General features: G+C 35.9%; 2 protein-coding genes across 2 annotated transcripts; both read left to right on the top strand.

Moving 5' to 3' along the window:
• The first annotated feature begins 191774 nt into the window (after positions 1-191774).
• On the top strand, positions 191775-192404 carry LOC149238144 (uncharacterized). Its single transcript, XM_089369482.1, has one exon. It carries the CDS (start codon positions 191775-191777, stop codon positions 192402-192404), a length of 630 nt encoding a protein of 209 aa, XP_089225608.1.
• A 17741-nt stretch (positions 192405-210145) lies between these two features.
• LOC149238143 (uncharacterized) lies at positions 210146-211075 on the top strand. Its single transcript, XM_089369480.1, has one exon. The coding sequence runs from the start codon at positions 210146-210148 to the stop codon at positions 211073-211075; it is 930 nt and encodes a 309-aa protein (XP_089225606.1).
• Positions 211076-288358: the final 77283 nt, after the last annotated feature.

Below are 288358 nucleotides of genomic sequence, written 5' to 3'. Positions count from 1 at the left end.
TGCAGATCCTTCCATGTCTTGATATATACACGGTGGAAGTCTTCCTTGAACTCCGTGTACTCCGAAAAATGCTCATACACAGTTGGTGACAATGGAGGCCGCTGGTTGATGGCCATGTGAATGCTCACCTCGATCGAAACCCAAAAAAAAAATTGTCCTTGTCATCTGCAAGGAGTCCTCTGTGGCACAAAGGGAGGAAAACTGTGCAGCTTTCGGTAATCCCTTCTCCAAGGGAGGAAACTGACTATCCTCCGGCAGCTCCCAAGCAACTAGCACAATGGAGAGCAACAACCACGTGTAGTGGAAGGTCTTTCTCTTGTCTTGAGCCTTGCAAAAATTTGCAAGGAACTTGCTGCAGAGGTAGCACAGCCAGTTAAACTATATGCCCTTCGCGCATTATGCAGCTAACGAGATCACAGGCACCAGAACCTTGTCTGCGCGTCATTTCCTCATAAATTTATCGGATAATATCTATGTGGCTATTTGTACCACGGGGTTAGTGGTGGACGTTATGGAATACCTGCGCGACTTCTTGACTAGGTCAGATTTCTTCTTCATCTTTTCTGCCAAGTCGCGGTCAATGGTATTTCTACCAAACTCCTTGGTCGAATTCAATCCTGAATGGGGCAGGAGCATGATCCGATGGATAAGCATGTCCGTGATGGGGATAGGTGCGCTCAAACATAAAAATCCATCATGCACCAAAGTCAATAGTTGCTTTATACAAGCGATATTGATGTTGGAGTGATGATAGTGGGGCACCCACAACAGGTTCAACAACTCCGATTGATTTACTCTGTGAATCCACTCAACTGGCTTCAACGCAGTGACACCCGATTCTTTGTAATACACCCGCTTCATGTAATTCTTCGTTGTGAGGTGGGAGAACCTCTCATGGTCAGCCAAATCTCAGTCTTCCATTTTTAAATAGGAAATCCATGCCAAGCATGGGCCTTCAAAGGTGATGCTTTCTTGTACCAGGGTTGTATTAGTGAGGAATTTTGCCACGTCTGGGTCCTTCGTGACTGTTGAGCCTCAAAATTACTCTTTCCCTAGCAATTGTTCTCATTCCTTTTCTTTGTTTTTCCCATAAGAAAGATGCATTCTCATCACTAATAACTGGTATATACTGTCTTGAGGAGGACATTTAGTGATTTACATATTATGCTTTTATGTTTTGATGTTTGAATAAATTTTTGTATATTAGCTATGGAACGCATCCTATTTTGCAGCTAACCGGTTGTTCCGCAGCTACTTCCATGCTCTAATAGGTTCCATGTGTCAGAAGGAGAAACTAGCCACATGGGCAGCTTTGAAATCATCATGACATGGACCCTGTCCTATTCATTCAGCCCAGGTCGACAAAGAAGATGGCATAAGACTACAGTCAATGGATAAGTCAAACGCAAAGAGACCGAGGGTAACAAGACTCTGTTTAGTGGTTAATTAATACGTTTCACAGTGATGGGAAGCATTATCCAGAGCAACTACCTGTACCTACGGACTCCAACAGCCACCTGTACAAACGAATCCAATAGCCACCATGTCTTGGATTTATTTCTCCAACAGCTGAGGAAGAAATTTCGCCTATCTGTCTTCTACGTGTTTGGCTGTAGCATGCTTTTTTCCACAAACAATTATATGATTTTTCTTATAAATACCTGTGTAAAGGACCGAAGAAGTTAGCAGTAATAGATAGTTTTTGTGTGAAATCAAAGTTCCAGACTCTGTAATTTTGGGACGTTTTGTGTCCCTGTTTTAATACGAGAAGACCGCATTTTTTTATGAACATATGAAGGAGTTTTCTTGGAGTTTATTGCGCAAGTGTAGCCTAATCAGTTGCAGAGGGCCCCTGCACTGAAGAGGTTTTATTTTGTTTATTCGTCTTCTTCTTGTTAATTGTAAATTCGTCATTTTCTTTCTGAAACAGTGTTTATAATCATTTTTCTTACTAACAGTGTTTATAATTTAGAGCAGTTTCCATTAGCTCGATTTATCTTTAGTTCTTATTAGTAGTTTAGAAGATAGAACTCAATAGTGTAATCTTGTTTCTTCAATCAAAAACTAACCTTGTTCCAGGATGAGATTAGGATTGAAGAATGATAAGGATACATTGTTGGATAGTTTACTTCATTCACTGTTTTGCTAGTTTAAATTCTTAGTTAAACTGATCAGAGTCATTTACTGTCTTTTCCATTTAATTTTTAGTTCAAAATACTAACTCATGGTGTTAATGAATGTTTATGGAAAACCCTTTAAGTTGATAATTCATCCTTAACTAAGTGGTTGAACATTTCATCTATGAAATGAGTTATTTCTGCATCTTTGTATTTGCTTTCTCTTAGATTAATGAAGTACAAAATTACTCAAATTTCATCCCAATGAGACTTTCTCCCAAAATTGAGAGGCAAAGTAACCAAGTATTTCATTTAGTTTTATTTCTGTAATTAGTTAGACATCAATTGCAAATTTCACTTTCAGTTCTTAATTCATGATTTGGAAATAATGGTAAATAAGAATAGAAACTTTGTTTTCATTTCTTTCTTAGCTTTTTTTCCATATCTTTCTTAGCTCTATTTTCATTTTTAAACTTTGAGCAGTCTTTAAGAGAGCTAGATTTAGGATTGGTAATTTACATTGTAAATCATTAGGAATTAAAAGGCTAAAAACCCCTAAAACAACATAAAACATAAAAACAACAAAGTAAGAAGGGTTAGCTAGCACAAACAGTGCACTACACTTCATCAGTTTACGATGCCCGGATTGATAATTTATGTATAGAAATTTAGGACACTAAATTGACCAAACATTTTGGTGTCATTGCCAGGGAAGTGTAACTAGGTAGCCTTATCTCTTACATTAAAAAAAAAATGACATGCATAGAGAAAGAGACTCTAGGGGTAGATTTATAGCTAGGGGTAGAAGTTCAATTCCTACAACACCACCTACTCCACCAAGAACAAGAAAAGGCATACCTCCATCCAAAACTCATACTCCCAACCATAGAACTCCTGGAATTCCAGGGGCAAAAATCCAATCAAAAGAATCTCCTACTTCATCTACCAAGTCAGTCCTAGGGGAGAAAATTTTCAAATCTCCAACAGCAGGAATAGCCTTTTTCACCTCCACAGGAGAGCACATTCTAGTTGAAGAATTAGGAATACCTGGTGAGGAAGAAGAAGTAGAACCTCTCTCCCATATTCCATTAATAGAAGAACTAGAGGAGGAGGAAGTAACCTTGTAGGTTGAACCCTATACTGACTCTGAAGAAACTATAATGGCAGAAGAAGAACAAGATGGAGAATTCTCACTATTGGAGGAGAGGGTATAGCAAGAGGTAGAGGAAATAATGGACGAGGTAGAGGAAATAATGGAGAAGGTAGAGGAAATTGGGAAATAGATAATTCTTTTGGATTCCCTATAGTGGATGAGGAAACAAATGCCACAATGAATAATATTTCACCTTCTGTCCTCCTAAATTTCCATGGGTTAAAAAGTGACGATCCTGAAACATTTCTATTTGAGTTTGAAGTCTTGTGTAGAACCTATGACTATCTAGAAGACTCTCAAAAACTTAAGTTGTTTCCTTCAACACTGAAAGGAGCTTATTTGAAGTGGTTCATGGGGTTAGTCACTCAGTCCATTAGAACATGGAATGACATGAAAAAAATGTTTTTGGATAGGTATTTGGATTATTGCATGCCTACCAATCACAAAGATGAAGTGTTCAAAATGATGCAAAGAGAGGATTAAAACTTGGAGGATTTGATTGAGAGATTCAATATAATTTGAAAAAAAACAAAGATGGACAATTTAGATGAAGATACCTTGAAATCTCTTTTATTAAAATCCATTAGAGATGAATGGATAGATATCCTTAACATGATGAGGAAGGGAGATATCTCTCAACTCCCATTAAATGATATAGGAGAATAATGTGTTCATCTCTCAAGAGGGAAATCCAAAACTGGGAAATGTCCAAGAGATTCTTCTCTTGTTAGAGTAAACAAATCTGCAACTGGATCTGTAAGTAGGGCAGAAATTGGTAATATGCTTGATGAATTTAAAACTGATATCCTAGGGATTCTTAGTGAGCAAATAGACACCCTTAAATTACAAAACAAGCAGAAAAACAAGGCTAATGCTTTAGCCATTTTTCGTCCAAAATGCAGAAAAAAAAAACATGCTCTAAGAGAATGTCCTTTGGATGCAAAATTTGTAGAAACTTGTAGGATTTTCTCAGAAATCCATGAGACCAAGGGTTTTCCTTCAATTCTAGGTCTTAAGGCTGTCTTTCAAGAAGAAACAGTCTCAAATTCTGCAAAACCTCTTTTTTTTATTGCTAGAAGATCTTAGAAGGGGCCACAAAATCAGGGATTTAACAATCAAATGTATCTTCAGCCCCCACTAGATTGGAATTCTTGGCAGCAACCTTGGCCTCAACCTTAATCTCAATCTCAACCTTGGCCTCAACCTCAATCTCAATCTCAAACGTGGGCACAAGGAGTACAAAATCTTTATGGGAGATTTTCTCAATATTATCAATATCCTCCATCATATCAGAATTATCCTCCCCCACACATTCCACAACAAAATCAGTAGCCACAACTTCAAAATTAGAACCCTCAACTCTCATTACCATTTCCACAACAAAACCAAATTCCTCAACTCTTACTGCCATTTCAACAGAAACCAAATCAGCTACCTGCCCAACCATTACCAAACCCCAACAATAAAAATCCTCGAAATTCTTACATGGTAGAAGGACAAAAATTTCCAACTTATATGATCACTCCTCTAGATCTTAATGATTTTCAACTAAGATCTGGTAGGATATTAGAAAAGGAAAGACCTTCTGTAGTTATTCAGGACAAGACAGTTCCGAGGAAGATTCTCTAAAGGTCAATAAAAGTTTTGAGGGAACATCTCTCCAAAACGAAAAAACCATTGAAAAACAAAAACAAAAAGAATCAGTGAACACAACTCCTATCATTGAGCAACCAACATCTACTTCTACAACTCCTTTTCCCAAAAGATTACAAGTTGATAAAGGAGTAGAAAAGCAGATTATGTTGTCCAATTATGATTTTCTAGATGAATTGAAGAATGTCTGTATCAAAATCCCTTTTCTACAAGCCATTAGATAAATTCCAATTCTAGCCAAAACAATAAAGGAGTTGAGCATAAGGAAACTAGGAAGAAAAACAAAGGAAACAAAAAGATTTCACCTGGTAGGAAAAATAGAAAACATAATGATGGGAAAAATTTCCATACAAAAATATGTGGATCCAGGAAGTCCAATTGTGAAAACACATATCAATGGAGTTGAAATTCCAAATACATTTATTGACTTAGGGGCAGCAATAAATGTCACGAGCAAACAAACTATGGAGCAGCTCAAGCTTCCTAATCTTCTTCACACACCTACCTTACTGCAACTAGTAGATAGATCAGAAATCAAACCAGATGGTGTGTTAGAAGATATTTCAGCATATTTAGATTCTTGGGAATATCATGTTGATTTCATGATCTTAACTCCCAAGAAAAATCTAGGAGGACCTCCACTCATATTAGGAAAACCTTGGCTAGCCATAGCTGATGCTTTTATTAGCTGTTGATCTGGTGACATGTATATTTCTGATGGAAATTCAACAAAAAAATTTACTCTATATCCTCTAGCAAAAGCAATCAGAGAAATATATGACAAAGAATGGATTGATGATGAAGATCATATTCAACCTCTCTTTACTATTTAAAGATATTAGTGAAGATAGTCAAATTTTAAATACATTGGAAAATTTTGAATCATCTTCAGAATATGACCATGAGCAATTTCAAGAAAAATCTAATGTTGAATATTTGTCATCTAGGCAGATGTCTCACTATTCTATGGAAGAGTTTGGTAACTCTACAATTGAAATTTTTCCAGGTAGGACATTGAACATAAACAAAAACTTGGAGAAACTACAAGAAGAAGAGCTAACCAAAATATTACAAAAACATTCTATTGCATTTGCATGGGAATACACCGACATGAAAGGCATTGATCCTAAGACTTGTATCCATCACATCTATATTGAGTAAAATTGTATACCTATCAGACAACCTCAGAGAAGGATGAATCCAAATCTTAGATATATTGTGAAAGAAGAGCTCCAAAAATTACTGAATGTAAACTTCATTTACCCAATTTCAGATAGCCAATGGGTTTCTCCTTTGGTAATTGTGCCTAAAAAGAATGGAAAATGGAGGGTGTGCATTGATTACCGAGAATTGAATAAAGCAACCCTTAAAGATCATTTTCCTTTGCCTTGTATAGATCAAGTGTTAGATACATTAGTAGGTAAGAGTTATTTCTCATTCTTGGATGGTTTTAGTGGTTTTAATCAAATTTAGGTAGCACCTGAAGATCGGGATAAAACCACATTTACTTGTCCATGGGGAACTTATGCCCACCAAGTACTTCCTTTTGGGTTATGTAATGCACCTGCAACATTCCAAAGAGAAATACTAGGAATTTTTTCTGATCTAATACATGATTGTGTAGAGGTATATATGGATGATTTTACGGTCTATGGAAATACATTTGAAGAAGCTTTGGAAAATTTGGAAAAAGTTATTAAAAGATGTAAAGAAACAAACCTTTCACTAAGCCATGAAATTTTTTATGATGTTCACAGAATGTATTGTTTTAGGACATCACTTTTCAGGAGATGGGATTAAAGTTGACAAATCTAAAGTTGAAGTCATCTCTAAATTATCAATTCCAAATTTCCAAAAGGATGTTAGAAGTTTTCTAGGATTTATAGGATACTATAGAAGGTTTATAGAAAATTTCACTAAAATAGTATCCCCACTCTTCAAATTGCTTACCAAAGATTGTGAATTCAATTGGAATTCTAATTGCCAGTTAGCATTTGAAACCTTAAAAACAAAAATTTCTGAAGCACCCATTTTAAGAGGTCCAAATTGGAAACTCGCTTTCCATATTTCAACAGATGCTTTAGATACAACTCCAAGAGCTGTATTGGGACAAAAAGATTTGATTTCTTATGCCATTTACTATACAAGTAAGAACTTGACTTCCACTGAGTTAAATTATACTGTGACTGAAAAAGAATTTTTAGTTGTTTTTCATGCAATTAACAAGTTCAGACACTATATAACAGGCTATGAAACCTTTTTTCATACAGATCACTCTGCAATTAGATATTTACTAAATAAACCTATTACTAATGGCATAGTTACAAGATGGATTTTAATTTTGCAAGACTTCAATATTACTGTGCTAGATAGACCTGGAAAACAAAACACAGTTGCTGATTTCTTGTCCAAGATTTAGAATATCAAAGAAGATTCTCCGGTTGAAGATAAGTTTCCTGATGAATATCCTTTTGCAGTAACTATTCAAACTCCTTGGTTTGCAGATATTGCTAACTATTTAGTCACAGGGAAGTTATCTTCACATTTGTTTCCTAGAGAGAAAAGAAAAATTATTCAGGAAAGTGCAAGATATTCATGGATCACTAACGAATTGTATAAAACAGGCCCAGATCTTATGATCAGAAGGTGTGTCAGGGAAGATGAAATGCCCGAGATTCTTAAGGCGTCTAATGATGAGCCGTGTGGTGGACACTTTGCTAACAAGAGGACAGCCTATAAAATCCTATCTTTATGATATTATTGGCCATCCATCTTCAAAGATGCTAAAGAATATGTCAGGAGATGTGACAGCTACCAAAGGGTAGGGAAACTTGCTCCTTCAAATGAAATGCCATTACAAATTCTGGTACTCATTGAACCTTTTGAAAAATGGGCCTTAAATTTTGTTGAGGCAATTAATCCTCCATCTAAACAAAAGAAGTATATATTGGTATGCACTCATTATGTCACTAAATGGGTAGAAGAAAAAGCATTACCTTTTGCTAATGAAAAATCTGTAGTGAATTTTCTTTTTGAGGACATATTTACTCTTTTTGGTATTCCAAGAGAAATTGTGATAGATCATGGATCTCAATTTACATCTAACATGGTGGAAGGGCTTGTGGAAGAATACAAGATCAAACATAGGAAATCTACTCCTTATCATCCTCAAGCAAATGGTCAAGTTGAATCTACAAATAAAGTGATTGAAGGAATCCTCACCAAGACTGTGCATCTACATAGAAGAGTTTGGGCTGAAAGGCTTCCTGAAGCCTTATGGGCCTATAGAACTACATGGAAGAACACAACGGGACATACACCCTATGAACTTGTTTATGGGAAACAAGTCATGTTCCCTATAGAGTTCCAAATCAGAACTTTCAAGATGGCAGTCCAACTGGGACTAGATTTATCAGAGGCACAAAAGCATAGGCTGGAGAAATTAAATGAACTTGATGAAATCAGGCAAGAGGCAGTCCAAAGGACTAGTATAGTCCAACAACAGAGGGATAAATGACATGACAAATATATCAAAGGCAAGAGGTTTCAAGTGGGAGATTGGGCGCTATTATTTGATTCAAAGTTCAAGGATTTTCAAGGGAAGTTTCAAACTCATTGGCTTGGGCCATATGAGATTGAAAAAGTCTTTAGTAATGGAGCAGTGAGGATAATAACAATAGATGAAAGTAAAACTCCTCTTCTTGTGAATGGTCATAGATTAAAGATATATCAGAAACCAATTTCAAAAGAGGAGTTCATTAAGATTTTCCAAGACAATTCTAAAATGAAGCTAGTGAAGAAGAATTATTCTTCTCCACTAACTTAGTCTTTATTTTTCCTAAAAAAATATAAATATAAATATATAAATTGTATAAGGTTGAAAACCAATCATTGATTGACATACTTATACAAAAAATATAGGGTGAAAATCAAAGGTTTCTGACACCCTATATTTTCCATTTTCTTGCTGTAATAAGTAGTGACAAAATGCTACAGTCACTCTACAGTTTAGATTCTGCAAATTCATCATCTCATCTCACCTCACTCCATTTTATTTCTGCAGTTTTACTTCATCTCATTGTCATATTCCATCAATAAATTTTTCAGTTTTTCCTTTTACAACTTTCATTCCATTTTCATTTCATTTATCACCTTGTCTTACATCTCATTTCATTTCACTTACATAGCCACTTCCATTTCATTCATGATCCATAAGCCATATTTCACTTTCTTTTTCACATTCTGCAGTTAATCTGATTCTGCAGCTACAATTTGTTTATCAATTCAGGCACAAGTGTACAACTCATAATAAAATCATGTATGCAGAGAATTGAAAGAAAAATCAATTTTTGAAGACCAACCATGCTCAAGGTACCTGTGGATCAACATAAAAAAATTAGCAAGCAAAAAGTAAAGGTTCCAAAGGTAAATGCAAAAATTCATTTTAAAAAGCAATTTGAAAACATAAGTTTGTATAGTATGTATAATCACATGTCTTCTTAATCAATCATCATTTGATTTGACCACCACTACATCTCCACCATATCTTCCATATTTAATGACAAATCTCCGCTTCAAACTCCATAACGTGTACTTAAACGGTCCTCCACAACTCCACCTGTTAACGGTCAAGATGACGATGTAACCTACCTATCTACGACTCTCTAAACCCTTACTGTCTATTATTACACGCAAACCCTTAAGTTTATCTCTCCTATAACATGCAATCATTTCATATATGCAATCTTTCCATTTTCTATATACGTGGTTATCCCATTTTTCATATACACACAGTCTTTCCAATTTCATATATACACAGTCATTCCATTTCCATACACACACTCATTCCATCTCTTAATAGCACCCGTTTTATAAACAACAAGAGTAATTTTGAAGGTTAACCGAAAACAGGTGATATGGGGCTTATTGTCAGGACAGAGCCCGTAGGGGTAAAGTATATGCAGGGGTATCCACAACTTAAAGGGATGCTACAGAAGGCTGGAGTGTTAAATTTTATTCAGAAATTTGACAGCTACCACAAGGAAATTACCAAGTCTTTTGAAAGGTCATTTGATGGCACAGAAGTGGAGATAGGAGATATTAAATTTGAAGTCACAGAATCCTTCATAGCAGAAGCAACAAAGCTGCCGAGACAAGGAGAAAGATGGTTTAAAAACAATGAATTTCATGGTGAATCTTGGAAGGTGATCCTCAAAAACCCAAGTATGGATGTTACAGTATTTAGAAAGGGAATTCCTATTTCAGCACTCAAGAACAAATGAGGTAATATGTTGTTGATATTGCAAAAATTCATTACATGTGAAGGAAGATTTGGGTCTATGTATGTTTACCATATACGCTTATTAATGAATTTCTTAGAAAATGGAACCATCAGCCTTCCCTTCTTCCTTCTAAATAGTCTAGGAAGAATGGCTACAAATGTACAAAAGAAAATTGAATCCATAGAAACAACTATGTATCATCATGGATTAGTGAAGATACTAGTTGAATTCCATTTGAAAAGTATAGGGGATACCTGGGAAAATTTCTTGGTAAGAAATTTTTTCCAAGATGCTCCAGAGTCACCTGAGCAGAGTCATGTTAAGAAAAGTAGGAGGATAAAGATCAACATTAACATTCAAAACAAATCTGGAACCTCCTCAAAAGAGAATGATGCAGAGACAGTTTCTAAACCATAGGTTAGAAAGCAAACTAAATAGAAAGGAAAAATGAAAGAGATAGTTGAAGAAAACAATGAAGACATTCCTAAACCTTCATCACCATAAGAAGATGAACAGTTGACCAATATTAGGGAGCAAATCAAGAAAAAGAAGGAGATAGGGAAGAGGAAGAAGGACACAAGGGAAGAAACCATAAGCTTCCAAAACCTGAGAAGGAGCTCTAGACTCTGAGGTAAGGTGAGGAAGGTAATATCAAAAGGAGCCCAGTTCATAAAATTAGAGGAAGAAAACTCAGTTCAATCTCCTGACAACATTCCACCTGAATACAATCCACAAAATTCTCCTCCACATAATTTTGAAGGCAGCCCAAGCAGAGCTTCTCCTAGCATAGATCGAGTACAACAGCAAGTCTATGACTACATAGAGTCATTAGAGAGGAAGGATACCTCAATGGATCCAAGATCCTCAACCAATCTAGAGTAGCTTGTCAATCCAAAATAACCTCTAATTAGCTCTCTCAAACAAGAAATCTATGAGTTGGAGATATTGAACAGGCATATTAAGCAAGAAAATGAAACCCTGAAGGAACAAAGCAAACTGGATAAAGCTATTCATGACAATACAATACTGCACCTAGGGCTATGGTACAAGAAGAATAGGAAGTTGAAGAGGAAAAATAGGAATTTGAGCAAAACACTTATCAACCTCAAATACAGACTTCTTATGCAGAAGCCCAGGATGGCAGTCAGTGCAACGAGAAATAAGAAAAGGAAGTTGGATGTGCTGGAAAAAGTGTCAGAACAGATGCAATAGGAGAAAGAAGTTCACATTTTTGAAAATTGCATGGGGACATGCAATGATTTTGCAGTGGGGGTATGTTGAGCCTCAAAATTTCTCTTTCCCTAGCAACTATTCTCATTCCTTTTCTTTCTTTTTCCCATAAGAAAGATGCATTCTCATCATTAATAACTGGTATATACTGTCTTGAGGAGGACATTTAGTGATTTACATATTATGCTTTTATGTTTTGCTGTTTGAATAAGTTTTTGTATATTAGCTACGGAACGCAGCCTATTTTGCAGCTAACTGGTTGTTCCGTAGCTACTTCCATGCTCTAATAGGGTCCAGGTGTCAGAAGGAGAAACTAGCCACATGGGCAGCTTTGAAATCATCGTGACATGGACCCTGTTCTATTCATTCAGCCCAGGTCAACAAAGAATATGGCATAAGACTACAGTCAATGGATAGGTCAAATGCAAAGAGATCGAGGGTAACAAGACTTTGTTTCGTGGTTAATTAATACGTTTCACAGTGATGGGAAGCGTTATCCGGAGCAACTACCTGTACCTACGGACTCCAATAGTCACCTATACAAACGAATCCAACAGCCACCATGTCTTGGATTTATTTCTCCAGCAGCCGAGGAAGAAATTCTGCATATCTGTCTTCTACATGTTTGGATGTAGCATGCTTTTCTCCACAAATAGTTATATGATTTTTCTTATAAATACCTGTGTAAAGGACCGAAGAAGTTAGCAGTAATAGTAATAGTTTTTTTGTGAAATCAAAGTTCCAGACTCTGTAATTTTTGGACGTTTTGTGTCCCTGTTTTAATATGAGAAGACCACATGTTTTTATGAACATCTGAAGGATTTTTCTTGGAGTTGATTGAGCAAGCGTAGCCTAATCAGTTTTAGAGAGCCCCTACACTGAAGAGGTTTTATTTTACTTATTTGTCTTCTTCTTGTTAACTGTAAATTCATCATTTTCTTTCTGAAATAGTGTTTATAATCATTTTTCTTACTAACAATGTTTATAATTTAGAGCAGCTTCCATTAGCTTGATTTCTTTTTAGTTATTATCAGTAGTTTAGAGGATAGAACTCAATAGTGTAATCTTGTTTCTTCAATCAAAAACTAACCTTGTTCTAGGATGAGAGTAGGATTGAAGAATGATAAGGATACATTGTTGGATAGTTTACTTCATTTGTTGTTTTGCTAGTTTAAATTTTCAATGAAACTTATCAGTGTCATTTACTGTCTTTGCCATTGCATTTTTAGTTCAAAATACTAACTCATGGTGTTAATAAATGTTTATGGAAAACCCTTCAAGTTCATAATTCATCCTTAACTAAGTGGTTGAACATTTCATTTATGCAATGCGTTATTTCTGCATCTCTATATTTGCTTTCTCTTAAATTAATGAAATACAAAATTACTCAAATTTCATTCCAAGGAGACTTTCTCCCAAAATTGAGAGGCAGAGTAACCAAGTATTTCATTTAGTTTTATTTCTGTAATTATTTAGACATCACTTGCAAATTTCACTTTCAATTTTTAATTCATGATTTGGAAATAATGGTAAAATAAGAATAGAAACTTTGTTTTCATTTCTTTCTTAGCTTTGTTTCCATATATTTCTTAGCTCTGTTTTCATTTTTAAACTTTGAGCAGTCTTTAAGAGAGTTAGATTTATTTTTGGTAATTTACATTGTAAATCATTAGGAATTAAAAGACTAAAAACCCCCAAAACAACATAAAACATAAAAACAACGAAGTAAGAAGGGTTAGCTATCACAAACAGTGCACTACACTTCATCAGTTTATGATACCCGGATTGATAATTTATGTAGAGCAATTTAAGACACTAAATTGACCAAATAGTGACCTTCACCTTTCCTTTACGCGAAGGGATATAATCTGGCAACTTGGAAACGGGATCAACGCCCTCGGAATCTATATCCTACACGCCCTCTTCGACCTCTAAATCTACCAGCTTCACTTTATCCTTTTATAGCGACTTATCTTTCTTCTCAGCCTCAGTAGCATAGTGTTTTCTCGATGACTCGCACACTAGCATCGGTCTCTTCTGCTTGTCTTTCTCCGGCTTAGGTTTTCATGCACTAGTGTAGGCTTCAGCCTAGGCGACCTCGACGCCGTAGGCGCAAGTGCCGGAGCCTCCATGCTTACATCTTCTGGGGCCGCTCATTTTGAGGAAATAGTTCCTCTGGTGTTTGCAGTCTCACCTAGTCCTAACACAGTGCTAAGAATAAAATGTTGGGTATCCTTAGGTAAAGTATCAAACACAGAGCTTGTGACCAAATCTGTGAAAAAATGAGTATTCATAAATGATGGACAACACACCTCAAAACTTCTAAGGATGCAAAGTGTTCTCTATTGTATGGCCACGCGTAATTTATAGGCGAATTTGAATTCAAATCTGACCGTTCCCCCCAAAATTTGCTCATAAATGCTGATTTGGTGGCAGATCTTCAAAGATTTCAGCCTTCAATGCCACCCCCCCTCCGCCGCTCCTCTTAACTATCTCCTAGCTATCAAATCATGAATAGTGACTGTAATAGTCATTTTTTGGCTATGTTGTGTGGTATCTCTCTTCATAGTGTAGCTCCCTTCCCACACCTTCTGATACTGTGACATCACCTATTTTAGCGCAACTCCTCTGTCACATAGCTCCACAAACCAGGAAGTGTAGTTTATAGTCCCACACTCCCTTGCAGCTGCTTGGAGCGCTAAGACTATTCCGTCATCATGTAGTCATTAAGATGGGTCTCCTGAATAGGGCTTCAACCGGCTCCCATTCGCTTTACTTGGGAAAAGTTCTCTGTTCAGTTTTGCGAGATGAACTGCGCCCCCATCTGTGATTTATTTGATGACATACGGTCCCAACCAGTGCATCTGAAACTTTCCTGGAAATTTAGCAAATTTACTATCATATAACAAAACCAAGTCATTTACCTTAAAGGTGCGTAGCTTGATATGTCGATCATGCCATGTCTTTTCACGTTCCTTATGTACTTGCTGATGAAATCTAGCCAACAATCTGTCCTCCTCGAGCTCCATAAATTGCGCAAGCCATTCTTCCAAGGCTCCATGGTTCACCATCCCTGTGAAGGCCGCTACGCGTAGACTAGGCACAATATATTCCATAGGCATCACAACTTCTACGCCATAGCCCAATCGGAAAGGTGTCTGGCCTATTAGTTTTTTTCAAGTAGTCCTATATGCCCATAATACTGTCGATATGCGCACATCCCAATAATTCCACTGCGCGTTGCAAATCTTTGTCAACGCATTCTCCAATATCTTATTGAAGGCCTCCACTGTTCCATTAGCCTGAGGATGATATGGTGTACTTTTCTGATGGTGAATCTGGAACTCTTCTATCAGCGCATTAATCGTTTCGTTGAGGAAGTGTGTACTGCAATCACTCATCAACGCTTTTGGGCACCCAAACCTGGTTAGCATGTACTCAAACAAAAATTTAGCTATTGTAGCCCTTGTACAATCCTTATAGGTTGTGCCTCTACCCATCTGATCAGATACTCTGTCGCGGTGATGATGTATCATGCACCTGCTTTCTTACCGGGAGGGTGAGTCGGTCCTATAAAGTCAATAGCCCATTTCTCAAATGGTTGTAATGACACCTGAGGATTCAGAGGCAGTTCATCCCTTCATGATGGCCTGCTCATTATTTGACATGCATCAAATTCCCTAAAATATTCTTTGGAATATTTATGTAGCATAGGCCACCACAACCTAGTGCGCAAAGTTTTCTATGTTGTTGCCTTTCCTACATAATGCCATCCTGCAGCTCCTCCATGAGCCTCCGCAAGGATACTGTTTCTTTCTAAATCGGGCACATATCATCGGAGTATCTTGTCCAATCCCATTTTATACAAATGTCCGACAATTACTGAGAAATCAGTCGCGTGTACTACCAATTATTTCTTCTACTGATTGGTGTAGCCTTCTGGAGCTGTCCTTGTGGTAAAAAAATGGATAATATTTGAGAAGCCCTTCCTCAAAATTAGTAGAATCCTCTCCTGTATCAATGCACGACAAATGGTCAGGTCCTACATTCAACCTTCCTAGTTTCACAATTACCTCAAAATCATATTCTTGAAATAATAACAGCCACCTGCATATTCCCCTCCCCCCCGCAACACAGGCTTATTGACTAGATACTTCAATGCATAATGGTCTGTGTACATCTTAAAATGTTTGCCCAACAGATAGTGTCTGAATTTTTGGAGTGCGTACACCATAGCCAATCCTTCATGCTCTGTTGTTGAATAATTCTTTTCAACCTTTGACAACTTTCTACTCTCAAATGCTATAGCATGATCCATCTCTCCTTCACTAGCATGTATCAGCGCTACTCCCAATGCAATACACGAGGAATCAATGTGCACATGCAATTCCTTCTTCCAATCCAGGAAAGACCAATAATGTTGTGGTGACAATCGTTTCCTTCAAGACATCCAAACTGCGCTGACATTCTTCATCCAAACTGAATGTAGCATCCTTCTTTAACAACTTCTCCATGGGCACAGTAATCTGAGCATAAGCCTTGATGAACTTTCAGTAGTACCCAGTATGGCCCAGTGTTGCACGTAACTGTTTAACTCTCCTTGGAGCTTCTAAATTGATTATTACTATGATCTTAGCATGGTCCACCATGAGTCCTTGCTTTCATACCACATGACCCAGCAAAATCCCAAAGGGGACACAAAACAAGCACTTCTTCAGATTCAGTGCGATCTGATACCTTCAGCACGTATCCAACATTAAGTGCAAACTGGCTACATGGCGCTTTACTAGCCCAAACACTGTCATCATCAAAATATACCTCTAAGGATTTGTGAATAAATTCTTTGAATGTTGTGATGACTACGCGAGAGAATATCGCTGGCACATTCTTGAGTCCAAAGGGCATCACTGTGTACTAAAAGCACCCCCATTCTGTCGTGAAGGTTGTTTTACTCCTGTTTTATGGCACGTTCTTAATCTAATGGTATCTAGAGAACCCATCAGTAAATGACTAGGATTCCTATCCTTCCACATTTCCACTACCTCATCAGTAAATGGTGTTGAGAAAGGATCATGAATGTAGGCATCGTTAAGATTTCTTAAATCTACGCAAATCCTTATCTCTCCCTTCTGATTCTTTTCCTAAAATACCATTGGGCTCACCCAATTAGATTCCTCCACTCGTTCAATAATACCTACCTTAAGCATCTTGTCCAATTCCAAGCAGACTTTTTCCTTATATTTGGGATTAAGGTGATATGGCCTCTTCTTAATGGGCTTTGCGCTCAGTTTCAAAGTTATTTTCATCACACTAAAATCACCTATGATTCCTTTCAAGTCCGAAAATTTTGTAGGAAAAAGATCCCTGTACTCATGGAGTAACTCAGAAACTTTATCCATTATGGCATCATCCCAATAATCTTCGATCTTCACGAATTTAGGCTCTGCTTTAGTACCAATGTTTTCCTGTCTAGTCTTCAGCGGCATGGTGATATTTGATTTCTCTATCTGCGAACCTTCAACCTCGCGGTTGCCTTTCACTTCTGGGATATTGATATTCCTTGGATACTCATCCTCTGCTTCAGCAGTCATATTATAGCATTCCAGTGCATGGTGTAGCTGCGTGCTCCAATCTAGTTGAACCAACTCCAAAGAATCCTATAGAATTCGGAAGATTGCTGCCTTAACCTCCTGCAATGCTTCATTAATGCTTTTGAACCTGCCTTCAAAGCCGAATGTCCTCAAGAACCCTTATCGTAAGATATCCCACTCTGCGGTGTCGTGGTGGAGCTCTGTTTCCAAATACCGATTCATAGGGATTATATCCAAAGTGTGACAGAATAAATGCACCCATTCTGGCCGCGGCTCCGTAAACTTTAGTCTATTTTTCCAAGTGATCGCATGGATCATTCATCCCATCATATTTCTTGGTTAACCGTACTTTATGGCGACCAAATTGCATCCTCATCATCCTTCTGTAATCACGCCACTCATCAAAGTTGTCTTTGTGCGTACCCCACCACCGAGCAAGCATAGCACAATGCCAAATCCAGTGCCTGAAAGCAGTAATCCTATGGAACTTCTCTTTCAAAAGCATCTAGAAATTTATCTACGTCAATTAACCCATCATAATAAGGTAAATTTATTACCTCTGACGACACACAACATAACGATTTGGTCATCATGTTGCAGCGCAGTGTGGATACTTTGTGTAGCATGTTTTTCCAATGTTCCAACTCTTCGTTTGAATCCAAGTTACAAGAACTTTCACGGTCCCATGCAATCCATCCATTAGCCGTTGGATTGACCGAATCTTGGTCTCATGTCGTAATTTTATAGATTTGATCCAAATCATCGTCACTTTCTTCATAGTCATGGACCGGTTCATTATAGCATGATCCTTCTGCAGGGTCCAATGGTACTACAACGCGAAGTGATTTCCTTTCAAACGACATTGTACGCTTCTTCAAGTTGATGACACCATTCAAGTCGATAGCCCAATCAATTCCAAGGAGCGCGGGGTATAGATATCTATCATTAACAATCTTTATTACCTCAAAATCAGCCAGCGCGCTCGCACCTTCTATATCTACGGTAACTCCCTAAAATCGTCCCATAGGGATAATCTTCTGTTGGTTTGCCTTCCTCAGTTGAATTGGAGACCACTGCAGCACAAGTCTCCCCATTCTCTCCCAGGTCTGTTTAGGCAATACGTTTGCGTTAGAACCAAATCCAAAATAACTTGGTCCATCTCATAGTCTCCTATTTGTGCGGTAAGCCTCATCTCGCGCCCTATTCTTGCCTTATGCTTACCAATATTTCTAATTACGTAGGGTCCATTAGGAGAATTATCCTTACCGGAACATTTTTTTATCAACTCTTGTAATCCTTTCATAGCCTTGCTATCGTGCAATAGTTTCATACAAGTCACCAAGAAGGTGGTAAGCACAGACGGGTCAACCTCTGTAAGAACTTTGTCCTGACTTCTTAAGGTAGAGGCCTCAGCAAATCTTTTCTTCACTTCCATGAATGTTTCCTTCACACACTCCAGATCGAATCCAACCTCCTTTTTTGGAGCCTTGCAGACCCATCCACCTTCTTCAAGCTGTTTTTCATTATCGTCACTAGTCGCGACCTCGCTCCGCAGCACGATATTCACATTCACATCCTCTTCGCGGGGCTCAGCCCTCATGATCTGTAAGTTCTGGGTAGGATGCTAAGGTTGTGCCTTCTTCTCTTGCATCTTAGCCATCAACATAGGACATTCTTCGTTTGTGTGTTCAAACTGAGTGCAGTATTGGCATGATGGGCGTGTCTGATTTGTACACTCCCGCACGTAGTGTCCTGGCATTCTACAATTGTAACAAATGACCTGCCCCCGACCCCTATCAGGTCCTCCTCCTCCATGGCCTCATTTGCACCCCTAATATCCTCTGCACGTTCCCCCAGTTCCCTGATCCAGAGGCCGAGTTTCTGCTTGTATTCGATACGTAGGCGTCCTCTCCATTATTAAGTCATATATTCGACAATGGCACTCGTCGTGGCCCACCGATTTACAGAAATCAATGAACAATTGTTGTGGTGTCTGTACAAACTTTTGCAGCAAATGACAATTGTATGTTACATGTTTTCCGACCACTTGACAAATATCACACCATAGCATGGACCCAGCACTAAGTCCTGTTGGAGTTTCTGCCTTAGGGGCATTAACCCCCCTCCTGCAATGTAATTCGCAAAGACATGGTAGTGATCTTTATCATGCCCTTGGTTTTGACACTTGAGACACCAAACTTCTTCACGCACCTCCGACTGAGTTGCTTTATCCTTTCTCAATCTTTGAACTATAAGCAGAGGTTATGCAACTTTGCATGAATCTATTGAACTCCCAAAGAAGCATCTTGGATAGGTGTCTCATGCAATCTCATAATGATTTCTAGGGCTTCCGCTTGAGTTCCTATCCTTTGCTGCGACAAAGCAATCCTTAGCTGGGGCAGGAGCATGACTATAAACCAATCACGGTGCTGACTATCTATGATATTCATATTAGCTTCGTGCATCCCGCACTTCAATACTTGATCTAGCTCCCATGGCATTTCACCGGGCCTCATCACGATTTCCTTAAATCAAATTACCGATTGCGAGGCAAATTTAGGCTTACCGAATTCCTTATTCAAATTAGTCTGAGTATCTGCCAATGATGCCAACACATTATCAGTGCAGTACTTAACATACCATGTCAGTGCATGGTCCTGCAGAGCGGTGACTAACTGCACCTTCTTTATATTATCATCTGTAATTTGTTGTGTTGTCCACTCATCCTTCGCAATAAACCAAAATTGATCCAAATCCTCACTTCCTAAGCCCTTGAAAACTCGGAACTTCATCGTATTCGACATGTTGACCACCGACGATGGTGGTGGCAATATGGGTGAAGGTGTATGCTGTGGAGGCGAAGGTGGAGGTGGTGTGGACGGATGAGGTATCCATGGAAATCCCTACCTTATCAACTGGATAGCGCTCTGCGGTGAAGCTTGTGCTTCTCCCTCGTCGTCACTTGAAGGAGGTCCAATCAATGGACTATATTCAGGACCTGCTTTTCCTTGATTTCTAAAGCTTCATCCACTTCATGTAGATCCAAACATCAAGGTAATGGCATAACCCACTTTTCACACAAGAGCATCTTAATCTAAGTATTCAAAGATCTCAAATACTTACCTCGCGGTCCCTTGAAGAAGCATCGCTTTGCTTCAATGTAATTTACTGAGGTATCAACCGCGAACTCTGTAACAAATACTCTGATGACTCGATCAAGCCAGTGATCAAATGTGCACACGATCTTATCTTCGGAAGCTTCCAACCTCCGCGTAAGCTTCAGGGTCCACACTATCAGACCGTTAAACCTCCACCTTCCTTGGTCATCTGCCAATTTAGTGATTCATTGTATAGTTCGATAGGGATGGTGCATAAGAATATTTTTTGTATTTATGTGTATAAATATTTTTCCAACCACTGTTCTTTTGTCAGACGCAGATTTTTGTTTTCTTGCGCTGCAAATTCATGGATATTTATATCCAATCACTTCTCAATTTCATTCTTGGTCAGATTCCAATGATGTGACATCACACATCTCTTTATGCAAATCCTGGTCCGAGAAACAGGACCGTTTGTTGGCTTTGGGGGTCCTAACCTAGGTTCAGAGTTAGTTGCACCAAACAAATCTCTACACTACTAGCCCTTTCGGCATCAATCCACAGTGCGCGGACTGAAGTCTCACCCAAGGTAGTATGGGGGGATGCTAGAACCAAGTTTTCGCACCTAGATATCAACGTGATGTCCTTTTGTAACCTAGATCTGCCTTCACGCAGATCTCTAGGCCCTTACTGCCTATTGATGTAACTTTCTTTAATCAACCTCTAGACATTCGTGAAGGTCTACGACTACCTTTTGCAGACCCTGAACATGTTAATTAGCTAGTTACGCATGCTTTAGATTACCCTTAGATCAATAATTACTTGGAATTACCTGAGTGTTCGATAACTTTATCAAAGAGCGTTAGCATCTTCGCGTAACCACTTAACATTAATTGCGTTCAAATAACAATATAGATTGAGTAAAGTCGTGCATCAATACATCATTATTTCATAAAACCATCATTCATCATAGCATATATCGCAATCATACATGGCAGAAGTGAAGAGACTAGACACAGGAGTTTCTATAACAATCTTCTTTATTTATATTCAGCAAAGGTTTATAGACTCAAAACTTCACTGCGCACTCAGCTACAGAGCCTTTTCCTCTTCTAAGACTTCTATCTCGATCTTCCTTCTATTGACCCATTACATTCATCATATCTCATCGTGCCTTAGACTCTCTAAGACACACCTATTTATACAATCCCATGGTTCGCGGACCATGAGTAGATCTTCAAAAACCGACTAAAGTTACATAAAAGAATGGTAAAACCCTTTTTGACTCTTAATTAGCTACGCACTTTGCGACCACAATTTGTGGAGACTTTACATCTTCTTACATCAAAATTTGGGTTTTTGTCCCAAAACTCACCTAGGGGACCCCATCCCAACAATAAGATAGAATGAAAGCAGGGAGGATGAATGAGATAGGATCGATAGGCCTTAAGAGCACAATTCAGTTAGTTGGAAAAGGGAGTTCTGGATGCAGAGTCGTGTGATGGGGAGTGAGTGAAAGTGGGTGGTGACGGTTTACTTTCCCTTTTGAGGATATTTTAAGGAAAGGGAGGCTCTTGGGGGGGGGGGGGGGGATACGCAAGCTAGGGAGTCAAAGAGGATTAAAAATGCCAATCATAATGATTACAGTGAAGATTATCTTACCTATATGGTTCATAAGGCATTGTCAGTTGGTGGAGAGGGCTCTGCGTGCTCAGCTATGACGTAATAATGAAATGGTGGAAGGAGTAGTGAGTTAATAAAAGGACTCTCACACGTGCAATGGGTAGTCACAAAAGAGGTATGCACAAAGATCTAGTCACATGTGATTAGTCATAGATGAAGGTCGTGTGACGAGGTTGTGCAAAGAAAACAGTCGCATGTGACTAGCTTGAAGGAGGTCGCAAGTTAGGATTGTGTAGAGTTAGGAGTCACATGCCACTAGCAAAGGGGAGGTCATGAGGAAGCTTTTTGTGTAGGAAATAGTTGCATGCGACTAAAAAAATAGAAGTCACAAGGTCGCGAGGTCACAAAGCGGAATAGGCTAACAAAATGCAACTCTACAACTTGGCAATTGTGTAGTCTACGAGACCAAGGTCGCATGTGACTGACACAAGAATAGGTCACAAGTCACAACAAAAAAACTATTAGAGGAAGTTGCGGTTTAACTAAGAGTACGACTTTGAGACTTTAATAATAGAGCTAAAGTGGAGGTCGCAAGCGGTGGCTTTGAGGCTTAGCTTGGTTTTTGTTGATGTGACTACCGACCAAAAGGAAAACATTGAGTTTATGTTCTATAGGTTAGGGTTTGATCAAGCCCCAAGGAAACTCAAGATAGATAAGAAGATCAGGAAACTCCAAGAGGAGCACAAGCAAAGGGTGACAAACAATCTAGTAAATGGCGTCTCCAAAATTTTGAAAAGGCTAAATTTTGAGGTTCTTGTAGCTACTACAATAGGGTGCAAGGGTGGATGATCCTGCCATTGTGGCCTCTTCGGATTCGTGATCCAATTGTGCTTCAATGGTCTTTGTTACTTATCATGTTTACTATTTTTTGTCTCGATGTTATTAGTTGTTCCTATTAGACCTATGGATATTTTTCATACTAATTTATACATATAATTTCCTTTATAACAAAGTGAAACTAAAAATATTTTGAAAACAATATACTATATAATAGAAATATTTCAAAAAATAAAATTAAACATAAAAAAAATTATACAACACAATCTTAAAAGCTATCCTACATCAAAAGTAAAATAATATAAATGATAATTTTTTTACTTTTATTTAACTTTATATCCTGTGAATAAAAGTACGCATAAATTTATAACACTTCAACATTCAAAACACAAAAATTCTTATTATTAAAAAACTGTGTAACAAGAAAATTGCTCATATATATATAATTATAATTTTCTTGTTACAAAGTTTCTCGTTATAATTTTGTAACAAGAAAATATATATATATATATATATATATATTATTAAAAGAATTTAAAAATATATTAAGAATTAAGAATATATTATTAAAAATTATATCTTTAAAATTGAAGTTATTTTATATTAAAGGTTATTAAACTATTTATTTATTTATTTAATTTTTATATTTCTTATTTTTTGTTTTTTCATAGGTAGAGGAATTTATAGTAGTTTTTCCAAGTGTGCTTTTTTAATCTAAGTGATGGCACTAAGACATCGAATGCATTGTAGGTGAAGGGGAGGGGTAGTGGTCCTGAAGGGAAAATAAAAGCACAAATAAAAGCGATACTCTTCACTCATGACTTGGTTTCCACTTACTTCAACGCAGTTTTGTTGGAAACTAGGAAGGGGATATGTAAATTGGAGACTCGAGCTGGTGTGGAGAGACAATCCCACTCTGATCCATAAATCTTGGAGGATATGTCGACTTGGGTTCTTGACCTTTGTCACACCAAAGGAAGGAGTAAAAAATATCTGAATTCCATGGTCTTGCATTAGCAAATGAAGGCTTTAGTGGGACTGGTCCTAAAATATAGGCAAGTGGAGTGGTATAATGTCTTGCCAGCTTGGAAGACATAAAAAAGATGCTCAAAACTCAATGATTTAGCTTGGACACGATTGATTCTTGCCTTGGACATGTGAAGGGCCATATTGCATGTGAATAGGATAGTGGGGATCTACCAGATCAACCAGGTTTGAGCACAAGGGTGCCAACAATGATCTCGTCCTCAAATAATGATTAGAGATCCGGTTGATTTAATTTGTAGTTCTATATTCTCTGTGTTTTGGTTCCACTAAGTCAGAAGGGATTTTGACTTTATGATGTATTTAGTCTATAATAGTCTATGTGATGGTTATGTGGTAATGACTTGTTTTGCGAATTTTTTAACCAATGTTGTATAAAGAAATGTGGACCTGCTAGTGTGAGGATTGATGATTTAAGGAGGATTAAAATCCTCAGAGTGAAATTTGGAAAAGCTATGTAAACTTGATTTTTTTCCAATACAAAATATCAAATAATAATAACATAAACACACTTATATTTTATATTTGTAGCCATAAGAGTATACATATAAACTTATAAAAGTTACAATTTACAATGCATTAAGTATACAAAACATGGCAAAAAGATGACTACACATAGTCTTTAATTCTTTAACAACCTTGGTCAGCAAAAGTAGATTTGATTGCAACCGCACCACACTTATATTTGGAAAAGAAAACCTCCATTCATTCGTTTCACAATCTATACAATAAAAAGTGAAATTAAATGTTGTCTCATGTGCTCAAAGGGGATAAATTTAATGATGGAAAGCCATGAAAGATTTTGAGATTGTAAAGTAAGGATAACTCATGAAAGTGTAAAGTAGATGTTAGTACAAAGATCTCACATTCAAATTCCTAGTTGCCCCCCTGCATAACCACTAAATTCTTTAGAGAGCTCATTTGACAAATCCATCAAAATATAAAATAAATGTGAGTACATATAATACATTCATTATTATAGTGATCACGGTTGAAATGTGTCACACGTTTAGATTTTAATTTAAACACATATCATTATTCCAAGACTAAAAGCTCTCCACAAATTAGCTTGTTGCATTATTAATATCATTGTTATTTATTTCACATTATACATGATATATATATTATATATATTAGTGAAAAAAATTATTAATGATTATAATTTTCTATTAAAAAAAAAAAAAGACGTTAAAAATGTAATTTTTCATAAAATTTAATAATTAAATAATATAATATAAAATTTTGTTAAGAAATATAATTAAGACCAATAAAATTATTGTTTTGGAATATATAAATATATTCAATAGAGTGTATTTGAACTGTAATATTTGGTTTGGTGAATCGAAATGATCTTTAGCTAACTTCAACCTTAAAATACTAGGTTGCTCTCCTTAGGTGGAGAATTCTAGCTCTCTTTTTATATGAAAGTGAAATATGTTTCTTTGCTTTTAATCTTGGATGTGTGACTATCCATGTAATAACCATATATTCCTACTTTTAAATAATATCAAAAATTGTAATTCAAAAAAAGTACTAGATTATTATCCCTTTATTTCAAGCAAATCAAAAAATACATTTGATAACACCACTAAACTATTAGCTTAAATTTTATCTCAATAAAATATATAATACATGCAAAACACATTTAATTTGTTATCAATTTCATTCTATAACTAGAATAAAAAGGTGTAGTCTTTAGTGAGACTTTTTGGAAGCTTTTCCGGTGGGTTTTTCCGGTCAAATTTCTCTAAAATCTGGCAGTAATTTATTGAAATTGCAAGGTTGATAGGTAATTTCTGCACAATCAAAGCGTCCCATGGGTTTTTCAGGGTGTTGAATCCAAATATGCAGTTAAAAAACCATTTTAAATAATACAAATCAAGATTTAGCCTCAATTTTTTCCGCTGGATTCCGTTACCAGAATCTCCAAAAAATCACCCTAAAGACAACTCTGAATAAAAACCTTATTCATTTTATATATATATTAAAATATTTTACTTTAATTTAATATTAACATTTTATTTCTTTTCGCTCATTTAAAATATTGTAATAATTAAAAATAACATAGAGAAAGAGAATTTAATCGCATGAATCGTTTTTCTTATATAAATCTTCACATATAGATTTAGAAAATCCATATGTTGTATTTTACCTCCTAAAGAAAAATCGTTTTTCTTTAGAAAATCCATATGTTGTATTTTACCTCCTAAAAAATAATTATTAAACTTAAATTAAAAATTAAAAAGGGATAGCTGATTGATGGACAAAAATTTTATTACGAAAAAGAAATCATAACTTTTATATCCTTTCAATCATTCAATGCTATTATCAAATCCTTTCCACCATTTAATGATATTATCAAACTTACTTTTATTGAGTTTGGAAAAAGGAAAATGGGGGCTTTTATTTTTTTCCACAAATGATATTAGGGAAATGATTTAGGGAGTTTGCTTTATATTTTATAAGTTAGTTGTTTTTAATAAGAATTTTTCGAAATTTTTTGGTGGATTTTTTTTTTTTATTTTTTTAAAATTTTGTAAGAATTTATTGAGATCACAAGTTTGATAGATAATCCTTGCACAGTAAAAATGTTTTAAAAAATTTCCAGAATGTTAAATCCATATAGTAAAAAATATAAAGGTTAAAAAACCAATATAAATAACACAAATCAAAATTTCACCCCAATTTTATCTGCCAAATTCCAACTTAAAATTCAAAATATGATAACAACTCCTTTTATAAATATAATACCGTACACGGAATCAATCCATGAGATTGATGGCATACCAGTAATTGCCATCCGGCCAGTAGCAGTTAAATAACAGTAGCCTCGTATCCGCGAAATAACAGAAATTAATATGTGTCCGTAATTTACATGTTGAAAAGAATTTAAAATTTATACACAATGGTCTCGTAGACCATACACAGAATTGAAAGAATATGGATCTGTCCCAAATGCTAATCTAATCTCAGAATAAAAACCAGTTCAAAATTTAGAACTTCGATATTCATTATATCTGCCAGCCGCGATGCCGAACATGGGCGGAGTTGGGGTCCCATAAAAGCTGGGTCCTCCAAAAAATTGACTCTGATCTGTATCGCACCCGATCTTCCGATTCAGCCCTTGAAGGCTCTGCTCCACCTTCTGCTTCTGGCTCCCTGACGGCTTCAACTTATTAATTGATGGATTTCCGTCGCCCGGGCTTGGCCCTCCTGGAAGCTTTTCCAATATTGGAGTATCATCACTGTCCTTTCTATTCTCCGATGTTCTCTGCAATTTCTGCGGCTGATGAGCGTTGGTGAAAGAGTGGCCTACTCCCGGGCTTGAACCCGACGGGAGTTCGTTAAATGTTTGAATTCCCATTCCTTCTTCATCTTTTTGTTTACTCTTGATCTCCATTGTATTGCGCCCATTGGTAGCCGAATGGCCTACTCCTGGACTTGGCCCAGAGGGAAGTATATTCATCATCATTGAGCTTTTCCTTTTGGAATCTGTCTCTAGGGTGAATGCAGTTTTCTTCTTTGATTCTGATTCTATACTCATCTTTTCCATCAGATTTCGCCCGTCGGTAGCCGAATGGCCTACTCCTGAACTTGGGCCTGAGGGCAGTTTGTTCATGATCGTTGCGCTTTTCTTTGACTCCAACTCTTGGGCCATCTCGGTGTTGCCATTGATGACTTTGTGCCCCACTCCGGGGCTTGGCCCAGAAGGCAGTTTATTGAAGGTTCCCAACTCTGATTGAGTGCCTGCAATACCACTTGTATGGGCATTTCCAACTCCCGGACTTGGCCCCGAAGGAAGTTTGTTGAAGGTTCCCAACTCTGATTGAGTGCCAGCAATACGACTTGTATGGGCATTTCCAACTCCCGGGCTTGGCCCCGAAGGCAGTTTGTTGAAGGTTCCCAACTCTGATTGAGTGCCGGCAATACCACTTGTATGGGCATTTCCAACTCCCGGGCTTGACCCCGAAGGCAGTTTGTTGAAGGTTACTAACCCTGATTGAGGGCCGGCAATACCACTTGTATGGCCATTTCCAACTCCCGGGCTTGACCCCGAAGGCAGTTTGTTGAAGGTTCCCAACTCTGATTGAGTGCCAGCAATACCACTTGTATGGGCATTTCCAACTCCCGGGCTTGACCCCGAAGGCAGTTTGTTGAAGGTTCCCAACTCTGATTGAGTGCCGGCAATACCATTTGTATGGGCATTTCCAACTCCCGGGCTCGGACCGGAGGACAACACATTGTTGGGTGTTGTTGTTCCGGCCTGGGAAGAGGAATATTTGGTTTTAGATATCTGCCAGTGCCCCACGCCAGGGCTGTTTCCCGAGGAGGACAGAATATTGCCTTCCACTCCACGGACATTCATGCGCCCAACTCCAGGGCTTCTCTCTGAATTCAGCATCTCGTGAAGGATGGCTGCGTTGCCTTCGATTGGTGCGACTTCTTTGATACCTTCGGGCGCCTTGGAGCCACTGGCGACTCCTGGTGTTGCTTCTTTCTGTAAAAGCTCAACTGCAATCGTTTTAACATATTGGGTAGAATTCTCAGAGTTGCTACCGGGATTGGACTCCGACTCCCTGTGGTTTGTCACATGGCCTCCAGGCGTGGAGGAAGCCACGGCCACAGCGTCGAGGTCAGCGGAATTATGCTGCGAGAGGGCCGGCTTGTGGAAATGACACTCCAGAACCCTGGCTTCCGCAAATTGTAAAACAAAGAGTGTAGTGAATAATAAGAGCAGGGAACCCATTATGCGGAGGTGATCCACGAATTGAATTCCAATGGATATGGCGAAATAACACAGATTAACAAATGGTAATTGCTATTTGATCCTCCTAACGCTCACAGAAAGCCGATCTGCCGGATGTTTGCAGATTATGACTATTTTGAGAGAGTTGCAGAGAAAAGGCAGACGAGATATGTGAGGTTGGTTTGTTTGATCGAAAGAGGAGTATGGCGGGATCGATATATAGCTGCTGCAGCCCAAACTAGCTCCGCAATGCGAAACAGAGGGGAAGCCTCGCAGTGCTTGACTTTTTCTCGCTCGGCGAATGGAGATCGTCTTAGATTATGTATGGGACGGCGTCAGCGTTTGCGGGTTGATTATGTCGACCGGGAACTGCTGAAAATGTGGAACTGGTCAATTGACTCTACTTTGATTTTTATAGCGATCATGTGTACCGCCACAACCTGTGGACCGAAATTTTCAGTTGGTGTGGTAGTTTTCGTTATTCAAAATAACGTGACAGACTTTACGTAAAATTGAATATGAGGTAAACTTGAATTTATGAAGTCCTGTTTGGTGGCTGCTGACACCAACATCACCCAATTGCCCATCCAAATTGAATAAATCAAATAATTCCGTGGTTGAATATTTTATTAAATACATTTAATTTGTCATAATGGTGCATTTTTATTAAAAATATTTAAGGCTGTGATCGTGCTTTCGATTATCTTTATAAATTCTCGCGGTCAATGAAGGACACATTTTGAGGCTTCCTGGAACAATACCGAGTTTGTTTTCGTATGGCACATATAGAATTTTAAAATTTCATTGAATTATTGAAGAAATTATATTTAAAAAAATATTAAATTTAATTATATTGATAGATGTATTTATATTGGAAATATAGTTTTGAATTTTATAGTTATTTATTATATATATTATTTTGGTTATCATAATTTTTATGTTATGGATGTTTTTTCTATTTTTTTTTTAAATAATTTTGGTTCTTATCATTTTTATGTTTTAAGGTTTTTTTTGGTATTTAATTGTTAAAATCTATAAAAGTATATATATTCTACTTTTTAAATTTGAATCTATAATATTTTATGAGTGAACACATATTTTTAACCATTAGACGGACTTCTGAATATTTTTTTACTTTGCAATGTGTTTGCGACCTCTCTTCTCATTTTAGTGTTACACATTCTTAAAATTATATAAATTAAATAACCAATACACACATATTTTAATAACTATAGACATTTATAAATCATTTAATTTACATAACTATGCAAATAATATAATCATTTATATATAATAATTATAGACATTTATAAATCATTTAATTTACATAACTATGCAAATAATATAATCATTTATATATAATAGGTGAAAATAACAATATCATTACATATAAATATTACATATTTATATTATGTTAAAATAACAATATATTTTCCTTTCAAATAAATATCTTTAATTTTAATATTTATTTATGTTAAAATAACAATATATTTTCCTTTCAAATAAATATCTTTAGTTTTAATATTTTTTCTTTAGATAAATTTATACAAAAAGACATGCAAAGGAACAAATTTAATTCAACTCCACTAGAAATTTAATTCAACTCCACTAGTTTTTAATTTCTATATATCACATCTTGATTTAATCACAACATTATCTGATGAAGTAATCACAACATTATCTGATGAAGTACTTTTGATCAAGTTGCAATCCTTCGTTACAAAGTCTACCTGTAGTAGTGTTTCTTTCCATATACGCGACGGAGACAGAAATATTGATAATAACTGAAGATAAAATTACAATGTAATCTATTAATTGGATTAAAATATAATCCTTTACATTATACCTAAATCACAGATAAAATATTTTATAAATTTACAAATTTGAGATTTTAATAGCTAGGAGAACCAATGGTTTTAAGGCCATTAGCTATGCATCGTTACTCGTGCTCACACCTACACCAATTTTAAACTTCAGATAATGATGGTGTTTAAGGAATAATAACCTAGCTACTCCACACAACCTACGATTCGGTTGAACTCTTTCATGAAAATATATATGCCTTCCATTTTGATATATTTCCACCAATTTTAAACTTCAGATAATGATGGTGTTTAAGGAATAATAACCTAGCTACTCCACACAACCTACGATTCGGTTGAACTCTTTCATGAAAATATATATGCCTTCCATTTTGATATATTTCTTATTTTACGTCACGAAGTTTTATTGGGGAGCAATACCATACCACGTGTGTTTATAGTGGTTAATATATATTGAGAAAAAAATGATATAATATATTGGGGGCTTCGCTCGGAAGCAATAATATTTTGGGGGCTTCACTGGGGAGCAATACCATACCACGTGGGTTCATATTGGGGAATATATATTGAGGAAAATTTGACATAATATATTGGGGATATATAAGGGGTAAAGGGATTTTATATTGATAGGTATAAAAAATGGACCTCAAAGTTAATGAAAAAATATAAAAAGGTATAAAAAATGTCAATGAAAAAATAGATACCTACAATGTCTAGTGAAAATAAGGGATTTTTAAATTGGGAAGGTACATTCGGTTCATATTGGTTGGGGGTTAAATAATGTGTTTTTTTAGGTATTTTCCAATATGTATCAAATTAAGGGTATTGTTTAATATGCCATGAACGCACGTGATATGTCAAAAGTTCATTGAGTGAAGCCCTCGTGTTTTACATATGCCCTACCAATCTAAATGAGATTCCTAGAAATATTGAAACTTTGAGTTGCACATTCGATAGAGGGTATTATTTCATCTTGAAACAATCTAGTATTCCTAGCTAGTGAAACAAACCCAAGTGATAATCAAAAGTAAAGTTGAATGGATCCTTAGATATACATTTTTGCATCATAGACTCAAAATTTCTTCAACTAAAGTTTCTCTCCATATATTCCTAATTCCCCTTCTTGACACATAAATATGTTTTATTTAGAAGGACATTTGATCTTCCAGAGACACCTATAACACAACTCCTACACCCCATTCTCCTCCCTTTTACTAATAATGTTGTATCGAGCTTTTAGAGTGTATTCCCTTGAAGAATTATTTGAATAAAGTAAACAATCCACTTAATCATTAAACTTGACCTAGCATAGTTTAAGCTTCTCAGTGTAATAACTCCAAATCATAACATCCAACCCTCTAGATCCAAGCTTGACCCTAAATGGTAATGAAAACGTGATTTACCACTTGGTTAACATTAAGAAAAAATAATTATTCTCACCTATTATACCATATGGTTAAGCAATTGATAGTAATTTCCATACTCCAACTAGGTGTCCTTATCCACTCTCATACTAAAACCACTATGTTACAAGAAAGGAGACAATCACAACTTTCCACATGATAAACACATTATGGATATCTTTGAAAGAACTTCTAATCTACTCCTCCACAAAATCAAGCCAAAGATGTTTTTATATGACCTCTTGATAGCATAAACCTTTCCCCGAGATCAACACACATATACACCTTGTTACAAGAGATTTGGAAAATCCAAAGAGAATTTTCAAGCTCTATCCTCAAATCTTTCTAACCTTTCCCATTTTACTAAAGAAATTACCTTTTCTATCCTTACTACTTAGGCACATAAACCTATAACTTATCCTTCTTATCACTTCTTAGACTCTTTTTGGAACCAAGGACAAAGACCTCCATTATGTAGAAATGGCCTCAGTGATAGATTTAACCAAAATTAGCCTACCTCTCATTGAAAGTCATATATTATACCACAAAAACTCTTTTTTCCACTTTTGGAATTAACTAATCCCAATCCTTTTTCAAATAGCCATTTAGCTTAAAAATAAAGCTTAACCCATTATTGGTCCAAAATGGGTGATTTCGTTGGTGCTCAACTTTGAGTTGCTAGGTGTTCCTATTTAACTAAAATTAGCCTACCTCTCATTGAAAGACATATATTATACCACACAAACTCTTTTTTCCACTTTTGGAATTAACCAATCCCAATCCCAATCCCAATCCTTTTTCAAACAGCCATTTAGCTTAAAAATAAAGCTTAACCCATTATTGGGCCTAGATGGGTGATTTCGTTGGTGCTCAACTTTGAGTTGATAGGTGTTCCTTTAAAATAAAAATAAAATAATGTAAAATACAATGTGGGCCAAAATAACAAAAAAAATGAATATAGTTAGTCTTAATTAAAAAAACATTCTAAAACAGATATGTTGGCTTGGTTCATTGTTGAAAACTCAAATCAATAAAAAGAACATGTGGTAAAATATTTCACACTAGTAAAATATTCAGGGTTAGCCATAAATGAAATATTTTGATGTCCATGTTAAACAACATAATTTTATATCAAACTTTTAAAAAAGATAAAATAATTAAAACTATAAGAAGAATTATATTTTATTTTTTCTATCTAGAAATATATTTTCATTTTGAGCAAAAAAAAATAAAAAATGTGTAAGTCTTATACCTAAAAATATTCAATATATGACTTAAATAAGTTATTATTTGAATGTCCATCCTAATCAGAGAGAAGTTGCTATAAAATATATATATATATATATATATATATATATATATATATATATATTATAGTGTTTTCCATAATAAAATATTTTAATATTTGAAAAGAAAGAGTCATTAAAGATGCATAATTCATTCAATTTTAATAGTAAAAAAATAAATATGGTTGATAAATAATATATTTCAATATACTTGGTTAAATAATGCTAACATATATTTCTAAAAATATTAATAACAAAAAAAACATTTGAATACAATAATGTGGTTCATAAACAAAATATTTGAATATCTATGTTAACTAAAATATTTTAATATCGACTATTTACATATTATCTATTGTTAAAAAAAAACAAAATCCATGTATATATTATATAAAGAAATTAAAAATAAAAAATTCTTATGGTTAAAAAATTTTAGTTTTTTTCCCTACATTTTAGCCTTCTTTTAGATATGTTTGTTAGGATATTCCGACACATAGGATATAGTTAAGTTCAACTTGGTCTAGTATAGAGTTAGGTAAAGTGTCTTTCTTTACCGTTGTACATTTTGTAACTTACAATCCGACGGTCACAATATGTAGTGATCCGACGGTTCACTCTCACCTCGGTATTACCGACACTTGATCCGTGGCTTGACACCCGATTGGTCCATGAGTTCTATTTAAAGCGCATGGAGGGTCATTGTTCGGGTAATCCGTGCATGAGAGAAGCTTATGTAAATTTTCATTCTTTGATTAATAAATTGCCTGTAGTACCCACGTTGGGACAGGCCGTGGACTGTTTCCCTCCTTGCACTTTGAGGGTTTTAACCATGTCAAAAATACTGGTGTATTGATTTGAGATCTAGTTGTGAGCGGTGTCCTTTTGGTGTTCTTTCTGAGGAACTTACCCTGTAAATTCCTACATGGTATCAGAGCTATTTGAGGGCCGCGTCCGTTGGTGATCCAAATCTAAAGCCGGTAGAACTGCCTGCGGCTGTCGTTTCCTAGATCTGTTGTTTCTGACTGCTTTCGGGCCAAGAGGACTGCTCTGTTGCGTTCGGAGCATCTGTTCCAGTGAGGAACCCCTTTCGTTTCACGCGAAAAGGTTTCCGGTAGCCCTAGCTGCGTCATTTTTCAGATCGGGAGGTATACAGTGTTTTTGCAGTTTACTGTTATTTTCTCTCTGCTTATTTCGGTTTCGGTTTATTTAGCCTTTTTTTTAACCGGATCTATACCTTTCATTTCTGCGTATGCTCTTTGCCCTGCGACTCTGTGCGATCTGGGCAAATCAGAAACAGAAAGGAAGGATTTTTCTGATGCGTATGCTCTTTTCCCTGCACCTTAGTGTGATCTCGGAAAATCAGAAACATTGAGAAAAATATTTAGTTTTTCGGCTAAAGCTAACTTTGAGATTTTTTTTTAAAAAATATCTAGTTTTTTGGCTAAAGCTAACTTCGAGCCGCAAGGTTCGTTTTTCTTTGCATATTCGTGTTGGGTTTTGTGTTTTGTGTTTTGTAGGGAAAAAGAGCTTTCTCAAGGCAAGCACGCAAACCAAGGCCCCCCCCCCCCTCTCTCTCTCTCTCTCTCTCTCTCTCTCTTTCTCTCAAATTTTTTGTATAGATCAATTGGTTCAAAGCTATTTTAAGAGAGTAGAGGTCTTGGGTTCAAGTCTCCATTTTGTGGGGGCGGATTTTTTCATTCCCGCACATTCGCGCACTTTGCCGGCAACTTCAACAATTTTTTTTCAAAAAGCCATAACTTCTTCATCCGGAAGCCTTTTTCAGAGCCGTTTTTTTTAAAACCGCCTATTTTTTCGAGATCTATCCATTGGAACACTTACTTTCAGTATCTTCAGCTTCAGTTTTTTCTGAAAAATGGAAAGTCCATGTCAAGTCATTCTTGACAGCACTAACTACTTCCAATGGGTAGCCTACATGGAAGATTTACTTAGAAGTAAAGGTCTCTTCAGAATAGCCACAGACCAAGAGAAGAAACCAAAAGATGAAGACAAGGCTGCAAAATGGGAAAATAGACAAGATCAAGCACGTGGTTTGATAGGGATGTCTATTTCTCCTGATCTTAGATTCCATATTGCAGAACTTGAGACTCCTCATGAAGCATTGGAAAAACTCGCTAAAGTTTTTGGGATTAAAAATGAAATTAGAGCCCATCAACTTGAAAATGAGTTACTTACTTTGGATCCTAATAATTTTTCTTGCATTGAAGATTTCTTGTCCAAATTCAAGACCCTTAGATATCTCTTGGAAGGTGTTAAAGTTAAGAAAGAAGATGGTAACCTTATTTATTCCATCCTCACTAAGTTGGGACCAGCCTACTCTGTATTTGTTTCCACCTTCCATTCTACAAGGGAAGCTTTCATTTGTCAAGGACAAGACTACAAGGCCCCTTCCTTTGACTCTTTTTGTGATTCTTTAATAAGAGAACAAGAAAAACTCTTACATCTTGGTCTTCTTAATCTTGGAAACTCTTCCACGAAAGCGTTAGCCGCCCAGCAGCAACCAAATTCAAAGAATCCTAAGAAGTCATATCCTCAAAAGAATGGTCCTAAACCAACTCAGCCTCAAAATGAAAGATCATTTCAGCAAAATGATAAGACCAATAAAAACAAATGGAAGAAGACTGATAGACATTGTAACTTTTGTAATCGAGATGGCCACTTAGAATCTAAATGCTTTAAGAAGATGGAAGCCTTGGAAGCCGCAATGAAGAAACATAACATCCATGTGGAGCATTCTTCTACTTCAACTTCAACTTCATCTTCAGGAATGGCACTTTCTGCATGTCGTTGTCAATCATCTCAGTCTGGTTATGCATTAAATGTATCTTCTTCTTCTCATTCTCATGAGTGGCTCATTGATTCTGGAGCCTCTTATCACATGGCCAAAAACAAAGCCATGTTTTCTTCTTTAAATGATTGTAACACCAAAAATATATATGTTGGTGATGATAGATCTCTTAATGTTGTAGGGACTGGAACTGTTCATCTAGACAATGGTCAGTTTAATGATGTATTATGTGTTCCAACCTTATCCTGCAACCTTCTATCTGTATATCAGATAACTCATTCAAGTGAAGGTAAAATTGTTGAATTTTCACCTCATGATGTTGTAATCAAGGATCTGAGAGATCCTAAACAGATTCTAGCTACTGGTATTGCTGATGATTCCACAAGGTTGTATAAGTTTCACAACTTTGGGTCATCAAATCTTCCCTCAGTGTTTGTTGCTCATAATGATGAAGTGAGCAAACTTTGGCATGAGTGATTTGGTCACTTAAACTATCGCTCCCTTCAGCATCTATGTAAAGAAAATATGGTGACAGGTCTTCCTATGGTATCTTGCAGAGATGGTGTTTGTTCCGGATGTGTACTCGGAAAACATCATCGGGACAGTTTTGAAAAACATGCCTCTTGGCACGCCTCAGCCCCTTTACAGCTTGTGCACAGTGATTTATGTGGTCCACTTCCTGTTGCTTCATTCTCTGGCTGCAAGTATTTCTTAACTTTCATTGATGATTTCTCCAGACGCACTTGGGTATACTTCTTAAAACTCAAGAGCGAAGTATTTAACACTTTTTTGGCCTTCAAAGCCTTTGTTGAAAAACAATCTGGACATCAAATTCTTAAGCTAAGAACTGATAATGGTGGAGAATATGTTAAAAACACATTCATCAACTTTTGCACCGAAAATGGAATTCAAATGCAACATACTGTTCCATACACTCCACAACAAAATGGTGTAGCTGAAAGGAAAAATCGCACCTTAAAGGAAATGGCTAATTGTATGCTGCAATCTAAAGGACTCAGTCTTAGTTTTTGGGCCGAAGCAATTAATTTGCAAATTATATAATCAATCGCACTCCTACTAAGGTTCTACAGAATATCACTCCAGAAGAAGCTTGGAGTTCCATTAAACCAGATGTAAGTCACTTTCGTGTTTTTGGAAGTGAAGCATGGGCCCATATTCCAGATGAAAAGCATAAAGCTTTAGAACCTAAGAGTGAGAAATGTACTTTTGTTGGATATTCTGAAGATGTAAAAGGTTATAGACTTATTCCATTTAAGTCCAAAAATGTTATCATTAGAAGAGATGTAAAATTTGATGAAAATAAATCGGCCTGCGAGCCTTGTCCGGCGGATGTGCCACCTCTTCCTATCTCTTCTACTTTTGAAAACATTTCTTCTTCAGATGATGAAAGTGAGGATGATAATCCTCCCCCACCTTCTCAGGATCCTCAACTTCCAAGATGGGTCCGTGCTACTCGGGATGCAGCAGGTGATCTTGCCGGTGATCCTACAGATCAGCGACGTACACGTTCTCAGTTTGAAAGAGCCTCTTCTTTACTGGCTCAAGCTCCAGTAAATCATGATCCTAACACTTTTGCAGAAGCTTCAGGCCATCCACATTGGGAAGCAGCTATGAATGAATAATATCATTCATTGATGACAAATGATACATGGGATCTTGTTCCTCTACCAAAGGGACGCAAACTTGTTAGATGTAAATGGGTTTACAGAACCAAGTATGGACCAGATGGGAAAGTTGATAAACATAAAGCTCGTCTTGTTGCTAAGGGTTTTTCACAGGTTGAAGGCATTGACTACACTGAAACCTTCTCCCCTGTTTCCAAAATGAACTCTATCCGCCTTGTTCTTTCCCTTGCTGCCTCTTTAAAATTGGAAGTCCATCAGATGGATGTTAAATCTGCCTTCTTGCATGGGGACTTGTAGGAAGAAATCTATATGGAACAACCCATTGGCTTCATACAAACAGACTCCAGCCTTGTTTGTCGACTTAAGAAATCCCTTTATGGTCTCAAGCAAGCTCCTCGGGCTTGGTATGCCAAAATGGATAGCTTTCTTTTAGAATCTGGCTTTTCTAGGTGTCATTCTAACAATACTGTCTACACCAAGAAAGTGGGCAACTCTCTTATCATCCTTGTTCTTTATGTTGATGATCTTATTCTTACTGGTAGTGATCCCAACCTTATAAACCATGTGAAGTCCAGCCTTAAAAAGAAATTTGAAATGACAGACTTAGGACACTTACACTATTTTCTCGGTCTTCAAGTCTTGCAATCCAAGGAGGGTATTTTCCTTTCCCAGTCCAAGTATGCTTGTGATATTCTTCGTCATTTTCACATGGAAGACTGTAAGCCAGCCCCTTCTCCCTTTCATTCTGGAGTCAAACTTTCAGTCTCTTGTACTTCTCCTGAAGTTGATGCTACCTTATACCGTCAACTTGTAGGAAAACTCTTGTATTTAACCCATACTCGTCCTGACCTCTCCTTTGTTGTTGGCCTTGTTGCTCGTTTTATGCAAAACCCCCGTGAAAGTCATTGGAAAGCAGCTAAAAGAATACTTCGTTATGTTCGAGGTATAGTACAGTTTGGGATTCATTACAGTGCCAAAGCAGCTCCTCTATTAGTTGGTTTCACTGATTCTGATTGGGCTGGTGACCCTGATGATCGGAAGTCTACTGCCGGTTATGTCTTCACTCTTGGTTCAGGACCTATTACATGGGCTTGTAAGAAACAGGCTGCCATTTCTCTTTCGTCAGCAGAAGCAGAGTATCGTGGTGCCGTGGAAGCTAGTAAGGAAGCCTTGTGGCTTCGTCAGATCCTATCAGAGTTTGGCTTTGAGCAGCAGCATCCAACCACACTTTGGTGTGATAATCAAAGTGCCATTCAGCTATGCAAAGATCCAGTCCAGCATCAGCGCAGCAAACACATTGAGCTACACATGCACTTCATCAGAAAGCACATTCATGACCATGTTCTTGAAGTGCAATATTGTTCAACAGATGATCAGGTTGCAGACATCTTCACAAAGGCTCTCACAGAGGCGAAGTTCACTAAACTTCGATATATGCTTGGAGTTCAGGAAGTTGTCACTAAGGGGGGATAGGCTCTAGTGCCTCCTTCCTTCTCCTATTGTGTCATATTTGTAAATCCTTCAATCCTATCCCAAGTTGTTCTTAAGGGGGGATGTTAGGATATTCCGACACATAGGATATAGTTAAGTTCAACTTGGTCTAGTATAGAGTTAGGTATAGAGTTAGGTAAAGTGTCTTTCTTTACCGTTGTACATTTTGTAACTTACAATCCGACGGTCACAATATGTAGTGATCCGATGGTTCACTCTCACCTCGGTATTACCGACACTTGATCCATGGCTTGACACCCGATTGGTCCATGAGTTCTATTTAAAGCGCATGGAGGGTCATTGTTCGGGTAATCCGTGCATGAGAGAAGCTTATGCAAATTTTCATTCTTTGATTAATAAATTGCCTGTAGTACCCACGTTGGGATAGGCCGTGGACTGTTTCCCTCCTTGCACTTTGAGGGTTTTAACCACGTCAAAAATACTGGTGTATTGATTTGAGATCTAGTTGTGAGCGGTGTCCTTTTGGTGTTCTTTTTTAGGAACTTACCCTGTAAATTCCTACAATGTTTTTCATTCTATTTTATCTAGAATCTATCAAAATTTCAATGTAATCGCAAGGTGTAAACTAAAAAATCCAAGTGCCAATGAGGATACTCAAAGCATTGAATCCATTTATATACTTAAAAATTCAAATTGAGATTTTAATCCATATGTGTGTGTGTGTGTGTAAACCATTTTTCTATTTTTACACTCTAAAATAAGTTTGCACCTCAAAAGATTTGATCCCTCTCTGCACTTGATCCCTCTCTGCGCTTAATAGATCCGTGATTATGATAGATCTATACTACTCTAACTCTACTTGATTATATGAAAAGATCTCGGAGAAAGGAAATTTGTCCTCGACTAAAATTCCATTACCTCTTTCAATTTTACTATGTCCCTTCTAAACCTATTATAAAAGATCAATATAGAATCAACATAAAACAAAAAAACAAATGTGAAAGATAGAAGGATTTCTTAATTATTATTCTTTTAAATGCTCCAAAATGCTTAGCATCCAATAATTTCCTACTGAGCCATTTTTCCACAATAAGAAAGATGAGAGGGGATACAAGGCATCCCTACCTCATTCGTCTTTAATTCTAAAGAAATAAGAGGTTTTCCCATTAATCAAGACATAAAAGATCAATGATATTACATGGCTTATTACCAATTGACAAATAGAACATTAAAACCAAGATGAATAAACATCAAGCTTAGATATAACTAACAAACTATGACATGTTCCTCACACAAATGTACCTTAACCACCATAGCAACTTTTTCATTTTGATAGAATGGATATCCTCTTGAGCCACTTCAATGGCCTAATGTCTCTACCTTTTTAACATAAACCAAATTGTTCATTAAATTGTAGAGGATAGAAATCCTCATACCCTTACTATAATCATTGACTTTTGTAATTATCTTATATATATAATTGCATAGAGATATTAAGCATAAATTATTCAAAGGAAATGGGGTTATTAACATTAGGGATAAGCCCATTAAAAGTAGCATTGAAGGAAAATAATACCATTCCATTTAACCTTCTCATATTCCTCCATCACAACACTCAACAAATGCTCCTAAATTATTTCAGATAACCTTAGAAAAACTCTATTAGTTAGCCAGGCTAGGGATTTTGTCAATATGTAAATTAAGTAGTATATAATGCAATTCTTCTTTGGAGACAACTTCCATTAATAAGTTTTTATCTTCTTTTCAACAAATCTAGGAAAAAAGGAGGAAATTTTGATCAATTTCCCAATAGTAGCTCTTCCATCATCCTTGTAACTGCATTCAAAATGTTCCACCCCACATGCCTATATCTATAAATTTTGAGACCATAAAACTAACACTATTTCTTACCTTCTAGAAATACTAGTATTCTTTCTAAAATTTGCATATTGATGGAAGAAATTAAAGTTTTCATCCCCACTTGAGAGCCATATAGATATTCAAACCTCTTCCCCTTCAATAAAAATATTTATCCTCCTTTCTTCTAACCTATATACCTTTATTTTGGAGTCATCTATCAAGTAGCCAACTTCTTCATTGATACACATAAGTTCTAATAAATCTACAACCTCAAGTAAGGATTTATCATATTTTTTATTTTTCTTATGAGCCCATCATTTGGTATCTTGTTTGAGTCATTTTAGATTGGACTCGAACTATAAGTTAGCATATTTTCTTGTAGTCACATCAGAAGGGATCCATAAGGATTTCACTAGGCCAATATAGTCCTTTTATACTAGCCAATGATAATTGATTTTGGATGTGCTTGGAGGCCTTCTACCTATTGCAATATTCTCTAGAATTATAGGAAAATGATAAAAATCTCCTTAATGACAAACACATTAAAGAAAATTTATAGAATCATCAATCCAGGATTCTAAAATTAAGGCTCACTAACCTTTTAGTAGTTTAATCCATTTATGTTCTCTCATTTTTCCATGCTTGTAGTTGGATGAGCTCAACATCAATTTCAACATCCTCAAATCTACTCAAAACAAAATTAGAGGATCCTCTTGTCCATTGGATCCTCATATTATTAAGCTACATAAAGAGAGGTTTCAAATATCCCTCCGTCCCCCAAACAATCCCTATCTCCCCCACCCTATAGTAGTATTCCTTTTCGCAAACCAAACCTACAAAAATATCTTCTCCCAAAACTAAATATTGTTCAAATATAACCCATATATATTCATGAAAGTGAATTATTTCCCCAAACCGTCAGAGTATAGTAACATTTCAAGCTTGAGCCAAAATCCAAACAAATAGACAAAGGAAAAGAATTTGTCTTCAAAATAGAATCAATAAACATAAAATCAAAATCCCCTTAACAACTACACATTGGCTAACTTCCCTCCCTCTACTATAGTCTCCTAGGATGAAATAATATCAAGCCTATGCAATTCCACTAATCTCCTTAATGATACGTATTTAGATGGAGTCCCTAATATTCTACAATTAAAAGAGATAGATCATTTAGAAATATCCATAGGGGCTTCTCCTTCTCTAAGAACCTCGTCAAGGGAAACTTTCCTCCCATACTTTACCTAATTTTTTTCTCTTTATTGAGCCATGAAGATAAAGGGTTTCCTTCCCCTCCCCATACCATTATAACCCTTACCCACATGCCACCCAAGCTCCCCTTTTGTTCCCCCATCAAAACTACAGGAACCCTCCTTCTTATGCTTGATATCATAGCTAAGATGACCCTCCATCTTTCCTCTAAATTGATATCCCCATTCAAATTAATCTAAAACCATTTTGTGAAACATCCTTCCATATGTCCAACAAATTATTCAAACCCAAAATTAAACATGAAGAAGTTCATTGACTTCTTTGAAATTATCTAGAAAATCCATATGCCTAATCATTATTAGACCCAATATTAATAGTAGATAGTAAGCCCAACACCAGTGACTCTTTTACAAGATAAAAATAAGGAAGATTAGGATTGTACTTTAAATATTTAATATATTTCAACTAAGGGATATTACATGAATTTGATCCCTCCTTTATTTTAGAGGTGATCTTAGAAATGATTCATACTTTAGATTTCATCCAGCTTAAGGTTTACAACTTCATTAGTGGATTCTTAATCTCTTCATTCACTATCAGGTCATATCCCATGCATTTTTATCCATTCCCTTCTCTAAAAGGGAAAGCCACATTCATACACCAAGTGGCCATACATATGGAAGTAGACAAACTCTTGAAGGGAAGGTTTGTCTAACCTAAAAATTGTTCAATAATTACATTCTTCCAAGATAAAGTCATATCGTCAACCAAACCATTGGTTATATCCTACCCCACCAAAATATATGGCATATCATTCTTTCTAATTCACAAAATGACATATGTACTTCTAAAAATCACCCTAGTGATTCTGCAATACAATTTAACACATCAAGAGACACAAAATCAATAGGTAGGCCTACAAGTTTGACCCATACAGGAGTAAAATCATTATTTTCTAATGAGGAATTAAAGAATGGAACCCAACACTTCATATAAAAAAGTTTTGAATCCCATCTCCAAAACACTCCCATAATTCTTTCCACATCCTCAAATGGATTTAGTTGAAATTCCATCCATCATCTACAAAAAAATGGAGAATGACAAGGAATACCAATCTTGGGATCCTATGGATATTTTATTCAATGTTTTAATAATGATTCACTTATATATCTACCATGATACCTCCCTTTGATCATCCTCTCTGATATCCCTGCTACTTCATTCATCACCACTTCCACTTGAAGGAGAAGATTCACTATACCCACCCTTTTTTTAAGACATTTCCTCATTTTCTTATGAGGAGAACCTGAACCAATGCATTACGTAGCCCCTTGAGATCTTGAAGCTTCCAATATAGAAGAATATTTTGAATTGACACTTTCCAAGCCACCACATAGGGATTTCAAGTGAAGAGACTATCAATAAAACTTGAGCCCACCTTATGTCCCTATCACATCTTCTGCAAAACCAAGAAGTAGGAACTGCATTCATAAGATCCAAATATAATATAGAAGTAAAAGACACCACGTGAGGTGATCCATCACATTGAAACCCCACAACTTGCAACCCACTATCACATCTCCTTGATGATCCATAAATTCCATTAAACCCTCTGATACCTATACCGCTAGTCAAATCCACTAAGCATTTGTCCTCGACCCCTTTTTTACTACATCAAGTTCGTTAATGTCACTAAAATTGCAAGAAAACCCATTTTTATCCATTTTGGTGACCTCAAAAAGAGTAGCTAAGGTATCTTCTTCTAAAGGGTTCTCTCCAACCAAAAGGGACCCCTCTGTCATCCTAGGAGGATCTTAAGCCCTAGGTGAGGTCCATATTTACACTCCTTCTAACATGTCTAAACTATAATCTACTAGATGAAGATCCATCGACTAGATCTGTCACCACTCGATACAGCCTTAACCCCACAACTCATCCGTTGATTAGATCTATCATCACACTATGAAATTTAATATTGTAACAAAATTTCCTCCAAATCATTAAAAAAAATCAAAAGAAGACTCCAATTTACATATAAATTAATTTTTTAATTAGTTATATATTATTTTTTAAAATAAAATTTATATTTATTTTTGATGGAATACACATCCCAAGATCTAAGTGCTTTCCATCATTTAGAGGATGGTAAAATCCCACACATAGTATATATATATATATATATATATATATATATATATATATATATATAAATATCGACATATAAGAAAACTGAAGATAGGTGTCAAATATGTCCCTTGATAAAATAAACATGCACTTATACAGATATGAAATCTGGAATGCATAAAGACGAGCCTTTTACTTGAGCTAATTTGAGTAAAAGTTATGTAATGATGATCTTTGTGTTTTGTGTCATAGCTACTTTTTTTGTTTAAAATTTAACAACTGCAATTAGCATGTTAAAATTAAGATATTAGAAGTAAAAATATTTATTCAAATAAATTTCTTATTATTACATATGAAGTAAAAAAATAAATATGAATACATATGGGATATAGGTATAACCATTAAAACGAAGAATAATTTTGTGTGATGTTATTTATCCTCACAAGGAGTTCACAAAATTATGGATTAATGATTGGATGATTATTATTTGGGCACTTCACCATTGGAAGCTTCAATCTAACCTAAAACCATCACTTTATGATTGCATTGATGAAGGAAGGAAAGTTTAACAACACACGTCATATCATGTGCATTCAAGGGAGTAGAATAACAACCCCACCACCGTATGTCATGAAAGTGCATTAACAGTCTCATTATTGGTAATCCAAATAAAATCCATGATGGTAATGCAAGGGGAGTAAAAGGTACATGTATAAAGACTCACTGGATTAAAGAATGGTTGATGAACCGTGTATGAGAAAGAGTTTCCTAGAGAACCAACAAATATAGTGTCTAGTTACTCATGTATTATGGTGGATGGTTACCTTTTTATATGGACTTAAAAAATGTTTATGCTTTGTAGGTAAAAGATGAGAAAAAGGATTAGATTGAGAGTGTAGAATGAAGAAGACCAGATGCCATAGAATACATAAAGAATGAAGACAAAGAACATTACATGTAAAGAACATAGAAGATGAAGAAGGCCAAATTCAATGAAATACACATTAAGGGGGAGCATAGAAAAAATAACTCCTGCTTGTGATCATAAATAATGTATAAATAAGATGATGGATTTGTGATGATAAGTATTAATTCGAAAAGTCTACATATGAAGTAGATGAGGCGAAATGAGAGAAGGTATGGATGGAAATTAGTTAAGAGATTCATGGAGATATTTGAAGAGATATTATAGAGATATCATAGAAGATATTTATGCATATACTTCGAACTAAATAAATAAGAATAACATAATTGTTATGATCACTTACTATTATATAAAGGGACCATTTGTATAGTAAAATGACACATATTGATAATTGAATAATATAATTTCCTGTCTAAGGTTTTTGGAGTATAATTCTTAATGTCCCTTGATTTGAACAATTTAATGAATATATATGTTGTGTTTATGTATTTTTTATTTCATCTGTTTATTAGAGCGATATTGGGCTTGAATCCCTCACAGTAGAGCACAAGGAAATGGAAGCCTAAGAGTAACGAGGCACGATTAGCTTGATTATGAGTAATTGCTAATGTGTCATCATTTTTAGGTTTATGGTGAAAGGGGTGTTGGTTAATGTGAGGAACGACATGCTCTTTAAAAGAAATGTTGTATCAAATTGATGTCATGGAACCACCAATTTTCTACACATGATTCAAGAGGGTGGAGATCTTGTATGTAAATGCATTGTATTTTAGTGTCGAACATCAATAAAAAAGGAGTTCAAGACATTCAACCACAAAAAAAGAAGGTAAATTGACCAAATATCTACAATATTATTTTTTCCCTATTGTTTGACCTACCTAAAAATGCAATGATCAAACTACCTTGAAATTTATTCATAACTTCTAAAATAGAATCATATTATGGTGATATGTTCCCGGCACAAGTGACACCTTGAAACATGGGGTTTGCTAAAAAAAAATTAAAGGAATTTTTCCACATGCCATTTCAGAGACAAAATGAAGGAAAGGAGATATAATCATGAATGTAAAGCTACTTCTATTCATCACATATTTTTACTCACCGAAATCCATAAAATTTAAACTATTAGGTCTTAAAGATATTTCCTTTCAAAGTGGTGTAGGATTAATTTTCCTAGACGAATAGGAGGGAATGATGTAGAAAATCGAGAAGCACTATGTACGCATAAAAGAGTTTGTGGTATGAAAATGTTTGGAACTTGTTCTCATAACGGCCCTAGTCCTCCATGTGAAACAAATTAAAAGAAGAATATGTGGTGTAATCGCCAGTTGTGGCCTAACCCAATCATCTATCCCATATGATGTAGAGAAGAAATTGAAAAAAATTATATATTAGAAGGGATATTGGAATTAAACCTGTGATTTTTTTATAATAGAATCAAATAAGGTTTTTATATGGAAGCATATAAAGGATTTATATTTTGTTGCGGAGGTTTTTGTCACCATTTCATATCGAGATTATAATTTGTGCCACATAGAATTTTCTCAGTGAAAAGGACTACATGTGTGTTGGTAGCACGAGGATGATGGAATCACTTTAAGTGCTACAAGATTGAGTTTATTTGTAGAAAGGAGTAGAAGTGTATGTGTGTATATATAGTTTATTAGTATAGATCTATCTTAATTCTGGATCTACTAAGTGTTTAGAGGGATCAAATATATCTTTTCTCAAGGTTTGCATGTCTTGATCCTCCTCGGGGCTTGGTAGATTTAGAGTTAAGATGAATTTAGGTTGGTAGTGTATGTAAATGACCGTAAAGATTTAAGTTTTACCTCAATTAACAATAATTTAAAAAAATTAAAAATATTAAAAATAATAAATTCAATTTGTTACATTGTAATTTTGTTTTTATTATTTTTATTCTTGTTTTTATGAATGAGAATCATAATATACATATCAAATTAAAATATATAATGTATAAATAGTAGCTATAAATTAAGCTGTGTTTTATTATTTAAGTTAAAATAATGGTTATGTAACCATATTTAAACTTAATTAATAAGCACGTGAAAACTTAATGCTTAAAATCAACTTACAACATAACAAAATTCTTAACCATGGATATATACCCCCCACTTTATCATGGATATTATTAACTTGTAAATAGGTTTTGTTAAAATACAATGAGCTAATACCATGGCTTATCAATACCACATGCAAAATACTATTATGTTTTTTTTAATTAAATGTAAATGCAAGAATGTTATAATTTCTTTTGAAGTACATCTAAACCCTCTATCTTCACTACTACTAAAAACATTCCTTGGATATTTTGTAGAGAAAAAGTCAAGGTTTTAATAAAATTAAAAAATAGAATACTTTTATACATAAACATGTGAAATTTATATAATATAAATCATATTATTAAGAACCAACATAGATCCATTTTAACTAAGGATCTATCCAGCTATGAGAGGAATCAAGTTCATCTAGGTGCAAACATTTTCTCAATTTTTGCACTTAAAAAGAAGTTTGCAACTTGAGAGATTTGATCCTTCTCGACTATTTCTAAATTTATAGTTAAAATGCATCTATGCTAGGTATTAATACTTCAAAAAGTTTGTTCAAATGAATTGTTAGATTACTGGTTCTTTTAATAACACAAATAACATATATGGAAAGGATTTATTAGACCAAAAATATTCTTCATTTATGTTTTCTTATGGAAGGTGGCAACTACACTAAAATAACTTGTGGGTATTTCCTAAATTTGTGGTTAGAAATTTTTAATATGTTTGTCATGTTGTGCAGTGTCCCTTGCCACATTAGTTGCACTCTTCTATACTCTTTCTATGTGGTGGGTAGTGGCAATTTGATTTGGGTTTATTATAAATTTTGGAGGGTTTTTTTGACTTAATTTCTGGTTTACTTTGCCTAGAATCTAGTAGTGATTTGTTGGAACAGTAAGTTTGATTTGTGAACTATCCACAATCTGAGTTCTTCAAGAGTTTTTCAAAGTATCAAATCCATATATACAATTCAAAAACCGATTTTAAACATCAAAAATAAAGATTTGGCCGAAAAAAAATTCACTCCAAAATATTTAATGTTTAAACAACATCCTAATATAATCTCTTGATCCATGCCACATAACTCAAAATAATCATTAGTGTCATGGTTGTTTCCATATGGTTTAGTTAGCTAAATTATTTATGTACTCTGACCAGGTTGTTTTTAACCTAATATACATGTTTTATTTTGTTTTTTAAATATATTTTAATGATTTTTTTGTTAAAATTTATTTAAAATAATATAAATCTTGATATAGATTTAATGTCAAAAAAATAAAATTAAGATTTGAATTTGTTTATCCATATTTTAAATAATAAAAAATAATAATTTCATTAAAATTTTATGTAAATTCCTACTTTAAAATAGAAAAAACACATAACTATTAGATTATGCTTCAATTTTAAAATCACAATGTACCGAACAATATATTCATTCCACATTTACAAGTTTCTGCTATGGTTGATTAGGTTCCTTTTACTAATGAGCGCCCAACACAGATAGAGATCCGTCTGTAACTAACAAAACATTTCCCTCAAGATCCGAATGATTGAGTGTTAGGGTTGAGCATTATATTATTATTATTTTAATTCAATTGCATTTAATAATTTTTAATTTAGATACATATGTTTTTTAAAGAAATTTAAAACCCGGGAATTGTTTTTCCCCTAAAGTCTATGAGAGTATTAATTTCATTTTAATTTTTTTGGATATTGTAAATATGTTTAAGATTTATGTTAAATTGTAAATCATATTGAAATAAATTGATTGAAAATAATGGATCAGTGGTGTTTGGAAAATAATGACTTTTTCCTTTATTATTTTAGACATTTGATTTTAATATTCCGAACACTTTGTAAGAGTGTATATTGTAAGGAGATCTTTAAATTAGTTGGACAAAAATCTGGTATGTTTTATGCTCTTATTTTTTTGATAAAAAGTCCTTTGGACAGGTGTTTCCATAATTTTGAAATTGTTGGAATATTTCTTAAAGATGATATGATTTCTATACAGACCACATACTTGAATATGATCAAAAAGATGTAAATACTGAAAAATTTTCTGATTAGGAAACTATTCCTGGGATATAATCTCGCTATTATATGTATATACAGATCTTTTTAGATTATAATATAATACTATACAGCTTTTTCTTCTGAAAAAAAAAAATAAAAAAATAAATAAATCTCTAAATTAAACTAAGTTGAAAAATTTTACAAAAATTTAATAATTTGCCAAAAAACTTAACGCTAAATTCATTTGAGTGTTAACTAATTAGTGCCACATAATATATTAAAACTTGTTAATGTTAACAGAAGGTATAAAAATAATGAATATAATAAAGTGTAAGAGTTAAAAAATAATAAATAAATTATATTGAGTTTAAATTAATTAATCATTTTTATTTTTAAAAATTATATATATATATATATATATATATAATTAAATTAAAAAAAATATTAATCAACAATAATTAGAAAGGGTGCACTAGAATTTTTCATGATTCAAAATATCTCTACAATCATATTTTGTGTTTTCAATGCTTTTCTACTATTTTTTTTTTCCTCTCCATTTCTTTCTATATCGCGGCTGAATGCATGATATATGTATTTTTATGTTTTGCCTTATTAACAAACGAAGTTTTTATTTTTTAATATATAATTGGATTTATTTAATTTTTTATTTTTTTTTGAAATATTAAAATTTTTAAAGTTATTATAAATTTATTTTAACCAAGAATTTATTCAGTGCGGAAAAAGATTGATTTTTTAAGTTGTAAATTTATTTTAGAATGTAAAATTTGAAAAATAACTAATCTCCCAAAATATTGATCTATTTTGGTTATATATATAGAAAAAAAAAATCGCATCTTTGAATATGTAGATAGATTAAAATCTTAAATTGAATTTTTAAATAGATTGCTTTGAAAATGTTTATTGACACGTGGACTTTTTAGATGTTGAAATTATACCAAATTTTTTGTAGATTTATAATATAGACTGAATAATATATTTAAAAAAAAGGTAAAAATGTAAAATTACAATGCTACTTGAAATGTTTTAATTATAAGATTTTTTTTTTAATTACTTTAAATAACAGATACATATATATATATATTATATATATATATATATATATATATATATATATATATAGTTGATAGTAAATTATTTGATTTAATATGGATATTGAAATATTTTATTTATGAATTATATTATTCTATTAAAATATTTTGTATTAATATATTTCTAAATATAAATTTTCATTATTTAAAGAGATATAATGAATTATTTTATTTGTCATTCATATTGAATTTTTTATATCTAACACTGAATAAATTCCACATCTCTAATTATTTCTTTATTTTAGATTTTAAAATATTTTATTATAAATAACATATATATCGTTTTTTATAGGGGGCATGGTATAACATCTTTGACTGGTATTAGTTTGTCTTTGACCAAAAATTTATGGCATTTATACATAGTTTAACATTAAGAATTAAATTTTTGTTATTTATTAATTATTTTTTAAATTTATTTATTTGTAATGTGATTGGTTGAGGTCTTATTATGGGTTGTTTAGTAACTTTCATTTTTATTACTTACTAATTTTCTGTTATTTTTATTTCCTTTTTATTTAACTTTTTTAATTTTATTTTTTCTATTATTTATATTTTCACGAATTATAATTTTTTCACAATATTTTCAATTTAAAATGACTTATTATTATATTAAAATACATATTTTAATAAATTTAATTATAAACAATTATATATATTAATAAAAACAAAACACACACATAAATATAAGTATGTTAACATAAATAATATTAGTTAATCATATTTCTTAATTTTTGGTAATGACATTTAACAATACAATATTTTATTAGTTTTTTAATAAATTTTGTGTTTCTATTATTTTCTTTAATTAAATTATATTTAAAGTAAGTGGTAGGTACTAGCTACCATGTAACTTTTGTTAAATAAGTAGCAATAATTTTTTTTAATTACGTTAAATAACAGATACATATATTATATTATATTTTTTAATACATAGTTGATAGTAAATTATTTGATTTAATATGGATATTGAAATATTTTATTTATGAACTATATTATTCTATTAAAATATTTTTTTATTAATATATTTCCAAATATAAATTTTTATGGGAGAGATGAATTCTTTGGGGGGAAAGCGTTGAAGCTGAAGACGAAGATAAACGCCTAGGGTTAGGGTTTTGGCACAAACTGCCTCTGGCGGACCTGCACCAGGTCAAGGTGCAGGGGAACCCGAATCCACCTGCATAAGTTCAGAATAAGTAACGCCAAGTCGATTGAAGGAAGAAACCCCGAAAATAGAGAGGACAGACAAAATAAATGACAAAACCGGATGGAGGGGGAGAGATCCCCTCTTATAAAAATGTAGCAGCAGGAGAAACAAGCCGGAATAGATCGAGCGGTGGCACAGGGAGACGTAGTAAGGATACGCCGGTCATGGGGGCAATATGGCAAGCAAGGACGGGGAACAAATGTCTGTCGAGAACAACAAAAAAACCTAGGTTTGTTATTCCAAACAATAAACTTGAGGAGTACAAAGGATATATGAAAGATCATGCTCTAATTTGTAAGTTTGTAGGCACATGGCCGTCTGAGAAAGACCTGACTAAATGAATACAACAGAGATGGAAGCCCAAGGGACATATTGACCTAAAACTAGGGGCAAAAGGATTCTTCACGGTAATATTTGCAAAACTGAAGGATAAAGGGAGGATCTTTGAGGAGGGACCCTACTTCTTCAATAATGCAGACCTTTTTATGAGGCAATGGGAAGAATGTTATAATCCAAATAAAGAGAAAATACTAGCAACACCAATATGGGTTAGATTGTTTGGGCTTCCAATAGAGTTCTGGGATCCAGAGATTCTAGAGGGGATTGGGAATTCAATCGGGACCTTCGTCAAGGTGGCAGAAACTACCAAACGAGGCAGATATACGTCATACGCCAAGATCTATGTTTACATGAATATCACAGAACCGCTTCCGGATTATATTGAAGTGGAATACCATGATGAGGTATGGCAACAACTAGTGAATTATGAACATATTCCATTTCGATGTAGACGATGCCATGAATACGGCCATCTGTATAAATCCTGTCCGATGATTGCCAATGAAACACCAACAGATTTGGGGGGAAGAAAGGAGAATATTGAATAGGAGGAAAGGAAAAGTGGAGGAGACAATGAAGGGTTTACAGAAGTACTGAGACGAAGAAAACCCCAAAGAGAAAAAACTAAACAGAACCCACCCTCTCCAGAAGGCACTCAGAAAAGTCAGAACCAGTTTGAAGTATTACAAGAAGAAGAAATGGAAGCGGAAGGTGAGGATGGCGAAGATGAAACAGTGGAGCATATAAAAGAAAACAAAGGAAAAAATAAGGTGCCAAACAATATGGAGATAGAAAAGGAGGGGGAGAAGACAGACCGACCTCAAGAACAGAACCAAATGGAGATAGACCCACAACAGGACAAAGAAGGAGAAGAAGAACAGGTTATGAAGAGACTTCTGCAAGAATGGCGGCATTTGGATGAAAGATTCATACCCGAAGACCAGAAACAACTATATAAAGACTTGTTCCAAAGATATAAGGAGAAACGACAGACAATAATAATAAATAAGCCAGAACAGCTAGGGACGCAAGGAGGACAAAGCACAAAAGTGGGTAATTTAGGGAAAGGAGGATGGAAAAGAGGAAGAAGACCTATGAGCGAGACCATCCAAATGGTTGGAGAGATGCTGGTAAACTCAAGAAGAGTGGTGCCATTGTCGGAGGTATTCCAACAACCCCTTAAATTGTTAAAATGATCATCACAACCTGGAATATTAGAGGACTGAATAGTAAGGGGAAACAAAGATATCTGAAAGAGAGACTCAAAAAAGATAAACCCAATATAATGCTAGTTCAAGAAACAAAAATTAGAGAACAAAAATCAAAAGATGTTATGAGCAATTTCAAGCCACATTATGAGATAATTAGTCAGGATGCTATAGGTAGCGCGGGAGGGGTGGCAATCCTTTGGAACCCAGAGGAGGTTCAATTTGAAGACTGGATTAGTATACCTCGAATTCTTTCAGGAAGATTCAGGAATATAGGATCCCAGGAATGGGTTCTTTTATCCAATGTATATGGTCCTCATATACCGGGAGAACGCAGGAGCTTCCTTCAGAACCTGGAAATTATATGTTCCATGTTTCCAGCCTCTCCATGGATTGTTGGAGGAGATTTCAATATGATCACATCCCTAAAGGAGAAAAGGGGAGGCCTCAGAAGAACAGACGCAGATATGGAAGCCTTTGGAGATATGATAGCAGAACAAAGGCTGGTAGACATTCAGACAACAAATGGGATCTACACATGGAACAACAGAAGGGGAGGTAGACACCAAATTGCCTCCAGACTAGATAGATTTCTACTATCAGAGCAGATTATAAATCGGGACATTTTCATTGAAGCAATGATTCTACCGGGAATGGGATCAGACCACTGGCCGATTAAAATAGAACTTGACATCAAAGCCAGCCCCAAGAAAAAGCCCTTCAGGTTCGAAGCCTTCTGGCTCAGGGATCAGAAATTTATGATGAAAGTAGAAGAATGGTGGAAACAAAGTCAACAAAGGGGAAGAAACAGGATGCAGACCTTCCGGCTAAAATTAAAGGAACTAAAAGAAAACATTAAAAAATGGAATAAAGAGGAATTTGGAAACATCTTTAAGGACCAACAACTTCTAGATCAGAAGATGAAGAAAGTCCAACAAGAAATTATAATTGCAGGCAGAAGTGAGGATCTAGCCAGAGAAGAAGGGATCCTGATAGGACAAATGGAAGAAAGAAGGAAACAAGAAGAGATTCTATGGAGACAAAAATCTAGAGTGAACTGGCTACGAGAAGGGGAAAGGAATACAAAGTTCTTCCATCAGGTAATGATCCAGCGAAGACAGAGAAATAGAATTTTTTCCATAAAGAATGAAGAAGGACTACGAGTAACTCAGCATGAGGAAATGGAACAAATTCTGGTAAATCACTTCAAAGATCTCCTCACGGAATCTAATGTAGATCGAAGAGAAGCCACTGAGAGAATATGCAATGAGATTCCAAGCATGATTACCAGGGATCAAAATCTAGCTCTCATGAGGGCAGCTACTCTGGAAGAGGTAGAAGAGATTGTGAAAGGGATGAAGAAGAATAAAGCCCCGGGACCAGACGGTTTTACAGTGGAATTATACCAAGCAAGATGGAAATTTTTGGTCCAAGATATTCTGGACATGGTGGAAGAATCAAGAAGAAATCAGAAGATAAGTACAGGCTTAAACTCAACTCTCTTATCTGTTATTCCTAAAAATGCTAAGTCTGAGGAGTCCCAGGGCTTTAGACCCATTGCTCTGTGCAATGTTATTTATAAAATTGTAGCTACGCTAATGCTAAAAGACTTAAGCCTATTCTCTCTAGTATTATCTCCCCAAAACAAACAGGTTTTGTGGAAGGTCGCCAAATTCTGGATGGTCTTGTTGTACCTCAAGAAGTAGTGCATTCTCTAAAATCAAAAAAAGAAGCAGGTATGATGATTAAACTAAACCTCTCCAAGGCTTATGACCGCTTGAATTAGGAATATTTGAAATCAGTTTTAAGGGCCTTTGATTTTTATAATAGACGGATCGAATGGGTCTCTGCCATGATCTCTTCGCCCAATTTCTCCATTCTTTTGAATGGAGTTCCTTCTCAAACTTTTAAGGCCTCCAAAGGACTCCGTCAGGGAGATCCCCTGTCTCCCTTCCTGTTCATCATTACAGTGGAGGGTTTAGGAAGATACATCAAAAAAGAATTGAGGGAAAGGAAGATTAGAGGAATTCAGATATGGGGAAGTAACATACCAATCACTCACCAGCAATTTGTTGATGATATCATGCTTTTTTGTCCAGTGTCTCTCAGAGAAGCTAGAAGAATAAAAGAGATCTTAGACCTCTTTATGGAAGCTTATGGTACGCAAATTAATAAGGAAAATTCTTGTACTTATTTCTTTAATACAACAGGAAACATCAAAAATTATTTAACAAGATTATTGGGTTTTCGCTCAGGAGAGCTACCCACAAAATATCTAGGCACTCCATTAGCCATGAACCCGCTAAGAATGATGAATTGGCAGCAAAAAATTGAGAAAATTGCAAGCAAACTAGCCAACCGGTCCTTCAGAACACTGAATATAGCAGGCCGAGTAATATTGGTCAAGGCAGTCCTACAATCGATTCCGATCTATCAACTCTCGGCAATGGCCGCCCCTAAAGGTGTGTGTGCCAAAATGGTGGAGACTTTTAAAAAGTTCATTTGGGGCAGACCGAAGCAACAAAGAAAATGGGCACTGATATCCTAGAAGGGCTGGGTGAAAAGTAAAATCGATGGAGGATTAGGCCTCAGAGATCTTTATTCCTTGAACCAAGTAATGGGGGCTAAGCTTTGGTGGAGATGGATGAAGGGAGGAGATGACCTATGGAAAAGCATATGGACAAAAAAATATAATATGCCAACAAGTCCAGAGGAAATATTAAGAATAAGGGAAACCCCGAAAGGTTCGACAATATGGAATCTGGCCAGTCAAAACAGGGAGATAATATCTAAACATGCTTTCTGGGAAATCAGGAATGGAAGTTCAGCCAAGTTCTAGGAAGAGGCCCGGTAGCAAAGAGAAATACTGAATGGGTTTCAAGCTTTAAGTGACATATACCAAAAGGAAAAAGAGGAAGGGATGAATTATGTAAGGGATTTCTGGAATGAAGGGAGCCAAGAAGAATCGTGGAGAACCTGGAAAAACCCGGAAGAATGGAATGGACATATTGATAGGGAGTAAAGAGAGATATATATAAAAGAAATGCAGACAAGGAAAATACCTATAAGAACAGGATCATACATATTGAGATGGGGTTATACAATGAAGGGAAACTTCACAATTAAAGAAGCATACCATATCTCCACTCAGAAGGAACAAGACGATATGGTAGCTATATGGAAACAAATTTGGAGGAGCAACTGGTGGCCGAAAGTGACCCACTTCTTGTGGCTGGTATGTAAAGACCGCATCCTGACCTGGGACCAACTTCAAAAACATGGGATTTAGGGTCCTCTCAGATGTTGTCTCTGCAAACAAGATCAGGAAACATAGGAACATCTCTTGAATTCCTGTAGTGGAGCACAGCAGCAATGGGAAGAAGTAAGGAGACTCTTTGGAAGGACAAACAGAGATCAACAGAACATCAGGGAAACAATTAAACAATGGGGACGAGGCCAATTCATGAGCCCTGTGGTTAGACGAGCCTGGAGTCTAGCAGTAGGCATGAATATGTGGATGATATGGAAAGAACGAAATAGGAGAATCTTTCAAAATAAAGAGATGTCTCAAGAGAAAGTTTGGGGAAAGACGCTAAGTCATATTCGAGAGACCATCTTAGCGGAAACATGGAGCACAGAGGACTAGAAAACGACTCCGGAAGAAGATCGAATTCTAAGCAAGCTGAATCTGCAACAAGGAATGGTTGCTCCACAAATGTGGAAACAACCTAGTCTAGGATGCAACAGCCCTATTCACTTCTCTCGCCCCTCGGCAGGATTTATAAAGCTAAATTTTAATGGAGCCTCCAAAGGTAACCCAGGCCCAGCGGGGATTGGCAGCCTCTTCCGGGATGACCAAGGAAGAACAAGATGGATTTACTCAGATAATGGTGGCATCATGAGTAACAATGAAGTCAAATTGATGGCAGTACATCAAGGACTGAAGATAGCAATCAGAAATGGCTACAACAATCTGGAAGTGGAAGGAGATTCCCAAATGGTCACGCACATAATTAAAAAACTTATTAATGGGACTTCATGGGACAAAGTTACCCAAAGTTGGAGGATGGCTAGCCTAATCCAAGATCTGGAAATTATCTTAAAGAGATTCGAGTACATGATCATTAAGCATGTAAGAAGAGAAGGCAACAGAGTAGCGGGTTTTCTCGCTAATTGGGGAAGTAAGGAACAAGGAGGCAAGTTGGACAGTATATGGACAATGCACTCAGAGAAGCCAGAATTAGAACCGCTTAAAATGATATTAATTCAAGATTATAATGAAGACATGATCTAAAGACAACAGATACAGGTGGCCCCCGATCGGGGTGAGGAGGAGAATAGGTGAGGGCAGCAGGAAAGATCATGAGAGCGGCAGGGCAGAGAGTCCACATCCTACCCGTAGCACCGCCAAACATGCCACGGAAGAGTACTGCATGTCAGTGCAAATTTTGAGAAAACGGAGTGGAAAGAGTGGGATGAGAGAGAAATGCAGAAATGGCAATCGTAGTGGGATGGGAAGTGGGATAGGTGGGAAGTATTATTTGAAGGTGGTGAAGTGGAGAAGGATAGTTAAGCCGCGTTGAGAGGAAGAGGAGCAGGGAGCAGCGCAACTGGTGGGAGTCTCGATGGGAAATTGCGGTTTCGGGTATGTCATCTCTAGACCTTCTTCTGATTTTCTCTCTATTTTTCATGGTATGATGGAAGAAAGAGGGCTAATGGCTACCTCCGGGGAGGAAGGGAGTATGCGTGGGGTAACCTTTTACTCTGCCATGCACTGTATAGAAGAAATGGGGTTAAAGCAGGATGCGGCACAAGAAGGGTGGAGGATGTGTGGTCCAGAAGACAGTCTGGGGAGAAATACTGAGGACCAGACCGCTCATCCTATGGCGAATGGTAAGAGGGAGGTAGAGAGGCAAGACATGAAAATTTTGCACCTGGTTCAAGCATTGGTTAGTATGACAGAAGGTTTACTTACCTTCCTGCATCTGAGAGGAGAAAATCAATGGAAATCGTAGACAAATGAAGATGACTAGAGCAGGGGAGGTGTGATTAGAGATAAGGAAGTTAAGGAGCAGGGCAAGGTTGTAAATCCTCGAAAGCTAACTTATGTTGATGAAAATTGCAAACAAGCAACAATAAAAGGGAAGATGGCATGCCTGGGCAGAGGAAGGGGGCGTGGAGGCAGAGGACGTCCAAGCCAGCAGAATAGAGTTGACCCGTCAACCACAACGCCTGCTAGCCAAAGGAGGGGTAGGAGATCCATGATGACTGCTGTCCAAGAAGTCGCGAGAGCCTACAAAGAGGATACAAATGAAGACATCCACCAGCTAATACAAGAAATGGAGGCGAATGTGATGGAAGAGCAGTCAGACCCTGAATTAGAGGAATGGGCAGACATAATCCAAGACCCTGGCAACACTCGAGGACGGATGATGCTCTACAGGCAAGCTCTTCATGTCTACTGGGTTTTAAAATGACTTCTTGCGAAGGTGTTGGAGCAGGTGGCAGGAGAAGTGGCTGAAATTTCCCAAGGAATGCAAAACCTCAAAAAGGAAATGAAGAATTTGTAGGTGATTATGATTATGCAGGATAACAAGTTGGATGAGATCCAACAGAGGCTAGCTCAGATGACCCAAGCTCCCACGGAACCCATGGCAGCCCCTGCCAATGCTGATCGGATTACTAATGATCAGAAAGAATAATCCTTCACTGTTTCTTTTGCTTTTAGTGGACAACTCTTTTCTCAAATGTTTATATGGTAGTTCTTAGTTTGTTAAGTACTTTTAATTGCTTAGTGCATATAGCCTGGATGGAAAGGCTGGTGAAATTTTGTTTTTGGACTGCTTATAGCAAACTTAGGTGGCCAACAGACTTGGTTTCCCTTTGGGGCAGGTTGAGGCCACCAAAAGCTGTATTTGGTTTCATTGGAAATTATAAATAGAAAAGGAAGGTACTACCTACGCTTACAAAAAAATATATAAATTTTTATTATTTAAAGAGATATATTGAATTATTTTATTTGTCAATCATATTGAATTTTTTATATCTAAAATTGAATAAATTTCACATCTCCAATTATTTCTTCTTTTTTAGATTTTAAAATATTTTATTATAAAAAACATATATATCTTTTTTTATACCTGCAGGTATGGTATAACATCTTTGACTCGGTATTAGTTCGTCTTTGACTGAAAATTTATGATGCTTATACATAGTTTAACATTAAGAATTAAATTTTTTATTTATTAATTATTATTTAAATTTATTTATTTGTAATGTGATTGGTTGAGGTCTTATTATGGGTTGTTTAGAAACTTTCATTTTTATTAGTTAGTAATTCTTTTGTTAGTTTTATTTCCTTTTTATTTAACTTTTTTATTTTTATTTTTTCTATTATTTATATTTTCACGAATTATAATTTTTTCACAATAATTCAATTTAAAATGACTTATTATTATATTAAATACATATTTTAATAAATTTAATGATAAACAATTATGTAAATTAATAAAAATAAAACACACACATAGATATAAGTATGTTCATATAAACAATATTACTTAATCACATTTCTTAAATTTGGTAATGACATTTAACAATACAATATTTTATTAGTTGTTTAATAAATTTTGTGTTTCTATTATTTTTTTTAATTAAATTATATTTAAAAGAAGTAACAAGTACTAGCGACCATGTAACCTTTATTAAATAAGTAGTAATAAATTTCGTTATCAAAAATAATTTGCATTAAAAATGTAAATTTTAAATATTTTATCATAAAATATATTTATAGCTAGCAGTAAATCTCGTTATCGAAAATGATTGACATCAACAACGACCTCGCTACAGAGTCTGACCCGACTTTATTGCTAGTCACTCAGACCGTAAAGGGAGAATCTTGAAGGAAAGAAATTAGTAATTTGAATTGAATATTTTTTATGGCAGTTTTCGACAATATACAACGCTGGTCATACTCCTAAGCTGCATGTGATTCAAAAGGACCGACTCACAATTTTATATATCTATGACCAAAGCCGCATGGGATTCAAAATGACCAATTATATATATATATAACTAACATTCCCCCTATTTTTAAAATAAAACTTAAGAGTAACACTTTCAACAACTGCATTTGAATTTGAGGGTTTCAATCTTTTTAAAAACAAAAGTAGAGAATAATTTATAATTTTCATTCCCACAGTTGACAGTCACATTGCCACGAAAGGTCAAATCATAATCAAGCATTCATCTTTCTTCGTCATTAAAAGGATCGTTAATTTTTCTTATTAAAAAGTATTAGGTGAAAATGAATTTACATGTTAATCTTTCTTATTAAAAAGTATTACGTGAAAATGACTTTATATATTTATTTGACTTCATCTTTAAAAATAAATGGTTAATTAAAAAATGTCAGGTGAAACTGAATTTATTAATTTTTATACTGTTTATTGTTTTTTATTTTAATTGAAAAAGATTGACTTTTAATTAGTTTTGAAATTTCTAATTAAATTTTATAAAGTAGATTAAAATTTTGAAAAAATTAAATATTAAACTAAATATTTTGAAAATCAAAAATAAGTTTTTAAATTTTTATTTTCAAATTGGTTCATTTACATGAAATGACTAATTTCATGGTGTTTAAAATTGAATTGTTAAAACAAAAATATTTAAAAAACAAAAAATCAAAAATATATTGTATGCAACCAAGTGTCATAACATTTAATAAATAGTACACCTATCAAATCTAAATATTTATGAAAATGAATGATTGTATAAGTTATCAAACCAAGTGTCATAACATTTAATAAGGAGTACATCTATCAAATCTAGATATTTATACTTAGTAATTTATTTTCACATCTCACTTTTTTAATATTTATTGTTACTATATATTTTACTAATAAAAATGTGCAAGAAAATAAATATAGAGATTCATATTATATTATATTATTTTTAATTTGACAGTTTTTAATTTTTAATTAATAATTGGATAATGAATTGAATATAAAATAAATAACCCCATATTTTTTAATTACAATATACATTTAAATTAATTTATTTGCATAAACTATTTAGATTTGGACTGATTATGTTTTTACCCTAACAACTGCATTTGAATTTGAGGGCTTCAATCTTTTTAAAAACAAAAGTAGAGAATAATTTATAATTTTCATTCCCAGAGTCCTCATCCCCCACATCCACAAGCTTTTCAATCAAGCAGTCAAGCAAGGGTTCCCTAAACCTTGGACTGAGAGCCTCATTATCCCTATTTTTAAAAGTGGGGATACAAATAACCCCTCTAATTATCGAACAATTATGATCAACCCTCTCTTAGCCAAGTTATATGGTAGTATTTTGGAAAAAAAGTTAAGCATATGGCTTGAAAGTGAAGGTAAGCGGGCTAAAGGCCAAGCAGGTTTCAGAAGGCATCACTCAACAACAGACCACCTTGTTACGCTTAGGATCATTGCGGAGGAATGTCGTAATGATAAATCCAATTTATTTTGTTGCTTTGTGGACTTTAGAAAGGCTTTCGATACGGTTCCTAGATCCAACCTTTGGAATAGATTAGAAGAGCTAAAGGTTCCTCTCGAGTTGAGAGCTGCCACTATAAGGTTATACGAGAATGTAATTGCCAAACTAAAGAGCAATGAAGGGTGGTCGAAAGATATTAAGTGTAACATCGGAGTTAAACAAGGCTGCCTCCTCTCCCCTACCCTATTTGGCATTTACATCGATAAGCTCGAAGGCTATTTAGAGGAAGCAGGATGTGATGGCACGATCTTAGCTGGGATAGTCGTCATCCTTCTTCTTTATGCTGACGATATTGTTCTTTTAGCAAGGGGCCCATCTGATCTTAATAAGCAACTCAGGCTTCTTAAGGATTTCTGCTCTACCATGGGTATGACTGTTAACACTGACAAAACAAAAGTTATGATTATCAAATCCAAGAAGGACACTTACGCTAATTTTATGTATGACAATAATAACTTGGAGGAAGTGTATTCTTACAAGTACCTAGGAATTGATATTCATCACAAGCTCAACTGGAACCATAGCATTGAGAAAAGGATTAATGGGGGGTGGAAAGCTTACTATGGTCTTGAAAATAATTGTAAAATTGCAAACCTTGTAATGTGGGATAAAAAGAAGTTCCTCTTTGAAACTTTAGTCACTCCTGTTATCTTATATGGCTGTGAGGTTTGGGGTTGCAACATCTCCAAAGAATCATGGAGAAAGATTGAGCAAATCCAGAAGCGTTTTATAACTTATAACCTGAAAATTAAAAGTAATACACCCTATCCTATTCTCCTTATAGAAGCAGGTCTTTCCCCTATTGAGAGCCTAGCTATGCTTAGGTTTCTGTTGTACAAGCACAAAATTAGTAACATAAACGATCATAGACTTCCTAAGCTAGCTTTAAATTCTAGCCAAAACCACCTAAGGCTCAATCGAGGGTGGCATAAAGACACAAGGGCCTGGTTAAACTATTGGGAGATCAACGAAAATGATGCATTGCAAAACATAAATAACATTAAAGATATTGTTATTTCTAAGTTCAAAGAAAAAATGTGGTGTGAGAAAGACTTAACGGCTAAAAGAAAATTAAGTTATTATAAGAAGGTCATCAACCCCACCCTAGAAGATCAAAAGTATCTCTCTATTTTAACTAGCTCAAAGAAGAAAATTAATATAGCAAAGATTAGAACGAATTCTCATGAGCTCCATAGTGAAACAGGTCGTTGGGCAGTTCCTAAAACGCCATGGACGGAAAGGATCTGCCATATATGTAAGAATAGGAACATCGAGGATGAAAACCACTTCCTCTTAGAGTGCCCCGCGTATAACCACATTAGATCTCAGTTTCACAATCTTTGTTACAATACTGACCTTCCTAGCCTTTTACAATGTCAAAATTATAGTGAGCTCGGGAGGCTTCTCTCCAAGCTTTTTGAGCATAGGAATAAAATCTTAAATCAAAATAGATAATTTGTTTCTTTAGGTCCGATAGACCATTATTTGGTCTCAGCGGACGTTAACCATCATCATCATCATCATCATCAATATAATTAAATTATTTAGAAAATGTTTAATTTATTTAATTTTTATATTTTTTATATGAAAAATTGTAACACCTTAATACAACACATATATTAAAAAAAAAATACCATACTAAACTTTACAATTTGGGCAAATATTAAAGGTAATAACTCTAGTTATACGAATGATTTACCGTTAATTTATGTCAATGTCCTCCACATCCATAAAATCAAATAAACCTTGGGTTAATATCCCTTCGCCATGCTTCCTCGTTAATGTATCACTTAATGGTGGAGGCACGGTTCAAGGTTTTGCGAACACTTACTATGCTAAAATTAATTGACTGACCCAACTCGGCATAAGGGTCTCGAGTGATGAGACGCTGGGCAAATTTTGTACCATAGGATTAGGGTATGATGATCCAACGGCACAAGCGCTCAAGGTTTATCACTGTGTTTGTTTTTTGGGTTTTCGCTGTAAGCGATTTTCATTTGGCACTACGCATAACCTTGTGGCTCGGCTCTGCAAACTAACTAAGGGTTTAATGGAGAGAAGTGATATCGGCTCGATCTCCTCGTCCCAATGGGGTTTGGAAAACATCAAGGTACCACAACATAGATTTCAACCTACTAAATTCCTCCCTTCTGTCATTTTTGTTTGCAGCGTTTAATTATTCATCATTACTCATCCGGTTTTGGCATGCAGGTTGCTTGAATACCTGCTGGTCTGCACGCCCCAGGGAGGATGAGGTTGGGAAATCTGCGGGTTTATGGAGGTAATAATTAGGCCATTTACATGATTACTTTCAATTCTATTCTTTTTGTTATGAGCCACTAATGAATGTCGTAGGGTTTCCAGATGCTCACGATCTTCTTCCATCAGAAGTTCCAATTCAAGTAATATTGGAACCCCTATATGATTTACTTATATCAATTGTTAACCATGTTTCGCTACATGATTTAACTCCGACATTCATGCACTTGCAGGTAAGGTATCGGAAAACGTATCTCCGAAAGGTTTCAGGGTTTGAATGGTCTCCCTTACACCGGTTTCCATCCTCTTGTTACAGGTTGGTCTTATCATCAAGCCTTCTGGTGAATTTACAAACTAGAAATTGCTCTCAGACTTCAAATAGCTGTGAAGATGTTTCACCTTGTCGCATTTATAGTTTTGGTTCTCTGGTTAGAGGAAAACCCTCATGACAAGGCTCAGGGCGACGTTAGATCTGTAGATGTTTTTAAAAATAGACAAGGGTTTTTGTATATTCAGTAGGGGAAAGGTTCTAAGAACTGATGTGACACGAACTTGATGGGTTTAATCCTATTTTTATTTTTTCATTTCTGCATTCGAATTTGTATATGAATATAAATTTATATAATCTAAATTCTCTTTTCATTGGTCAGCTTCCAACACCATATCTGGTTATTCTGAGTCAAAATTCTCACTTCTTTATTGTTTTGGAACCTAGGGGCGAATGCATGGGCAGTTGGCTCACGGTTTTTCCTCTGGAAATCGACCGAGAGCCATGGACAACTCTTGCAATTCGCATCTATTATTTTGTAAAGTTAGTATTTAAGTTGTGGCATGTTCCATATATGAAATGATTTGTATTGACTATTCCATGTATGAAGTGTCGCTTCCTTGTTTGCGTTGAACAATCAACGGTAATATTTTTTGTGTCAGTAGAGAATTTTATGATTCTAGTATGAGTGTTGTTCAAGCTTATTTTAATGCGTGCATTATGTATCTCAAATGTGTGTCATGATTTAATATATAAGTATGTCACAGAAGAGATTTCCCGCTCTAAAGGCCATAGACTATTCCTAATTCCTCTAAACAACTGATATATTGTTGTCTTGAATTGGGTTTGTGTTATTTTCATAGAAATGTTAAAGTTGTAGACATTATATCATTGATGTTTAACGATATATATAAAATGATAGTATTCATCTAGCAACAGTTCTGAAGTTAGCTATCCATTATTGTATAATAACCCTTTCGATCAGTATTTACTAAAGCACAGAATTTGTTACTTATCTGTTCTTTGCTTTGTTTATAATTATGTAAGTTCTTCCCCTTCTTGGAAGGTCTCTCCACCTAGCCACGAATCTGGCGATTACGTCCAGATTATCCCTCTGAGCTTGTCTTTATTTTGACAGTCAATAAGTCTGTTGTAGTCAAGTATCTTGGGCATCGGGACCACGGTCCAACCTCAAGTCACATACCATTCCGACTGTATTCAACAGTTTTCCCACTGGTTACTTTCATCTAGCTCAAGGAAAATCCGGGCAGCATGATTCGTGCTCCCTTTTACTCTATTTTTTCCCTGTTTTTCCAACCCCTTATGCTTCTCCCTCTTTTTCCTTTTGAGGGAACAGATGAGCAACTGTTTGTGACTGTCTCAAGAGTTATTTAACTATTTATTTTTCAGTTCTTAACAAACTATTTAAACTCTTAATTATTCATTAATCAAGTAACAAGATATGTTCTGGCTTCTAAGCCTTAATTCTTTTAACAGTCTATGTTAAACAAAGTAAAATATTAAAGTAATAAGTAAAACTTGGTAAGAAAGTAAATTTTCGTGCAGTATACAATGTTACATCTTCCCCCCTGCAAGGAACACCGTCCCTGGTGTTATTTTAAGAAAATAATGTTAGATAAGCTTTCTGCATAGTTTCCTCTTCTTCTTAGGTAGCCTCTTCTGGGCCAAAGTGTTTTCACTGCACTTTAACCTGGGTGATGGCTCGTTTCTGCAATATGGTTTCTCCCTGATCGAATATGAAGAGGCTCTGCCAGAAACTCTCCTTCCGGTTCAACCTGCACAAATTACAATCTACTGTCAAAAATTTTCAAAACAACAATTCATATGTTACCTACTCTATTCGTTTATTACCTGTATATTTTCCCAGTTACTTATATGCTAAGGATTGTACACATATTTGTTTAACAAGGAGACATGGAAAACATTGTGGACCCAGATATGGCCTAGTAGTGCTAGCTTGTATGCTACTGGTCCAATCCATTCCAAGACTTGAAACGCTCCATAGTATCGAGGTGCTAACTTAGCGCAACCCTTCCACTCTAAAGTACTTTTCCGAGATTTGACTCTCAAGTACACATGATCCCCTAACTAGAATTCCTTATGTGATCTTTTCTTATTTTCATAAACCTTTTTCCTATCCTGGGCAGCTTTTAAATTTTGACGAACCTTTTCAACTGTCTCCTCTATTTCAGCTAACATGTCAAGACCCAATGTTAATATGTTAACAGGACTATTCCAATCTGTGGGTACCCTGCACGTTCTTCCATACAATAACTCAAAAGGGCTCGTGCCCAGTGATTTGTGATATCCGTTATTATAGGCGAACTCCACTAGGTGGATGTAGCCTTGCCATTTATGTGGTTGTTGCATCCCAAACATTCTCAACATATCCTCTAGGATTTGATTTACTCGCTCGGTTTGGCCATCCGTCTGTGGATGGTAAGTGGTACTAAATTGAATCTCGATGCCTAACCCAGAGATGAGGGTTTTCCAAAATGTGGATGTAAATTTTACATCTTTGCCAGAAATTACCACCCTGGGTATCCCGTGCAATCAGAAGATTTCCATCATAAATATGTCTGTGATTTCCATAGTTTTGTAAGTGGATTTTATAGGTATGAAATGAGCGGTTTTTCTTAGATTGTTCACCACCACCATAATTGAGTCATGTTGCTTTTTAGTGTGAGGTAAACCGGTGATGAAATCTAGAGTGATCGTCTCCCATTTCCACTCAAGAATGGGCAATGGTTGCAATAGACCAGTGAGATGCTAATGTTTCGCCTTCACCAGCTAGCACTCCAAACATTTGGATAGGTACTCGTGACATCCTTCCTTAAACCTGGCCAAAAATAACTTTTTTTATCGCAGAAAACAGTTTATAGTATCTTGCGTGAGTGGCATAAGGCTTCCTATGAAATTCATTCCAAAACAATCATTTGACAGAATTCTGATTAGGAACATATATTTGGTTTCTGAATGTTATCATTTTGTCTAGATTTATACCATAATCAGATTGTTCCCCCTTCTCCTGAGCTTCCAATGCTTGTTGTGAAAGGAAGGCATATTCTAGGTCCTTGAGAGATGCTTCTCTAATGATATCAGGAAGGCTAGATCATACATGAATAGATTGTACTTCATAGATGCAATGTAATTTCCTTATTAATGCATCGGCCACTCGATTTCCCTTCCCATTAAGGTGCTTCATTTCAATGTTGAATTCGCTCAAAAACGTGGTCCATCTAGCTTGTTGAGCATTTAAACTCGATTGGTTAAAGAAATTTGTAAGGCTACTATGATCTGTTAATAACATAAATTTCTTTCCTAGTAGGTAGTGTTGCCACATTTTAAGTGCATGTACCACCGCTATATATTCAAGATCATATGCAGAATATTTTTGCTCATACTCTTTCAGTTTGCATGATTCATAGGCTATAACCTTCCCTTCCTGCGTTAGTACCCCACCGACACCTTCCTTACTTGCATCTGTGCAAACCACAAAAGATTTTTCTGGGTCTGCTACTTTTAGCATGGGTGCAGTAGTAAGTAATTGTTTTAACTGCTCAAAACTTTGCTGACATTCAGCTTTCCAATGGAAGGTGCATCCCTTTTTCTATAATGAGGTCATAGGAAAAGATATTTACGAAAATCCTTTAATGACCTGACGATAGTAACCATCTAGGCCCAAAAAGGATCTAATATCATCAACATTATTTGGGGTGGGCCATTCCATAATAGTTTTAATCTTTTCTGGATCCACCATTATTCCCTCTGTTGATATAACATGACCCAGATACAGTATTTGGCTTTTGAAAAAGTCACATTTGTTATACTTAGCATATAGTTGATTATCCCGCAGAATCTACAACATTATTCTCAAGTGCTTTTCATGCTCCTCTTGATTCTTAGAATAAATTAGTATGTCATCAATAAAAATCAGTACAAACTTATCTAAAAATGGTTGAAAAATACCGTGCATCATACCCATAAAAGTAGCTGGAGCATTTGTAAGGCCGAATGGCAATACCATGAGCTCGTAATGGATGTAACAAGTTCGAAATGCAGTTTTGCAAATATCTTCTTCCTTTATCCTTATGTGGTTGTATCCGGACATTAGATCATTTTTTGAGAACACACTAGCTCCCTGCACTTGATCAAATAAATAATCAATACGTGGTAAAGGGTATTTGTTTTTGATAGTCAGTTTATTTAGCTGACAATAATCAATGCATAGCCTCAAGGGTTCGTCCTTCTTTCGCACAAATAGTACGAGGGATACCCAAGGGGATACATTGGGGTGAATGTACCCTTTATCCAGAAGTTCTTGAAGCTGCATTTTGAGTTCTGTTAACTCAGGGATGCTCATGCGGTAAGGAGATCTAGAAACAGGAGTTGCACCAGGGATCAACTAAATTGTGAAATCAATATCACACTTAGGTGGAAATCCAGGAATGGATTCAGGAAACACATCAACGAAATATTGAATCACGAGAATATTTTCCAAAGCCATTTTACTCTTCGAATTTGTATATCCTACTTGGACAACATAAGTCTGACAACCCTTCCTAATGCATCTTCCCAATTGGTTAACAGTAATAGGACGTAACTTAATATTTTTCTTGATTCCTTGTATTTCCTTTCTCTGTCCTGACTCCGTGAGATAACTTACAAATTTCTCCTTATAATCGACTAGGGACCAACGTCCTTCCAACCAATCCATCCCTATTAGTACATCTATGACCCTAAAGGGACCAACGTCCTTCCAACCAATCCATCCCTATTAGTACATCTATGACCCTAAAGGGAGTACATTAAGGCCAACATGGATTGTTTGTCTTGAAAAGGTTATAGGACAATGCTTTGTTTTTGCAGTTACCCTTGTTTTTATCCCTGTGGCTAATTGAACTAACCAAGGCTTTTTAAACTTACTGCTTTGCAACTGACATTTCTCTACCACTTTAGGACTAATATAAATTAGGTTAGAACCCAGATCAAACAAAACATAAATAGGTTGATCAACAATCATACCTTCACACTCAATCATGGTGGGTTGGTACTCTGCTTGGTGATCGTCCAAAGCAGCATTGATTCTGGGCATACTCCTTGCTACATCTCCAACTGTGGGGGCTTCTTGCACATTTGAAAGTTGTTTTGTTCTGGCCTTGTGCAAGAAATTTTGTTAGTAATGGGATTCTCCACATCCACAACATTGCAGAGGTTGTTTTGGCTGCTAGTCATTAGTAGGTTTATTAATCCCCTCCGAATGTCTATTATCGATGTATGCTGGAACCTTTGACTGGTTCCTTGCTGGAAATTTACTAAAGGGTCTTTGTTGTACATTCCTTCCATTAGTGATCCTTGTCTGTCCGCTTAGGGGTAAATTTCTCCCCCTCCTGCCCAATGCTCCTTTGGACACCTCACTCTTCTATTTCATTTGTTGATAACAGATATAGGCTTTTCGCACCGCATCATCCATTGTTCTTAGGTAATCAATTCTAGCTTTTCCTTCATAAAGTTGGTAGACTAGTAATAAATCATTGAATCTTCGCCTTTTCTTCTTACATATATGGGACATATCATAATAGGGAAGTAAATCGTTTCATATATTCATCCATGGTTAAGGTTCCAAACCTTAAATCATGGAACTCCTTTGCTTTTTCATCATAATAATGCTCAGTTAAATATTTATCCTTTAAATGCTTCTGAAACTCTTGCCACGTAACTTGTTCTTTGTCAATTTTTCTCACAGTTTTGATTTCTTCCCACCAGAGGGTGGCCTTACCCCTTAGTTGATAAACTTCCAGCCGTGCTTTAAGTTTATCAATGTAGTCATAAATTTGAAAGTACTTGCTCATATCAGTTAGCCATGCTTCATCTGCTTCTTCAGATTCTCTTTCAAAAAGTGACGGTTTTATCTTTTTGAACTCACCTTGTAATTCCACCTTCTGTATTTTTGTCTTTCTCTGGTTAGAAACATTATCCGAATGTACCTCTTCATCTTCCCCATGTCCTTCTGCTGACTCTGCATTATGTTCTCCATGGTGGACTGTTGGGGTTTTCTCCCTATCCTCTGCACTGGGATCTGGTCCCTGTTGATTCTGTCGGTCGAACAAACTTTTAAGTATTCTTTCTTGTTCCTGTCGCAGTCGTTCGTTGTCTGATCTCAGGTTTGTCATCTCTGCACGTAATTGTTGAATTGTTTCGAGTAGGGCAGCATTGGCTTGTCGAGATTTTTCTCCCAATTGTATCCATATGTCTCAGTTGGCCTCTACATAAGTTGCTTCTGGCTGGTTCGATGGTATGGGAATCCTCTGCATTTCTGCTCTTTGGGTGCTGATCTCTCTCTGTGTTCATGAGCTCTGATACCATTTGTAACACCTTCACACAACACATATATTAAAAAAAAAAATTAATACCATACTAACCTTTACCATTTGGGAAAATATTAAAGGTAATAAATCTAGTTATACGAATGATTTACGGCTCATTTATGTCACCGTCCCCCATATCTGTAAAATCAAATAAACCTTGAGTTAATATCCCTTCGGCATGCTTCCTCGTTAATGTATCACTTAATGGTGGAGGCGCGGTTCGAGGTTTTGCTTACACTTACTATGCTGACATTAATTGACTGACCCAATGTGGCAGAGGGGTCTAGAGTGATGAGATGCCTCGCAAATCTTGCACCGTAGGATCAGGGTATGATGAAACGGCTCAAGTGCTCAAGGTTTATCACCGTGTTTGATTTCTGGGTTTTCGCTGTAAGCAATTTTCATTTGGCACTACGCATAACCATGTGGCTGGACTCTGTAACCTAACTAAGGGTTTAATGCAGAGAAGTGATATCGGCTTGATCTCCTCATCCCAATGGGGTCTCTCAAACATCTACGTAACGCAGCATAGATTTGAACCTACTAAATTCCTCCCTTCTGTCATTTTCGTTTACAACTTTTAACTATTCATCGTTACTCATCTAGTTTTGGCATTCAGGTTGCTCGAATGCCTACTCGTTCTTCAGGCTTATTTTAATGCGTGCATTATGTATCTCAAATGCGTGTCATGATTTAATATATAAGTATGTCACAGAAGAGATTGTCTGCTCTAAAAGCCATAGACTATTCCTAATTCCTCTAAACAACTGATATACTGTTGTCCTGAAATGGGTTTGTGTTATTTTCATAGAAATGTTAAAGTTGTATACATGATATCATTAATATTTAATGATATATATAAAATGATAGTATTCATATAGCAAAAGTTCTGAAGTTAGCTATCCATTATTATATAATAACCCTTTCGGTTAGTATTTACTAAAGCACAAAATTTGTTACTTATACGTTATTTTCTTTGTTTATAATTATGTAATTTCTTCCGCTTCTTGGAAGGTCTCTCCACCCAGCCACGGATCTGGAAATTACGTCCAGATTCTCCCCCCGAGCTCTTCTTTCTCATGGCATTCAATAAGTCTGTTGCAGTCAAGTATCTTTGGCATCGAGACCACGGTCTAGCCTCAAGTAACATACCATTCCAACTGTATTAAACAATTTTTCCCACGGGTTACTTTCATCCAACTCAAGGAAAATTCGGGCAGCATGATTCGTGCTCCCTTTTACTATGCTCTTTTCCCTATTTTTCCAACCCCTTAGGCTTCTCCCTCCTTTTCCTTCTGAGGGAGCAGATGAGAAACTGTTTGTAACTATCTCAGGAGTTATTTAACTATTTCTTTTTCAGTTCTTGACAAACTATTTTAACTCTTAATTATTCATTAATCGAGTAACAAGATATGTTCTGGCTTCTCAACCTTAATTATTTAACAGTCTATGTTAAACAAAGTAAAATATTAAAGTAATAAGTAAAACTTGGTAACAAAGTAAATGTTTGTGCAGTATAGGGTGTTACATCTTCCCCCCCTTGCGAGGAACATCGTCCCTGTTGTTCTTTTCAGAAAATAATGTCGAATAAGCTTTCTGTATAGTTTCCTCTTCTTCCTAGGTAGCCTCTTCTGGGCCAAAGTGCTTCCACTGCACTTTAACTTGGGTGATGACTCGTTTCTGCAAGATGGTTTCTCTCCGATCGAGAATACAAAGAGGCTCTACCAGAAACTCTCCTTCTCGTTCAACTTGCACAAATTACAATCTACTGTCAGAAAATTTCAAAACAACAATTCGTATGTTACCTACTCTATTCATTTATTACCTATATATTTTCCCAGTTAATTATATGTTGAGGATTGTACACATATTTTTTTAACAAGGAGACATGGAAAACATTGTGGACCCAGATATGGCCTGGTAGTGCTAGCTTGTATGCTACTAGTCCAATCCGTTCCAAGATTTGAAACGGTCCACAGTACCAAGGTGCTAACTTAGCACAACCCTTCCACTGTAAAGTAATTTTCCGAGGTTTGACTCTCAAGTACACATGATCCCCCAACTGGAATTCCTTATGTGATCTTTTCTTATATGCATAAACCGTTTTCCTATCCTGCGCAGCTTTTAAATTCTGACGGACCTTTTCAATTATCTCCTCCATTTCAGCTAACATGTCAAGACCAAATGTTAATATGTTAACAGGACTATTCCAATTTGTGGGTACCTTGCACTTTCTTCCATACAATAACTCAAAAGGGCTCATGCCCATTGATTTGTGATATCCGTTATTATAGGCGAACTCCACTAGGTGGAGGTAGTCTTCCCATTTATGTGGTTGCTGCATCACAAACATTCTCAACATATCCTCTAGGATTTGATTTACTCACTCTGTTTGGACATTTTTCTATGGATGGTAAGTGGTACTAAATTGAATCTGGGTGCCTAACCCAGAGAAGAGGGTTTTCCAAAATGTGGATGTAAATTTTACATCTCTATCAGAAATTACCACCCTGGGTATCCCGTGCAATCGGAAGATTTCCCTCATAAATATGTCTGCGATTTCCACAGTTTTGTAAGTGGATTTTACGGGTATGAATGAGCATTTTTTCTTATCTTGTTCACCACCACCATAATTGAGTCATGCTTCTTTTTAGTGCGAGGTAAACTAGTGATGAAATCTAGAGTGATCATCTCCCATTTCCACTCAGGAATGGGCAATGGTTGCAATAGACCAGCGGGATTCTGATGCTTCTCCTTCACCGGATGGCACTCCAAACATTTGGATAGGTACTCAGCGACATCCTTCCTTAAACCTTGCCAAAAATATCTTTTTTTGAAGGCAGAAAATAGTTTCTAGTATCATGCGTGAGCGGCGTAAGGCTTCTTATGAAATTCATCCAATAACAATCGTTTAACAAAATTTTGATTGGGAACATATATTTGGTTCCTGAATGTTAACATTTTGTATGGATTTATACCATAATTATATTGTTCCCCCTTCTCCTAAGCCTCCAATGCTTGTTGCCAAAGGAAGGCATATTCTGGGTCCTTGAGAGATGCTTCTCTAATGATATCAGGAAGGTTAGATTGTACCTACCTAAATTGTACTTCATATATGCAATGTAATTTCCTTCTTAATGCGTCAGCCACTCGATTTTCCTTCCCTTTAAGGTGCTTCATTTTAATGTCGAGTTCACTCAAAAACGTGGTCCATCCGGCCTGCCGAGTATTTAAACTGGATTGGTTAAAGAAATTTGTAAGGATGCTATAATCTGTTAATAATAAAAATTTCTTTCCTAGTAGGCAATGTTACCACATTTTAAGCACATGTACCACCGCTATCAATTCAAGATCATATGCAGAATATCATTGCTCATACTCTTTCAATTTGCGTGATTCATAGGCTATAACATTCCCTTCTTGTGTTAGTACCCACCGACACCTTCCTTACTTGCATCGGTGCAAACCACAACAAATTTTTCTGGGTCTGCTACTTTTAACATGGATGCAGTAGTAAGTAATTGTTTTAACTACTCAAAACTTCGCTGACATTCAGTTGTCCAATGGAAGGCACGTCCCTTTTTCTATAATGAGGTCATAGGAAAAGCTATTTTCAAAAATCCTTAAATGAATGGGCGGTAGTAACCGGCTAGGCCCAAAAAGGATCTAATATCAGCAACATTCTTCGAGGTGGTCCATTCCATAATAGTTTTAATATTTTCTGGATCCACCGCTATTCTCTTTGCTGATATAACATGACCCAGATACTATATTTGGATTTTTAAAAAGTCACATTTGTTATACTTAGTGTATAGTTGATTATCTCGTAGAATCTGCAACACTATTCTCAAGTGCTTTTCATGCTCCTCTTGATTCTTAGAATAAATTAATACGTCATCAATAAAATCAGTACAAACTTATCTAAGAATGGCTAAAAAATACCGTTCATCAGACTCATAAAAGTAGTTGGAGCATTTGTAAGGTCGAATGGCAATACCATGAACTCGTAATGGCCACAACGAGTTCGAAATGTAGTTTTGCAAATACCTTCTTCCCTTATCCTTATCTAGTGGTAGCCGGACCTTAGATCAATTTTTGAGAACACACTAGCTCCCTGCACTTGATCAAATAAATAATCAATATGTGGTAAAGGGTTTTTGTCTTTTATAGTCAGTTTATTTAGCTGACAATAATCAATGCATAGCCTCAAGGTTCTGTCCTTCTTTCACACAAATAGTACGGGGGCTCCCCAAGGGGATACACTAGGGCGAATGTACCGTTTATCCAGAAGTTCCTGAAGCTGCATTTTTAGTTCTGTTAACTCAGGGATGCTCATGCGGTAAAAAGATCTAGAAATAGGAGTTGCACCAGGGATCAACTCAATTGTGAAATCAATATCACACTTAGGTGGAAATCTAGGAATGGATTCAGGAAACACATCAACGAAATCCTGAATCATAGGAATATTAAAGAAGCCATTTTACTCTTGGAATTTGTATATCCTACTTGGACAGCATAAATCTGACAACCCTTCCTAATGCATCTTCCCAACTGGTTAGCAGTAATAGGATGTAACTTAATATTTTTCTTGATTCCTTATATTTCCTTTCTCTGTCCTGACTCCGTGAGATAACTTACAGATTTCTCCTTACAATCAACTAGGGACCAACGTCCTTCCAACCAATCCATCCCTATTAGTACATCCTATGAAACTAAAGGGAGTACATTAAGGTCAACATGGATTGTTTGTCCTGAAATGGTTATAGGAAAATGTTTTGTTTTTGCAGTTAGCCTTCTTTCTGTCCTTGTGGCTAATTGCACTAACCAAGGCTTTTTAAACTTACTACTTTGTAGCTGGCATTTCTCTACCACTTTAGGACTAATATAACTTAGGCTAGCACTCAGATCAAACAAAACAGAAACAGGTTGATCAAAAATCATACCTTCACACTCAATCATGATGGGCTCATACTCTGCTTGGTGATAGTCTAAAGTAGCATTGATTCTGGGCATACTCCTTGCTACATCTCCATCTGTAGAGGCTTCTTGCACATTTGAAAGTTGTTATGTTCTAGCCCTATGTGGACAATTTTTGTAGTAATGGGATTCTCCACATCCACAACATTGCAGAAGTTGTTTTGGTTGCTGGTCATTAGCAAGTTTATTAACCCCCTCCGACTGTCTATTAACAGTGTAGTTTGGAACCTTTGATTGGTTCCTTGCTGGAAATTTACTGAAGAGTCTTTGTTGTACATTCCTTCCATTAGTGATCCTTGTCTGTTCGCTTACAGGTAAATTTCTCCCCCTCCTGCCCAATGCTCCTTTGGACCCCTCACTCTTTTGTTTCATTTGTTGATAATAGATATGGACTTTTCGCACTGCATCATACATTGTTCTTCTGTAATCAAATTCTAGCTTTTCCTTCATAAAATTGGGTAGACTACTAATAAATCGTTGAATCTTCGCCTCTTCTTCCTACATATATGGGACATATCGTAATAGGGAAGTAAATTGTTTCACATATTCATCCATGGTCAAGGTTCCCAACCTTAAATGATGGAAATCCTTTGCTTTTTTATCATAATAACACTCAGTTAAATATTTATCCTTGAAATGTTTCTAAAACTCTTCCCACGTAACTTGTTCTTCGTCAATTTTTCTCACACTTTTGATATCTTCCCACCAGAGGGTGGCCTTACCCCTTAGTTGATAAACTACCAACCGTGCTTTAAGTTTATCAGTGTAGTCATAAATTTGAAAGTACTTGCTCATATCAATTATCCATGCTTCAACTGCTTCTTCAAATTCTCCTTCAAAAAGTGACGGTTTTAGCTTTTTGAACTCAGCTTGTAATTCCACCTTCTATCTTTTTGTCTTTCTCTGGTCAGAAACAGTATCTGAACATCCCTCTTCATCTTCCCCATGTCCTTCTGCTCACTCTGCGTTATCTTCTCCATGATGGACCGTTGGAGTTTTCTCCCTATCCTCTGCACTGGGATCTGGGCCTCGTTGATTTTGTCGGTCGAACAAACTTTTAAGGATTCTTTCTTGTTCCTGTCACAGTCGTTCATTGTCCGTTCTCAAGTTTGTCATCTCAGCATGTAATTGTTGAATTGTTTCGAGTAGGGCAACATTAGCCTATCAAGATTCTTCTCCCAGCTGTATCCATATGTCTGGGTTGGCCTCTAAATAAGTTGCTTCTAGCTGGTTTGATGGGCTGGGACTGCTCTGCATTTCTGCTCTTTATGTGTTGATCTCTCTCTCTATGTTCACACTCACATTTACTCATTTTCTTATTATAGATTTTTTTTTTTAATCCCAGAAGTCTCAGTGTGTGAGCCTGAGCTCTGATACCATTTGTAACACCTTAACACAACACATATATTAAAAAAAAAATTAATACCATACTAAACTTTACCATTTGGGAAAATATTAAAGGTAATAATTCTAGTTATACGAATGATTTACAACTCATTTATGTTACCGTCCTCCATATCTGTAAAATCAAATAAAACTTGGGTTAATATCCCTTTGGCATGCTTCCTCGTTAATGTATCACTTAATGGTGGAGGCGTTGTTTGAGGTTTTGCTCACACTTACTGTGTTGACATTTGTTGACTGACCCAACTCGGCAGAAGGGTCTGGAGTGATGAGACGCTTGGAAAATCTTGCACCGTAGGATCAGGGTATGATGATCCAATGGCTCAAGCACTCAAGGTTTATCACTGTGTTTGATTTCTGGGTTTCCGTTGTAAGAGATTTTCATTTGGCACTACGCATAACCTTGTGGCTCGGCTCTGCAACCTAACTAAGGGTTTAATGCAGAGAAGTGATATCGAATCGATCTCCTCATCCCAACGGGGTCTGGCAAACATCCAGGTAACACAACATAGATTTCAACCTTGTAAATTCCTCCCTTCTATCATTTTCGTTTATAGCTTTTAACTACTCATCATTTCTCATCTTGTTTTGGCATGCAGGTTGCTCGAATAACTGTTTCTCTGCACGCCCCAAGGAGGATGAGGTTGGGAAGTCTACAGGTTTATGAAGGTAATAACCAGGCCATTTATAGGATTACTTTCAATTCTATTCTTTCTATTATGAGCCACTAATGAATGTCACAGGGTTTCTAGATGCTCACAGTCTTCTTCCATCCATAGTTCTTCCAACTTAGGTAATATTGGAACCCCTATATGATTTACTTATATCAATCGTTAACCATGTTTTGCTACAAGATTTAACTCTGGCATTCATGCACTTGCAGGTAATGTGTCGAAAAATGTATCTCTGAAAGGTTTTAGGGTGTGAATGGTCTCCCTTACACTGGTTGCGTCCTCTTGTTACAGGTTGGTCTTATCATTACAAACTATAAATTTCTCTCAGACTTCAAATAGTTGTGAAGATGTTTCGCCTTGTCGCATTTATAGTTTTGGTTCTCTGGTTAGAGTAAAAGCCTCATGCCAAGGCTCAGGTTGGCGTTAGATATTTATATGCTATTAAAAATGGACAAGGGTTTTTGTATATTCAGTAGGGGAAAGGTTCTAAGAACTGATGTGACACGAACTTGATGGGTTTAATCTCGTTTTTATTGTTTTCATTTCTGCATCCGAATTTGTATATGCATATAAATTTCCATAATCTAGATTCTCTTTTCGTTGGTCGGCTTCCAACACCATATCTGGTTATTCAGAGTAAAAATTCTCACTTCTTTATTATGTTGGAACCTAGGGCGAATGCATGGGTGGTTGGCTCACGGTTTTTCCTTCGGAAATCGATCGAGAGCCATGACGAACTCTTGCAATTCACATCTATTATTTTGTAAAGTTAGTATTTAAGTCCTGGCCTGTTCCATATATGAAATCATTTGTATTGATTGTTCCATGTATGAAGAGTCGCTTCCTTGTTTGCATTGAACAATCAGAGGTAGTATTATTTGTGTTTGTAGAGAATTTTATGATTCCAGTATGAGTGTTTTTCGGGATTATTTTAATGCGTGCATTATGTATCTCAAATGCATGTCATGATTTAATATATAAGTATGTCACAGAAGAGATTGTCTTCTTTAAAGACCATAAACTATTCCTAATTCCTCTAAACAACCGATATACTATTGTCCTAAAATGGGTTTGTGTTATTTTTGTAGAAATGTTAAAGTTGTAGACATTACATCATTAATGTTTAACGATATATATAAAACGAAGTATTCATCTAACAACAGTTTTGAAGTTAGCTATCAATTATTTTATAATAACCCTTTTAGTTAGTATTTACTAAAGCACAGAATTTGTTACTTATCTGTTCTTTGTTTATAATTATGTAAGTTATTCCCCTTCTTGGAAGGTCTCTCCACCCAGCCACGGATCTAGCGATTACGTCCATATTCTACCTCTGAGCTCTTCCTTCTCCTGATAGTCAATAAGTCTGTTGCGGTCAAGTATCTTGGGCATCGGGACAATGGTCCAACCTCAAGTCACATACCATTCCAATAGTATTCAACATTTTTTCCCACTGGTTACTTTCGTCCAGATTAAGGAAAATCCAGGCAGCATGATTCATGCTCCCTTTTACTCTGCTTTTTTCCTTATTTTTCCAACCCCTTAGGCTTCTCCATCTTTTTCCTTTTGAGGGAACAAATGAGCCACTGTTTGTAACTATCTCAGGAGTTATTTAACTGTTTATTTTTTAGTTCTTGACAAACTATTTTAACTCTTAATTATTCATTAATCAAGTAACAAGATATGTTATGGCTTCTCAGACTTAATTCTTTAACAGTCTATTTTAAACAAAGTAAAAGATTAAAGTAATAAGTAAAACTTTGTAACAAAGTAAATGTTCGTGCAACATAGGGTGCATTTCAAAATTTATATATTTTTAATTTTTAATACAATTTTTTACATAATAATAATTTAATTTTAAGAGATATAAATATGATATTATATGTAAGGCTATTTTAAATTATATTTTATGATTATCATGTGGCATACTTTATATTTACATGGTTTTAGAGGTTTTTAACTCTATAAACATTTAAATTAATCTAAATTAACTATCAATTACATGGTTTTGAAGTTTTTTAACCCTACACATTTAAATTAATCTAAATTGGCTATCAATTAATTTTTAAAAAGTAGGTACTTTGAAGCATAATAATAATAATAAATCAATTTTAAGAGATATAAATATGATATTATATGTAAGGATATTTTAAATTGGGTTTTATGATTACTATGTAGCATACTTTATATATACATGGTTTTGGAGGTTTTTAACTCTATAAATATTTAAATTAATCTGAATTAGCTATCAATTACATGATTTTGGAGGTTGTTTTGGAGGTTTAACTCTAAACGTTTAGATTAATCTAAACTAGCCATCAATTACTTTTTACATAATACGCAGGTATTAAGCAACAACAATGCATATTACACTTGAATTAATATTGTGTTTTATATTAAATATGAAAAAGTATATTATATGATGCTAAGGATGTTCATTAAAATTTATATGGCTTATAAAAACTTAAAAAGGTCAGAGATTAATTAGAATTCTTTAACATTTTATTTATGTGCTCAAACATATGAGAGAAGTGTCTCGAGATCATCATAGTTTTGTTGAATTAAATAGTCAATAAGGTTGGTAGTGTGAAAAATATTTTGAAAATTAAATTGAATGTGAGTATAAGATGGATAATCAAGAGAAAATGCTTTTCATATTCAACCTTTTTATGGTGTTGATCACCTCAAATATTGCAGCTTCTTTTTTCCCTCTAGCTCTTTATTTCCCCACAATTTCTCCTTAAAATTTGGAAGTAATAAGATTTCTAATAGTATCTATATTCCGTGAGATTATCTCCTCCTTTCCCATTGGTCCAACTAAGATTAGGTATCCTTATGCCATTGTTAGTTGAGCTAGAGGCGTGGGCTATTGCTAGAGTTAGAAGCAATTTTAGGAAACCTCTTCTTATCCATGTATATGAATTCTTCTTATACATCGGATACCTGGTTATAACCATGTTTTCAATGGGAATAAAGATTTTTTCAATCAGGAGGACAGGGTAAGGAGTAGTTCCTTTAATCTTGAGTTTGTTGGTTATAAACTACTTTTGAATCCGTTCAATCCTCCTCCATGATTATCTAGATATACTGCAACCTAAAACCTCAAAACCATATAAAATAACAAGAGTGACAAGATTCTCAAAGGGGGTCCCAAATACAAATATTTGTTGACATACAATTTCTTTCAAGCCAATAGTAAGCTTTCCAACCTCCATTTACCCTTTTATCAATGCTACTATAATGGGTGTCAATTCCCAGATATTTGTATCAAGGAACTTCCTTCAAGGAGTTATTATCATAACTAAAATGCCATAGGTGATGTTTCTAGATTTAACATGACTTTAGTTTTGTTGGTATTTATAGCCATATCCATCTTATAACATAAATCTGGGAGGATTCTAAGTTTCTTGCTAAGATCATAATTTCTCCTTGACAAAAGAACAATAACTTCAACATAAAGGAGAAGAGTTATGACCATACTAATGAGCATGGTTCCAACACAACCTGCATCTTCCAGACACTCTTCTACTTCATCAATATATATGCCAAAATAGGCAGGGGGTAAGGGGCTCCCTTGCTTAACTCCAATACTTAATTTAATTTCTTTTAAGAAACCGTTAGTATTGCTAAGCTTGTCAATAACATTTTCACACAACTTTGTCACAACAATACTCAACACAAGAGGAATCTTTATCTCTTCTAGCCTCTTTTATAGCTTTGTTTTAGGAATGGTGTCAAAATCTTTTCTAAAGTAAATAAAACAATATAGAACATATCAATTTTATTATTGTGGCAGTCCTCTTCAATTATAATAAGAGTAACAAGAAGGTACATAATTGAATAATATTTCCAAAACCCAACTTGGAAATTAGCTCTTTTATCATGGCTTTCAAGCCAAATTCCAATCTTCTTTTCCAAAATAAACCCATTCATCTTAGCTAAAATGTGGCTAATCATAATGGTATTGTATTTAGAGGGAATGATTTTATCCCCACTATTAAAGATATGCACAATAAGGCTCTATGTCCTTAGCTTTCCCATTATCAAGCTGCTTAACCCCAAACTCAATGTCTTCTAAGAAAAATATATCATCCTCTACATAGGCATTCAAAACGGTGTCCATGGTGTTAGGGACTTCATAAAGGTTTTTAAGGGAAATATTCTAATTCTACAAGGGAATCAGATTATTTTCTTTAGTCTTATGAATCAAAAATTTTCTCCAAAACTTTATAGCATCAGACTTGGAGAGGTGCAGTAATTGCTCTTGCTTTCTACTTTTATAGTATATGTTTTCCTTTTAATAAGATCTTTGTATGTGTTTATCTTATCAAGTTTTAAGGTTTAATCAAGAACATCCCTAATCATTATTTTTAGAAATTTTACAATAATTATCATACCAAGGGTTGGTAGTTCTCTTATTTTTTTATATGATACCTTGGTAGAGAACTTTCTAATGGTAGTTGAAATAGTTTTAGTTAAATTCTTATAGAGGTTTTCAATGTTATCCTTATAAGTTAAGATGTGTAAATCCCTATTTAAATCCTTCAAGAAGACATCCATTTTGTTCTTGTAAAAGGGTGGATTTCACTCTCACAATTCTAAAGCATGTGATCATTTTGCATGGAAAAGTTCAGAGTTAAGGTTAAAGGCCTATGATCATAGAAAACATCATGGTTATTTAAGACGTTAAAATTTACAGTTTGATTGGAAACATGGATACCAAATATCACACAATCCAGGACACTACTTCCAAGCTCATGAATGCAAGTCATTTGGTTGAATTTTGGACACTTAATTATGTCATTGCAATTATAAGGTCTTAGGAACTACAATGTTTGACTAACTCAAGACCAAATCAATTCTCAGTTACGTTGTCAAAGTTTCTTTTGAATCTACTAGCTAAATCAAAGTCCTCATATAGCCAAATAGGATTAGGCTTTGAAAAATTACATAGAAAAATAACTTGGTTAGATGAAGTTGTAGCATTAAAGTCTCCTAACAAGAGGATATTACCTTCATTCCTTATACTATGGATATCTTGCTCTAAGGTATTATATGGGAAATTCTTATCTAGATTGTTTTTCTTAGAAAGGTAGACTTGATAGGTGAAAAATAACAATTCTCAATATAAATCCTCGTATCATTAATGTCCAAGATTTCAATCCAAATGTATCGATTGAGGGGATCTATATTATGAAGTGGAGAGTGAGGAGAGTCACTTTTTTTTGTATAACATGTTATTCCTCCAATTCCCCTGTGAGAGGATTTCTTGTTCCAATCTAACCATAAAATTAATCCATCTATGTCGGGGACTTTAGACTCATCATGCTCCAATGTTTCAACTAAAAAAAATAATATTAATTTCAGGCATCCATCTTACCGTAGGACGTTTATGCCATTGAAATCCACAATAGTTTCAAAAGAAGATACAAAGTATTCTAAATTCCTATTTATTACACTCCTTTTGGTCCCTATCCCTAATAATAACTTTCTTATTTCTAATGATTTCTCATTTACCTTCCTTTCTGACTTCCTTTACCTTTTGAACATCCTTCCTTAATTCAACTTAGCCTATTGTGATGAGGTCCTCATTTATAAAGATTCTTGTCCCTTTTAGGCTTGGAGATTTACAAATATGGCAAATTTATGGTTACTACAACTGACCTTAACATAGATCAATATATCTTTATGTTCAAGTATTTTTTTTAACCTTCTTACTTCTATCAGATAAGTTGTTTCAATTTGTGACTTATTTTTTTAGTTCTTTTACCGTTTCTAACATGTCCTCATATTTCTGCTTTTTATACTGGCCATTATAATATTCAATGCTCTTTTATTTTTCTCACTATCCAACTCAATTAGCTTGTTCAATGTTAATTTTCCACTATTCTATGTTGTTACAATCACTTTATCCTAATTCCTAACTTCAATTAGCAATCTTTCAACACAATAAAATCTTCCAATGATCAATAGCAATCATAGATAGAACAATAAATGAAATAGACAGTAGAATATAATAAAGAAAAATAAGAGACAAAAGGATTTGGTCAAAGACCACGGAAAAACCCACAACAAGGAAAACCCTTTCAAATTCTTCTTCTTATCAGATTGTTATAAAATGTCTAGCAAAGAGAGTACAATATTCTAATTCACCAATCAAATGACTATCCATCAAAACCAATCCAACGATATCCAAGAGATGAGCCCAAATGACAAAACTAATCAAATTCAATCTCTTCAGTATGCAATTAACAGTCAAAGCCTACGGTCATCTGTCAAAAGTATCTTAGGTCACATACACACACAACTAGTGACCATGCATGTGAATGTAGCTCTCCAGTCGTAGGGAGCACCCTATCATGCCAACAACTATAACCGAGAATTCACTACTCTAAAATTGTAGCCCCAAATCAATTTCTCTTTTCACACATGCAAGATCAAACCTTGCAATTTTAGACCTATACAAACCAATTCTGCGAACCAATCTCACACCTATGAAAGCCAATCAAATGAAGAGAGAGAATAAGATGCTTTATTATGATATCCAAATGAGGTTCACTTGAATTTTATTTATATACTTCCAAGGGTGTCCAATTTCTCTTTAAATTCGACTTGTACTTTTGTGCACATGTGGGTTTCCTCTTTAAAAATACATTTTTCCTTAACCAAATTAAATTATTCCAAGGGCTAGGAGAGTTCTTTCTTGATGAGTAGGATTGTCCAAAGGAGGGAATTTTTCCTTGAGCTACCAACTTAACACTCCTCTCAGTCAGGGAGAAATTTCTGATTGCATCATATGTCCTGTTGTTGTCTACCCTACTTTTGTATGTGTGTCAAGAGGGTTTCATTGAACATCTCTGGTTCAGAAATAACTAAATTGACCATGTGGGAAATTTGGGGGCCTGGTGGTACATTTGGAGTCTCTAGTGCCAGAGTTCACATCAATATACTCCTTCACTAAGTGGTCGCAATAGTGTAATAAGTGAAAATAACAAAGGAACAATGTTTTGGTTAATAGTTGATAAAGTTTGAGGGCAAATCATCGCTCATCTCCACCCAACCGACCCTCATAAACACTTTTGGGGGGTAACTTGTGTAGTAAATAAAATGGTGCTAGCCCCCAGAGTGGAAAAGTCAACTGGGCGGGATCTGCCATTCGACGATCGAGATTGATTCTCAAGGGTCTTGGCTTGATCCCGCTCCCTGTTTATTCACCCGCTAGAGAGAGGTGGGGACCAATTTCTAGGCCGTGGACCCACTAATACCATAAGTACGCGAGCCCCAAGGTAAATAGTAAAGTCCCCCCCCAAATCTTGTCCACTTGTCACTCCCCAATCATCCTTCGCCACATGTCCTCCCCATGACATCATCTGATGTTAGATGAGCATTGCCCCTCCTATAAAAAGCCTTCCTGGTCCAACTATTTGAATTTAAATTGTGTTTCATGTTACCAATCAATCCTTTTGTTCGAGTTGGTCTTCGTCAGCGTTAAACCCCTGGATGGATCCAAGGCTCCCACCAACGTCATTCTCCAACTCTCACCTTGTTAACCAGGTAACCTACTAGTCTCCCCGCCTGTAGCTTGTTTCTATATATGTTAAAAATGAAGAAACCAGCTCCAAAGACCCCCAAAGCCCATGAAGTCAAATCCTCCTCCAATATTGAGCCACTGATGGACATGGATGCTAAAATTTTCGACCCCTCCTGTCCTTATCTCTTGTCAGACCTTCGATTTGACCTATATGGCCACCATGTCAGGGGGGAAGACCCTTTCAAAATAGTTGACTCAAGAATCTACTATCAAATTACACCTCTTGTCTATCATTTCCTTGAGCTTATCTCGTGGCTGGTTGCATCCTACGTTGAGAAGAAGAATTGCTTCATATCTGCTACTGGAGTCAAAATCCTGGAGGTGACCCTTGAACCGATCTAGAAGGATTTAGTGTACCCAACTTCTCCTACACTATAAAAATTCATTGGTACCACTTTTTTCTGCAGCTACGCCTCCCTCTCAACTGGTGAACAACATGAATTCTTGCAAATGATTCTGGCCCCTGGTGACCAAACCTTTCCTATTACTGATACTATCCCAGTGTCCATATTCATAGAGGAAATGCAACCCATCCTAAGTGTAATTTTCCATATGTTTGGAGAGGATGATGCCAACATTGCTACAAAATTCACAGTAGGGTTTTTGATGCATGTGATGCATCTAGGCCATCTGTTTGACATACCTTCCTTCCTGACTGAGTCTATCAATTTCCAGTTACAACACTTTTCTACCACCTCATTCTTTAGATATTGTTCCCTAATGTTTTATTTGTTTCTATACAGTCATGTATGAATTTAAGTGCCTAGGTTTCAGTCTAATGGCCCTAAATAAGCAAAGGAAATCAATGTTTGATTGGCATGTTGTTGTTACGCGAAAACCAAATAATGATGGATACTCCCAATTTATATCCTCTTAAATGGCATTGCTTACAAAATCATTCATAACGTCTCCCCCTGAAGGATCCAGCCCCAACAAAAGGAGATCCTCCAGGTTAGCAAAGACACCAGGGCGGGTGATTGGTATTTGTTTAAGGAATATACACAGATTATGGTTTATGGGTGTGATTTTCCTCCTTATGGCTTGCCTGTAACAACACTGGTGAAAATTCTATGTAATAAAATTTAATAAAGGAAAAATAAGACCACGGGTAAGGGACACTTATTCCAAGCCAAATGTTGGGCAAAGGTATCCTAGTGGGCATCACTGGATGTGTGTTTTGGCTAAGGAAAATTGGGAAAGGCAAAGGCATTAAAAGGCAAAAAGGAATTTTGGCACATTTATTTATGAAAATAAAGGAAATTAGGAGAAAAGGAAGGTAAAAAGTCACAGGTTGCATGTGAGGAGGAAATGAAGGAAAATAATGGAAAATGAAGAAAATAGAGGTCTCATTAATAAAAAGGCTTCTGAGGATCAATTGGAAAGCACTTAGTTAGAGTAGGCTCTTAGCTCAAGCTTAGTCAATGTTAAGCTCTTGGTTAGTTCAAGTTTTGGAGCTCTCTCATTATTGTCTCTCTCTCATTCTTGGTCACTTAGAGTTTTCTTAGAGCACTCTAGCTTTGGATCAAGGAAAGAAAAGCAAGCGTAGAGAAAGGAAGGAAAGGAAGGATCAAGGAAGAAAAGTAGGATCAGGCAGCTTCAATAGGAATACTTGCAGGCAACCTTTTGCATGTGTGATTTCCTAGATGGTTTGTACATGCATGGCTTTGCATGTTGGTGTATGGTTCTCTTGTTGTTGGTGGCATGGTTTTACCGGGTTATGAAAGTGGTTTCCATCCTAGCCTTTCCTTTTTCCGGATGCCATGGTGTTGGGATGTTTATTTCAGTTTTTGAGCTTTGGTTTGTCGGATGGATTTCAGAATACGGGGCGTAGGTGGTCTCAAGTTTGATTCCCAAAGGCCTAGGAATTCCTTGATCGGTTTTGGCAGGATACACGGTAAAGCCCGGGGGAGAAGTCTCAGTTTAGGGCCTAGTGATCCAGGTTTGTATTGCAATAAATCCTAAGAGACTGGTCTCAGTTTAGGGCCTAGTGATCCATCATTGGATTGTGATAGATCCTGAGAGACAAGGAGACAAAAAATTCCTCAAGTATAGTGATGGATTCTAGATGGCATTCCAAGTTCGGTTCGGTTGTGATCGGAGCACCAGTTTTTGTGTGATCACGGTTTGATGAGGGAGGAGGTGGTTTAACCTCTGGATTCCTCCAATTATTCTTGGATTGGTTTTTCTATGAGATTCCATATTCATGCTTAGAATATGGCACTAGGATGACTAGCTAAAAGAGAGATTGGTTCAACCATGTATATGGTCGGGTGGTACGTGGAAGTCCCGAACCTGGTCATATTTGTCTATGATTAATAAAATCTAAGTTATCTTACTTTTGAACTGGTTTATATGTGGATTTAATGGTTGTCATATCTCTAGTATTTATATGGTTTTATGTTGGTTATAAGCATGGTTATATGATTGGTTCATGTCATGGTTATTTCATGTATTTACTTGTAATTGTTAAATGGATGGATGCAAGGCCTGATTGATGGTATAACAGTTCAATGGGGAATGTGGTGATCCTTCTGGTTGTGTTTCATAAGTTCTTTCAATCATTTATGATATGTCTTGTATCCTAGACCTGCAGGTTGCATTGATACCAAGTGTTTGACAAAATGTCAGTCTCGATTGGGGATGCTCAAGCCTAGTCCTGAGGTTGATTTTTTGATTTATTCGTCATGTATTTTATGGATTTTAAAGGTTATAACTAGTTTTTGGTAGAGGCGAGGATTATGGGCTAGAAAAATGGCTCAAATCCCGAAGACACTGGCACAAGTCTACTGAAAAGAGTCCATGGACACTAGCACATAGGCCTGTGAGAGCAACTTTGGCTTCTGGACGTTGTCTTGCCTATAGCATGAGAGTGACCAAGGGTTAAAATGTTTAAATCATCAGTGGGATTCAGGGACAGGATGTTTGAGTGGTTGACAGGTGTCCTAAGGGTATTGTTGCTAATGTGGATGGGTTTGCTTGATATGTTCTGTCGATTCCATTTCCTCAAGGTCACCAAGGAAGTTGAATCCCTTATAGTAGCCTCTCTTGTCGCATGTTTACCCTGGCTGGTCGATTGCTTAGGTGGACCTAGGAGGAGGGGGTGTTACAGAGTGGTATCAGAGCGTCGTTGTGCTCTCCTTGGGTGAATGTGTTGGTCATGCATGCATGTCAATTGCATGTGTGTCTCTTACACTTGCATTCCATGTTCTTGTTGCATTGCATCATGTTGATCATGGTTGTAGTAAGGTTTTCATGAGGAACTTGATGTTGATTTTATGGGATGCATCTCTAGAAGTATACGATTGGTTATATGATTATATGTCGCTTGATTACATCCTTGTATGTTAGGATGCATTCTTGTATGCTTGATTACATGTATTAGTCTTGTAGGTTGGTTAGAAGAATTGATCCCTTATGCTTGACTACATGCATTCATGTGTATGTGTAGTTGATTATGCATTTCTTATGCATGTTTATGGTTGCATGTGGCAATTCATACAATGGAGTAATGGTTTTCGTCATGCATGAGGTCATGGTTTGTGAATTTGATATGGTCATGCATTGATGACTCGACTCTAGATAGAAGGATGTGTATATGGTTTTGTACTAATGTGTTATATGCCTATATGTAGTCGTTATGCATGTATGGCCTTGGTTATAGTTATGCCTGAATAGTAGGTCAAACATGCTTTGTGAAGTCATGGTATACAACTTAGGTCATCATGGTTTTATTGGTACGTTATGATGCTAATGTGCTGGCTGACGTAGAGCAAGAGATGTATATCATCATAATGAGATTGCAGCATTAGACTTTGGGGTAAGAGTAGATCGTCATACATGTATTGTATGTTGGCATGTAGGTATGTATGTTAAGGAATATTATATGCATTAGATTTATGTACATGCCTTTTGATGTTATGGTTACATTCATGATAGATGTTAGTTGATTAGTGTAGTTATATGCACGCGTGTCGGATAGTCAAGAATGATAGTAACCTGTAGTTGTATGCATTGCTTTTGTTGTTTTATATTAGATAACCTGATGGTTATATGTTATTTATGAAGTATCTTATAGGTTAACTTATTGTTGTTATATGCTATTAACTTGATGATTAGGGTTACTTCATTGATATCTTGATGTTGTAATTTGGATTGGTCATATGTGTGATGGTTACGTTAATTGCATTGAAGATCTTAATGTTTTATGTATTGTGTTAACCTTGTTTTACCTATGCAGATGGTTATGGTTGCGATATTTAGATATGAGACGACATATTTGTGATATGGTGTCGTATTAATGTAGAATGATCGTACATATGTGATTATTATGCATGAACAACAAATGCTTATGAGCTTATGATGTGAACATGTTAGTTAGTTATTTTTATGGATATCATGATTTATGTTTGAGTTGATATGTTGTGAAGTTGTATTGTTCTAACCTAGATTGATTGTGCAGACAAGATCGCCTCCCCTGAAATACATTAAGGTATGAGTTTGCTTATGTAGTATGTTTGGTACTCGATTATTTGATTATGTTGTCTAGATGATTTATTTAACATGGTATGTTTGCAAGTTGGTTGAATGTTTGATGAATTGCATAATATGAGTATGTGTTCAATGATCTTGTTTTAAGATGATTTTACTAACATATATGTGTGGAGATAGTTGATATGTACTTGAATAGAATTATGTCTAATGACTACGAGTTGACTATGGGTTATGACATGATTATTTGTAAAAGTTGATTTCAAATTGATAGATATGATTGTCTTGATATTTGGAACCTGTGGTTGACATGTGCGAGCGGTTGCAAGGTAACATGCTTGGTATTAGCATGACAAGTTAATAGTTGATGTGGTTATATAAGTGATAGTTGGATGATGTGATAGCATGTAATAAGACTCAATTGTAAAGAGATAAATGGTAAAATAAAGGAATTGGGCAAGAATTCCTTTGGCTATGTTTGAAAACCCTAATTCCAAATGAATGAGTGCCTTTCATACAGAAAGGATTTCTTAACCTTGATTTATATGAAATTATGTAGATATCTGCTATACTCATGAACATGTACTTGACATGTATATTATCTAGTCTTTAGTTACAGGTGGATCTGTCAAAGGATTGCAGCCCCCTGAGAGATGGCATGGATGTGTTCATCTACAAGGAAACGTGCTTGGCACAACAAGATAATGTATTTGGTGTATTTTTATATTTATTTATGCATTGACAATTATGTGCTTATGGCCATATGATGTAGGGAGTTGCATGGAAAAAGAGGTTTCCATGAAATTTTGAAGAAGGCTCTAGTTGAGCTTTCCTTCGGAACCATAGGGATTGAGTCATGGTGTCTGTTGTTAGTCTTGTGGTTTTGGTCTTTTGCGATTGTTGTGCTTGATTTGCGATTTTGCATGTGTTTGCTGCATAGTTATGCCACTTTATTGCGGTGTCGCATTTTTATTGATTTTCATGGTTTTGTTCTTGTTTGTTTCTTGGCTTGTCTTTTATGTTTTGAGTCATGAGAATTGTTTTGGAGAAGAGGAAGAGTTGATGGAGCTCGGTGAACATTGTGTGGTACCTGAAAGGTGATGTAAGACTCAAATGAAGCTTAGTTCATGAGTAAGCGCAATAGAAAGCAATACTATGACAGTCGTTTGGACTGGTTGGGTCCATTGTGGGAAGTGGATGATGACAGGACAGACATGAGAAAGGTAACCTGAAAAGGTAAAGTAAATGGATCTGAGGTGTAGGATGTCTTGGCTATGTTGGGAATGATTGTTCTCAATGTTGTGCATGTTGTGCACAAATAAGGAAGTTCTCTTAACCTAGACCTTATGCTATCTGGAAATTATGTTATGATCATGATTATGCTGATGTTTATATATGTATACATGTATGTATGTATGGCGTTGTCTAACAAAATGATGATTGTTTTATGCTAATTATTATATATGTATGTATGTGTCTATCTATATCACTATCTGACAAGGTCATCAGGAATCATCCTTATGGAGGAATGATTGCTTACACAGGTGAATGGCATGAAGAGTTTCCTGGTCTTACGAGAAATAAATTTAAAGAAGAGCAATCATGACAAATATACAAAGTCAGTATCATATGGTTATGAGTTGATATTATGTGATTATATTATGTCTATGTTATGGACAGGTTATACCGATGGATACAACAACGAAACAAAAGTAGTGTGGTCTACGACATGTTGGGACAAGCATGGATAAGACACAGGAAGCAAGGTTTCTTGGTATAGACAATGTAGTTTTGGGAATGTGTTGTACTATTGCTGTGCATATGATGCTCTGTAGATGTTGGATATGCGGTGCTATGTACATATGATGCTATGTACAGGTTGGATATTCAGTGTTATATATAGGTGGTGTTGTGTGCATGTTGTACATGTGTCGCTATGTATATAGGGTGTTGTGTGCATGATTGTACAAGTGGTGGTGTGTGCATGTGGTGTTATGTACATGATGTACAAGTGGCATTGTGTGTAGACGGTGTTGTGTACATGTTGTGCATGTGGTGATGTGTACATATGGTGTCGCGTACATGTTGTGCATGTGGTATTATGTACATGTGGTATTTTGTACACATTGTATAATGGAGCAGTGTACATGTGACATTGTGTACACATTGAGCAGGTGGTGCCATGTACATGTGATGATGTGCACACATTGTGCAAGTGGTTCTAGTGTACAGGCGGTATTGTGTACATGTGGTACATATGGTACTGTTGTAGATGCATGTATTGCATGGTGTTGTATGACGTGTGTAGCTGAGTGAGTGTGATACACACAATATGTATATGCACATGGTTGAGGAGAAGGCACTGGTTGTTTGTCTGATGTGACAACCAATCCAGAGTGTGTATGAAATAAAGACAAAGGTAGAAGCTAAGGATTGATAAAAGGATAAGTATCAACATTTTATTTCAGTTTCATTATGCATGTGATTTATGACTATGGTATCTGATGATTATATATGATCTATGATTCTGGTTTATGATGGTTACATATGATTTATGATGTTGATCTATGATGGTTGTGTTTTGAGCTAACCAGATGTGATATGTTTATACATGATGTTTTGATCAAACAATTAGTTTGACTTGTTGTGACAGGAAGTAAACAAGATCGCAAGTGTACCTTATTGACGAACTACTAATGAGGTATGATTTGAGGTTATTTCAATTTATTTGAATCTAATGGAAATTATGTACTTGGAATAGGAATGCATGAACATGCCCGGTTGGGTGGTCAAAATTGACTGCAAGAATTGGTAGCAATAACAAAAGCAATTGGAACATGCAGTAATATGTTGGCAGAGTACTCAGGAATAGGGCCATTGTGGGACACTGGTACCAAATAGTGTCCATTGATTGCCATGAGCATGCTATGACCAGTATTATTGTTTTGATGCCTTGGTTTTTGTATCTTCATATGCAAGGAAGCCTTACCAAGGGATGGACTTCCCGAGATGGGGGTGCTAGCAGAACTTGGAAGGTGAGTCACTATACGAAAGGAGTGGCCAGATTGTTCGAGGGACTGCGTAGCAGAGAAGGGAAGGTCAGGGATGGATTTATTTTATTGTCATTAGCATTGCCAAATGGAACCAGATGCACATTGGGAGTGCTCCCTAGAATAATGACCCGGTAACTATTTGCTGAGAGGACAAGTGGCGCAGGATTCTAGTGCTGGACATTCGATGGAGATTTGAATTTGCAGCGGATTCTGGACTTCCTGGGAAGGAGGTGAATCCTAGTTTACTTCGAGGGTGGAGGTGTGAGCCTTTGGATTCCCTTGTTGATTGATACAGGAATCATATTCTCTTATTTGTTGGTTTAGCAAATCTGCATATGTGTATATGTGGTTATTGCAAATACCATAATGAGATGTGTTATAAAGCTCTAGTAAACGGTATGTTTTCCATGTTCCAGCAGTGGTCATTGTAAATAATATAACGAGCTATGTTGTAAAGCTCCATGTGCAGTATGTTTTGTTTTCAGCAATCATGTTGGTTATAGGTGTCATTAAACACCGAGGACAGTGTTCCCCCAAGGTGGAGGGTTCTGTAACAACCTTGGTTAAAAAAATCATGTAAAAATATATAAGACCACGGTTGATGGGACACGTATTCCAAGCTGAATGTTGGGCAAGAAATCCTAGGGGTTGTTCATTTGGTTGTTTATGGCTAAGGAAATTGGCAAAGGAAATGGCTAAGGCTTTGGAAAGGAAAAATGACATTTTTGGCACATTTATTCATGAAAATAATGGAAATTAGGAGAAAAGAGAGGTGAAAGGTCACAGGTTGCATGTGAGGAGGAAATTGAAGGAAAATAATGGAAAATGAAGAAATCAAAAGCCTCATTAACAAAAAAGCTTTTGAAGATCAGTTGGAAACCCTATTCTTAGTCAGTGTAAACCCTTGGCTCAAGATTTTTCTTTGGTTATGCATGGGATCAAGAAAGGCAAAGAAAGAAAGAAGAAGGAAGGGGTAAGCAAGGAAGAGCAAGATCAAGAAGCTACAACATGGTTCTCTGTAGGTATCGATTTGCATGTGTGATTTCCTTGCTAGATTTGGCATGCATGGTATTCCATGTGGTTCTTTTGTTGTTGTGGCATGGGTTTTTCCACTTGTAACCATGTTTTCAGCCTATCCTTTCCATTTCCAGATAACCATGGTGTGACGAGGTTCTCATGTTTTGGTTGAGCTGGACTGTCAGATGGATTCGAAGCTGAGTGGGGTGGATCTCTGAATGATAGAGCACATGGCTTAGTGGTCCTTGAACCAAACTGTGGATCATAATAAAGCCACTGGCTTAGTGACCCCTGAACCAGACTGTGGGTTGTGGTAAAGATAGGATTGTGTTGCCTTGGTGGGCCTGGGAATCCTTGCCGGTGAATGGTAGGATATACGCAAAAGCCAAGAGGTGGTTTTTTCTCTGTTGGGCCTAGTAATCCTAGGTTTGGGATATGCAGTAAATCCTAGAGAGTGGGTCTCAGTTTAGGGCCCAGTGATTCGGGTTTGAATTGCAGTAAAGCCTGAGAGACTAGGAGACAGGAAAATTCCTCACGGTGTAGGTGGAGAAATCCGTTGGCATCCATGCTTGTTTGGCCTAGTGATCAAGTGGAGATCATGGTAAAGCCTGTTATGATGTGTTCATTGTGTTGGCCTAGTGACCTGGGATCGATTAAGGTAAAGCCTAGTTTCTATTGATGAGGGTGAGGTGGTTTAGCCTCGGTACGCCCTGTTTGGTTCTTTTGGTTTGAGTCCCACATTCATGCTTGGAATATGGCATGGGGATGAATGACTGAAGAGAGATTTGGCTAAGCCATTCTATGGTCGAGTGGAATGTGGAAGTCCCATCCCGAGTTTGGTTTTTGCATCATTAATGAAAGTTATTTCTCCTTGTATTTCTATGAGATTTTTGATGGATTATATGTGGTCTATATGGTTGTACTTTCACGAGTATTTCTGTTGTTATTATGTTGGTTATTTTTATGACAACAACTATGTATGGCTCTCAGCATGTTTTTGCTTGTAAATGAATGGATAATGTATCTATGGCTTAATAGATGATAATGCAACAAATGGCATGAGGGAACAATGGTTTATAGTGATTCTCAGATAAGTATGAGATCCGTACACTTAATTCTGTTGTTTACACTTGTAGGTTACATGTTGATGATATGTTTGAAAAAATGCATGGCATGGATAGTAGGGGTTTGATTAAGGTCTTGTTTAACTTATTTCTTTTGCATCATTGTTTCCTTGTTCTTTGACTAATCTTAAGCTATCATTTCATTCTAGGCAGTGACCTGGGTTTTGGGCATGAAAAAGTGGTTCAAATCCCAGGGTCGCTAACATAACACTGGCAAATTGGGTCTTTGGACGCTGGCAGGCAAGCCTGTGAGAGCGAATTTGGGTTTTTGGACGCTCTCATGCCTATAGCATGAGAGCGACTAAGGCTTAAGATGTCCAGAACATCAGTGGGACCTAGGGACAGGATGTCTGAGTGGATGACATGTCTCTTGAGGGTTTTGTTGCTGATGTGGATAGGTTGGTTGATGTGTTCCGTTGATTCCACTTCCTTAAGGTCACATAGGAGGTCGAATCCAATCGTAGTAGCCTCTCGTCACATGTTTACCCTAGCTGGCCGGTTGCTTGAGTAGATGTGGGAAAATGGTATTACATTCATCATCAAGAAAAAGATAGATAACAAGATCAACATATCACGTACTTATAGTAAGGATGGAGCAATGAACTCCTAACAATTATGAAATTAAATAATATTATAGTAAATGGAACGTTATATTAAACTTATTATTTTTAGTTTCATGAAAACAGTGTCTTATGTTATTAATATTTTTAATTAAATAATGAATAAACTAATAAATCTTTCTAATCTTATTAATATTTTTAACTAAATATTAAATAAACTAATAAATTAGAAACGCCTCAAAAAGATAAAAAAAAAAGGGGTAAAATTACCTTAAAAGAGAGTAAAATATATAACAACTTATACAGGATTATAAATATTCATTTAATATAATAATAAATTATAATATTATTATTTATTTAACTTATACAGGTTTATAAATATTCATTTAATATAATAATAAATTATAATATTATTATTTATTTTAATAAATAATATTAAATAAGAAATTAAAAATGATGTTACAAAATTTTTTAATCTAATAATATAATAAATGAAAAAGAAAGATAAAAAATGAATATATAATAAAAATCATAAAAAAAAAAACGCTTGAAATGTTAAAAAAAAAAAAAAAAATATAATAATGACAATGAATAAATAAAACTAATATATAAATATTATAAAAAACTAAAAAATATTATGAAAAATACCACATAAATATACATTTAAAAATGAAAATAAAAATAATAAACTAAATAAATAAATATTATAAAAAAATATAAAATAACTTGAAAAATATAAAATACCACACAAATATAAATATAAGTGAAAATAAAAATTAAAAAATAAATAAATAATAAAGACAATGAATAAATGACTAAATAAACCAAATGAATAAATATTATAAACCAATAAAAAAAATAACACACAAAATATTAATAATAATAAATATTTAAACGATATTTATTTTTAATAAAAACTTTGAATCCAAAAAAATAAAATAATTATCAATATCAGTTGGCATAGAGGCCAAAACTAGAGTTGCAGTCAATGAATGGGAGGGTTGATAAAGAATTTAAAGAATATATGATTTAAACAATTTTTAAATTATTTTATATTTTTATTTATTTATATAATTTAACTAATTTTTATTAAATCTTGACTCTGATATTAAAGTCAAAATTAGTCTTTAGTCAAGATAGCCGTTGGAGTCTCTGCTCAGACTATTTAATTTGCTGAGCTGGATCTGTTTCTTCAACTTGTCCTGACAATGAACCACACTTGTTGGTTCAAAACAGATCGACAAATGATTTATCTTGTGATTTATGCAGAAAAATTTCTCGTAAACCTAATATGGATCACAAAAGCCTCAATTAAACAATATCGACAATCCACACATCTCAAAACTCTAAATTTCGATTTAGAGTTGGGGCCGTTGGTACCCGAATTGCCTACTCCTGGACTTGGACTTGGACTTGATCCAGACGGCAGTATATACATAAACTCCGGGAAGTCTCGCAGCGGTTTGACTTTTAGTGCGCAGTCAACAAACGGTACTAATTCACGTCTAGTCTGCCGGGACCGCAGAATTTGACTTCGTTGGATGAAAATTTGAAAATTATTAGTTGAATTGAATTTTTTTAGTTTTGACCAGACTGCCACAGCCGGAGACTGAAAGTTGCTTTGGCGGCTTTGCAAATGACACACATTATTTTGTGGTTTTGTCTTTCATTAAACATACTTGTACTTCTTTCAAATGGATTCATAAACATATTTATACTTTTAATGAAAAAGGTCTCATACCAATTTGGTGTCTGTTATGAATTATTATTAACCTTCTAATTTTATATAGGTTTTAATTCCATAATATCATTTTTTCATTAATTTTAATGTTATATTTAGCTTATGCTTTATAAGGTAATTTTTTCATTTTAATGTTTTTTAAGTTATTAGAGGGAAAATTTCTCACATTAAGATGTAGGGAGGTCTTTTCATTAATTTTAATATAATATCTAACTTAGATATCATAAGGCCTCTTATGGGCAAATTTCTAGTTTTAATGTTTTGTTAAGTTATTTTAAGGCAAACTTTTCACATTGAGATGTAATAAGGTAAAATGTAATGAGGTCTTTTATATCTAGTTTATTTGTCATAAGGCTTATTATAAGGTAAACTTCTTGGTTTAGTATTTTGTTAAGCTATTGTAGGGTTATTATGTTTTAATGTTTTGTTTAGTTTAGTTCGAGGCTGTTAATAAATTTAAAATTATTTATTTTTAAAATTAAATATATATGTTTTAATTTGATAACACAATATTTATATGCAAAGGTAATGAGGTTTTTTTTATTAATTTTAATGTGATATTTAGTTTTTTCTCGATGGTATGTGATATTTAGATTATGTGACCGTTTTTTTATTAATTTTAATGTGATATTTAGTTTTTTCTCGATGGTATGTGATATTTAGATTATGTGTTGTAGGGCTTATTAAAGGTAAATTTCTAGTTTTAATGTTTTTTAAAGTTATTATAGGTCAAACATTTAGATGTAATGAAGTCATTTATTAATTTTAATGTGATATCTAGCTTATGTCTTATAATACTTATTATAAAGCAAATTTATTGTTTTAATGTTTTGTTAAGTTATTATGGGTTAAACTTCTCACATTAAGATGTAATGATGTGCTTTCATTAATTTTAATGTGATATCTAGTTTATATGTCAAAAGACTTATTATAAAGAAAACTGGTTGTTTTAATGTTTTGATAGGTTATTATAAGACAAACTTTTAGGAAAAATAATAGGAATGATTTTATCAAATTTGAGGATATTAGTAAATTTAAAGAATATTTATTTTTAAAATTAAATATAAATAAGTAATGGAATTAATTTATACTTAGTGATATAGTTGTTAAAAATAAATGATAAATTTGAATATTATTTATATTAAATTTAGTATGGTGTAATGAATTTTGAATTTATTAAATATAGTTTTGATGTGTAATATATGGAAGTTGAAAAATCATTTCTTCCCAAATTTTACATAAACAACATACTCAGTAGTAATTTATAACACTTTGGTATAAGATATCTTATGTACTTTTATTTCCAAATAAAATAACAAAACTAAATATCAACCAACATTATAATAAAGGTGAATAGTAATGCATTGTCTTATTAGTAATAAAGTAAAGATATTTTAAATGGTATCATTTTATTTATTTAAAATTTAAAATGATGAAAATTTATTTAAATGCCAATTTATTTGAATAAATTCTTCAATATATGATAAAATGTAAAAGAATAATATATATATGGTTCACAATACCTGGAGATCAATGACCGCTATGTGTATGGATTATTTTCACTAGGAAGATCTACCTTCAAGGATCACTTCTTGCTAGCTCAACCACAGAGCTTGACCTTGAGAATGTCGAGAGAATGAACCCATGACTTCTTAATAGCAAAGGTGCTTTAATAACAAGGACTCAACCAAATAAGTTAACCCTCAAGGACACATACACACACATACACACACACATAGAATTTTTTCTAAGGATTATAAGTAGTTACATGGATTTCTTCCTTATTCGAAATACATTTACTCATTATTTCTCATTGAATTCATCCTGAGTTTGCCATAACTAACTATTTGCTTCATAACAAGATTAGTAGAGAGCTTTAAATGGCCTCTCATTCATATAATAGTGTATGTAATGCTCCCATCATCATAGTCTCACTAGAAGGAAACATGATGTTGGAAGTAGTGATGGTACCACCAAAGTCACAACGGAAACCTCTTGAACATGATCTGGATCGAAAATGGTTGAGGATGACCTTTTGATTTTCATTGTACTTCACCTTTCTTTCTTAGACAAAGGAATTCATTCCCAAATTTTAACATTGGGTGACTTCAACTCTAAGGAAACATTAGTTGATAGAAAAATCACTTAAAATGATTAATATTGTGTTGATTTTTAGGAAAATTATAATATTTTGGGACATTTGATGATAGATAACATGTTATATTTTTTTTCTTTATGGGCTCTTAATATTGGTTGTCTTGCATCCAATGGTATTTTATATGGATGTTTGTGTGTTTTTGTCTACAATTATAATTGCATTAAAATTGTAAGCACTTAGCGTAGTCTTGCCTCATATCCTTGATCCATGCACAATAATTTTTGCCTATCATCTCGATTGATTTCAGTGATATTGATCAAATCTTCGTATCTTCAAATCACGAACTTTCAATTCACCAAGGATTGGAGCCTTCTCATGCAACATAAATGAAACAATACTCTAATAGGGATACATTATGGCATAGACATTTGGGTTTCCATCACTAAAGAGTTGGGAGGGATGAACATTCTCAATGATATATCTAGGAATAGGTGCTCAATTTTATTGCCTAGAGCCTTCTTCTCTTTGTAGAAATTCTCACTTGTAGATCATCTAATAATGCAATAGACTAAAGCAAAATACTTGATCTACTTCTACAACCAATTTAGCGGAAGCTTAATCAATTTGAGCAACATCAATAAGAACACATATAACTGATAAGAAGAAATTAATCACACTTAACACAGAAGAAATAACCCGGGGAAAGCCTCAGACTAAAACCCCAACTCTGTATTATCATACAAGTGGAAATATTGTCTAGATTACAAAAAGAATCAGCTCACAAGCTATCCTTCTCTCTCTGCAATCCCTCTGCTGCTCATAGACAGTCAAAGGCTTCTCACAAAGCTTCTCCTCTGTCCTCCAAGCCTCCTATTTCCTTGTGCAGTTTCTTCTCGGTCCTCAAGCTGCCACTTGTGTGTAATAATCCCTCACACAATGCTCTGACCTCTGAAATAACTACACAAACCTGAAGGAGATAAATCCTCATCATGGATGAGCTACCTTTATAAGAAAAATATTCATCCAACTGATAGTAGACTATCCCTTCTCTGATCTCAACTGGGTCTCTGTCTGAACTGACATGCATGAGTTATAGCACGAAAAAAAGCTATATATTTGTATTATATTCATATAAGAGGATTGTACAGACATATACATGTATCGTAGGATAAAGCCAGTAGCAGAGGCAGATATTCTGTTCAAAGCCACATATTGAGGATAAAAAACATAGGATAGATATCTTGTTTCGCTACAATATAGAATATAAGCGGATAGATTTATACGAGCAACAGATATTGAGAAAATTGATTCCTGTGGCAGCAAAAAATATGTGAGAAAACCTTCGCAATGAAACAGGCAAAGAAAGGAAAAAGTAGATACATACCAAAAATTCTTCATTAGAAAGAAAATTATGTATCTGGAAGACTAAAGTCCTGGATCTAGTAGGTGATATTGTCCATCTTGATCTGCATCCTCCAAATGCCTTGGGGAGAAGATAGGCCCATTTTGGATAATGCATCTGCTTTTTTGTTTTTATGCCTGTCAATATGAGAAATAGAGTAATCCCTCCTGCTATTCCATAATGCTTCAATCCTGTGCAACCATCCATCAAGATGTATGTTTTTTATGTTGTGTTTTAACAAGAGATGATCAGTGATGACTTTCGAGTCTTCGAAGATTTGAAGATTCTGAATGTCAAGAAAGATACAAAAGGAAAGAAGACCAGCTAAAGAAACTGCCTCAACTCTGTTGTTGGACCCTGGTCCGCCATTCCAATGAATTTCAAAGGCTTGACCATCTTCTGGAATGATGTATACACCACAAGCACACACACCATGTTGTGCAACTCCGTCAAAAAAAGCACATGAAGTAGCCGAGGGCATCCATGTCGATAAACTTCTTCCATTTCTACTCCTGTTCTAATCTAATAAATCGAGAGCGTTGTATTGAGATACGATAGATTTAAAAACAGAAGAGTGAGATTCCCTTTTTGTACTAAAGATCATATTATTTTTCCATTTCCATATGGCCCAAATAGTCAATAATGGAATGGCCCGCCATTTTTTCTTCATAATACTCCATCCTTTAAAAGCTTCAGGAATGGAAGGGAAGGAGCTGTGGATGTAACCATAGTGAACAGCAAGATTCCGCCAAATAGTCTGCATTTGAGGGCATGAGAGAAATAGGTGTGAGTTGTTCTCAGGGTTAGTTCTGCAAAGAAGGTAAATGGTAGGCCCGCACCAATTTCGCTTTTGTAAATTATCCCATGTGAGATTCTTATTATGAAACACCATCTAGGCAAATATTATGATCTTTGTGGGGCATCCCGATTTCCAAAAGGATGTAGGAATGATATCTCCTGGATTTCCTGCTTCTGAGATTAGAAACTGTAGATATAAATGCTTGACATAGACCGTCGAGGAGCACCAAGTCCCTTCCAAATGAGAAAATCTTTTTCCGCAGAGCAATATATGCCATATGCCTGCAGCGAGGATATAATAGAGTTCCATTGCAATGCCATATCATCACGAAGTTGCAATTCAGTCGCTGATTTCCAAATTGAAACAACTCCTTCCCATTCACGAATGGCACTGGCCCAGTAAAAAATACCCCTGTTGTGGAGTGATCTCATTAATTGAGTGGATATATGGATTTTTCCAGCCCCTCCAGCAAACTCATCCCATCCTATCAAAATCGAAGCTCCGGACTGAAATTTCCATATCAGATTTTTCCTGAAAAAAGGTTGCAGTTTCCTGAAGCCTCCCCAAATTGCAGAGCTAAGAGAGGACCCAATGTTGTTTCCCCTAAACCAGTAAGACAACTCCTTATTCTCCATATATTTAACACGAATGGCCATGCTCCAAAAAGACTTACCCATAATTGCTTTCCACATAGATTTACATAAAAGAGCCTTCCTAAAAAAAGTTAAGTCCAGAATACCCCATCCACCCATTTTTTTAGGTCGAGCCAGCAAAGAAAGTTTGGACAGGTGTTATTTATATTGATCTTTGTTGCCTCCCCATATAAAGTTGGCGGTCATCCTATTTAGACTGTTAATGATAGCTGAAGGGATATAGAAAAGGTGTGCCCAATATACCATCGTTTGCACAAGAACCGCTTGAGTCAGAATTGCGTGGCCATCTATGGATAAACATTTATACTCCCATGCAGCAATTTTCTTGTAAAATTGATTTGCTATCCATGAACAATTCACCACTCGATATCCAATCGTTTCAAATTGAATCCCAAGTATTTTAGCCCGTTCTGAAGTGGTATTGCTTTGATATTGGAAAGCTGAGTTAGGAAAATAATCAGGTCCCCATTAACATCATCAACATGAAAGGATGATTTCCCTTCATTCACACTCATGCTAGTGGCTTTTTGAAACCTACCCAAGATTTCATGAAGACAGATATAGGTGGCTCTGCACAGAATTGTTGTTACGAGAATATCATCAACAAAAAAATTATGAAAAATGTAGATTCCTCTACAGATGAGAAGGGGCTGGCAATTTTTTAGATGAATCGCCCTCTTGATATGGAAGCTGAGAGAGTCCATTACAAGTATGAAGAGGAGTGAAGACAAGGAGCATCCTTGTCTTAGCCCCCTGTCCGCTTTGAAAATGGAGTGGGGATTCCGTTAATCAGGACAACATAATTTACCTCCACCACACACACCATCGACCATCTAGAGCACCTGTTATCAAGACCAATCCTTGTAAGGAGGCAGCGGATATAACCCCAGTCCACACTGTCGTATGCCTTTTTCAGATCAATTTTTAATAAGGTAGCATCCAATTTCCTACTATGCAAGGAATGTAAGCATTGTTGAGTGAGGGCCACCGCGTCCAAGATGTTTCTTTCCTTGAGAAATACATGTTGTTCGAGGGACAGATGCAGAGATAAAAAAATTCTCATACGAATAGAAATGATTTTTGAGATTATCTTATACAGGACATTGCACAAAGAAATAGGTCGATAATCAGAGAAAGATGTGGAGAGTTTCTTCTTAGGAATCAAAGCAATATAAGTGGAGGAAATGCGATGGCTAATGATACCATTTAATCTTGATTCCTCAACCATATTTAGAATATCATCCTTGAACAAGTCAAAAAAATGGATAAAGAAATCAATAGACCAGCCGTCCGGTCCCGGACATTTGTCTTTCTGAGAGTATTTCATCATCGCCAATAATTCATCCTCAGTGACTTCAGAAAAAAGAGCAGTGTTTTGATTGTCATCAAACATAGAAGGATACGGGTCAATACCCCATAAAATATCTTCAATGCTACTGCCAATGTCTCTGTTGTAGGCATTTTTTAAAAGATTTACGGCTTCATGCGATATGGCCTCCTGAGAAAAAAGTTAATTGCCAGCTACATCCTTGATTTCCCAAATCGAGTTCACTTCACACCGCTTGTTTGCAAATCTGTGAAAAAACTTGGTATTTTTATCTCCTTCTTTGAGCCATATGGCACGACTCTTGAGACGCCAAGTAGCTTCTTCCTTTGCAAGAATCTTTTGCTTCCTTTTCTCCAGATCCCATATTTTTTTCCGGATACATGAGGACATGAAGGGCTGTTTGAAGTGAGTAGATAAGTATTCCAATTTCTTATCTATATCTTTCAGGTCTCTTTTATTTGATTCTGATTTCTCCCGTTGCCATCTTTCAACTTTACTTCGGAGAATAGACAGTCGTTCTATGAAATTCTAAGAATGTTCTTGAGCCAGACATGTTGGATGCTGCCAAGATTCCATTATAAACTGATTGAAACGCTCATCAGTGAGCCACGTCCTATTAAATTTAAACGGATAACCGAATCGGCATCCAATATATTTCCATTGTATAGAAATGGGGCGATGATCTGATATAAACGATGGGATAATTTTCACCAAAGGGAAACCAAATCTTTCAATCAGTTTTCCATGTAGGAGAAATCTGTCTAGCCTCTTTGCTAGAAAAGAGTCATTTCACTGCCCATTGTCCCATGTGGGCCCCCGACAAGCCAGCAGAACATCAATGAAATTATTTGGAATGATGGCATCCCGGATCATGTGGCCAATCGGGTCGTTTTTCCTGCCATTGCCCCATATCTCATCGTTACATAGTGTGCTATTAAAATCGCCCCCAATAATTAAGGAATCAATATAAAGAAATTCAGATGATAGAAAATTTTCCCAAAATGGATAATGATCTTTATATGGAGCATAAATGTTTAATATGTGGATTGCATCTGGAGAATCTCGAATATATGCCAGTATGAGGATACCGGCAAAACATTGAAATGCAACCACCTTTATCCATTTTGGATCCCATAAAACACCCAAACCACCAGACAAGCCTACAGCATTGGTAGCAACCATGTGCCATGATGGAAACATCTGTCTAAAATATGAGATCATTTGAATACTATCATGCATGGTTTCTTGTATCAAGAGCATTTTAGAATTTGAGGAGATAAATAGGTCCTTTAGGGCCATAAACTTAGGGTCTGCTCCAAGACCCCGAATATTCATTGAAAGGATGTTATTCATTGTGAACTTCAGATGGTTGGCTTGCTCTAAGAGGCCCCTTTCCTAAGAGATCATCAGATGCGATTTCTGATATAGGAATGTCAATCAATGATAGATCTCGCGATGTCATATCCTTCCTACCCTTTCTTCCTCTGAAGTGTCTACTTCCCCTCTTCTCTTTATGACGGACCGTGATGTTCCTGGCCGAATTCGGACTAATAACAGGGGAAGAGGAGCGGTCAGGTTTATGAATGGTGAGAGGTTCCAATTTCAATGATGCCCGTTTTAATAGAAGGTCTAAATCACAATCAAAAGTATTCATGTCCGAGGACCCCGAGGAATTTGGAGAAGTTTACGACTTACACACAGCTTTCCCTTTGGGATCAGCTCCAGGGGTCGAGAGGGGGAAGATGGAATCATAATAGAAGGTGGGATATGTGCAGCAAGGGATTGTGGAGATGAAGATATATATTGAAGATGGGGGAATGAAGGACCATCCAGGGATGGCTTGGGGATCAGCTAGGGAGAGGGGATGGCAGCGTCCGGGGTCGGTTCCTATGGAGGGGAGGGTAACGAATTTTTCAGCTGGTGTGTGGGCGAATCATTATTTGACGGAATGGGAAGTTTAGGCGTGGATGTAGACCAAGGGCGACATCCAGCGAAACCAATATTCTCCCCGGCAGGACCCGCAGATAGTGATCGAGAACGCAAGAGGCTGGAAGATCTTTCCGGGGAAAGATTTTTAGGGGGAGAGAGCTGCATTTTAGGAAAAATAGAAGCCCGATGCATCATAATTGAAAGACTGTTCCATATTCATAAAATCACGTTCATTTGTCGCACCTGATTTTTTCTCTGCTGGTTGTTGTTTCTTATGTTTAGCAGCTGATCGACGTGGACATTGAGGGAAGAGATGGCCCATTTTATGACACGCCGAACACCTAAATGGAACGCTCCAGTAATCTAGACGTTGTTGTATGTTTGACATTTCCCAATTTAAATCAATAGACTCCGGAAATCCACCTCTATATGCCTTCTCTACGAGGATCCAAGCGACGCGCTTGTCCTTTGCACCAATGTATTTCGGATCAACATAAATGAAGCGTCCAATGGCATTACCAATTTTCTCCATAGATTCTTTGGTCCACAATTCGATTGGTAACCCAGGCAGCTTCAGCCAAATGTAATTGTTTTGAGGAGTGCATATGAGTGGATTAAATCCAATATGCCATCTGTAAAGGGCCAAAAACTCCTATCACGGACCTAGGGTTTTGTAAATATGATCTCTAAATCACAAACCCGGAGGAAATGGAAACTATACCAATTATTCATAAGCCTGACAATGGTTGTGGAATAACCAAGCAGAGGAGCCCATTTGGCAGAAATCCAAGTTCTAAAGCGTGAATCCTCCATAGACGGAAAGTGCCATCGACCCACTAAGGCTCTCTTTTGCAAGCTTGAGATTCTATCAAATAATAGAGGGCCATCCAAATTAATGGCATTGGGCGGGGGAGAAGTTTTAACTGGCCGGCTTTGTTTATGTCGGGAATGAATTGGAGAACCGCCACCCCTTGGTGACAGTTCATACTGTGAAGGAGGGATGATGTCAGCATTCAACGTGGCAGCTGTTATCGGGGAATCTAGTGTCCACTCAGAGCTGCTAGTCCCACTAAGACTGGTAGCTATCTTAGAAACAAACAAACTAAAACTACTTTCGCTTTCCTTTATGAAAAGTAGATAAGAGGGGAACAAAGGACACCAACCTCACTCTTGCGCTTGGTTCCTTGCTTGGTTCCTCTCCCTTTTGACAGATCCTTGTCGCTCTTCCTTCGTCTACATAGCTTCAAAGAGCACCTGTGGAATCAAAGCAGCATAATACTATCGAAGAACAGAGATCTACAATCATAAATAATATAGGACCAGATATATATTGACCACACAAATGCATATATCATCAAACATACAAGAATGTGGAGGAAAACTTGAATAGATTTATTAATATCAAGAATAGAAAAGAGGATTACAACCAATTGTTCTGACCTAGCGTCATCCTCCAGCATGAAAGCCTTTCTTCACCTCATGAAAAGCGTAGATCATGCAACACTATGATTTTCCACCAAGAAACCAACAGCACTTCCTTACAAGATACAAAATTCCAGCCCCTGGATTTCTGGGATGAGGGAACCATATATAGATGATTGCAGGGGGGTGAGTCAGCTTCTAGGATTTTGATTAGTGTCCTCTCTCTGATAGTTCTTGATTCCACTTGGATATTGATGATCTCTTACTCATCCCTGGGCGAATTCAGAGAGGCAAGTGTCATAGGAGAAGTTTCTGGAAGATTCCATGACGATCCACCTTGCAAACTGTCTCTGCCATTTGTCTACTCTCACCCATCGCACCCTACAGAAGGGCTTTCCAGTATGCATCACACCCTTTACACTGGGCAGGTGAGATGCATCGCACCCTCTGCACTGGGCAGTCTGTATGGTCTAGCTTTGACCAGTTCTGAGCAGTTTTCTGTGGAGAACTTCTAGGAGATGATATAATCAGCTGACCTTGTTCCTTTAGGGTGTGAAGCAACACTTTTAGGGACTTAGGAGCCCTTGGTTTATGGACATGTATGATTGGGGTTGCAGTGCCCAAAAATGTCTATAACAACAGCCCAATCGGATTTTGCTGTATAGGTGGCATGGACTTTTTCTGTGTCTAAGGTGGCCTGAACCAAGGCTGATGCCGCGGAATTGTCAGATGGAAATTCCATGAGGGAGGACAGATACAGAATTCAATAGATCCAGAAAATAGATCCTAGAGATATACTGACAAGCCACGTACCGCAAGGATTTATTATAAAGTGGGAAAAAAGCCTGATTAGTCAAGTTTTCAGTACAACTATGTCCGGAAAAGGATGGGTGCAGGATGAAAAAAGGAAATAATGGCCTATGACCAGGTAGCCATGATACTAGAAGCTTCCCTACAGACAGAAGGATTGAGAAATATGCCACCAATCCAACATGGAAAAAAGGAATGTGGTTGCGGCCATTTATGAAGAAAATAGGGGATAAGTATTATCAATCATAATGGCAAAGCCTACCTATCGTCGACGAATATAAATTCAAAAATTCCGGCACCAGAAAGTATAGGCAAGATCACCCCTGTGTGGCATTATGCATCAGGAAGACACATCTGGGCAAATAATACAGCAGCAACATATATCATAAACGCACCACCAAGGTCCAATCCTGAAGTGGATGTTTGTGCATGGCTTGATAATAATAAAGTATTTCTTGATATTTTTTATGGTTACCCCCCACCAACCTATAGATTCAGACCCCGACATGCAAAATGAAAAAACAGTGGAGAAATCCCCCCGTAAAGGCTCATGGAATGATAAGAAAAAACCAGTGTTCCAAACATATACAAATAGATTGTAAACCTTTTCAAGAATAACTCTCATATATGAAACATCAGAAAAAACGTTAATCAGGTCAAACAGAGTCATATCCCTAAACCATAAAACTAAGTATTTAAATTTTAAACATAACGCAGATATACTATATTAACTAACCTGTAACCTCGAGCATTACCGAGTGGAGAACACCGCTGACCGAACTATGATAAAACGCCATATGCCGAAGTTGAAAAAACTGGGGCTATCGGGAAGGTGTAGCCAAATCAAGAGGATGGAACTACTGCCAGATAAAATGAAAATAAGAGCTGGATCGAAAAGTTAAGGACAGAGCAACGAAATCCATAAATAGGGTCTTCTCACATCCCCACTCAGGAGGCCGAACAAAAAAAGAGCCAAAACCTTCGAGAGCAGCTTGGAAACTAGTTAAAAGAGGAGATAACAACATCTAGAGTAGGACACGTTTGGAATAGAGAAGTGCCAAACGTCAACTTCAGATAAAATAAGGCAGGTCGAGCCACGTTCAAGAACGCATGCAGAAACCAATCGCCAGAGTTGACAAGATTGCTGAGAGGTTTTCAAAGAAATAGGGAAGGTGAAGAGCAAACCAGGGAGGGACACGTCCGGGAGGAAGAAAAACAAAGTGTCAACCAATTGGTTGGGCGAAGGCACAACCCAATCACCAACGCATGCAAATATCCACCCCCAACAACACTATTGGATCATTTGCAGGCCAAGATACTTTGGAAAAAGGCAGATGGAGGGCAGATTCTTACCTAAAGGTTGCAGAATGGTGCTCTCCATACTAAATTCATTTGAGTGTTAACTAATTAGTACCATATATTATATTAAAACTTGTTAATAATAACAGAAGGTATAAAAATAATGAATATAATAAAGTGTAAGAATTAAAAAAATTAATAAATTAATTATATCGAGTTTAAATTAATTAATCATTTTTATTTTTAAAAATTATATATATATATATATATATATATATATAAATTAAAAAAATATTAATCAACAATAATTAGAAAGGGTGGACTAGAATTTTTCATGATTCAAAATATCTCTACCATCATATTTTGTCTTTTCAATGCTTTTCTACTATTTTTTTTTCTCTCCCTGTCTTTCTATATCGCCGTGTTGAAAAAACTGAATGCATGATATATGTATTTTTAAAGTTTGTTTTATTAAGAAAAGAAGTTTATGTTTTTTAATATATAATTGGATTTATTTAATTTTTATTTTTTTTGAAATATTAAAATTTTTAAAATCATTATAAATTTATTTTAACCAAGAATTTATTCAATGTGGAGAAAGATTAATTTTTTAAGTTGTAAATTTATTTTAGAATGTAAAATTTGAAAAATAATTAATTTTTTTTTTGAAGAATCTTTGGTGAAAATCACATAGAAAAACTTTTGTCGACGCTTTTAGAACCAACCAGTGTGGTTGATCTATTTTGCTATATATATAAAAAAAAAAATTGCATCTTTAAATATGTAAATAGATTAAAAACTTAAATTGAATTTTTAAATAAATTGCTTTGAAAATGTTTATTGACACGTGGACTTTTTAGATGTTGCAATTATACCAAATTTTTGATAGATTTTAGATAAAATAGACCGAATAATATATTTAAAAAAGGTAAAAATGTAAAATTACAATGTTACTTGAAATGTTTTAATTATAAGATTTTTTTTAATTACTTTAAATAACAGATACATATATTATATTATATTTTTTTAATACATAGTTGATAGTAAATTATTTGATTTAATATGGATATTGAAATATTTTATTTATGAATTATATTATTCTATTAAAATATTTTTTATTAATATATTTCTAAATATAAATTTTCATTATTTAAAGAGATATATTGAATTATTTTATTTGTCATTCATATTGAATTTTTTATATCTAAAATTGAATAAATTCCACATCTCTAATTATTTCTTTATTTTTAGATTTTAAAATATTTTATTATAAAAAACATATATATCTTTTTTTATACGGCATGGTATAACATCTTTGACTGGTATTAGTTTGTCTTTGACCAAAAATTTGTGGCGTTTATACATAGTTTAACATTAGGAATTAAATTTATGTTATTTATTAATTACTATTTAAATTTATTTATTTGTAATGTGATTGGTTGAGGTCTTATTATGGGTTGTTTAGTAACTTTCATTTTTATTAGTTACTAATTTTTTGTTAGTTTTATTTCCTTTTTATTTAACTTTTTTTATTTTTGTTTTTTATATTATTTGTATTTTCACAAATTATAATTTTTTCACAATATTTTGGATTTAAAATGACTTATTACTATATTAAAATACATATTTTAATAAATTTAATTATAAACAATTATATATATTAATAAAAATAAAACACACACATAAATATAAATATGTTAATATAAATAATATTACTTAATCATATTTCTTAATTTTTGGTAATAACATTTAACAATATAATATTTTATTAGTTGTTTAATAAATTTTGTGTTTCTATTATTATTTTTAATTAAATTATATTTAAAGTAAGTGGCAGGTATTAGCTACCATGTAATTTTTGTTAAATAAGTAGCAGTAAAAAAAAAATTAATTACGTTAAATAACAGATACATATATTATATTATATTTTTTAATACATAGTTGACAGTAAATTATTTGATTTAATATGGATATTGAAATATTTTATTTATGAACTATATTATTCTATTAAAATATTTTTTTATTAATATATTTCCAAATATAAATTTTTATTGAAGAGATGAATTCTTTGGGGGGAGAGCGCTGAAGCCGAAGACGAAGATGAATGCCTAGGGTTAGGGTTTTGGAACGGGCTGCCTCTGGCGGACCTGCACCTGGTCAGGGTGCAGGGGAACCCGAATCCACCTGCATAAGTTCAGACCAAGCAACGCCAGCTCGATTGAAGGAAGAAACCCCGAAAATAGACAGGTTTGACAAAAGAAATGACAGAATTGGACGGGGAGGGGGGAGATCCCCTCCTATAAAAATGTAGCAGTAGGAGAAACAAGCCGGAATGGATCGAGCGGCGGCACAGGGAGACGTAGCAAGGATACGCCGGTCATTGGGGCAATATGGCAAGCAAGGACGGGGAATAAATGTCTGCCGAGAGCAACAAAAAAACCCAGGTTTGTTATTCCAAACAATAAACTTGAGGAGTATAGAGGATATATGAAAGATCATGCTCTAATTTGTAAGTTTGTACGCACATGGCCATCTGAGAAAGACCTGACTAAATCGATACAACAGAGATGGAAGCCCAAGGGACATATTGACCTAAAACTAAGGGCAAAAGGATTCTTCACGGTAATATTTGCAAACGTGGAGGATAAAGAGAGGATCTTTGAGGAGGGACCATACTTCTTCAATAATGCAGGCCTTTTTATGAGGCAATGAGAAGAATGCTATAATCAAAATAAAGATAAAATACTAGCAGCACCAATATGGGTTAGACTGTTTGGGCTTCCAATAGAGTTCTGGGATCCAGAGATTCTAGAGGGGATTGGGAATTCAATCGGGACCTTCGTCAAGGTGGCAGAAACTACCAAACGAGGCAGATATACGTCATACGCCAGGATCTGTGTTTACATGAATATCACAGAACCACTTCCAGATTATATTGAAGTGGAATACCATGATGAAGTATGACAACAACTAGTGGATTATGAACATATTCTATTTCGATGTAGACGATGCCATGAATACCAGTGGATTAATTCAACTCCACTAGTTTCTAATTTCTATATATCACATCTTGATTTAATCACAACATTATCTCACGAAGTACTTTTGATCAAGTTGCAATCCTTCGTTACAAAGTCTACTTGTAATAGTGTTTCTTTCCATATATGCGACAGAGACAGAAATATTGATAATAACTGAAGATAAAATTACAATGTAATCTATTAATTAGGGTAGAATATAATCCTTTACATTATACCTAAATCACAAATAAAATATTTTATAAATTTACAAATTTGAGATTTTAATAGCTAGAAAAACCAATGGTTTTAAGGCCATTAGCTATGCATCGTTACTCGTGCTCACACCTACACCAATTTTAAGCTTCAGATAATCATGGTGTTTAAGGAATAATAACCCAGCTACTCCACACAACCTACGATTCGGTTGAACTCTTTCATGAAAATATATATGCCTTCCATTTTGATATATTTATTATTTTACATCACGAAGTTTTATTGGGGAGCAATACCATACCACGTGTGTTTATAGTGGTTAATATATATTGAGAAAAAATTGATATAATATATTGGGGGCTTCACTGGGGAGAAATAATATTTTGGGGGCTTCACTGGGGAGCAATACCATACCACGTGGGTTCATATTGGGGAATATATATTGAGGAAAATTTGACATAATATATTGGGGATATATAAGTGGTAAAGGGATTTTATATTGGTAGGTATAAAAAATGGACCTCAAAGTTAATGAAAAAATATAAAAAGGTATAAAAAATGTCAATGAAAAAATAGATACCCATAATGTCTAGTGAAAATAAGGGATTTTTAAATTGGCAAGGTACATTGGGTTCATATTGGTTGGGGGTTAAATAATGTGTTTTTTTAGGTATTTTCCAATATGTAGTCAAATTAAGGGTATTGTTTAATATGCCGTGAACGCACGTGATATGTCAAAATTTCATTGAGTTAAGCCCTCATGTTTTACATATGCCCTACCAATCTGAATGAGATTCCTAGAAATATTGAAACTTTGAGTTGCACATTCGATAGAGGGTATTATTTCATCTTGAAACAATCTAGTATTCCTAGCTAGTGAAACAAACCCAAGTGATAATCAAAAGTAAAGTTGAATGGATCCTTAGATATACATTTTTGCATCATAGACTCAAAATTTCTTCAACTAAAGTTTCTCTCCATATATTCCTAATTCCCCTTCTTGACACATAAATATGTTTTATTTAGAAGGACATTTGATCTTCCAGAGACACCTATAACACAACTTCTACACCCCAATCTCCTCCCTTTTACTAATAACGTTGTATCAAGCTTTTGGAGTGTATTCCCTTGAAGAATTCTTTGAATAAAGTAAACAATCCACTTAATCATTAAACTTGACCTAGCATAGTTTAAGCTTCTCAGTGTAATAACTCCAAATCATAGCATCCAACCCTCTAGATCCAAGCTTGACCCTAAATGGTAATGAAAACATGATCTACCACTCGGTTAACATTAAGAAAAAATAATTATTCTCACCTATTATACCATATGGTTGGGCAATTGATAGTCATTTCCATACTCCAACTAGGTGTCCTTATCCACTCTCATACTAAAACCACTATGTTACAAGAAAGGAGACAATCACAACTTTCCACATGATAAACACATTATGGATATCTTTGAAAGAACTTCTAATCTACTCCTCCACAAAATCAAGCCAAAGATGTTTTTGTATGACCTCTTGATAGCATAAACCTTTCCCCGAGATCAACACACATATACACTTTGTTACAAGAGATTTGGAAAATCCAAAGAGAATTTTCAAGCTCTATCCTCAAATCTTTCTAACCTTTCCCATTTTACTAAAGGAATTACCTTTTCTATCCTTACTACTCAGGCACATAAACCTATAACTTATCATTCTTATCACTTCTTAGACTCTTTTTGGAACCAAGGACAAAGACCTCCATTATGTAGAAATGGCCTCAGTAATAGATTTAACTAAAATTAGCCTACCTCTCATTGAAATTCATATATTATACCACAAAAATGGCCTCAGTAATAGATTTAACTAAAATTAGCCTACCTCTCATTGAAAGTCATATATTATACCACAAAAAGTCTTTTTTCCACTTTTGGAATTAACTAATCCCAATCCTTTTTCAAATAGCCATTTAGCTTAAAAATAAAGCTTAACCCATTATTGGTCCAAAATGGGTGATTTCATTGGTGCTCAACTTTGAGTTGCTAGGTGTTCCTATTGAACTAAAATTAGCCTACCTCTCATTGAAAGTCATATATTATACCACACAAACTCTTTTTTCCACTTTTGGAATTAAGTAATCCCAATCCCAATCCTTTTTCAAACAGCCATTTAGCTTAAAAATAAAGCTTAACCCATTATTGGGCCTAGATGGGTGATTTCGTTGGTGCTCAACTTTGAGTTGATAGGTGTTCCTTTAAAATAAAAATAAAATAATGTAAAATACAATGTGGGCCAAAATAACAAAAAAAATGAATATAGTTAGTCTTAATTAAAAAAACATTCTAAAACAGATATGTTGGCTTGCTTCATTGTTGAAAGCTCAAATCAATAAGAAGAACATGTGGTAAAATATTTCACACTAGTAAAATATTCACGGTTAGCCATAAATGAAATATTTTGATGTCCATGTTAAACAACATAATTTTATATCAAACTTTTAAAAAAGATAAAGTAATTAAAACTATAAGAAGAATTATATTTTATTTTTTCTATCTAGAAATATATTTTCATTTAGAGCAAAAAAAAATGTATAAGTCTTATACCTAAAAATATTCAATATATGACTTAAATAAGTTATTATTTGAATGTCCATCCTAATCAGAGAAAAGTTGCTATAAAAAAAATATTTTAATGTTTTCCATAATAAAATATTTTAATATTTGAAAAGAAAGAGTCATTAAAGATGCATAATTCATTCAATTTTAATAGTAAAAAAATAAATATGGTTGATAAATAAAATATTTCAATATACTTGGTTAAATAATGCTAACATATATTTCTAAAAATATTAATAACAAAAAAACATTTGAATACAATAATGTGGTTCATAAACAAAATATTTGAATATCTATGTTAACTAAAATATTTTAATATCAACTATGTACATATTATCTATTGTTAAAAAAAACAAAATCCATGTATATATTATATAAAGAAATTAAAAATAAAAAATTCTTATGGTTAAAAAATTTTAGTTTTTTTCCCTACATTTTAGCCTTCTTTTAGATATGTTTTTCATTCTATTTTATCTAGAATCTATCAAAATTTCAATGTAATCGCAAGGTGTAAACTAAAAAATCCAAGTGCCAATGAGGATACTCAAAGCATTGAATCCATTTATATACTTAAAAATTCAAATTGAGATTTTAATCCATATATATGTGTGCGTGTGTGTAAATCATTTTTCTATTTTTACACTCTAAAATAAGTTTGCACCTCAAAAGATTTGATCCCTCTCTACGCTTGATCCCTCTCTGCACTTAATAGGTCCGTGATTAGGATAGATCTATACTACTCTAACTCTACTTGATTATATGAAAAGATCTCGGAGAAAGGAAATTTGTCCTCGACTAAAATTCCATTACCTCTTTCAATTTTACTACGTCCCTTTTAAACCTATTATAAAAGATCAATATAGAATCAACATAAAACAAAAAACAAATGTGAAAGATAGAAGGATTTCTGAATTATTATTCTTTTAAATGCTCCAAAATGCTTAGCATCCAATAATTACCTACTAAGACATTTTTCCTACCCTTTCTCCCTCTGAATTGTCTACTTCCCCTCTTCTCTTTATGACGGACCGTGATGTTCCCGACCGAATTCGGATTAATAACAGGGGAAGAGGAGCATTCAGGTTTATGAATGGTGAGAGGTTCCGATTTCAATGATGCTTGATTTAATAAAAGGTCTAAATCACAATTAAAAGTATTCATGTCCAAGGACCCTAGGGAATTTGGAGGAGTTTACAACTTACACACAGCTTTCCCTTTGGGATCAGCGCCATGGGCCCGAGAGGGGGAAGATGGAATCATAATAGAAGGTGGGATATGTGCAACAGGGGATTGTGGAGATGAAGATATATATTGAAGATGGAAGAATGAAGGACCATCTAGGGACAGCTTGGGGATCAGCTGGGGCGAGGGGATGGCAGCGTCCGGGGTCGGTTCCTGTGGAGGGGAGGGTAACGAATTTTTCAGCTGGTTTGTGGGCGGATCATTATTTGATGGAATGGGAAGTTTAGGCGTGGATGTAGACCGAGGGAGACATCCAGCGAAACCAATATTCCCCCCTGCAGGACTTGCAGATAGCGATCGAGAACGCAAGAGGTTGGAAGATCTTTCCGGGGAAAGATTTTTAGGCAGAGAGAGCTGCATTTTAGGAAAAATAGAAGCCCGATATGCATCATAATTGAAAGACTATTCCATATTCATAAAATCACGTTCATTTGTCGCACCTGATGTTTTCTCTACTGGTTGTTGTTTCTTATGTTTAGCAGCTAATCGACGTGGACATTGAGGGAAGAGATGGCCCATTTTATGACACGCCGAACACCTAAATGGAACGCCCCAGTAATCTAGATGTTGTTGTATGTTTGAAATTTCCCAATTTAAATCAATACACTCGAAAAATCCACCTTTGTATGCCTTCTCTATGAGGATCCAAGCGACGCGCTTGTCCTTTGCACCAATGCATTTCGGATCAACATAAATAAGGCGTCCAATGGCATTACCAATTTTCTCCATAGATTCTTTGGTCCACAATTCGATTGGTAACCCAGGCAGCTTCAGCCAAATGTAATTGTTTTGAGGAGTGCATCTGAGTGGATTAAATCCAATATGCCATCTGTAAAGGGCCAAAGACTCCTATCACAGACACAGGGTTTTGTAAATATGATCTCTAAATCATGAACCTAGAGGAAATGGAAACTATACCAATTATTCATAAGCCTGACAATGGTTGGGGAATAACCAAGCAGAGGAGCCCATTTGGCAGAAATCCAGGTTCTAAAGTGTGAATCCTCCATAGACGGAAAGTGCCATCGACCCACTAAGGCTCTCTTTTGCAAGCTTGAGATTCTATCAAATAATAGAGGGCGATCCAAATTAATGGCATTAGGCGGGGGAGAAGTTTTAACCGGCCGGCTTTGTTTACGTCGGGAATGAATTGGAGAACCGCCACCCATTGGTGACAGTTCATACTGTGAAGGAGGGATGTTGTCAGTATTCAACGTGGCAGCTATTATCGGGAAATCTAGTGTCCACTCGGAGCTGCTAGTCCCACTAAGACTGGTCGCTATCGTAGAAACAAGCAAACTAAAACTACTTTCGCTTTCCTTTATGAAAAGTACATAAGAGGGGAACAAAGGACACCAACCTCAGTCTTGCGCTTAGTTCCTTGCTTGGTTCCTCTCCCTTCTGACAGATCCTTTCCGCTCTTCCTTCATATACACAGCTTCAAAGAGCACCTGTGGAATCAAAGCAACATAATACTATCGAAGAACAAAGATCTACAATCATAAACAATATAGGACCAGATATATATTGACCACACAAATGCATATATCATCAAACATACAAGAATGTGGAGGAAAACTTGAATAGCTTTATTAATATCAAGAATAGCAAAGAGGATTACAACCAATTGTTCTGACCCAGTGTCATCCTCTAGCATGAAAGCCCTTCTTCACCTCATGAAAAGCTTAGATCACCCAACACAATGATAGTCCACCAAGAAACCAACATCACTTCCTTACAAGATACAAAATTCCAGCCCCTGGATCTCTAGGATGTGGGATCCATATATAGATGATTACAGGGGGGTGAGTCAGCTTCTGGGATTTTGATTAGTGTCCTCTCTCTGATAGTTCTTGACTCCACTTGGAGATTGATGATCTCTTACTCATCCCTGGGCGAATTCAGAGAGGCAAGTGTCATAGGAGAAGTTTCTGGAAGATTCCATGACGATCCACCTTGCAAACTGTCTCTGCCATTTGTCTACTCTCACCCATTGCACCCTACAGAAGGGATTTCCAGTATGCATTGCACCCTTTACACTGGGCAGGTGAGATGCATCGCACCCTCTGCATTGGGTAGTCTGTATGGTCCAACTTTGACCAGTTCTGAGCAGTTTTCTGTGGAGAACTTCTGGGAGATGATATAATCAGCTGACCTTGTTCCTTTAGGGTGTGAAGCAACACTTTTAGGGACTTAGGAGCCCTTGGTTTATGGACATGTATGATTGGGGTTGCAGTGCCCAAAAATGTCTATAACAACAGCCCAGTCGGATTTTATTGTATAGCTGGCATGGATGTTTCCGCGTCTAAGGTGGCCCGAACCAAGGCTGATGCTGCGGAACTGTTAGATGGAAAGTCCATGAGGGAGGACAGATACAGAATTCAATAGGTCTGGAAAATAGATCCCTAGAGATATATTGACAAGCCAAGTACCGCAACGCTTTATTATAAAGTGGAAAAAAATCTTGATTAGTCAAGTTTTTAGTACAACTATGTCTGGAAAAGGATGGGTGCAAGAGGAAAAAAGGAAATAACGGCCTACGACCAGGTAGCCATGATACCAGAAGCTTCCCTACAGACAGAAGGATTGAGAAATATGCCACCAATCCAACATGGAAAAAATGAATGTGGCTGCGGGTATTTATGAATAAAACAAGGGATAAGTATTATCAATCATAATGGCAAAGCCTACCTATCGTCGACGAATATAAATTCAAAAATTCCGGCACCAGAAAATATAGGCAAGATCACCCCTGTGTGGCATTATGCATCAGGAAGACACATCTGGGCAAATAATACAGCAACAACATATATCATAAACGCACCACCAAGGTCCAATCCTGAAGTGGATGTTTGTGCATGGCTTGATAATAATAAAGTATTTCTTGATATTTTTTATGGTTACCCCCCACCAACCTACAGATTCAGACCCCAACATGCAAAATAAAAAAGTAGTGGAGAAATCCCTCGGTAAAGGCTCATGGAATGATAAGAAAAAACCAGTGTTCCAGACATATACAGATAGATTGTAAACCTTTTTAAGAATAACTCATATATATGAAACATCAGAAAAAATGTTAATCAGGTCAAACAGAGTCATATCCCTGAACCATAAAACTAAGCATTTAAATTTTTAAACATAACACAGATATACTATATTAACTAACCTGTAACCTCGAGCATTACCGAGTGGAGAGCACCGCTGACCGAACTATGATAAAACGCCATATGCCGAAGTTGAAAAAAATGGGGCTATCGGGAATGTGGAGCCAAATCAAGAGGATGGAACTACTGCCAGATAAAATGAAAATAAGAGCTAGATCGAAAAGTTAAAGACACAGCAAAGAAATCCATAAATAGGGTCTTCTCACATCCCCACTTGGGAGGCTGAACAAAAAATGAGCCAAAACCTTCAATAGCAGCTTGGAAACTAGTTAAAAGAGGAGATAACAACGTCTAGAGTAGGACACGTTCGGAATAGAGAAGTGCCAAACGTCAACTTTAGATAAAATAAGGCAGGTCGGGCCACGTTCAAGAACGCATGCAGAAACCCATCGCCAGGGTTGACAAGATCGCCGAGAGGTTTTCAAAGAAATAGGGAAGGTGAAGAGCAATCCAGGGAGGGACACGTCTGGGAGGAAGAAAAACAAAGTGTCAACCAATTGGTTGGGCGAAGCCACAGCCCAATCACCGACGCATGCAAATATCCACCCCAACCACACTATTGGATCATTTGCAGGCCAAGATACTCTGGAAAAACGCAGATGGAGGGCAGATTCTTACCTAAAGGTTGCAGGATGGTGCTCTCCACGCTAAATTCATTTGAGTGTTAACTAATTAGTGCCATATATTATATTAAAACTTGTTAATATTAACAGAAGGTATAAAAATAATGAATATAATAAAGTGTAAGAATTAAAAAATTAAAAAATAAATTATATTGAGTTTAAATTAATTAATCATTTTTATTTTTAAAAATATTATATATATATATATATATATATATATATTATATTATTAAATTAAAAAATATTAATCAACAACAATTAGAAAGGGTGCACTAGAATTTTTGATGATTCAAAATATCTCTACCATCATATTTTGTCTTTTCAATGCTTTTCTACTATTTTTTTTTCTCTCGATGTCTTTCTATATCGCGGTGTTGAAAAAACTGAATGCATGATATATGTATTTTTAAGTTTTGTTTTATTAAGAAAAGAAGTTTATATTTTTTAATATATAATTGGATTTATTTATTTTTTTTTTAAATATTAAAATTTTTAAAATTATTATAAATTTATTTTAACCAAGAATTGATTCAATGTGGAGAAAGATTAATTTTTTATGTTGTAAATTTATTTTAGAATGTAAAATTTGAAAAATAATTAATCTTTTTTTAAGAATCTTCCGCGAAAATCACATAGAAAAACTTTTGTCGACGTGTTTCGAACCAACTAGTGTGGTTGATCTATTTTGGCTATATATATATATATATATATATATATATATATATATTCCAATCTTTGAATATGTAGATAGATTAAAATCTTAAATTGAATTTTTAAATAGATTGCTTTAAAATGTTTATTGACACGTGGACTTTTTAGATGTTGCAATTATACCAAATTTTTGATAGATTTTAGATAAAATAGACCAAATAATATATTTAAAAAAAAGTAAAAATATAAAATTACAATGTTACAAATGTTTTAATTATAAGATTTTTTTAATTACTTTAAATAACAGATACATAATGGCAGAAGTGTCCTGAGACGCGTAATTTTATTAATCAGAAAAAAACAATTACATAATTGATTTTGCAAGAGTTTACACCCAAACAACCAAACACTCTTGCAATGAGCTATTTATAAGCTCCATGTCCTAACTACCTCTAATTATGGATCACTTATTAAATAACAAGTGTCCATTTACAATAAATGCTATTCAAACCAACTAGGTAACTAATCTCCTAAAATAGAGCCTAAGATACGACACATTTGGAGAGTCATATCTAGTTACAACAATATGCTAATTCTAAAAGTCTCCATTAAATAATTAAACATTCTAGAATAATAATTATTAATTTAATATCTTAAATTAATAATTATTTTATTCTAATTTTATAACCTATGATAAAATTGTATTTTTGGATCATCTAACATTCCCCCCTATGATCCAAAGATACATTACAACAGATACCAAGTTCATCCCTGAACTTAGTAAATTTTATTCTGCCAAGCGGTTTCGTGAAAATGTCGGAGATCTGATCTTCGGAAGGACAATAAACTTGCTTGAGGACATCTTTGGCAATGAGAGATCTGATATGATGATACTTGGTGTCCACATGCTTTGTCTTTGAATGAAAAACTGGGTTCTTGGCAAGTTTGATGGCTGGCTGGCTGTCAATGAATAATGATGTAGCTTCTGCCTGAGAAATGCCCAAGTCCTGCAAAATTCGGCGCAACCAAACAATTTCACATGCTGCTTCCCATGCTGAAATGTACTCTACTTTTGCTGAAGAAGTGGCCACTGTAGCTTGTTTCTTACAACTCCAAGATACTGCAGCTGACCCCATATTCATTAAATAACCTGATGTTGATACTCGATCATCAATACTCCCAGCAAAGTCGGCATCAGAATATCCACCAAGTACAAAATTTTTAGTCTTTGTGTAAAGAAGACCAAAATCTTTTGTTCCTTGGATATATCGAAGAACTCTTTTGGCTGCATTCCAGTGGCTGTCTCGTGGTTCCTGCATAAAACGTGAAAGAATACTGACTGCATAAGATAGATCAGGACGAGTATTTGTCAAATAAATCAAGCTGCCAATCAACTGTCTGTAAGTTGTACTGTCCACCTTTCCCCCCCTTCAAATTTTGAAAGTTTCAAGTTTTGCTCCAAAGGGGTGAGAACGGGCTTGCAATCTTGCATGCCAAATCGCTGAAGAACCTCTGCGGCATACTTACTCTGAGAAATGAAAATATGATGTGGACGTTGGAAGACTTCAACTCCAAGATAGTAGTGAAGTAATCCCAAATCTATCATCTTAAAACCTGCATGTAACTCCTTTTTCACCTGTGCAATATGATCATCATGATTGCCAGTGATGATCAAATCATCTACATACATAACAAGAATTACCAAATATTTTCCCTGTTGTCGCACATACAAAGTATCATCAGATTCACTTCGTTGAAAACCAACTTTCTTAAGGTATTCATCCATCTTTGCATACCAAGCTCGGGGAGCTTGTTTTAACCCATATAAAGCCTTGATCAATTTGCAGACTTTATGTTCTTGTCCTTCAACTTCAAAACCTGGTGGTTGGGTCATATACACTTCCTCCTGTAAATCCCCGTTGAGAAAAGCACTTTTTACATCCATTTGATGAACTTTCCATCCTTTTTGAGCGGCCAATGCAAGTGTTAATCGGATGGTGTTCCATTTAGCTGTTGGAGCAAAAGTTTCTTCATAATCAATGCCTTCCTGTTGCGCAAAACCCTTTGCGACAAGTCGTGCTTTATACTTTTCAAGTTCACCCTTCTGATTATACTTAATTTTGTAAACCCATTTGCACCCTATGGGTTTAACATTTGCTAGACAATCAACAAGTTTCCAAGTGTTGTTATCAATTACTGCTTGATATTCTTCAACCATAGCCTGTTGCCATTCTTTATGTTTTACTGCCTCTTTGTATGTGGAAGGTTCAGTAAAATCATTTGCGATCAAGGCAAAATTGCCTTCACTTCTATGTGCCCTTCTAGTGCCAGTTTTATTATGTTCATCAGGCTTGACATCTTTCAAAAGTTGAACTGCCCATTTCGGAAGTTGGTGCTCACTTATTTGTGCTTCTGTAAAGTCCCCATCATTGTAAAGAGGATTAATATAAACTGATGTTCGTCGTTCAGGTGAAGAATGTGGAGAATCACTGTCAGAAGAACTACTGCTACTTGGAGATGCGGATGAACTGCTAGAAGACCCAGATGATGTTGTTGATGTAGATGGACTGGATGACTCATCATCAGAGGAAGGAAAATCAAGTTCATACCAATTTGGTGAAGTTGGTTGTCTTTGCATTTTTCCATTTCTTTTACTTCCCTTAGTTTCTAATTTGTGAAGAAGATTTTCAATTTCTTCAACACTCTTACTCTCTGTTTCATCAAAAATGACATCCCTGCTCACAATGAATTTTCCATTGGTCAAAAGACGATACCCTTTCTTCTCATCAGAATAGCCAATCATTGTGCATTTTAAACTTCTTGAGTCAAGCTTAGTTCGTTTTTCTTTTGGAACTAAGGCATAACACACTGACCCAAAAACTCTAAGATGTTTAAATCGAGGTTTGAAACCAAACCAAGCTTCATAAGGGGTGATTCCGTCTAAAGAAGCAGTTGGAGATCTGTTTCTTAAGTAGACATCTGTATGGATTGCTGCTGCCCAATATGTTGGACTTAACCTTTTGAAAGTTAACATGGATCTCGCCATGCCTAACAAAGTGCGATTCATTCTTTCGACTACTCCATTTTGTTGTGGAGTGTAAACATTAGTAAGATGTCATCTGATGCCATTTTCACTGCAATAAGTTTTTAATTCATTTGAAGTGAATTCTCCCCCATTATCTGTCCTGAGAGTACCTATCTTTTCTTTGACTTCATTTTCAACAAGTTGGTGAAAAATTTTAAACTTATCAAATGCTTCTGACTTGTTCTTCAAGAAGTAAACCCAAGTCATTTTGCTGAAATCATCAATGAATAGTAAGAAATATTTGCAACCACCAAATGAAGTTTGTAGTGGACCACAAACATCACTGTGAACTAGTTGTAGCCGCCTGTTTGCACGCCATGAACTTGTTGGAAAACTTTCGCGATTTTGTTTCCCATAAATGCAAGCTTCACATTTTTCATTTTCCCTTTTGAATGTGGGAAGTCCTTTAACCATTCCTTGTTTCTGCAATTGAGAAAGACTGTCAAAATTAAAATGTCCATATCTTACATGCCATAGTCTCATAGGTGAAATACCTGTAGTCACTGCCCCTGCAAAATCAGAATGCCTTGGAATAACTGTCCCTTTCATCCGTAACAATTTTCCATCTTCATAACCTGTCATGACTGTTTTCAAGTTTTGTTTCACTGAATTAATCTTCACTAAACCATCTTCCATAATCACCTGATGTCCTGCTTGTCGAATCGTGACTGAAGAGAGAAAATTTTTCTTGAAACTGGGTACATACCATACATTGGAAATCATTTTTTCTCTAATGTCAGGGAGAAAAACTTTTACTACTCCTTTTCCATAAGGAGTATGTTTTGTATCATCAACAAGAAAAATGGAATTAAGTTGGCATTCTTGAAAATTCCAAAAAAAATCACGTCGACAAGTCATGTGCTGAGTTGCCCCGGAATCCAAGATCCAGACATCTTCATAGTCACTTCTAAGATGGGATGAAATTTGTGATGCTGGTGAGGAAGTAAAAACATATTCTGAGTTATCTTCATCTTGATCATTTGCAAATTGTGCTGAATGCTGCTGAAACTTGGGAATTTTATTAAGTGAAGTTCGACAATCTTCAGCATAATGGCCAACTTTGTTACATCTTCGACACACAATTTGACTTAAGTCTCTTCCTTGTCCTGAAGATTGTCCTCTGCCTCTGCTTTGACCTCTATTTTGAGATTGTCCTCTACCTTGACTATTATATCCTTGTCCTTGAAAATTGCCTCTTCCTTGGTTGTTTCCTCTACCTTGAAAATTATTTCTTCCGCCTCTGTTAAAATTGTTGCCTCTGCTTTGGCTTCGACCTCAATTATGTGCTGCTTGATTCTGATTCCCTCTGCCTCTTCCTCGAGAACTATCTGCTGATGACTTACTAGTGCTGGCCTCTGTGAGAAAAACATCTTCACCAACTTTCTTCTTCTTCCCAAAAGTTTTATCATGTTGACTTAACATTTCACAAAGTTCATCAAACTTTAGTTTTTCTAATTTCCCAGTTACTTGTAGAGTTTCTAAAAAATGTGTGTAGGAAGAAGGAAGTCCAGCAATTACAATTGTGACCATAAAGCTATCATCAATTGCGGGAAAACCAGCATTAATAATTTCCTGCCTAATATTCTGAAGTCTGGAGAGATATTCAAGAATATCACCATCTTCAGTTAATTTTTGTTGCAACAATTTTAATTGTAGATCAACCTTCTTTGATTCAGGCTGAGTATCAAAGAGGTCTTTAAAAGTTTTCAAGGCAGTCCATGCATCTAAAGCATTTTCTATATGGACATACATTTCATCATTCACAGACGATTTAATAAGAGCTAAGTCTTTAGCATTCTTGATTTCCCATTTTGCCAGTGCATCTGCATCTGTGGGTTTATTCGGCTTAACATCTCCATCACATATTCCCTGCCATAATTCATTGTAAATGAGTGTGCTTTCGATGAGACGATGCCATGTTTTATAAGATTTGGTGCCTTCTAGTTTGTCGGAATCAGAAAACAAATTAATCAACTTAGACATTTTAGCGTTGAAGCGTCGCACCAAGAATCAGAACAGAAAGGACAAGATAGTCAACACAACACACCACGCAAAAAACACGATCTATCGGGGCTTGGCCTTGACCCTCGAATAGTCGTCAAAACAGGAGAAAATTGACTGAGCTTTGCACTTGGCTCTAGTCAATTTCTCAAATTTTTACAAGGCAACTTTCAAAATTTGACTTTTTACAATGGTGCTTTTGCACAATATGGTAAAAAAGAAATTACCCCCCCTCAAAGTAAAATTACTTTGGGTTACAATTATCTCCTTCAAAAAAAAAAAAAAAAAAAAAACTCCTTATTGCTCCAAAAAATTAAATCACCTTAACAAATGTTACAAGACCCTTATTACGCCAATAATAAAACATTACATAAAATTATGTATATTTGAATCAAAAATTCATTGTAGCTGTATTTCCAAAATCCCCTTTCATGTATAAATTTCGATCCAACGCCTGTGGGTTATGGGCCCACGCAAATCTGGTACCATTTTCCAGCAAACAATTCCTCCATTAATCGATACTTCACAGAATATTAAATTCTGGTAGTCTTGCTCCATTCATGGTTCTGCGCTGACTTCCAATTGGTCTCTGCTTGACCGGATTTAACATCTGGATTTTTAAACATTTGTTATGTCATCGATCCATCTGTTTATTGATGACTGTATCATCCAGCCTTTCCAATGTATACACAATCTTATCAAACATTCAGTGATATGCAGAATTAACAAACCAAAGGTTCACAAATCTGAGCATTTCCTACGCATTATGCAACAATTGAGACCTCATTTCAACAGTTAGAGATTAGCACAGAAAATATATCAATGACCAGTTACTGCGTCTTTTACCAAACTCGTTTCTTACTGAAACCTTCCACAGATCAAAACACATATCATTCATTAACCATACTGGGGATCAAAGGCGTTAACCACGTCTCACACTTCTCACACAACGCAAGATCAATTTAAGAACTAAGAACTCATAACCACAATTGATCGCCCACAAAAGAGGCCCTTCCAAATGCAGGCTCAATACGGATTTTAATGAATAGTTGTGCAATTTTGTTGACTCCTCAATAATTCCAATTCGTAGCTCCAATGCCAAAATGCATTTTAAACACAACAAATATCAATATTGGCTTTGATTTAATGCTTCAACTCCACATTATCAATTCGCATGGAGACTTTATCAGGGCCAATGCACACAGTAGCAAGTAATCCAGCTCGGCGCTCAGAAAAATGATGAAATATAATTCATTATATATATATATTACTTGCCCACATGTAGTTCTAGGCTAACATGCAGCTTCAGGCTTCTATGCAACTTTTTTTTTTTTTTAAACGATTTTAGAATTGGCAGATTTAAAATCAATAAAAAAAAAATTGTTGCAAATTTCATACCAATCTTTTGCTGATCACTTCAACGGAGTTGAGTTTTTCCACGATCTGATAGAGCTGGAATCTCCTCCTCAAATCATCTGCTGGAATCTCTTTCTCAAATCAACTGCAGAATTACTGGAGCTCTGATACCACAATAATGGCAGAAGTGTCCTCAGACACGTAATTTTATTAATCAGAAAAAAACAATTACATAATTGATTTTGCAAGAGTTTACACCCGAACAACCAAACACTCTTGCAATGAGCTATTTATAAGCTCCATGTCCTAACTACCTCTAATTATGGATCACTTATTAAATAACAAGTGTCCATTTACAATCAATGCTATTCAAACCAACTAGCTAACTAATCTCCTAAAATAGAGCCTAAGATACGACACATTTGGAGAGTCATATCTAGTTACAACAATATGCTAATTCTAAAAGTCTCCATTAAATAATTAAACATTCTAGAATAATAATTATTAATTTAATATATTAAATTAATAATTATTTTATTCTAATTTTATAACCTATGATAAAATTGTATTTTTGGATCATCTGACAATACATATATTATATTATATTTTTTTAATACATAGTTGATAGTAAATTATTTGATTTAATATGGATATTGAAATATTTTATTTATGAATTATATTATTCTATTAAAATATTTTTTATTAATATATTTTTAAATATAAATTTTCATTATTTAAAGAGATATATTGAATTATTTTATTTGTCATTCATATTGAATTTTTTATATCTAAAATTGAATAAATTTCACATCTCTAATTATTTCTTTATTTTTAGATTTTAAAATATTTTATTATAAAAAACATATATATCTTTTTTTATACCCTAGCATGGTACTGGTATTAGTTTGTCATTGACCAAAAATTTATGGCGTTTACACATAGTTTAACATTAGGAATTAAATTTATGTTATTTATTAATTACTATTTAAATTTATTTATTTGTAATGTGATTGGTTGAGGTCTTATTATGGGTTGTTTAGTAACTTACATTTTTATTAGTTACTAATTTTTTGTTAGTTTTATTTCCTTTTTATTTAACTTTTTTATTTTTATTTTTATATTATTTGTATTTTCACGAATTATAAGTTTTTCACAATATTTTCAATTTAAAATGACTTATTACTATATTAAAATACATATTTTAATAAATTTAATTATAAACAATTATATATATTAATAAAAATAAAACACACACATAAATATAAGTATGTTAATATAAATAATATTACTTAATCATATTTCTTAATTTTTGGTAATGACATTTAACAATACAATATTCTTAATTTTTGGTAATGACATTTAACAATACAATATTTTATTAGTTGTTTAATAAATTTTGTGTTTCTATTATTTTTTTAATTAAATTATATTTAAAGTAAGTGGCCGGTATTAGCTACCATGTAATTTTTGTTAAATAAGTAGCAGTAAATTTTTTTTAATTACGTTAAATAACAAATACATATATTATATTATATTTTTTAATACATAGTTGACAGTAAATTATTTGATTTAATATGGATATTGAAATATTTATTTATGAACTATATTATTCTATTAAAATAAATTTTTATTAATATATTTCCAAATATAAATTTTTATTGAAGAGATGAATTCTTTGGGGGGAGAGCGCTGAAGCCGAAGACAAAGATGAATGCCTAGGGTTAGGGTTTTCGCACAGACTCCCTCTGGCGGACCTGCATCAGGTCAGGGTGCAGGGGAATCCGAATCCACCTGCATAAGTTCAGAATAAGCAACGCCAGGTCGATTGAAGGAGGAAACCCTTAAAATAGACAGGTCTGACAAAAGAAATGACAGAACCGGACGGGGAGGGGGGAGATCCCCTCCTATAAAAATGTAGCAGCAGGAGAAACAAGCCGGAACGGATCGAGCAGTGGCAAGGGAGACGTAGCAAGGATATGCCGGTCATGGGGGCAATATGGCAAGCAAGGAAGGGGAACAAATGTCTGGCGAGAGCAACAAAAAAAACCAGGTTTGTTATTCCAAACAATAAACTTGATGAGTACATAGGATATATGAAAGATCATGCTCTAATTTGTAAGTTTGTAGGCACATGGCCATCTGAGAAAGACCTGACTAAATGGATACAACAGAGATGGAAGCCGAAGGGACATATTGACCTAAAACTAGGGGCAAAAGGATTCTTCACGGTAATATTTGGAAACCTGGAGGATAAAGAAAGGATCTTTGAGGAGGGACCATACTTCTTCAATAATGCAGGCCTTTTTATGAGGCAATGGGAAGAATGCTATAATCCAAATAAAGAGAAAATACTAGCAGCACCAATATGGGTTAGACTGTTTGGGCTTCCAATAGAGTTCTGTGATCCAGAGATTCTAGAGGGGATTGGGAATTCAATCGGGACCTTCGTCAAGGTGGCAGAAGCTACCAAACGAGGCAGATATAAGTCATATGCCAGGATCTGTGTTTACATGAATATCGCAGAACACTTCCGGATTATATTGAAGTGGAATACCATGATGAAGTATGGCAACAACCAGTGGATTATGAACATATTCCATTTCGATGTAGACGATGCCATGAATACGACCATCTGTATAAATCCTGTTCGATGTTTGCCAATGAAACACCAACATATTTTGGGGGAAGAAAGGAGAATATTGAATAGGAGGAAAGGAAAAGTGGAGGAGACAATGAAGGGTTTACAGAAGTACTGAGATGAAGAAAACCCCAAAGAGAAAAAACTAAATAGAACCCACCCTCTCTAGAAGGCACTCAGAAAAGTCAGAACTAGTTCGAAGTATTACAAGAAGAAGAAATGGAAGTGGAAGGTGAGGATGGCGAAGATGAAATAGTGGAGCACATCAAAGAAAACAAAGGAAAAAATAAGGTGCCAAACAGTATGGATATAGAAAAGGAGGGGGAGAAGACAGACCGACTGTAAGAACAGAACCAAATGGAGATAAACCCACAACAAAACAAAGGAGGAGAATAAGAACAGGTTATGAAGAGACTTCTGCAAGAATGGCGGCATCTGGATGAAAGATTCATACCCGAAGACAAGAAACAACTATATAAAGACATGTTCCAAAGATACAAGGAGAAATGAGGGACAATAATAATAAATCAGCCAGAACAGCTAGGGATGCAAGGAGGACAAAGCACAGAAGTGGGTAATATAGGGAAAGGAGGAAGGAAAAGAGGAAGAAGACCTATGAGCGAGACCATCCAAATGGTTGGAGAGATGCTGGTAAACTCAAGAAGAGTGGTGCCATTGTCGGAGGTATTCCAACAATCCCTTAAATTGTTAAAATGATCATCACAACCTGGAATATTAGAGGACTGAATAGCAAGGGGAAACAAAGATATCTGAAAGAGAGACTCAAAAAAGATAAACCCAATATAATGCTAGTTCAGGAAACAAAAATTAGAGGACAAAAATTAAAAGATGTTATGAGCAATTTCAAGCCACATTATGAGATAATTGGTCAGGATGCTATAGGCAGCGCGGGAGGGGTGGAAATCCTTTGGAACCCAGAGGAGGTTCAATTTGAAGACTAGATTAGTATACTCAGCATGAGGAAATGGAACAAATTCTGGTAAATCACTTCAAAGATCTCCTCACGGAATCTAATGTAGATCGAAGAGAAGCCACGAAGAGAATATGCAATGAGATTCCAAGCATGATTACCAGGGATCAAAATCTATCTCTCATGAGGGCAGCTACTCTGGAAGAGTTTGAAGAGATTGTGAAAGGGATGAAGAAGAATAAAGCCCCAGGACCAGACGGCTTTATAGTGGAATTCTACCAAGCAGGATGGAAATGTTTGGGCCAATATATTCTAGACGTGGTGGAAGAATCAAGAAGAAATTAGAAGATAAGTACAGGCTTAAACTCAACTCTCTTATCTCTTATTCCTAAAAATGCTAAGCCTAAGGAGCCCCAGGGCTTTATACCCATTGCTTTGTGCAATGTTATTCATAAATTGTAGCTACGTTAATGGCTAAAAGACTTAAGCCTATTCTCTCTAGTATTATCTCCCCAGAACAAACAAGTTTTGTGGAAGGTCGCCAAATTATGGATGGTCTTGTTGTACCTCAAGAAGTAGTGCATTCTCTAAAAACAAATAAGGAAGTAGGTATGATGATTAAACTGGACCTCTCCAAGGCTTATGACCACTTGAATTGGGAATATTTGAAATCGGTTTTAAGGGCCTTTGGTTTTTGTAATAGATGGATTGAATGGGTCTCTCCCATGATCTCTTCGCCCAATTTCTCCATTCTTTTGAATGGAGTTCCTTCTCAAGCTTTTAAGGCCTACAGAGGACTCCATCAGGGATATCCCCTGTCTCCCTTCCTATTCATCATTGTCGCGAAGGGTTTAGGAAGATACATCAAAAACGAATTGAGGGAAAGGAAGATTAGAGGAATTCAGACATGGGGAAGTAACATACCAATCACTCACCAGCAGCTTGTTGACGATATCATGCTTTTTTGTGCGGTGTCTCTCAGAGAATCTAGAAGAATAAAAGAGATCTTAGACCTCTTTATGGAAGCTTCTAGTATGAAAATTAATAAGGAAAAGTCTTGTACTTATTTCTTTAATACAACAAAAAACATCAGAAATTATTTAACAAGATTATTGGGTTTTCGCTCAGGAGAGCTACCCACAAAATATCTAGGCACTCCATTAGCCATGAACCTGCTAAGAATGATGAATTGGCAGCAAACCATTGAGAAAATTGCAAGCAAACTAGCCAACTGGTCCTTCAAAACACTGAATATAGCAGGTCGAGTAATATTGGTCAAGGCAGTCCTACAATCAATTCCAATCTATCAACTCTCGGCAATGGCTGCCCCTAAAGGTGCGTGTCCCAAAATGGTGGAGATTTTTAAAAAATTCATTTGGGGCGGACCGAAGCAACAAAGAGAATGGGCATTGATATCCTGGAAGGGCTTGGTGAAAAGTAAAACCGATGGGGGATTAGGCCTCAGAGATCCTTACTCCTTGAACCAAGTAATGGGGGCTAAGCTTTGGTGGAGATGGATGAAGGGAGGAGATGACCTATGGAAAAGAATATGGACAAAAAAATATAATATGCCAACAAGTCTAGAGGAAATATTAAGAATAAGGGAAACCCCAAAAGATTCGACAATATGGAATCTAGCCAGTCAAAACAGGGAGATAATATCTAAACATGCTTTCTGGGAAATCAGGAATGGAAGTTCAGCCAAGTTCTGGGAAGAAGCCTGGCAGCAAAGAGAAAGACTGAATGGGTTTCAAGCTTTAAGTGACATATACCAAAAGGCAAAAGAGGAAGGGATGAATTATGTAAGGGATTTCTGGAATGAAGGGAGCCAAGAAGAATCGTGGAGAACCTGGAAAAACCCGGAAGAATGGAATGGACATATTGATAGGGAGCAAAGAGAGATATATATAAAAGAAATGCAGACAAGGAAAATACCTATAAGAACAGGACCAGACATATTGAGATGGGGTTATACAATGAAGGGAAACTTCATGATTAAAGAAGCATACCATCTCTCCACTCAGCAAGAACAAGACGATATGGCAGCTATATGGAAACAAATTTGGAGGAGCAACTGGTGGCCGAAAGTGACCCATTTCTTGTGGATAGTCTGCAAAGGCCGCATCCTGACCTAGGACCAACTTCAAAAACATGGGATTCAGGGTCCTCCCAGATGTTGTCTCTGCAAACAAGATCAGGACACGTAGGAACATCTCTTGAATTCTTATAGTGGGGCACAACAGCAATGGGAAGAAGGAGACTCTTTGGAAGGACAAACAGAGACCAACAGAACATCAGGGAAATAATTAAACAATGGGGACGAGGCCAATTCACGAGCCCTGTGGTTAGACGAGCCTAGAGTCTAGCAGTAGGCATGAATATGTGGATGATATGGAAAGAACGAAACAGGAGAATCTTTCAAAATAAAGAGATGTCTCAAGAGCAAGTCTGGGGAAAAACGTTGAGTCATATTCGAGAGACCATCTTAGCGGAAACATGGAGCACAGAGGACTGGAAAACGACTCCGGAAGAAGATCAAATTCTAAGCAAGATGAATCTGCAACAAGGAATGGTTGCTCCGCAAATGTGGAAACAACCCAGTATAGGATGCAACAGCCCTATTCACTTCTCTTGCCCTTCTGTAGGATTTATAAAGCTAAATTTTGATGGAGCCTCCAAAGGTAACCCGGGCCTGGCGGGGATTGGCGCTCTCTTCCAGGATGACCAAGGTAGAACAAGATGGATTTACTCAGATAATGGTGGCACCATGAGTAACAATGAAGCCGAATTGATGGCAGTACATCAAGGACTGAAGACAGCAATCAGAAATGGCTACAACAATCTGGAAGTGGAAGGAGATTCCCAAATGGTCATGCACATAATTAAAAAACTTATTAATGGGACTTCATGGGACAAAGTTACCCGAAGTTGGAGGACGGCTAGCTTGATCCAAGATCTAGAAATTATCTTAAAGAGATTCGAGTACATGATCATTAAGCATGTAAGAAGAGAAGGCAACAGAGCAACGAATTTTCTCACTAATTGGGGAAGTAAGGAACAAGGAGGCAAGTTGGACAGTATATGGACGACGCACTCAGAGAAGCCAAAATTAGAACTGCTTAAAATGATATTAATTCAATATTATAATGAAGACACGATTTAAAGACAACAGATATAGGTGGCCCCTGATCGGGGTGAGTAGGAGAATAGGTGAGGGCAGCAGGAAAGATCATGAGAGCGGCAGGGAAGAGAGTCCACCTCCTACACGTAGCACTGCCAAACATGCCATGGAAGAGTACTGCATGTTAGCGCGAATTTTGAGAAAATGGAGTGGAAAGAGTGGGATGAGAGAGAAATGTAGAAATGGCGGCGGTAGTGGGATGGGAAGTGGGACAGGTGGGATGTATGCTTTGAAGGTGGCGAAGTGGAGAAGGATAGTTAAGCCCGGTCGAGAGGAATAGGAGTAGGGAGCAGCGCAACTGGTGGGAGCCTCGATGGGAAATCGTGATTTCAGGTATGTCATCTCTGGACCTTCTTCTGATTTTCTCTCTGTTTTGCATGGTATGATGGAAGAAAGAGGGTTGATGGCTACCTCCACGAAGGAAGGGAGTATGTGTGGGGTAACCTTTTACTCTGCCCTGCACTGTATAGAAGAAGTGGGGTTAAAGCAGGATGCGGCACAAGAAGGGTGGAGGATGTGTGGCCCATAAGACAGTCTGGGGAGAAACAATGAGGACCTAACCGCTCATCCTATGGCAAATGGTAAGAGGGAGGTAGAGAGGCAAGACATGAAAACTTTGCACCTTGCTCAGGCGTTGGTTAGTATGACAAAAGGTTTACTTACCTTCCTGCATCTGAGAGGAGAAAATCAACGGAAACCGCAAACAAATGAAGATGACTGGAGCAGGGGAGGTGGGATTAGAGATAAGGAAGTTGAGGAGGGAAAGGTTGTAAATCCTCGAAAACTAACTTATGTTGATGAAAATTGAAAACAGGCAACAATAAAAGAAAAGATGGCACGCCTGGGTAGAGGAAGGGGGCATGGATACAGAGGACGTCCAAGCCAGCAGAATAGAGTTGACCCATCAACCGCAACGCCTGCTAGCCAAAGGAGGGGGAGGAGATTCATGATGACTGCTGTCCAGGAAGCTGCAAAAGCCTACAGAGAGGGTACGGATGAAAACATCCGCCAGCTAATACAAGAAATGGAGACGAATGTGATGGAAGAGCAGTTAGACCTTGAATTAGAGGAATGGGCAGACATAATCCAAGACCCTGGCAACAGTCGAGGACAAATGACGCTCTACAGGCAATCTCTTCATGTCTACTAGGTTTTAAAACGACTTCTTGCGAAGGCGTTGGAGCAGGTGGCAGGAGAAGTGGCTGAAATTGCCCAAGGAATGCCAAACTTCAAAAAGGAAATGAAGAATTTGTAGGTGATTATGATTATGCAGGATAACAAGTTGGATGAGATCCAACAGAGGCTGGCTCAGATGACCTAAGCTCCCACGGAACCCATGGCAGCCCCTACCAACGCTGATCGGATTACGGATGATCGGAAGGAATAATCCTTCACTGTTTCTTCTGCTTTTAGTGGACAACGCTTTTTTCAAATGTTTATATGGTAGTTCTTAGCTTGTTAAGTACTTTTAATTTCTTAGTGCATATAGCTTGGATGGAAAGGCTGGTGAAATTTTGTTTTTGGACTGCTTATAGCAAACTTAGGTGGTCAACAGACTTGGTTTCCCTTCAGGGCAGGTTGAGGCCACCAAAAGCTATATTTGGTTTCATTGGAAATTATAAATAGAAAAGGAAAGTACTACCTACGCTTACAAAAAAAAAATATAAATTCTTATTATTTAAAGAGATATATTGAATTATTTTATTTGTCAATCATATTGAATTATTTTATATCTAAAATTGAATAAATTTCACATCTCCAATTATTTCTTTATTTTTAGATTTTAAAATATTTTATTATAAAAAACATATATATCTTTTTTTATCCCTGCAGGTATGGTATAACATCTTTCACTGGGTATTAGTTTGTCTTTGATTGAAAATTTATGACGCTTATACATAGTTTAACATTAGGAATTAATTTTTTTTATTATTTAAATTTATTTAATTGTAATGTGATTCGTTGAGGTCTTATTATGGATTGTTTAGAAACTTTCATTTTTATTAGTTAGTAATTCTTTTGTTAGTTTTATTTCCTTTTTATTTAACTTTTTTATTTTTATTTTTTCTATTATTTATATTTTCACGAATTATAATTTTTTCACAATAATTCAATTTAAAATAACTTATTATTATATTAAATACATATTTTAATAAATTTAACGATAAACAATTATGTAAATTAATAAAAACAAAACACAGACATAGATATAAGTATGTTAATATAAACAATATTAGTTAATCATATTTCTTAAATTTTAGTAATGACATTTAACAATACAATATTTTATTAGTTGTTTAATAAATTTTGTGTTTCTATTATTATTTTTAATTAAACTATATTTAAAATAAGCAGCAGGTACTAACTACCATGTAACCTTTATTAAATAAATAATAGTAAATTTCTTTATCAAAAAAAATTTACATTAAAAATGCAAATTTTAAATATTTTATCATAAAATATATTTATAGCTAGCATTAAATCTCGTTATCGAAAATGATTTACATCAACAACTACCTCGCTACAGAGTCTGACCCGACTTTATTGCTAGTCACTCAGACCGTAAAGGGAGAATCTTGAAGGAAAGAAATTAGTAACGTGAATTGAATATTTTTTATGGCAGTTTTCGACAATATACAACGCTGGTCATACTCCAAAGCTTTATGGGATTCAAAAGGACCGACTCACAATTTTATATATGTATGACCAAAGCCGCATGGGATTCAAAAGGACCAACTCACAATGTTATATATATATCATTACCCCTATTTTTAAAATAAAACTTAAGAGTCACACTTTCAACAGTTTGGACTGATTATGTTTTACCCTAACAACTGCATTTGAATTTGAGGGCTTCAATCTTTTTAAAAACAAAAGTAGAGAATATGGTCAGTGAGTTTATAACTTAGAATTTTCATTCCCACACTTGACAGTCACATTGCCACGAAAGGTCAAATCATAATCAAGCATTCATCTTTCTTCATCATTAAAAGGACCGTTAATCTTTCTTATTAAAAAGTATCAGGTGAAAAGGGATTTACATGTTAATCTTTCTTATTAAAAAGTATTAGATGAAAATGAATTTATATATTTATTTGGCTTCATCTTTAAAAATAAATGGTTAATTTTGAAATTTCTAATAAAATTTTATAAAGTTGATTAAAAAAAAATTAAATATTAAACTAAATATTTTGAAAATCAAAAATAAGTTTTTAAATTTCTATTTTCAAATTGGTTCATTTACATGAAATGACTAATTTCATGGTGTTTAAAATTGAATTGTCAAAAAAAATTATTTAACAAACAAAAAATAAAAAATATCTTGTATGCAACCAAGTGTCATAACATTTAATAAATAGTACACCTATCAAATCTAAATATTTATGAAAATGAATGATTGTATAAGTTATCAAACTAAGTGTGATAACATTTAATAAGGAGTACATCTATCAAATCTAGATATTTATACTTAGTAATTTATTTTCACATCTCACCTTTTTAATATTTATTGTTACTAATAAAAATGTGCAAGAAAATAAATATAGACATTCATATTATATTATATTATTTTTAATTTGACAGTTTTTAATTTTTAATTAATAATTGGATAATGAATTTAATATAAAATAAATAACCCCATATTTTTTTTTTTTTTTTATCGATAAAGACTAATTCTATTAAGTAGAAAATATAGTACAATCAGGAGAAGCAAGAGACCGGCAGACCGGAAATGATGTATCCATCAACCTCGGTCCCGGAGAAAAGATTCAAACTCATAGCTACAGCAGATGACTTGAAATCACAGACATACTAACTGACCTTTACCCCATAGGGGTAGAAACTACAACACATTGTTTTTTCCCTTTCTTTTTGTTGACTTTTGTCCAGCCATCCTGGGGAGGATGAGCTAAGACAACTTGAAGACTGGAATTCTCTGTCATCGGGAATTCCTTTTCTGATTCGGAGGAGGTCTCATGGCCGCGTTTCTGGGAGATTGCTATGTCCTGGGTGTGTCCCATAGTATCCATGGGAGGATCCATCGGCTGAGGCGCCTGATCCGGTTCTGAATCCCTTTCCCCGTCCTTCGACCCTGGGGAGCTGGAGCTCCCAGTTGGCGGTGGAGGGCAGGGAGCCCAACGCTTGGGTTTGGTTTTTGCGGAGAATCCCTTTTTCGATCTTGCTGTTAGCGCTGGGCAGGAGTTCTGTAGGTGCCCTGTTAGGTGACAATGGCGACACCGGAAGGCAGTGTTTTCATAGTCTAGAAGCTGAGTCCAAACAGTGTCTTTGATCTTGAGATTGATTTGTTCTGGCAATCCCTTGCTTAAATCTATCTCCACACAAATTCTGGCATATGTGTAGAGACCTTGCCGTTCCCTCTTGTAATGTCCCATTAAGAAACAACCCAAAGTGTTGCCTATTTGCCTGTAGACCTCTGTGCGCCACAGGTGAATTGGGAGATTTGGAAGTCTGATCCAGACAGGGGCTTTAGTGATAACTGCAGAAGCTGGATCAAAGTCTGGGAACCATGGGGTTAAGAAGAGGCCTGCCGAACCCATGAACCAAGGGCCTTCTTCTAAGGCCTCTTCGTAGTTCTCGAGATTGTCGAACAGCACTATAAAATATCCCTTTGCACAGAAGTAAATCTTGCAGTGGTGAGTCCAGTTGTCCTTGATCCAGTCATAAAGATCCTTTGAGCGTGGCCAGAGCCCATTGAATCTACAGATGATGGCCCTTTCAGCGAATTGTTGGGTGTCGTCTGCCAGGTCAGGGTAAGAGATCTCAACAGAGGGGACCTCTTCCGATTTGTCAACCAGAAAAGGCTTGGGTGGAGCCTGAACTAGTGGATCTGTCTTTTCAGGCTTCTTAGCATGGACTACATCTTTATATGAAAATGCCTTAGCTGAGGATGACTCTCCAGCAGCTCCTCCCCTCAAGCGAAGGGTTAAAATAATGGATGCATCTTTCTTAATGTCGTAAAAAGAAATAGGATAGGGATCCTCAAGTTGTTTACCTTCGTGGAGAAGCCGTTGAGCTGCAGAGGGGATCCCCAGTTTGATGCTCAGTGTATGCTTGAGATTCTGCACTAGATCTGTCTGGCTTACCCATTGTAGCATAGTTTTGCCTGTAATGAGCTTGATTTGTATCTGGAATGAGGAGGAAAAGTCCATATGCCTCTTTCCCCTGCAGATCTGTGTAGAGAGGCGGCATGCGTGATGATTGGTTTTCGTATCCTGGATTTGCCTCATGGGCGGAAGAGGCTTACAGCCAATCGGTGCAGGCCTTTCCTTCCCAACAGCCAAGATCAGAGGATAAGCTGCGTAGGGTTCTGCTTGAACGTCGTTGGCTGCTGCGCCGGCAATCTGAGGATGGCTCCATAAGCGCGTTGTGGAAGCAGGGGGCTGAGGCCGTGCTACCCCAGAGCTCTCTGCAGAGAGATCCGCGCAAGCATTCGTGTTTGCCGCACCGACATTCTTGGTCTGAGCATCTTGCATGTTTGCGAAGAGGGAAAAATCCCTTGACCTGTGCATGAGTTTCTCGAGTCCATTCGCAGCAGGAGCGATCAAAGATCCGATGGTGGCTGAGGGCATGGAGGCGGCAGAGCTAGGGTTCATCCTCGGAGCCGTCTCTTTCCTTCATGTGGATAATAACCCCATATTTTTTAATTACAATATACATTTAAATTAATTTATTTGCATAAACTATTTAGATTTCTTTTTAATATAATTAAATTATTTAGAAAATGTTTAATTTATTTAATTTTTATGTTTTTTATATGAAAAATTGTAACACCTTAATACAACACATATATTAAAAAAAAATTAATACCATACTAAAATTTACAATTTGGGCAAATATTAAAGGTAATAACTCTAGTTATACTAATGATTTACCGCTAATTTATGTAATTGTCCTCCACATCCGTAAAATCAAATAAACCTTGGGTTAATATCCCTTCGTGACGCTTCCTCGTTAATGTATCACTTAATGGTGGAGGCACGGTTCAAGGTTTTGCTGACACTTACTATGCTAACATTAATTGACTGACCCAACTCGGCAGAAGGGTCTCGAGTGATGAGACGTCTGGCAAATCTTGCACCGTAGGATGAGGGTATGATGATCCAACAACTTAAGCGCTCAAGGTTTATCACTGTGTTTAATTTTTGGGTTTTCGCTGTAGGCGGTTTTCATTTGGCACTACGCATAACCTTGTGGCTCGGCTCTGCAACCTAACTAAGGGTTTAATGCAGAGAAGTTATATCGGCTCGATCTCCTTGTCCCAACGGGATCTTGCAAACATCAAGGTAACGCAACATAGATTTCAACCTACTAAATTCCTCCCTTCTGTCATTTTCGTTTACAGCTTTTAACTATTCATCATTACTCATCCGGTTTTGGCATGCAAGTTGCTCGAATACCTGTTGGTCTGCACGCCCCAGGGAGGATGAGGTTGGGAAGTCTGTAGGTTTATGGAGGTAATAATCAGGCCATTTACATGATTACTTTCAATTCTATTCTTTCTGTTATGAGCCACTAATGAATGTCGCAGGGTTTACAGATGCTCACGATCTTCTTCCATCAGAAGTTCCTCCAATTCAAGTAATATTGGAACCCCTGTATGATTTACTTATATCAATCGTTAACAATGTTTCGCTACATGATTTAACTCCAGCATTCATGCACTTGCAGGTAAGGTATCGGAAAACGTATCTCCAAAAGGTTTCAAGGTGTGAATGGTCTCCCTTACACCGATTTCCATCCTCTTGTTACAGGTTGGTCTTATCATCAAGCCTTCTAGAGAATTTACAAACTAGAAATTGCTCTCAGACTTCAAATGGCTATGAAGATGTTTCACCTTGTCACATTTATAGTTTTGGTTCTCTGGTTAGAGGAAAAGCCTCACGCCAAGGCTCAGGGCGGTGTTAGATCTGTAGATGCTATTAAAAATGGACAAGGGTTTTTGTATATTCAGTAGGGGAAAGGTTCTAAGAACCGATGTGACACGAACTTGATGGGTTTAATCCTGTGTTTATTATTTTCATTTCTGCATTCGAATTTGTATATGCATATAAATTTCTATAATCTAAATTCTCTTTTCGTTGGTCAGCTTCCAGCACCATATCTGGTTATTCTGAGTCAAAATTCTCACTTCCTTATTGTTTTGGAACCTAGGGCGAATGCATGGGTGGTTGGCTCACGTTTTTTCCTTTGGAAATCGACCGAGAGCCACGAACAACTCTTGCAATTCGCATCTACTATTTTGTAAAGTTAGTATTTAAGTCCTGGCATGTTCCATATATGAAATGATTTGAATTGACTATTCCATGTATTAAGTGTCGCTTCCTTGTTTGCATTGAACAATCAGTGGTAGTATTTTTTGTGTCAGTAGAGAATTTTATGATTCTAGTATGAGTGTTGTTCAAGCTCATTTTAATGTGTGCATTATGTATCTCAAATGTGTGTCATGATTTAATATATAAGTATGTCACAGAAGAGACTTCCCACTCTAAAGGCCATAGACTATTCCTAATTCCTCTAAACAACTGATATATTGTTGTCCTAAATTGGGTATGTGTTATTTTCATAGAAATGTTAAAGTTGTAGACATTATATCATTAATGTTTAATGATATATATAAAATGATAGTATTCATCTAGCAACAGTTATGAAGTTAGCTATCCATTATTGTATAATAACCCTTTCGATCAGTATTTACTAAAGCACAGGATTTGTTGCTTATCTGTTCTTTGCTTTGTTTATAATTATGTAAGTTCTTCCCCTTCTTGGAAGGTCTCTTCAGCCAGCCACAGATCTAGCTATTACATCCAGATTCTCCCTCTGAGCTTGTCTTTCTCCTGACAGTCAACAAGTTTGTTGCAGACGGGTATCTTGGGCATCGGGACCACGGTCCAACCTCAAGTCACATACCATTCCGATTGTATTCAACAGTTTTCCCACTGGTTACTTTCATCTAGCTCAAGGAATATCCGGGCAACATGATTTGTGATCCATTTTACTCTGTCTTTTTCCCTATTTTTCCAACCCCTTATGCTTCTCCCTCTTTTTCCTTTTGAGGGAACAGATGACCAACTGTTTGTAATTGTCTCAAGAGTTATTTAACTATTTATTTTTCAGTTCTTGACAAACTATTTTAACTCTTAATTATTCATTAATCAAGTAACAAGATATGTTCTGGCTTCTAAGCCTTAATTCTTTTAACAATCTATGTTAAACAAAGTAAAATATTAAAGTAATAAGTAAAACTTGGTAAGAAAGTAAATTTTCGTGCAGTATACAATGTTACATCTTCCCCCCGCGAGGAACACCGTCCCTGGTGTTATTTTAAGAAAATAATGTTAGATAAGCTTTCTGCATAGTTTCCTCTTCTTCTTAGGTAGCCTCTTCTGGGCCAAAGTGTTTTCACTGCACTTTAACCTGGGTGATGGCTCGTTTCTGCAATATGGTTTCTCCCTAATCGAATATGAAGAGGCTCTGCCAGAAACTCTCCTTCCGGTTCAACCTGCACAAATTACAATCTACTGTCAGAAATTTTCAAAACAACAATTCCTATGTTACCTACTCTATTCATTTATTACCTGTATATTTTCCCAGTTACTTATATGATAAGGATTGTACACATATTTGTTTAACAAGGAGACATGGAAAATATTGTGGACCCAGATATGGCCTGGTAGTGCTAGCTTGTATGCTACTAGTCCAATCCGTTCCAAGACTTGAAACACTCCATAGTACCAAGGTGCTAACTTAGCGCAACCCTTCCACTGTAAAGTACTTTTCTGAGATTTGACTCTCAAGTACAACTTTTAAATTCTGACGAACCTTTTCAACTGTCTCCTGTATTTCAACGAACATGTCAGGACCCAATGTTAATATGTTAAAAGGACTATTCAAATATGTGGGTACCTTGAACTTTCTTCCATACAATAACTTGAAAGGGCTTATGCCCAGTGATTCATGATATCCGTTATTATAGGCGAACTCCACTAGGTGGAGGTAGCCTTCCCATTTATGCGGTTGTTGCATCCCAAACATTCTCAACATATCCTCTAAGATTTGATTTACTCGCTTCGTTTGGCCATCCGTCTGTGGATGGTAAGTGGTACTAAATTGAATCTCGATGCCTAACCCAAAGATGAGGGTTTTCCAAAATGTGGATGTAAATTTTACATCTCTGCTAGAAATTACCACCCTGGGTATCCTGTGTAATCAGAAGATTTCCCTCATAAATATGTCTGCGTTTTCCACAGTTTTGTAAGTGGATTTTACGGGTATGAAATGAGCAGTTTTTCTTAGATTGTTCACCACCACCATAATTGAGTCATGCTGCTTTTTAGTGTGAGGGAAACCAGTGATGAAATCTAGAGTGATCGTCTTCCATTTCCACTCAAGAATGGGCAATGGTTGCAATAGACCAGCGGGATGCTGATGTTTCGCCTTCACTAGCTAGCACTCCAAACATTTGGATAGGTATTCAGTGACATCCTTCCTTAAACCTGGCCAGAAATACCTTTTTTTTATCGCAGAAAACAGTTTTTGGTATCTTGCATGAGCGGCGTAAGGCTTCCTATGAAATTCATCCAATAACAATCATTTGATAGAATTCTGATTAGGAACATATATTCGGTTCCTGAATGTTATCATTTTTTCTAGATTTATACCATAATCAAATTGTTGCCCCTTCTCCTGAGCTTCCAATGCTTGTTGCGAAAGGAAGGCATATTCTAGGTCCTTAAGAGATGCTTCTCTAATGATATCAGGAAGGTTATATTGTACATGAATAGATTGTACTTCATAGATGCAATGTAATTTCCTTCTTAATGCATCAGCCACTTGATTTTCCTTCCCCTTAAGGTGCTTCATTTCAAAGTCGAATTCGCTCAAAAACGTGGTCCATCTGGCCTACCGAGCATTTAAACTCGATTGGTTAAAGAAATTTGTAAGGCTACTATGATCTGTTAATAACATAAATTTCTTTCCTAGTAGGTAGTGTTGCCACATTTTAAGCGCATGTACCACCGCTATCAATTCAAGATCAAATGAAAAATATTTTTGCTCATACTCTTTCAGTTTGCATGATTCATAGGCTATAACCTTCCCTTCCTGCGTTAGTACCCCACTGACACATTCCTTACTTGCATCAGTGCAAGCCACAATAGATTTTTCTGGGTCTACTACTTTTAGCACGGGTGCAATAGTAAGTAATTGTTTTAACTGCTCAAAACTTTGCTGACATTCAGCTGTCCAATGGAAGGTGCGTCCCTTTTTTTGTAATGAAGTCATAGGAAAAGCTATTTACGAAAATACTTTGATGAACCAACAACAGTAAACGGCTAGGCCCAAAAAGGATCTAATATCATCAACATTATTTGGGGTGGTCCATTCCATAATAGTTTTAATCTTTTCCAGATCCACCATTATTCCCTCTGCTGATATAACATGACCTAGATACAGTATTTGGCTTTTGAAAAAGTCACATTTGTTATACTTAACATATAGTTGACTATCCTGCAGAATCTACAACATTATTCTCAAGTGCTTTTCATGCTCCTCTTGATTCTTAGAATAAATTAGTACGTCATCAATAAAAATCAGTACAAACTTATCTAAAAATGGCTAAAAAATACTATGCATCAGACTCATAAAAGTAGTTGAAGCATTTGTAAGGCCAAATGGCAATACCACAAACTCGTAATGGTTGTAACGAGTTCGAAATGTAGTTTTGCAAATATCTTCTTCCTTTATCCCTATGTGGTCGTATCCAGACCTTAGATCATTTTTTGAGAACACACTAGCTCTCTGCACTTGCTCAAATAAATAATCAATACGTGGTAAGCGTATTTGTTTTTGATAGTCAGTTTATTTAGCTGACGATAATCAATGCATAGCCTCAAGGGTTCGTCCTTCTTTCTCACAAATAGTATGGGGGATACCCAAGGGGATACATTGGGGTGAATGTACCCTTTATCCAAAAGTTCTTGAAGCCGCATTTTGAGTACTGTTAACTTAGGGATGCTCATGTGGTAAGGAGATCTAGAAACAGGAGCTGCACCAGGGATCAACTAAATTGTGAAATCAATATCACACTTAGGTGGAAGTCCAGGAATGGATTCAGGAAACACATCAACAAAATCCTGAATCACAAGAATATTTTCCAAAGAAGCCATTTTACTCTTGGAATTTGTATATCGTACTTGGACAACATAAATCTGACAACCCTTCCTAATGCATCTTCCCAACTGGTTAATAGTAATAGGACATAACTTAATATTTTTCTTGATTCCTTGTATTTCCTTTCTCTGTCCTGACTCCTTGAGATAACTTACAAATTTCTCCTTATAATCGACTAGGGACCAACGTCCTTCCAACCAATCCATCCCTATTAGTACATCTATGAAACTAAAGGGAGTACATTAAGGCCAACATGGATTGTTTTTCCTGAAATGGTTATAGGACAATGCTTTGTTTTTGCAGTTACCCTTGTTTTTGTCCCTGTGGCTAATTGAACTAACCAAGGCTTTTTAAACTTACTTCTTTGCAACTGACATTTCTCTACCACTTTAGGACTAATATAAATTAGGCTAGAACTCGGATCAAACAAAACAGAAATAGGTTGATCAACAATCATATCTTCACACTCAATCATGGTGGGTTGGTACTCTGCTTGGTGATCGTCCAAAGCAGCATTGATTCTGGGCATACTCCTTGCTACATCTCCAATTGTGGGGGATTCTTGCACATTTGAAAGTTGTTTTGTTCTCGCCCTGTGTAAGAAATTTTTATAGTAATGGGATTCTCCACATCCACAACATTGCAGAGGTTGTTTTGGTTGCTAGTCATTAGCAGGTTTATTAATCCCCTCCAAATGTCTATTATTGATGTAGGCTGGAACATTTGACTGGTTCCTTGCTGGAAATTTACTAAAGGGTCTTTTTTGTACATTCCTTCCAATAGTGATCCTTGTCTGTCCGCTTAGGGGTAAATTTCTCCCCCTCCTGCCCAATGCTCCTTTGCAAACCTCACTCTTCTGTTTCATTTGCTGATAATAGATACAGGCTTTTCGCACCGCATCATCCATTGTTCTTGGGTAATCAATTCTAGCTTTTCCTTCATAAATTTGGGTAGACTACTAATAAATCATTGAATCTTCGCCTTTTCTTCTTACATATATGGGACATATTGTAATAGGGAAGTAAATCATTTCACATATTCATCCATGGTCAAGGTTCCCAACCTTAAATCATGGAACTCCTTTGCTTTTTCATCATAATAATGTTGAGTTGAATATTTATCCTTTAAATGCTTCTGAAACTCTTGCGACGTAACTTGTTCTTTGTCAATTTTTCTCACATTTTTATTTCTTCCCACTAGAGGGTGGCCTTACCCCTTAGTTGATAAACTTTCAGCCGTGCTTTAAGTTTATCAGTGTAGTCATAAATCTGAAAGTACTTGCTCATATCAATTAGCCATGCTTCATCTGCTTCTTCAGATTCTCCTTCAAAAAGTGACGGTTTTGTCTTTTTGAACTCACCTTGTAATTCCACCTTCTGTATTTTTGTCTTTTTCTGGTTGGAAACATTATCCGAATGTATCTCTTCATCTTCCTCATGTACTTCTGTTGAATCTGCATTATCTTCTCCATGATGGACCATTGGGGTTTTCTCCCTATCCTTTGCACTGGGATCTGGAACCCGTTGATTCTGTTGGTCGGACGGACTTTTAAGGATTCTTTCTTGTTCCTATTGCAGTCGTTTGCTGTCTGAACTTAGGTTTGCCATCTCCGCACGTAATTGTTGAATTGTTTCGAGTAGGGCAGCATTGGCTTGTTGAGATTCTTCTCCCAACTGTATCCATATGTCTCGGTTGGCCTCTACATAAGTTTCTTCTGGCTGGTTCAATGGTCTGGGACTCCTCTGCATTTTTTCTCTTTGGGTGCTGATCTCTCTCTGTGTTCACATTCACACTTACTCAGTTTCTTATTATATATATATAGATAGATGGATAATAGATATATATATATATATATATATATATATATATATATATATATATATATATATATATCTATCTATCTCAGAAGTCTCAGTGTATGAGCATGAGCTCTGATACCATTTGTAACACCTTAACACAACACATATATTAAAAAAAAAATAATACCATATTAACCTTTACCATTTCGGAAAATATTAAAGGTAATAACTCTAGTTATACGAATGATTTACGGCTAATTTATGTCACCGTCCCCCATATCTGTAAAATAAAATAAACCTTGGGTTAATATCCCTTCGGCATGCTTCCTCGTTAATGTATCACTTAATGGTGGAGGCGTGGTTCGAGGTTTTGCTGACACTTACTATGTTGACATTAATTGACTGACCCAACGTGGCAGAAGGATCTGGAGTGATGAGACGCCTCAAAAATCTTGCACCGTAGGATTAGGGTATGATGAAATGGCTCAAGTGCTCAAGGTTTATCACCGTGTTTGATTTCTAGGTTTTCGCTGTAAGCAATTTTCATTTAGCACTACGCATAACCTTGTGGCTCAACTCTATAACCTATCTAAGGGTTTAATGCAGAGAAGTGATATCAGCTTGATCTCCTCATCCCAATGGGGTCTCGCAAACATCCAGGTAATGTAGCATAGATTTCAACCTACTAAATTCCTCCCTTCTGTCATTTCTGTTTGCAGCTTTTAACTATTCATCGTTACTCATCTGGTTTTGGCATTCAGGTTACTCGAATACCTGCTAGTCTGCACGCCCCAAGGAGGATGAGGTTGGTAAGTCTGCGGGTTTATGGAGGTAATAACCAGAACATTTACAGGATTACTTTCAATTCTATTCTTTCTATTATGAGCCACTAATGAATGTCGTAGGGTTGACAGATGATCAGGATCTTCTTCCATCGAGAGTTCCTCCAACTTAGGTAATATTGGAACCCCTGTATTATTTGCGTATATCAATCGTTAACCATGTTTCGCTACAGGATTTAACTCTGGCATTCATGCACTTGCAGGTAAGGTATCGACAAACATATCTTCGAAAGGTTTTAGGGTGTGAATGGTCTCCCTTACACCAGTTTTCATCCTCTTGTTACAGGTTGGTCATATCATTACATACTAGAAATTGCTCTCAGACTTCAAATAGGAGTGAAGATGTTTCGCCTTGTCGCATTTATAGTTTTTGTTCTCTGGTTAGAGGAAAAGCATCATGCCAAGAATTAGGTCGTCGTTAGATCTGTATATGCTATTAAAAATGGACAAGGGTTTTTGTATATTCAGTAGGGAAAAGGTTCTAAGAACCGATGTGACACTAACATGCTGGGTTTAATCCCGTTTTTATTATTTTCATTTCTGCATCTGAATTTGTATATGGATATAAATTTCTATCATTTATTCTCTTTTCGTTGGTCAACTTCCAACACCATATATAGTTATTCTGAGTCAAAATGCTCACTCCTTTATTGTTTTGGAACCTAGGGCAAATGCATGGGCAGTTGGCTCACGATTTTTCCTTTGCAAATCGACCGAGAGCCACAAAGAACTCTTGCAATTCTCATCTATTATTTTGTAAAGTTAGTATTTAAGTTCTAGCATGTTCCATATACGAAATGATTTGTATTGACTGTTCCATGTATGAAGCGTTGCTTCCTTGTTTGTGTTGAACAATCAGAGGTAGTATTATTCGTGTCTGTAGAGAATTTTATGATTCCAATATAAGTGTTCTTCAGGCTTATTTTAATGCGTGCATTATGTATCTCAAATGTGTGTCATGATTTAATATATAAGTATGTCACAGAAGAGATTGTCTGCTCTAAAGGCCATAGACTATTCTTAATTCCTCTAAACAACTGATATACTGTTGTCCTGAAATGGGTTTGTGTTATTTTCATAGAAATGTTAAAGTTGTAGACATTATACCATTAATGTTTAACGATATATATAAAATGATAGTATTCATATAGCAAAAGTTCTGAAGTTAGCTATCCATTATTATATAATAACCCTTTCGGTTAGTATTTACTAAAGCATAAAATTTGTTACTTATATGTTCTTTTCTTTGTTTATAATTATGTAAGTTTTTCCCGTTCTTGGAAGGTCTCTCCACCCAACCACGGATCTAGCAATTACGTCCAGATTCTCCCTCCGAGCTCTTCTTTCTCATGGTAGTCAACAAGTCTATTGCAGTCAAGTATCTTTGGCATCGGGACCACGGTCTAGCCTCAAGTAACATACCATTCCAACTGTATTAAACAATTTTTCCCACAGGTTACTTTCATCCAAATCAAGGAAAATCCGGGCAACATGATTTGTGCTCCATTTTACTATGCTCTTTTCCCTGTTTTCCGAACCCCTTAGGCTTCTCCCTCCTTTTCCTTCTGAGGGAATAGATGAGAAACTGTTTGTAACTATCTCAGGAGTTATTTAACTGTTTCTTTTTCAGTTCTTGACAAACTATTTTAACACTTAATTATTCATTAATCAAGTAACAAGATATGTTTTGGCTTCTCAACCTTAATTATTTAATAGTCTATGTTAAACATAGTAAAAGATTAAATTAATAAGTAAAACTTGGTAACAAAGTAAATGTTTGTGCAGTATAGGGTGTTACATCTTCCCCCCCTTGCGAGGAACACCATCCCTAGTGTTCTTTTAAGAAAATAATGTCGGATAAGCTTTCTGTATAGTTTTGTCTTCTTCCTAGGTAGCCTCTTCCAGGCCAAAGTGCTTCCACTGCACTTTAACCTGGGTGATGTCTCATTTCTGCAAGATGGTTTCTATCTGATCGCGAATATGAAGAGGCTCTGCCAGAAACTCTCCTTCCAGTTCGACCTGCACAAACTACAATCTACTGTCAAAAAATTTCAAAACAACAATTCATATGTTACCTACTCTATTCTTTTATTACCTGTATATTTTCCCAGTTAATTATATGTTGAGGATTGTACATATATTTGTTTAACAAGGAGACAAGGAAAACAATGTGGACCCATATATGGCTTGGTAGTGCTAGCTTGTATGCTACTGGTCCAATCTGTTTTAAGATTTGAAATGGTCCACAGTACTGAGGTGCTAACTTAGCATAACCCTTCCACTGTAAAGTAATTTTCCGAGATTTGACTCTCAAGTACACATGATCCCCCAACTAGAATTCCTTATGTGATCTTTTCTTATATGCATAAACCTTTTTCCTATCCTAGGCAACTTTTAAATTCTAACGGACCTTTTTAATTATCTCCTCCATTTCATCTAACATGTTAGGACCCAATGTTAATATGTTAACAGGAATATTCCAATTTGTGGGTACCCTGCACTTTCCTCCATACAATAACTCAAAAGGGCTCATGCCCATTGATTTGTGTTATCCGTTATTATAGTCGAACTCCACTAGGTGGAGGTAGTCTTCCCATTTATGTGGTTGCTGCATCACAAACATTCTCAACATATCCTCTAGGATTTGATTTACTCGCTCTGTTTGGCCATCTGTCTGTGGATGGTAAGTGGTACTAAATTGAATCGGTTGCCTAACCTAGAGAAGAGGGTTTTCAAAAATGTGGATGTAAATTTTACATCTCTATTAGAAATTACCACCCTGGGTATCCCATGCAATCGGAAGATTTCCCTCATAAATATGTCTGCGATTTCCACAATTTTGTAAGTGGATTTTACGGGTATGAAATGAGCATTTTTTCTTATCTTGTTCACCACCACCATAATTGAGTCATGCTTCTTTTTAGTGCGAGGTAAACTGGTGATGAAATCTAGAGTGATCATCTCCCATTTCCACTCAGGAATGGGCAATGGTTGCAATAGACCAGCGGGATTCTGATGCCCCGCCTTCACCAGATGGCACTCCAAACATTTGGATAGGTACTCAACGACATCCTTCCTTAAACCTAGCCAAAAATATCTTTTTTTGAAGGCAGAAAATAGTTTCTAGTATCATGGGTCAGTGGCGTAAGGCTTCTTATGAAATTCATCCAATAACAATCATTTGACAGAATTCTGATTGGGAACATATATTTGGTTCCTGAATGTTAACATTTTTTCTGGATTTACACCATAATTAGATTGTTCCCCCTTCTCCTAAGCCTCCAATGCTTGTTGCCAAAGGAAGGCATATTCTGGGTCCTTGAGAGATGCTTCTCTAATGATATCAGGAAGGTTAGATCGTACCTACCTAAATTGTACTTCATATATGCAATGTAATTTCCTTCTTAATGCGTCAGCCACTCGATTTTCATTCCCCTTAAGGTGCTTCATTTCAATGTCGAGTTCACTCAAAAATGCGGTCCATCTGACCTGCTGAGTATTTAAACTGGATTGGTTAAAGAAATTTGTAAGGATGCTATAATCCGTTAATAATAAAAATTTCTTTCCTAGTAGGTAGTGTTACCACATTTTAAGCACATGTACCACCACTATCAATTCAAGATCATATGCAGAATATCGTTGTTCATACTCTTTCAATTTGCGTGATTCATAGGCTATAACATTCCCTTCTTGTGTTAGTACCCCGCCGACACCTTCCTTACTTGCATCGATGCAAACCACAACAAATTTTTCTGGGTCTACTACTTTTAACACGGATGCAGTAGTAAGTAATTGTTTTAATTGCTCAAAACTTTGCTGACATTCAGTTGTCCAATGGAAGGCGCGTCCCTTTTTCTATAATGAGATCATAGGAAAAGCTATTTTTGAAAATCCTTTAATAAATGGGCAGTAGTAACTGGCTAGGCCCAAAAAGGATCTAATATCAGCAACATTCTTTGAGATGGTCCATTCCATGATAGTTTTAATATTTTCTAGATCCACCACTATTCTCTTTGCTGATATAACATGACCCAGATACTGTATTTGGCTTTTGAAAAAGTCACATTTGTTATACTTAGTGTATAGTTGATTATCCCGCAGAATCTGCAACACTATTCTCAAGTGCTTTTCATGCTCCTCATGATTCTTAGAATAAATTAGTACCTCATCAATAAAATCAGTACAAACTTATCTAAAAATGGCTGAAAAAAACCGTGCATCAGACTCATAAAATTAGTTGGAGAATTTGTAAGGTCGAATGGCAATACCACGAACTTGTAATGGCCGCAACAAGTTCGAAATGTAGTTTTGCAAATATCCTCTTCCTTTATCCTTATCTGGTGGTAGACGGACCTTAGATCAATTTTTGAGAACACACTAGCTCCCTGCACTTGATTAAATAAATAATCAATATGTGGTAAAGGGTTTTTGTTTTTTATAGTCAGTTTATTTAGCTGACAATAATCAATGCATAGCCTCAAGGTTTCGTCCTTCTTTCACACAAATAGTACGGGGGCTCCCCAAGGGGATACACTGGGGCAAATGTACCCTTTATCCAGAAGTTCCTGAAGCTGCATTTTGAGTTTTGTTAACTCAGGGATGCTCATGTGGTAAAGAGATCTAGAAATAGGAGTTGCACCAGGTATCAACTCAATTGTGAAATCAATATCACACTTAGATGGAAATCTAGGAATGGATTCAGGAAACACATCAACGAAATCCTGAATCACAGGAATATTTTCTAAAGAAGCCATTTTACTCTTGGAATTTGTATATCCTACTTGGACAACATAAATCTGACAACCCTTCCTAATGCATCTTCCCAACTGGTTAGCAGTAATATGATGTAACTTAATATTTTTCTTGATTCCTTGTATTTCCTTTCTCTGTCCTGACTCTGTGAGATAACGTATAGATTTCTCCTTACAATCGACTAGGGACCAACGTCCTTCCAACCAATCCATCCCTATTAGTACATCCTATGAAACTAAAGGGAGTACATTAAGGTCAACATGGATTGTTTGTCCTGAAATGGTTATAGGACAATGTTTTGTTTTTGCAATTACCCTTCTTTTTGTCCCTGTGGCTAATTGCACCAACCAAGGCTTTTAAACTTACTACTTTGTAGCTGACATTTCTCTACCACTTTAGGACTAATATAACTTAGGCTAGCACCTGGATCAAACAAAACAAAAACAGGTTGATCAACAATCATACCTTCACACTCAATCATGATGGGCTCGTACTTTGCTTGGTGATAGTCTAAAGCAACATTGATTCTGGGCATACTCCTTGCTACATCTCCATCCGTAGAGGCTTCTTGCATATTTGAAAGTTGTTATGTTCTAGCCCTATGTGGACAATTTTTGTAGTAATGGGATTCTCCACATCCATAACATTGCAGAAGTTGTTTTGGCTGCTAGTCATTAGCAAGTTTATTAACCCCCTCCGACTGTCCATTATCGGTGTAGTCTGGAATCTTTGATTGGTTCCTTGCTGGAAATTTAATGAAGGGTCTTTGTTGTTGTTATGAAACCAGCTCAAGAAAAGATAGAAAAGATAGATCAATGCCTTAGAATTCAGCCTCTTCGAGGGGGAAACCTCCTTTACATTACATAAATGAACAATTCTTTGATGATTCAAATGACAAAACCTCATTTCTATATATAGGAGTCTAAGGAGTCACAATATAATCCAGCCGACCTAACAATAATAATATAAAGCCACAAAAATAACAATAGAGGGATTCTATGGGGCACAAAAATAACAATATGGGGGTAATAGGGGCACAACAATATAAATAAGGGGTATAACTATAATAGTAATGGGGTAATCACTAGTATTATAGGGACCCAACATGCCCCTCTCCTTCAAAAAAGTGTTGTCCTCAACGCTTGAGTAATTCTGGATACTTCTGCATAAAATTCTCATCCTCCCATGTGGAATCTTCAACGGATAAGTTCTTCCACTTGATAAGATACTCCAAAATTGATCGATTTCGTAGCTGTCGAGTTCTTGTTTCTGTGACTGCTTCCGGTTCCAATATAATTTTTCCTTCCTCGTCAAGTTCTGGCAATATTGTTTGAATTGGGAGCTTGTCGCCTATAACCTTCTTTAAACATGAAACATGGAAAATTGGGTGCAATCGAGAAGCTGCAGGAAGCTCCAATTTGTATGCCATGGTACCAATCTTTTCCAACACCTTGTACGGACCATAATATTTTGGTGATAGTTTATTATCCTTCTTAGCTTGCTTTAAGGACATTTTCTTATACGGTTGTAGCCGTAGGAATACCCAATCACCTACATCAAAACTTATTTCACTGCGATGTTGATCTGCCTGTTGTTTCATTCTATTTTGTGCCAACACGAGGTTATCCTTTAAGAGTTGGAGGACTTGTTGTTGATGTTCGATGTGATGTTCCACTGCCTGAACCTTAGAATTTTCTCTTAAATATGATGTGATGGATGGTGGTTGATACCCATAAAGTGCCATAAATGGGGTCATTTTTGTTGCTGTATGGAAGGAAGTGTTATACCACCATTCAGCCAGAGGCAACCATTTGACCCATTGTGTCTGTTTATCAGATACAAAGCAACGAAGATATCCTTCCAAACATTTGTTTACTATCTCAGTTTGCCCATCAGATTGAGGATGATAAGATGAGCTATGAGCTAACTGAGTACCAAGACAAGAAAATAATTCTGTCCAAAAATTTCCAGTGAAAATGGGATCTCTGTCACTTACAATAATCTTTGGGTTTCCATGTAGCTTTTGAACTGTTTCCATAAATGCAGTAGAAACTGTACTGGCTTTAAATGGATGTGATAATGCACAAAAGTGTGCATACTTGGTAAGTCTATCAACTACCACCATGATGACACTCTTTCCCTCAGACTTGGGTAAACCTGTGATAAAATCCATTGAAACCTCCTCCCAACGTTGGCTTGGAATGGATAAAGGTTGTAATAGACCCGGTGTCTTAATTGTTTCAACTTTATTTTGTTGGCAAACCAAACATTCCACCACAAACTTTTGAATATTTGATTTAAGGCCATCCCAAAAAAATTCCTTCTTAACCCTGTGGTAAGTTTTTAAAAATCCTGAGTGCCCTCCTAAGGGAGAAGTGTGCAATTCCATAAGAATCTTTTGTTTTAGCTGGGAATTCTTACAGAGGTATAAGCGATCTTTGTACCATAACGAATCATTTTGCCAGCTAAATGTATCAGAAGTACTGGAATCTTGTTGTAGCTTTCGAATAAGTGCCCACACTTCTTTGTCATTCTTCCATTCCTCCCTTGCTTCATTTATCCAATTTGGTTGGATAATAGAAATGGCACACAACAATGCTTCCACATCCTCATCCTTTCTTGAGAGTGCATCTGCCACCACATTTTGCTTCCCTTTTTTGTAGATGATTTCAAAGTCATAACCCAACATCTTTGTGACCCACTTTTGTTGCTCTTCAGAGGATAATCTTTGTTCTAAAAAGTATTTAAGGCTATCATGATCCGTTTTTACCTTGAAGTGTCTTCCCATTAGGTAGGGTCGCCATTTCTTAAGTGCATGGAGTATTGCCAACATTTCCTTCTCATAAATAGCTTTTCTTAAAAACTTTCCCTTGATTGGACGACTTTCAAAAGCAATGGGTCTTTCATCTTGCATTAGAACAGCACCAATTCCATTTCCTGAAGCATCACATTCCACAATAAAGGTTTTTGTGAAGTCCGGTGTAGCTAAGACCGGTGCTTGGCACATTGCCTCTTTAAGATGTTCAAAGGCCTTTGTTGCTTCTGGAGTCCATGAAAATGAATCTTTCTTCAATAATGTTGTTAGAGGTGCTGCTATTCTCCCATAATTCTTAACAAACTTGCGATAATACCCTGTCAACCCAAGAAATCCTCGCAGATGCTTTATGGATGTGGGGATTTTCCATTCCTTAATGGCTTTAATTTTGCTAGGGTCTACCTTAACTCCTTCATGAGATACAATATGACCCAAATATTCCACCTCCTGGACTCCAAAGAAACATTTGGATCTTTTTGCATATAATTGTTTCTCCTCCAATAGTTGTAGCACCTTGTCAACATGTTCAACATGATCCTTCCAAGACTTGCTGTAGATTAGTATATCATCAAAAAATACTAACACAAATTTTCTAAGGAATGGTTTGAAAATTGAATTCATCAAACCTTGAAATGTTGAAGGTGCATTGGTAAGGCCAAAAGGCATGACCAAAAATTCATAATGACCCTCATGAGTTCTAAATGCCGTTTTCGGAATGTCTTCAATCTTCATTCTGATTTGATGATATCCCGAACGAAGATCCAACTTGGTGAAGTAAATTGATCCATGCAATTCATCCAGTAATTCATCAATGACAGGAATGGGGAACTTATCTTTAATAGTGAGCTTGTTGAGCTCCCTATAATCCGAACACATGCGCCATGATCCATCCTTCTTGTGCACCAATACTACTGGAGCTGAGAAAGAACTTTGACTCGGTTGAATTATACCAGCCTCTAGCATTTCTGCAACCATACGTTCAATTTCACTTTTTTGGACATAGGGATATCTGTACGGCCTGATGTTTGGAGGAACACTTCCTGGAATCAGATGAATAGCATGATCATGATCACGCATAGGTGGGAGACCTTTGGGAGTCTCAAATACCTTGGAATGATTGTCCAAGACTTTTTGGAGATCTGGAGAAATAGATGATTCCAATGTGGAAACATCTAGCGAACATAATTGTGCAATTACACCTCTTTGCTCCTTTTTTAGAAGCTTTGTCATGCCATTAGAGCTGATTATCTTTCTTGGTTTCCCTGCAATACCCCTTAATTCAACTTCCTTTCCTTCCATAGAAAATTTGATGAAAATTTCTTGAAAATTAAAAGCTATTGTACCCAAGGATTGTAGCCATTGGACTCCTAGTACAACATCGGCACCTCCCATTGGAATGGAAAGCATTGGGCTAGTCAATACATATTCTCCCATGGATAGCTTGATATTATGGCACTTTCAAGAGCAATTTATTGTTCCTCCATTTGCAATCATCACTTGACACTCTGGTGCTGGATATAGGAAGCAATTCAATTCTTTTGCTACCCTACAATGAATAAAATTGTGGGTGCTTCCTGAATCAATCAACACTATTACCTTTTTCTTCTTGATTTGTCCTTCTATCTTGATGGTTTGAGGAGTGGTAATTCCCGCCAATGCATTACAAGATATGGTCGGATTTATTTGTTCTTCATCTAGGCTTTGTTCCTGGAATATATCCTCTTCTTTTGACCTTTCTTGCTCCTTTTCTTCTTCCTCTTCACAATCTATGTAGAATAATTTCTTCTCAACACACTTATGACCTTTTGTGTATTTGCTATCACAATTGTAACAAAGCCCTTTTGCTCTTTTTTCTTCCAATTGTTGTGGTGTCAACCTTGTAGGTTGTGGAAGACTAGGGGCAACAACACTTCCGTCTTTATAGTTGTGAGTGGTATGCTTCCTAGTTGCCATAATTTTGCTTTCCATTTTTCTTGCTAACCTGAATGCCTTCTCTAATGAATCAGGTTCCCAAAGGCGAACATCATGTTGGATATTATCCTTTAAAGACCCTATGAACACATCAATCCTATGCTCCTCTGGAATATCTTTTACCCTTATGTTCAATTTTTGGAACTCCTCAATGTGCTCCATTATTGAACCCTTTTGTTTGAGACTTATCAATTGGCTAAAAAAAGTGTTGCTTTTTGTGTCCTCATAATGTGCTATCAATTCTTCCGTAAAAATTGCCCAAGTGATAAATTGTTTACGAGAACAAAGCCATTGATACCATACAAACTGATTTGGTTCCAAATATACAGTTGCCATACGTACCTTTTGTGTGTTTTGCACATTATTGAGATCGAAGAATTGCTCCATCTGTAATATCCATGTGACAGGATCCTTGTCATCAAACTTCCTCATGTCAATTTTTGGAATATGGTGATTCTTCGATCCAACATTAGCGTCTATGGAATCATGATTAACATTTCTTTTGTTCTCATCATGAGTTTCCTTTACTACCTTTTCACCATTAGTAAGTATTTTTTGTAGAAAATTTGTCAAATCTGTCTTCAAATCTGCCATGCCTGTTTTCAAATTTGTGTTCAGATCTATCTTCAAATTGTCCATCTTAGCTTCCACGCCATTTATCTTAGCTTCCACGCCATTTATCTTAGCATCTGTTAACTTTTGTGAGCGTGACATTTGTTGCACTTGTTCTTGTAATTTTGATATATCATGTAGCATTTCTTCCTCTTCTTCATGAGTCATGCTAGAGCTTTCAGGTTCCTTACTAGGTGTTTGCATTTTCTTTCCTCAGGGCATCAGTTACCGATAATAATGCTCTACTATACCCTTTGAATTCCTTCAAAATAAATTTTCAAACCAACCTTAAGCAAAAATTTAAAAAAATCTACACACCTTTTTTCACTTTGTAGGAGCTCGATATTGCCTCTGATGTATCTCTGTACTTTCCAATCATCTAGTTCTAAAATTGTGATCTGTAGTAGCTCTCTGTGTCTTCTTTCCAATGCCACCAGTGTGATCCAAATTGGATTCTCCAAGAAAGAGTTATGCACAATCTCCCACGGTGACTTGATTATAGACTAGTTCAGTAGAGCGAACTTGTACGACGTGCCACGAGTCACTGTTTCAACCCTTGGATCTGAAAAACACCCACAAGAAACTACAGTCCGTCCTCTTTCTGTACCTTCTTACAAAACTTCAATCCAATCCTCAGAGAGAAAGTTATGACGATTTTCCCCAGGTCACCTGTTTTGAATGTAATTCAGGACTCTGCAAAAAGACCAACTTCCTTAGATCATATCTCCGCAAATATCACGCGAAAAGCTCTGAAATTCGGACCCAAGGTTCAGCGCGATTTCTTCTCAAATGGGTTTTTTTTGCGACTTCTGAAACGTCACAGAAAAAACGTTATACCGAAAATTCCACGATGACCTGTTTGGAGCAGCGAAACCCTAGAATCCAAAGCTCTAATACCAAATGTTATGAAACCAGCTCAAGAAAAGATAGAAAAGATAGATCAACGCCTTAGAATTCAGCCTCTTCGAGGGGGAAACCTCCTTTACATTACATAAATGAACAATTCTTTGATGATTCAAATGACAAAACCTCCTTTCTATATATAGGAGTCTAAGGAGTCACAATATAATCCAGCTGACCTAACAATAATAATATAAAGCCACAAAAATAACAATAGAGGGATTCTATGGGGCACAGAAATAACAATATGGGGGTAATAGGGGCACAACAATATAAATAAGGGGTATAACTATAATAGTAATGGGGTAATCACTAGTATTATAGGGACCCAACAGTTGTACATTCCTTCCATTAGTGATCCTTGTCTATTTGCTTGCGGCTAAATTTCTCCCCCTCCTGCCCAATGCTCCTTTGGACCCCTCACTCTTCTGTTTCATTTGTTGATCTAATAGATACGAACTTTTTGCACCGCATCATACGTTGTTCTTCGGTAATCAAATTCTAGCTTTTCCTTCATAAAGTTGGGTAGACTACTAATAAATCATTGAATCTTGGCCTTTTCTTCCTACATATATGGGACATATCGTAATAGGGAAGTAAATCGTTTCACATATTCATCCATGGTCAAGGTTCCCAACCTTAAATCATGGAACTCCTTTTCTTTTTCATCATAATAATGCTCAGTTAAATATTTATCCTTGAAATGCTTCTGAAACTCTTGCCACGTAACTTGTTCTTCGTCAATTTTTCTCACAGTTTTGATTTCTTCCCACCAGAGGGTGGCCTTACCCCTTAGTTGATAAACTGCCAACCGTGCTTTAAGTTTATCAGTGTAGTCATAAATTTGAAAGTACTTGCTCATGTCAATTATCCATGCTTCAACTGCTTCTTCAAATTCTCCTTCAAAGAGTGACGGTTTTATCTTTTTGAACTCACCTTGTAATTCCACCTTCTATCTTTTTGTCTTTCTCTGGTCAGAAACATTATCCGAACATCCCTCTTCATCCTCCCCATGTCCTTCTGCTGACTCTGCATTATCTTCTCCATGATGGACCATTGGAGTTTTCTCCCTATCCTCTGCACTGGGATTTGGTCCCCATTGATTCTATCGATCGAACAAACTTTTAAGGATTCTTTCTTGTTCCTGTCACAGTCGTTCGTTGTCCATTCTCAAGTTTGTCATCTCCGCATGTAATTGTTGAATTGTTTCGAGTAGGGAAACATTGTCCTATCAAGATTCTTCTCCCAGCTGTATCCATATGTCTGGGTTGGCCTCTAAATAAGTTGCTTCTAGCTGGTTCAATGGTCTGGGACTGCTCTGTATTTCTGCTCTTTAGATGCTGATCTCTCTCTCTATGTTTACATTCACACTTACTCAGTTTCTTATTACAGATTTTTTTTTTTTTTAATCCCATAAGTCTCAGTGTGTGAGCTTGAGCTCTGATAACATTTGTAACACCATAACACAACACATATATTAAAAAAAAAATTAATACCATACTAAACTTTACCATTTGGGAAAATATTAAAGGTAATAATTCTAGTTATACGAATGATTTACAACTCATTTATGTCACTGTCCTCCGTATCTGTAAAATAAAATAAACCTTGGGTTAATATCCCTTCTGCATGCTTCCTCGTTAATGTATCACTTAATGGTGGAGCCGTGGTTCGAGGTTTTGCTCACACTTACTGTGTTGACATTAGTTGACTGACCCAACTCGGCGGAAGGGTCTGGAGTGATGAGACGCCTGGAAAATCTTGCACCGTAGGATCAGGGGATGATGATCCAATGGCTCAAGCGCTCAAGGTTTATCACTGTGTTTGATTTCTGGGTTTCCGTTGTAAGCGATTTTCATTTGGCACTACACATAATCTTGTGGCTCGGCTCTACAACCTAACTAAGGGTTTAATGCAAAGAAGTGATATTGGATCGATCTCCTCATCCCAACGGGGTCTGGCAAGCATCCAGTTAACACAACATAGATTTCAACCTAGTAAATTCCTCCCTTCTGTCATTTTCATTTATAGCTTTTAACTATTCATCATTACTCATCTTGTTTTGGCATGCAAGTTGCTCGAATAACTGTTGGTCTGCATGCCCCAAGGAGGATGAGGTTAGGAAGTCTACAGGTTTATGAAGGTAATAACCAGGCCATTTACAGGATTACTTTCAATTCTATTCTTTATATTATGAGCCACTAATGAATGTCACAGGGTTTCTAGATGCTCACGGTCTTCTTCCATCCATAGTTCCTCCAACGTAGGTAATATTGGAACCCCTGTATGATTTACTTATATCAATCATTAACCATGTTTTGGTACAAGATTTAACTCTGGCATTCATGCACTTGCAGGTAAGGTATCAACAAATGTATCTCCAAAAGGTTTTATGGTGTGAATGGTCTCCCTTACACCGATTGTCGTCCTCTTGTTACAAGTTGGTCTTATCATTACAAACTATAAATTGCCCTCAGACTTCAAATAGTTGTGAAGATGTTTCGCCTTGTCGCATTTATAGTTTTGGTTCTCTGGTTAGAGTAAAAGCCTCATGCCAAGGCTCAGGTCTGCATTAGATCTTTATATGCTATTAACAATGGACAAGGGCTTTTGTATATTCAACAGGGGAAAGGTTCTAAGAACCGATGTGACACAAACTTGATGGGTTTAATCCCGTTTTTATTGTTTTCATTTCTGCATCCGAATTTGTATATGGATATAAATTTCTATAATCTAGATTCTCTTTTCGTTGGTCGGCTTCCAACACCATATCTAGTTATTCTGAGTCAAAATGCTCACTTCTTTATTGTGTTGGAACCTAGGGCGAATGCATGGGTGATTGGCTCACGGTTTTCCCTTCAGAAATCGACCAAGAGCAATGGAGAGCTCTTGCAATTCACATCTATTATTTTGTAAAGTTAGTATTTAAGTCCCGGCTTGTTCCATATATGAAATCATTTGTATTGACTGTTCCATGTATGAAGAGTCGCTTCCTTGTTTGCGTTGAACAATCAAAGGTAGTATTATTCGTGTTTGTAGAGAATTTTATGATTCTAGTATGAGTGTTGTTCGGGCTTATTTTAATGCGTGCATTATGTATCTCAAATGCATGTCATGATTTAATATATAAGTATGTCACAGAAGCAATTGTCTTCTCTAAAGGCCATAAACTATTCATAATTCCTCTAAACAACTGATATATTGTTGTCCTAAAATGGGTTTGTGTTATTTTTTTAGAAATGTTAAAGTTGTAGACATTACATCGTTAATGTTTAACGATATATATAAAATGACAGTATTCATCTAACAACAATTCTGAAGTTAGCTATCAATTATTTTATAATAACCCTTTCAGTTAGTATTTACTAAAGCATGGAATTTGTTACTTATATGTTCTTTGCTTTGTTTATATTTATGTAAGTTCTTCCCCTTCTTGGAAGGTCTCTCCACCCAGCCACGGATCTAGCGATTATGTCCATATTCTCCCTCTGAGCTCTTCCTTCTCCTGACAATCAATAAGTCTGTCGCGGTCAGGTATCTTGGGCATCGGGACCATGGTCCAACCTCAAGTCACATACCATTCCGATAGTATTCAACATTTTTTCCCACTGGTTACTTTCGTCCAAATTAAGGAAAATCCAGGCAGCATGATTCATGCTCCCTTTTACTCTGCTCTTTTCCCTATTTTTCCAACCCCTTAGGCTTCTCCATCTTTTTCCTTTTGAGGGGACAAATGAGCAACTGTTTGTAACTGTCTCAAGAGTTATTTAACTGTTTAGTTTTTAGTTCTTGACAAACTATTTTAACTCTTAATTATTCATTAATCAAGTAACAAGATATGTTATGGCTTCTCAGCCTTAATTCTTTAACAGTCTATTTTAAACAAAGTAAAAGATTAAAGTAATAAGTAAAAGTTTGTAACAAAGTAAATGTTCGTGTAGCATATGGTGCATTTCAAAATTTATATATTTATAATTTTTAATACAATTTTTTACATAATAATAATTTAATTTTAAGAGATATAAATATGATATTATATGTAAGGCTATTTTAAATTATATTTTATCATTATCACGTGGCATACTTTATATATACATGGTTTTAGAGGTTTTTAACTCTATAAACATTTAAATTAATCTAAATTAGCTATCAATTACATGGTTTTGAAGTTTCTTAACCCTACACATTTAAATTAATCTAAATTGGCTATCAATTAATTTTTAAAATTTAGGTACTTTGAAGCATAATAATAATAATAAATCAATTTTAAGAGATATAAATATGATATTATATGCAAGGATATTTTAAATTGGGTTTTATGATTATTATGTAGCATACTTTATATATACATGGTTTTGGAGGTTTTTAACTCTATAAATATTTAAATTAATCTAAATTAGCTATCAATTACATGATTTTGGAGATTGTTTTGGAGGTTTAACTCTAAACGTTTAGATTAATCTAAACTAGCCATCAATTACTTTTTACATAAGACGCAGGTATTAAGCAACAACAATGCATATTATACTTGAATTAATATTGTGTTTTATATTAAATATGGAAAAGTATATTATATGATGATAAGGATGTTCATTAAAATTTATATGGTTTATAAAAACTTTAAAAGGTCAGAGACTAGCTAGAATTCTTTAACATTTTATTTATGTGCTCAAACATATGAGAGAAGTGTCTCGAGATCATCATAGTTTTATTGAATTAAATAGTCAATAAGGTTGGTAGTGTGAAAAATATTTTGAAAATTAAATTGAATGTGAGTATAAGATGGATAATCAAGAGAAAATGCTTTTCATACTCAACCTTTTTATGGTGTTGATCACCTCATAATATTGTAGCTTATTTTTTCCCTCTAGCTCTTTATTTCCCCACAATTTCTCCTTAAAATTTGGAAGTAATAACATTTCTAATAGTATCTATATTCTGTGAGATTATCTCCTCCTTTCCCATTGGTCCAACCAAGATTAGGTATCCTTATGCCATTGTTAGTTGAGCTAGAGGCGTGGGTTATTGCTAGAGTTAGAAGCAATTTTAGGAAACCTCTTCTTATCCATGTATATGAATTCTTCTTATACATCGGATACCTGGTTATAACCATGTTTTCAATGGGAGTAAAGATTTCTTCAATCAGGAGGACAGGCTAAGGAGTAGTTCCTTTAATCTTGAGGTTGTTGGTTATAAACTACTTTTGAATCCGTTCAATCCTCCTCCATGACTATCTAGATATACTGCAACCTAAAACCTCAAAACCATATAAAATAACAAGAGTGACAAGAGTCTCAAAGGGGGTCCCAAATCCAAATATTTGTTGACATACAATTTCTTTCAAGCCAATAGTAAGCTTTCCAACCTCCATTTACCCTTTTATCAATGCTACCATAATGGGTGTCAATTCCCTGATATTTGTATGAAGGAACTTCCTTCAAGGAGTTATTATCATAACTAAAATACCATAGGTGATGTTTCTATATTTAAAATGAATTTAGTTTTGTTGGTATTTATAGCCATATCCATCTTATAGCATAAATCTGGGAGGATTCTAAGGTTCTTGCTAAGATCATAATTTCTCCTTGACAAAAGAACAATAACTTCAACATAAAGGAGAAGAGTTATGACCATACCAATGAGCATGGTTCCAACACAGGCTGCATCTTCTAGACACTCTTCTACTTCATCAATATATATGCCAAAACAGGCAGGGGGTAAGGGGCTCCCTTGCTTAACTCCAATACTTAATTCAATTTCTTTTAACCAACCCTTAGTATTGCTAAGCATGTCAATAGCATTTTCAGACAACTTTTTCACTACAATACTCAACACAAGAGGAATCTTTATCTCTTCTAGCCTCTTTTATAGCTTTGTTTTAGTAATGGTGTCAAAATATTTTCTAAAGTAAATAAAACAATATAGAACATATCAATTTTATTATTGTGGCAGTCCTCTTCAATTATACTAAGAGTAACAAGATGGTACATAATTGAATAATATTTCCAAAACCCAACTTGGAAATTAGCTCTTTTATCATGGCTTTCAAGCCAAATTCCATTCTTCTTTTCCAAAATAAGCCCATTCATCTTAGCTAAAACGTGGCTAATCATAATGGTATTGTATTTAGAGGGAATGATTTTATCCCCACTATTAAAGATATGCACAATAAGGCTCTATGTCCTTAGCTTTCCCATTATCAAGCTGCTTAACCCCTAACTCAATGTCTTCTAAGAAAATTATATCATCCTCTACGTAGGCATTCAAAACAGTGTCCATGGTGTTAGGGGATTCATAAAGGTTTTTAAGGGAAATATTCCAATTCTACAAGGGAATCAGATTATTTTCTTTAGTCTTATGAATCAAAATTTTCCTCCAAAACTTTATAGGATCAGACTTGGAGAGGTGCAGTAATTGCTCTTGCTTTCTACTTTTATAGTATATGTTTTCCTTTTAATAAGATCTTTGTATGTGTTTATCTTATCAAGTTTTAAGGTTTAATCAAGAACATCCCTAATCATTATTTTTACAAATTTTACAATAATTATCATACCAAGGGTTGGTAGTTCTCTTATTTTTTTTATATGATACCTTGGTAGAGAACTTTCTAATGGTAGTTGAAATAGTTTTAGTAAAATTCTTATAGAGGTTTTCAATGTTATCCTTATAAGTTAAGATGTGTAAATCCCTATTTAAATCCTTCAAGAAGACATCCATTTTGTTCTTGTAAAAGGGTGGATTTCACTCTCACAATTCTAAAGCATGTGATCATTTTGCATGGAAAAGTTTAGAGTTAAGGTTAAAGGCCTATGATCATAGAAAACATCATGGTTATTTAAGACATTAAAATTTACAATTTGATTGGAAACATGGATATCAATTATCACAAAATCCAGGACACTACTTCCAAGCTCATGAATGCAAGTCATTTGGTTGAATTTTGGCCACTTAATTATGTCATTGCAATTATAAGGTCTTAGGAACTACAATGTTTGACTAACTCGAGACCAAATCAATTCTCAGTTAGGTTGTCAAAGTTTCTTTTGAATCTACTAGCTAAATCAAAGTCCTCATATAGCCAAATAGGATTAGGCTTTGAAAAATTACATAGAAAAATAACTTGGTTAGATGAAGTTGTAGCATTAAAGTCTCCTAACAAGAGGATATTACCTTCATTCCTTATACTATGGATATCTTGCTCTAAGGTATTATATGGGAAATTTTTATCTAGATTGTTTTTCTTAGAAAGGTAGACTTGATAGGTGAAAAATAACAATTCTCAATATAAATCCTCTTATCATTAATGTCAAAGATTTCAATCCAAATGTATCGATTGAGGGGATATATATTATGAAATGGAGAGTGAGGAGAGTCACTCATTTTTGTATAACATGTTATTCCTCCAATTCCTCTTTGAGAGGATTTCTTGTTCCAATCTAACCATAAAATTAATCCATCTATGTCGGGGACTTTAGACTCATCATGCTCCCATGTTTCAACTAAAAAAAGTAATATTAATTTCAAGCATCCATCTTACCGTAGGACGTTTATGCCATTGAAATCCACAATAGTTTCAAAAGAAGATACAAAGTATTCTAAATTCCTATTTATTACACTCCTTTTGGTCCCTATCCCTAATAATAACTTTCTTATTTCTAATGATTTATCATTTACCTTCCTTTCTGACTTCCTTTACCTTTTGAACATCCTTCCTTAATTCAACTTAGCTTATTGTGATGAGGTACTCATTTATAAAGATTCTTGTCCCTTTTAGGCTTGGAGATTTACAAATATGGCAAATTTATGGTTACTACAACTGACCTTAACATAGATCAATATATCTTTATGTTCAAGCATTTTTTTTAACCTTATTACTTCTATCAGATAAGTTGTTTCAATTTGTGACTTAATTTTTTAGTTCTTTTACCGTTTCTAACATGTCCTCATATTTCTACTTTTTATACTGGCCATTATAATATTCAATGCTCTTTTATTTTTCTCACTATCCAACTCAATTAGCTTGTTCAATGTTAATTTTCCACTATTCTATGTTGTTACAATCACTTTATCCTAATTCCTAACTTCAATTAGCAATCTTTCAACACAATAAAATCTTCCAATGATCAATAGCAATCATAGATACAACAATAAATGAAATAGACAGTAGAATACAATAAAGAAAAATAAGAGACACAAGGATTTGGTCAAAGACCACGGAAAAACCCACAACAAGGAAAACCCTTTCAAATTCTTCTTCTTATCAGATTGTTATAAAATGTCCAGCAAAGATAGTATAATGTTCTAATTCACCAATCAAATGACTATCCATCAAAACCAATCCAGCAATATCTAAGAGATAAGCCCAAATGACAAAACTAATCAAAGTCAATCTCTTGAGTATGCGATTAATAGTCAAAGCCTGCGGTCATCTGTCAAAAGTATCTTAGGTCACATACACACTCAACTAGTGACCATGCATGCGAATGTAGCTCTCCAGTCGTAGGGAGCACCCTATCATGCCAACAACTATAACCGAGAATTCACTACTCTAAACCTGCAGCCCTAAATCAATTTCTCTTTTCACACATGCTAGATCAAACCTTGCAATTTTAGACCTATACAAACAAATTCTGCGAACCAATCTCACACCTGTGAAAGCCAATCAAATGAAGAGAGAGAAGAAGATGCTTTATTATGATATCCAAATGAGGTTCACTTGACTTTTATTTATATACTTCCAAGGGTGTCCAATTTCTCTTTAAATTTGACTTGTACTTTTGTGCACATGTAGGTTTCCTCTTTAAAAATACATTTTTCCTTAACCAAATTAAATTATTCCAAGGGCTAGGAGGATTCTTTCTTGATGAGTAGGACTGTCCAGAGGAGGGAATTTTTCCTTGAGCTGCCAACTTAACAGTCCTCTCAGTCAGGGAGAAATTTATGATTGCATCATATGTCCTATTGTTGTCTACCCTACTTTTGTATGTGTTTCAAGAGGGTTTCATTGAACATCTCTGGTTCAGAAATAATTGAATTGACCATGTGGGAAATTTGGGGGCCTGGTGGTACATTTGGAGTCTCTAGTGCCAGAGTTCACATTAATATACTCCTTCACTAAGCAGTCGCCACAGTGTAATAAGTGAAAATAACAAAGGAACAATGTTTTGGTTAATAGTTGATCAAGTTTGAGGGCAGATCATTGTTCATCTCCACCCAACCGACCCTCATAGACACTTTTGGGGGGTAACTTGCGCAGTAAATAAAATGGTGCTACCCCCCAGAGTGGAAAAGTCAACTGGGCGGGATCTGCCGATCGACGATCGAGATTAATTCTCAAGGGTCTCGGCTTGATCCCGCTCCCCGTTTATTCACCCACTAGAGAGAGGTGGGGACCAATCACTAGGTCGTGGACCCACTGATACCGTAAGTACGCGAGCCCCAAATGTAAATAGTAAAGTCCCCCCCCCCCACTCTTGTCCACTTGTCACTCCCCAATCATCCTCCGCCACATGTCCTCCCCATGACATCATCTGATGTTAGACGAACATTTCCCCTCCTATAAAAAACCTTCATAGTCCAACCATTTGAATTTAAATTGTGTTTCATGTTACCAATCATTCCTTCCGTTCGAGCTGGTCTTCATCAGTGTTAAACCCCTAGATGGATCCAAGGCTCCCACCAATGTCATTCTCCAACTCTCACCTTGTTAACCAGGTAACCTGCTAGTCTCCCCACCTGTAGCTTGTTTGTATATATGTTAAAAATGAAGAAACCAGCTCCAAAGACCCCCAAAGCCCTAATGGACATGGATGCTCAAATTTTCGACCCCTCTTGTCCTTATCTCCTGTCAGACCTTCGATTTGACCTATATGGCCACCATGTCAGGGGGGGAGACCCTTTCAGAGTAGTTGACTCAAGAATATACTATCAAATTACACCTCTTGTCTATCATTTCCTCGAGTTTATCTCGTGGTTGGCTACATCCTACGTTGAGAAGAAGAATTGTTTCATATCTGCTACTGGATTCAAAATCGTGGAGGTGACCCCTAAACTGATCTAGAAGGATTTAGTGTACCCAACTTCTCCTACACTATAAAAATTCATTGGTACCACTTTTTTTCTGCAGCTACGCCTCCCTCTCAACTGGGGAACAACATGAATTCTTGCAAATGATTTTGGCCCCTGGTGACCAAGCCTTGCCTATTATTGATACTATCCTAGTGTCCATATTCATAGAGGCAGTGCAACCCATCCTTAGTGTAATTTTCCATATGTTTGGAGAGGATGATGCCAACATTGCTACAAAATGCACAGTAGGGTTTTTGATGCATGTGATGCATCTAGGCCATCTGTTTGACATACCTTCCTTCCTGACTGAGTCTATCAATTTCCAGTTGCAACACTTTTCTACCACCTCATTCTTTAGATACTATTCCCTAATGTTTTATTTGTTTCTATACACTCATTTTGATGAATTTAAGTGCCCAGGTTTCAGTCTAATGGCCCTAAATAAGCACAGGAAATCAGTATTTGATTGGCATGTTGTTGTTACGCGAAAACCAAATAATGATGGATACTCCCAGTTTATATCCTCTTACATGGCATTGCTTACAAAATCATTCATAACGTCTCCCCCTGAAGGATCCCGCCCCAACAAAAGGAGATCCTCCAGGTCAGCAAAGACACCAGGGTGGGTGATTGGTATTTGTTTAAGGAATATACATAGATTATGGTTTATGGGTGTGATTTTCCTCCTTATGGCCTGCTTGTAACAACCCTGGTGAAAATTCTATGTAATAAAAGTTAATAAAGGAAAAATAAGACCACGGGTAAGGGACACTTATTCCAAGCCAAATGTTGGGCAAAAGTATCCTAGTGGGCATCACTGGATGTGTGTTTTGGCTAAGGAAAATTGGGAAAGGCAAAGGCATTAAAAGGCAAAAAGGAATTTTGGCACATTTATTTATGAAAATAAAGGAAATTAGGAGAAAAGGAAGGTAAAAAGTCACAGGTTGCATGTGAGGAGGAAATGAAGGAAAATAATGGAAAATGAAGAAAATAGAGGTCTCATTAATAAAAAGGCTTCTGAGGATCAGTTGGAAAGCACTTAGTTAGAGTAGGCTCTTAGCTCAAGCTTAGTCAATGTTAAGCTCTTAGTCAGTTCAAGTTTTGGAGCTCTCTCATTATTGTCTCTCTCTCATTCTAGGTCACTTAGAGTTTTCTTGGAGCACTCTAGGTCTGGATCAAGGAAGGAAAAGCAAACAAAGGGAAAGGAAGGAAAGAAAGGACCAAGGAAGAAAAGTAGGATCAGGCAGCTTCAATAGGAATACTTGCAGGTAACCTTTTGCGTGTGTGATTTCCTAGATGGTTTGGACATGCATGGCTTTGCATGTTGGTGTATGGTTCTCTTGTTGTTGGTGGCATGGTTTTGCGGGTTATGAAAGTGGTTTCCATCCTAGCCTTTCCTTTTTCCAGATGCCATGGTGTTGGTATGTTTATTTCAGTTTTTGAGCTTTGGTTTGTCGGATGGATTTCAGAATACGGGGCATAGGTGGTCTCAAGTTTGATTCCCAAAGGCCTAGGAATCCCTTGACTGGTTTTGGCAGGATACACGGTAAAGCCTGGGGGAGAAGTCTCAGTTTAGGGCCTAGTGATCAATCATTGGATTGTGATAAATCCTGAGAGAGAAGGAGACGAAAAATTCCTCAAGTATAGTGATGGATTCCAGATGGCATTCCAAGTTTGGTTCAGTTGTGATTGGAGCACCAGTTTTTGTGTGATCACGGTTTGATGAGGGAGGAGGTGGTTTAAACTCTGTATTCCTCCGATTATTCTTGGATCAGTTTTTTTATGAGATTCCATATTCATGCTTGGAATATGGCACTGGGATGAATAGTTGAAAGAGAGATTGGTTCCACCATGTATATGGTCGGGTGGTACGTGGAAGTCCCGAACCTGGTCATATTTTCCTATGATTAATAAAATCTAAGTTATATTACTTTTGAATTGGTTTATATGTGGATTTAATGGTTGCCATATCTCTAGTATTTCTATGGTTTTATGTTGGTTATAATCATGGTTATATGACTGGTTCATGTCATGGTTATTTCATGTATTTACTTGTAATTGTTAAATGGATGGATGCAAGGCCTAATTGATGGTATAATAGTTCAATGGGGAATGTGGTGATCCTTCTGGTTGTGTTTCATAAGTTCTTTCAATCATTTATGATATGTCTTGTATCCTAGACCTGCAGGCTGCATTGATACCAAGTGTTTGACAGAATGTCAGTCCCGATTGGGGATGCTCAGGCCTAGTCCTGAGGTTGATTTTTTGATTTATTACTATTTTCATCATGTATTTGATGGATTTTAAAGGTTATAACTAGTTTTTGGTAGAGGTCAGGATTATGGGCTAGAAAAATGGCTCAAATCCTAGAGACACTGGCACAAGTCTACTGAAAAGAGTCCATGGACGCTAGCACATAGGCCTATGAGAGCAACTTTGGCTTCTAGACATTGTCTTGCCTATAGCATGAGAGCGACCAAGGGTTAAAATGTTTAAATCATCAGTGGGATTCAGGGACAGGATGTTTGAGTGGTTGATAGGTGTCCTAAGGGTATTATTGCTAATGTGGATGGGTTTGCTTGATATGTTCCATCGATTCCATTTCCTCAAGGTCACCAAGGAAGTTGAATCCCTTATATTAGCCTCTCTTGTCGCATGTTTACCACGGCTGGTCGATTGCTTGGGTGGACCTAGGAGGAGGGGTGTTACAAAGTGGTATCAGAGTGTCATTGTGCTCTCCTTGGGTGAATGTGTTGGTCATGCATGCATGTCAATTTCATGTGTGTCTCTTACACTTGCATTCCATGTTCTTGTTGCATTGCATCATGTTGATCATGGTTGTAGTAAGGTTTTCATGAGGAACTTGATGTTGATTTTATGGGATGCATCTTCAGAAGTATATGATTGGTTATATGATTATATGTCGCTTGATTACATCCTTGTATGTTAGGATGCATTCTTGTATGCTTGATTACATGTATTAGTCTTGTACGTTGGTTACAAGAATTGATCACTTATGCTCGACTACATGCATTCATGTGTATGTGTAGTTGATTATGCATTTCTTATGCATGTTGATGGTTGCATGTGGCAATTCATACAATGGAGTAATGGTTTTCGTCATGCATGAGGTCATGGTTTGTGAATTTGATATGGTCATGCATTGATGACTGGACTCTAGATAGAAGGATGTGTATATGGTTTTGTACTCATGTGTTATATGCCTATATGTAGTCGTTATGCATGTATGGCCTTGGTTATAGTTATGCCTGTATAGTAGGTCAAACATGCTTTGTGAAGTCATGGTATACAATTTAGGTCATCATGGTGTTATTGGTACGCTATGATGCTAATGTGCTGGCTGACATAGAGCAGGAGATGTATATCATCATAATGAGATTGTAGCATTAGACTTTGGGGTAAGAGTAGATCATCATACATGTATTGTATGTTCGCATGTAGGTATGTATGTTAAGGATTATTATATGCATTAGATTTATGTACATGTCTTTTGATGTTATGGTTACATTCATGATAGATATTAGTTGATTAGTGTAGTTATATGCACATGTGTCGGATAGTCAAGAATGATAGTAACCTGTAGTTGTATGCATTGCTTTTATTGTTTTATATTAGATAACCTAATGATTATGTTATATGTTATTTGTGAAGTATCTTATAGGTTAACTTATTTTTGTTATATGCTATTAACTTGATGATTAGGGTTATTTCATTGATATCTTGATGTTGTAATTTGGATTGGTCATATGTGTGATTCGAATGTTTGATGAATTGCATAATATGAGTATGTGTTCAATGATCTTGTTTTAAGATGATTTTACTAACATATATGTGTGGAGACAGTTGATATGTACTTGAATAGAATTATGTCTAATGACTAGGAGTTGACTATGGGTTATGACATGATTATTTGTAAAAGCTAATTTCAAATTGATATATATGATTGTCTTGATATTTGGAACCTGTGGTTGACATGTGCGAGCGGTTGCAGGGTAACATGCTTGGTATTAGCATGAAAATGTAATAGTTGATGTGGTTATATAAGTAATAGTTGGATGATGTGATAGCATGTAATAAGACTCAATTGTAGAAAGATAAATGGTAAAATAAAGGAATTGGGCAAGAATTCCTTTGGCTATGTTTGGAAACCCTAATTCCAAATGAATGAGTGCCTTTCATACAGAAAGTATTTCTTAACCTTGATTTATCTGAAAGTATGTAGATATCTGCTATACTCATGAACATGTACTTGACATGTATATTATCTAGTCTTTAGTTACAGGTGGATTTGTCAAAGGATTGCAATCCCTTGAGAGATGGCATGGATGTGTTCATCTACAGGGCAATGTGCCTGGCACAACAAGATAATGTATTGGGTGTATTTTTATATTTATTTATGCATTGACAATTATGTGCTTATGGCCATATGATGTAGGGAGTTGCATGGAAAGAGAGGTTTCCATGAAATTTTGAAGAAGGCTCTAATTGAGCTTTCCTTGGGAACCATAGGGATTGAGTCATGGTGTCTGTTGTTAGTCTTGTGGTTTTAGTCTTTTGCGATTGTTGTGCTTGATTTGCGATTTTGCGTGTGTTTGCTGCATAGTTATGCCACTTTATTGCGGTGTCGCATTGTTATTGATTTTCATGGTTTTGTTCTTGTTTGTTTCTTGGCTTGTCTTTTATGTTTTGAGTCATGGGAATTGTTTTGGAGAAGAGGAAGAGTTGATGGAGCTCGGGGAACATTGTGTGGTAGGCGAAAGGTGATGTAAGACTCAAATGAAGCTTAGTTCATGACTAAGCGCAATAGAAGGCAATACTATGACAGTCGTTTGGACTGGTTGGGTCCATTGTGGGAAGTGGACGATGACAGGACAGACATGAGAAAGGTAACCTGAAAAGGTAAAGTAAATGGATCTGAGGTGTAGGATGTCTTGGCTATGTTGGGAATGATTGTTCTCAATGTTGTGCATGTTGTGCACAAATAAGGAAGTTCTCTTAACCTAGACCTTATGCTATCTGGAAATTATGTTATGATCATGATTATGCTGATGTTTATATATGTATACATGTATGTATGTATGGCGTTGTCTAACAAAATGATGATTGTTTTATGCTAATGATCATATATGTATGTATGTGTCTATCTATATCACTATCTGACAAGGTCATCAGGAATCATCCTTATGGAGGAATGATTGCTTACACAAGCGAATGGCATGAAGAGTTTCCTAGTCTTACGAGAAATCAATTTAGAGAAGAGCAGTCATGACAAATATACAAAGTCAGTATCATATGGTTATGAGTTGATATTATGTGATTATATTATGTCTATGCTATGGACAGGTTATACTGATGGATACAACAACGAAACGAAAGTTGTGTGGTCTACGACATGCTGGGACAATCATGGATAAGACACGGGAAGCAAGGTTTCTTGGTATAGACAATGTAGTTTTGGGAATGTGTTGTACTATTGTTGTGCATATCGTGCTTTGTAGATGTTGGATATGCAGTGTTATGTACATATGATGCTATGTACAGGTTGGGTATTCAGTGCTATGTACAGCTGGTGTTGTGTGCATGTTGTACATGTGTCGCTATGTATATAGGGTTTTGTGTGCATGATTGTCCAAGTGGTGGTGTGTGCATGTGGTGTTGTGTACATGATGTACAAGTGGCGTTGTGTGTAGATGGTGTTGTGTACATGTCGTGCATGTGGTGATGTGTACATATGGTGTCACGTACATGTTGTGCGTGTGGTATTGTGTACATGTGGTATTTTGTACACATTGTATAATGGAGCAGTGTACATGTGACATTGTGTACACATTGAGCAGGTGGTGCCAAGTACATGTGATGATGTGAACACATTATGCAGGTGGTTCCAGTGTACAGGTGGTATTGTCTACATGTGGTACATATGGTACTGTTGTAGATGCGTGTATTGAATGGTGTTGTATGACGTGTGTAGCTGAGTGAGTGTGATACACACTATGTGTATATGCACGTGGTTGAGGAGAAGGCACTGGGTGTTTGTCTGATGTGACAACCAATCCAGAGTGTGTATGGAATAAAGACAAAGGTAGAAGCTAAGGATTGATGAAAGGATAAGTATCAACATTTTATTTCAGTTTCATTATGCATGTGATTTATGACTATGGTATCTGATGATTATATATGATCTATGATTCTGGTTTATGATGGTTACATATGGTTTATGACATTGATATTTGATGGTTGTGTTTTGAGCTAACCAGATGTGATATGTTTATACATGATGTTTTGATCAAACAATTAGTTTGACTTGTTGTGACAGGAAGTAAACAAGATCGCAAGCGTACCTTATTGACGAACTACTAATGAGGCATGATTTGAGGTTATTTCAATTTATTTGAATCTAATGGAAATTATGTACTTGGAATAGGAATGCATGAACATGCCCGGTTGGGTGGTCAAAATTGACTGCAAGAATTGGTAGCAATAACAAAAGCAATTGGAACATGCAGTAGTATGTTGGCAGAGTACTTCAGGAATAGGGCCATTCTGGGACACTGGTACCAAATAGTGTCCATTGATTGCCATGAGCATGCTATGACCAGTATGATTGTTTTGATGCCTTGGTTTTTGTATCTTCAGATACGAGGAAGCCTTACCAAGGGATGGACTTCCCGAGATGGGGGTGCTAGCGGGACTTGGAAGGTGAGTGACTGTACGGAAGGAGTGGCCGGATTGTTCGAGGGACTGCGTAGCGGAGAAGGGAAGGTCAGGGATGGATTTTTTTTTTGTCATTAGCATTGCTAGATGGAATCAGATGCACATTGTGAGTGCGCCCTAGAACAATGACCCGATAACTATTTGCTGAGAGGACAAGTGGCGTAGGATTCTAGTGCTGGACATTCGATGGAGATTTGAATTTGCAGCGGATTCTGGACTTCCTAGGAAGGAGGTGAATCCTGGTTTACTTCAAGGGTGGAGTGTGAGCCTTTGGATTCCCTTGTTGATTGATACAGGAATCGTATTCTCTTATTTGTTGGTTTAGCAAATCTGTATATGTGTATATGTGGTTATTGCAAATACCGTAATGAGTTGTGTTATACAGCTCTAGTAAATGGTATGTTTGCCATGTTCCAGCAGTGGTCATTGTAAATACTATAATGAGCTATGTTGTAAAGCTCCATGTGCAGTATGTTTTGTTTTCAACAGTCATGTTGGTTGTAGGTGTAATTAAACACTAAGGACGATGTTCCCCCAAGGTGGAGGGTTCTATAACAACCCTGGTTAAAAAAATCATGTAAAAATATATAAGACCATGGTTTATGGGACACGTATTCCAAGCTGAATGTTGGGCAAGCCATCCTAGGGGGTGTTCATTTGGTTGTTTATGGCTAAGGAAATTGGCAAAGGCAATGGCTAAGGCTTTGGAAAGGAAAAATGACATTTTTGGCACATTTATTCATGAAAATAATGGAAACTAGGAGAAAAGAGAGGTGAAAGGTCACAGGTTGCATGTGAGGAGGAAATTGAAGGAAAATAATGGAAAATGAAGAAATTAGAGGCCTCATTAACAAAAAAGCTTCTGAAGATCAGTTGGAAAGCCTCTTCTTAGTCAGTGTAAACCCTTGGCTCAAGATTTTTCTTTGGTTATGCATGGGATCAAGAAAGGCAAAGAACGAAAGAAGAAGGAAGGAGCAAGCAAGGAAGAGCAAGATCAAGAAGCTACAACATGGTTCTCTGTAGGTATTGATTTGCATGTGTGATTTCCTTGCTAGATTTGGCATGCATGGTATTCCATGTGGTTCTTTTGTTGTTGTGGCATGGGTTTTTCCACTTGTAACCATGTTTTTAGCCTATCCTTTCCATTTCCAGATAACCATGGTGTGATGGGGTTCTCATGTTTTGGTTGAGCTGGACTGTTGGATGGATTCGAAGCTGAGTGGGGTGGATCTCTGAATGATAGAGCACATGGCTTAGTGGTCCTTGAACCAAACTGTGGATCAGGGTAAAGCCATTGGCTTAGTGACCCCTCAACCAGACTGTGGGTTGTGGTAAAGACAGGATTGCGTTGCCTCGGTGGGCCTAGGAATCCTTGCGAGTGAATGGTAGAATATACGGAAAATCCAAGAGGTGGTTTTTTCTCTGTTGGGCCTAGTAATCCTGGGTTTGGGATATGCAATAAATCCTGGAGAGTGGGTCTTAGTTTAGGGCCTAGTGATCTGGGTTTGGATTGCGGTAAAGCCTGAGAGACTAGGAGATAGGAAAATTCCTCATGGTGTAGGTGGAGAAATCCGTTGGCATCCATGTTTGTTTGGCCTAGTGATTGAGTGGAGATCATGGTAAAGCCTGTTATGATGTGTTCATGTGCTGGCCTAGTGACCTGGGATCGATTAAGGTAAACCCTAGTTTCTATTGATGAGGGTGAGGTGGTTTAGCCTCGGTATGCCTTGTTTGGTTCTTTTGGTTTGAGTCCCACATTCATGCTTGGAATATGGCATGGGGATGAATGACTGAAGAGAGATTTGGCTAAGCAATTTTGTGGTCAGGTGGAACGTGGAAGTCCCATCGCGAGTTTGGTTTTTGCATCATTAATGAAAGTTTATTTCTCCTTGTATTTCTATGAGATTTTTGATGGATTATATGTGGTCTATATGGTTGTACTTTCATGGGTATTTCTATTGTTATTATATTGGTTATTTTTATGACAACAACTATGTATGGCTCTCAGCATGTTTTTTCTTGTAAATGAATGGATAATGTATCTATGACCTAATAGATGATAATGCAACAAATGGCATGAGGGAACAATGGTTCATAGTGATTCTTAGATAAGTATGAGATCCCAATACTTAATTCTGTTGTTCACACTTGTAGGTTACATGTTGATGATATGTTTGACAAAATGCATGGCATGGCTAGTAGGGGTTTGATTAAGGTCTTGTTTAACTTATTTCTTTTGCATCATTGTTTCCTTGTTCTTTGACTGATCTTAAGCTATCATTTCATTCTAGGCAGTGAACTGGGTTTTGGGCCTGAAAAAGTGGTTCAAATCCCAGGGTCGCTAACATAACACTGGCGAATTGGGTCTTTGGACACTGGCAGGCAAGCTTGTGAGAGCGAATTTGGGTTTCTGGACCCTCTCATGCCTATAACATGAGAGTGACTAATGCTTAAGAAGTCCAGAACATCAGTGAGACCTTGGGACGAGATGTTTGAGTGGATGACATGTCTCTTGAGGGTTTTGTTGCTGATGTGGATAGGTTGGTTGATGTGTTCCGTTGATTCCACTTCCTTAAGGTCACATAGGAGGTCGAATCCAATCGTAGTAGCCTCTCGTCGCATGTTTACCCTAGCTGGACGGTTGCTTGAGTAGATGTGGGAGAAGGGTATTACATTCATCATCAGGAAAAAGATAGATAACAAGATCAACATATCATGTACTTATAGTAAGGATGGAGCAGTGAACTCCTAACAATTATGAAATTAAATAATATTATAGCAAATGGAACGTTATATTAAACTTATTATTTTTAGTTTCATGAAAATAGTGTCTAATGTTATTAACATTTTTAATTAAATAATGAATAAACTAATAAATCTTTCTAATCTTATTAGTATTTTTAACTAAATATTAAATAAACTAATAAATTAGAAATGCCTCAAAAAGATAAAAAAGGGTAAAATTACCTTAAAAGAGAGTAAAATATATAACAACTTATATAGGTTTATAAATATTCATTTAATATAATAATAAATTATAATATTATTATTTATTTTAACAAATAATATTAAATAAGAAATTAAAAATGATGTTACAAATTTTTTTTATCTAATAATATATATAAAAATCTAAAAAAATTGAAATGTTAAAAAAATAAATAAATATATAATAATGACCATGAATAAATAAAACTAATATATAAATATTATAAAAAAAATATATTGATGGAAAATGGCTTATAAATCACTGAATCTTTGGAACAGCAGGAGCAGAAATACCAATATATATATCAATGCGACTTAACAATCAGATTTGACTGCACAATATGATATATATGTAAATAGATCGAAAAATGGCACCATTTTTGCACAATTTTTGTAAATGTAACAGACAGATATATGATCTGCAAATATCTTGAAATGCACTGAACAGTTTGGCATATGCGACAAAGCATACATATGTAATCTTTCATATTTATAATGAAATATTACGGATTTTTCCAGTGGAAAAATTATAAAAAAAATATATTATGGAAAATACTACATAAATATACATTTAAAAATGAAAATAAAAATAATAAACTAAATAAATAAATATTATTAAAAAAATATAAAATAACATGAAAAATATAAAATACCACACAAATCACACAAATATAAATATAAGTGAAAAAAAAAATTAAAAAATAAATAAATAATAAAGACAACGAATAAATGACTAAATAAACCAAATGAATAAATATTATAAACCAATCAAAAAAATAACACACAAAATATTAATAATAATAAAAATTTAAACGATATTTATTTTTAATAAAAACTTTGAATCCAAAAAATAAAATAATTATCAATATCAGTTGGCATAGAGACCAAAACTAGAGATGCAGTCAATGAATGGGAGGGTTGATAAAGAATTTAAAGAATATCGAACTCGACAACCCAACACATCTCAAAACTCTAAATTTCGAGTTGGAGTTGGGGCCGTTGGTAGCCGAATTGCCTACTCCTGGACTTGGAATTGGACTTGGCCCAGACGGCAGTATATACATAAACTCCGGGAAGTCTCGCAGCGGTTTGACTTTTAGTTCGCAGTCAACAAACGGTACTAATTCACGTCTAGTGTGTCGGGACCGCAGCATTTGAAAATTATTAGTTGATATTAGCTGGGCGATGGCGGCCTTAACAGTCGAGCGTTCGTACCTCACCCTGCCGGGGGCATCCTCATTATCAAGTTGTTTCTGGTTTGTTAGTTGTTTATAGAAATGAAGTGGCATTATTTGAGTGCACTACCCTAGACCGAGCCTTTCTCCGCACCTTAGCTATTGAACACAATAATGAGAGCAGATTCATCGTCCGTCGTATTGTGGTTTATAATGCATCTTTTTAGTCTAACCCGTGCCACCCTTGGGGTTAGGACACTTCCCAACTCCCGGACCCACTTCACTTACCCTAGCCCTTCATATTACTACTTACCCAATACCTTCTTATTCGATAGTTGCATCACCCGCCTCTCCATGCCCGCCTCCACATCTGACCCACAGAGTAGACCTAACCTTTCAGTGAAACGGGCCACCCTATTCAAGGAAAATGGGTTGTTTTAATGTTTGGATAGGTTATTATAAGACAAACTTGATCTGGATCGAAAATGGTTGAGGATGACCTTTTGATTTTCATTGTACTTCACCTTTCTTTCTTAGACAAAGGAATTCATTCCCAAATTTTAACATTGGGTGACTTCAACTCTAAGGAAACATTAGTTGATAGAAAAATCACTTAATATGATTAATATTTTGTTGATTTTTAGGAAAATTATAATATTTTGGGACATTTGATGATAGATAACATGTTATATTTTTTTTTCTTTATGGGCTCTTAATATTGGTTGTCTTGCATCCAATGGTATTTTATATGGATGCTTGTGTGTTTTTGTCTACAATTATAATTGCATTAAAATTGTAAGCACTTAGCGTAGTCTTGCCTCATATCCTTGATCCATGCACAATAATTTTTGCCTATCATCTTGATTGATTTCAGTGATATTGATCAAATCTTCGTATCTTCAAATCACGAACTTTCAATTCACCAAGGATTGGAGCCTTCTCATGCAACATAAATGAAACAATACTCTAATAGGGATACATTATGGCATAGACATTTGGGTTTCCATCACTAAAGAGTTGGGAGGGATGAACATTCTCAATGATATATCTAGGAATAGTTGCTCAATTTTATTGCCTAGAGCCTTCTTCTCTTTGTAGAAATTCTCACCTATAGATCACCTAATAATGCAATAGATTAAAGCAAAATACTTGATCTACTTCTACAACCAATTTAGCGAAATCTTAATCAATTTGAGCAACATCAATAAGAACACATATAACTGATAAGAAGAAATCAATCACACTTAACATATAAGAAATAACCCGGGGAAAGCCTCAGACTAAAACCCCAACTCTGTATTATCATACAAGTGGAAATATAGTCTAGATTACAAAAAGAATCAGCTCACAAGCTATCCTGCTCTCTCTGCAATCCCTCTGCTGCTCATAGAGAGTCAAAGGCTTCTCACAAACCTTCTCCTCTGTCCTCCAAGCCTCCTATTTCCTTGTGAAGTTTCTTCTCGGTCCTCAAGCTGCCACTTGTGTTTAATAATCCCTCACATAATGCTCTGCCCTCTGAAATAACTACACAAACCTGAAGAAGATAAATCCTCATCATGGATGAGCTTCCTTTATAAGAAAAATATTCATCCAATTGATAGTAGACTATCCCTTCTCTGATCTCAACTGGGTCTCTGTCTGAACTGACATGCATGAGTTATAGCACAAAAAAAGCTATATATTTGTATTATATTCATATAAGAGGATTGTACAGACATATACATGTATCGTAGGATAAAGCCGGTAGCAGAGGCAGATATTTTGTTCAAAGCCACATATTGAGGATAAAAAACATAGGATAAATATCTTGTTTCGCTACAATATAGAATATAAGCGGATAGATTTATATGAGCAATAGATACTGAGAAAATTGATTCCTATGGAAGAAAAAAATATGTGAGCAAACCTTCGCAATGAAACAGGCAAAAAAAGGAAAAAGTAGATACATACCAGAAATTCTTCATTAGAAAGAAAATTATGTACCCGGAAAACTAAAGTCCTGGATCTGGTAGGTGATATTGTCCATCTTGATTTGCATCCTCCAAACGCCTTGGGGAGAAGATAGGCCCATTTTGGATAATGCATCTGCTTTTTTGTTTCTATGCCTGTCAATATGAGCAATAGAGTAATCCATCCTGCTATTCCATAATGCTTCAATCCTGTGCAGCCATCCATCAAGATGTATGTTTTTTATGTTGTGTTTTAAAAAGATATGATCAGTGATGACTTTCGAGTCTTCGAAGATTTGAAGATTCTGAATGTCAAGAAAGATACAAAAGGAAAGAAGACTAGCTAAAGCAACCACCTCAGCTCTATTGTTGGACCCTAGTCCACCATTCCAATGAGTTTCAAAGGCTTGACCATCTTCTGGAATGATGTATACACCACAAGCACACATACCATGTTGTGCAACTCCATCAAAAAAGGCACATGGAGTAGCCGAGGGAATCCATGTCGATAAACTTCTTCCATTTCTATTCCTGTTCTACTCTAATAAATCGAGAGCGTTGTATTGAGATAGGATAGATTCAAAAACAGAAGAGTGAGATTCCCTTTTTGTACTAAATATCATACTATTTCTCCATTTCCATATGACCCAAATAGTCAATAGTGGAATGGCCCGCCATTTTTTGTTCATAATACTCCATCCTTTAAAAGCTTCAGGAATGAAAGGGAAGGAGCTATGGATGTAACCATAGTGAGCAGCAAGATTCCGCCAAATAGTCTGCACTTGAGGGCATGAGAGAAATAGGTGTGAATTGTTCTTATGGTTAGTTCTGCAAAGAAGGCAAATGGTAGGCCTGCACCAATTTCGCTTTTGTAAAGTATCCCATATGAGATTCTTATTATGAAACACCATCTAGGAAAATATTATGATCTTTGTGGGGCATCCCAATTTCCAAAAAGATGTAGGAAAGATATCTCCTGGATTTCCTGCTTCTGAGATTAGAAACTGTAGATATAAATGCTTGACATAGACCGTCAAGGAGCCACCAAGTCCCTTCCAAATGAGAAAATCTTTTTTCGCAGAGCGATATATGCCATATGCCCGCAGCGAGGATATAATAGAGTTCCATTGCAATGCCATATCATCACGAAGTTGCAATTCAATCGCTGATTTCCAAATTGGAACAGCTCCTTCCCATTCACGAATGGCACTGGCCCAGTAAAAAATACCCTTGTTGTGGAGTGATCTCATTAACTGAGCGGATATACGGATTTTTCCAGCCCCTCCAGCAAACTCATCCCATCCTATCAAAATCGAAGCTCCCGACTGAAATTTCCATATTAGATTTTGCCTGAAAAAAGGTTCTAGTTTCCTGAAGCCTCCCCAAATTGCAGAGCCAAGAGAGGACCCAATGTTGTTTTCCCTAAACCAGTAAGACAACTCCTTATTCTCCATATATTTAACACAAATGGCCATGCTCCAAAAAGACTTACCCATAATTGCTTTCCACATAGATTTACATAAAAGAGCCTTCCTAAAAAAAGATAAGTCCATAATACCCCATCCACCCATTTTTTTAGGTCGAGCCAGCACAGAAAGTTTGGACAGGTGGTATTTATATTGATCTTTGTTGCCTCCCCATATAAAGTTGGTGGTCATCCTATTTAGACAGTTAATGATAGCTGAAGGGATATAGAAAAGGTGTGCCCAATATACCATCGTTTGCACAAGAACCGCTTGAGTCAGAATCGCGCGGCAACCTATGGATAAACATTTATACTCCCATGCAGCAATTTTCTTGTAAAATCGATCTGCTATCCATGACCAATTCACCACTCGATATCCAATCGTTTTCAAATTGAATCCCAAGTATTTGAGCCCGTTCTGAAGTGGTATTGCTTTGATATTGAAAAGCTGAGTTAGGAAAATAATCAGGTCCCCATTAACATCATCAACATGAAAGGATGATTTCCCTTCATTCACACTCATGCCAGTGGCTTTTTGAAACCTACCCAAGATTTCATGAAGACAGATCTAGGTGGCTCTGCACAGAATTGTTGTTAAAAGAATATCATCAACAAAAAATTATGAGAAATGTAGATTCCTCTACAGATAGGAAGGGGCTGGCAATTTTTTAGATGAATCACCCTCTTGATATGGAAGCTGAGAGAGTCCATTACAAGTATGAAGAGGAGTGGAGACAAGGAGCATCCTTGTCTTAGCCCCCTGGCCGCTTTGAAAAATGGAGTGGGGATTCCGTTAATCAGGACAACATAATTTACCTCCACCACACACACCATCATCCATCTAGAGCACCTGTTATCAAGACCAATCCTTGCAAGGAGGCAGCGGATATAACCCCAGTCCACACTGTCGTATGCCTTTCTCAGATCAATTTTTAATACGGTAGCATCCAATTTCTCTACTATGCAAGGAATGTAAGCATTGTTGGGTGAGGGCCACCGCGTCCAAGATGTTTCTTTCCTTGAGAAATCCATGTTGTTCGAGGGACAGATGTAGAGATAATAAATTTCTCATACGAATAGCAATGATTTTTGAGATTATCTTATATAGGACATTGCACAAAGAAATAGGTTGATAATCAGAGAAAGATGTGGAGAGTTTCTTCTTAGGAATCAAAGCAATATAAGTGGAGGAAATGCGATGGCTAATGATACCATTTAATCTTGATTCCTCGACCATATTTAGAATATCATCCTTGAACAAGTAAATAAAATGGATAAAGAAATCAATAGACCAGCTGTCCGGTCCTGGACATTTGTCTTTCTGAAAGGATTTCATCGTCGCCAATAATTCATCCTCAGTGACTTCAGAAAAAAGAGCAATGTTTTGATTGTCATCAAACATAGAAGGATACGGGTCAATACCCCATAAAATATATTCAATGCTACTGCCAATGTCTCTGCTGTAGGAATTTTTTAAAAAAATTACGGCTTCACGCTATATGGCCTCCTAAGAAAAAAGTGAATTGCCAGCTACATCCTTTATTTCCCAAATCGAGTTCACTTCCCGCCACTTGTTTGCAAATCTGTGAAAAAACTTGGTATTTTTATCTCCTTCTTTGAGCCATATGGCACGACTCTTGAGACGCCAAGTAGCTTCTTCCTTTGCAAGAATCTTTTGCTTCCTTTTCTCCAGATCCCATATTTTTTTCCGGATACATGAGGACATGAAGGCTGTTTGAAGTGAGTAGATAAGTAATCCAATTTCTTATCTATATCTTTCAGGTCTCTTTTATTTGATTCTGATTTCTCCCGTTGCCATCTTTTAACTTTACTTCGGAGAATAGACAGTCGTTCTATGAAAGTCTAAGAATGTTCTTGAGCCAGACATGTTGGATGCTGCCAAGATTCCATTATAAACTGATTTAAACGCTCATCAGTGAGCCACGTCCTGTTAAATTTAAACGGATAACCGAATCGACATCCAATATATTTCCATTGTATAGAAATGGGGCGATGATTTGATATAAACGATGGGATAATTTTCACCAAAGGGAAACCAAATATTTCAATCAGTTTTCCATGTAGGAGAAATCCATCTAGCCTCTTTGCCAGAAAAGAGTCATTTGACTGCCCATTGTCCCATGTGGGCCCCCGACAAGCCAGCAGAACATCAATGAAATTATTTGGAATGATGGCATCCCGGATCATGCAGCCAATTGGGTCGTTTTTCCTGCCATTGCCCCATATCTCATCGTTACATAGTGTGCTATTAAAATCACCCCCAATAATTAAGGAATCAATATCAAGAAATTCAGATGATAGAAAATTTTCCCAAAATGGATAATGATCTTTATATGGAGCATAAATGTTTAATATGTGGACTGGATCTGGAGAATCTCGAATATATGCCAGTATGAGGATACCGGAAAAACATTGAAATGCAACCGCCTTTATCCATTTTGGATCCCATAAAACAACCAAACCACCGGACAAGCCTACAGCATTGGTAGCAACCATGTGCCATGATGGAAACATCCGTCTAAAATATGAGATAGTTTGAATACTATCATGCATGGTTTCTTGTATCAAGAGCATTTTAGAATTTGAGGAGAGAAATAGGTACTTTAGGGCCATAAACTTAGGGTCTGCTCCAAGACCCCGAATATTCATTGAAAGGATGTTATTCATTGCGAACTTTAGATGGTTGGCTTGCTCTAAGAGGCCCCTTTCCTAAGAGATCATCAGATGCGATTTCTGATATAGGAATGTCAATCAATTATAGATCTCGTGATGTCATATCCTTCCTACCCTTTCTCCCTCTAAAGTGTCTACTTCCCCTCTTCTCTTTATGACGTACCGTGATGTTCCTGGCCGAATTCTGACTAATAACAGGGGAAGAGGAGTGGTCAGGTTTATGAATGGTGAGAGGTGCCAATTTCAATGATGCTCGCTCTAAATCACAATCAAAAGTATTCATGTCCGAGGACCCTGGGGAATTTGGAGAAGTTTACGACTTACACACAGCTTTCCCTTTGGGATCAGCTCCAAGGGCCCAAGAGGGGGAAGATGGAATCATAATAGAAGGTGGGATATGTGCAGCAGGGGATTGTGGAGATGAAGATATATATTGAAGATGGGGGAATGAAGGACCATCCAGGGATGGCTTGGGGATCAGCTAGGGCGAGGGGATGGCAGCGTCCAGGGTCGGTTCCTATGGAGGGGAGGGTAACGAATTTTTCAGCTGGTGTGTGGGCAGATCATTATTTGACAGAATGGGAAGTTTAGGCGTGGATGTAGACCAAGGGCGACATCTAGCGAAACCAATATTCTCCCCGGCAGGACCCGCAGATAGCGATCGAGAACGCAAGAGGCTGGAAGATATTTCCGGGGAAAGATTTTTACGGGGAGAGAGCTGCATTTTAGGAAAAATAGAAGCTCGATGCATCATAATTGAAAGACTGTTCCATAGTCATAAAATCACGTTCATTTGTCGCACCTGATTTTTTCTCTGCTGGTTGTTGTTTCTTATGTTTAGCAGCTGATCGACGTGGACATTGAGGGAAGAGATGGCCCATTTTATGACACGCTGAACACCTAAATGGAATGCTCCAGTAATATAGACGTTGTTGTATGTTTGACATTTCCCAATTTAAATCAATAGACTCCGGAAATCCACCTCTGTATGCCTTCTCTATGAGGATCCAAGCGACGCGCTTGTCCTTTGCACCAATGCTTCGGATCAACATAAATGAAGCGTCCAATGGCATTACCAATTTTCTCCATAGATTCTTTGGTCCACAATTCGATTGGTAACCCAGGCAGCTTCAGCCAAATGTAATTGTTTTGAGGAGTGCATCTGAGTGGATTAAATCCAATATGCCATCTGTAAAGGGCCAAAAACTCCTATCATGGACCCAGGCTTTTGTAAATATGATCTCTAAATCACAAACCCGGAGGAAATGGAAACTATACCAATTATTTATAAGCCTGACAATGGTTGGGGAATAACCAAGCAGAGGAGCCCATTTGGCAGAAATCCAAGTTCTAAAGTGTGAATCCTCCATAGACGGAAAATGCCATCGACCCACTGAGGCTCTCTTTTGCAAGCTTGAGATTCTATCAAATAATAGAGGGCCATCCAAATTAATGGCATTGGGCGGGGGAGAAGTTTTAACCGACCGGCTTTGTTTATGTCGGGAATGAATTGGAGAACCGCCACCCCTTGGTGACAGTTCATACTGTGAAGGAGGGATGATGTCAGCATTCAACGTGGCAGCTGTTATCAGGGAATCTAGTGTCCACTCAGAGCTGCTAGTCCCACTAAGACTGGTAGCTATCTTAGAAACAAACAAACTAAAACTACTTTCACTTTCCTTTATGAAAAGTAGATAAGAGGGGAACAAAGGACACCAACCTCAGTCTTGCGCTTGGTTCCTTGATTGGTTCCTCTCCCTTCTGACAGATCCTTGCCGCTCTTCCTTCGTCTACATAGCTTCAAAGAGCAACTGTGGAATTAAAGCAGCATAATACTATCGAAGAACAGAGATCTACAATCATAAATAATATAGGACCAGATATATATTGACCACACAAATGCATATATCATCAAACATACAAGAATGTGGAGGAAAACTTGAATAGATTTATTAATATCAAGAATAGCAAAGAGGATTACAACCAATTGTTCTGACCCAGTGTCATCCTCCGGCATGAAAGCCCTTCTTCACCTCATGAAAAGCATAGATCATGCAACACTATGATTTTCCACCAAGAAACCAACAGCAATTCCTTACAAGATACAAAATTCCAGCCCTTGGATCTCTGGGATGAGGGAACCATATATAGATGATTGCAGGGGGGTGAGTCAGCTTCTGGGATTTTGATTAGTGTCCTCTCTCTAATAGTTCTTGATTCCACTTGGATATTGATGATCTCTTACTCATCCCTGGGCGAATTCAGAGAGGCAAGTGTCATAGGAGAAGTTTCTAGAATATTCCATGACGATCCACCTTGCAAACTGTCTCTGCCATTTGTCTACTCTCACCCATCGCACCCTACAGAAGGGCTTTCTAGTATGCATCACACCCTTTACACTGGGTAGGTGAGATGCATCGCACCCTCTACACTGGGCAGTCTGTATGGTCCAGCTTTGACCAGTTCTGAGCAGTTTTCTGTGGAGAACTTCTGGGAGATGATATAATCAGCTGACCTTGTTCCTTTAGGGTGTGAAGCAACACTTTTAGGGACTTAGGAGCCCTTGGTTTATGGACATGTATGATTGGGGTTGCAGTGCCCAAAAATGTCTATAACAGCAGCCCAGTCGGATTTTGCTGTATAGCTGGCATGGACTTTTTCCGTGTCTAAGGTGGCCCAAACCAAGGCTGATGCCACATAATTGTCAGATGGAAAGTCCATGAGGGAGGACAGATACAGAATTCAATAGATCCGGAAAATAGATCCCTAGAGATATACTAACAAGCTAAGTACCGCAAGGCTTTATTATAAAGTGGAAAAAAAGCCTGATTAGTCAAGTTTTCAGTACAACTATGTCCGGAAAAGGATGGGTGCAGGAGGAAAAAAGGAAATAACGGCCTATGACCAGGTAGCCATGATACTAGAAGCTTCCCTACAGATAGAAGGATTGAGAAATATGCCACCAATCCAACATGGAAAAAATGAATGTGGCTGCGGGCATTTATGAAGAAAACAGGGGATAGGTATTATCAAGCATAATGGCAAAGCCTACCTATCGTCGACGAATATAAATTCAAAAATTCTGGCACCGGAAAGTACAGGCAAGATCACCCCTGTGTGGCATTATGCATCAGGAAGACACATCTGGGCAAATAATACAGCAGCAACATATATCATAAACGCACCACCAAGGTCCAATCCTGAAGTGGATGTTTGTGCATGGCTTGATAATAATAAAGTATTTCTTGATATTTTTTATGGTTACCCCCCACCAACCTATAGATTCAGACCCCGACATGCAAAATGAAAAAACAGTGCAGAAATCCCCCCGTAAAGGCTCATGGAATGATAAGAAAAAACCAGTGTTCTAGACATATACAGATAGATTGTAAACCTTTTCAAGAATAACTCATATATATGAAACATCAGGAAAAACGTTAACCAGGTCAAACAGGGTCATATCCCTGAACCATAAAACTAAGTATTTAAATTTTTAAACATAACACAGATATACTATATTAACTAACCTGTAACCTCGAGCATTACCGAGTGGAGAGCACCGCTGACCAAACTATGATAAAACGCCATATGCCGAAGTTGAAAAAACTAGGGCTATCGGGAAGGTGGAGCCAAATCAAGAGGATGGACCTACTGCTAGATAAAATGAAAATAAGAGCTGGATCAAAAAGTTAAGGACAGAGCAACGAAATCCATAAATAGGGTCTTCTCACATCCCCACTCAGGAGGCTGAACAAAAAAAGAGCCAAAACCTTCGAGAGCAGCTTGGAAACTAGCTAAAAGAGGAGGTAACAACATCTAGAGTAGGACACGTTCAGAATAGAGAAGTGCCAAACGTCAACTTCAGATAAAATAAGGCAGGTCGAGCCACGTTCAAGAACGCATGCAGAAACCCATCGCCAGGGTTGACAAGATTGCCGAGAGGTTTTCAAAGAAATAGGGAAGGTGAAGAGCAAACCAGGGAGGGACACGTCCGGGAGGAAGAAAAACAAAGTGTCAACCAATTGGTTGGGCGAAGGCACAGCCCAATCACCAACGCATGCAAATATCCACCCCCAACCACACTATTGGATCATTTGCAGGCCAAGATACTCTGGAAAAAGGCAGATGGAGGGCAGATTCTTACCTAAAGGTTGCAGGATGGTGCTCTCCATGCTAAATTCATTTGAGTGTTAACTAATTAGTGGCATATATTATATTAAAACTTGTTAATATTAACAAAAGTATAAAAATAATGAATATAATAAAGTGTAAGAGTTAAAAAATTAATAAATTAATTATATTGAGTTTAAATTAATTAATCATTTTTATTTTTAAAAATTATATATATATATATATATATATATATATATATATATATAATTAAATTAAAAAATATTAATCAACAATAATTAGAAAGGGTGCACTAGAATTTTTCATGATTCAAAATATCTCTACCATCATATTTTGTCTTTTCAATGCTTTTCTACTATTTTTTTTTCTCTCCCTGTCTTTCTATATCGCGGTGATGAAAAAACTGAATGCATGATATATGTATTTTTAAGGTTTGCTTTATTAAGAAAAGAAGTTTAATATTTTTTAATATATAATTGGATTTATTTAATTTTTAATTTTTTTTGAAATATTAAAATTTTTAAATTTATTATAAATTTATTTTAACCAAGAATTTATTCAATGTGGAGAAAGATTAATTTTTTAAGTTGTAAATTTATTTTAGAATGTAAAATTTGAAAAATAATTAATCTTTTTTTTAAGAATCTTCGGCGAAAATCACATAGAAAAACTTTTGTCTGACGCGTTTAGAACCAACCAGTGTGGTTGATCTATTTTGCTATATATATATATATATATATATATATATAAATATATATTGCATCTTTAAATATGTAAATAGATTAAAAACTTAAATTGAATTTTTAAATAGATTGCTTTGAAAATGTTTATTGACACGTGGACTTTTTAGATGTTGCAATTATACCAAATTTTTGATAGATTTTAGATAAAATAGACCGAATAATATATTTAAAAAAAGGTAAAAATGTAAAATTACAATGTTACTTGAAATGTTTTAATTATAAGATTTCTTTTAATTACTTTAAATAACAGATACATATATTATATTATATTTTTTTAATACATAGTTGATAGTAAATTATTTGATTTAATATGGATATTGAAATATTTTATTTATGAATTATATTATTCTATTAAAATATTTTTTATTAATATATTTCTAAATATAAATTTTCATTATTTAAAGAGATATATTGAATTATTTTATTTGTCATTCATATTGAATTTTTTATATCTAAAATTGAATAAATTCCACATCTCTAATTATTTCTTTATTTTTAGATTTTAAAATATTTTATTATAAAAAACATATATATCTTTTTTTATACCCCGGCATGGTATAACATCTTTCACTGGTATTAGTTTGTCTTTGACCAAAAATTTGTGGCGTTTATACATTGTTTATTAATTATTAAATTTATGTTATTTATTAATTACTATTTAAATTTATTTATTAGTTACTAATTTCTTGTTAGTTTTATTTCCTTTTTATTTAACTTTTTTATTTTTATTTTTTATATTATTTGTATTTTCACGAATTATATTTTTTTCACAATATTTTCGATTTAAAATGACTTATTACTATATTAAAATACATATTTTAATAAATTTAATTATAAACAATTATATATATTAATAAAAATAAAACACACACATAAATATAAGCATGTTAATATAAATAATATTACTTAATCATATTTCTTAATTTTTGGTAATGGCATTTAACAATACAATATTTTATTAGTTGTTTAATAAATTTTGTGTTTCTATTATTTTTTTGATTAAATTATATTTAAAGTAAGTGGCAGATATTAGCTACCATGTAATTTTTGTTAAATAAGTAGCAGTAAAAAAAATTAATTACGTTAAATAACAGATACATATATTATATTATATTTTTTAATACATAGTTGACAGTAAATTATTTGATTTAATATGGATATTGAAATATTTTATTTATGAACTATATTATTCTATTAAAATATTTTTTTATTAATATATTTCCAAATATAAATTTTTATTGAAGAGATGAATTCTTTGGGGGGAGAGCGCTGAAGCCGAAGACGAAGATGAATGCCTAGGGTTAGGGTTTTGGCACGGACTGCCTCTGGCGGACCTGCACCAGGTTAGGGTGCAGGGGAACCCGAATCCACCTGCATAAGTTCAGAATAAGCAACGCCAGGTCGATTGAAGGAAGAAACCCCGAAAATAGACAGGATTGACAAAAGAAATGACAGAATCGGACGGGGAGGAGGGAGATCCCCTCCTATAAAAATGTAGCAGTAGGAGAAACAAGCCGGAACGGATCGAGCGGCGGCACAGGGAGACGTAGCAAGGATACGCCGGTCATGGGGGAAATATGGCAAGCAAGGACGGGGAACAAATGTCTGCCGAGAGCAACAAAAAAACCCAGGTTTGTTATTCCAAACAATAAACTTGAGGAGTACAGAGGATATATGAAAGATCATGCTCTAATTTGTAAGTTTGTAGGCACATGGCCATCTGAGAAAGACCTGACTAAATGGATACAACAGAGATGGAAGCCCAAGGGACATATTGACCTAAAACTAGGGGCAAAAGGATTCTTCACGGTAATATTTGCAAACCTGGAGGATAAGGAGAGGATCTTTGAGGAGGGACCATACTTCTTCAATAATGCAGGCCTTTTTATGAGGCAATGGGAAGAATGCTATAATCCAGATAAAGAGAAAATGCTAGCAGCACCAATATGGGTTAGACTGTTTGGGCTTCCAATAGAGTTCTGGGATCCAGAGATTCTAGAGGGGATTGGGAATTCAATCGGGACCTTCGTCAAGGTGGCAGAAACTACCAAACGAGGCAGATATATGTCATACGCCAGGATCTGTGTTTACATGAATATCAAAGAACCACTTCCAGATTATATTGAAGTGGAATACCATGATGAAGTATGGCAACAACTAGTGGATTATGAACATATTCTATTTCGATGTAGATGATGCCATGAATACCAGTGGATTAATTCAACTCCACTAGTTTCTAATTTCTATATATCACAACATTATCTGATGAAGTACTTTTGATCAAGTTAGAATCCTTCGTTACAAAGTCTACTTGTAATAGTGTTTCTTTCCATATATGCGACGGAGACAGAAATATTGATAATAACTGAAGATAAAATTACAATGTAATCTATTAATTGGGGTAGAATATAATCCTTTACATTATACCTAAATCACAAATAAAATATTTTATAAATTTACAAATTTGAGATTTTAATAGCTAGAAAAACCAATGGTTTTAAGGCCATTAGCTATGCATCGTTACTCGTGCTCACACCTACACCAATTTTAAACTTCAGATAATCATGGTGTTTAAGGAATAATAACCCAGCTACTCCACACAACCTACGATTCGGTTGAACTCTTTCATGAAAATATATATGCCTTCCATTTTGATATATTTATTATTTTACATCACGAAGTTTTATTGGGGAGCAATACCATACCACGTGTGTTTATAGTGGTTAATATATATTGAGAAAAAATTGATATAATATATTGGGGGCTTCACTGGGGAGCAATAATATTTTGGGGGCTTCACTGTGGAGCAATACCATACCACGTGGGTTCATATTGGGGAATATATATTGAGGAAAATTTGACATAATATATTGGGGATATATAAGGGGTAAAGGGATTTTATATTGGTAGGTATAAAAAATGGACCTCAAAGTTAATGAAAAAATATAAAAAGGTATAAAAAATGTCAATGAAAAAATAGATACCTACAATGTCTAGTGAAAATAAGGGATTTTTAAATTGGGAAGGTACATTGGGTTCATATTGGTTGGGGGTTAAATAATGTGTTTTTTTAGGTATTTTCCAATATGTAGTCAAATTAAGGGTATTGTTTAATATGTCGTGAACGCACGTGATATGTCAAAATTTCATTGAGTTAAGCCCTCATGTTTTACATATGCCCTACCAATCTGAATGAGATTCCTAGAAATATTGAAACTTTGAGTTGCACATTCGATAGAGGGTATTATTTCATCTTGAAACAATCTAGTATTCCTAGCTAGTGAAACAAACCCAAGTGATAATCAAAAGTAAAGTTGAATGGATCCTTAGATATACATTTTTGCATCATAGACTCAAAATTTCTTCAACTAAAGTTTCTCTCCATATATTCCTAATTCCCCTTCTTGACACATAAATATGTTTTATTTAGAAGGACATTTGATCTTCCAAAGACACCTATAACACAACTTCTACACCCCAATCTCCTCCCTTTTACTAATAACGTTGTATCAAGCTTTTGAAGTGTATTCCCTTGAAGAATTCTTTGAATAAAGTAAACAATCCACTTAATCATTAAACTTGACCTAGCATAGTTTAAGCTTCTCAGTGTAATAACTCCAAATCATAGCATCTAACCCTCTAGATCCAAGCGTGACCCTAAATGGTAATGAAAACTTGATCTACCACTCGGTTAACATTAAGAAAAAATAATTATTCTCACCTATTATACCATATGGTTAGGCAATTGATAGTCATTTCCATACTCCAACTAGGTGTCCTTATCCACTCTCATACTAAAACCACTATGTTACAAGAAAGGAGACAATCACAACTTTCCACATGATAAACACATTATGGATATCTTTGAAAGAACTTCTAATCTACTCCTCCACAAAATCAAGCCAAAGATGTTTTTGTATGACCTCTTGATAGCATAAACCTTTCCCCGAGATCAACACACATATACACTTTGTTACAAGAGATTTGGAAAATCCAAAGAGAATTTTCAAGCTCTATCCTCAAATCTTTCTAACCTTTCCCATTTTACTAAAGGAATTACCTTTTCTATCCTTACTACTCAGGCACATAAACCTATAACTTATCCTTCTTATCACTTCTTAGACTCTTTTTGGAACCAAGGACAAAGACCTCCATTATGTAGAAATGGCCTCAGTAATAGATTTAACTAAAATTAGCCTACCTCTCATTGAAAGTCATATATTATACCACAAAAATGGCCTCAGTAATAGATTTAACTAAAATTAGCCTACCTCCCATTGAAAGTCATATATTATACCACAAAAACTCTTTTTTCCACTTTTGGAATTAACTAATCCCAATCCTTTTTCAAATAGCCATTTAGCTTAAAAATAAAGCTTAACCCATTATTGGTCCAAAATGGGCGATTTCGTTGGTGCTCAACTTTGAGTTGCTAGGTGTTCCTATTGAACTAAAATTAGCCTACCTCTCATTGAAAGTCATATATTATACCACACAAACTCTTTTTTCCACTTTTGGAATTAACTAATCCCAATCCCAATCCTTTTTCAAACAGCCATTTAGCTTAAAAATAAAGCTTAACCCATTATTGGGCCTAGATGGGTGATTTCGTTGGTGCTCAACTTTGAGTTGATAGGTGTTCCTTTAAAATAAAAATAAAATAATGTAAAATACAATGTGGGCCAAAATAACAAAAAAAATGAATATAGTTAGTCTTAATTAAAAAAACATTCTAAAACAGATATGTTGGCTTGGTTCATTGTTGAAAGCTCAAATCAATAAGAAGAACATGTGGTAAAATATTTCACACTGGTAAAATATTCATGGTTAGCCATAAATGAAATATTTTGATGTCCATGTTAAACAACATAATTTTATATCAAACTTTTAAAAAAGATAAAGTAATTAAAACTATAAGAAGAATTATATTTTATTTTTTCTATCTAGAAATATATTTTCATTTCGAGCAAAAAAAAAATGTATAAGTCTTATACCTAAAAATATTCAATATATGACTTAAATAAGTTATTATTTGAATGTCCATCCTAATCAGAGAGAAGTTGCTATAAAAAAATATTTTAATGTTTTCCATAATAAAATATTTTAATATTTGAAAAGAAAGAGTCATTAAAGATGCATAATTCATTCAATTTTAATAGTAAAAAAATAAATATGGTTGATAAATAAAATATTTCAATATACTTGGTTAAATAATGCTAACATATATTTCTAAAAATATTAATAACAAAAAAAACATTTGAATACAATAATGTGGTTCATAACAAAATATTTGAATATCTATGTTAACTAAAATATTTTAATATCAACTATGTACATATTATCTATTGTTAAAAAAAACAAAATCCATGTATATATTATATAAAGAAATTAAAAATAAAAAATTCTTATGGTTAAAAAATTTTAGTTTTTTTCCCTACATTTTAGCCTTCTTTTAGATATGTTTTTCATTCTATTTTATCTAGAATCTATCAAAATTTCAATGTAATCACAAGGTGTAAACTAAAAAATCCAAGTGCCAATGAGGATACTCAAAGCATTGAATCCATTTATATACTTAAAAATTCAAATTGAGATTTTAATCCATATATATGTGTGTGTGTGTGTAAACCATTTTTCTATTTTTACACTCTAAAATAAGTTTGCACCTCAAAAGATTTGATCCCTCTCTGCGCTTAATAGATCTGTGATTAGGATAGATCTATACTACTCTAACTCTACTTGATTATATGAAAAGATCTCGGAGAAAGGAAATTTGTCCTCGACTAAAATTCCATTACCTCTTTCAATTTTACTACGTCCCTTTTAAACCTATTATAAAAGATCAATATAGAATCAACATAAAACAAAAAACAAATGTGAAATATAGAAGGATTTCTGAATTATTATTCTTTTAAATGCTCCAAAATGCTTAGCATCCAATAATTGCCTACTAAGCCATTTTTCCACAATAAGAAAGATGAGAGGGGATACAGGGCATTCCTACCTCATTCGTCTTTAATTCTAAAGAAATAAGAGGTTTTCCCATTAATCAAGACATAAAAGATCAATGATATTACATGGCTTATTACAAATTGACAAATAGAACATTAAAACCAAGATGAATAAACATCAAGCTTAGATATAACTAACAAACTATGACATGTTCCTCACACAAATGTACCTTAACCACCATAGCAACTTTTTCATTTTGATAGAATGGATATCCTCTTGAGCCACTTCAATGGCCTAATGTCTCTACCTTTTTAACATAAACCAAATTGCTCATTAAATTGTAGAGGATAGAAATCCTTATACCCTTACTATAATCATTGACTTTTGTAATTATCTTATATATGCAATTGCAAAGAGATATTAAGCCTATTAACATTAGGAATAAGCCCATTAAAAGTAGCATTGAAGGAAAATAATGCCATTCCATTTAACCTTCTCATATTCCTCCATCACAACACTCAACAAATGCTCCTAAATTATTTCAGATAACCTTAGAAAAACTCTATTAGCTAGCCACGCTAGGGATTTTGTCAATATGTAAATTAAGTAGTATATAATGCAATTCTTCTTTGGAGACAACTTCCATTAATAAGTTTTTATCTTCTTTTCAACAAATCTAGGAAAAAAGGAGGAAATTTTGATCAATTTCCCAATAGTAGCTCTTCCATCATCCTTGTAACTGCATTCAAAATGTTCCACTCCACATGCCTATATCTATAAATTTTGAGACCATAAAACTAACACTATTTCTTACCTTCTAGAAATACTAGTATTCTTTCTAAAATTTGCATATTGATGGAAGAAATTAAAGTTTCCATCCCCACTTGAGAGCCATATAGATATTCAAACCTCTTCCCCTTAAGTAAAAATATTTATCCTCCTTTCTTCTAACATATATACCTTTATTTTGGAGTCATCTATCAAGTAGCCAACTTCTTCATTGATACACATAAGTTCTAATAAATCTTCAACCTCAAGTAAGGATTTATCATATTTTTTATTTTTCTTATGAGCCCATCATTTGGTATCTTGTTTGAGTCATTTTGGATTGGACTCGAACCATAAGTTGGCATATTTTCTTGTAGTCACATCAAAAGGGATCCATAAGGATTTCACTAGGTCAATATAGTCCTTTTATACTAGCCAATGATAATTGATTTTGGATGTGCTTGGAGGCCTTCTACCTATTGCAATATTCTCTAGAATTATAGGAAAATGATAAAAATATCCTTAATGACAAACCCATTAAAGAAAATTTATAGAATCATCAATCCAGGATTCTAAAATTAAGGCTCACTAACCTTTTAGTAGTTTAATCCATTTATGTTCTCTCGTTTTTCCATGCTTGTAGTTGGATGAGCTCAACATCAAGTTCAACATCCTTAAATCTACTCATCAACATCCTCAAATCTACTCAAAACAAAATTATAGGATCCTCTTGTCCATTGGATCCTCATATTATTAAGCTACATAAAGAGAGGTTTCAAATATCCCTCCACCCCCCAAACAATCCCTATCTCCCCCACCCTATATTAGTATTCCTTTTCGCAAACCAAACCTACAAAAATATCTTCTCCCAAAACTAAATATTGTTCAAATATAACCCATATATATTCATGAAAGTGAATTATTTCCCCAAACCGTCATAGTATAGTAACATTTCAAGCTTGAGCCAAAATCCAAACAAATAGAGAAGGAAAAGAATTTGTCTTCAAAATAGAATCAATAAACATAAAATCAAAATCCCCTTAACAACTACACATTGGCTAACTTCCCTCCCTCTACTATAGTCTCCTAGGATGAAATAATATCAAGCCTATGCAATTCCACTAATCTTCTTAATGATATGTATTTAGATGGAGTCCCTAATATTCTAAAATTAAAAGAGATAGATCATTTAGAAACATCGATAGAGGCTTCTCCTTCTCTAAGAACCTCGTCAAGGGAAACTTTCCTCCCATACTTTACCTAATTTTTTTCTCTTTATTGAGCCATGAAGATAAAGGGTTTCCTTCCCCTCCCCATACCATTATAACCCTTACCCACATGCCACCCAAGCTCCCCTTTTGTTCCCCCATCAAAACTACAAGAACCCTCCTTCTTATGCTTGATATCATAGCTAAGATGACCCTCCATCTTTCCTCTAAATTGATATCCCCATTCAAATTAATCTAAAACCATTTTGTGAAACATCCTTCCATATGTCCAACAAATTATTCAAACCCAAAATTAAACATGAAGAAGTTCATTGACTTCTTTGAAATTATCTAGAAAATCCATATGCCTAATCATTATTAGACCCAATATTAATAGTAGATAGTAAGCCCAACACCAGTGACTCTTTTACAAGATAAGAATAAGGAAGATTAGGAATGTACTTTAAATATTTACTATATTTCAACTAAGGGATATTACATGAAGTTGATCCCTCCTTTGTTTTAGAGGTGATCTTAGAAATGATTCATACTTTAGATTTCAAATCCACCTTAAGGTTTACAACTTCATTAGTGGATTCTTAATCTCTTCATTCACTATCAGGTCATATCCCATGCATTTTTATCCATTCCCTTCTCTAAAATGGAAAGCCACATTCATACACCAGGTGGCCATACATATGGAAGTAGATAAACTCTTGAAGGGAAGGTTTGTCTAACCTAAAAATTATTCAATAATTACATTCTTCCAAGATAAAGTCATATCGTCAACCAAACCATTGGTTATATCCTACCCCACCAGAATATATGGCGTTATCATTCTTGTTAATTCACAAAATGACATATGTACTTCTAAAAATCACCCTAGTGATTCTCCAATACAATTTAACACATCAAGAGACACAAAATCAATAGGTAGGCCTACAAGTTTGACCCATACAGGAGTAAAATTATTATTTTCTAATGAGGAATTAAAGAATGGAACCCAACACTTCATATAAAAAAGTGTTGAATCCCATCTCCAAAACACTCCCATAATTCTTTCCACATCCTCAAATGGATTTAGTTGAAATGCCATCCATCATCTACAAAAAAATGGAGAATGACAAGGAATACCAATCTTGGGATCCTATGGATATTTTATTCAATGTTTTAATAATGATTCACTTATATATCTACCATGATACCTCCCTTTGATCATCCTCTCTAATATCCCTGCTACTTCATTCATCACCACTTCCACTTGAAGGAGAAGATTCACTATACCCACCCTTTTTTTAAGACATTTCCTCATTTTCTTATCAGGAGAACCTGAACCAATGCATTTCGTAGCTCCTTGAGATCTTGAAGCTTCCAATATAGAAGAATATTTTGAATTGACACTTTGCAAGCCACCACACATGGATTTCAAGTCAAGAGACTATCAATAAAACTTGAGCCCACCTTATGTCCCTATCACATCTTCTACAAAACCAAGAAGTAGGAACTGCATTCATAAGATCCAAATCTAATATAGAAGTAAAAGACACCATGTGAGGTGATCCATCACATTGAAACCCCACAACTTGCCACCCACTATCACATCTCCTTGATGATCCATAAATGCCATTAAACCCTTCGATACCTATACCGCCAGTCAAATCCACTAAGCATTTGTCCTCGACCCCTTTTTTACTACATCAAGTTCGTTAATGTCACTAAAATGGCAAGAAAACCCATTTTTATCCATTTTGGTGACCTCAAAAAGAGTAGCTAAGGTATCTTCTTCTAAAGGGTTCTCTCCAACCAAAAGGGACCCCTCTGTCATCCTAGGAGGATCTTAAGCCCTAGGTGAGGTCCATATTTACACTCCTTCTAACATGTCTAAACTATAATATACTAGATGAAGATCCATCGACTAGATCTATCACCACTCGATACAAGCCTTAACCCCACAACTCATCCATTGATTAGATCTATCACCACACTATGAAATTTAATATTGTAACAAAATTTCCTCCAAATCATTAAAAAAAATCAAAAGATGACTCCAATTTACATATAAATTAATTTGTTAATTAGTTATATATTATTTTTTAAAATAAAATTTATATTTATTTTTGATGGAATACACGTCCCAAGATCTAAGTGCTTTCCATCATTTAGAGGATGGTAAAATCCCACACTGAGTATATATATATATATATATATATATATATATATATATATATATATATATATATATATATATATATATATATATATATATATATATATATATATATCGACATATAAGAAAATTGAAGATAGGTGTCAAATATGCCCCTTGATAAAATAAACATGCACTTATACAGATATGAAATCTAGAATGTATAAAGACGAACCTTTTAGTTGAGCTAATTTGAGTAAAAGTTATGTAATGATGATCTTTGTGTTTTGTGTCATAGCTACTTTTGTTGTTTAAAATTTAACAACTGCAATTAGTATCTAAAAATTAAGATTTTAGAAGTAGAAATATTTATTCAAATAAATTTTTTATTATTACATATGAAGTAAAAAAATAAATATGAATACATATGGGATATAGGTATAACAATAAAAACGAAGAATAATTTTGTGTGATGTTATTTATCCTCACAAGGAGTTCACAAAATTATGGATTAATGATTGGATGATTATTATTTGGGCACTTCACCAGTGGAAGCTTCAATCTAACCTAAAACCATCACTTTATGATTGCATGGATGAAGGAAGGAAAGTTTAACAACACACGTCATATCATGTGCATTCAAGGGAGTAGAATAACAACCCCACCACCGTATGTCATGCAAGTGCATTAACAGTCTCATTATTGGTAATCCAAATAAAATCCATGATGGTAATGCAAGGGGAGTAAAAGTTACATGTATAAAGACTCACTGGATTAAAGAATGGTTGATGAACCGTGTATGAGAAAGAGTTTCCTAGAGAACCATCAAATATAGTGTCTAGTTACTCATGTATTATGGTGGATGGTTACCTTTTTATATGGACTTAAAAAATGTTTATGCTTTGTAGGTACAAGATGAGAAAAAGGATTAGATTGAGAATGTAGAATGAAGAAGACCAGATGCCATAGAATACATAAAGAATGAAAACAAAGAACATTACATGCAAAGAACATAGAAGATGAAGAAGGCCAAATTCAATGAAATACACATTAAGGGGGAGCATAGAAAAAATAACTCCTGCTTGTGATCATAAATAATGTATAAATAAGATGATGGATTTGTGATGATGCGTACTAATTCGAAAAGTCTACATATGAAGTAGATGAGGAGAAATGAGAGAAGGTAAGGATGGAGATTAGTTAAGAGATTCATGGAAATATTTGAAGAGATATTATGGAGATATCATAGAAGATATTTAAAACATAATTGTTATGATCACCTACTATTATATAAAGGGACCATTTGTATAGTAAAATGACACATATTGATAATTGAATAATATAATTTCCCCTCTAAGGTTTTTGGAGTATAACTCTTAATGTCCCTTGATTTTCACAATTTAATGAATATATATGTTTTGTTTATGTATTTTTGATTTCATCTGTTTATTAGAGCGATATTGGGCTTCAATCCATCACAGTAGAGCACAAGGAAATGGAAGCCTAAGAGTAATGAGGCACGATTAGCTTGATTATGAGTAATTGCTAATGTGTCATCATTTTTAGGTTTATGGTGAAAGGGGTGTTGGTTAATGTGAGGAGCGACATGCTCTTTAAAAGAAATGTTGTATCAAATTGATGTCATGGAACCACCAATTTTCTACACATGATTCAAGAGGGTGGAGATCTTGTATGTAAATGCATTGTATTTTAGTGTCGAACATCAATAAAAAAGGAGTTCAAGACATTCAACCACAAAAAAATAAGGTAAATTGACCAAATATCTACAATATTATTTTTTTCCTATTGTTTGACCTAAAAATGCAATGATCAAACTACCTTGAAATTTATTAATAACTTCTAAAATAGAATCATATTATGGTGATATGTTCTCGGCACAAGTGACACCTTGAAACATGGGATTTGCTAAAGAAATTAAAGGAAATTTTCCACATGCTATTTTAGAGACAAAATGAAGGAAAGGAGATATAATCAAGAATGTAAAGCTATTTCTATTCATCACATATTTTTACTCACCGAAATCCATACAATTTAAACTATTAGGTCTTAAAGATATTTCCTTTCAAAGTGGTGTAGGATTAATTTTCCTAGACGAATAGAAGGGAATGATGTAGAAAATCGAGAAGCACTATGTACGCTTAAAAGAGTTTGTGGTATGAAAAAGTTTGGAACTTGTTCTCATAACGGCCCTAGTCCTCCATGTGAAACAAATTAAAAGAAGAATATGTGGTGTAATCGCAAGTGAGTTGTGGCCTAACCCAATCATCATTGTAAGGACCTCCGATTGTGGTTGCGGCTTACGGCGGGCGCGCGCTCCTCCGATTAGCGAAAAAGACTAAGTGTTGAACCTCATCGCACTTGAGCGTATATGTTATGAGGACATACGAAGTTTATAAGCATCCAACGATGGGCAATAAACTTATAACCAAGCCGACTCCATAAAACATAACTTGGGGGCATTCATGATATAATTTAAGAGGTCGGCCAAGGGACTACACATAAGGTAATATGCGTATAAATAAGAGGTGGCTGCTCCTCATTTGCACCATTCAACTTCGCTCATCTCTCATACGCATAGGGGTAAAATACCTGCGCAGTTTTGGAGGAGGATACACATACCTCATGCGTAGTCCAGTCTAAGTGCGAGGTGGAAGTATCTTGCGGTTTGAGGTGTGAAGGTTCAGTTGTAAGTGCAGGGCTTGGGTGAAGGTTTGAGTGACTCGGTGAGCACTCCTTCCCGTGCAAGTGTGCACACGATTGTAAAACAGGTTACTGTTGTATTGTAAATTTGACTAAGTGTAGACTTGGTTTGGCAAGGCACACTGGTCTGTTGTAAACTGGTATTTTGATAATATATTGTTGGGCAGACTTTCTGGGAGTTGCCCCTCCCTTTGTACTTGCTTATTGTTGATGTTCTCGGTTTATTGTTCATGGTTAATAATTGAGAATGGTCTTCACTAAAGTATAAAGGAAAATGCTTTATTCAGTTGCAAAAACATAAGCTAAGTATGTTCATGTTGAAGTAGGCGTAGTCCACGGGTGTTAGTATTGTTAAAAAGAAAGCGCTCGGTGGTGCCACACCTCGCTACAAGCGGTTGGAAGATCACCGCAGGTGTAGGGGCGTGACAATCATGGTACCTTTCCTCTATCCCATATGATGTAGGGAAGAAATTGAAATATATATATATATATATATATATATATTAGAAGGGATATTGGAATTAAACCTGCGATTTTTTTATAAGAGAATCAAATAAGGTTTTTATATGGAAGCATATAGAGGATTTATATTTTGTTGTGGAGATTTTTGTCACCATTTCATATCGAGATTATAATTTGTGCCACATAGAATTTTCTCAGTGAAAAGGACTACATGTGTGTTGGTAGCATGAGGATGATTGAATCACTTTAAGTGCTACAAGTTTGAGTTTATTTGTAGAAAGGAGTAGAAGTGTATGTGTGTATATATAGCTTATTAGTGTAGATCCATCTTAATTCTGGATCTACTAAGTGTCTAGAGGGATCAAATATCTTTTCTCAAGTTTTGCAAGTCAAGAGATTTGATCCTCCTCGGCGCTTGGTAGATCTAGAGTTAAGATGAATTTAGGTTGGTAGTGTATGTAAATGACTGTAAAGATTTAAATTTTACCTCAATTAATAATAATTAAAAAAAAAAAAGTTAAAAATATTAAAAATAATAAATTCAATTTGTTACATTGTAATTTTGTTTTTATTATTTTTATTCATGTTTTTATGAATGAGAATCATAATATTCATATCAAAGTAAAATATATAATGTATAAATAGTAGCTATAAATTAAGCTGTGTTTTATTATTTAAGTTAAAATAATGGTTATGTAACCATATTTAAACTTAATTAATAAGCACGTGAAAACTTAATGCTTACAATCAACTTACAACATAACAAAATTCTTAACCATGGATATTTACCCCCCACTTTATCATGGATATTATTGACTTGTAAATAGGTTTTGTTAAAATACAATGAGCTAATACCATGGCTTATCAATACCACATGCAAAATACTATTACGTTTTTTTTTAATTAAATGTAAATGCAAGAATGTTATAATTTCTTTTGAAGTACATCTAAACCCTCTATCTTCACTACTACTAAAAACATTTCTTGGATATTTTGTAGAGAAAAAGTCAAAGTTTTAATAAAATTAAAAAATAGAATACTTTTATACATAAACATGTGAAATTTATATAATATAAATAATATTATTAAGAACCAACATAGATCCATTTTAACTAAGGATCTATCCAGCTATGAGAGGAATCAAATTCATCTAGGTGCAAACATTTTCTCAATTTTTGCACTCAAAAAGAAGTTTGCAACTTGAGAGATTTGATCCTTCTCGACTATTTCTAAATTTATAGTTAAAATGCATCTATGCTAAGTATTAATACTTCAAAAAGTTTGTTCAAATGAATTGTTAGATTATTGGTTCTTTTAATAACACAAATAACATATATGGAAAGGATTTATTAGACCAAAAATATTCTTCATTTATGTTTTCTTATGGAAGGTGGCAACTACACTAAAATAACTTGTGGGTATTTCCTAAATTTGTGGTTAGAAATTTTTAATATGTTTGTCATGTTGTGCAGTGTCCCTTGCCACATTAGTTGCACTCTTCTATGCTCTTTCTATGTGGTGGGTAGTGGCAATTTGATTTCGGTTTGTTATAAATTTTGGAGGGTTTTTTTGACTTAATTTCTGGTTTACTTTGCCTAGAATCTAGTAGTGATTTGTTGGAACAGTAAGTTTGATTTGTGAACTATCCATAATTTGAGTTCTTCAAGAGTTTTTCAAAGTATCAAATCCATATATACAGTTCAAAAACCGATTTTAAACATCAAAAATCAAGATTTGGCCAAAAAAAATTCACTCCAAAATATTTAATGTTTAAACAACATCCTAATATAATCTCTTGATCCATGCCACATAACTCAAAATAACCATTAGTGTCATGGTTGTTTCCATATGGTTTAGTTAGCTAAATTATTTATGTACTCTGACCAGGTTGTTTTTGACCTAATATACATGTTTTATTTTGTTTTTTTAATATATTTTAATGATTTTTTTTGTTAAAATTTATTTAAAATAATATAAATCTTGATATAAATTTAATGTTAAAAAAAATAAAAATAAAATTTGAATTTGTTTATCCATATTTTAAATAATAAAAAATAAAAATTTCATTAAAATTTTATGTAAATTCCTACTTTAAAATTCAAAAAACACATAACTATTAGATTATGCTTCAATTTTAAAATCACAATGTACCGAACAATGTATTCATTCCACATTTACAAGTTTCTGCTATGGTTGATTAGGTTCCTTTTACTAATGAGCGCCCAACACAGATAGAGATCCATCTGTAACTAACAAAATATTTCCCTCATGATCCGAATGATCGAGTGTTAGGGTTGAGCATTATATTATTTTTATTTTAATTCAATTGCATTTAATAATTTTTAATTTAGATACATATTTTTTTTAAAGAAATTTAAAACCCGGGAATTGCTTTTCCCGTAAAGTCTACGAGAGTATTAATTTCATTTTAATTTTTTTTTGGATATTGTAAATATGTTTAAGATTTATGTTAAATTGTAAATCATATTGAAATAAATTGATTGAAAATAATGGATCACTGGTGTTTGGAAAATAATGACTTTCTCTTTTATTATTTTTGACATTTGATTTTAATATTCTGAACACTTTGTAAGAGTGTATATTGTTAGGAGATCTTTAAATTAGTTGGACAAAAATCTGGTATGCTTCATGCTCCTATTTTCTGAATAAAAAGTTCTTGTGTTTCCATAATTTTGAAATTGTTGGAATATTTCTTAAAGATGATATGATCTCTATACAGACCACATACTTGAATATGATCAAAAAGATGTAAACACTGAAAAATTTTCTGATTAGAAGACTATCCCTGGGATATAATCTCGCTATTATATGTATATACAGATCTTTTCAGATTATAATATAATACTATACAGCTTTTTCTTCTGAAAAAAAAATATCTTTAAATTAAGTTAAGTTGAAAAATCTTACAAAAATTTAATAATTTGCAAAAGAACTTGCGCTAAATTCATTTGAGTGTTAACTAATTAGTGCCACATATTATATTAGAACTTGTTAATGTTAACAGAAGGTATAAAAATAATGAATATAATAAAGTGTAAGAGTTAAAAAATTAATAAATAAATTATATTAAGTTTAAATTAATTAATCATTTTTATTTTTTAATATATATATATATATATATATAAAAAAAAATATTAATCAACCATAATTAGAAAGGGTGCACTAGAATTTTTCATGATTCAAAATATCTCTATCATCATATTTTGTGTTTTCCATGCTTTTCTACTATTTTTTTTTCCCTCTCCATTTCTTTGTATATCGCGGTGTTGAAAAAACTGAATGCATGATATATGTATTTTTAAGTTTTGCCTTATTAACAAAAGAAGTTTATATTTTTTAATATATAATTGGATTTATTTAATTTTTGATTTTTTTTGAAATATTAAAATTATTATAAATTTATTTTAACCAAGAATTTATTCAGTGTGGAAAAGATTAATTTTTTAAGTTGTAAATTTATTTTAGAATGTAAAATTTGAAAAATAATTAACCTCCCAAAATATTTGATCTATTTTGGCTATATATATAGAAAAAAAAAATTGCATCTTTGAATATGTAGATAGATTAAAATCTTAGATTGAATTTTTAAATAGATTTCTTTGAAAATGTTTATTGACACGTGGATTTTTTAGATGTTGCAATTATACCAAATTTTTTATAGATTTATAATATAGACCGAATAATATATTTAAAAAAAGGTAAAAATGTAAAATTACAATGCTACTTGAAATGTTTTAATTATAAGATTTTTTTTAATTACTTTAAATAATAGATACATATATTATATTATATTTTTTTAATACATAGTTGATAGTAAATTATTTGATTTAATATGGATATTGAAATATTTTATTTATGAATTATATTATTTTATTACAATATTTTTTATTAATATATTTCTAAATATAAATTTTCATTATTTAAAGAGATATAATGAATTATTTTATTTGTCATTCATATTGAATTTTTTATATCTAAAATTGAATAAATTCCACATCTCTAATTATTTCTTTATTTTTAGATTTTAAAATATTTTATTATAAAAAATATATATATATATATATATTTTATAGGGGGCATGGTATAACATCTTTGACTGGTATTAGTTTGTCTTTGACCAAAAATTTATGGCATTTATACATAATTTAACATTAGGAATTAAATTTTTGTTATTTATTAATTATTATTTAAATTTATTTATTTGTAATGTGATTGGTTGAGGTCTTATTATGGGTTGTTTAGTAACTTTCATTTTTATTACTTACTAATTTTCTGTTAGTTTTATTTCCTTTTTATTTAACTTTTTTATTTTTATTTTTTCTATTATTTATATTTTCACGAATTATAATTTTTTCACAATATTTTCAATTTAAAATGATTTATTATTATATAAAATACATATTTTAATAAATTTAATTATAAACAATTATATATATTAATAAAAATAAAACACACACATAAATATAAGTATGTTAATATAAATAATATTAGTTAATCATATTTCTTAATTTTTGGTAATGACATTTAACAATACAATATTTTATTAGTTGTTTAATAAATTTTGTGTTTCTATTATTTTTTTTAATTAAATTATATTTAAAGTAAGTGGCAGGTACTAGTTACCATGTAACTTTTGTTAAATAAGTAGCAATAATTTTTTTTTAATTACGTTAAATAACACATACATATATTATATTATATTTTTTAATACATAGTTGATAGTAAATTATTTGATTTAATATGGATATTGAAATATTTTATTTATGAACTATATTATTCTATTAAAATATTTTTTTATTAATATATTTCCAAATATAAATTTTTATTGGAGAGATGAATTCTTTGGGGGGAAAGCATTGAAGCTGAAGATGAAGATGAACGCCTAGGGTTAGGGCTTTGGCACGGACTGCCTCTGGCGGACCTGCACCAGGTCAAGGTGCAGGGGAACCTGAATCCACCTGCATAAGTTCACAATAAGTAACGCCAGGTCGATTGAAGGAAGAAACCCTGAAAATAGACAGGACTGACAAAATAAATGACAGAACCAGATGGAGGGGGAGAGATACCCTCCTATAAAAATGTAGCAGCAGGAGAAACAAGTCGGAACAAAACGAGTGGTGGCACAGGGAGACGTAGCAAGGATACGTCGGTCAAGGGGGCAATATGGCAAGCAAGGACGGGGAACAAATGTCTGCCAAGAGAAACAAAAAAACCCAGGTTTGTTATTCCAAACAATAAACGAGAGGAGTATAGAGGATATATGAAAGATCATGCTCTAATTTGTAAGTTTGTAGGCACATGGCCGTCTGAGAAAGACCTGACTAAATGAATACAACAGAGATGGAAGCCCAAGGGGCATATTGACCTAAAACTAGGGGCAAAAGGATTCTTCACGGTAATATTTGCAAAACTGAAGGATAAAGAGAGGATCTTTGAGGAGGGACCCTACTTCTTCAATAATGCAGGCCTTTTTATGAGGCAATGGGAAGAATGCTATAATCCAAATAAAGAGAAAATACTAGCAACACCAATATGGGTTAGACTGTTTAGGCTTCCAATAGAGTTCTGGGATCCAGAGATTCTAGAGGGGGTTGGGAATTCAATCGGGACCTTCGTCAAGGTGGCAGAAACTACCAAACGAGGCAGATATACATCATACGCCAGGATCTGTGTCTACATGAATATCACAAAACCGCTTCCGGATTATATTGAAGTGGAATACCATGATGAGGTATGGCAACAGCCAGTGGATTATGAACATATTCCATTTCGATGTAGACGATGCCATGAATACGGCCATCTGTATAAATCCTGTCCGATGTTTGCCAATGAAACACCAAAAGATTTGGGGGTAAGAAAGGAGAATATTGAATAGGAGGAAAGGAAAAGAGGAGGAGACAATGAAGGGTTTACAGAAGTACTGAGACGAAGAAAACACCAAAGAGAAAAAGCTAAACAGAACCCACCATCTCCAGAAGGCATTCAGAAAAGTCAGAACCAGTTCGAAGTATTACAAGAAGAAGAAACGGAAGCGGAAGGTGAGGATGGCAGAGATGAAATAGTGGAGCACAAAAAGAAAACAAAGGAAAAAATAAGGTGCCAAACAGTATGGAGATAGAAAAGGAGGGGGAGAAGATAGACCGACTGCTAGAACAGAACCAAACGGAGATAGACCCACAACAGGACAAAGAAGGAGAAGAAGAACAGGTTATGAAGAGACTTCTGCAAGAATGGCGGCATTTGGATGAAAGATTCATACCCGAAGACCATAAACAATTATATAAAGACATGTTCCAAAGATACAAGGAGAAACGAGGGACAATAATAATAAATCAGCCAGAACAGCTAGGGACGCAAGGAGGACAAAGCACAGAAGTGGGTACTATAGGGAAAGGAGGAAGGAAAAGAGGAAGAAGACCTATGAGAGAGACCATCCAAATGGTTGGAGAGATGCTGGTAAACTCAGGAAGAGTGGTGCCATTGTCGGAGGTATTCCAACAACCCCTTAAATTGTTAAAATGATCATCACAACCTGGAATATTAGAGGGCTGAATAGTAAGGGGAAACAAAGATATCTGAAAGAGAGACTCAAAAAAGATAAACCCAATATAATGCTAGTTCAAGAAACAAAAATTAGAGAACAAAAATTAAAAGATGTTATGAGCAATTTCAAGCCACATTATGAGATAATTGGTCAGGATGCTATAGGTAGCGCGGGAGGTGTGGCAATCCTCTGGAACCCAGAGGAGGTTCAATTTGAAGACTGGATTAGTATACCTCGAATTCTTTCAGGAAGATTCAGGAATATAGGATCCCAGGAATGGGTTCTTTTATCCAATGTATATGGTCCTCATATACCAGTAGAACGCAGGAGCTTCCTTCAGAACCTGGAAATTATATGTTCCATGTTTCCAGCCTCTCCATGGATTGTTGGAGGAGATTTTAATATGATCACATCCCTAAAGGAGAAAAGGGGAGGCCTCAGAAGAACAGACGCAGATATGGAAGCCTTTGGAGATATGATAGCAGAACAAAGGCTGGTAGACATTCAGACAACAAATGGGATCTACACATGGAACAACAGAAGGGCAGGCAGACACCCAATTTCCTCCAGACTAGATAGATTTCTACTATCAGAGCAGATTATAAATTGGGACATTTTCATTGAAGCAATGATTCTACCGGGAATGGGATCGGACCACTGGCCGATTAAAATAGAACTTGACATCAAAGCCAGCCCCAAGAAAAAGCCCTTCAGGTTCGAAGCCTTCTGGCTCAGGGATCAGAAATTTATGATGAAAGTAGAAGAATGGTGGAAACAAAGTCAACAAAGGGGAAGAAACAGGATGCAGACCTTCCAGCTAAAATTAAAGGAACTAAAAGAAAACATTAAAAAATGGAACAAAGAGGAATTTGGAAACATCTTTAAGGACCAGCAGCTTCTAGATCAGAAGATGAAGAAAGTCCAACAAGAAATTATAATTGCAGGCAGAAGTGAGGATCGAGCCAGAGAAGAAGGGATCCTGATAGGACCAATGGAGAAAGAAGGAAACAAGAAGAGATTCTATGGGGACAAAAGTCTAGAGTGAACTGGCTACGAGAAGGGGAAAGGAATACAAAGTTCTTCCATCAGGAAATGATCCAGTGAAGACAAAGAAATAGAATTTTTTCCATAAAGAATGAAGAAGGACTACAAGTAACTCAGCATGAATAAATGGAACAAATTCTGGTAAATCACTTCAAAGATCTCCTCACATAATCTAATGTAGATCGAAGAGAAGCCACGGAGAGAATATGCAATGAGATTCTGAGCATGATTAGCAGGGATCAAAATCTAGCTCTCATGAGGGCAGCTACTCTGGAAGAGGTAGAAGAGATTGTGAAAGGGATGAAGAAGAATAAAGCCCCTGGACCAGACGGTTTTACAGTGGAATTCTACCAAGCAGGATGGAAATTTTTGGGCCAAGATATCCTGGACGTGGTGGAAGAATCAAGAAGAAATCAGAAGGTAAGTACAGGCTTAAACTCAACTCTCTTATCTCTTATTCCTAAAAATGCTAAGTCTGAGGAGCCCCAGGGCTTTAGACCCATTGCTCTGTGCAATGTTATTTATAAAATTGTAGCTACGCTAATGGCTAAAAGACTTAAGCCTATTCTCTCTAGTATTATCTCCCCAGAACAAACAGGTTTTGTGGAAGGTCGCCAAATTCTGGATGGTCTTGTTGTATCTCAAGAAGTAGTGCATTCTCTAAAAACAAAAAAGGAAGCAGGTATGATGATTAAACTGGACCTCTCCAAGGCTTATGACCGCTTGAATTGGGAATATTTGAAATCAGTTTTAAGGGCCTTTGGTTTTTGTAATAGATGGATCGAATGGGTCTCTACCATGATCTCTTCGCCCAATTTCTCCATTCTTTTGAATGGAGTTCCTTCTCAAACTTTTAAGGCCTCCAGAGGACTCCGTCAGGGAGATCCCCTGTCTCCCTTCCTGTTCATCATTGCAGCAGAGGGTTTAGGAAGATACATCAAAAAAGAATTGAGGGAAAGGAAGATTAGAGGAATTCAGATATGGGGAAGTAACATACCAATCACTCACCAGCAATTTGTTGACGATATCATGTTGTTTTGTGCTGTGTCTCTCAGAGAAGCTAGAAGAATAAAAGAGATCTTAGACCTCTTTATGGAAGCTTCTAGTACGCAAATTAATAAGGAAAAGTCTTGTACCTATTTCTTTAATACAACAGGAAACATCAAAAATTATTTAACAAGATTATTGGGTTTTCGCTCAGGAGAGCTACCCACAAAATATCTAGGCACTCCATTAGCCATGAATCCACTAAGAATGACGAATTGGCAACAAACCATTGAGAAAATTGCAAGCAAACTAGCCAACTGGTCCTTCAGAACACTGAATATAGCAGGCCGAGTAGTATTGGTCAAGGTAGTCCTACAATCGATTCCGATCTATCAACTCTCGGCAATGGCCGCCCCTAAAGGTGTGTGTGCCAAAATGGTGGAGATTTTTTAAAAATTCATTTGGGGCAGACCTAAGCAACAAAGAAAATGGGCACTGATATCCTAGAAGTGCTTGGTGAAAAGTAAAACCAATGGAGGATTAGGCCTCATAGATATTTATTCCTTGAACCAAGTAAGGGGGGCCAGGCTTTGGTGTAGATGGATGAGGGGAGGAGATGACCCATGGAAAAGAATATGGACAAAAAAATATAATATGCCAACAAGTCCAGAGGAAATATTAAGAATAAGGGAAACCCAAAAAGATTCGACAATATGGAATCTGGCCAGTCAAAACAGGGAGATAATATCTAAACATGATTTCTGGGAAATCAGGAATGGAAGTTCAGCCAAGTTCTAGGAAGAAGCCTGGTAGCAAAGAGAAAGACTGAATGGGTTTCAAGATTTAAGTGACATATACCAAAAGGCAAAAGAGGAAGGGATGAATTATGTAAGGGATTTCTGGAATGAAGGGAGCCAAGAAGAATCGTGGAGAACCTGGAAAAACCCGGAAGAATGGAATGGACATATTGATAGGGAGTAAAGAGAGATATATATAAAAGAAATGTAGACAAGGAAAATACCTATAAGAATAGGACCAGACATATTGAGATGGGGTTATACAATGAAGGGAAACTTCACAATTAAAGAAGCATACCATATCTCCACTCAAAAGGAACAAGACGATATGGCAACTATATGGAAACAAATTTGGAGGAGCAACTGGTGGCCGAAAGTGACCCATTTCTTGTGGCTAGTCTGTAAAGGCCGCATCCTGACCTGGGTCCAACTTCAAAAACATCGGATTTAGGGTCCTCCCAGATGTTGTCTTTGCAAACAAGATCAAGAAACACAGGAACATCTCTTGAATTCCTGTAGTGGAGCACATCAGCAATGGGAAGAAGTAAGGAGACTCTTTGGAAGGGAAAACAGAGATCAACAGAACATCAGGGAAACAATTAAACAATGGGGACGAGGCCAATTCACGAGCCCTGTGGTTAGACGAGCCTGGAGTCTAGTAGTAGGCATCAATATGTGGATGATATGGAAAGAACGAAATAGGAGAATCTTTCAAAATAAAGAGATGTCTCAAGAGCAAGTCTGGGGAAAGACGCTGAGTCATATTCGAGAGACCATCTTAGCGGAAACATGGAGCACAGAGGACTGGAAAATGACTCCGGAAGAAGATCAAATTCTAAGCAAGCTGAATTTGCAACAAGGAATGGTTGCTCTGCAAATGTGGAAACAACCCAGTATAGGATGCAACAACCCTATTCACTTCTCTTGCCCCTCGGCAGGATTTATAAAGCTAAATTTTAATGGAGCCTCCAAAGGTAACCCAGGTCTGGTGGGGATTGGCAGCCTCTTCCGGGATGACCAAGGCAGAATAAGATGGATTTACTCAGATAATGGTGGCACCATGAGTAACAATGAAGTCGAATTGATGGCAGTACATCAAGGACTGAAGATAGTAAGCAGAAATGGCTACAACAATCTGGAAGTGGAAGGAGATTCCCAAATGGTCACGCACATAATTAAAAAACTTATTGATGGGACTTCATGGGACAAAGTTACCTAAAGTTGGAGGATGGCTAGCCTGATCCAAGATCTAGAAATTATCTTAAAGAGATTCGAGTACATGATCAATAAGCATGTAAGAAGAGAAGGCAACAGAGCAACGGATTTTCTCGCTAATTGGGGAAGTAAGGAACAAGGAGGCAAGTTGGACAGTATATGGACAATGCACTCAGAGAAGCGAGAATTAGAACCGCTTAAAATGATATTAATTCAAGATTATAATGAAGACACGATCTAAAGACAATAGATACAGGTGGCCCCCGATCGGGGTGAGGAGGAGAATATGTGAGGGCAGTAGGAAAGATCATGAGAGCGGCAGGGCAGAGAGTCCACCTCCTACCCGTAGCACCGCCAAACATGCCATGGAAGAGTACTGCATGTCAGTGTAAATTTTGAGAAAACGGAGTGGAAAGAGTGGGATGAGAGAGAAATGCAGAAATGGCGACGGTAGTGGGATGGGAAGTGGGATAGGTGGGATGTATTATTTGAAGGTGGCGAAGTGGAGAAGGATAGTTAAGCCGTGTTGAGAGGAAGAGGAGCAGGGAGCAGCGCAACCAGTGGGAGCCTCGACGGGAAATCGCGGTTTTGGGTATGTCATCTCTGGACCTTCTTCTGATTTTCTCTCTATTTTGCATGGTATGATAGAAGAAAGAGGGCTGATGGCTACCTCCGGGGAGGAAGGGAGTATGCGTGGGGTAACCTTTTACTCTGCCATGCACTGTATAGAAGAAATGGGGTTAAAGAGGATGCGGCACAAGAAGGGTGGATGATGTGTGTTCTAGAAGACAGTCTGGGGAGAAATACTGAGGACCAGACCGCTCATCCTATGGCGAATGGTAAGAGGGAGGGAGAGAGGCAAGACATGAAAATTTTGCACCTGGTTCAGGCATTGGTTAGTATGACAGAAGGTTTACTTACCTTCCTGCATCTGAGAGGAGAAAATCAACGGAAATCGTAGACAAATGAAGATGACTGGAGCAGGGGAGGTGGGATTAGAGATAAGGAAGTTAAGGAGGAGGGCAAGGTTGTAAATCCTCGAAAGCTAACTTATGTTGATGAAAATTGCAAACAGGCAACAATAAAAGGGAAGATGGCATGCATGGGCAGAGGAAGGGGGCATGGAGGCAGAGGACGTCCAAGCCAGCAGAATAGAGTTGACTCGTCAACCACAACGCCTGCTAGCCAACGGAGGGGGAGGAGATCCATGATGACTGTTGTCCAGGAAGCTGCGAGAGCCTACAGAGAGGGTACGAATGAAGACATCCACCAGCTAATACAAGAAATGGAGGCGAATGTGATGGAAGAGCAGTCAGACCCTGAGATAGAGGAATGGGCAGACATAATCCAAGACCCTGGCAACACTCGAGGATAGATGACGCTCTACAGGCAAGCTCTTCATGTATACTAGGTTTTAAAACGATTTCTTGCGAAGGTGCTGGAGCAGGTGGCAGGAGAAGTGGCTGAAATTTCCCAAGGAATGCAAAACCTCAAAAAGGAAATGAAGAATTTGCAGGTGATTATGATTATGCAGGATAACAAGTTGGATGAGATCCAACAGAGGCTGGCTCAGATGACCCAAGCTCCCACGGAACCCATGGCAGCCCCTGCCAATGCTGATCGGATCATTGATGATCAGAAGGAATAATCCTTCACTGTTTCTTCTTCTTTTAGTGGACAACTCTTTTTTTAGATGTTTATATGGTAGTTCTTAGTTTGTTAAGTACTTTTAATTACTTAGTGCATATAGTCTGGATGGAAAGGTTAGTGAAATTTTGTTTTTGGACTGCTTATAGCAAACTTAGGTGGCCAACAGACTTGGTTTCCCTTCGGGGCAGGTTGAGGCCACCAATAGCTGTATTTGGTTTCAATGGAAATTATAAATAGAAAAGGAAGGTACTACCTACGCTTACAAAAAAAAATATAAATTTTTATTATTTAAAGAGATATATTGAATTATTTATTTGTCAATCATATTGAATTTTTTATATCTAAAATTGAATAAATTTCACATCTCCAATTATTTCTTCTTTTTTAGATTTTAAAATATTTTATTATAAAAAACATATATATCTTTTTTTATACCTGCAGGTATGGTATAACATCTTTGACTGAAAATTTATGATGCTTATACATAGTTTAACATTAAGATTTTTTTTTTATTATTATTTATTAATTATTATTTAAATTTATTTATTTGTAATGTGATTGGTTGAGGTCTTATTATGGGTTGTTTAGAAACTTTCATTTTTATTAGTTAGTAATTCTTTTTTTAGTTTTATTTCTTTTTTATTTAACTTTTTTATTTTTATTTTTTCTATTATTTATATTTTCACGAATTATAATTTTTTCACAATATTTCAATTTAAAATGACTTATTATTATATTAAATACATATTTTAATAAATTTAATGATAAACAATTATGTAAATTAATAAAAATAAAACACACACATAGATATAAGTATGTTCATATAAACAATATTAGTTATTCATATTTCTAAAATTTTGGTAATGACATTTAACAATACAATATTTTATTAGTTGTTTAATAAATTTTGCGTTTCTATTATTTTTATTAATTAAACTATATTTAAAATAAATACTAGCTATCATGTAACCTTTATTTAATAAGTAGTAGTAAATTTCCTTATCAAAAATAATTTACATTAAAAATGCAAATTTTAAATATTTTATCATAAAATATATTTATCGTTATCGAAAATTATTTACATCAACAACGACCTCGCTACAGAGTCTGACCCGACTTTATTAGTAATTTGAGTTGAATATTTTTTAACTCCAAATACTCCAAAGCTGCATGGGCTTCAAAAGGACCGACTCACAATTATATATATATATATCATTTCCCCTATTTTTAAAAATAAAACTTAAGAGTCACACTTTCAACCGTTTGGACGGATTATGTTTTTACCATAACAACTGCATTTGACTTTGAGGGCTTCAATCTTTTTAAAAACAAAAGTAGAGAATATGGTCAGTGGTTTGTAACTTATAATTTTCATTCCCACAGTTGACAGTCACATTGCCACGAAAGGTCAAATCATAATCAAGCATTCATCTTTCTTCATCATTAAAAGGATCGTTAATCTTTCTTATTAAAAAGTATTAGGTGAAAATGAATTTATATATTTATTTGGCTTCATCCTTAAAAATAAATGGTTAATTAAAAAATGTCAGGTGAAACTGAATTTATTAATTTTTATACTGTTTATTGTTTTTTATTTTAGTGGAAAGAGATTGACTTTTAATTAGTTTTGAAATTTTTAATTAAATTTTATAAAGTTGATTAAAGTTATGAAAAAATTAAATATTAAACTAAATATTTTGAAAATCAAAAATAAGTTTTTAAATTTCTATTTTCAAATTGGTTCATTTATATGAAATGACTAATTTCATGGTGTTTAAAATTGAATTGTCAAAAAAAAATTATTTAAAAAACAAAAAATCAAAAAAATCTTGTATGCAACCAAGTGTCATAACATTTAATAAATAGTACACCTATCAAATCTAAATATTTATGAAAATGAATGATTGTATAAGTTATCAAACCAAGTGTCATAACATTTAATGAGTACACCAATCAAATTTAGATATTTATACTTAGTAATTTATTTTCACATCTCACTTTTTTAATATTTATTGTTACTAATAAAAATGTGCAAGAAAATAAATATAGACATTCATATTATATTATATTATTTTTAATTTGACAGTTTTTAATTTTTAATTAATAATTGGATAATGAAAATAATATAAAATAAATAACCCATATTTTTTAATTACAATATACATTTAAATTAATTTATTTGCATAAACTATTTAGAATTTTTTTTAATATAATTAAATTATTTAGAAAATGTTTAATTCATTTAATTTGTATGTTTTTTATATGAAAAATTGTAACACCTTAATACAACACATATATTAAAAAAAATAATACCATACTAAACTTACTAAACTTTACAATTTGGGCAAATATTAAAGGTAATAACTCTAGTTATACGAATGATTTACCGCTAATTTATGTCATTGTCCTCCACATTTGTAAAATCAAATAAACCTTGGGTTAATATCCTTTCGGCATGCTTCCCCGTTAATGTATCACTTAATGGTGGAGGCACGGTTCAAGGTTTCGCTGACACTTACTATGCTAACATTAATTGACTGACCCAACTCGGCAGAAGGGTCTCGAGTGATGAGACGTCTGGCAAATCTTGCATCGTAGGATCAGGGTATGATGATCCAACGGCCCAAGCGCTCAAGGTTTATCACTGTGTTTGATTTTTGGGTCTTCGTTGTAAGTGGTTTTCATTTGGCACTATGCATAACCTTGTGGCTTGGCTCTGCAACCTAACTAAGGGTTTAATGCAGAGAAGTGATATCGGCTCGATCTCCTCATCCCAACGGGGTCTAGCAAACATCAAGGTAACGCAGCATAGATTTCAACCTACTAAATTCCTCCCTTCTGTCATTTTCGTTTGCAGCTTTTAACTATTCATCATTACTCATTCGGTTTTGGCATGCAGATTGCTCGAATACCTACTGGTCTGCACGCCCCAGGGAGGATGAGGTTGGGAACTCTGCTGGTTTATGGAGGTAATAATCAGGCCATTTACATGATTACTTTCAATTCTATTCTTTCTGTTATGAGCCACTAATGAATGTCCCAAGGTTTCTAGATGCTCATGATCTTCTTCCATCAGAAGTTCCTCCAATTCAAGTAATATTGGAACCCCTGTATGATTCACTTATATCAATCGTTAACCATGTTTAGCTACATGATTTAACTCCAGCATTCATGCACTTACAGGTAAGGTATCGGAAAACATATCTTCGAAAGGTTTCAAGGTGTGAATGGTCTCCCTTACACCGGTTTCCATCCTCTTGTTACAAGTTGGTCTTATCATCAAGCCTTCTGGTGAATTTACAAACTAGAAATTGCTCTCAGACTTCAAATAGCTGTGAAGATGTTTCACCTTGTCGCATTTATAGTTTTGGTTCTCTGGTTAGAGGAAAAGCCTCATGCCAAGGCTCAGGGCGGCGTTAGATCTGTAGATGCTATTAAAAATGGACAAGGGTTTTTGTATATTCAGTAGGGGAAAGGTTATAAGAATCGATGTGACACGAACTTGATGGGTTTAATCCTGTTTTTATTATTTTCATTTCTGCATTCGAATTTGTATATGCATATAAATTTATATAATCTAAATTCTCTTTTCGTTGGTCAGCTTCCAGCACCATATCTGGTTATTCTGAGTCAAAATTCGCACTTCTTTATTGTTTTGGAACCTAGGGCGAAATGCATGGGCGGTTGGCTCATAGTTTTTCCTTTGGAAATCGACCGAGAGCCATGAACAACTCTTGCAATTCACATCTATTATTTTGTAAAGTTAGTATTTAAGTTCTGGCGTGTTCCATATATGAAATGATTTGTATTGACTATTCCATGTATGAAGTGTCGCTTCCTTGTTTGCTTTGAACAATCAGCGGTACTATTTTTTGTGTCAGTAGAGAATTTTATGGTTCTAGTATGAGTGTTGTTCAAGCTTATTTTAATGCGTGTATTATGTATCTCAAATGTGTGTCATGATTTAATATATAAGTATGTCACAGAAGAGACTTCCCGCTCTAAAGGCCATAGACTATTCCTAATTCCTCTAAACAACTAATATATTGTTGTCCTGAATTGGGTTTGTGTTATTTTCATAGAAATGTTGAAGTTGTAGACATTATATCATTAATGTTTAACGATATATATAAAATGATAGTATTCATCTAGCAACAGTTCTGAAGTTAGCTATCCATTATTGTATAATAACCCTTTCGATTAGTATTTACTAAAGCACGGAATTTGTTACTTATCTGTTCTTTGCTTTGTTTATAATTATGTAAGTTCTTCCCCTTCTTGGAAGGTCTCTCCACCCAGCCACGGATCTGGCGATTACGTCTAGATTCTCCCTCCGAGCTTGTCTTTCTCCTGACAATCAATAATTCTATTGCAGTCAAGTATCTTGGGCATCGGGACCATGGTCCAACCTCAAGTCACATACCATTCCGACTGTATTCAATAGTTTTCCCACTGGTTACTTTCATCTAGCTCAAGGAAAATCTGGGTAGCATGATTCGTGCTCCCTTTTACTCTGCTTTTTTCTTTGTTTTTCGAACCCCTTATGCTTCTCCCTCTTTTTCCCTTTGAGGGAACAGATGAGAAACTGTTTGTAACTGTCTCGAGAGTTATTTAACTATTTATTTTTCATTTCTTAACAAACTATTTTAACTCTTAATTATTCATTAATCAAGTAAGAAGATATGTTCTGGCTTCTAAGCCTTAATTCTTTTAAAAGTTTATGTTAAACAAAGTAAAATAGTAAAGTAATAAGTAAAACTTGGTAAGAAAGTAAATTTTCGTGCAGTATAGGGTGTTACATCTTCCCCCCCGCGAGGAATACCGTCCCTGGTGTTATTTTAAGAAAATAATGTCGAATAAGCTTTCTGCATAGTTTCCTCTTCTTCTTAGGTAACCTCTTCTGGGCCAAAGTGTTTCCACTACACTTTAACCTGGGTGATGGCTCGTTTCCGCAATATGGTTTCTCCTTGATCGAGAATACAAAGAGGTTCTGCCAGAAACTCTCCTTCCAGTTCAACCTGCACAAATTACAATCTACTGTCAGAAATTTTCAAAACAACAATTCATATGTTACCTACTCTATTCGTTTATTACTTGTATATTTTCCCAGTTACTTATATACTAAGGATTGTACACATATTTGTTTAACAAGGAGACATGGAAAACATTGTGGACCCAGATATGGCCTGGTAGTGCTAGCTTGTATGCTACTGGTCCAATCCGTTCCAAGACTTGAAACGCTCCATAGTACCAAGGTGCTAAGTTAGTGCAACCCTTCCACTGTAAAGTACCTTTCCAAGATTTGACTCTCAAGTACACATGATCACCCAACTAGAATTCCTTATGTGATCTTTTCTTATTTGCATAAACCTTTTTCCTATCCTAGGTAGCTTTTAAATTCTGATGAACCTTTTCAACTGTCTCCTCTATTTCAACTAACATGTCAGGACCCAATGTTAATATGTTAACAGGACTATTCCAATCTGTGGGTACCCTGCACTTTCTTCCATACAATAACTCAAAAGGGCTCATGCCCAGTGATTCCTGATAGCCGTTATTATAGGCGAACTCCACTAAGTGGAGGTAGCCTTCCCATTTATGTGATTGTTATATCCCAAACATTCTCAACATATCCTCTAGGATTTGATTTACTCGCTTCGTTTGGCCATCCGTCTGTGGATGGTAAGCGGTACTAAATTGAATCTCGCTGCCTAACCCAGAGATGAGGGTTTTCCAAAATGTGGATGTAAATTTTACATCTCTGCCAGAAATTACCACCCCGGGTATCCCGTGCAATCAGAAGATTTCCCTCATAAATAGGTCTTTGATTTCCACAGTTTTGTAAGTGGATTTTACGGGTATGAAATGAGCGGTTTTTCTTAGATTGTTCACCACCACCATAATTGAGTCATGCTGCTTTTTAGTGTGAGGTAAACCGGTGATGAAATCTAGAGTGATCATGTCCCATTTCCACTCAAGAATGGCCAATGGTTGCAATAGACCAGCGGGATGCTGATGTTTCACCTTTACCAGCTAGCACTCCAAACATTTGGATAGGTACTCAATTACATCCTTCCTTAAACTTGGCCATAAATAACTTTTTTTTATCGCAGAAAACAGTTTCTGGTATCTTACGTGAGCGGCGTAAGGTTTCCTATGAAATTCATCCAATAACAATCGTTTAACAGAATTCTGATTAAGAACATATATTCGGTTCCTGAATGTTATCATTTTGTCCATAATCGGATTGTTCCCCATTCTCCTGAGCTTCCAATGCTTATTGCGAAAGGAAGGCATATTCTAGGTCCTTGAGAGATGCTTCTCTAATGATATTAGGAAGGTTAGATCGTACATGAATAGATTGTACTTCATAGATGCAATGTAATTTCCTTCTTAATGTGTCGGCCACTCGATTTTCCTTCCCCTTAAGGTGCTTCATTTCAAAGTCGAATTCACTCAAAAATGTGGTCCATATGGCCTACCGAGCATTTAAACTAGATTGGTTAAAGAAATTTGTAAGGCTACTATGATATGTTAATAACATAAATTTCTTTCCTAGTAGGTAGTGTTGCCACATTTTAAGCGCATGTACCACCGCTATCAATTCAAGATCATATGCAGAATATTTTTTCTCATACTCTTTCAGTTTGCATGATTCATAGGCTATAACCTTCTCTTCCTGCGTTAGTACCCCGCCGACACCTTCCTTGCATCAGTGCAAGCCACAATAGATTTTTCTGGGTCTGCTACTTTTAGCACAGGTGTAGTAGTAAGTAATTGTTTTAACTGCTCAAAACTTTGCTGACATTCAGTTGTCCAATGGAAGGTGCATCCCTTTTTCTGTAATGAGGTCATAGGAAAAGATATTTACGAAAATCCTTTAATGAACCGACAACAATAACCGGCTAGGCCCAAAAAGGATCTAATATCATCAACATTATTTGGGGTGGTCCATTCCATAATAGTTTTAATCTTTTCCGGATCCACCATTATTCCCTCTGTGATATAACATGAACCAGATACAGTATTTGGCTTTTGAAAAAGTCACATTTGTTATACTTAGCATATAGTTGATTATCCCACAGAATCTACAACATTATTCTCAAGTGATTTTCATGCTCCTCTTGATTCTTAGAATAAATTAGTATGTCATCAATAAAAATCAGTACAAACTTATCTAAAAATGGCTGAAAAATACCGTGCATCAGACTCATAAAAATAGTTGGAGCATTTGTAAGGCCGAATGGCAATACCACGAACTCATAATGGCTGTAACGAGTTCGAAATTCAGTTTTGCAAATATATTCTTTTTTTATCCTTATGTGGTCGTATCCGGACCTTAGTTCATTTTTTGAGAACACACTAGCTCCCTGCACTTGATCAAATAAATAATCAATACGTGGTAAAGGGTATTTGTTTTTGATAGTCAGTTTATTTAGCTGACGATAATCAATGCATAGCCTCAAGGGTTCGTCCTTCTTTTGTACAAATAGTACGGGGGATACCCAAGGGGATACATTGGGGTGAATGTACCCTTAATCTAGAAGTTCCTGAAGCTCCAGTTTGAGTTCTGTTAACTTAGGGATGCTCATGCGGTAAGGAGATCTAGAAACAGGAGCTGCACCAGGGATCAACTAAATTGTGAAATCAATATCACACTTAGGTGGAAATCCAGGAATGGATTCAGGAAACACATCAATGAAATCCTGAATCACAGGAATATTTTCCAAAGAAGCCATTTTACTCTTGGAATTTGTATATCCTACTTGGACAACATAAATCTGACAACCCATCCTAATGCATCTTCCCAACTGGTTAACAGTAATAGGACATAACTTAATATTTTTCTTGATTCCTTGATTTCCTTTCTCTGTCCTAACTCCGTGAGATAACTTACAAATTTCTCCTTATAATCGACTAGGGACCAACGTCCTTCCAAGCAATCCATCCCTATTAGTACACCTATGAACCTAAAGGGAGTACATTAAGGCCAACATGGATTTTTTGTCCTGAAATGGTTATAGGACAATGCTTTGTTTTTGCAGTTACCCTGGTTTTTGTCCCTGTGGCTAATTGAACTAACCAAGGCTTTTTAAATTTACTGCTTTGCAACTGGCATTTCTCTACCACTTTAGGACTAATATAAATTAGGCTAGAACCCGGATCAAACAAAACAGAAATAGGTTGATCAAAAATCATACCTTCACACTCAATCATGGTGGGTTGGTACTCTGCTTGGTGATCATCCAAAGCAGCATTGATTTTGGGCATACTCCTTGCTACATCTCCAACTGTGGGGGCTTCTTGCACATTTGAAAGTTGTTTTGTTCTGGCCCTTTGCAATAAATTTTTGTAGTAATGGGATTCTCCACATCCACAACATTGCAGAGGTTGTTATGGCTGCTGGTCATTAGCAGGTTTATTAATCCCCTCCGAATGTCTATTATCGGTGTAGGCTGGAACCTTTGACTGGTTCCTTGCTGGAAATTTACTAAAGGGTCTTTTTTGTACATTCCTTCCATTAGTGATCCTTGTCTATCTGCTTAGGGGTAGATTTCTCCCCCTCCTACCCAATTCTCCTTTGGACACCTCACTCTTATGTTTCATTTTCGATAACAAATACAGGCTTTTCGCACCGCATCATCCATTGTTCTTGGGTAATCAATTCTAGCTTTTCCTTCATAAAGTTGGGTAGACTACTAATAAATCATTGAATCTTTGCCTTTTCTTCTTACATATATGGGACACATCGTAATAGGGAAGTAAATCGTTTCACATATTCATCCATGGTGAAGGTTCCCAACCTTAAATCATGGAACTCCATTGCTTTTTCATCATAATAATGCTCAGTTAAATATTTATCCTTTAAATGCTTCTGAAACTCTTGCCACGTAACTTGTTCTTTGTCAATTTTTCTCACAGTTTTGATTTCTTCCAGTCGTGTTTTAAGTTTATTAGTGTAGTCATAAATCTGAAAGTACTTGCTCATATCAATTAGCCATGCTTCATCTGCTTCTTCAGATTCTCCTTCAAAAAGTGACGGTTTTATCTTTTTGAACGCACCTTGTAATTCCACCTTCTGTATTTTTGTCTTTCTTTGGTTGGAAACATTATCCGAATGTACCTCTTCATCTTCCCCATGTCCTTCTACTGACTCTGTGTTATCTTCTCCATGATGGACCGTTGGGGTTTTCTCCCTATCCTCTACACTGGGATCTGGTCCCCGTCGATTCTGTCGGTTGGACAGACTTTTAAGGATTCTTTCTTGTTCCTGTCACAGTCGTTCGCTGTCTGATCTCAGGTTTGTCATCTCTGCACATAATTGTTGAACTGTTTCGAGTAGGGCAGCATTGGCTTGTCGAGATTGTTCTCCCAACTATATCCATATGTCTCGGTTGGCCTCTACATAAGTTGCTTCTTGCTGGTTCGATGGTCTGGGAATCCTCTGCATTTCTACTCTTTAGGTGTTGATCTCTCTCTGTGTTCACATTCACACTTACTCAGTTTCCTATTTTCCATATGCTTGGAGAGGATGATGCCAACATTGCTACAAAATTCACAGTAGGGTTTTTGATGCATGTGATGCATCCGGGCCATCTGTTTGACATACCTTCCTTCCTAACTGAGTCTATCCATTTCCAGTTGCAACACTTTTCTACCACCTCATTCTTTAGATACTATTCCCTAATATTCTATTTGTTTTTATACACTCATGTTGATGAATTTAAGTGCCTAGGTTTCAGTCTAATGGCCCTAAATAAGCAAAGGAAATCGGTATTTGATTGGCATGTTGTTGTTACGTGAAAACCAAATAATGATGGATACTCCCAATTTATATCCTCTTACATGGCACTGCTTACAAAATCATTCATAACATCTCCCCTTGAAGGATCCTGCCCCAACAAAAGGAGATCCTCCAGGTCAGCAAAGACAGCAGGGTGGGTGATTGGTATTTGTTTAAGGAATATACATAGATTATGGTTTATGCGTGTGATTTTCCTCCTTATGGCCTGCCTGTAACAACCCTGGTGAAAATTCTATGTAATAAAAGTTAATAAAGGAAAAATAAGACCATGGGTAAGGGACACTTATTCCAAGCCGAATGTTGGGCAAAGGTATCCTAGTGGGCATCACTGGATGTGTGTTTTGGCTAAGGAAAATTGGTAAAGGTAAAGGCATTAAAAGGAAAAAATGAATTTTGGCACATTTACTTATGAAAATAAAGGAAATTAGGAGAAAAGGAAGGTAAAAAGTCACAGGTTGCATGTGAGGAGGAAATGAAGGAAAATAATGGAAAATGAAGAAAATAGAGGTCTAATTAATAAAAAGGCTTCTGAGGATCAGTTGGAAAGCACTTAGTTAGAGTAGGCTCTTAGCTCAAGCTTAGTCAATGTTAAGCTCTTGGTCAGTTCAAGTTTTGGAGCTCTCTCATTATTGTCTCTCTCTCATTCTTGGTCACTTAGAGTTTTCTTGGAGCACTCTAGCTTTGGATCAAGGAAGGAAAAGCAAGCAAAGGGAGAGGAAGGAAAGAAAGGATCAAGGAAGAAAAGTAGGATCAGACAGCTTCAATAGGAATACTTGCAGGTAACGTTTTGCGTGTGTGATTTCCTAGATGGTTTGGACATGCATGGCTTTGCATGTTGGTGTATGGTTCTCTTGTTGTTGGTGGCATGGTTTTGCCGGGTTATGAAAGTGGTTTCCATCCTAGCCTTTCCTTTTTCCGGATGCCATGGTGTTGGGATGTCTATTTCAGTTTTTGAGCTTTGGTTTGTCGGATGGATTTCAGAATACAGGGCGTAGGTGGTCTCAAGTTTGATTCCCAAAGGCCTAGGAATCCCTTGACCGGTTTTGGCAGGATACACGGTAAACCCTGGGGGAGAAGTCTCAGTTTAGGGCCTAGTGATCTAGGTTTGTATTGTAGTAAATCCTAAGAGACTGGTCTCAGTTTAGGACCTAGTGATCCATCATTAGATTGTGATAAATCCTGAGAGACAATGAGACGAAAAATTCCTCAAGTATAATGATGGATTCCAGATGGAATTCCAAGTTCGGTTCGGTTGTGATCGGAGCACCGGTTTTTGTGTGATCACGGTTTGATGAGGGAGGAGATGGTTTAAACTTTGGATTCCTCTGATTATTCTTGGATTGGTTTTTATATGAGATTCCATATTCATGCTTGGAATATGGCACTAGGATGACTAGCTGAAAGAGAGGTTGGTTCAACCATGTATATGGTCTGGTGGTACGTGGAAGTCCCGAACCTAGTCATATTTGCCTATGATTAATAAAATCTAAGTTATCTTACTTTTGAACTGGTTTATATGTGGATTTAATGGTTGTCATATCTCTAGTATTTATATGGTTTTATGTTGGCTATAAGCATTTTTATATGACTGGTTCATGTCATGGTTATTTCATGTATTTACTTGTAATTGTTAAATGGATGGATGCAAGGCCTAATTGATGGTGTAACAGTTCAATGGGGAATGTGGTGATCCTTCTGGTTGTGTTTCATAAGTTCTTTCAATCATTTATGATATGTCTTGTATCCTATACCTGCATGTTGCATTGATACCAAGTGTTTGACATAATGTCATTCTCGATTGGGGATGCTCAGGCCTAGTCCTGAGGTTGATTTTTTGATTTATTAGTATTGTCATCATGTATTTGATGGATTTTAAAGGTTATAACTAGTTTTTGGCAGAGGTCGGGGTTATGGGCTAGAAAAATGGCTCAAATCCCGAAGACACTGGCACAAGTCTACTGAAAAGAGTCCATGGACGCTGGCACATAGGCCTGTGAGAGAAACTTTGGCTTCTGGACATTGTCTTGCCTATAGCATGAGAGTGACCAAGGGTTAAAAGGTTTAAATCATCAGTGGGATTCAGGGACAAGATGTTTGAGTGGTTGACAGGTGTCCTAAGGGTATTGTTACTAATGTGGATGGGTTTGCTTAATATGTTCTGTCGATTCCATTTCCTCAAGGTCACCAAGGAAGTTGAATCCCTTATAGTAGCCTCTCTTGTCGCATGTTTACCCCGGCTGGTCGATTGCTTGGGTGGACCTAGGAGGAGGGGGTGTTACAGAGTGGTATCAGAGCGTCGTTGTTCTCTCCTTGGGTGAATGTGTTGGTCATGCATGAATGTCAATGGCATGTGTGTCTCTTACACTTGCATTCCATGTTCTTGTTGCATTGCATCATGTTTATCATGGTTGTAGTAAGGTTTTCATGAGGAACTTGATGTTGATTTTATTGGATGCATCTTTAGAAGTATATGATTGGTTATATGATTATATGTCACTTGATCACATCCTTGTATGTTAGGATGCATTCTTGTATGCCTGATTACATGTATTAGTCTTGTAGGTTGGTTACAAGAATTGATCGCTTATGCTGGACTACATGCATTCATGTGTATGTGTAGTTGATTATGCATTTCTTATGCATGTTGATGGTTGCATGTGGCAATTCATACAATGGAGTAATGGTTTTCATCATGCATGAGGTCATGGTTTGTGAATTTGATATGGTCATGCATTGATGACTGGACTCTAGATAGAAGGATGTGTATATGGTTTTGTACTCATGTGTTATATGCCTATATGTAGTCGTTATGCATGTATGGCCTTGGTTATAGTTATGCCTAAATAGTAGGTCAAACATGCTTTGTGAAGTCATGGTATACAATTTAGGTCATCATGGTGTTATTGGAACGTTATGATGCTAATGTGCTAGCTGACATAGAGCAGGAGATGTATATCATCATAATGAGATTGTAGCATTAGACTTTGGGGTAAGAGTAGATCGTCATACATGTATTGTATGTTGGCATGTAGGTATGTATGTTAAGTATTATTATATGCATTAGATTTATGTACATGTCTTTTGATGTTATGGTTACATTCATGATAGACGTTAGTTGATTAGTGTAGTTATATGCACACGTGTCAGATAGTCAAGAATGATAGTAACCTATAGTTGTATGCATTGCTTTTGTTGTTTTGTATTAGATAACCTGATGATTATGTTATATGTTATTTATGAAGTATCTTATAGGTTAACTTATTGTTGTTATATGCTATTAACTTGATGATTAGGGTTATTTCATTGATATCTTGATGTTGTAATTTGGATTGGTCATATGTGTGATGGTTATGTTAATTGCATTGAAGATCTTGATGTTTTATGTATTGTGTTAACCTTGTTTTACCTATGTAGATGGTTATGGTTGCGATATTCGGATATGAGACGACATATTTGTGATATGGTGTCGTATTAATCTAGAATGATCGTACATATGTGATTATTATGCATGAACAACAAATGCTTATGAGCTTATGATGTGAGCATGTTAGTTAGTTTTTTTTATGGATATCATGATTTATGTTTGAGTTGATATGTTGTGAAGTTGTATTGTTCTAACCTAGATTGATTGTGCAAACAAGATCGCCTCCCCTGAGATACATTAAGGTATGTGTTTGCTTATGTAGTATGTTTGGTACTTGATTATTTGATTATGTTGTCTAGATGATTTATTTAACATGGTATGTTTGCAAGTTGGTTGAATGTTTGATGAATTGCATATTATGAGTATGTGTTCAATGATCTCGTTTTAAGATGATTTTACTAACATATATGTGTGGAGACAGTTGATATGTACTTGAATAGAATTATGTCTAATGACTACGAGTTGACTATGGGTTATGACATGATTATTTGCAAAAGCTGATTTCAAATTTATAGATATGATTGTCTTGATATTTGGAACCTGTGGTTGACATGTGCGAGCGGTTGCAGGGTAACATGCTTGGTATTAGCATGACAAGGTAATAGTTGATGTGGTTATATAAGTAATAGTTGGATGATGTGATAACATGTAATAAGACTCAATTGTAGAAAGATAAATGGTAAAATAAAGGAATTGGGCAAGAATTCCTTTGGCTATGTTTGGAAACCCTAATTCCAAATGAATGAGTGCCTTTCATATAGAAAGTATTTCTTAACCTTGATTTATCTGAAATTATGTAGATATCTGCTATCCTCATGAACATGTACTTGACATGTATATTATCTAGTCTTTAGTTACAGGTGGATCTGTCAAAGGATTGCAGTACCTTGAGAGATGGCATGGATGTGTTCATCTACAAGGCAACGTGCCTGGCACAATAAGATAATGTATTTGGTGTATTTTTATATTTATTTATGCATTGACAATTATGTGCTTATGGCCATATGATGTAGGGAGTTGCATGGAAAGAGAGGTTTCCATGAAATTTTGAAGAAGGCTCTAGTTGAGCTTTCCTTGGGAACCATAGGGATTGAGTCATGGTGTCTGTTGTTAGTCTTGTGGTTTTGGTCTTTTGCGATTGTTGTGCTTGATTTGCAATTTTGTGTGTGTTTGCTGCATAGTTATGCCACTTTATTGTGGTGTCGCATTGTTATTGATTTTCATGGTTTTGTTCTTGTTTGTTTCTTGGCTTGTCTTTTATGTTTTGAGTCATGGGAATTGTTTTGGAGAAGAGGAAGAGTTGATGGAGCTCGGGGAACGTTGTGTGGTACCCGAAAGGTGATGTAAGACTCAAATGAAGCTTAGTTCATGAGTAAGTGCAATAGAAGGAAATACTATGACAGTCGTTTGGACTGGTTGGGTCCATTGTGGGAAGTGGACGATGACATGACAGACATGAGAAAGGTAACCTGAAAAGGTAAAGTAAATGGATCTGAGGTGTAGGATGTCTTGGCTATGTTGGGAATGATTGTTCTCAATGTTGTGCATGTTGTGCACAAATAAGGAAGTTCTCTTAACCTAGACCTTATGCTATATGGAAATTATGTTATGATCATGATTATGTTGATGTTTATATATGTATACATGTATGTATGTATGGCGTTGTCTAACAAAATGACAATTTTTTTATGCTGATGATTATATATGTATGTATGTCTCTATCTATATCACCATCTGACAAGGTCATCAGGAATCATCCTTATGGAGGAATGATTGCTTACATAGGCGAATGGCATGAAGAGTTTCCTGGTCTTACGAGAAATCAATTTAGAGAAGAGCAATCATGACAAATATACAAAGTCAGTATCATATGGTTATGAGTTGATATTATGTGATTATATTATGTCTATGTTATGGACAGGTTATACTGATGGATACAACAACAAAACGAAAGTAGTGTGGTCTACGACATGCTGGGACAAGCATGGATAAGACACGGAAATCAAGGTTTTTTGGTATAGATAATGTAGTTTTGGGAATGTGTTGTACTATTGTTGTGCATATGGTGCTCTGTAGATGTTGGATATGCGGTGCTATGTACATATGATGCTATGTACAGGTTGGATATTCAGTGCTATGTACAGGTGGTGTTGTGTGCATGTTGTACATGTGTCGCTATCTATATAGGGTGTTGTGTGCATGATTGTACAAGTGGTGGTGTGTGCATGTGGTGTTGTGTACATGATGTACAAGTGACGTTGTGTGTAGACAATGTTGTGTACATGTCGTGCATGTGGTGGTGCGTACATATGGTGTCGCGTACATGTTGTGCGTGTGGTATTGTGTACATGTGGTATTTTGTACACATTGTATAATGGAGCAGTGTACATGTGACATTGTGTACACATTGAGCAGGTGGTTCCATGTACATGTGATGATGTGCACACATTGTTCAGGTGGTTCCAGTGTACAGGTGGTATTGTGTACATGTGGTACATATGGTACTGTTGTAGATGCATGTATTGCATGGTGTTGTATGAGGTGTGTAGCTAAGTGAGTGTGATACACACTATGTGTATATGCACATGGTTGAGGAGAAGGCAATGGGTGTTTGTTTGATGTGACAACCAATCAGGAGTGTGTATGGAATAAAGAAAAAGGTAGAAGCTAAGGATTGATGAAAGGATAAGTATCAACATTTTATTTCAATTTCATTATGCATGTGATTTATGACTATGGTATCTAATGATTATATATGATCTATGATTCTGGTTTATGATGGTTACATATGGTTTATGATGTTGATCTATGATGGTTGTGTTTTGAGCTAACCAGATGTGATATGTTTATACATGATGTTTTGATCAAACAATTAGTTTGACTTATTGTGACAGGAAGTAAACAAGATTACAAGTGTACCTTATTAACGAACTACTAATGAGGTATGATTTGAGGTTATTTCAATTTATTTGAATCTAATGGAAATTATGTACTTGGAATAGGAATGCATGAACATGCTCGGTTGGGTGGTAAAAATTGATTGCAAGAATTGGTAGCAATAACAAAAGCAATTGGAACATGCAGTAGTATGTTGGTAGAGTACTTCAGGAATAGGGCCATTGTGGGACACTGGTACCAAATAGTGTCTCATTGATTTCCATGAGCATGCTATGACCAGTATGATTGTTTTGATACCTTGGTTTTTGTATCTTCAGATGTGAGGAAGCCTTAACAAGGGATGGACTTCCCGAGATGGGGGTGCTAGCGGAACTTGGAAGGTGAGTGACTGTACGGAAGGAGTGGCCAGATTGTTCGAGGGACTGCGTAGCAGAGAAGGGAAGGTCACGGATGGATTTTTTTTGTCATTAGCATTGCTAGATGGAATTAGATGCACATTGGGAGTGCGCCCTAGAACAATGACCCGGTAACTATTTGCTGAGAGGACAAGTGGCGCGGGATTCTAGTGTTGGACATTCGATGGAGATTTGAATTTGCAGCAGATTTTGGACTTCCTGGGAAGGAGATGAATCCTGGTTTACTTCGAGGGTGGAGGTGTGAGCCTTTGGATTCCCTTGTTCATTGATACAGGAAACATATTCTCTTATTTGTTGGTTTAGCAAATCTGCATATGTGTATATGTGGTTATTGCAAATACCGTAATGAGTTGTGTTATAAAGCTCTAGTAAACGGTATGTTGGGCATGTTCCAGCAGTGGTCATTGTAAATACTATAATGAGCTATGTTGTAAAGCTCCATGTGAAGTATGTTTGTTTTCAGCAGTCATGTTGGTTATAGGTGTCATTAAACACCGAGACGGTGTTCCCCCAAGGTGGAGGGTTCTGTAACAGCCCTGGTTAAAAAAATCATGTAAAAATATATAAGACCATGGTTGATGGGACACGTATTCCAAGCTGAATGTTGGGCAAGCCATCCTAGGGGGTGTTCATTTGGTTGTTTATGGCTAAGGAAATTGGCAAAGGTAATGGCTAAGGCTTTAGAAAGGAAAAATGACATTTTTGGCACATTTATTCATGAAAATAATGGAAATTAGGAGAAAAGAGAGGTGAAATGTCACAGGTTGCATGTGAGGAGGAAATTGAAGGAAAATAATGGAAAATGAAGAAATTAAAGGCCTCATTAACAAAAAAGCTTCTAAAGATCAGTTGGAAAGCCTCTTCTTATTCAGTGTAAACCCTTGGCTCAAGAATTTTCTTTGGTTATGCATGGGATCAAGAAAGGCAAAGAAAGAAAGAAGAAGGAACGAGTAAGCAAGGAAGAGCAAGATCAAGAAGCTACAACATGATTCTCTGCAGGTATCAACTTGCATGTGTGATTTCCTTGCTAGATTTGGCATGCACGGTATTCCATGTGGTTCTTTTGTTGTTGTGGCATGGGTTTTTCCACTTGTAACCACGTTTTCAGCCTATCCTTTCCATTTCCAGGTAACCATGGTGTGATGGGGTTCTCATGTTTTGGTTGAGCTGGACTGTCGGATGGATTCGAAGCTGAGTGGGGTGGATCTCTGAATGATAGAGCACATGGATTAGTGGTCCTTGAACCAAACTATGGATCACGGTAAAGCCACTGGCTTAGTGACCCCTAAACCAGACTGTGGGTTGTGGTAAAGACAGGATTGCGTTGCCTCAGTGGGCCTAGGAATCCTTGCTGGTGAATGGTGGGACATACAGAAAAGCCAAGAGGTGGTTTGTTCTCTGTTGGGCCTAGTAATCTTGGGTTTGGGATATGCAGTAAATCCTAGAGAGCGGGTCTCAGTTTAGGGCCTAGTGGTCCGGATTTGGATTGCGGTAAAGCCTGAGAGACTAGGAGACAAGAAAAATCTTCACGGTGTAGGTGGAGAAATCCGTTGGCATCCATGCTTGTTTGGCCTAGTGATCGAGTGGAGATCATGGTAAAGCCTATTATGATGTGTTCATTGTGCTGGCCTAGTGACTTGGGATCGATTAAGGTAAAGCCTAGTTTCTATTGATGAGCGTGAGGTGGTTTACCCTCGGTATGCCCTGTTTGGTTCTTTTGGTTTGAGTCCCACATTCATGCTTGGAATATGGCATGGGGATGAATGACTAAAGAGAGATTTGGCTAAGCCATTCTATGGTAGGGTGGAACGTGGAAGTCCCATCCCGAGTTTGGTTTTTGCATCATTAATGAAAGGTTATTTCTCCTTGTATTTCTATGAGATTTTTGATGGATTATATGTTGTCTATATGGTTGTAATTTCATGAGTATTTCTGTTGTTATTATGTTGGTTATTTTTATGACAACAACTATGTATGGCTCTCAACATGTTTTTGCTTGTAAATGAATGGATAATGTATCTATGGCCTAATAGATGATAATGCAACAAATGGCATGAGGGAACAATGGTTCATAGTGATTCTCAGATAAGTATGAGATCCCTACACTTAATTTTGTTGTTTACACTTGTAGGTTACATGTTGATGATATGTTTGACAAAATGCATGGCATGGCTAGTAGGGGTTTGATTAAGGTCTTGTTTAACTTATTTCTTTTGCATCATTGTTTCCTTGTTCTTTGACTGATCTTAAGCTATCATTTCATTCTAGGCAGTGACCTGGGTTTTGGGCCTGAAAAAGTGGTTCAAATCCCAGGGTCGCTAACATAACACTGGCAAATTGGGTCTTTGGATGCTGGCACGCAAGCCTGTGACAGTGAATTTGGGTTTCTAGACATGAGAGCGACTAATGCTTAAGATGTCCAAAACATCAGTGGGACCTAGGGACAGGATGTCTGATTGGATGACATGTCTCTTGAGGGTTTTGTTGCTGACGTGGATAGGTTGGTTGATGTGTTCCGTTGATTCCACTTCCTTAAGGTCACATAGGAGGTCGAATCCAATCGTAGTAGCCTCTCATCGCATGTTTACCCTAGCTGGCCAGTTGCTTGAGTAGATGTGGGAGAACGGTATTACATTCATCATCAGGAAAAAGATAGATAACAAGATCAACATATCGCGTACTTATAGTAAGGATGGAGCAGTGAACTCCTAACAATTATGAAATTAAATAATATTATAGTAAATGGAACGTTATATTAAACTTATTATTTTTAGTTTCATCAAAACCGTGTCTAATGTTATTACTATTTTTAATTAAATAATGAATAAACTAATAAATCTTTTTAATCTTATTAATATTTTTAACTAAATATAAAATAAACTAATAAATTAGAACCGCCTCAAAAAGATCAAAAAAGGGTAAAATTACCTTAAAAGAGAGTAAAATATATAACAACTTATACAGGTTTATAAATATTCCTTTAATATAATAATAAATTATAATATTATTATTTATTTTAATAAATAATATTAAATAAGAAATTAAAAATGATTTTACAAAATTTTTAATCTAATAATATAATAAATGAAAAAGAAAGATAAAAAATAAATATATAATAAAAATCATAAGGAAAAACTTTATATATATATATATATATATGACAATGAATAAATAAATAAAATAAAAAATATTATAAAAAAATAAAAATATTATGGAAAATACTATATAAATGTACATTTAAAAATGAAAATAAAAATAATAAACTAAATAAATAAATATTATAATTAAAATATAAAATAATATGAAAAATATAAAATACCACACCAATATAAATATAAGTGAAAAAAAAAAAATAAAAAAAAAAAAAATAATAAAGACAATGAATAAATGACTAAATAAACCAAATGAATAAATATTATAAAACAATAAAAAAAAATAACACAAAATATTAATAATAATAAAAATTTAAACGATATTTATTTTTAATAGAAACTTTGAATCCAAAAAAATAAAATAATTATCAATATCAGTTGGCATAGAGGCCAAAACTAGAGATGCAGTCAATGAATGGGAGGGTTGATAAAGAATTTAAAGAATATCGAGCTCGACAACCCCACACATCTCAAAACTCTAAATTTCGATTTGGAGTGGGGGCCGTTGGTAGCCGAATTGCCTACTCCTGGACTTGGACTTGGACTTGGCAGACGGCAGTATACATAAACTCCCCGAAGTCTCGCAGCAGTTTGACTTTTAGTTCGCAGTCAACAAACGGTACTAATTCACGTCTAGTCTGCCGGGACCGCAGCATTTGACTTCGTTGGATGAAAATTTGAAAATTATTAGTTGAATTGAATTTTTTTTAGTTTTGACCAGACTGCCACAGCCGGAGACTGAAAGTTGCTTTGGCGGCTTTGCAAATGACACACACATTATTTTGTGGTTTTGTCTTTCATTAAACATACTTGTACTTCTTTCAAATGGGTTCATAAACATATTTATACTTTTAATGAAAAAGGTCTCACACCAATTTGGTGGCTGTTATGAGTTATTATTAACCTTCTAATTTTATATATGTTTTAATTCCATAATATCATTTTTTCATTAATTTTAATGTTATATTTAGCTTATGCTTTATAAGGTAAATTTTTCATTTTAATGTTTTGTTAAGTTATTATAGGGAAAATTTCTCACATTAAGATGTAGGGAGGTCTTTTCATTAATTTTAATATAATATCTAGTTTAGATATCATAAGGCCTATTATGGGCAAATTTCTAGTTTTAATGTTTTGTTAAGTTATTTTAAGGTAAACTTTTCACATTAAGATGTAATAAGGCTTATTATGGGCAAATTTCTAGTTTTAATGTTTTGTTAAGTTATTTTAAGGTAAACTTTTCACATTAAGATGTAATAAGGTAAAATGTAATGAGGTCTTTTATATCTAGTTTATTTGTCATAAGGCTTATTATAAGGTAAACTTCTTGTTTTAGTATTTTGTTAAGCTATTGTAGGGTTATTATGTTTTAATGTTTTGTTTAGTTTAGTTCGAGGCTGTTAATAAATTTAAAATTATTTATTTTTAAAATTAAATATATATATTTTAATTTGATAACACAATATTTATATGCAGAGGTAATGAGGTTTTTTTTATTAATTTTAATGTGATATTTAGTTTTTTCTCGATGATTTGTGATATTTAGATTATGTGTCGGGTTTTTTATTAATTTTAATGTGATAATTAGTTTTTTCTCGATGGTATGTGATATTTAGAGTATGTGTTGTAGGGCTTATTAAAGGTAAATTTCTAGTTTTAATGTTTTTTAAAGTTATTATAGGGCAAATTTCTCACATTTAGATGTAATGAAGTCATTTATTAATTTTAATGTGATATCTAGCTTATGTCTTATAATACTTATTATAAAGTAAATTTATTGTTTTAATGTTTTGTTAAGTTATTATGGGTTAAACTTCTCACATTAAGATGTAATGATGTGCTTTCATTAAATTTAATGTGATATTTAGTTTATATGTCAAAAGACTTATTATAAGGAAAACTGGCTGTTTTAATGTTTTGATAGGTTATTATAAGACAAACTTTTAGGAAAAATAATACAAATTATTTTATCAAATTTGAGGATATTAGTAAATTTAAAGAATATTTATTTTTTAAATTAAATATAAATTAGTAATGGAATTAATTTATACTTAGTGATATAGTTGTTAAAAATAAATGATAAATTTGAATATTATTTATATTAAATTTAGTATGGTGTAATGAATTTTAAATTTATTAAATATAGTTTTGATGTGTAATATATGGAAGTTGAAAAATCATTTCTTCCCAAATTTTACATAAACAACATACTCAGTGGTAATTTATAACACTTTGTTATAAGATATCTTATGTACTTTTATTGCCAAATAAAATAACAAAACTAAATATCAACCAACATTATAATAAAGGTGAATAGTAATACATTGTCTTATTAGTAATAAAGTAAAGATATTTTAAATGGTATCATTTTATTTATTTAAAATTTAAAATGCTGAAAATTTATTTAAATGCCAATTTATTTGAATAAATTCTTCAATATATGATAAAATGTAAAAGAATTATATATATATATATATATATATATATATATGGTTCACAATACCTGGAGATTAATGACCGCTATGTCTATGGATTATTTTCACTAGGAAGATCTACCTTCAAGGATCACTTCTTGCTAGCTCAACCACAGAGCTTGACCTTGAGAATGTCGAGAGAATGAACCCATGACTTCTTAATAGCAAAGGTGTTTTAATAACAGGGACTCAACCAACTAAGTTAACCCTCAAGGACACATACAAACACACACACATAATTTTTTCTAAGGATCATAAGTAGTTACATGGATTCTTCCTTATTTGTAATACATTTACTCATTCTTTCTCATTGAATTCATCCTGAGTTTGCCATAACTAAGTATTTGCTTCATGACAAGATTAGTAGAGAGCTTTAAATGGCCTCTCATTCATATAATAGTGTATGTAATGCTCCCATAATCATAGTCTCACTAGAAGGAAACATGATGTTGGAAGTAGTGATGGTACCATCAAAGTCACAACGGAAACCTCTTGAACATGATCTAGATCGAAAATGGTTGAGGATGACCTTTCGATTTTCATTGTACTTCACCTTTCTTTCTTAGATAAAGGAATTCATTCCCAAATTTTAACATTGGGTGACTTCAACTCTAAAGAAACATTAGTTGATAGAAAAATCACTTAAAATGATTAATATTGTGTTGATTTTTAGGAAAATTATAATATTTTGGGACATTTGAAGATAGATAACATGTTATATTTTTTTTCTTTATGGGCTCTTAATATTGGTTGTCTTGCATCCAATGGTATTTTATATGGATGTTTGTGTGTTTTTGTCTACAATTATAATTGCATTAAAATTGTAAGCACTTACCGTAGTCTTGCCTCATATCCTTGATCCATGCACAATAATTTTTGCCTATCATCTTGATTGATTTCAGTGATATTGATCAAATCTTCGTATCTTCAAATCACGAACTTTCAATTCACCAAGGATTGGAGCCTTCTCATGCAAGATAAATGAAACAATACTCTAATAGGGATACATTATGGCATAGACATTTGGGTTTCCATCACTAAAGAGTTGGTTGGCATGAACATTCTCAATGATATATCTAGGAATAGTTGCTCAATTTTATTGCCTAGAGCCTTCTTCTCTTTGTAGAAATTCTCACCTGTAGATCACCTAATGCAATAGACTAAAGCAAAATACTTGATCTACTTCTACAACCAATTTAGCGGAAGCTTAATCAATTTGAGCAACATCAATAAGAACACATATAACTGATAAGAAGAAATCAATCACACTTAACACAGAAGAAATAACTCGAGGAAAGCCTCAAACTAAAACCCCAACTCTGTATTATCATACAAGTGGAAATATTGTCTAGATTACAAAAAGAATCAACTCACAAGTTATCCTGCTCTCTCTGCAATCCCTCTGCTGCTCATAGACAGTCAAAGGCTTCTCACAAACCTTCTCCTCTTTCCTCCAAGCCTCCTATTTCCTTGTGCAGTTTCTTCTCGGTCCTCAAGCTGCCACTTATGTGTAATAATCCCTCACACAATGCTCTGACCTCTGAAATAACTGCACAAACCTGAAGGAGATAAATCCTCATCATGGATGAGCTTCCTTTATAAGAAAAATATTCATCCAACTGATAGTAGATTATCCCTTCTCTGATCTCAACTGAGTCTCTGTCTGAACTGACATGCATGAGTTATAGCACGAAAAAAAGCTATATATTTGTATTATATTCATATAAGAGGATTGTACAGACATATACATGTATCGTAGGATAAAGCCGATAGCAGAGGCAGATATTCTGTTCAAAGCCACATATTGAGGATAAAAAACATAGGATAGATATCTTGTTTCACTACAATATAGAATATAAGCAGATAGATTTATACGAGCAACAGATACTGAGAAAATTGATTCGTGTGGCAGCAAAAAATATGCGAGCAAACCTTCGCAATGAAACAGGAAAAAAAAGGAAAAAGTAGATACATACCAGAAATTCTTCATTAGAAAGAAAATTATGTATCTGGAAGACTAAAGTCTGGATCTGGTAGGTCATATTGTCCATCTTGATCTGCATCCTCCAAACGCCTTGGGGAGAAGATATGCCCATTTTGGATAATGCATCTGCTTTTTTGTTTTTATACCTGTCAATATGAGAAATAGAGTAATCCCTCCTGCTATTCCATAATGCTTCAATCCTGTGCAACCATCCATCAAGATGTATGTTTTTTATGTTGTGTTTTAACAAGAGATGATCAGTGATGACTTTCGAGTTTTCGAAGATTTGAAGATTCTGAATGTGAAGAAAGATACAAAAGGAAAGAAGACCAGCTAAAGCAACCGCCTCAACTCTGTTGTTGGACCCTAGTCCGCCATTCCAATGAATTTCAAAGGCTTGACCATCTTCTGGAATGATGTATACACCACAAGCACACATACCATGTTGTGCAACTCCGTCAAAAAAAGCACATGGAGTAGCCGAGGGCATCCATGTCGATAAACTTCTTCCATTTCTATTCCTGTTCTAATCTAATAAATCGAGAGCGTTGTATCGAGATAGGATAGATTTAAAAACAGAAGAGTGAGATTCCCTTTTTGTACTAAAGATCATACTATTTCTCCATTTCCATATGGCCCAAATAGTCAATAGTGGAATGGCCCGCCATTTTTTGTTCATAATACTCCATCCTTTAAAAGCTTCAGGAATGGAAGGGAAGGAGCTGTGGATGTAACCAAAGTGAGCAGCAAGATTCCGCCAAATAGTCTGCGCTTGAGGGCATGAGAGAAATAGGTGTGAGTTTTTCTCAGGGTTAGTTCTGCAAAGAAGGAAAATGGTAGGCCTGCACCAATTTCACTTTTGTAAATTATCCCATGTGAGACTCTTATTATGAAACACCTTCTAGGCAAATATTAGGATCTTTGTGGGGCATCCCGATTTCCAAAAGGATGTAGGAAAGATATCTCCTGCATTTCCTGCTTCAGAGATTAGAAACTGTAGATATAAATGCTTGACATAGACCATCGAGGAGCCACCAAGTTCCTTCCAAATGAGAAAATCTTTTTCCGCAGAGCGATATATGCCATATGCCCACAGCGAGGATATAATAGAGTTCCATTGCAATGCCATATCATCATGAAGTTGCAATTTAGTCGCTGATTTCCAAATTGGAACAACTCCTTCCCATTCATGAATGGCACTGGCCCAGTAAAAAATACCCCTGTTGTGTAGTGATCTCATTAACTGAGTGGATATATGGATTTTTCCAGCCCCTCCAGCAAACTCATCCCATCCTATCAAAATCGAAGCTCCGGACTGAAATTTCCATATCATATTTTGCCTGAAAAAAGGTTCCAGTTTCCTGAAGCCTCCCCAAATTGCAGAGCTAAGAGAGGACCCAATGTTGTTTTCCTTAAACTAGTAAGACAACTCCTTATTCTCCATATATTTAACACGAATGGCCATGCTCCAAAAAGACTTACCCATAATTGCTTTCCACATATATTTACATAAAAGAGCCTTCCTAAAAAAAAGATAAGTCCAGAATACCCCATCCACCCATTTTTTAGGTCGAGCCAGCATAGAAAGTTTGGACAGGTGGTATTTATATTGATCTTTGTTGCCTCCCCATATAAAGTTGGCGGTCATCCTATTTAGACTGTTAATGATAGCTGAAGGGATATAGAAAAGGTGTGCCCAATATACCATCGTTTGCACATGAACCGCTTGAGTCAGAATCGCGCGGCCACCTATGGATAAACATTTACACTCCCATGTAGCAATTTTCTTGTAAAATCAATTTTCTATCCATGACCAATTCACCACTCGATATCCAATCGTTTTCAAATTGAATCCCAAGTATTTGAGCCCGTTCTGAAGTGGTATTGCTTTGATATTGAAAAGCTGAGTTAGGAAAATAATCAGGTCCCCATTAACATCATCAACATGAAAGGATGATTTCCCTTCATTCACACTCATGCCAGTGGCTTTTTGAAACCTACCCAAGATTTCATGAAGACAAATCCATGTGGCTCTGCACATAATTGTTGTTACGAGAATATCACCAACAAAAAAATTATGAGAAATGTAGATTCCTCTACAGATGGGAAGGGGCTGGCAATTTTTTAGATGAATCGCCCTCTTGATATGGAAGCTGAGAGAGTCCATTACAAGTATGAAGAGGAGTGGAGACAAGGAGCATCCTTGTCTTAGCCCCCTGGCCTCTTTGAAAAATGGAGTGGGGATTCCGTTAATCAGGACAACATAATTTACCTCCACCACACACACCATCGACCATCTAGAGCACCTATTATCAAGGCCAATCCTTGCAAGGAGGCAGCGGATATAACCCAGTCCACACTGTCGTATGCCTTTTTCAGATTAATTTTTAATAAGGTAGCATTCAGTTTCCTACTATGCAAGGAATGTAAGCATTGTTGAGTGAGGGCCACCGCGTCCAAGATGTTTCTTTCCTTGAGAAATCCATGTTGTTCGAGGGACAGATGCAGAGATAAAAAATTTCTCATACGAATAGCAATGATTTTTTAGATTATCTTATACAGGACATTGCACAAAGAAATAGGCCGATAATCAGAGAAAGATGTGGAGAGTTTCTTCTTAGGAATCAAAGCAATATAAGTGGAGGAAATGCGATGGCTAATGATACCATTTAATCTTGATTCCTCAACCATATTTAGAATATCATCCTTGAACAAGTCAAAAAAATGGATAAAGAAATCAATAGACCAGCCGTCGGGTCCCGGACATTTGTCTTTCTGAAAGGATTTCATCGTCGCCAATAATTCATCCTCAGTGACTTCAGAAAAAAGAGCAGTGTTTTGATTGTCATCAAACATAGAAGGATACGGGTCAATACCCCATAAAATATCTTCAATGCTACTACCAATGTCTCTGCTGTAGGCATTTTTAAAAAAAATTACGGCTTCACGCGATATGGCTTCCTGAGAAAAAAGTAAATTGCCAGCTACATCGTTGATTTCCCAAATCGAGTTCACTTCCCGCCGCTTGTTTGCAAATCTGTGAAAAAACTTGGTATTTTTATCTCCTTCTTTGAGCCATATGGCACGACTCTTGAGACGCCAAGTAGCTTCTTCCTTTGCAAGAATCTTTTGCTTCCTTTTCTCCAGATCCCATATTTTTTTCCGGATACATGAGGACATGAAGGGCTGTTTGAAGTGAGTAGATAAGTATTCCAATTTCTTATCTATATGTTTCAGGTCTCTTTTATTTGATTCTGATTTCTCCTGTTGCCAACTTTTAACTTTACTTCGGAGAATAGACAGTCGTTCTATGAAATTCTAAGAATGTTCTTGAGCCACACATGTTGGATGCTGCCAAGATTCCATTATAAACTGATTGAAACGCTCATCAGTGAGCCACGTCCTGTTAAATTTAAACGGATAACCGAATCGGCATCCAATATATTTCCATTGTATAGAAATGGGGTGATGATCTGATATAAATGATGGGATAATTTTCACCAAAGGGAAACCAAATCTTTCAATCAGTTTTCCATGTAGGAGAAATCTGTCTAGCCTCTTTGCCAGAAAAGAGTCATTTGACTGCCCATTGTCCCATGTGGGTCCCCGACAAGCCAGCAGAACATCAATGAAATTATTTGGAATGATGGCATCCCGGATCATGTGTCCAATCGGGTCGTTTTTCCTGCCATTGCCCCATATCTCATCGTTACATAGTGTGCTATTAAAATCGCTCCCAATAATTAAGGAATCAATATCAAGAAATTCAGATGATAGAAAATTTTCCCAAAATGGATAATGATCTTTGTATGGAGCATAAATGTTTAATATGTGGATTGCATCTGGAGAATCTCGAATATATGCCAGTATGAGGATACCGGAAAAACATTGAAATGCAACCGCCTTTATCCATTTTGGATCCCATAAAACAACCAAACCACCAAACAAGCCTACAACATTGGTAGCAACCATGTGCCATGATGGAAACATCCGTCTAAAATATGAGATCGTTTGAATACTATCATGCATGGTTTCCTGTATCAAGTGCATTTTATAATTTGAGGAGATAAATAGGTCCTTTAGGGCCATAAACTTAGGGTCTACTCCAAGACCCCGAATATTCATTGAAAGGATGTTATTCATTGTGAACTTCAGATGGTTGGCTTGCTCTAAGAGGCCCGTTTCCTAGGAGATCATCAGATGCGATTTCTGATATAGGAATGTCAATCAATGATATATCTTGCGATGTCATATCCTTCCTACCCTTTCTCCATCTGAAGTGTCTACTTCCCCTCTTCTCTTTATGACAGACCGTGATGTTCTTGGCCGAATTCGGACTAATAACAGGGGAAGAGGAGCGTTCAGGTTTATGAATGGTGAGAGGTTCCAATTTCAATGATGCCCGATTTAATAGAAGGTCTAAATCACAATCAAAAGTATTCCTGTCCGAGGACCCTGGGGAATTTGGAGGAGTTTACAACTTACACATAGCTTTCCCTTTGGGATCAGCTCCATGGGCTCGAGAGGGGGAAGATGGAATCATAATAGAAGGTGGGATATGTGCAGCAGGGGATTGTGGAGATGAAGATATATATTGAAGATGGGGGAATGAAGGACCATCCAAGGACAGCTTGGGGATCAGCTGGGGCGAGGGGATGGCAGCGTCCGGGGTCGGTTCCTGTGGAGGGGAGGGTAACGAATTTTTCAGCTGGTGTGTGGGCGGATCATTATTTGATGGAATGGGAAGTTTAGGCGTGGATGTAGATCGAGGGCGACATCCAACAAAACCAATATTCCCCCCTGCAAGACCTGCAGATAGCGATCGAGAATGAAAGAGGTTGGAAGATCTTTCCGGGGAAAGGTTTTTAGGTGGAGAGAGCTACATTTTAGGAAAAATAGAAGCTCGATATGCATCATAATTGAAAGACTATTCCATATTCATAAAATCACATTCATTTGTCACACCTGATTTTTTCTCTGCTGGTTGTTTTTTCTTATGTTTAGCAATTGATCGACGTGGACATTGAGGGAAGAGATGGCCCATTTTATGAAACGCCGAACACCTAAATGGAACACCCCAGTAATCTAGACGTTGTTGTATGTTTGAAATTTCCTAATTTAAATCAATACACTCCGAAAATCCACCTTTGTATGCCTTCTCTATGAGGATCCAAGCGATGCGCTTGTCCTTTGCACCAATGCATTTCGGATCAACATAAATAAAGCGTCCAATGGCATTACCAATTTTCTCCATAGATTCTTTGGTCCACAATTCGATTGGTAACCCAGGCAGCTTCAGCCAAATGTAATTGTTTTGAGGAGTGCATCTGAGTGGATTAAATCCAATATGCCATCTGTAAAGGGCCAAAAACTCCTATCACGGACCCAGGGTTTTGTAAATATGATCTCTAAATCACGAACCCGGAGGAAATGGAAACTATACCAATTATTCATAAGCCTGACAATGGTTGGGGAATAACCAAGTAGAGGAGCCCATTTGGCAAAAATCCAAGTTCTAAAGTGTGAATCTTCCATAGACAGAAAGTGCCATTGACCCGCTAAGGCTCTCTTTTGCAAGCTTGAGATTCTATCAAATAATAGAGGGCCATCCAAATTAATAGCATTAGGCGGGGGAGAAGTTTTAACCGACCGGCTTTGTTTACGTCAGGAATGAATTGGAGAACCGCCACCCCTTGGTGAGAGTTCATACTGTGAAGGAGGGATGATGTCAGTATTCAACGTGGCAGCTGTTATCAGGAAATCTAGTGTCCACTCGGAGCTGCTAGTCCCACTAAGACTGGTCGCTATCTTAAAAACAAACAAACTAAAACTACTTTCGCTTTCCTTTATGAAAAGTAGATAAGAGGGCAACAAAGGACACCAACCTTAGTCTTGCGCTTGGTTCCTTGCTTGGTTCCTCTCCCTTCTGACAGATCCTTGCTGCTCTTCCTTCATCTACACAGCTTCAAAGAGCACCCGTGGAATCAAAGCAGCATAATACTATCGAAGAACAGAGATCTACAATCATAAACAATATAGGACCAGATATATATTGACCACACAAATTCATATATCATCAAACATACAAGAATGTGAAGGAAAACTTGAATAGCTTTATTAATATCAAGAATAGCAAAGAGGATTACAACCAATTGTTCTGACCCAGCGTCATCCTCTAGCATGAAAGCCCTTCTTCACCTCATGAAAAGCTTAGATCACCCAACACAATGATATTCCACCAAGAAACCAACAACACTTCCTTACAAGATACAAAATTCCAGCCCCTGGATCTCTGGGATGAGGGATCCATATATAGATGATTGCAGGGGGGTGAGTCAGCTTCTGGGATTTTGATTAGTGTCCTCTCTCTGATAGTTCTTGATTCCACTTGGAGATTGATGATCTCTTACTCATCCCTAAGCGAATTCAGAGAGGCAAGTGTCATAGGAGAAGTTTCTGGAAGATTCCATGACGATCCACCTTGCAAACTGTCTCTGCCATTTGTCTACTCTCGCCCATCGCACCCTATAGAAGGGATTTCCAGTATGCATCGCACCCTTTACACTGGGCAGGTGAGATGCATCGCACCCTCTGCACTGGGCAGTCTGTATGGTCTAGCTTTGACCAGTTCTGAGCAGTTTTCTGTGGAGAACTTCTGGGAGATGATATAATCAGTTGACCTTGTTCCTTTAGGGTGTGAAGCAACACTTTTAGGGACTTAGGAGCCCTTGGTTTATGGACATGTATGATTGGGGTTGCAGTGCCCAAAAATGTCTATAACAGCAGCCTAGTCGGATTTTGTTGTATAGCTGGCATGGACTTTTTCCGCGTCTAAGGTGGCCCGAACCAAGGCTGATGTCGCGGAATTGTCAGATGGAAAGTCCATGAGGGAGGGTAGATACAGAATTCAATAGGTTCGGAAAATAGATCCCTAGAGATATATTGACAAGCCAAGTACCGCAAGGCTTTATTATAAAGTGGAAAAAAAGCTTGATTAGTCAAGTTTTCAGTACAACTATGTCCGGAAAAGGATGGGTGCAAGAGGAAAAAAGGAAATAACGGCCTACGACCAGGTAGCCATGATACCAAAAGCTTCCCTACAGACAAAAGGATTGAGAAATATGCCACCAATCCAACATGGAAAAAAGGAATGTGGTTGCGGACATTTATGAAGAAAACAGGGGATAAGTATTATCAATCATAATGGCAAAGCCTACCTATCGTCGACGAATATAAATTCAAAAATTCCGGCACTTGAAAATATAGGAAAAATCACCCCTGTGTGGCATTATGCATCAGGAAGACACATCTGGGCAAATAATACAACATCAACATATATCATAAACGCACCACCAAGGTCCAATCCTGAAGTGGCTGTTTGTGCATGGCTTGATAATAATAAAGTATTTCTTGATATTTTTTATGGTTACCCCCCCACCAACCTATATATTCAGACCCCAACATGCAAAATGAAAAAACAGTGGAGAAATCCCCTGGTAAAGGCTCATGGAATGATAAGAAAAAACCAGTGTTCCAGACATATACAGATAGATTGCAAACTTTTTTAAGAATAACTCATATATATGAAACATCGGAAAAAATGTTAATCAGGTCAAACAGAGTCATATCCCTGAACCATAAAACTAAGCATTTAAATTTTTAAACATAACGCAAATATACTATATTAACTAACCTGTAACCTCGAGCATTATCGAGTGGAGAGCACCGCTGACCGAACTATGATAAAATGCCATATGCCGAAGTTGAAAAAACTGGGGCTATCGGGAAGGTGGAGCCAAATCAAGAGGATGGAACTACTGCCAGATAAAATGAAAATAAGAGCTGGATCGAAAAGTTAAGGACAGAGCAATGAAATCCATAAATAGGGTCTTCTCTCGGGAAGCCGAACAAAAAAAGAGCCAAAACCTTCGATAGCAGCTTGGAAACTAGTTAAAAGAGGAGATAACAACGTCTAGAGTAGGACACGTTCGGAATAGAGAAGTGCCAAACGTCAACTTCAGATAAAATAAGGTAGGTCGGGCCACGTTCAAGAACTCATGCAGAAACCCATCGCCAGGGTTGACAAGATCGCCGAGAGGTTTTCAAAGAAATAGGGAAGGTGAAGAGAAAACTAGGGAGGGACACATCCGAGAGGAAGAAAAACAAAGTGTCAACCAATTGGTTAGGCGAAGGCACAGCCCAATCACCGATGCATGCAAATATCCACCCCCAACCACACTATTGGATCATTTGCAGGCCAAGATACCCTAGAAAAAGGCAGATGGAGGGCAGATTCTTACCTAAAAGTTGCAGGATGGTGCTCTCCACGCTAAATTCATTTGAATGTTAACTAATTAGTGCCATATATTATATTAAAACTTGTTAATATTAACAGAAGATATAAACATAATGAATATAATAAAGTGTAAGAGTTAAAAAATTAATAAATAAATTATATTGAGTTTAAATTAATTAATCATTTTTATTTTTAAAAATTATATATATATATCAACAATAATTAGAAAGGGTGCACTAGAATTTTTCATGATTCAAAATATCTCTACCATCATATTTTGTCTTTTCAATGCTTTTCTACTATTTTTTTTTCTCTCCATGTCTTTCGATATCGCGGTGTTGAAAAAACTGAATGCATGATATATGTATTTTTAAGTTTTGTTTTATTAAGAAAAGAAGTATATATTTTTTAATATATAATTGGATTTATTTAATTTTTTATTTTTTTTGAAATATTAAAATTTTTAAAATTATTAGAAATTTATTTTAACCAAGAATTGATTCAATGTGGAGAAAGATTAATTTTTTAAGTTGTAAATTTATTTTAGAATGTAAAATTTGAAAAATAATTAATCTTTTTTTTGAGAATTTTTGGCAAAAATCACATAGAAAAACTTTTGTCCACCCGTTTCGATCCAACCAGTGTGGTTGATCTATTTTGGCTATATATAAAAAAAAAAAATCAATCTTTGAATATGTAGATAGATTAAAATCTTAAATTGAATTTTTAAATAGATTGCTTTGAAAATGTTTATTGACAGGTGGACTTTTTAGATGTTGCGATTATACCAAATTTTTGATAGATTTTAGATAAAATAGAACAAATAATATATTTAAAAAAAGGTAAAAATGTAACATTACAATGTTACTTGAAATGTTTTAATTATAAGATTTTTTTTAATTACTTTAAATAACAAATACATATATTATATTATATTTTTTAATACATAGTTGATAGTGAATTATTTGATTTAATATCGATATTGAAATATTTTATTTATGAATTATATTATTCTATTAAAATATTTTTTATTAATATATTTCTAAATATAAATTTTCATTATTTAAAGAGATATATTGAATTATTTTATTTGTCATTCATATTGAATTTTTAATATCTAAAATTGAATAAATTCCACATCTCTAATTATTTCTTTATTTTTAGATTTTAAAATATTTTATTATAAAAAACATATATATCTTTTTTTATACCCCAGCATGGTATAACATCTTTGACTGGTATTAGTTTGTCGTTGGCCAAAAATTTATGGTGTTTATACATAGTTTAACATTAGGAATTAAATTTATGTTATTTATTTATTACTATTTAAATTTATGTTTTTGTAATGTGATTGTGACGCAGCCCAGCCTCTCCAGGCCACAACTACCAGGATCTCTGCAATCTAGCACATAAATAAGTTTGAGCATAATTCAGTTCCATATATATGATAGTGTACAGGTTTAACATAAGCAGTAGGAACTAAGTGGCGAACAGTGCTCTCATACTTTGTCAATTTTGTCTTCCAACAGACATCCCTTTCTATTCTGCTCTCTTCAAACACAAGTAGTATTTTTCTACACTACCAACATAATTTGCTTCTTTAAAACCCAACCATCTACAGTTCCTGATAAGACAGAATGGCGGACCAACTTCGAACGATAAGAGGGCCCTTATTACAATTATAGGTCCATGATATCACTTGGGCTGATAATAACTCGTTCTCTTGGCTCTCTCTTCTCCATTGACATGGACATCTGCTCTGTCATATGCTCTCTCTGCTCCACGGACCTTTATACACAACGACATTCAAAATTGTGTCGTAATCCAGACCTGTTGATACACAGTAACAACACAATTAACAAGCAACCACGCAACCATATCTGCAACAATTCTTTGGTGTCGCCGCTCTCATGCAATCCTTTAAAGAACATATAATTGTTGGACTTACGCACACAGCCTACATACATGCACGTTCACTTGAACCGATATGTATATATATCCAGAATCTCAATCATACAATGTACACACGCATAACTGTCAACGATCTCTGTACATATGTATCTAAAAGGATCTAATCGTACTCTGTGTCAAGGGTCTCCCATTCAAACTACTTTAGACCACATCAGAATGCGTAGCCACTTCACATTACTTCAATCCATACACATTAAGGCATTTGCACAATACATCTATCCACATCGTATCCACACCAGAAGTATACCTCAACCTCTAATCATAGCATATACAATCAGCAATCGATCCACTATGGTTTATCAATATACAATGAAACTCGATCCACCGTTCAACTAAATGCATCACTCAAATTGGTCAGTGGTCTGGTCAATTGCACAGGTGTAAAATTCATGCTCATCACATAACATACTTGTTCAACGCATTTGATCCAATGCACAAATCACACCCAAATCTGCCGATGCGCCAGACCATAAACAATTGCATGTCTATACAACAATGTTGCGATTTATCAATTAAATCGGCCCTGAAATATTCATTTAAATGCTCACGCAGGCCATATGCAATAGATCCACCAATGTTGCTAGACTATACCCATCACACTCCATATACTTGGCTTTATACTGGATCGAATAACAACTTAGATCCTTTGTACACCTGTACACTTAATCCATAGTAAACTTTTCACATTCATCGACTTATTTCCCCCACACATGAATTTGACATTGCACACATTCAATCCATATTCAATCGACTCAAAATGATGAATGGATTCGATATGTTACAATTGCTACGCAACAGATGTATAACCACGGAAATTCCTTACCTCCTTTTCCACCTCCAATAGCGCAGATATTACTCGGCGGTGGCCGATACAATTAAGAGTTGCCTTCAATTCCGCTGACAGTTCCACTTCCACTGCGCTCTAACATACAAAACTCTCCTTTATCTCTGAGAATTCAGTCTAGATTGACACGGCCTTTGAACTTTAGTGCGCAGCCGACCATCGTAACCCGTAATTGCGTATTGAACAAACATGACACCCGCCATTCAATAAAAGAATCAATGATTAATATAGGAATTAAAAACCATTAATTCCAGTCCATAATTTCCGAATCACAATAACGCCGAGCGCCTCTTCACTTGCACTCAACGCCATTCAACAATGATATGACACTCAGAAATCACATATAACAGTTAACAATTACCATTAATTGCGTGTTGAAAAAAACACGAGATCCGCCATATCAAAGAATTACGATCTAAACCCTGTTCGCCACAGAGTTGACATATATATCAAAGGAAATTCCATAATTTACCCGCACAGCAACTGCGCATTGAACCCAAAGGTTAATGTGTATTCAATAATCACCCATATAGCAAAGGCGCATCGAGAAAATTAAAACCACTGCATAACTGTAACTCAAAGCAGTTTACCACCATACAAGGCAGCGGATTTCATTATGAACACACATCAGTTCTGCCTTGAATAAGGCTACTCATTAAATCAATAATATATATATACCTCTCAAACATTATCTACATAAAACAAAAGGACACTACTTACAACTTATCTTTGGCCAGATATTCGGTACTGATGGCCTTTTACAACTGCCGAAGGCTCCCAAGGAGAACCTCACACTCACTCCTTCACACATCTCTCCTCCTCAATGCTTTTGAGGCTTAATGATTTATACAATTTAAAAAAAATCATTTAATTAAATGTTCAATCCCTTCACTTCCTCAACAAACCCCTAAATCTCTCAACATCCCTAAAAGATAGACTCTCATCCCTAAGACTTAGAAACTAATTCCAACTTAGGCTCCCTCATTAATTCTAACTCTATTTTCTCTCATATTCCTTAAAAGAATATTTACACAATCCTCACTTTCTCCTATTTTATTAAAAATAACAAATTAATTAATAAAATATTAAGAATTGTCACACCCCCTCTAATCACATATTTACAAATGGAAAAATGGTCTTGATGCTCCTGCATCAGACTCCCAACGTTAAACTAAACATGATCGCCTGATCATGTGTTCGGATCTGTGTATGCCTGGATCCCATATCTTGTGTTGTAACTTTCCACTTGCTGCACTTTCACAATCTGTCTCTATTTTCATTTTGCTGTTGCTTCTGTTGCTTCTCTTCCTTGCTACTGCTGGTCTTTTCCGGGATTCTTTCGTCATCAATCTTCTGATACTTTCAATCTCTCGGTCTAATAAATCTCCCGACTGTTGATTTCTTGCTGTCTGCTGAGCTAAGATGGCTTGCTCAGTTTGTACTGTCACTTGCTGACTTCTTGCTTCTATGCTTGTTTCTGTTCTGACTGGTTCAGTCTTCATCGCCACCCAATCATCCATACCCTCTTGTTTTCTAGAACAGAAAACTTCTTCTTCCTTCATTTGACTTCTCAATTGAGTCAAATGTTCCGCAACAATACCTGCATTCACAAAACACTTGTTAGAATAAAAATCATAAGGCATCAGTGCCTTATCCTCCTTTGCCAGCACTTCAGTATGCTGTTCTGAAGTCTCCTCCACTATCAGCACATTAGTATGCTGATTCTCTTTGCCCAAAGAATTCTCTGAAGAATTCTCAAGACTGTCAACCAGTCTTTCTCTCACATCATCTGCTTCCATGATATCTTTCTGCACTCATTCACTGTACTGAACTCTTTCTTCTGCCATCTCTCTGTCATACTCCGAATTTCCCAACAAATATTCTAGCAATGCAATTTCTCTGTGACATTGCTGAAGCATAACATCACCATCACTTACAGTCCCTGCATTCATACACAACTTGTCGGTTTGAAAACTACAAGTTTCAACAACCTTAACCGTCGGTTCATATACCAGCTCTTCCAGCTGATCATCTTCTTCATTCACATGAACTTCCTCTTCAACAAAACCTGTAATCACATCACAACTGTCAGCTATAAAAACACAAGAGTTCACATTATCCAGCTGATCTGGATCTGCCCAATAGTTCAAGAAATCGTCAATGATATCCTCCTCTTCCAACTCAGTTGCTCTGAGTTCTTCACGTCTCAATTGTACATCCATCATCTGCTCGAGCTTTCTCAGCTCTTCCGTTAACTGCATGTTTATCTGTCGATCTCTTTTCTGTTGTAGCCTCTGCCACTTCACTTTCTTTCCCTTCAGTGGAAAGATCCATCCTCTATTCTGGTTTTCCTGCTCTTGCAGCCATTCCTCTAGTACCTGCAATTGCACTTTCATTACTGCAATCTCTCTTTCTCTGTCTTCTGCAGTCATCTCATCGTTATGGCATTCCTCTGAACCTCTTCTTTGATCCTCCATGATCACTTTCTCCATGAGTTTCTCACTCACCATGAGTTGTACGAGCCTCTACGACAGCAATCTTGTCTGCTGTCACTTACCTCACCAAGCTCCCCCCACTCAGTCTTTTGGTAAGTACTGGTTCACTGCCTCTGGAACCTCTTTGAGCACTCTCCTTTGCTCACTCTCAGGCTATCTCTGCAACTCACCTTCTTCTTCAGGACACTGCAATTGTCCTCCTTATTCAGCCTTGAGTTGAATGCCAGGTTCAATGCCATCTTCTCCTCTGCAACCATAAACTCTCATCACAAAATTTAATCAGAAAAAAAAATCATTTCACCTTCTAAGATCTTGCATGATCTCGCTTCATCTCCCACCTGCACGGCATCTCTGTGCTGCAACATTCATCAGTCTCAAAATTTGATCTTATCACATGCAAATAAAAAAACTCATCCTTCAAACAGAGCTATTCCTGCTCTGATACCAAAAATGACGCAGCCCAGCCTCTCCAGGCCACAACTACCAGGATCTCTGCAATCTAGCACATAAATAAGTTTGAGCATAATTCAGTTCCATATATATGATAGTGTACAGGTTTAACATAAGCAGTAGGAACTAAGTGGCGAACAGTGCTCTCATACTTTGTCAATTTTGTCTTCCAACTGACATCGCTTTCTATTCTGCTCTCTTCAAACACAAGTAGTATTTTTCTACACTACCAACATAATTTGCTTCTTTAAAACCCAACCATCTACAGTTCCTGATAAGACAGAATGGCGGACCAACTTCGGAACGATAAGAGGGCCCTTATTACAATTATAGGTCCATGATATCACTTGGGCTGATAATAGCTCGTTCTCTCGGCTCTCTCTTCTCCATTGACATGGACATCTGCTCTGTCATATGCTCTCTCTGCTCCGCGGACCTTTATACACAACGACATTCAAAATTGTGTCGTAATCCAGACCTGTTGATACACAGTAACAACACAATTAACAAGCAACCACGCAACCATATCTGCAACAATTCTTTGGTGTCGCCGCTCTCATGCAATCCTTTAAAGAACATATAATTGCTGGACTTACGCACACAACCTACATACATGCACGTTCACTTGAACCGATATGTATATATATCCAGAATCTCAATCATACAATGTACACACGCATAACTGTTAACGATCTCTGTACATATGTATCTAAAAGGATCTAATCGTACTCTGTGTCAAGGGTCTCCCATTCAAACTACTTTAGACCACATCAGAATGCGTAGCCACTTCACATTACTTCAATCCATACACATTAAGGCATTTGCACAATACATCTATCCACATCGTATCCACACCAGAAGTATACCTCAACCTCTAATCATAGCATATACAATCAGCAATCGATCCACTATGGTTTATCAATATACAATGAAACTCGATCCACCGTTCAACTAAATGCATCACTCAAATTGGTCAGTGGTCTGGTCAATTGCATAGGTGTAAAATTCATGCTCATCACATAACATACTTGTTCAACGCATTTGATCCAATGCACAAATCACACCCAAATCTGCCGATGCGCCAGACCATAAACAATTGCACGTCTACACAACAATGCTGCGATTTATCAATTAAATCGGCCCTGAAATATTCATTTAAATGCTCACGCAGGCCATATGCAATAGATCCACCAATGTTGCTAGACTATACCCATCACACTCCATATACTTGGCTTTATACTGGATCGAATAACAACTTAGATCCTTTGTACACCTGTACACTTAATCCATAGTAAACTTTTCACATTCATCGACTTATTTCCCCCACACATGAATTTGACATTGCACACATTCAATCCATATTCAATCGACTCAAAATGATGAATGGATTCGATATGTTACAATTGCTACGCAACAGATGTATAACCACGGAAATTCCTTACCTCCTTTTCCACCTCCAATCGCGCAGATATTACTCGGCGGTGGCCGATACAATTAAGCGCTGCCTTCAATTACGCTGACAGTTCCACTTCCACTGCGCTCTAACATACAGAACTCTCCTTTATCTCTGAGAATTCAGTCTAGATTGACACGGCCTTTGAACTTTAGTGCGCAGCCGACCATCGTAACCCATAATTGCGTATTGAACAAACATGACACCTGCCATTCAATAAAAGAATCAATGATTAATATAGGAATTAAAAACCATTAATTCCAGTCCATAATTTCCGAATCACAATAACGCCGAGCGCCTCTTCACTTGCACTCAACGCCATTCAACAATGATATGACACTCAGAAATCACATATAACAGTTAACAATTACCATTAATTGCGTGTTGAAAAAAAAACACGAGATCCGCCATATCAAAGAATTACGATCTAAACCCTGTTCGCCACAGAGTTGACATATATATCAAAGGAAATTCCATAATTTACCTGCACAGCAACTGCGCATTGAACCCAAAGGTTAATGTGTATTCAATAATCACCCATATAGCAAAGGCGCATCGAGAAAATTAAAACCACTGCATAACTGTAACTCAAAGCAGTTTACCACCATACAAGGTAGCGGATTTCATTATGAACACACATCAGTTCTGCCTTGAATAAGGCTACTCATTAAATCAATAATATATATATACCTCTCAAACATTATCTACATAAAACAAAAGGACACTACTTACAACTTATCTTTGGCCAGATATTCGGTACTGATGGCCTTTTACAACTGCCGAAGGCTCCCAAGGAGAACCTCACACTCACTCCTTCACACATCTCTCCTCTTCAATGCTTTTGAGGCTTAATGATTTATACAATTTAAAAAAAATCATTTAATTAAATGTTCAATCCCTTCACTTCCTCAACAAACCCCTAAATCTCTCAACATCCCTAAAAGATAGACTCTCATCCCTAAGACTTAGAAACTAATTCCAACTTAGGCTCCCTCATTAATTCTAACTCTATTTTCTCTCATATTCCTTAAAAGAATATTTACACAATACTCACTTTCTCCTATTTTATTAAAAATAACAAATTAATTAATAAAATATTAAGAATTGTCACACCCCCTCTAATCACATATTTACAAATGGAAAAATGGTCTTGATGCTCCTGCATCAGACTCCCAACGTTAAACTAAACATGATCGCCTGATCATGTGTTCGGATCTGTGTATGCCTGGATCCCATATCTTGTGTTGTAACTTTCCACTTGCTGCACTTTCACAATCTGTCTCTATTTTCATTTTGCTGCTGCTTCTGCTGCTTCTCTTCCTTGCTACTGCTGGTCTTTTCCGGGATTCTTTCGTCATCAATCTTCTAATACTTTCAATCTCTCGGTCTAATAAATCTCCCGGCTGTTGATTTCTTGCTGTCTGCTGAGCTAAGACGGCTTGCTCAGTTTGTACTGTCACTTGCTGACTTCTTGCTTCTATGCTTGTTTCTGTTCTGACTGGTTCAGTCTTCATCGCCACCCAATCATCCATACCCTCTTGTTTTCTAGAACAGAAAACTTCTTCTTCCTTCATTTGACTTCTCAATTGAGTCAAATGTTCCGCAACAATACCTGCATTCACAAAACACTTGTTAGAATAAAAATCAGAAGGCATCAGTGCCTTATCCTCCTTTGCCAGCACTTTAGTATGCTGTTCTGAAGTCTCCTCCACTATCAGCACATCAGTATGCTGATTCTCTTTGCCCAAAGAATTCTCTGAAGAATTCTCAAGACTGTCAACCAGTCTTTCTCTCACATCATCTGCTTCCATGATATCTTTCTGCACTCGTTCACTGTACTGAACTATTTCTTCTGCCATCTCTCTGTCATACTCCGAATTTCCCAACAAATATTCTAGCAATGCAATTTCTCTGTGACATTGCTGAAGCATAACATCACCATCACTTACAGTCCCTGCATTCATACACAACTTGTCAGTTTGAAAACTACAAGTTTCAACAACCTTAACCGTCGGTTCATATACCAGCTCTTCCAGCTGATCATCTTCTTCATTCACATGAACTTCCTCTTCAACAAAACCTGTAATCACATCACAACTGTCAGCTATAAAAACACAAGAGTTCACATTATCCAGCTGATCTGGATCTGCCCAATAGTTCAAGAAATCATCAATGATCTCCTCCTCTTCCAACTCAGCTGCTCTGAGTTCTTCACGTCTCAATTGTACATCCATTATCTGCTCGAGCTTTCTCAGCTCTTCCGTTAACTGCATGTTTATCTGTCGATCTCTTTTCTGTTGTAGCCTCTGCCACTTCACTTTCTTTCCCTTCAGTGGAAAGATCCATCCTCTATTCTGGTTTTCCTGCTCTTGCAGCCATTCCTCTAGTACCTGCAATTGCACTTTCATTACTGCAATCTCTCTTTCTCTGTCTTCTGCAGTCATCTCATCGTTATGGCATTCCTCTGAACCTCTTCTTTGATCCTCCATGATCACTTTCTCCATGAGTTTCTCACTCACCATGAGTTGTACTAGCCTCTACGACAGCAATCTCGTCTGATGTCACTTACCTCACCAAGCTCCCCCCACTCAGTCTTTTGGTAAGTACTGGTTCACTGCCTCTGGAACCTCTTTGAGCACTCTCCTTTGCTCACTCTCAGGCTATCTCTGCAACTCACCTTCTTCTTCAGGACACTGCAATTGTCCTCCTTATTCAGCCTTGAGCTGAATGCCAGGTTCAATGCCATCTTCTCCTCTGCAACCATAAACTCTCATCACAAAATTTAATCAGAAAAAAAAATCATTTCACCTTCTAAGATCTTGCATGATCTCGCTTCATCTCCCACCTGCACGGCATCTCTGTGCTACAACATTCATCAGTCTCAAAATCTGATCTTATCACATGCAAATAAAAAAACTCATCCTTCAAACAGAGCTATTCCTGCTCTGATACCAAAAATGACGCAGCCCAGCCTCTCCAGGCCACAACTACCAGGATCTCTGCAATCTAGCACATAAATAAGTTTGAGCATAATTCAGTTCCATATATATGATAGTGTACAGGTTTAACATAAGCAGTAGGAACTAAGTGGCGAACAGTGCTCTCATACTTTGTCAATTTTGTCTTCCAACAGACATCCCTTTCTATTCTGCTCTCTTCAAACACAAGTAGTATTTTTCTACACTACCAACATAATTTGCTTCTTTAAAACCCAACCATCTACAGTTCCTGATAAGACAGAATGGCGGACCAACTTCGGAACGATAAGAGGGCCCTTATTACAATTATAGGTCCATGATATCACTTGGGCTGATAATAGCTCGTTCTCTCGGCTCTCTCTTCTCCATTGACATGGACATCTGCTCTGTCATATGCTCTCTCTGCTCCGCGGACCTTTATACACAACGACATTCAAAATTGTGTCGTAATCCAGACCTGTTGATACACAGTAACAACACAATTAACAAGCAACCACGCAACCATATCTGCAACAATTCTTTGGTGTCGCCGCTCTCATGCAATCCTTTAAAGAACATATAATTGCTGGACTTACGCACACATCCTACATACATGCACGTTCACTTGAACCGATATGTATATATATCCAAAATCTCAATCATACAATGTACACACGCATAACTGTCAACGATCTCTGTACATATGTATCTAAAAGGATCTAATCGTACTCTGTGTCAAGGGTCTCCCATTCAAACTACTTTAGACCACATCAGAATGCGTAGCCACTTCACATTACTTCAATCCATACACATTAAGGCATTTGCACAATACATCTATCCACATCGTATCCACACCAGAAGTATACCTCAACCTCTAATCATAGCATATACAATCAGCAATCGATCCACTATGGTTTATCAATATACAATGAAACTCGATCCACCGTTCAACTAAATGCATCACTCAAATTGGTCAGTGGTCTGGTCAATTGCACAGGTGTAAAATTCATGCTCATCACATAACATACTTTTTCAACGCATTTGATCCAATGCACAAATCACACCCAAATCTGCCGATGCGCCAGACCATAAACAATTGCACGTCTACACAACAATGCTGCGATTTATCAATTAAATCGGCCCTGAAATATTCATTTAAATGCTCACGCAGGCCATATGCAATAGATCCACCAATGTTGCTAGACTATACCCATCACACTCCATATACTTGGCTTTATACTGGATCGAATAACAACTTAGATCCTTTGTACACCTGTACACTTAATCCATAGTAAACTTTTCACATTCATCGACTTATTTCCCCCACACATGAATTTGACATTGCACACATTCAATCCATATTCAATCGACTCAAAATGATGAATGGATTCGATATGTTACAATTGCTACGCAACAGATGTATAACCACGGAAATTCCTTACCTCCTTTTCCACCTCCAATCGCGCAGATATTACTCGGCGGTGGCCGATACAATTAAGAGCTGCCTTCAATTACGCTGACAGTTCCACTTCCACTGCGCTTTAACATACAGAACTCTCCTTTATCTCTGAGAATTCAGTCTAGATTGACACGGCCTTTGAACTTTAGTGTGCAGCCGACCATCATAACCCGTAATTGCGTATTGAACAAACATGACACCCGCCATTCAATAAAAGAATCAATGATTAATATAGGAATTAAAAACCATTAATTCCAGTCCATAATTTCTGAATCACAATAACGCCGAGCGCCTCTTCACTTGCACTCAACGCCATTCAACAATGATATGACACTCAGAAATCACATATAACAGTTAACAATTACCATTAATTGCGTGTTGAAAAAAAAACACGAGATCCGCCATATCAAAGAATTACGATCTAAACCCTGTTCGCCACAGAGTTGACATATATATCAAAGGAAATTCCATAATTTAACCGCACAGCAACTGCGCATTGAACCCAAAGGTTAATGTGTATTCAATAATCACCCATATAGCAAAGGCGCATCGAGAAAATTAAAACCACTGCATAACTGTAACTCAAAGCAGTTTACCACCATACAAGGCAGCGGATTTCATTATGAACACACATCAGTTCTGCCTTGAATAAGGCTACTCATTAAATCAATAATATATATATACCTCTCAAACATTATCTACATAAAACAAAAGGACACTACTTACAACTTATCTTTGGCCAGATATTCGGTACTGATGGCCTTTTACAACTGCCGAAGGCTCCCAAGGAGAACCTCACACTCACTCCTTCACACATCTCTCCTCTTCAATGCTTTTTAGGCTTAATGATTTATACAATTTAAAAAAAATCATTTAATTAAATGTTCAATCCCTTCACTTCCTCAACAAACCCCTAAATCTCTCAACATCCCTAAAAGATAGACTCTCATCCCTAAGACTTAGAAACTAATTCCAACTTAGGCTCCCTCATTAATTCTAACTCTATTTTCTCTCATATTCCTTAAAAGAATATTTACACAATCCTCACTTTCTCCTATTTTATTAAAAATAACAAATTAATTAATAAAATATTAAGAATTGTCACACCCCCTCTAATCACATATTTACAAATGGAAAAATGGTCTTGATGCTCCTGCATCAGATTGGTTGAGGTCTTATTATGGGTTGTTTAGTAACTTTCATTTTTATTAGTTACTAATTTTTTTGTTAGTTTTATTTCCTTTTTATTTAACTTTTTTATTTTTATTTTTTATATTATTTGTATTTTCACGAATTATAATTTTTTCACAATATTTTCGATTTAAAATGACTTATTACTATATTAAAATACATATTTTAATAAATTTAATTATAAACAATTATATATATTAATAAAAATAAAACACACACATAAATATAAGTATGTTAATATAAATAATATTACTTAATCATATTTCTTAATTTTTGGTAATGACATTTAACAATACAATATTTTATTAGTTGTTTAATAAATTTTGTGTTTCTATTATTTTTTTTAATTAAATTATATTTAAAGTAAGTGGCAGGTATTAGCTACCATGTAATTTTTGTTAAATAAGTAGCAGTAAATTTTTTTTAATTACCTTAAATAACAGATACATATATTATATTATATTTTTTAATACATAGTTGACAGTAAATTATTTGATATATGGATATTGAAATATTTATTTATGAACTATATTATTCTATTAAAATAAATTTTTATTAATATATTTCCAAATATAAATTTTTATTGAAGAGATGAATTCTTTGGGGGAAGAGCGCTGAAGCCGAAGACGAAGATGAATGCCTAGGGTTAGGGTTTTCGCACGGACTGCCTCTGGAAGACCTGCACCAGGTCATGGTGCAGGGGAACACGAATCCACCTGCATAAGTTCAGAATAAGCAACGCGAGGTCGATTGAAGGAGGAAACCCCGAAAATAGACAGCACTGACAAAAGAAATGACAGAACCGGACGGGGAGGGGGGAGATCCCCTCCTATAAAAATGTAGCAGCAGGAGAAACAAGCCGGAACGGATCGAGCGGTGGCACAGGGAGACGTAGCAAGGATATGCCGGTCATGGGGGCAATATGGCAAGCAAGGACGAGGAATAAATGTCTGGCGAGAGCAACAAAAAAACCCAGGTTTGTTATTCCAAACAATAAACTTGAGGAGTACAGAGGATATATGAAAGATCATGCTCTAATTTGTAAGTTTGTAGGCACATGGCCATCTGAGAAAGACCTGACTAAATGGATACAATAGAGATGGAAGCCCAAGAGACATATTGACCTAAAACTAGGGGTAAAAGGATTCTTCACGGTAATATTTGCAAACCTGGAGGATAAAGAGAGGATCTTTGAGGAGGGACCATACTTCTTCAATAATGCAGGCCTTTTTATGAGGCAATGGGAAGAATGCTATAATCCAAATAAAGAGAAAATGCTAGCAGCACCAATATGGGTTAGACTGTTTGGGCTTCCAATAGAGTTCTGGGATCCAGAGATTCTAGAGGGGATTGGGAATTCAATCAAGACCTTCGTCAAGGTGGCAGAAACTACCAAACGAGGCAGATATACATCATATGCCAGGATCTGTGTTTACATGAATATCACAGAACCACTTCCGGATTATATTGAAATGGAATACCATGATGAAGTATGGCAACAACTAGTGGATTATGAACATATTCCATTTCGATGTAGACGATGCCATGAATACGGCCATCTGTATAAATCTTTTCCGATGTTTGCCAATGAAACACCAACATATTTGGGGGGAAGAAAGGAGAATATTGAATAGGAGGAAAGGAAAAGAGGAGGAGACAATGAAGGGTTTACATAAGTACTGAGATGAGGAAAACCCCAAAGAGAGAAAGCTAAACAGAACCCGCCCTCTCTAGAAGGCATTCAGAAAAGTCAGAACTAGTTCAAAGTATTACAAGAAGAAGAAATGGAAGTGGAAGGTGATGATGGCGAAGATGAAATAGTGGAGCACATCAAAGAAAACAAAGAAAAAAATAAGGTGCCAAACAGTATGGAGATAGAAAAGGAGGGGGAGAAGACAGACCGACCGTAAGAACAGAACCAAATGGAGATAAACCCACAACAAGACAAAGGAGGAGAAGAAGAACAGGTTATGAAGAGACTTCTACAAGAATGGCGGCATCTGGATGAAAGATTCATACCCGCAGACAAGAAACAACTATATAAAGACATGTTCCAAAGATACAAGGAGAAACTAGGGACAATAATAATAAATCAGCTAGAACAGCTAGGGACGCAAGGAGGACAAAGCATAGAAGTGGGTAATTTAGGGAAAGGAGGAAGGAAAAGAGGAAGGAAAAGAGGAAGAAGACCTATGAGCGAGACCATCCAAATGGTTGGAGAGATGCTGGTAAACTCAGGAAGAGTGGTGCCATTGTCGGAGGTATTCCAACAACCCCTTAAATTGTTAAAATGATCATCACAACCTGGAATATTAGAGGACTGAATAGCAAGGGGAAACAAAGATATCTGAAAGAGAGACTCAAAAAAGATAAACCCAATATAATGATAGTTCAGGAAACAAAAATTAGAGGACAAAAATTAAAAGATGTTATGAGAAATTTCAAGCCACATTATGAGATAATTGGTCAGGATGCTATAGGCAGCGTGGGAGGGGTGGAAATCCTTTGGAACCCAGAGGAGATTCAATTTGAAGACTGGATTAGTATACCCTGAATTCTTTCAGGAAGATTCAGGAATATAGGATCCCAAGAATGGGTTCTTTTATCCAATGTATATGGTCTTCATATACTGGGAGAACGCAGGAGCTTCCTTCAGAACCTGGAAATTATACGTTCCATGTTTCCAGCCTCTCCATGGATTGTTGGAGAATATTTTAATATGATCACATCCTTAAAGGAGAAAAGGGGAGGCCTCAGAAGAACAGACGCAGATATGGAAGCCTTTGGAGATATGATAGTAGAACAAAGGCTGGTAGACATTCAAACAACAAATGGGATCTACACATGGAACAACAGAAGGCGAGGCAGACACCAAATTCCCTCCAGACTAGATAGACTTCTACTATCAGAGCAGATTATAGATCGGGACATTTTCATTGAAGCAATGATTCTACCGAGAATGGGATCGGACCACTGGCTGATTAAAATAGAACTTGACATCAAAGCCAACCCCAAGAAGAATCCCTTCAGGTTCGAAGCCTTCTGGCTCAGGGATCAAAATTTTATGATGAAAGTAGAAGAATGGTGGAAACAAAGTCAACAAAGGGGAAGAAACAGGATGCAGACCTTCCAGCTAAAATTAAAGGAACTAAAAGAAAACATTAAAAAATGGAACAAAGAGGAATTTGGAAACATCTTTAAGGATCAACAGCTTCTAGATCAGAAGATGAAGAAAGTCCAACAAGAAATTATAATTGCAGGCAGAAGTGAGGATCTAGCCAGAGAAGAAGGGATCCTGATAGGACAAATGAAAGAAAGAAGGAAACAAGAAGAGATTCTATGGAGAAAAAAATCTAGAGTGAACTGGCTACGAGAAGGGGAAAGGAATACAAAGTTCTTCCATCAGGCAATGATCCAGTGAAGACAAAGAAATAGAATTTTTTCCATAAAGAATGAAGAAGGATTACGAGTAACTCAGCATGAGGAAATGGAACAAATTTTGGTAAATCACTTCAAAGATCTCCTCACAGAATCTAATTTAGATCGAAGAGAAGCCACGAAGAGAATATGCAATGAGATTCCAAGCATGATTACCAGGGATTAAAATCTATCTCTCATGAGGGCAGCTACTCTGGAAGAGGTTGAAGAAATTGTGAAAGGGATGAAGAAGAATAAAACCCTGGGACTAGACAGTTTTACAGTGGAATTCTACCAAGTAGGATGGAAATGTTTGGGCCAATATATTCTAGACGTGGTGGAAGAATCAAGAAGAAATTAGAAGATAAGTACAGGCTTAAACTCAACTCTCTTATCTCTTATTCCTAAAAATGCTAAGTCTAAGGAGCCCCAGGGCTTTAGACCCATTGCTCTGTGCAATGTTATTCATAAAATTGTAGCTACGTTAATGGCTAAAAGACTTAAGCCTATTCTCTCTAGTATTATCTCCCCAGAACAAACAAGTTTTGTGGAAGGTCGCCAAATTCTGGGGTACCTCAAGAAGTAGTGCATTCTCTAAAAACAAATAAGGAAGTAGGTATGATGATTAAACTGGACCTCTCCAAGGCTTATGACCACTTGAATTGGAATATTTGAAATCGGTTTTAAGGGCCTTTGGTTTTTGTAATAGATGGATCGAACGAGTCTCTCCCATGATCTCTTCGCCCAATTTATCCATTCTTTTGAATGGAGTTCCTTCCCAAACTTTTAAGGCCTCTAGAGGACTCCATCAAGGAGATCCCATGTCTCCCTTCCTGTTCATCATTGCCGCGAAGGGTTTAGGAAGATACATCAAAAACGAATTGAGGGAAAGGAAGATTAGAGGAATTCAGACATGGGGAAATAACATACCAATCACTCACCAGCAGTTCGTTGACGATATCATGCTTTTTTGTGCGGTGTCTCTCAGAGAAGCTAGAAGAATAAAAGAGATCTTAGACCTCTTTATGGAAGCTTCTAGTATGAAAATTAATAAGGAAAAGTCTTGTACTTATTTCTTTACTACAGCAAGAAACATCAGAAATTATTTAACAAGATTATTGGGTTTTCGCTCAGGAGAGCTACCCACAAAATATCTAGGCACTCCATTAGCCATGAATCTGCTAAGAATGATGAATTGGCAACAAACCATTGAGAAAATTGCAAGCAAACTAGCCAACTGGTCCTTCAGAACACTGAATATAGCAGGCCGAGTAGTATTGGTCAAGGCAGTCCTACAATCAATTCCGATCTATCAACTCTTGGCAATGGCTGCCCCTAAAGGTGCGTGTGCCAAAATGGTGGAGATTTTTAAAAAATTCATTTGGGGCGGACCGAAGCAACAAAGAAAATGGGCACTGATATCCTGGAAGGGCTTGGTGAAAAGTAAAACTGATGGAGGATTAGGCCTCAGAGATCCTTACTCCTTGAACCAAGTAATGGGGGCTAAGCTTTGGTGGAGATGGATGAAGGGAGGAGATGACCTATGGAAAAGAATATGGACAAAAAAATATAATATGCCAACAAGTCCAGAGGAAATCTTAAGAATAAGGGAAACCCCGAAAGGTTCGACAATATGGAATCTGGCCAGTCAAAACAGGGAGATAATATCTAAACATGCTTTCTGGGAAATCAGGAATGGAAGTTCACCCAAGTTTTGGGAAGAAGCCTGGCAGCAAAGAGAAACACTGAATGGGTTTCAAGCTTCAAGTGACATATACCAAAAGGCAAAAGAGGAAGGGATGAATTATGTAAGGGATTTCTGGAATGAAGGGAGCCAAGAAGAATCCTGGAGAACCTGGAAAAACCCGAAAGAATGGAATGGAAATATTGATAGGGAGTAAAGAGAGATATATATAAAAGAAATGCAAACAAGGAAAATACCTATAAGAACAGGACCAGACATATTGAGATGGGGTTATACAATGAAGGGAAACTTCACGATTAAAGAAGCATACCATCTCTCCACTCAGCAAGAACAAGACGATATGGCAGCTATATGGAAACAAATTTGGAGGAGCAACTGGTGGCCGAAAGTGACCCACTTCTTGTGGCTGGTATGTAAAGGCCGCATCCTGACCTAGGACCAACTTCAAAAACATGGGATTCAGGGTCCTCCCAGATGTTGTCTCTGCAAACAAGATCAGGAAACGCAGGAACATCTCTTGAATTCCTGTAGTGGAGCACAACAACAATGGGAAGAAGTAAGGAGACTCTTTGGAAGGACAAACAGAAACCAACAGAACATCAGGGAAATAATTAAACAATGGGGACGAGACCAATTCACGAGCCCTTTGGTTAGACGAGCCTAGAATCTAGCAGTAGGCATGAATATGTGGATGATATGGAAAGAACGAAACAGGAGAATCTTTCAAAATAAAGAGATGTCTCAAGAGCAAGTCTGGGGAAAGACGCTGAGTCATATTCGAGAGACCATCTTAGCAGAAACATGAAGCACAGAGGACTCGAAAACGACTTCGGAAGAAGATCAAATTCTAAGCAAGATGAATCTGCAACAAGGAATGGTTGCTCCGCAAATGTCGAAACAACCTAGTATAGGATGCAACAGCCCTATTCACTTCTCTTGCCCCTCGGTAGGATTTATAAAGCTAAATTTTGATGGAGCCTCCAAAGGTAACCCGGGCCTGGCGGGGATTGGCGGTCTCTTCCAGGATGACCAAGGCAGAACAAGATGGATTTACTCAGATAATGGTGGCACCATGAGTAACAATGAAGCCGAATTGATGGCAGTACATCAAGGACTGAAGACAACAATCAGAAATGGCTACAACAATCTGGAAGTGGAAGGAGATTCTGAAATGGTCACACACATAATTAAAAAACTTATTAATGGGACTTCATGGGACAAAGTTACTCGAAGTTGGAGGATGGCGAGCTTGATCCAAGATCTGGAAATTATCTTAAAGAGATTCGAGTACATGATCATTAAGCATGTAAGAAGAGAAGGCAACAGAGCAATGAATTTTCTCGCTAATTGGGGAAGTAAGGAACAAGGAGGCAAGTTGGACAGTATATGGACGACGCACTCAGAGAAGCCATAATTAGAACTGCTTAAAATGATATTAATTCAAGATTATAATGAAGACACGATCTAAAGACAACAGATATAGGTGGCCCCCGATCGGGGTGAGGAGGAGAACAGGTGAGGGCAGCATGAAAGATCATGAGAGCGGCAGGGCAGAGAGTCCACCTCCTACCTGTAGCACCGCCAAACATGCCACAGAAGAGTACTGCATGTCAGCGCGAATTTTGAGAAAATGGAGTGGAAAGAGTGGGATGAGAGAGAAATGTAGAAATGGCGGCGGTAGTGCGATGGGAAGTGGGATAGGTGGGATGTATTATTTGAAGGTGGCGAAGTGGAGAAGGATAGTTAAGCCACGTCGAGAGGAATAGGAGCAGGGAGCAGCGTAACCGTTGGGAGCCTCGACGGGAAATCGTGATTTCAGGTATGTCATCTCTGGACCTTCTTCTGATTTTCTCTCTATTTTGCATGGTATGATGGAAGAAAGAGGGCTGATGGCTACCTCCAGGGAGGAAGGGAGTATGCGTGGGGTAACCTTTTACTCTGCCATGCACTGTATAGAAGAAGTGGGGTTAAAGCAGGATGCGGCACAAGAAGGGTGGAGGATGTGTGGCCCAGAAGACAGTCTGGGGAGAAACACTAAGGACCTGACCGCTCATCCTATGGCGAATGGTAAGAGGGAGGTAGAGAGGCAAGACATGAAAACTTTGCACCTTGCTCAGGTGTTGGTTAGTATGACAAAAGGTTTACTTACCTTCCTGTATCTGAGAGGAGAAAATCAACGGAAACCGCAAACAAATGAAGATGACTGGAGCAGGGGAGGTGGGATTAGAGATAAGGAAGTTAAGGAGGAGGGCAAGGTTGTAAATCCTCGAAAACTAACTTATGTTGATGAAAATTGAAAATAGGCAACAATAAAAGAAAAGATGGCACGCCTAGGTAGAGGAAGGGGGCATGGAGACAGAGGATGTCCAAGCCAGCAGAACCGCAACGCCTGCTAGCCAAAGGAGGGGGAGGAGATTCATGATGATTGCTGTCCAGGAAGTCGTGAAAGCCTACAGAGAGGGTACATATGAAAACATCCGCGAGCTAATACAAGAAATGGAGACGAATGTGATGGAAGAGCAGTCAAACCTTGAATTAGAGGAATGGGCAGACATAATCCAAGACCCTGGCAACACTCGAGGACAAATGACGCTCTACAGGCAAGCTCTTCATGTCTACTAGGTTTTAAAACGACTTCTTGCGAAGGCGTTGGAGCAGGTGGCAGGAGAAGTGGCTGAAATTGCCCAAGGAATGCAAAACCTCAAAAAGGAAATGAAGAATTTGTAGGTGATTATGATTATGCAGGATAACAAGTTGGATGAGATCCAACAGAAGTTGGCTCAGATGACCTAAGCTCCCACAGAACCCATGGCAACCTCTACCAACGCTGATCGGATCACGGGTGATCGGAAGGAATAATCCTTCACTGTTTCTTCTGCTTTTAGTGGACAACTCTTTTTTCAGATGTTTATATGGTAGTTCTTAGTTTGTTAAGTACTTTTAATTGCTTAGTGCATATAGCCGGGATGGAAAGGCTGGTGAAATTTTGTTTTTGGACTGCTTATAGCAAACTTAGGTGCCAACAGACTTGGTTTCCCTTCGGGGCAGGTTGAGGCCACCAAAAACTGTATTTGGTTTCATTGGAAATTATAAATAGAAAAGGAAGGTACTACCTACACTTACAAAAAAAAAAATATAAATTTTTATTATTTAAAGAGATATATTGGATTATTTTATTTGTCAATCATATTGAATTTTTTATATCTAAAATTGAATAAATTTCACATCTCCAATTATTTCTTCTTTTTTAGATTTTAAAATATTTTATTATAAAAAACATATATATATATATATATATATATATATATATATATATATATATAGGTATGGTATAACATCTTTGACTGGGTATTAGTTTGTCTTTGACTGAAAATTTATGACGCTTATACATAGTTTAACATTAGGAATTAATTTTTTTTTTTTTATTAATTATTATTTAAATTTATTTATTTGTAATGTGATTGGTTGAGGTCTTATTATGGGTTGTTTAGAAACTTTCATTTTTATTAGTTAGTAATTCTTTTGTTAGTTTTATTTCCTTTTTATTTAACTTTTTATTTTATTTTTTCTATTATTTATATTTTCACGAATTATAATTTTTTCACAATATTTCAATTTAAAATGACTTATTATTATATTAAATACATATTTTAATAAATTTAATGATAAACAATTATGTAAATTAATAAAAATAAAACACACACATAGATACAAATATATTAATATAAACAATATTAGTTAATCATATTTCTTAATTTTTGATAATGACATTTAACAATACAATATTTTATTAGTTGTTTAATAAATTTTGTGTTTCTATTATTTTTTTTAATTAAACTATATTTAAAGCAAGTGACCGGTACCAACTACCATATAACTTTTATTAAATAAGTAGTAGTAAATTTTGTTATAAAAATAATTTACATTAAAAATACAAATTTTAAATATTTTATCATAAAATATATTTATAGCTAGCCGTAAATCTCGTTATCGAAAATGATTGACATCAACAACAACCTCGCTACAGAGTCTGACCCGACTTTATTGCTAGTCACTCAGACCGACAATATACAACGCTGGTCATACTCCAAAGCTGCATGGGATTCAGATGGACCGACTCTCATTTTCCCCCTAATTTTAAAAATAAAACTTAAGAGTCACACTTTCAACAGTTTGGACTGATTATGTTTTTACCAGGGCTTCAATCTTTTTAAAAACAAAAGTAGAGAATATGGTCAGTGAGTTTATAACATATAATTTTCATTCCCACAGTTGACAGTCACATTGCCACGAAAGGTCAATCATAATCAAGCATTCATCTTTCTTCATCGTTGAATGGATCGTTAATCTTTCTTATTAAAAAGTATTAGGTGAAAATGAATTTACATGTTAATCTTTCTTATTAAAAAGTATTACGTGAAAACGTGAAAATGATTTGGCTTCATCTCTAAAAATAAATGGTTAATTAAAAAATGTCAGGTGAAACTGAATTTATTAATTTTTATACTGTTTATCGTTTTTTATTTTAATTGAAAAAGATTGACTTTTAATTAGTTTTAAATTTCTAATTAAATTTTATAAAGTTGATTAAAGTTTTGCAAAAATTAAATATTAAATTAAATATTTTGAAAATCAAAAATAAGTTTTTAAACTTCTATTTTTAAATTAGTTCATTTACATGAAATAACTAATTTCATGGTGTTTAAAATTGAATTGTGAAAAGAAAATTATTTAAAAAAACAAAAAATCAAAAATATCTTGTATGCAACCAAGTGTCATAACATTTAATAAATAGTACACCTATCAAATTTAGATATTTATGGAAATGAATGGTCATTGTATGATTTATCAAACCAAGTGTCATAACATTTAATAAGGAGTACACCTATCAAATCTAGATATTTATGCTTAGTATTTTATTTTCACATCTCACTTTTTAATATTTATTGTTACTATATATTTTACTAATAAAAATGTGCAAGAAAATAAATATAGACATTCATATTATATTATATTATTTTTAATTTGACAGTTTTTAATTTTTAATTAATAATTGGATAATGAATTTAATAGAAAATAAACAACCCCATATATTTTAATTACAATATATATTTAAATTAATTTATTTGCATAAACTATTTAGATTTCTTTTTAATATAATTAAATTATTTAGACAATGCTTAATTTATTTAATTTTTATGTTTTTTATATGAAAAATTGTAACACCTTAATACAACACATATATTAAAAAAAATTAATACCATACTAAACTTACTAAACTTTACAATTTGGGCAAATATTAAAGGTAATAACTCTAGTTATACGAATGATTTACCGCTAATTTATGTCATTGTCCTCCACATTCGTAAAATCAAATAAACCTTGGGTTAATATCCCTTCGCCATGCTTCCTCGTTAATGTATCACTTAATGGTGGAGGCACAGTTCAAGGTTTTGCTGACACATACTATGCTAACATTAATTGACTGACCCAACTCGGCAGAAGGGTCTCGAGTGATGAGACGTCTAGAAAATCTTGCACTGTAGGATCAGGGTATGATGATCCAATGGCCCAAGCGCTCAAGGTTTATCACTGTGTTTGATTTTTGGGTTTTCATTGTAAGCGGTTTTCATTTGCCACTACGCATAACCTTGTGGCTCGGCTTTGCAACCTAACTAAGGGTTTAATGTAGAGAAGTGATATAGGCTTGATCTCCTCGTCCCAACGGGGTCTAGAAAACATCAAGGTAACGCAACATAGATTTCAACCTACTAAATTCCTCCCTTCTGTCATTTTTGTTTGCAGCTTTTAACTATTCATCATTACTCATCCGGTTTTGGCATGCAGATTGCTCGAATACCTACTGGTCTACACGCCCCAGGGAGGATGAGGTTGGGAAATCTGCTGGTTTAGTGAGGTAATAATCAGGCCATTTACATGATTACTTTCAATTCTATTCTTTCTGTTATGAGCCACTAATGAATGTCGCAAGGTTTCCAGATGCTCATGATCTTCTTCCATTAGAAGTTCCTCCAATTCAAGTAATATTGGAACCCCTGTATGATTTACTTATATCAATCATTAACCATGTTTCGCTACATGATTTAGCTCCGGCATTCATGCACTTGCAGGTAAGGTATTGGAAAACGTATCTTCGAAAGGTTTCAGGGTGTGAATGGTCTCCCTTACACCGGTTTCCGTCCTCTTGTTACAAGTTGGTCTTATCATCAAGCCTTCTAGTGAATTTACAAACTAGAAATTGCTCTTAGACTTCAAATAGCTGTGAAGATGTTTCACCTTGTCGCATTTATAGTTTTGGTTCTCTGGTTAGAGGAAAAGCCTCATGCCAAGGCTCAGGGCGGTGTTAGGTTTGTAGATGCTATTAAAAATGGACAAGGGTTTTTGTATATTCAGTATGGGAAAGGTTCTAAGAACCAATGTGACACAAACTTGATGGGTTTAATCCTGTTTTTATTATTTTCATTTCTGCATTCGAATTTGTATATGCATATAAATTTCTATAATCTAAATTCTCTTTTTGTTGGTCAGCTTCCAGCACCATATCTGGTTATTCTGAGTCAAAATTCGCACTTCTTTATTGTTTTGGAACTTAGGGCGAAATGCATGGGCGGTTGGCTCACGATTTTTCCTTTGGAAATCGACCAAGAGCCACGAACAACTCTTGCAATTTGCATCTATTATTTTGTAAAGTTAGCATTTAAGTTCTGGCATGTTCCATATATGAAATGATTTGTATTGACTATTCCATGTATGAAGTGTCGCTTCCTTGTTTGCGTTGAACAATCAGCGTAGTATTTTTTGTGTCAATAGAGAATTTTATGATTCTAGTATGAGTGTTGTTCAAGCTTATTTTAATGCGTATATTATGTATCTCAAATGTGTGTCATGATTTAATATATAAGTATGTCACAGAAGGGACTTCCCGCTCTAAAGGCCATATACTATTCCTAATTCCTCTAAACAACTAATATATTGTTGTCCTGAATTGGGTTTGTGTTATTTTCATAGAAATGTTGAAGTTGTAGACATTATATCATTAATGTTTGATGATATATATAGAATGATAGTATTCATCTAGCAACAGTTCTGAAGTTAGCTATCCATTATTGTATAATAACCCTTTCGATCAGTATTTACTAAAGCACAGAAATTGTTACTTATCTGTTCTTTGCTTTGTTTATAATTATGTAAGTTCTTCCCCTTCTTGGAAGGTCTCTCCACCTAGCCACGGATCTGGCGATTACATCCAGATTCTCCCTCTGAGCTTGTCTTTCTCCTGACAGTCAATAATTCTATTGCAGTAAGGTATCTTGGGCATCGAGACCATGGTCCAACCTCAAGTCACATACCATTCCGATTGTATTCAACAATTTTCCCACTGGTTACTTTCATCTAGCTCAAGGAAAATCCGGGCAGCATGATTCGTGCTCCCTTTTACTCAGCTTTTTTCCTTGTTTTTCGAACCCCTTATGCTTCTCCCTCTTTTCCCCTTTGAGGGAACAGATGAAAAACTGTTTATAACTGTCTCAAGAGTTATTTAACTATTTATTTTTCAGTTCTTAACAAACTATTTTAACTCTTAATTATTCATTAATCAAGTAACAAGATATGTTATGGCTTCTAAGCCTTAATTCTTTTAACAGTTTATGTTAAACAAAGTAAAATATTAAAGTAATAAGTAAAACTTGGTAAGAAAGTAAATTTTCGTGTAGTATAGGGTGTTACATCTTCCCCCCTACGAGGAACACCGTCCCTGGTGTTATTTTAAGAAAATAATGTTGGATAAGCTTTCTGCATAGTTTCCTCTTCTTCTTAGGTAGCCTCTTCTGGGCCAAAGTGTTTCCACTGCACTTTAACCTGGGTAAAGGCTTGTTTCCGCAATATGGTTTCTCCCTAATTGAGAATACAAAGAGGCTCTGTCAGAAACTCTGCTTCCGGTTCAACCTGCACAAATTACAATCTACTGTCAGAAATTTTCAAAACAACAATTCATATGTTACCTACTCTATTCGTTCATTACTTGTATATTTTCCCAGTCACTTATATACTAAGGATTGTACACATATTTGTTTAACAAGGAGACATGGAAAACATTGTGGACCCAGATATGGCCTGGTAGTGCTAGCTTGTATGCTACTGGTCCAATCCGTTCCAAGACTTGAAACGCTCCATAGTACCGAGGTGCTAACTTAGCGCAACCCTTCCACTGTAAAGTACTTTTCCGAGATTTGACTCTCAAGTACACATGATCCCCCAACTAGAATTCCTTATGTGATCTTTTCTTATTTGCATAAACCTTTTTCCTATCATGGGTAGCTTTTAAATTCTGATGAACCTTTTCAACTCTCTCCTCTATTTCAACTAACATGTCAGGACCCAATGTTAATATGTTAACAAGACTATTCCAATATGTTGGTACCCTGCACTTTCTTCCATACAATAACTCAAAAGGGCTCATGCCCAGTGATTCGTGATATCCGTTATTATAGGCGAACTCTACTAGGTGGAGGTAGCCTTCCCATTTATGTGGTTGTTGTATCCCAAACATTCTCAACATATCCTCTAGGATTTGATTTACTCGCTCCGTTTGGCCATCTGTCTGTGGATGGTAAGCGGTACTAAATTGAATCTCGGTGCCTAACCCAGAGATGAGGGTTTTCCAGAATGTGGATGTAAATTTTACATCTCTGCCAGAAATTACCACCCTGGATATCCCGTGCAATCAGAAGATTTCCCTCATAAATATGTCTGTGATTTCCACAGTTTTGTAAGTGGATTTTATGGCTATGAAATGAGCGGTTTTTCTTAGATTGTTCACCACCACCATAATTGAGTCATGTGAGCAGCGTAAGGCTTCCTATGAAATTCATCCAATAACAATCATTTGACAGAATTCTAATTAGGGACATATATTGGGTTCCTGAATGTTATCATTTTCTCTGGATTTATACCATAATCAGATTGTTCCCCATTCTCATGAGCTTCCAATGCTTGTTGCGAAAGGAAGACATATTCTAGGTCCTTGAGAGATGCTTCTCTAATGATATTAGGAAGGTTAGATCGTACATGAATAGATTGTACTTCACAGATGCAATGTAATTTCCTTCTTAATGCATCGGCGACTCGATTTTCCTTCCACTTAAGGTGCTTCATTTCAATGCCGAATTCGCTAAAAAACGTGGTCCATTTGGCCTGCCGAGCATTTAAATTCGATTGGTTAAAGAAATTTGTAAGGCTACTATGATCTGTCAATAACATAAATTTCTTTCCTAGTAGGTAGTGTTGTCACATTTTAAGCGCATGTACCAGCGCTATCAATTCAAGATCATATGCAGAATATTTTTGCTCATACTCTTTCAGTTTACATGATTCATAGGCTATAACCTTCCCTTCTTGCGTTAGTACCCCGCCAACACCTTCCTTGCATCATTGCAAGCCACAATAGATTTTTCTGGGTCTACTACTTTTAGCACGGGTGCAGTAGTAAGTAATTGTTTTAACTGCTCAAAACTTTGCTGACATTCAGCTGTCCAATGGAAGGTGCATCCCTTTTTCTGTAATGAGGTCATAGGAAAAGCTATTTACGAAAATCCTTTAATGAACCGACAATAGTAACCGGCTAGGCCCAAAAAGGATCTAATATCATCAACATTATTTAGGGTGGTCCATTCCATAATAGTTTTAATCTTTTCCGGATCCACCATTATTCCCTCTGCTGATATAACATGACCCAGATATTGTATTTGGCTTTTGAAAAAGTCACATTTGTTATACTTAGCATATAGTTGATTATCCTGCAGAATCTACAACATTATTCTCAAGTGATTTTCATGCTCCTCTTGATTCTTAGAATAAATTAGTATGTCATCAATAAAAATCAGTACAAACTTATCTAAAAATGGCTGAAAAATACTGTGCATCAGACTCATAAAAATAGCTGGAGCATTTGTAAGGCCGAATGGCAATACCATGAACTCATAATGGCTATAACGAGTTCGAAATGCATTTTTACAAATATCTTCTTCCTTTATCCTTCTGTGGTCATATCCGGACCTTAGTTCATTTTTTGAGAACACACTAGCTCCCTGCACTTGATCAAATAAATAATCAATACGTGGTAAAGGGTATTTGTTTTTGATAGTCAGTTTATTTAGCTGACGATAATAAATGCATATCCTCAAGGGTTCATCCTTCTTTTGTGCAAATAGTATGGGGGATACCCAAGGGGATACATTGGGGTGAATGTACCCTTAATCTAGAAGTTCCTGAAGCTCCATTTTGAGTTCTGTTAACTCAAGGATGCTCATGCGGTAAGGAGATCTAGAAACAAGAGTTGCACCAGGAATCAACTAAATTGTGAAATCAATATCACACTTAGGTGGAAATCCAGGAATGGATTCAGGAAACACATCAATGAAATCCTGAATCACAGGAATATTTTCCAAAGAAGCCATTTTACTCTTGGAATTTGTATATCCTACTTGGACAACATAAATCTGACAACCCATCCTAATGAAACTTCCCAACTGGTTAACAGTAATAGGACGTAACTTAATATTTTTCTTGATTCCTTGTATTTCCTTTCTCTGTCCTGACTCCGTGAGATAACTTACAAATTTCTCCTTATAATCGACTAGGGACCAACGTCCTTCCAACCAATCCATCCCTATTAGTACATCATATGAACCTAAAGGGAGTACATTAAGGCCAACATGGATTGTTTGTCCTGAAATGGTTATAGGACAATGCTTTGTTTTTGCAGTTACCCTTGTTTTTTTCCCTGTGGCTAATTGAACTAACCAAGGCTTTTTAAACTTACTACTTTGCAACTGACATTTCTCTACCACTTTAGGACTAATATAAATTAGGCTAGAACCTGGATCAAACAAAACAGAAACAGGTTGATCAACAATCATACCTTCACACTCAATCATGGTGGGTTGGTACTCTGCTTGGTGATCATCCAAAGCAACATTGATTCTGGGCATACTCCTTGCTACATCTCCAACTGTGGGGGCTTCTTGCACATTTGGAAGTTGTTTTGTTTTGGCCCTGTGCAAGAATTTTTTGTAGTAATGGGATTCGCCACACCCACAACATTGCAGAGGTTGTTTTGGCTGCTGGTCATTAGCAGGTTTATTAATCCCCTTCGAATGTCTATTATCGGTGTAGGGTGGAACCTTTGACTGGTTCCTTTCTGGAAATTTACTAAAGGGTCTTTGTTGTACATTCCTTCCATTAGTGATCCTTGTCTATCCGCTTAGGGGTAAATTTCTCCCCCTCCTGTCCAATTCTCCTTTGGACACCGCACTCTTCTGTTTCATTTGCGATAACAAATACAGGCTTTTTGCATTGCATCATCCATTGTTCTTGGGTAATCAATTCTAGCTTTTCCTTCATAAAGTTCGGTAGACTACTAATAAATCATTGAATCTTTGCCTTTTCTTCTTACATATATGGGACATATCATAATAGGGAAGTAAATCGTTTCACATATTCATCCATGGTCAAGGTTCCCAACCTTAAATCATGGAACTCCTTTGCTTTTTCATCATAATAACACTCAGTTAAATATTTATCCTTTAAATGCTTCTGAAACTCTTGCCATGTAACTTGTTCTTTGTCAATTTTTCTCACAATTTTGATTTCTTCCCACCAGAGGGTGGCCTTACCCCTTAGTTGATAAACTACCAGTCGTGCTTTAATTTTATCAGTGTAGTCATAAATCTGAAAGTACTTGCTCATGTCAATTAACCATGCTTCAGCTGCTTCTTCAGATTCTCCTTCAAAAAGTGACGGTTTTATCTTTTTGAACTCACCTTGTAATTCCACCTTCTGTAATTTTGTCTTTCTCTAGTTGGAAACATTATCCGAATGTACCTCTTCATTTTCCCCATGTCCTTCTACTGACTCTGCGTTATCTTCTCCATGATGGACCGTTGGGGTTTTCTCCCTATCCTCTACACTAGGATCTGGTCCCCGTTGATTCTGTCGGTCGGACAAAATTTTAAGGATTCTTTCTTGTTCCTGTCGCAGTCGTTCGCTGTCTAATCTCAGGTTTGTCATCTCCACATGTAATTGTTGAACTGTTTCGAGTAGGGCAACATTGGCTTGTCGAGATTCTTCTCCCAGTTGTATCCATATATCTCGGTTGGCCTCTACATAAGTTGCTTCTAGCTGGTTTGATGGTCTGGGAATCCTCTGCATTTCTGCTCTTTAGGTGTTGATCTCTCTCTGTGTTCACATTCACACTTACTCAGTTGCTTATTATATATATATATATATATATATATATATATATATATATATATATATGTTTATTTATATTTTATCTATCTATCCCAGAAGTCTCAGTGTGTGAGCATGAGCTCTGATACCATTTGTAACACCTTAACACAACACATATATTAAAAAAAAAAATTAATACCATACTAACCTTTACCATTTGGGAAAATATTAAAGGTAATAACTCTAGTTATACGAATGATTTACGGCTCATTTATGTCACCGTCCCCCATATCTGTAAAATCAAATAAACCTTGGGTTAATATCCCTTCGACATGCTTCCTTGTTAATGTATCACTTAATGGTGGAGGCGTGGTTCGAGGTTTTGCTGACACTTACTATGCTGACATTAATTGACTGACCCAATGTGACAGAAGGGTCTAGAGTGATAAGATGCCTCGAAAAACTTGCACCATAGGATCAGGGTATGATGAAACGACTCAAGTGCTCAAGGTTTATCACCATGTTTGATTTCTGGCTTTTCGCTGTAAGCAATTTTCATTTGGCACTATGCATAACCTTGTGGCTTGAATCTGTAACCTAACTAAGGGTTTAATGTAGAGAAGTGATATCGGCTTGATCTCCTCATCCCAATGGGGTCTCGCAAACATCCAGGTAACGCAACATAGATTTCAACCTACTAAATTCCTCCCTTCTGTCATTTTTGTTTGCAGCTTTTAACTATTCATCGTTACTCATCTAGTTTTGACATTCAGGTTGCTCGAATACCTGCTGGTCTGCACGCCCCAAGGAGGATGAGGTTGGTAAGTCTGCGGGTTTATGGAGGTAATAACCAGGAAATTTACAGGATTAATTTCAATTCTATTCTTTTTGTCATGAGCCACTAATGAATGTCATAGGGTTGACAAATGCTCACGGTCTTCTTCCATCGAGAGTTCCTCCAACTTAGGTAATATTGGAAACCCTGTATTATTTACTTATATCAATCGTTAACCATGTTTCACTACATGATTTAACTCTGGCATTCATGCACTTGCAGGTAAGGTATCGACAAACATATCTTCGAAAGGTTTTAGGGTGTGAATGGTCTCCCTTACACCAGTTTTCATCCTCTTGTTACAGGTTGGTCTTATCATTACATACTAGAAATTGCTCTCAGACTTCAAATAGTTGTGAAGATGTTTCGCCTTGTCGCATTTACAGTTTTGGTCTTTGGTTAGAGGAAAAGCCTCATGCCAAGAATCAGGTCGGCGTTAGATCTGTATATGCTATTAAAAATGGACAAGGGTTTTTGTATATTCAGTAGGGAAAAGGTTCTAAGAACCGATGTGACACTAACTTGCTGGGTTTAATCCCGTTTTTTATTATTTTCATTTTTGCATCTGAATTTGTATATGCATATAAATTTCTATAATTTAGATTCTCTTTTCGTTGGTCAGCTTCCAACAACATATCTAGTTATTTTGAGTCAAAATGCTCACTCCTTTATTGTTTTGGAACCTAGGGCGAATGCATGGGCAGTTGGCTCATGATTTTTCCTTTGCAAATTGACCGAGAGCCACGAAGAACTCTTGCAATTCTCATCTATTATTTTGTAAAGTTAGTATTTAAGTTCTGTCATGTTCCATATATGAAATGATTTGTATTGACTGTTCCATGTATGAAGCGTCGCTTCCTTGTTTGCATTGAACAATCAAAGGTAGTATTATTCGTGTCTGTAGAGAATTTTATAATTCCAATATAAGTGTTCTTCAGGCTTATTTTAATGCATGCATTATGTATCTCAAATGCGTGTCATGATTTAATATATAAGTATGTCACAGAATAGATTTTCTGCTCTAAAGGCCATAGACTATTCCTAATTCCTCTAAACAACTGATATACTATTGTCCTGAAATGGGTTTGTGTTATTTTCATAGAAATGTTAAAGTTGTAGACATTATATCATTAATGTTTAACGATATATATAAAATGATAGTATTCATATAGCAAAAGTTCTAAAGTTAGCTATCCATTATTATATAATAACCCTTTCGGTTAGTATTTACTAAAGCACAAAATTTGTTACTTATATGTTCTTTTCTTTGTTTATAATTATATAAGTTCTTCCCATTCTTGGAAGGTCTCTCCACCCAGCCACGGACCTGGCAATTACGTCCAGATTCTCCCTCCGATCTCTTCTTTCTCATGGCAGTCAATAAGTCTGTTGCAGTTAAGTATCTTTGGCATCGGGACCATGGTCTAGCCTCAAGTAACATACCATTCCAACTGTATTAAATAATTTTTCCCACGGGTTACTTTCATCCAACTCAAGGAAAATCCGGGCAGCATGATTCGTGCTCCCTTTTACTATGTTATTTTCCCTGTTTTTCCAACCCCTTAGGCTTCTCCCTCCTTTTATTTCTGAGGGAACAAATTAGAAACTGTTTGTAACTATCTCAGGATTTATTTAACTATTTCTTTTTTAGTTCTTGACAAACTATTTTAACTCTTAATCATTCATTAATCAAGTAACAAGATATGTTCTGGCTTCTCAACCTTAATTATTTAACAGTCTATGGTAAACAAAGTAAAAGATTAAAGTAATAGGTAAAACTTGGTAACAAAGTAAATGTTTGTGCAGTATAGGGTGTTTGTTATGAAACCAGCTCAAGAAAAGATAGAAAAGATAGATCACCGCCTTAGAATTCAGCCTCTTCGAGGGGGCAACCTCCTTTACATTACATAAATGAACAATTCTTGGATGATACAAATGACAAAACCTCCTTTCTATATATAGGAGCCTAAGGAGTCACAATATAATCCAGCCGACCTATCAATAATAATATAAAGCCACAAAAATAACAATAGAGGGATTCTATGGGGCACAGTAGTAACAATATGGGGGCAATAGGGGCACAACAACATTAATAAGGGGTATAACTATAATAGTAATGGGGTAATCACTAGTATTATAGGGACCCAACATGCCCCTCTCCTTCAAAAAAGTGTTGTCCTCAACGCTTGAGTAGTTCTGGATACTTCTGCATAAAATTCTCATCCTCCGATGTGGAATCTTCAGCGGATAAGTTCTTCCACTTGATAAGATACTCTGAAATTGAACGATTCCGTAGCTGTCAAGTTCTTGTTTCTGTGACTGCTTCCGGTTCCAATATAATCTTTCCTTCCTCTTCAAGTTCTGGCAATATTTTTTGAACTGGGAGCTTGTCGCCTATAACCTTCTTTAAACATGAAACATGGAAAACTGGGTGCAATCGAGAAGCTGCAGGAAGCTCCAATTTGTATGCCATAGTACCAATCTTTTGCAACACCTTGTACGGACCATAATACTTTGGTGATAATTTATTATCCTTCTTAGCTTGCTTGAGGGACATTTGCTTATATGGTTGTAGCCGTAGGAATACCCAATCACCTACATCAAAACTTATTTCACTGCGATGTTGATCTGCCTGTTGTTTCATTCTATTTTTTGCCAACACGAGGTTATCCTTTAAGAGTTGGAGGACTTGTTGTTGATGTTCGATGTGATGTTCCACTGCCTGAACCTTAGAATTTTCTCTTAAATATGATGTGATGGATGGTGGTTGATACCCATAAAGTGCCATAAATGGGGTCATTTTTGTTGTTGTATGGAAGGAAGTGTTATACCACCATTCAGCTAGAGGAAACCATTTGACCCATTGTGTTTGTTTATCAGATACAAAGCAACGAAGATATCCTTCCAAACATTTGTTTACTATCTCAGTTTGCCCATCAGATTGAGGATGATAAGATGAGCTATGAGCTAACTGAGTACCAAGACAAGAAAATAATTTTGTCCAAAAATTTCCAGTGAAAATGGGATCTCTGTCACTTACAATAATCTTTGGGTTTCCATGTAGCTTTTGAATTGTTTCCATAAATACAGTAGAAACTGTACTGGCTTTAAATGGATGTGATAATGCACAAAAGTGTGCATACTTGGTAAGTCTGTCAACTACCACCATGATGACACTTTTTCCCTCAGACTTGGGTAAACCTGTGATAAAATCCATTGAAACCTCCTCCCAACGTTGGCTTGGAATGGATAAAGGTTGTAATAGACCCGGTGTCTTAATTGTTTCCACTTTATTTTGTTGGCAAACCAAACATTCCGCCACAAACTTTTGAATATCTGATTTAAGGCCATCCCAAAAAAATTCCTTCTTAACCCTGTGGTAAGTTTTTAGAAATCCTGAGTGCCCTCCTAAGGGAGAAGTGTGCAATTCCATAAGAATCTTTTGTTTTAGCTGGGAATTCTTACAGAGGTATAAGCGATCTTTGTACCATAACGAATCATTTTTCCAGCTAAATGTATCAGACGTACTGGAATCTTGTTGTAGCTTTCGAATAAGTGCCCACACTTCTTCATCATTCTTCCATTCCTCCCTTGCTTCGTTTATCCAATCTGGTTGGATAATAGAAATGGCACACAACAATGCTTCCACATCCTCATCCTTTCTTGAGAGTGCATCTGCCAAAACATTTTGCTTTCCTTTTTTGTAAATGATTTCAAAGTCATAACCCAACATCTTTGTGACCCACTTTTGTTGCTCTTCAGAGGATAATCTTTGTTCTAAAAAGTATTTAAGGCTATCATGATCCGTTTTTACCTTGAAGTGTCTTCCCATTAGGTAGGGTCGCCATTTCTTAAGTGCATGGAGTATTGCCAACATTTCCTTCTCATAAATAGCTTTGCTTAAAAACTTTCCCTTGATTGGATGACTTTCAAAAGCAATGGGTCTTTCATCTTGCATTAGAACAGCACCAATTCCATTTCCTGAAGCATCACATTCCACAATAAAGGTTTTTGTGAAGTCTGGTGTAGCTAAGACCGGTGCTTGGCACATTGCCTCTTTAAGATGTTCAAAGGCCTTTGTTGCTTCCGGAGTCCATGAAAATGCATCTTTCTTCAATAATGTTGTTAGAGGTGCTGCTATTCTCCCATAATTCTTAACAAACTTGCGATAATACCCTGTCAACCCAAGAAATCCTCGCAAATGCTTTATGGATGTGGGGATTTTCCATTCCTTAATGGCTTTAATTTTGCTAGGGTCTACCTTAACTCCTTCATGAGATACAATATGACCCAAATATTCCACCTCCTGGACTCCAAAGAAACATTTGGATCTTTTTGCATATAATTGTTTCTCCTCCAATAGTTGTAGCACCCTGTCAACATGTTCAACATGATCCTTCCAAGACTTGTTGTAGATTAGTATATCATCAAAAAATACTAACACAAATTTTCTAAGGAATGGTTTGAAAATTGAATTCATCAAACCTTGAAATGTTGAAGGTGCATTGGTAAGGCCAAAAGGCATGACCAAAAATTCATAATGACCCTCATGAGTTCTAAATGCTGTTTTCGGAATGTCTTCAATCTTCATTCTGATTTGATGATATCCTGAACGAAGATCCAACTTGGTGAAGTAAATTGATCCATGCAATTCATCCAGTAATTCATCAATGACAGGAATGGGGAACTTATCTTTAATAGTGAGCTTGTTGAGCTCCCTATAATCCGGACACATGCGCCATGATCCATCCTTCTTGTGCACCAATACTACTGGAGCAGAGAAAGAACTTTGACTCGGTTGAATTATACCAGCCTCTAGCATTTCTGCAACCATACGTTCAATTTCACTCTTTTGGACATAGGGATATCTGTACGGCCTGATTTTTGGAGGAACACTTCCTGGAATCAGATGAATAGCATGATCATGATCACGCATAGGTGGGAGACCTTTGGGGGTTTCAAATACCTTGGAATGATTGTCCAGGACTTTTTGGAGATCTGGAGAAATAGATGATTCTGATGTGGAAACATCTAGCGAACATAATTGTGCAATTACACCTCTTTGCTCCTTTTTTAGAAGCTTTGTCATACCATTAGAGCTGATTATCTTTCCTGGTTTCCCTGCAATACCCATTAATTCAACTTCCTTTCCTTCCACAGAAAATTTGATGAAAAGTTCTTGAAAATTAAAAGCTATTGTACCCAAGGATTGTAGCCATTGGACTCCTAGTACAACATCAGCACCTCCCATTGGAATGGAAAGCATTGGGCTAGTCAATACATATTCTCCCATGGATAGCTTGATATTATGGCACTTTCCAGAACAATTTATTGTTCCTCCATTTGCAATCATCACTTGACACTCTGGTGCTGGATATAGGAAGCAATTCAATTCTTTTGCTACCCTAAAATGAATAAAATTGTGGGTGCTTCCTGAATCAATCAACACTATTACCTTTTTCTTCTTGATTTGTCCTTCTATCTTGATGGTTTGAGGAGTGGTAATTCCCGCCAATGCATTACAAGATATGGTTGGATTTATTTGTTCTTCATCTAGGCTTTGTTCTTGGAGTATATCCTCTTCCTTTTCTTCTTCCTCTTCACAATCTATGTAGAATAATTTCTTCTCAGCACACTTATGACCTTTAGTGTATTTGCTATCACAACTGTAACAAAGCCCTTTTGCTCTTTTTTCTTCCAATTGTTGTGGTGTCAACCTTATAGGTTGTGGAAGACTAGGGGCAACAACACTTCCGTCTTTATAGTTGTGAGTGGTATGCTTCCTGGTTGCCATAATTTTGCTTTCCATTTTTCTTGCTAACCTAAATGCCTTCTCTAATGAATCAGGTTCCCAAAGGCGAACATCATGTTGGATATTATCCTTTAAAGACCCTATGAACACATCAATCCTATGCTCTTCTGGAATATCTTTTACCCTTATGTTCAATTTTTGGAACTCCTCAATGTGCTCCATTATTGAACCCTTTTGTTTGAGACTTATCAATTGGCTAAAAAAAGTGTTGCTTTTTGTATCCTCATAATGTGCTATCAATTCTTCCGTAAAAATTGCCCAAGTGATAAATGGTTTACGAGAGCAAAGCCATTGATACCATACAAACTGATTTGGTTCCAAATATAAAGTTGCCATACGTACCTTTTGTGTGTTTTGCACATTATTGAGATCGAAGAATTGCTCCATCTGTAATATCCATGTGGCAGTATCCTTGCCATCAAACTTCCTCATATCGATTTTTGGAATATGGTGAGTCTTCGATCCAACATTAGCATCTATGGAATCATGATTAACATTTCTTTTGTTCTCATCATGAGTTTCCTTTAGTACCCTTTCACCCTTAGGGACCATTTCTTGTAGCAACTTATTCATATTTATCTTCAATTCGTCCATGTCTGTCTTCAAATCTATCTTCAAATCATCCATCTTAGCTTCCACGTCAATCATCTTAGCTTCTACACCTTTCTTTAAACAGTCCATCTTAGCTTCTACACCTTTCTTTAAACCATCCATCTTAGCTTCTACATCTTTCTTTAAACCATCCATCTTAGATTCTGTTCCTTTTTGTGCAAGGGACAGTTGTTGCACTTGGTCTTGTAATTTTGATATATCATGTTGCATTTCTTCCTCTTCTTCATGAGTCATGCTAGAGCTTTCAGGTTCCTTACTAGGTGTTTGCATTTTCTTTCCTCGAGGCATCAGTTACCGATAATAATGCTCTACTATGCCCTTTGAATTCCTTCAAAATAAATTTTCAAATCAAGCTTAAGCAAAAATTTAAGAAAATCTACACACCTTTTTTCACTTTGTAGGAGCTCGATATTGCCTCTGATGTATCTATGTACTTTCCAATCATCTAGTTCTGAATTTGTGAGCTATAGTAGCCCTCTGTGTCCTCTTTCCAATGCCACAAGTCTGACCCAAATTGGATTCTCCAAGGAAGAGTTATGTGAAATCTCCCACAGTGACTTGCTTATAGACTAGTTCAGTAGAGCGAACTTGTACGACGTGCCACGTGTCACTGTTTCGACCTTTGGATCTGAAACATGCATACAAGAAACTACAGTCCATCCTCTTTCTGTACCTTCTTACAAAATTTCAATCCAATCCCCAGAGAGAAAGTTATGACGATTTTCCCCAGGTCACCTGTTTTGAATGTAATTCAGGAGTCTGCAAAAAGACCAACTTCCTCAGATCATATCTCCGCAAATATCGCGCGAAAAGCTCTGAAATTCGGACCCAAGGTTCAGCGCGATTTCTTCTCAAATGGGTTTTTTTTTGCGACTTCTGAAACGTCACAGAAAAAAAGTTATAGCGAAAATGCCACGATGACCTGTTTGGAGCAGCGAAACCCTAGAATCCAAAGCTTCGATACCAAATGTTATGAAACCAGCTCAAGAAAAGATAGATCAATGCCTTAGAATTCAGCCTCTTCGAGGGGGAAACCTCCTTTACATTACATAAATGAACAATTCTTGGATGATACAAATGACAAAACCTCCTTTCTATATATAGGAGTCTAAGGAGTCACAATATAATCCAGCCGACCTAACAATAATAATATAAAGCCACAAAAATAACAATAGAGGGATTCTATGGGGCACAGTAGTAACAATATGGGGGCAATATGGGCACAACAACATTAATAAGGGGTATAACTATAATAGTAATGGGGTAATCACTAGTATTATAGGGACCCAACAGTGTTACATCTTCCCCCCCTGCGAGGAACATCGTCCCTAGTGTTCTTTTCAGAAAATAATGTCGGATAAGCTTTCTGTATAGTTTCCTCTTCTTCCTTGGTAGCCTCTTCCGGGCCAAAGTGCTTCCACTACACTTTAACTTGGGTGATGACTCGTTTCTGCAAGATGGTTTCTCTCCGATCGAAAATACAAAGAGGTTCTGCCAGAAACTTTCCTTCCGGTTCGACCTGCACAAAATACAATCTACTGTCAGAAAATTTCAAAACAACAATTCATATGTTACCTACTCTATTCGTTTATTACCTGTATATTTTCCCAATTAATTATATGTTGAGGATTGTACACATATTTGTTTAACAAGGAGACATGGAAAACATTGTGGACCTTGATATGGCCTGGTAGTGCTATCTTGTATGCTACTGGTCCAATCCGTTCTAAGATTTGAAACGGTCCATAGTACTGAGGTGCTAACTTAGCACAACCCTTCCAATGTAAAATAATTTTCTGAGATTTGACTCTCAAGTACACATGATCCCCCAAATGGAATTCCTTATGTGATCTTTTCTTATATGCATAAACTTTTTTCCTATCTTGGGTAGCTTTTAAATTCTGACGGACCTTTTTAATTATCTCCTCCATTTCAGCTAACATGTCAAGACCCAATGTTAATATGTTAACAAGACTATTCCAATTTGTGGGTACCTTGCACTTTATTCCATACAATAACTCAAGAGGGCTCATGCCCATTGATTTGTGATATCCATTATTATAGGCGAACTCCACTAGGTGGAGGTAGTCTTCCCATTTATGTGGTTGCTGCATCACAAACATTCTCAACATATCCTCTAGGATTTGATTTACTCGCTCTATTTGGCCATCTGTCTGTGGATGGTAAGTGGTACTAAATTGAATCTGGGTGCCTAACCCAGAGAAGAGGGTTTTCCAAAATGTGGATGTAAATTTTACATCTCTATCAGAAATTACCACCCTGGGTATCTCGTGCAATTGGAAGATTTCCCTCATAAATATGTTTGCGATTTCAACAATTTTGTAAGTGCATTTTACGGGTATGAAATGAGCATTTTTTCTTATCTTTTTCACCACCACCATAATTGAGTCATGCTTCTTTTTAGTGCAAGGTAAACTGGTGATGAAATCTAGAGTAATCATCTCCCATTTCCACTCAGGCATGGGCAATGGTTGCAATAGACCAACGGGATTCTGATGCTTCACCTTCACTAGATGGCACTCCAAACATTTGGATAGTACTCAGCGACAGCCTTCCTTAAACCTAGCCAAAAATATCTTTTTTTGAAGGCAGAAAATAGTTTCTAGTTTCATGTGTGAGCGGCATAAGGCTTCTTATGAAATTCATCCAATAACAATCGTTTTACAGAATTCTAATTGGGAACATATATTTGGTTCCTAAATGTTAACATTTTGT

The sequence above is a fragment of the Pinus tabuliformis genome, chromosome 8, assembly GCF_031772625.1.
Source record: "Pinus tabuliformis cultivar Carrire ecotype Pingquan chromosome 8, CPIR1, whole genome shotgun sequence".
NCBI classification, from domain to species: domain Eukaryota; kingdom Viridiplantae; phylum Streptophyta; class Pinopsida; order Pinales; family Pinaceae; genus Pinus; species Pinus tabuliformis.
This window is presented reverse-complemented; position numbering and strand designations above follow the sequence as displayed.

What these genes read in the sequence shown, in the direction of transcription:
- LOC149238144 (XM_089369482.1), top strand. Translation starts at nt 191,775, where the DNA reads ATGGGGGAAATATGGCAAGCAAGGACGGGGAACAAATGTCTGCCGAGA.
- LOC149238143 (XM_089369480.1), top strand. Translation starts at nt 210,146, where the DNA reads ATGAGCAATTTCAAGCCACATTATGAGATAATTGGTCAGGATGCTATA.